The following is a 248,599-nucleotide window of genomic DNA, read 5'->3' on the forward strand; positions in this document are numbered from 1 at the left end:
TTGAAATGGCTAGTAAGCTTCTGCTCAGGTGAGGGATAATAGTGACTGCCACTGTCACTTTCATCTCTCTCTAAATCTCAAAATCCATCACTAGGTCAAGGAAATCCTCCTCTAATATCCATGTCCTTCCCTGGGAATAATTCAGAGAACTGCACATGGGACTGGCTGTTTGAGAAATTGATCAATAAGGGATTTATGTATGAAATGCTGATGATATTTAGGTTTCCACGGTGGCTCCACTTATGTAGTAAGGAAACGTGGCTCATTTAAAGGACTGGAATTGCTATCAGAAGCAGCAGACTACATTAGCAAGGTAAGCATGCGCACTGATGAAACCTCTTACTGCAGAACTACTAAGGACTCTTTTTGCATGTTAGAAAAGAGATATTTTGCTAAAATAGACAGCATATTTCAAAGTTACTGATGATTTTTTGCTGTATTTTGTAATGAAGAAAGTAGATCTTCCATTATGGTAAATTCTGTTCTGGGTTATCCTTACTGCAAACATTTTTTTTTTTTCCTCTGAAAATAATCAGTAGAGAAGTGAATATAGTGGGCCAATAAAAAAGTAAGAAATTGGCAAAATAAAAAAGCAGAAGAGATGGAAGCTAATCTTCCATTCACTACAGTCCTGTAGAAGGATAATATTGACTTCATTTTCTTGCAGCCCTGAAGATTTTGATGCACGGTAATTAATATAGTCAATTTTTAGGTGACGAGGTTTGAAAACTTAGTTGTTTGCTGTAGTAGTCACATTTCAAAATTCAATATAGGAAAAGAAAACTATTGGTGATGATACAGTAAACACAATTCAATAAAAATCTAAAATACTTGCAAAGCGTGCATTTATTTGTATTACCTTTCAAACTTAATACCTAAATACCATAATGTGACATTGAGCATTAGACTACTAGCATAAAATTGGTGTGACCAGTTGTGACAACATATCAGTTTAAGAAAAAATGTGTTTCAACAGAAGAGGAAACATGGTGGTGATACAACTTAGTGAAAATAGTCTGACATAATTTGTTTGAAAAATCTCATAATGCAATCAGATCAGAAATGCTTTAAGGGAAATTCTGGGCCCAGTGAGTTTAACAGGAAAATTTCTGCTGTTCATAGTGCCAGGGTTTTGTCACACAAATGCTGTAACGCGGTGACTGCGGTCCCCAGGACCCAAGTAATTATTGTGTCCGTACAATTTGCATTGGCCACATGCTGCATCATCATTTCTGTGTCTTAGACTCAAGAATCTCAAAACACCAAGCAACATGCTTTGTTGCTAATGGAATTTGAAGATATTTTTGTGCTATGTATCCTGACTGAATGACAAGAGAGACAACCTGGGGCAGCATACTTAATGCCCTCTTAGTGCTTCCAGTGCCTTGATAAGAAGAAATCTGTCCTGCCCCAAATGGCAGCTCCACTTTCCCAGCAAGTCCTGTGCTTTGGCAGAATACAAAGCACCCCACGGTGCTTTTGTTTCAATTAGATACTAATGGAGCCAGAGGAATCTTTTTATTTGCAAAAATGCTCAGAAATTACTATTTATGTGAAGAACAGGGGAATGTACAGGATAGAGATTTCTGCCCAAACTCCAGGCTAAGTACTCTGGATGGGGGTGGATTTTTCTACATGTCCTACTTTACCACACGTCCTATTTTACCACACTTCTTTTTGTCTTTAACCTCTAACTTGTAGACAAATCAGTATGTCTAGATAACATAAAATCCTTTTTTTTCTTTTCTTTTTTTTTTTTCTTTTTTTTTTCCCTCTTTTGCGAAGATAAACATGAAAAACAAGTTTCTATGTAGAAAAGCTGGTACTAGGAGTGCTAATGTGGACTGATTTAGAGTTTGCTGATGGAGGCATGATTTGTCTTGAGATGAGTATTTTTGTATTTGTTTGGTGCTGAGTGACTGGAAGTGGTTGGGCATAGCTTTATTTTACACTGTTATTTGTGAGCTCTGTGGTCTCCGCTGTGGCCCTGTGGAGGATATAGGTCAAATCAGGGTGGGACTTCGTGTGCCAGCTTTAGCAGAGCTTTCAGAGCACCTGTAAGCAGATATAAAGCTGCTTAATTCAACGCGGTGTACTTTCGGTCTCCACACATTCAAATACAATTTATCCTTGGAGAAAAACCCTATTACAGCTTTTAGTGCAATGGTGAATCTAACCTAACATTTGCTATGTCTTTTTTTACGTGACATCTTAGACGTGATTCTTGCTATTAAGCATTTAAAGACTGAACAACAATGCTGGATGACATTTAGGACTATTCTTGAAAGAACACAACTTAACCTTCAATGTGCGTCTTTCTGTTTTGTAGAATAATGAATGTTGCTGTACTGTTGTTTGTACCAGGTACCATTCATGTCTTATGACTGCTGGAAGCATGGGTTTCCTCTCCTATTTCTTTTATAGGAATATTTTTTAGTTTCATTGACTAATAAAGAAAGGCAGGTAAATCTGTCAGTAATGTTGCAGCTGCATCATCCTACTTCTCCTTTGCATTGTGCTTGACTACAGATAGAAGTACTTTCTTTAAGACTGGTTCATGCTATGGCACTTGACTTCATACACCAGTGGAACAGATAATCTATACTCTAATTTCGTATAGACAAGGATATTGTGGATAGCATCTATTTTTAAATCCTAGCTAAAAGGCCCTGTCAAAAACAGATCACTTCTATCCCACGACTGATGCCCAAACAGTTGGCAGTCTCATCGATATTGAGATATAACTGACAAAATTGTAAGAATAGTGGTGGAAAGGCAGAGCAGAAGTTAATTACTCCAATGCTGAAAAGTTTGTGCACTGAAGAATGTACTGTCTTAGTTATGTGCACTACGACATCTTCAATTTATTTTTTTTAATTTATTTTTTTAATATTGAGATGAACAAAGACATGAACAGGCCCTAGAATTTCTATTTAAGGTGTTTGTATCCTATCTTCTCTATATGAAAGGAGCCTCTAACTTCCCGGTTACGGTGGTTACTGCTGCTCTCTCTCATCAAAGCATAACTCCCTCAGACGTACTGAAATTTCTTTGGACATCCAACCAACGTTCCTCATGCCTGGTTTTCAGGATGTTACCTGTGCATGAATCTATTTGTCCACCCCCATGAAGCAACTTTTGAGCCTTTAGTTCAAATGAAACAGTGACAGAGGCTTTGAACACAATTTCCTAATATTTTTTTTCCAGTGAATGTGATCAGGAGAAAGACCTAAATTAATGGGTTCTCTAAGAGGAAGACGTGTTGAGTGTTCTCTTCATCAGCAGTTACCTGGTCACTCAGCGCACTGCAGCACCCACAGTGCCCTTTCTTGTCTGGTGGGAATGTCATGGGGATACTGTTGTTGGTTTTGGGGGAAGCAAGGAAGTAAAGGACTTTAGTGGGAAAAAGATGTGTTCTGCTAGTTTTGAAATGTCGTGATTGTTTCTGAAATTAGTTTTCCTCTCTTACCCAAGCTTAGACAGATTTGACCATGAAGGTAGGAGTGATTGAGACCCATCACTCCCATACCATTATTCCCAGTGTGGTAGTACAAGACACCAGTGAGGACCCTGGACTGATGGACAAAGGTGAAAACAGGTATGTCGGATTTGTTTTATTCTATTCTATTTTATCATTATGCATCTATGTATTTTTTTCTTTTCTTTAATAATTTGCATGGGAAGCACAGATAACTTGCCTTCATCTAATTTTCTTCACCCTCTATTAATAAATTAATTTTATAAGATTGTGATATATTGTTTATTGTAAATATTTAAGGTATTTTAATCCTTTCCATTTATGTAGATAACTTAGCCCCTGATTAAAAGGGAGAGAAACAGTCTGTGACAATTTAGAAGAAATATTTTTTTTTGTATTTCAGCAGGTATCGTGTAACTGTGTTGTTTTGCTGTTCCCTAGGCAGCGACATCTACCTGGTGCATTTGCACACTACAACATTAACAACAATAGTAATAAAGATGAGTAAGTACTTTTGCAATTTCATAAAATTAGAGTACTGCAATGCTGGTTGCTTAAGCAGCAATGTAAAGGAACGATCTGCATCAAATCATTTCCTTATAAGTGGTTATGTCATGCAAGTAACCCCAAAGGAGATTGCACGTACATTTGTACTTACATACATCACATACGATGATCATTCCCAACACCAAAGCTATTGCTAGTATATCTATTAATTGAAATGAAAAGTAGTTCTGTGTGAATAAGCAAAACAGTTTTTCAAGCCAAACACCAAAGTATAATGTGTTATCCTTACTGAACTCAGATGATTCTAATAAATAAATGTGGAAAATATAACTGCATCCCATGAGCCTACTGTATTTTCCTTTTCCATAGAGAGAAGAAAAAGAAAAAAGAAAAGAAGAGGTAAGACAACAACTACTACTACTAATACTACTTCTAAGGCATTTAATTTTTTTCCAAATATGCTGTAACTTAGCCTGTAACAACTGAAAATGTAAATCTATTTCATAGCAAGTCAGAAAATAAAAAGGATGGAGAAACACAGAAGAACAAGGAAAAGAAGGAAAAAAACAAAAATAAAGATAAGTCCAAGAAGAAGGAAAAGAATGAAGAGTAAGTATTTTTCATTTATGTCCTGACACTTTAGTGTAATAAAATTACTTTTGATGTAAAACTAAATCCAGTCATGGACATCATGTAGACAAGATGCTTATTCTCTAGTGAATCAGTTACTGACTGCTGTTCTCCCTGGAGTAGAGTTGTTCTGATTTATCTTTATATGTAGAAAATAGAATAAGAACATGTATGCATGCATGGAATTGATCTAAAAAAATAAATCAAGAAAAATCTCCTGTGGATTCTGATTATCCAATATATTTTGGATAGTAGTCTGCAGCAAAAAATGAGCCACTAACAGAAGCTCTTCTGCACATAAGGGCACCTACAAGCAAATAAACTCTTCTGTGATCTAAAAGCTCTTGCTTTACCTTTTGTGTTATGCTTAGAAGATTCATAATTATCTGTCCAATGAAGAGAAACTTAAAATAGTGAAGTAGTAACTTGTGTTGTTTGATTTCATGTTCTTTGGTTTCTGTATGTAAACTATGCTGATAAACCATGCTAGGTCTTGCTCAGACAGACATTACACATAGAGGAAGGCATGGTTTGTGTCACTTATTAAAGCATTCATATTTGCATAAACATTTTATTTTTTGAAAGACAATCAAATCAGTTATCAGACAAGACAGTTAGTTTGGTAGGATACTAATTAATTAAAGAAGGTTGAGACCACATGTGCCCCTATAAAGTAAAGTGGGACTGCTAAGTTGAGTTTTCTTAGCAAAATCTAGATTCTACACTTTGCAACTCAATGTAATGTGTCACATCCAACAATCAGCTTGCATTCAAGTAAGGAAGCTTTTTTTTTTTTTTACAATAATAATTTCTGGAATGCTTTGTTCCTCAAAATTTGTTATGTGTATTTTAAGACTCTACTTAAATCTCTTTCTTCTTGCCTATCACTTAGGAAAAAGAAAGATATTTTCATTATTGATCCAGCAGGAAATATGTATTACAACTGGTTGTTTTGCATCACAATGCCCGTCATGTACAACTGGACGATGATTATTGCTAGGTGAGGTTCTCTTTTAATAAAACTTCTGACAAAATGTAATATACCTGATAGAAAATTTACTTCATTCACCAATGATTTCATGCAAGTATTTCAATTTCTTTTCATGGTACCTTACTTTTTCCTTTCCTATTCAGAGCCTGTTTTGATGAGCTTCAGAATGACTACTTAGTGGTATGGTTTATTGTTGATTATATTTCTGACATCATCTATATTGCTGACATGTTTGTACGGACAAGAACAGGTAAGTATACTTATTGACTAATTATTCCTATTCATATATTTTTATCAGGTGGTTTAAAAAATTCAGAAGAATAATACTTATTAGCTGGATACTCTCAATTATGTACAATTTTGAAAAAAAAAATCAAAATAAATCTCTGAGTTTATAGTCACAGAAAGACTACAGTGACCTGTAAAAACAAGAGAAAATCCTGAGTGTATTATTCGAGGATTACATAAAGATTGCAAGGTAAGCTAGGCATGTGGTAAGCTATATACAAGCTGTTCTGCCTGGAACTGCATGAACAAGACAAAATAAACACACAATGAGCCCAGGTCAGGATCAGGAGTTCAGAAAAATTAGTACCTAAATCTGGATTCTGTATCTAAGAAGCCTCAGATGTTTGCTTGATTTTCAAGACCATTGAACAAGTAAGACATCCAAGTAACTTCAGCTGCAACTTTCTTTTAAAATCTTATCCTACATCTAGAGCTAGATGCCTTCAATATGGTATTGAAAGTCCCATGCTCAAACTCTTTCCCTTCATTAATCACCCTTTCTGTAGCATATTTTATTTTATTTTATTTTATTTTATTTTATTTTATTTTATTTTATTGCTAGTTGTTCATCAGATAGTGGAACAGTGGAGGGAAAAGAGAGTTAGAAATGTATAATTTTTAAAGCTGTATAGTTTAGCTAGAGTTGAACCACATGGCACTAAGTTGAATACTTGGATGTATGAAATTGCTTGAAAAAATATGAAAACCTATGTACTATCTGGAACTTGCACCAAATATATTGTTCAAAGTAGATTTGGATTGACATTAAACACCATATGGTTGAAATTAAAACATTTTTTAATACTGACAATTTGATTTTAGGTTACCTGGAGCAAGGTCTTCTGGTGAAAGAAGAACAAAAGCTTAGAGAGAAATATAAGAGTTCCTTACAATTCAAATTAGATTTTCTGTCAATCATACCAACTGACCTCTTATACTTTAAGGTAGGACTGAATTACCCAGAACTAAGAATAAATCGACTACTCAGAGTAGCTCGGATGTTTGAATTCTTCCAGAGAACAGAAACAAGGACAAACTACCCAAATATCTTCAGGATCTCTAACCTTGTCATGTACATCGTGATTATTATTCACTGGAATGCCTGTGTGTACTACTCGATCTCAAAGGCTATTGGATTTGGGGCTGACACGTGGGTCTACCCCAACACTTCCCATCCTGAATTTGCCCGTCTGGTTAGAAAGTACGTCTATAGTCTCTACTGGTCAACACTGACCCTGACTACTATTGGTGAAACGCCCCCTCCTGTAAGGGATTCTGAGTATTTCTTCGTGGTTGTTGACTTCTTGGTTGGAGTATTGATTTTTGCTACCATTGTTGGTAACGTCGGTTCTATGATCTCCAACATGAATGCTGCCAGGGCAGAGTTTCAAGCAAAGATTGATGCTATCAAGCAGTATATGCACTTTCGGAACGTAAGTAAAGACATGGAAAAAAGGGTTATAAAGTGGTTTGACTATCTGTGGACAAACAAAAAGGCTGTGGATGAAAGGGAAGTCTTGAAGTACCTGCCAGACAAACTAAGAGCAGAGATTGCAATCAACGTTCACCTTGAAACACTAAAAAAGGTTCGGATTTTTGCAGACTGTGAAGCTGGTCTGCTGGTTGAACTAGTTTTGAAACTCCAGCCACAAGTATACAGTCCTGGGGATTATATTTGCAGAAAAGGAGATATCGGACGAGAAATGTACATTATCAAAGAAGGCAAACTTGCAGTAGTTGCTGATGATGGAGTTACACAATTTGTGGTCCTAAGTGACGGCAGCTATTTTGGAGAAATCAGCATTCTTAATATCAAAGGTAGCAAAGCTGGCAATCGAAGAACAGCCAATATTAGAAGTATTGGATACTCAGACTTGTTCTGTTTGTCAAAAGATGATCTCATGGAGGCTTTAACAGAGTATCCAGATGCAAAGGCAATGCTAGAAGAAAAGGGCAAGCAAATCCTAATGAAAGATGGTTTGCTGGACATTGAACTTGCAAATTTAGGAAGCGATCCTAAAGATCTGGAAGAGAAGGTTGCTTACATAGAAGGATCAATGGACAGATTACAAACAAAGTTTGCCAGGTTGTTGGCTGAGTACGATGCTGCACAACAGAAACTGAAGAAAAGACTTACACAAATCGAGAAAATATTGAAGCCAGTTATAGAGCAAGAATTTGCAGACTTGGAAGAACTAGATCCATCTGCAGATAAACCTGGAGCATCAAAAGCAGAATAAAAACCTAGAGGTTGCCTGTAAGACTTAGGGTCAATCTTGAATGGGGCTGAATACATTCATTTCTAATCTTGTAGGACCTGACTATTGCTTATGAAAAATGATTTGTTGAAGTAATGTCACTAATTCCCTACAAGCAACACATATGCGTCAGGTTTAGGAAAGAAAAAGAAGAAACAAGAATGGGGATGGAACATAACACCTTCCTCTTTACACAATACCATTGTACAGCAAATGCATTCTATCTGTGCATGAATTGGGAAGGTTTTGCTGACCATTTGAAAATAATTTCTTCATGTCCATTTGTGCGAGGAAGGAAGGAAAAGTTTGGTAACAATTGTATTAATTATTTGAAGTAAATATAGGCATGAATCATGATAATACATTTGTCTATAAACATTTAAATATCTATTGATTAACATAAAATTAATTAAATACAGGAGAATATATAAAAAATAGGTATATCTACAAGGCAGATGCAAGTACTGAAGGTTGGAAAATATTACGACTTCACTGGGTCCACGTCAGCTGATTTCTTGAGATGTTAGTGGGCAGTTTTATAATGGTGCTTTTTTTGGGATATCACAGGTAAAGACTGGAGCACGGAGGGAAGGAAATTTGATCATTTTTATGTATCAATATGAGACAAAAGGATGGCAGGATATCTGGTGGTTCTTTTCCACAATAATAACGAATATATAGTATTGAAGGCTGTTCTGCTCCATGTAATCACATGGCTGCTGAGCATGGACTACCATTTCTTTAATATCTGTGCTTAAAAATTTTTGACTAATAAAACAGTTGTGGATGCTGGCAGAGTGCAAGGGAAGAGATGACAGAAAGAGGTCAAACCCTCCCTACAGCGTCTTTTGTAGCTACTGTTAGGGGAAGAATACAGGGACTAAATAGGGTGTTTGTATTTCATTTACAATGATTTTCTTTCTTCTGTTCTTAATCACTACTAGAGATAGTAAAATCTATTGTTTCACAAGTCAGGTAAGTTTTCAACTGGTTTAAAAGGCATTTTCTTTTTTTTTTTCTTTTTCTTTCTTTTCCTAATTTATGTCTCTTTTCATTTGCAAAATTGGTTATATTAGTTGTCATCTCAGACTTGGCTAGGTATTTTCAGTAGATTTTGATCATAGCCATTTAATGCTGAATAAGTTTGATGACAGGGAGTGAAGAAAGGGAGTGCACAGAGAGAATACATAATTCTGTATTTAGAGCATTTAGATATCTTGGCCAATTGGATGGCAATTGGATTCCCAGTCTTAAAAAATACGTATGTAAAAATTACAGGTACTTGATAATACCTCTATATTTCCATTTTTGGCTCTAGCAAGATGGAGATACTATGAACTGGATCTTTTGTAAAAGTGTGGAAAATGTGTCTTTTGCAAAGTGCATTCATTTCTGATTTTTTTTTTATAATGTTGATGAGTTTCTCAACGAGAGAGTTATATAACAGATTTCACAGATTAAATGTTATGAAGTAATTAATGCATAGAATATAAGGAACAACAAGGATAAATGTACATATGGGATGGCTGTTCATTCACTTTGAATGGCACATGGCACAATGTGCTGGTGAAGCGAATGGGTATGCATTTAATTAAAACTATCAGTACGTAAAAGAGCAAGAATTATGCTGGCATTTACTGCATTTTGTACATTGGACTTTGCAATCAGCATTCTTACAATTCAGGTCTTTAATATAACTCGCAATCTGTATGGCAGCAGCATCCTGTAGGGCTGTGTCATATTTTCCTAGGCACTTAAGAAGCACTTTTCACCTTTTAGGATTTTGTATTAGAGAAATGTTACTGAGTTAATTCTGTTATAATATACTGAGTTTTAATGAATAAATACAGAGATCTGTTCACATTTTTTCTTCTATTTATCCTTCAGTCTGTGACATGAGTTGTAGTCACTAACTGCCACTTTCTTGAGAATAAAAATTCTTTTATTTAAAACAAATTTGAAATAAAACAGAAAAACAGGATTGACCTGACCTGCAGCACTTTACTTTGTATTTTCAGGCTCTTTATTATCTGAAATCCTGTATTGTTAAACATGTAAGAATATGTATTTGCTGAAACAATAAATAAATAAAGGTAGAGTTTCCTCCTGGCAGAGTAAGACAAAATAAGTGCTATAGGGAACTGTCAATCAAATTAAAATTTTATTTCAATTTGCACATATTTGCCAGAACGTTTTTGGATGCATAGTTTATTCAGTAGGTATTTCTGTGCAGTAAAACCTTCTGGGTATTAACTTAAGTTTCAACATATGCTTAAAAGCTGATTTGTGAAGCTCATGTATTTTGAAAAAGAGCGTATGAAATGTGCATCACAGCCTCACACTACAGAGAAGGCTGCCAGAAGAAGAGCCGAAGCCATTGTTTCTGTGGCCAGAGTGACAGGCAAGAAGAAATTCAACCACTAAAGAGCTAAGAAAGTGGGGCACTAGGGAGCAGCTTTCTGGTTATCAACAGTGTCGGACAGGCTCCCTGTGGACCTTCACAAGGAGCAGGCTTGGCTAGGGCAGGCCACCCTTCCACACCTCAGCTCCTCAGGAGGGTTTGCCCTAACGTCCTGGTTTTCACACCCCTTCCCCCTGGAAGCGCCACGAGGCGCCAGCCTGGCGCCCGCCCCCTCAGCTGCCCGAGCGGGGCCGCGCCGCGGTGCACGCTGGGTGCTGTAGTCCTCCGCCCCGTCCGGACTCCTCCCGCCTCGCTGCTGCGCGGGGAGCGCTGGGAGTTGTAGGCGGGAGCAGCCCGGCCTCCCAGCCTCAGCCTCCACCGCCGCTTCCGGCCGGCGAGGCAGGAGGCAGCGGCGGGACGGGAGGCGGCCGTGAGGGAACCCCGCGCTGCCCCGGCCGGCGGGGGGAGAGCGATGGAGGCGGCCTGGCGGCAGGGCGGCCGCGGCCGGGGCCGCGCCAGGCCCGGGGACGGGCTCTCCGGCCGCAGCGGGGCGGCTGCGAGGCCCCCGGCCCCCAAGGGCCGCGGCGGTGCCTGCGCTCCGGCTGCGGCGAGCGGCGGCGAGGGGGCCGGCGGTGAGTGGGTGCCCCCTGTAACTTCTGATGTTGGCAGATGAAGAAACGGGATGAGCCCGCTACTGCAGTAAAGACTTGTTGGGAGGGAGGACAACAGAAGTCTTAATTTAAAAAAAATACCAGATGCCGGGAGAGGTAGCTGTAGCAAATGGTAACAGTTACTACTGTGAAGAACTGCCTGATTTTATTTGTTTATTTTTGCCTTATGCCATAACAGTTGTGTTTGCGATTGTTTTTTATGTTGTTGTGCTACTAATGTTTTTTAAGTATGCTTTTAGTAAAGCAGCTTTATAAATGGACTTAGTACTTTTGGTTGGATGTCAGAAGTAATTGACCGATGATAACAGCTGTTGTGGGCTTTATGGATCATGCCCAGTGAAGAAGAAAATGCAGTTGACATGTTCTTGTGTGGTACTGGAAGTGTATCAAAATAGTGCCCTTAAAAACATAAAATAAGGAAACTCTTTAAAGAAAAGAATGGTTGAAAGCATGTAGAACCAAACATGGTGTTGTGATTAACCGCCGTATTATTAATTATCATTAATCTATTCTTTTAAATAGAACTATCTTCGCAGAGGAAGTTTGATGAAATTAAGAAAGCTAATCAGGCTGCAGCAAAAAAGCTGGTTGAAGACCAGTTTAGTTCCTCATCGGAAGATGACGATGAAGATGCTGAAGTAAAACAAGGAAAGATTTTGGCAAAAACATTTACCATATACACTAATCAAACCGGTAAACTTTTTTCATATAATGACTTTTATTTGGGTACTAAAGCATAACCAAGGTTATTTTATTGGTAACATACTAGAGTTTTTCCATAATATGAGAGAAAGTACTTTGTTCTGATTTACTTCTTGTATTGAAAATATTTGTTTTGAGCAGTAAACGCTGGTTGTGCTTCTTGCCTTGGTCAGCAGAATCAATGGTATAGTTGTGAAACTGTCTTAAGCGCTTCTAATAATGCGGTTTTGTAGTAACATGTGACTGGCCTCAGTTCAGAGAAAAATGATTTTACAGTCTCAGCATGTAAAGAATAGCAGATCAAAGATTACTGATTGCTTTAAAAATCTTTTTCTGTTAAAGATGGAGATGCAAGTGAACTCGAACGTACAAGACAGTACGTGAACGAAGCATTTCAGTCAGGAGCTATGACGTGTCTGATCTGCATTGCTTCAGTTAAAAGGAACCAAGCTGTAAGTATTTCACTGCAGTCTTTAAGAGGTTACAAAACAAACTATTAACATTTTTAGGTAACTGCTGAACCTTGAAAGGGGAAAATGTTTAGTACTTTCCCTATCTAGACGTCTAGGGACCTAGAGCATGTGACAGGGAGAGAGGCAGAGGGAGAGCTCGGGTTGTTTAGTCTGGCAGGGAGGAGGCTAAGGAATGATATGATTGCATCCTCTGTCTACTTGGGAGTTGTGAAGATGGCTAAAGCCAGTCTTTTATGTGGTGACAGAAGGTATAATAAGGGGGCAATGACACAATCTGAGGCTTGAGAGGTACAGATTGTAGACGAGGTATGACACACAGACAGGTTGCCTGTGGTGATTATGGAGTCCCCATCTGTAAAGGGCCTCCAGGTCCCTAAGTCAGACAATTGCTAAGTTGGCAGTAATCACACTTTGGGCAGGAGATTGCACTGGTGTGTTTAAATCAGCATTTCTATGATTATATGAATACTTTGGGTTCCATAAGCTTTGATGAAAACTTCCCATAGCAGCAGGAAGAAAAGAATGTGGATATGAGTCTGTAGCAGTAAAATGTCTGTATTAATCTGAAGTAACAATAGGTAGAATTTGTCTTTGGGAACCTGTTTTTTTTTTTTTTTTTAATGGGAAAATAGCAAGCTTGTATTTTTCTAGATGGTATAGATTTTTCAGCAATTGAAACAGGAAAAAAAAGCTAATGTAAAAAAAAAATGGCACTTACATCTGCTCTTTAGGTCTGGAGCTGTTGTGGATGCTTTTGTATATTTCACCTGGTATGTATCCAGAAGTGGGCAAAGGACAGCCTTTTCCTGGTGTCATCTCCTTTGACAGATGATGATTTTGGGAAGAGAGATTATCCGTGGCCATGGTGAGCTCTTCATGGTATACTTACAAAAATACTTTTGTTGTGAAATGGGTGAACTGGAGTTACTTTAGAAAGGATTGGCACACGTAAATGACAGGCGCACACACACACACACACACACACAGTTTAGAAGGTTTGCTTTTGCATAGCTTTTCTTAATTCTTTTCAAGTTTTTGCTAACATAATTTGGTAATATTTCACAGTGATGTTAAAAATATATTGCTGCATCAAATTTGCTTTAACCTGTGAAAAAGTAAATCTGTTGTGTGTCAGCCTCTCATTATTTTTAAATGGTTTTACATATTTATGTCATTTTAAAAATTGGCATTGGTGGCATGTGAAATTAAAAAAAAAGTTAAAGTAGTATGATTTATAGATTTGATTTTTTCAAAATTTCTGTGTAACTCAAACATTAAAGCCAGTCTTGTAGTTTTACATGACATTGTCGCTGCGTGAATAATGAATCTTGCTTTTTCAGTAAGTTTGTCTCTGAAAGACCAGTCAAGGTTTCTCCGTGCAGGTTTTTTGCACCATATTTGCCCACCTGCTTTTCTGTGGGTAGTTGTAGTACTGTCTTCGAGGTACAAGTCTCTGTCAAATTTGGTTGAAACTGCCTGGTGGATTCAAAAGCTCTGTTAACATGGGATCTCAGACAAGCTGGTTTGCTTTGGAAACAATTTTAGTTTCCACTTTTTAGTTACAGTTTTAGTTATGCGTTGTTTTAATAACATTGACGAATCTTGTCTTATGTAGTTTAGAAGTCTCTACTGGTGAAAGCCTGTTTTCTCTCTCTCCTTTTAATTGGTTCTTTTTAAAGAGACTGCCGTTGTTGCATACCTTTCTTTGGTATTACTTAACATAGAAATTATTATATATGCCTGTTATACCAAATGTCTTTGCATATATTCTCAGAGAAAAAGATACTGCAGTAATAGGACAATTCCTTAGACATTCATTAGAATTGTAGTAACATGATTTTTTTTTTTTTTAGTGTTGTAAAATCTGACATATAGCAAGACCTTTATTGGTTATTATAGATCAGTTGTAAAAATCTTAATTAGTAGCCTGGTAACAATCTTGGGAAACTGAAATAATAAAAACTAATGCTACTAATGCTTTTCTTTTTCCCTTCCTTTTTCCTTTCTTGTAGTCCAAAATGTAGGTTTGAATACAAACGATCTGAAACTCCCAGTAGGTATTACTGTTACTGTGGAAAAGTAGAGAATCCACCATTGGACCCATGGCTGGTACCTCATTCCTGTGGTCAAATATGTGAGAGGGAATTCAAACCTCCTTGTGGGCATAAATGTTTGCTGCTTTGTCATCCAGGTAAATCCATTGTGTCTCTTGACTGTGTCCTGTATTTATGTAGCTGTTGCACAACTTTACTTAAAATGGGATAGCTATGTTTAAAATTCTCAGAATAAAAAAGATTTTAGTTAAGGCTGAGTTTGCTGAAGAGCTGTTAATGATTCTTTTTTCTGTGCTTAGGACCCTGTCCACCTTGCCCAAAGATGGTCACAACAACCTGTCACTGTAAGAAGGCTAAGCCAGTGCCCCGAAGATGCAGTGCAAAGGAATGGTCGTGTCATCTGCCATGCGGACGATTGTTGCTGTGTGGACAGCACACTTGTGAGAATCCCTGTCATGCAGGTAGACCTGCCTTCTTAAACTTCAGAGGAGTAGTTGCGTTAATTCTTAAGACACACTGTTCCTTTCCAAGCTGAATATAAAAAAAAAAAAAATAAATCTAATTCCTACTCTCAGTGTCACTTCACAATTTCATATAGGAAATTGTCAGCCCTGTCCGCGTGTCAGTAAACAACGGTGCATCTGTGGAAGACAGACAGCAGAAAGGCTTTGTGCAAGTCCTCAGTGGCAGTGTGATCAGGTATGTTGTATGATCATGCCTTTTTTTTTAGTATGTGTTGCATCTATGTAGGCAGTGGTGTCTGACAATGAATCTGCTTGGTAGTCTAGTTCATTTCTGACAGTAGTTAAAATAACACTGTCAGGAATTTGCTAGCTCTCAGCTAGCAGTGAATTTGACCTCTATATTCTTTTTTTTGTTGTTTTTTGTACTCGAGGTTGAAATTTCATAAACATAAAATCACAGCTTAATAAACAAGTTTCATGCTTGTTTACTTCTAGCAGTGGTGACAGAGTGAAAGTTGTGTGATTTGTTTTCTGAAATATATTTGCAGCTCATTCTTAGGGACCGAGGCTATAGTTTGACATACTGGGAAAAATAAAAATAATAGACAAAATTTAACAGGTAACATGGAGGTTGTACCAGGAGGTGCTGGTAACTGTGATCCTAATGAGAAAGGCACTAGACTCTGTAAAGTATCAGTTAAAATGCTGTTTATTTGAGCTAACGCTATAGAGAACGAGAGAATAGTGTAAATGATACTGTGAACCTTTAGATGGTGGGAACCCTAAGCTGCGGGCATTGAGTGGGCCTCCAGTCCATGTGCAGCTTGCTGTGCAGACCCTGTCTGTAGCAAGTGTTACTGTGTTTTGGTCTTTCAAGCTGTTACAGGATTTTGTTACAAGAAAACAACTCGATTAATCATTTCTGATGCCAGAGAGGATGTTCACGTGAGAAATTCTTGCTGTGTTTCCAGATAAAGGCAAGGACATGCACCTGGCATAATCACAGGCACCGAGTGGGAGCTGTCTGCAGGCTCCTCTGTTACTGCAAGCTGGATAAGTTTATCCTGTAGCCAAGGGATATGTGCAGCACAACACAGGCCTGAAGGCCATGCTGTACGTGCAGTATAGCACAGCAAAGGGCCCCTGCTCAGGCTAACTGTTTTGTGAATTGCTAACCCTTTGATGTACTGCGGTCTTCAAGTCAGGATCACTGCAGGGGTCATCAGTTTTGTTTGGCAAACAAAAATATTGTTACAATTAACTTCATTGCTCAGAAAAAGTTTAATTCCATCCAGACATCTCCCATCTCATTTTTTTTTTGTCTTGTGTTGCTTTGTCTTACCATGCCATTTTGTTACATTACATTCACTTGGTTTCTCTGAGCTTTCCAGGTGTGTGGGAAAGCTTTGCCTTGCGGTAATCACACTTGTGAACAAGTTTGTCATGCTGGTCCCTGTGGAGACTGTCCTCGTTCTGGGAAAAGGTCCTGTCCATGTGGAAAATCAAGTAAGTTTATTTATTTATTTATTTATTTTATGAATAAAGTAAAGAAATGTCATCCAGCATTTGTCTGTCAGTAGTTTTTGGTTACTACTGCAGCGCAGGGTCCATAAAAAGTTCTTACAAACAGTGAACTGTGAAAGGTAAAATGAACCTTTTTTGCTTAATTTGCTTTCAAAGCTTTATTTAGTAGCAGGGGGTTAATCGTCTGTGTGAATAATTCTAGGGAAGATTATTCCAAAAAATGAGAGATAATTAGCGTTTGGTATATCACAGTATATATTGTTTCCTAAATTTTTTTTCGGTATGTCTGCTTGTACTTCTCTCTCTTTTAATCTAGAGTTTACATTGCCATGTACAGAAGATGTGCCCACTTGTGGTGATAGTTGTGACAAAGTCCTAGAATGTGGCATCCATAAATGTTCGCAGCGCTGTCATCGAGGTCCCTGTGAAATATGCAGACAGGTCAGTCCAGCTGTAGAAGGTTCACGTTATGTTAGGATTTTTAAACACTGCATGTTTGGAACACTGCAGGTTTTCTGAGGAAAACAAAATCCTATCTGTCACAAAATCTATGGCTCTTCTGGGATGAAGGCTTAATTTTTTTTAAATTAAATATGCCCTAAAAACCACTTAATTTTCCTTAGCTCTTTTAGCTTTCTTGTTGTTCTGTCTTACTATATTTCTTCATTAGTGGAACAGAATATGCTGTTACATAATGTTATTTTCTTGTTAGTAAGAAAATAATGTTTTGCTCAGTTCTATATATCTGTGTAGCTTTTGTGGTCTGGCGTATAATGCTGTTGCTCTGTTTGTTATTGTTCTCTCTTCTGGACCACCCTTGGCTGTAAAGTTTATGGTGAAAACAGTGAGCACATAGCTGGGATGTAGGTCAGGTAAACCCACTCACCTGTTTCTTAAATTGTCTGTGTACGTGATGGATGGATTTACTGTGCAGGAGAAGTACTTTTTGTATGAATTAATTTTGCACTTGCACTTGATGTCTTGCACTACACACTCAAGTGATTCTCTTGATGCGTTTTTCCTATTGGTGAGTCAAAGGCTAAAGTCTTGCCACGAGGTGCTGTCTAAAACACAGTGTTTCCAGTACTGACACAAGGTCCCCCAGTAGTTACAGAATGGATAGGTAACCTGCTGTTAGAGCAGGTAATACTCTATCTGTTATGATAGGCCATTGTGAAGTTATTCTGCCATGAGCTTAGCTTTTCAGCTAGTAGTAGAACACTTTATTTTCTACTTCTATTGCTTTATTTTTTATTTTTATTTTTTTTTGCTTTCCTTGGGGGGGCGGGGGTGTACGTGGTGTGTATTAAAAATACCTTGGTTTTTTTTCCCCTACCTTGCTGCCCAGGAAGTTGAAAAACAGTGTCGCTGTGGAAAGCACACTAAACGCATGCCATGCCATAAGCCGTATCTGTGTGAGACAAAGTGTACTAAAATTCGTGATTGCCAAAAGCACCAGTGTAGGAGAAAGGTAAGTGTCCAGACATGATCTTTCTCAAATGGTTCGCTTAGATAATTAAATATATATCAAATAAAATAAAAAAAAAAAATTTGTAGTTCCACCTCATGTTATTATAGAAAGAAGTTCTCTTCCTTGTCATTCAAATTGGTTTGCAGTGTACCGGAGTTCTCTGAACAGCATATCACCAAAAAAAAACAACAGTTCCCTTGAAAGCTGGGAGTGGATTTTGACAACTTCCCAGCTTCAGAAGACAGTTTTGCTTTCAGCTACTTGCGTATTTACTAATGCCTTACGCATTCTGGGGTGGTTAAATCCATTCATATCTTTCCTTTGCAGGAAGAACTGGGGTTCTCCAATAGCTTTGTAAGGGACATATTCTGGTTTTTGTCAATGCAGCAGTCCATGCCTGTCTCTAATATGCATCACTGCAAACAGCAGTGGTCTGACAATTGGGAATGAAGAGTTTTTGTTCTCATTTGAGGCTGATGACTCAGACCTCGCTTTTCAGCTTGTTGATTCATGAAGGCCAAGCATGTTAATCCTACATTTCTATGTTTTTTTCTAACTTAAAAAAATGAATATTTTTGCATGTTATATAGGAAATGAAAAAATCTGAAATATGGATGTTGCCTTTTTTGTGTAAATGGATTTAGATATCTATTCCAAAGCAACTATTACTAACATGTATTTTCCCATTTAGAAATACTTTGAGTATCTTTTCAAGGGTATTGATATTGAAGGCTTTGGGAGAGGTGTTTTTTTATCTCTTGACTGTCTTGTTATGTCCCTGCCTCTAGCATTCCTGCCTTCTGCCTGCCCTCCCTGTCCTCCCACCTCAGCAAGGAAAATTAAAAGGAAGGGGTGCTAGCACGTGTTGCAGGCTGCTGAAGTTTCAAATGTCTGCTTTCTAGGCAGGACACATTTTTACTTTCAGTATGAGCTTGGTGTATGATAGCCAACTGAAAGGTTAATTAAATCATTTTCACAATGCACGTTTCAACATTCTTGCAAGTTTGTAACATTGAAGTTCACTGGGATGTTTCCTCATTTCACTTCATGAAAGAACAAAGATCTTTTATGCTGTCTCACAGTTGTTCTCTTTGGTTACAGGAGGTGAGAATCATGTTGAATTGTACTCTGTGATCCAGGTTTAGTAGGTTTTTGATGTGTACTTAGTTACATGTGTATTTTGTTCCAACAGTGCTGTTCTGGAAACTGTCCACCTTGTGATCAAGTCTGCGGGCGGACCTTAGGCTGCAGAAACCACAAATGTCCTTCAGGCTGCCACAGAGGTAAGAACAGGTGAAGGATCCCCATAGCACTAAGCAATAACAATAAGCAAAATAGTGTGGATTTTTGCCAAATATAGTGCTTGTATAACTGCGTAGTGCTCAACAAATTTTCTCCCTTTGTTGCATGTGGGCTTTTTGTGGGGGTAGTGTGTTTGAAAGTTATTTGGTGCTGGTTAGAGCCTGAGGGCTTACATAATGATAGCCAGAGTGTTTGCCCGCTAATTTTACTTAGCAGTGATTTTCTGAAAACACTCTGTGGCCTTTCCAAGTGCTTAATTCAAAATGCATTGTATGACATTTCCCTAAATAATTCTGGTCACTGAATACGCATAACAAAATCCAACTACATACAGAAATGACTGTGCTGGTTGAGTCTGGATGGCTTTAAAAAATCCTAGAATGTAATGTGTGGTATTAGTGGGCTAAAAAAGAAGTTGGTGGAGCTTGAATATATATTGGTATCTTACAGATGCGAAAATAAGAACTTGTTACTGATGATATGGAAGATAACAAAAAAGGTTTACCTCTCCATCCAGTGACCTTGGTTAAAAAGAACCTGAAATTGACCAAAATTACCTGGTAGCTTTTATCCTGTCTGATTGTTTTGACATTCATTTTGTAGGGGATTAGATTGCAGTGACTGAGAAGGGGCTGTTTTCTCAGCAATTTTCCTTCTGGAACCTGTTGCCCTGCTGAAATAGCAGCTGAGTGGAGTCTATGTAATTTACCCGAGCGTTCTGAACTATAAATTGCAGCACCTCAGGAAATAATTCATAGCTTGTTCAGCCAATCTTGCTTTTGAGGCAGTGAGTCTTAAGAGAGTAGGGACAAGTAAATATGGCAGTTGTCCCAGTTAACGTTCTATTAAATCTGTCACTACAAACTAGTGGTATGTTTTACATGTCCCTTCTCTTCCTTTCCTTTTTTCTCCCTGCCATTCCCCTCTAAATCCTGGAAACACTTTCATTGGTATTGTCAGAAGAAAACTAGGTGACACTGTTTTTCTGCATTAGTTTGAACTGGAGAATCATAGAACCATAGAATAGTTTGGGTTGGAAGGGACCTTAAAGCCCACCCAGTCCCAACACCCTGCCATGGGCAGGAACACCTCCCACCAGCCCAGGTTGCCCAAAGCCCCATCCAGCCTGGCCCTGAACACCTCCAGGGATGGGGCATCCACAGCTTCTCTGGGCAACCTGTGCCAGTGCCTCAGCACCGTCTGGGTGAAGAAATTGTAACTAAATCATAGAATAATATCCTGGTTGGAAAACTTCAATGAGCTAATGCTGCTTAATATGCTATACTTAAATTCAGTAGTTGGCTTACATTTGTTCCTAGATGTATCCTACAACTTGGCTAGAAGTGACATTAATGATTGTTAATAACAAACTTAGTTATTAGAAGAAATTATGAAGAAGTAATAAATATTTTAAAATATTTTAACACTAATAAATAGTGTTAAATCTTGCTGGAAGTTGCATCCAGTGAATCAAATAACTATAGTATCAGATGTAGAGAAGAAGACTAACTTCTGTGTGCTCCAAACAATTGTAACCTATTACAATTTGTGATACCTTATTGTCGGAATGTTAAAAAATATGTCTAATGAAGATGATGATCTTGTTTTTAAAAATATAGTCACGTTTTTCGTCCTACACCCCAATACTTCTCTTTGTTCTAAAACTTATGGTTACTTATTTTATTGTCAGCATCTAAGGCCAGGTCAGGCTAGTTTTGCAGTGAGCTGACAGATCTTAGTGACTGCTGATTTTAAAGGAAATAGCATGCCTCCAGAAGTAACTTGCCAGATTAGATTCTTTAAAAAGTAGCTGTTCTCACAATTGTTAGAGATTGCTGCTGATTAAAAGTAACCTCATCTATTCTGTTTGTGATTTGCTTTTATGTGTCTTTTAAGTGTTTAATCATGCTTGCTGAAATTTAGAATGTGTGGTCAGGGAATTGAAATGCTTTGTTTCCTACTGTAGTACATTATAACACTCGATTTGAGAACAGCGTGCTCTGACCCTAACTTCAGGTTATACGTGATCTCTGCCCTTCCATCTTGTTGAACATGTAAGCAGTTGTCATCTTTAATAGAATAATGTGCACACTGTGAGTGTATTGTAAGTAAATTGTAGACATGTTTAACACTCAAGGTGGCACAGCTTTAGACTCCCAATTTCTTTTATAAAAGTACCTGTTTATATGTGCTGATAATATATTAAAATCAATCTACTTTCAGTGTAAATATTGTATACTTCCATCCTTTTCTCTTCAGCAGCTTTTTGTCACTGACTGCTTTTTGAGGTGTTGCTTTTCAGATCCTGTTAACAAGTCAGAATTGCTTAAAAAGTTGTGCTGTCAATGATAATTTCAAAGAATTGCTTTCATTAAAATTTGAGAATGCAACATGATTAGTAAGCCAAAATCCCACATCTTCTCTTTTAAGATGCATATCCGTACTGTAATTACTCAGTAATAAAACTTAACAGTTGGCACTTGAAGAAATAGTGTGGGAGAGCTATACATTAAAAAAAAGAAAAAAGTTTTAGTTTTTTATAAATATATTGGTTTAACAGTAACTTTATAAAGGAGGAGGATCTTTTCATAAAAGCATTAATTATATATAAAGGATGAACATTTCTTAATATTGTCCAAAACAGTATCTTATCAGTTTTTCAATGTCTCTTTTTATCTTTTATATAGTGATGAAAGATGATATGTCTTCATACATATGTAAGAGAGAAACATAAATGGCAATGTTTAAGTGTTGTGTTGTCCAAATGGCTGGGCTATAATGATGCTGGCTTCTTTTTAAAATGGGTGGGTGGAATTATTTTACACTTGATACCAGGTAACAGCTGTAGTATAATCAACATTATTATTACTGTTCTTTTAGAATGTTGAAATTCTCTTTCCCAAGAGGGATTTGAAACTAAGCAGAAGTAAATTAACAACCATTCGTTATTTAGATCAAACAGAATAGGGTGTTTATACCACGTGCATATTCAGAGTTAAGTTTGTTACCGTTGTTTGTACTCAGTAGCTTATTCAGATGATCATGTTGTTAATGTATTTATTTTAGGTAGTTGTAATCCATGTCCAGAGACTGTAGATGTGAAATGCAATTGTGGAAAAACTGTCATTAAAGTGCCCTGTGGCAGAGAGCGCACCATCAAGCCTCCCAAATGCAAACAGCTGTGCAGGTTAGTATAGACAGTGAGTGTGTTCTAGTTCTTTAGTGGAGTTTATGGTGTCTTTAAAGAAAGTAGTAAAATATAACTGTGTAAACAGCAGAAATGATGCTGTTTCTCACTTCTCTGGATGCTTGACTATGCAGTGCAGATTAGTAATAAGCCTTCATACTGTAATTCTTTACTGTGGTTTCATGAGCAGCTTGCTACTGTCATGGGGAAGTTCTGCCCCACTGAGCACTTCTAACTCTATAGTCCTGCTCCCTTCTTCACGTCCTTTTTGGTACCTCCACGAGACTGCTTACCTAGAAATCTTGACTAGAAGAACGAAAATGTAGAGTATTTTCTGCTGAGGTGGAGCAAGATTGCTTAGCCCATAGTAGAGTTGGAATTGGAATACCTGTTTGTAATATGCAAACCCAGCTTTTACTTTAATTTCTCTTAGATCTCATGTAATTTCACTGCAATATTAATCACTGAAGAAGGTGGTAATTAAACTTCTTTTTAAAAACAAGATTTTCTCAATTTGTGTATTTCAAGCATAATTGTCTAGTGACTATAACTTCATTATTTCTTGCTGTCATATTGATTCCTTCTTGGATTTTACTTTAGTCGCCCACCTACATGTCACCACCCTACCCAGGAGAAACACTACTGTCACTTCGGTCGGTGTCCTCCGTGTCGTCAGCCCTGCCAGAAAACATTAGCGTGTGGTCATTTGTGCCCAGTTTCCTGCCATGATGAGGCACTTGTGAAGCAAACTGGCTTAGTAAGTAACTACTGAAAGACAGTGTATTATTTTTGTTCTGAAGAATAACAAACAGTTATTTGACCTTTAATCTTATGTTGAAGGTTTTTGTAGATCAGAGTAAATAATTGAGCACAGAGGTATGCATACTGCTTAACTGAGAAATTAAGTGGTTCTAGTTCCTTTGTTACCATCTAATTTTGTAATATATACTTGTGCAATTTTTATCAGATACAGTTGTTCAAGAAATAAGCTATCTTTGCTGGCTAGAGTTTTATTACAAATGTTTAATTTCAAATGTAAGCGGTTACTTTTAACATGGAAGCAAAAACTGAAGTTTGGTATTTACTAAATCATCAAAGTGTGCAAAAATTAGAAGTGAGAAATTGCTTGACATCTTTAAATATGCATATGTGCATTTCATGATGATAATTTCACTTTTTTACTAAGAAAAATATTTTTATGTTTCTACCTCTGTTAAATACTTAGAATTATTTTGCGTTTTTTTCGGTTGTTTGTTTGTGTTTGATTTTACCAGTAGGGCTGCAGGCCTGCCTTTTCTTATGTATAGTCATGCTAAAGATGAAATTGAAATTCTGATTGGGGAGGTGGTGTTAGGATTTCCATTAGTTTAAAAAAAAAAAAATTACTAGAAAGTGTATTTGTTACAAGTGGGATCTCTTTAGATGATGTTTATCTGAAGTCAAGCAGATGGTTCCAGTTGTGTTTTGTATTCAATTGGTGGTGTACTTTGCTCTCAGCATCAGTCTGCAGGTCCTTGGGAGCAGCCGTCTGAACCCGCCTTTATTCAAACTGCATTACCGTGCCCACCCTGTCAGGTTCCTGTACCAGTGTAAGTATTAAAAACAGAGAACAAAGTTTTGGAATAGAGTGTTTATTTTTTTTAGTGTTCTTGTAGGGATGAACATGAAAATCTTCTGTGAACAATATTCTCATATTGGACATGCTTTTTTAGCTGCATGTGATGCCTTCACTAGCCTGAATTGCACTTATTTTTATAAATTGCCTTATTTTCCTGTGAAAAGCGCTATTACTGTTTTAAGTCCTTTATTTACTTAAAGAAATACACGTTTTCGAAATCTTTCATTTTTTTCTCCTTTACAGGGAGTGTCTCGGGCAGCATGAGGTGAGTCTGGACACTGGCTTTTTAAATGAAATATGAAGTATATCTCCCTTTTTCAGTCTGCAAAAAAAATATTGAAGACAAATATTACCTGGCTTTCTTACATTTTAAAACCAATGAAATATCACAAAAGCTTACATATCAGAGTTATTTTAGTCTGTTTTTAAAGAATGCATAAATGTTTTTTTAGAATTCTTGGTTAGAAATTAAACTTATGATTTATGAAGCTATTTGTGTATTCTTGCGTAGCTGATCAGATACTGTTTAAATTGATTTTTGTCCGTCTTCATTAAATTCCCCCACCCCCTTTCATTTTATAGTTATTCTTCTCTCCCTGTTCCACACTTTCCTCAGTTTTCCAGCAACTGCTGTCCTTTGTTTAAAAGGATAGGGAACATAATGTAGTACAGGAAAATTAGTGGACTAAAAGATCATCTTTTTGATGTGCAGCCTTCTCCAATCTCAGATGAAGTCATTATTTATTCTGGTTTATAAGAAAATCTAACTGACCTTGAATGGGCATCAGTATTTATAGTCACTTCTAAAAGTTAAGAAATCAAAGTGCAGCTAACATAACTATAACAAATTTAGTTTCACTTTAAGCAAGTGAAAAATTCTAGAAAACAGTGAACTTAAAAATATTTAAAGATACCACCTCCTTTTTTTTTTCCTTTGACCTTTAATAATCTTTTCCTATCTGTTGTAATGGCAACCCAATATGTGGTAGCAACATCCACGACTGTTTTTAACAACTTCATACATCAGCAGTCTATTCATGCAATGCATTTATTGATCTGAGCAGGCTGTGAATACAGCTTCCATTGAGCTTCCATTGAACACTGCAGCTAAATCAAAATGTGCTTTTAGAGTTTTAAAATGACTAAAGAATAACTGTGCATTTTTGTTTGTTGTTGGAACAGTTGATTTTTGGTTTTGTTTTCCACAGTAAAACTTTGAACAATATTTCACTTTGGGTCAATGACATCTCTTGTGTTAGGGTGACGTTTGATAAAACCTATCTTTCATGAATTTACACTTAAAATATAAGCTCTGTGCAATTGGCCCAACGTAACTTGCTGTAGTTAACGTAAGCAGTTTTGGCACTATTCAGATTTGCATGGATGTAAACTCCCCATAAGAGAGGACAGTGTAGCTCTTCTTAGACAAGGTGGTTCCAGTAACCACATGTTTGTAACTGCTTATTTCAGAATAACTAAAGAAATCCCTTCTCTGTTGTGTATTAGTCTTAGGAGAGCCAGTCAATGGCTTTGAGTCATGTTTTTGTTACAGGTTAGTACAGAAAATAGGGAGGAATCTCAGGGAACGTGTACTTACGGGATTTATGTTTACTGATGCTAGTTTAAACTTTCCTTCTCTGAGCCAACAGGGTGCAGTGCTTCCTTCCTGCTGCACTTTAGCAGCTTCTGGAGTGGAATTAAGTGTCCTAATCTTTAAGACTTTGATAGCGGTAGAAGCAAAGAATGTCTTGTTTATTAATGTGCGTGTGAAGGGGGTGTTTAACCATGTGGTCTAGGTACATTTTTATGTACCTAAGGTACTCTCACCTTTAAACTAATTTACTTTTGTTAGCAAGAGAAAACATTTGTATATTTCTGAATACATGCTCTCTTGTAGTAGTTCCCAGCCCCTGAGGGGATTTTCACTGGGAAATCTAAGTTTCACAGGTAACAATTTTCTCAAGCAAAGTTTTGCTTTGAAGAGGATCTCATTGCTGTACTATATTATTACTTATGTTGGGCTGTTTTTATACCTGATACAATGCGGGAGGTACAAAAGAAAGAAGCTGGAATGAAACAAGTTACAAGGACTTGTGCTTTACCAAGATGCCTGCAGACAACAACTAGAAGAGCGAATGAACGCAAGGGTTTAGGAACTGTACGCTATTAAAGACATGTTTGCTGTCTTTACATTTTCACTTGGACAATAATTTTAATTTGTGTAAATGTTTGATTTTAAATATTGCTGAACGTTTTTGTTTTATTTCGGTGGCATTTAATTTAAAGTATTTGAAGGGATTGATTTAGTTCAACTTCTTACAAGTCTGTGTCCTTAGAGCAAGTGATTTATCGCTTGAGACAACAGGCTTAAAACTACTTTTCAGAAAATATAATTGTATCAAATCTGTGTTCACTGAAATATGATGTTTAACCTAAAATTAGATTTCTTGTGCCTATGGTGTGCGGCTTCCCTTTAAATAATTTCACTGTGTCAATTCCAAGTGTTTTTACATACATTTAGAAAAGTTAGTAGATCTTCATTAGATTTGGAAATTGAGCAGTACTCAATTCTGATTCAGATTGTAGGTCAGAAAATCACCTGTCATCACAGTTGCTGCCACCCCAAAATGAAAACTTGATATTTTACATTTTTTGGACCACTGTAAGCTTTGGCCGTTCATAGCAGTAGCATACATGTGCTCTTTTAAAATCAAATTTGGAGATCTAATGGCTATATTCAAAATCTGATTTTATGGAAAAGCATTAATTAAAGCCTGTAGAAGGTAAATGAGAACAAAAAAGTCTTAACTGGAGAGGGTATTTACGTATCTACTGTATTTAATTATTTTGTAGTTGTTTAATTTCATTAAGTGCTATAGAGGAAGGAAAACGTTCTGATTTTGTTTGTGAGGAGTAGTTAGAATATCCTGTGAAATCAGTCTCATTCTCAGGCAGACAAAAGTCTATATTCATGTTTTTGTGTGTGGGGAGAGTGGGGTGGCATTCTTTGGTAGAAATCTAATGCTGTGTTGTATTATTCTGTAAGATTATTTTTATTTTTAATATTGTGGTTCATTTATAGGAGGAAGACTATTACTCTGCCTCTAGTAAAACTTGTTGAGATTAATCTTTATGGCTAAATAGCTTATGGATACTTTCAAAACTTCCTGCCCTATTGTACTTGATTTTATTTTCATATTCCAGCTGATGCATCTGTTGCTTTTAGTCATTTGGAAAATGTCCTGGAAATAGAGGCACAAGAAAAGGTAGAGAAGTGTGCAGTGGCAGATCTCAATGTCCAGTATACATTTTCTTTCATTCTTTTGCCTTCCAGCATCCTTAGACTATTTACATTGCTGCTGAAATGAAGTTGTGACTCTGAGAGAGGGAGGAGGAAGAGGAAGGGAAGGGGCAGGATAGTAGCAATGATAAAAGCTTTTCTAGTCAGCATATGTTTGTTGGGTATAGCACTATTCTGGCTGCTTCAGGCTCTTTTATTAGGATTATCACTGCCTTTTGCTCATATGATCAACGTAAGCAAAAGCCATCGGAGACTGAGCTGTGGGATGTTTGCAGAGGGAGCAGGAGCCAGGTGTTCAGACTATGCACTACAGCTGTATTAGCGCTTTAGCCAGCATAATGAGCTTCAGTTCTGGTGCAGGGATGTGAGAGAAGCTGGACACGATAGCCTCGTGCTTTTTTGTCTGAAGTTCAGCCTGCCAAGCAGACTCTTCCTGTTCCCGGTTTCTGGGGTCAGGATGAGAAGAGTTCAGAAGTTTTGTGAATGAATTGCGTTTTGCAGTGACTGGGTGTGGAATGCGGACTTTATTTCGGGTGGGATTGAGAAAACACTTCTGTGGGCAAGTGGACTCTAATCCTGCTTTGTTTATTTTTGCTTTCTGATTGAGGGAGATCAACACACACACACTGCTGAAGGGAGGACGTTCCTCACTCTAACCTGTGTGGTTCCATCTTCTACCTTGTTTCAGTTCCAGTGCTCTCCTGGTTGTGCAGTCAAACAACTTGCAAGCCTAGCAAGAGAAAAGGAGCTTGTTTTTGTGTGAATTCCTCTTCTTCTCTTAGGTGAATTGTCTTGCTCTGAAGACAGATGTGTAGTAGAGCTCGTTCAAAGTAAGTGGTAGGAGTGGTAGGACTGTAGAGTTGAAAGAGAGAAAAAGAAGGGGTGCAGGGCCAAGCTGTTCAGTCTGCTAAGGCCATAACATAAAATCACAGCCTTAGTTGAGTCAAAGTGAGTTACGTCAGATTACTCTGTTGTGTAATAACATCAGAAATAGTTTCTCTTTTTCCTCTGTGAAATGGTCATAACAAAAAAAATCATTTTTTGACAGCATGACAGAAACTATTTTTTCTCGTGAATATTATGTAATGTTAGGAAAATGGGAGCACTGAGTTTCCTCTACTGTTTTTTGATATGGAGAGTACTTATACCCTTCAGCTTTAGGAAAGTAACCTAGTTAACAAAGTTAGGAGCTTACATTCCGTTTCAGTGCCACTGGAATTTAAAACCTCCTAAATCGATGCTCTGAATTGTACTAAAAAGCTCTGTTAACTGGAGTGTCAACCTCAAAAAAGAAGGTAAGAATATATCCTTCGTAAGAAATTAAAACCCTGAGCCTGTCATAGAGCATCTTCTTCTTCCCCTTTCCACTTCTGTGAGTTATATTTGATATGGTGACTGTGCTTTTTAAAATGTCTGGCTTGCAGGTTGTTTTCTGTTTGTAGAATTGTAAGAATGTTTTGGGTTTGTGATGACCATAACACAATTAACCCAGTGAAAACAAACTGTAGCCAACTTCTGTAATAGTTGTAGAGCAGTTTGGGAACCTTTAATGGAAGGCACAAGTGTAATTAAGAAAGGGGGACTAAATAACACCAAATGATTTGAGTCTGCAATAGTGTTTAAAGAAAAGGAAGGAAAAAAAAGGAAGATATGTTGTCAAAGTTAGGTAGCTTGTTTAATTAATAAAGCAAGCTTTTCTACCAGGTGTAATCACTGTAAAACAAATGTGATTTTAGGGATAGGGACCTGAAGTCTCTGTGTATTTAAAAAAAAAAAAAAAGTCAAATACTTTCCACTGGTTTTGTTCTTTAGCAAAAGGTACGTTAGAACAAAAATTTCTCTGTAATGATACTGTGTTTGTGTGCATCTATCTATATATGTGCACACTCAACTCTCAGTACACATGTGCAATATTTATATACACACACAGTCTGCCTGTATATATTTATATATGTATATATCTCTTATTTGTTTGTCACTTCCAGGTGAGTCCCTTACCGTGCCACTCTGCAGGTCCCTACTCATGTAAAAGATCTTGTGGGCGGCTTCTCGGTTGTCAGAATCACACCTGCATGAAAGAATGTCACCATGTTACTAAAATCAACGGTAGTGCAGATGGAAAGAAGGTAGGCTGATTTTCTTTCACTTTTGTTTTATTGTATTTTATATATTGTCTTCAGTTTTAATTGGAAAATAAAGAATATGCTGCTGGAAGGCACAGGATCTATTTGAGATTCTGCTGGGAGGCTTGCATGTGATCTGTTCCCACTGATGCTGTGACATTTAGCTAGTCTGTACTGCTCAGACAATAAAACTGAGACAGCGTTATGTATTTTATAAATGTGTACCTTTTTGTTTTATATTAACATACTATTATATTGCTTTGTAGTCGTCAAAACCTCATGTGACATGGATGTTTCTCTTCGAAAGTCAGTTTTCAGAACGGTTGGGGTTGAGAAACCCGTTGATAATGCCTCTAAACAAATGCACTTGCAATCTACTGGGGAAACTACTGAGACGAGCGATATATGGATGGGTTGAGGAGGCTAGCATATATGTGTAAGCACTGCAAATGTTGAAGAACAGGCAAAGACTTAAATCACTGGGGTGATACATTCGTGTTTATCAGTGTCTACTAGAAACTGTCATGAGACTGAGTTGCTGAAAATAATGTGAAAAAATGAAAAATGCAAAGGTGACTAGGTTTGAACAATCAAGAGCATGTAGCTTGTGCTTTGAGGGAGTCATGCTTTGGAGCAAAAGAGCTTTATAAGATTTTAAAGCATTACTTTAGAAAAAGATTGCAATATAGTCTCTGGCCATTTAGAACACTAAGCAAGCATTCAATTGGATATAAAACATAACTGTTATATTTTAGTTTACCGTTATATTTTAACTTAAATAGGATAATTTACATGCGAGTTCCAATCCTAGAAGAAGTGTCATCATCTATGAACTGTATATGTTGCAGTTACTATATTAATTTATTAATGATTGTAGAACTTCTGTATGAAGAGTGTGAGCTGTTAGGGCAACTTGTTGACCAGTAAATCCTGAGTGACAACTCTTTAAATATCTCAAGTTATGACTGTAAGAGAGTGCTTACTCCTTCAGTTAAACCCATTGAAATGTGTATTAATCAGGATTATGCCTGGCTCCATTTTGAAGGAAACAATACATTCTCAAAAAAAGGGATGCTTTGTACTTGGGAAGTATGGGTAGATATCATTGTTCAATTTTGTTTACATTTTTGTAAACTCCATTTGGTTTTGACATTTTAGAGCTTTTGTTCTGTTGTTGTGATAAACTAAATTGCAGATGTAGTCAGAAAATGGCTGATTAAATTTCTTGCCTGTGTCTGTAATGATTTTTCTGTCTGGAATTAAGATTTGTTCTGCCTGTTGTGTTAGAAAATATAGTAGAAAGGCCAGCAGTTTGCATTTACTCACTATTTGTTAAATTTTGTCACAGTTTTCAAAATGCTTTGAGTTGCTGTGATCTTTCCTAGGTGTTAATTCTGGGGGGGGGCTGTGTTTTGTAAACGATGTTTGTACAAAGGTTTGTTTTTAAAATTCTTCCGCAAAAGTTGTTCAAATGTAAGCAGAAGAAAATAGGGGGAAAGCTGTATTAAAACTTAAATCCTTATACCCTTATATTGAACAGCAAAAAAATGAAACACTGGCATGGAATTAGTCCTTTTGGAGAAGCATTGTGTAGCCTCATTCTTGGGTAAATTGGCTTTACTTTGACTGGCTTTTGTGAGACTGAGCATTTGAATGTGGTGATGTGCCTTAAAGAGTGTGCTGGATAGGTTCAGTTGTTAAATCATGGCGATTTTTTTCTGTGTGTATTTGCAGACTGGGGTTGTGGATAAGTTGTTAAGAATATGAATAGAAATGGAACTTAATTTACCTTGCTGATGTTCATTTCATACTTTTTAGAAGATTATACAGGCTATCATACATGTATGGAAATGGAATGACCTAGTTTGCTTTTTAAACTTCCACGCCCCTGTATTGCATGTGTCATGACTAAAGCATTAAAATATTGTGTTGGGTGGGAAGAGATGTATGAATATGAAATTATTTTTCTGAGAGTTTTCCATAGAGTATTAACAGACTTAACAACAATTTTCCAAAGCACTAATACTGAGAGGTTCTTTTATGTCTAGGAGGCAAAATAGAACTTTGTTTTTGACCTACTAACACTGGCATTTCTGCTTTTCTTTTTAAAACACATTTTCATAAAAACACATTTTAATATTTTGCTTGAGGGATATCCAACTGAATAGCTGAATTCTTTTGGCAAAAATACCCCAACTCTTTATTCTATCTAAAGGCTTGTTAGTGATGTCTAACAAACAAATGGTTGGCGTTTTCTTTAGTGCTTTGTTTTTATTTTGTTAGGCAGGTCCCGAATGTTTGCAGTGTGAAGAGGAGTGTACCAAGCCACGGCCACCTGGCTGTTCTCACCGCTGTGTTTTACCCTGTCATCCTGGGGATTGCCCATCATGTCTCCAGATGCTTAAAATAAAGTGTCACTGCAAACTGTCAGTTCTGTACATCGAATGCTTGTAAGTGTCAGAATCGAGCTTTTCATTTGAATGCTACTAATTGGAAACCATTTGACATGTATGGGGATAGGAGCTACCCCTATGCCAAGTTATAAAACTTCTTTTAAAGGTTATCATTTTTGTATAATGCATTGTTTTAATATTTAAAATTTGCCAGTGTTTTTATTTGGTGTTACTGTACTAATATAGCAAAAATAACTGTACTTTTACAGAGTCCCATGAGCAAAACCGATTTATAATGCTTTTATAATTCAGCAATATTTTGAGTTATGCAAATGTATAGTAATCTACATAATGTTTAATCTATATATGGGTCTTTTACAGTGTATAAAGAATTCTGTAAAAAGAATTAGAATTAATGTAGCTAGTATAAAAGATCCTTACAGCTAAAACTTAGAAAAATGTGGACTTGTAAAAAAAAAAAAAAAAAAAAAAAAAAAGTCCTTCACACTCTATCTGTTTTTATTGGAAAACATATTAATAATAATTTGTGCTTCTTTTTAATTATTTGTAAGTGTGTGGGTAGAGGGGAAGATAGGCTTTACTAAATATAAGGTGGACTTGTAGATTTAAGCATTTTCCTCTGTATGAATATTGCTCTGAAAACACTCATCCTACTCGTATCCTTTTTCTGTGTGTGTATGTTCCCTTTAAAGTACTGTAAATCCTCTTGGTTTACGTGTTCTTGTCTGATAGAGATGTAGTGTAGTTTATATAGTCCCACAGGATGTGGACAAATTACCTTTTCTTTACAACGAGATACACTTAAAATACGTCACTAACTGTATTGACTCCTCTTTTTTAAACTTTGGAATTGACCCCAAATACATCTTTTCCTTTATAGAAAACTAACGTCTGCTGATTTACAAGAAAAGGATCTTCTAACTTCCTGCAAAAATCAGTGTCCAAAAGAGGTAAGCCATATTAACAAAGAAGTACTTGATTTGATGAACTTGCGAATTTTACTTTTTTAAGGTTTTTGATACAGTTTCATAGGCTAAGCAAATTGAAGAATCTTAGTCTAAAGAAATACACTAAACGGTAGATGCACAGGTGGTTTGTATCTGGAGGACAGTTACTAATGTCTTGCTGTCAAAGTTATACTGAATGATTTGGGATCTATCTCCAGGGCAGTACTAGTGAGTACTTTCTGTTCATGGCTTGAAAGGTTAAGCATACAGATGAGGTTGAATGTGGAAGAGTATGTTCTTTAACATGGTTGAAAACTGATATTGAAAATATATATCCCCAAAATAATGGGGTGTGGTTTGGTTAGGACAAATACAAAAAATTGTGCACTTGATTTTTCTTGTGCAGGGCTGTTAATCACTGTCTGTGCAACAATTCTGGGAAGGGGTTAAAAGAAGGGTAGGAAGGGGTGGGATTGACAAGTGAGATGAAGTTGTTAATGCCTGGCTGTGATAGTGAAATGTTTAGCAGTATGAAGTTTAAGACAAGCCAGTTAATCTCTTTACTGTATTTGGTTATATAAAGGGTTGCTGTAAAGAAGAGAAGAATAATATCCTTTGTATGTGATGTACAGGCTATGAATTAGTGACTGTAAGTGTGAGGAAGGTTCCTGTTAAATACTGCTTTTTTGAGAAGTAAAGCTTGTAGAGCACAGGAAAAATTGGTTGGAGAAGCTACAGAATTTTTGTCAGTAGCAGCTTAGACATGTATCAGGATTAGTCCAGTTGTGGATATTATTGCTGTAAGACATGAGGCACAGGCCAAATGACTTCTTCCTGGACCCTCCCAGCACTGTGACTCTGTTCTGCTTGTGTGTTTTCAGAAATCCATGTATTACTTGTTGTATCTTTGTTCTTTAGTTGTCATTCGTTGTGGTGATGGTAACAGTCCTTTCTTCGCTCTGTTCCCCATTAGAAAACTAAAAAGTGGAAAAACATGAATAGTCATGGATATTTTGGAAAGTGTTTCAATGCTAAGCTCTTCAGGATTTCTGAGAAATTCTGCTTCCCTGCAATAAAGAAAATGCTCGTACATATTTTGAAGTATTGAAAATACTTAATCACGTAATTATTATTATTTTGTTATTCTGTTTTGGCCTTTTACTGTGTAGCTAAGTCTTTGTCTCCAGCAATGTTTAGCTGGCACTCAGAAGTAGTTTGATTCAGCCGCTCATTCTCCACTGATTCCACTCAGCTCCTTTATGCTGGTTTGTCTTTGACATCCTCTAGTCTCAGACTTACCATTTTACCTAATCTTCTGGATTCTGCCTCAACCAAATAAACGTAGGTTCAAAACTCTTCTTTTGTTGCATTATTTTCTAGTGCTGAAGACGTCAAATTTGAATCCTTGCCATACACTTCTGGTTTTTGAGTAAATGCAAAAATTGACAGTATTCCTGCTTGTTTCCCAACAGTCTCTGTTCCTCTGTTTTTCAGACAAGATTCACAGATTCACAGATTCACAGATTTCTCTAGGTTGGAAGAGACCTCAAGATCATCGAGTCCAACCTCCGACCTAACACTAAGTACTCCACTAAACCATATCCCTAAGCTCTACATCTAAACGTCTTTTAAAGACCTCCAGGGATGGTGACTCCACCACCTCCCTGGGCAGCCCGTTCCAATGCTTAATAACCCTTTCGGTAAAGAAGTACTTCCTAACATCCAACCTAAAACTCCCCTGTCCCAACTTTAGCCCATTCCCCCTCGTCCTGTCACTAGGCACGTGGGAGAACAGACCAACCCCCACCTCTCTACAGCCTCCTTTCAGGTAACTGTAGAGAGCGATGAGGTCGCCCCTGAGCCTCCTCTTCTCCAGGCTGAACAAGCCCAGCTCCCTCAGCCGCTCCTCGTAAGACTTGTTCTCCAGACCCCTCACAAGCTTGGTCGCCCTTCAGATTGTTAACTCATCGATGAAACCCCAACAGAAAGTCTGTGTGAGCTCTGTGCCTACTGACATCTTCTGCTTTTTGCCCTTGTAGATGTCTTTGTGATGTCTTCTCTCTTCTGTTCATCCTCCTTATTTGTCTGTCTTGCACAAGTAAATGAATGTGCCTGTCACCATTTTCTCATCTGGATGTCTGAAAGTTCTCTTCCTGGCAGGGGAGCGCTTTAGGATATTATTTCATTGTCCATTTACTTCTTAATTTTGTCCTTTCATTTCCTGCTCTTTCTTTGGTTTTATTTGCTGCAACACTTCCTCCTCTTTATTTTCAAGAGTACTTATAATTTCTTAACATGAACTGTGTGTTCCTGTACTTCAGCTTCTCTTCAAAGATTTTTTCTGTATCTCATCTTTGACTTTGATTAATGTAGCTGTTGTGATTTTTCTGGATGTATTCCCAAAACACAGTCTGTGGTTTAAAATCCATCCAGTGGCAGTACTGAATTCTATCTTGCAGTTAAGAATTACCCTGTTCCACAGATGCCTTTTTTTAAACTGTTTTCAGTGGGATTTGGACAGAAAGCTCGGAACAACAGAATAGGATGTTGGATAAAGCTTTTGTTTAACTTTTAAAATTATTCCAATAGATGCCTTAAAAATAAGGATTTATGCAGCTTCTGCTAACTGCAAAATCTTTTAGTGTAATTGATGATGTAAAAATGCATACTCTTCTCTTCCTGTGTCTCTAGCTCTATTTCTAGTTTTCTTGAAACAAAAAAGTATTAGTGCAGTCCTGCTTCAGGTAGTTTGTATCTTTGTTTTATCGTTTGTTTTTTTCATCCTACTTTTCCTGATCCTGTTTTGATAACTTCAGAAGTACTGCATGTTCTCCTGAACTTTTGTCTAAAAAACTTGTTCCCTTTTTGTGGATATTGAGCAGTGCTAGGAATACTGTATCTGTGTTATGAGTATATCGTATCGGTAGGAACTTTGGGAAAGCTGGCAGTCTTATAACACAAATGGTACTAATAGCCTCTCTTAATGCTATCAGTGATATTATAAATATCATTTGAAGGAGAAGTCTTAACAGATATCCCTTTGCCACAATCCCTCTTCTCCTACTCCTGCAAATACAGTTCAAGCTTGTTGAAGAGTCCTTATGACAAGAACTTAGAATCAACTTGGCTAAAAGATAAGGTGGAGAAAAGTACAGAATTTAGAACTTTTAAAGTTCACAATCAAATATTTCTGCTCAAAACCAAATTGGAAATGTTTTTGTGTTGTCCTCAGAGACTCAAATTGTAGATACGGTTTTATGAGAATTTCCTTCTTCAGTGTCAGAAGCTGACCTTGGTTTACTGAGCTAGAAGAACTCGGTGAAACTGCTGTTTGTTAAAAATCAGCACGTACTGTAACTCCACCAAGTTTAGCAAAATGCAGTTTAGGTTCAATAACATTCAGTATTCTGCTGAAGTCTTAGTTTTGAGATGTTCGTCTACTTGGTTAATGGAAATTTTTTTAGACAGTATACTACCATATTTGAATTACAGGTAGCATGCTACTTTCAGGGATTATGAAAATCGGTTATTGTCTGGTGCCTTGAAAAAATACAACAGGAACTTAAAAGCCTCACCAGGTTTCATGCTTTTGTTTTGGCTGTGGTAGTATAAAGCTATAAAGACTAAAGTATTATATAGTACAGCTCATATTTCCTTTCTGCTTTAGGGAGCAGCAAAGTCTTTGATATTGCTACAGCTGTTAAATGGGAAGCTTTAATTAAAAAGTTCTTTGCCTTGTTTGGTAGCAATAACTAAATATCCTGTTGAAGGAAATTTAACTGTTTTTAATCAGTAGTGATTAAGTTCTTATGATCATGTTAGCAGATGTTTTGGGACAAATCTTAAATTCAAGTTTTAACAGTCTATCAGCTTTCATTGTTTATATATTCATATTAATATTTGTGAATCTGTTTAACGCATTTTCCTCTATTTTATGTAATTATTATTTTCTTGACAAAATAACAGTATTTTGTACTTTTACTGTGCACTCTGATACTGTCTTAATGTGAAGCATGGGACCACATTGTGACACATCTATTTTAACCTGTTAGTGCTACAGAGGCAAAGTGTTAAGTTTTGAAAGTATGAGTATCCTATATTTCTATAAATGAAATAAATGTTATTTCTAGATTGCTAATCATATTCTGTAAACACAGCTTGAAAATATCTGTGGCTTGCAAAAACTTCATTTTGCAAGATGCACAGCTTTGCTTCCATCATGAGGGGATTTTCCTCCATGTCTGGTTTAAGCAGTGGAGTTTTTCATAGAGCTCTGGAAGCAGAGCTACGCTTTAAACTGAAGAGTTTGCCCCATGGGTTGGAAGTGATAAATTCAGCTTTTGTACTCTTGCTGCTCAAGAGTGATGATTTCCTTGTATGTGCATTAACAGGTTGTGTTTATTACCTGCTGGTGGAAATCAGTTAAATGTCCATAAATGTTGACTGTTTTTGTCATCATCAGGCATGTTGTGATTTAAATGCATTGCCAAAGTGGCAAACACTCATAAGATTTTTGTTTGTTTGTGTTCAGAGCTGTGGATTAAATGGCTTTCTTTGTAAGAGCTTGCCGTGACAAATATACAGCCTGCTCATTTTAGCTTTTAGCTCACTAGCTGTTGACAAGAAGACACGTTTACCATGAAAAAGATCTGAAGGGGCACACTTTACATTTTAGCACCTAGAAACTTAGCATGTATACTCAAAAACAAGCAAAAAACTTTCTTCCTTCCCACTGCACTGTTTTTCCAGCAGAAGTGGTAGAATTGCTTTTGTTTTCTGAGCTCATGGGGACAATGTTGTTTTCTCACTCTTTTAACTGCCCCTCTTGATTTTATATGTTGGTTTTGCAGTGGAGGGAGTAAGAAGCAACTTACACTGCCAGCTTCATTCTTGCCCTGTATCCTGCTGGGTGTGAACAGTGTAGTTCCATGCACTAAATGGGTAAATACAGATGTCAGGGTTGGATTAAATATACTTCTGTGCTGTGCTCTGGCGGTATGTAACGTAAGAATTTCTATTGCAGTAGGACCTGGAGGCTCACGTGAGGGCTGCTGCCCAGAATTTGCAGTTTTGATATTTTTGACACGTCAGTTCTAAAACTGTTTGGGCTTTGACATTATTACTGCAAATGTGCCTAATTCCTATGGAAGAGTTAGCTGGAAGTAGTAGTTCTAGCCACAGATCTTTCTTGCCAGTGTGGGACATCTTGCAGGTGAGACTGGGTTGCTGTTACTGTGCGTGATGCTCTTGGGTAGGGAGCCAGGAGGAGGTTGATTCTCTTAATGTGCTCAGATTGTGCAGTAGCAACCTGATTTTGCAAGGTTTGTGGTCACTGTTATGCAGACTCTGTTCCTGGCTGGAACTCTGGGCTCAGTAGCACGAAAGGCTTAAAGACAAGCTTCTCCCTCATCTTTTCAAAATAAGGCAAAATGCAAGATAGATTTGCTGATGATAAATTGTGCCAGAGAATATCAAGTTCCTTCTTTGATAGGATGATCAATTTTTTTTCCTTCAGAGAAAGGGAAGATTATTAGATCTGCCACATCATGTTCCAACAGAAGCATTGCCATATACTGAATATCTGGTTCACTTAAAGAAGAGGATTAAGGTGGACTAAAGGAAACAACTCCTTGTAGGTTTTTTTCTTATAAAACCAACCTTTCTCTTCCCCCCCAACTATAAACAACACCAAAAAATCCCTAAATGGGGATTTGGAGCAAGAGACGTTAGCAGTAAGGAAATTTTCCCAAGGACCGGCTTGAGGACTGATCTTGCATTGTTTTCAGTAAAACTGAAAACACGTTGGGATTTTCAGATGAAAATTTGTGGGGTGTTGTTGGTACATGACAACTGAAGAAATACATGTGCAGAACATGCATGTGGAGCATGTTGTTAGCTACAGGAAAAAAAAACAACACAGTAAGACCATGCATGTCAAGGCTAATAATAAGTTCTTGGGAGACAGCAGAAATTCTTGTTGTCACAGCACAATTAGCTGGAAAGAAAAGCAAATGAGAGCTGAAGATGTTAAGGGGAAGATATTCTATTAAGAATAAGTTTCAATTAAGGCATTGTACAAAGTCCTTCCTGCCGAGATGTCATTTGGAATATTACATGTACTTCTGCCTACTGTATTCAAGAAACATTGATTTAAGCTGGTTGAAATTCAAAGAAGGGAATAAAGAGCCTTTTATGAAAGGGCAGTAGAGAATTGTTTCAATATGAGGATGAGAACTAATGGATTTAGGCTGGCTAAAAAAAAAAAGCTCTTGCCTCTTAAAGTGAGGCCATGTGTCCATTGTTTCCCCCCACCATGCCACTGTTTTCATGGTAAGGCATCGTGTGGTCACAGGGACCGTATGAGATGGCAGCCCGTGGTAGGGGACTGGGCTTGATGTCTTCGAGGTTCCTTCTAGTCCTGTGTGAAATGGGATGAGACTAACTGAAAAAACAATGCCCAAACCACCAAATATCTATCAGTGTAACGAGTTTGTGACTTGACATGAAAACACGTGCACCTATTGCATAATTTTAAAATGGAAAATTTTATGTTCTGTTTTAGGTGCGATTTCATGATTCTAGTTTTGAGGTTAACTAAATCCCACTGTACTTCTAAGGACCAAATTTACTAATGTAATTTTGTAATTGTGTTATGTAGTGTTCTCATTCTTGTGGATAATGTGAGGTAGTACGTATACCTTTTCAGTTGTTAATAAATGAAAAATATGTATTTTAAAGTTTCCAGAATCACAGAATCGTCTAGGTTGGAAGAGACCACCAAGATCACCAAGTCCAACCTCTGACCTAACACTAACAAGTCCTCCACTAAACCATATCTCTAAGTTCTACATCTAAACGTCTTTTAAAGATCTCCAGGGACGGTGACTCAAGGGTATCTTAATCCCTTGATGGCAGTTAACAGTTGAAATTTCACTTTTGATAAACACCCTCCAAAATAATTTTAACAATTTTCAATAGTTTTGTGATTTAAAACTACCTTTACAAATAAACCAAACGGATATTTCATCTGTCACCTTCAGTTATCAACAGTATTGGGTTATGTATTTAAAAATGATAAATCAATGTTGTGAAGATTTTTTTGGGGTGTGTGTATGAGCAAGGTCAGTCAAGTTCCTAACAGTAAGTGAAAAAATTTATTTGAACTCTTGTCATTTTTTTTATCTAATATAATGCCGGGAACAGTTACATTCCTAAAAGGTAGCATATTTAAATTATGTTATATATAATTTGTGATAATATTTTGTGTGTTAATATTTGAGTGATAATATTTTCATTCTAAGTGTTAAAATTTGCCATGGCAGTTTAAAAACTTCTTTATCAGATGTCAAAAACAGGATCATTTACCAAATGCAGAAATTTAGGATTTTGTGAAATTAATTTGGACATAAGAATGTTGATGACTGTATTTGACTTCTGCATAGTTCAAAACTAAGTTTTATCTGCAAGAATTTCTTGTAGTATTTTGACTTCTAATTTTTCTCTTCTGTTGGTTCTGTCTGATCTAAAATTTGCTATAGTATGTTTAATTTCAATTTTCTTGATTTTTTTCTTGTTTCTTGTTTTTTTTTCTTGTTTCTTCTTACCTTATCTACTTGTATTTCCCCAACATACAGGTAGCTAGGGTAGTTGTATAAATTACTGTGGAGAGGACTGTTTGTGTATCATTTGAAAGAAAAATTGTCTTTTGATCAAGCTGTGCAAATAAAAGATAAATAATTCTACAGAAGCTGAAAAACTGCGATTAACAAGCAAGCAGGAAAAAAAACTTATTTCAAAGGGAAAAAAAGTCAACTTATTTCACAAGTGGGGAAAAAACTGATAAGCTGAATGAGTTTTCTGTTTAGCAGCTGTGTCTGAAATAAAACTAGTTCATAGATTCCTTGTAATTTTACGGTAACTTAATGTGTGGGGATTTTTTTTCCCCTGTTTGTAGTTGCCCTGTGGTCACCGGTGTAAAGAGATTTGCCATTCAGGTTGCTGTCCTCTGAACTGCAGCCAGAAGGTTAAACTCCGATGTCCTTGTAAGAGACTGAAAAAGGTAAATTTTTACGTTACTGCTTTAAGAGTGATGCATTTCCTTTGCATGTTCCTAGGTTTGTGTGGATGGATTGTCTTTGGTGCAGATTGGAATAGTATCAGTTACTGAAGTAGAGCTATAACAGTTCACATCAGCTGAAGGTCTGGGTGGCACAATCAAAAGATTCTACGGAAAATATAAAATCCTGTTAGCTCTAAAATATGTTAGCTGCCAGACTTATAATACTTCTGTCTTCAAGCACGCTTGAATTTTTGTAGCTCCACTGAGAGAACAGTCAGATGATCTGGAGTGATTTAAGAAGAAAAAGCACATTTTCCTGAAGGTATCAGGAAAGCTTATAATTACAAAAGTTGGAACAAGCACAGATGTTATGAATCCCTAACTGATGTAATCACTTATGGTTCTCTGCAACACTAAAAGCAAATAGAGGCATCAGTGTCCTTAGCTTTTAACAGAGGTAAGGGGCAAAGCAATGTAACAAGTTCATTATAGCTATATGGCGTTATGAGGGGAAGAGCAGAGGCTGTTGTGAACTCTTGGCAAATACTAATGACTTCATGAAAACTAAAATGACTTAGTGACTTAACTAAATGACTTAATTAAGCATGGTTAAATTATTTTTCTACACACAGTAGTATACCTGTGTATTTAGTGTCTGCAGCCTTCCATGTGACCTTGAAGATGAGGAGAAACAGAATTTAGTATCTAATAATTACAATTGAATTCTCCTCTACAGAAATACTGGTCTTCTGCCCACATATGCTACTGTTAATTGTTTATAGGACACTTATTCCAAGCTGCCCTCCACATATACCTTATCTTGATGGTGAATAGATGATCCAGGTTTACCAGAGGAACCTCAGTGGTTCTGTTCTGCTGCCATCACCTGAATTTCCTTTCAAAACACCCGTCACTATTAAGACAGGCCTGTCACCAACACTCTCCTAAGAATAACTGTTCTTTGCTTTGAATGGGCTGGTTCTAGCCTTTTCCTGTACTTGTGCTTGGTCCCACTTTTCTGTCCTTGGAGCTTGCTACAAGAATTAAGTATTGGATTTTCTAAGCTTTGGAGATCAATATCAGCCTTTCTTAGCTGATTTCTTATCAGAGGAGTCATTGAACCAGCACGACCAATATCTGATGTATGAGTTCATGGTTTGAGTGTAAAACAGGAGGATTTTTTTCTTCCTCTTCTGGTGTTGAAATTAATGTGGCATCATGACACTGTGCATATGGAAATACAAGGACATATAAACCACTTGAATTTGTAACCCTGACAACTTATAGCAGGCCATATTCTTAACCATCTCTTCAAGTGTTTTTTTCTTTTACATGCTTGAATTGGTCTGAAGGATAGTTAGGTTTCAAAAAAATATTGTCAAACTGTATCCATACCCTAAAAAAAAGTTTAAAAAAGTGTCTTATTCATAAGTTGCATTCTTATTTTTTTGTTTAACATCACATAAGTAAACTTCCGGGGATTTTTTGTATGCATTATGAAAATTGAAAACTTGTTCTGCTTATCGTCAAAATTATGAAAACCAGTATAGCTTCTTTTATGTTAGCATGCTTTCCTGCAAAGTCCTTCATAGGCTAGTAATACGGATAATAACAGTTCTGTCTTCTTTCTGTGTTTTTTTTTTTTTGTCTTCACTATTAGGAAGGGGGAAGGGGAGGAAGTGAGGGAGATCTTCCCATGACCAGACCTTGCCCTGTAGTCTCAGCCAGTTAAGAGAATGCATATGAAGTTACTGAGACTCTGAATGGTAACTCTTTATACCAGAGTTCACAAGGTTATATTACTTTGTCTTAAATAAACAAGCAGGAAAAAAAAAAGAAGAGAGGAAAAATTAAACTGAACTGTTTAAGGAAGACAGAAAAGGACACTTCAGTACAAAGTTGCAGGTTCAAATAATATTTATTCATTAGCTTTATTCTCTGTGTAACAACAGTTTTAACAAATAAGAATGTTTTACAGTTATTTTCATAACAAAATGAACATTATAATTCCAATTTTATATAGGGAAATGGGTTATAAACTACTGAATTTAAACTTAACAGGAAGTACAGTGCAGCAAGATACAAGAAGGCCAAGTTTCACTGGAATGTGATGCATTATGCAAGGAAATGAAACGGAAGGCATCTGAGGTAATGTATCCGTTGTAGTTCTAATTTATCCTAATTGCTTTGAGGAAAGTTGGAAAAAATGAATGCGGAATTATTTTTTCAAGACAATACCGGCAAGCGATACAATGTAATTCAATGTGTGGTTTAATAGCAGCTACCTTTTCAGACTATTAAATTTGGCTTAGTGGAGAGAATTGCACTACTTGTAGACAGTGCTAATTAACTCAGTGAACTCCTGTGTTAAAATAATACTTTTTTTTTTTTAACATACTTTATTAGAACTGGAGCTTTCCTGTTCTGCTGAGATCAAGTGCAAGTCGTCACTGCTGCTGATCAGAGCTGTAGGATAGGGCCAACCACTTCACAGGACATTTAGACCTGCTTTTTCCATTTGAAAGTTGGTCAGATTGAGCACTCATGAAGTATGTGATCTTGTCACACACTATTATCCTGTACTAGAAGTATGGAGAGATTTCAGCAATTGCAGCATGCTTTTCAGCCTGTTATAAGCAGGGCTACTCTCCAGTTCTTCTGTTTTATGGAGTAAAGAAACTGCTGCATAATCTCACTTAGAGGGACAGAATATCGACATTGCTTTTATTGGCCTTTTATGGAAACATAAAGAATTGGTGCATAAATTGCTTGGACTTCATCAGCTAAGCATTAGATGTGATAAACATACAATCAAAAAAACTCAGTCTGTTGAGCAAGTCAGAAGTCAAACTGACTTCTGTCTGCTTCTGCTCAGAATTTTGGGATTAACAAGCAAATTCTAACATACCATATAGACCAAATCCTACAACTTTGAAAGCAGCTTGAATGCTAAGACTCTAGAAATCTCAGCAATAACAAGTCATTCCAGTAAGAATGTGGAAGTGAGTTCATAAGACGTGGAGTGCACTAAAGCTGGGTGAATTTATAAAACCCTACATGAACCAGAACACAGGAGCACATTTCAGTGTGGTGCAGCACACTGTCAGCTGCTGTCTTGCATTAGCGGATATTATTTCCTATTTCTTGCTCATGCTATTGCATCCTACTAGGAGGAATGTTCTAATGCAACAAATTCAATTTCAAATGTACAAATTTCTACTATAAGCAATGCCACAGATGCATTGTGTGGTGTACCTTCTTCACAGAAGAATATGAATTTCTTTGTTTTGGGTTTTTATATGAAGTTTGATTAAAATTCTTACTAGGCACCTTTTTGCAGCCTGAGTGGACTTGCAAATGACATGCTAGAATGATCTCCTATGATATGCACTTGACAAAATCAGTTTATTATGTCAATTACTATTTCATGTGTCAAGACTGTTAAAATTGCAGACGTTTACAAAAATAATGTAGTTTGCACCATTGCAAAGCGACCATCAGTTTCCAAAAATGAAGTGTATTAACTCTTAATAAATTAACTCTTAATGTATGGCACACACTGAGTATACGCACTTCTGAGGAATTCAAAGCATCTCTTACTGTACATTTTTTTAAAGAAATAGTTCTAGATTTTTTTTTCCTGCACTGGTTATAGTGGATAATCTTCCCATTACCTATGTATCTTACACAAATATAACCACACCAGTACAGAAGAAGCTCTTTTGTTGCTTTATTCTACTTTGTGGGTCACTTTTTTCTTTTGGAGCTGATGTTCTGCCATTAGATGGCAGTGAAATACCAGGAGCATAGTTGTGCATTTTTTCCCCACACCAAACTCTCCTGTTTCAGATACACATGGCTGTAAAGATCTTTTATATGCTTTTGTAGAGAGATTGTCATAGTCTAGTTTAATGGAATTCTTAATAATATTTGATATGTGGTTTAACAATCTATAAAATTGTCTGAAAACCTGCAAATATGACTGTTTCATTGACCCTATCCTTAGTACGCACTCTTTGAGCTACAGTGTTCTAAAGCGTGAGCTACTGTGCCTTCTGCTTAGCCTTCAGGAGTTCTTGAATTGCAAATTGATTGGAACAAATTCCATCTGCAAATCACATTGGGTCAATTGTCACTGTTAGTATGCATATGTTAATCACCTACTTTTCACCTGATGAATCTGTTATGTGTGTTGTCTTTAGATGAAGGTACTCCATCCTGTTGTCCTTTAAACGTGTTCAGACTACACATCTTTTTGTTATTGCAGGACCAAAACTGAATGCAGGAGCTAAGAGTCAAGTGCATCATGTGTTCGTATTTTAATGTGTTTTCTGTACCATTTTTTTCCTCATAATTTGTGGCGTTTAATTTGCTTTCTTGAACAGTTCAAAACACTCATATAGAAATATCAATTTTAAGTCCAAGATTTCTTTTTATATGAATTTCTGATGGTGGAACACATTTAATTACATTCACAGTTTGCGTTGCACCGAGGGCATTAAAGCAGTTTGAGTATGCATTATTCAATATATGTCATTCAGCACAAATGTAGAGGCTTCCTTCTGCTCTGTTAGTCAGGAAGTATTTGAACTACTTGGAATGAAATTATATATAAGAATTATCTGTATGTGTACAGTGTACTGAATTGAGGATTAAGTTCCTGAAAACTTACAGTGACTTTCTTAGGGAATTTCTCCTGGCTGTTTGTGAATAAACTTTTTTTTTTTCTTCCCAGGTTTTATATTTGTCAGTTGAGCTTGTCGAGTTAGTTAGAAGTTCACTTTATAGCCTGCTAGCATCCATTATATGTGTTGTGGTTTTCAAACGTGAGTTGATATAGCTTCTTCTTGGAATATTTTGTAATCTGAATAAGTTCAGAGCTCACTTGATTGATGTTTTGCTTCCTTTTGCTGAGAGCTGTTCTCTAAAGTGTAATTATGAGAAAATAGGTTTAGCTGCTTTTTTAACAGTTGCTTATCACTTTGTATGTTTGAACAGATAAAAGAGGCAGAAGCTAAAGCTGCTGTTGAAGAAGAGAAACGAAGACAGCAGGTATCAGCCTTTTTTCTTCCTCCTTTACTAACCTTGCACTGTTAGTACATCTGTACCCATCGTGAGAGAATCAAGAAACCTAAATTGGTCTTTGTCCTTTAAGGTCTGGCAGGATGCAGGGTGTATTTACTGCAACTGCTATCGCTGGTCAGTGTATGTTGTCATCGTAATCCAAGAAGCTTCTGTGCCAGCTACCTGGAGACTCTAATACTAATCTTATTTCTGAAATTAACTCTCAACTCAGTTAGTGGTGACAGGTCAGGTTTATCATCTAGAGGCTACAGCCTTAATGCACTCCTTCCAACAGGCGTATATGCCTGTGCCAGAGCATTTGACATAAAGTCATGTTCTAAGAGCAGTGTGTGGTGTCTGACTCTCCTTTTACTCGTTTATCAAAACAGTTTTATGTGTTACTTGTGTTTTCACCTGGATTTCACATTCCGTTCTTATCACAGAGCAGCAGCTCATCCTCTGCTTGAAGGGGGTGTGGAAGACTTACTCACAGGAGCGATCATTTTGTACCATTCTCCCAATCTCATTAGGACATTCCTGGGTAGAGAGGTTCTCTGTGGGTCACAACTTCAGTGATGCATACTTTGATTAATTGCCCAGAGGAATTACTGAAGTGTTATGGCTCTTTACCAATGCTCTAGCAAGGCCTACTTTTGTTTTTCTTACAGGAGTTTCTCTGCCTCCCATACTGGAAAAGCATGCAGTTATGTGCCTAGTGTCCAGGGGACCAGGCATTGCTTTGTGATCGTCTTGTAGTGTTTATTGTTACATTCATGCCTCAACTGTCTACAGTGTTGATCCCGTGTTCCTTCATACAACTCATAGACAGTTCATCTAATTCTTTTGTTCTCTAAGTTGGGTTTGGAAATGTTACTTCCTGAGCTTTGTTCTGGAACTATAGCATGCATACAAAATGTTTGAAGCATTTTGTTTAGGTGGAGATAATCCTTAAATGACAGAGCTGCAAGCTGAATACTGAAATGTACAAATGGACTTTTACAGAGAACATTTGTTGGGCGAGAAATTCAAAGTTGCTGGTTCTTGTATTGTCCTGATTGCATTTTCATGCATTCCAGAAGTCATTTTTCCATTCACTAATGATTTTTGCGTCAAAAACACTTAACTTAAGGTCCCTTTAGTGTAGCAGACTTACTCCACCAGCAGTGCGTGCAACATCATTTTTGTCTTGATTGTTCAGCAGGAATTGTTTCCCTGCAGTCACTCCCCCATTTGTTTTCGTCTTGTACATTCACTGAATAGTTACAGTCCAGCAGTACCATATATGACAAACACTTCTGCATACGTGTTTTGTGATGGACTGTGACTTCAGGGATAGAAGACTTCACCTATATGTAATCAAGCCTATTAACAGGTTAATTAATAATGTCCAGCTGTATAGCACAATGGCAAAGAGTATTCTAGGACAAAAGTAACTAATAAATAGGCTTCAGAACTGCACACAAGTAATACCAGCTACTGCTGCCTTTTATCTAACATTGATTCCTTTCCAACTTGATCTCATAATCCACCATCTGGTGATGCATGTTGGAGCACACCACTGTCATGGGATGCTGGGTCACATTATACTGAATAAATGCTCTTACTCCCTTCTGAAAAAAAGTGTGCACCTTGTATCATCTTCCTGATCTCATTAGCACCTTTTTGTACAGCCAGTTCATCTGTTAGTCACAGCTTCTTGAGACCTCTTTTGATTAATACTACAAACTCATTAGTGCTCTGGTAAGTCTGCAAACTTCCATTTTGGTGTTTGCTATATTTGGAGGCAGTTTCTGCTTATATCACTTACAGATGGAATCACTTGTTTCTTACTGGAAGGGGAGGTGGCTTGGATAGTCTTCTCGTCATGGCCCTAGCAGCCAAACTTTCCTTCTGCTTCCAATTCAGAAGCACTGCTTGAAGTCAGTTTTCACAGTTGCTAGAGGTAGAAAAAAGCTCAGTGCTTTGATTATTTAGCTACTCAGACCAAGCTCTCTGTCCCACTCCAATGTAAAAGATTTGGATAAATTCTTGAGCTAATTTGTAATAGTCAAGCATTTCAGTTCTGAAAGTTGGGGTCTCAAACCTGAATTATGATGTAATGAATTGTATAAAAGTTTTTCTCCTCTTTTCTTAAAGAAAAATGTTTTAACATCTCCTTAAAAGTTAAAAAAGTCAACCAACCCACCCCCATATGTAAAATAATAATTAAAAATAATGCAACTTCAGGATATATTCCTTTTGTCTCAATAGTCCCTGTTGTTTGCATTCATTTAGCTACATTTTCCCATGGGGCTGCTGCTCCTTTCAGTGCAGGGAGAATGTAAAGGTTAATGCACGAAGGAGCAAAATGCAGCACCTGAGCTACACTAAACTGCATGGTATCTGTCAACAAATTAGTTTGAGTATATAGCTCAAATAAATACATTTCATTTTACTTTTAATGCATCTGTACACAAAAAAAAAAAGTTCACACTAAATAAAAAGCTAGAGCTTGTTCAGTTTGGAAAAAAATAAGGTAGTCTGAAGGCTGGGCACCAGTATTACTTTATTGTTCAGAGATCACTGAGGTGACACTTTGGGAACGATGAAAATTATATAAAATCTGTAGGTAGCTTCAAGGATAGTGATTGCATCTTTCTCATTCTGTACCCACGAACCTTTGTTCGTTCTGTGTTTTGTTTTTTATAGTGTATTTATTTTTAGCTGGGTTTTTATAAAGATCACTAGGAAAGCAATTCAATACCTGTTATATAATTGTTCAAGCTCTGTATTTTAGTTCAGATTACTGTAATTCATGAAGCACTTCATGATCAGAAATACATAATAACTGCAGAAGCCCAAAATTTTATTTAGCATCTGTGCAAAATGAAATATTTCCAAATTATATATAAATCTTAAGAACTCTGCACTTGCCTCCAGATTTTGGATTTTGGAAAACTGTTTCATTAAAATGCTTCACTTCTCTGAAGGAGGATTAGCTACTTGCAAGTAATCTCGTTTCAAAGAACAGGCCGTAGAACTTTGTCTGAACTTTTCTCCCATCTCATCAGAGAAATGCCAGTTTCTGCCTTTATTAGGTACAAAGTAATAGGCATTAAAATGGGTCCCTTCCTCCTGCTAATAGTGGTATCTGTCACAAGAAAGGAAGTAAGATGCACTTTGTGAAGCTCTGACAAATATTTGCTGTCAGTAGAGGAAGACCAGACAATCTTGAGCTCCAAAGGGAAATTATATTTACTCGAGTACTTCTCTGCCCATTTCCCAAAACAGACCTATTCTTGTTTCTTTAATGCACCTATCTTATTGTCTAGGTTCCATTCTTCCTGGCAGCATGGCTGTAGCCATCATGTAGATTTATTTCGTTTCATAGACAGACTTTGCCTGTTTGCTGTCCACATTTCCTCTGCTTAAACTTTGCACATTTTGCCCAGCCAGTCCTGGCTTGCAGTGTTCTGCTTCTCTGATGTCTCTTCTCTCTTTCAGTGCATCTAGCATCTCTGCTTCATGTCTCCTTCAACTCTACTAAAAATCTGGATAATTGTCAGAGCTTTTCTGTTTCTAGTCTGTCTCAGCTCTCCCAAAGAGCCTCTTTTGTGGTCTTCCTAGCAACCAGATGGCTCCAGTGGTCCTTGTTTCTCCTCACTGGAGTCCAGTCCCAGTCTTAAACTTTGTTCCGCATTGTATAATTCCAGTTTTTCAACTTCATACTTGAAAAAGTTTTGCCTTGAGTTGATATCCTTTTAAGAGGAAGTGTGTTCCTAGAGCTTGAAGAGGGGAGGAAGAAGGACCAGAGGGTCCTGCTGGGTCCTTTCCAGGAATGACACTGGAACTGCTGTTTTGGGTAGAAGCTTGGCATTGTTCTTTTTTCCAGTTGCTTTGCTTCTTTCCTGGGCATAAAGGCATGTGTCTTATTTTGCAGGGTGCTATAGGCCTATTATAATATTTTTATGCTTTGGTTTAGCAGAGTAGATCCTTATTACAGGAGGGAGATCTTTTAAGATTTCGGCCTATGCTTTTACATATGTTACTTTAATAGCTTAAATACTTACAAGTGCTTTTCAGTAATGGGGAAATAATGTATTTTTAGCCAATGCTATGGAAATAGCAATCTCATCTTGGCTTAATATATTCAGCTTGAGACAGAAATCTCATGTGAAACTTCATTTGGTTGCATTTTTGCAACGCTTTATAGGGAACTAAACAGTGGTGTAACACTTGGAAGCAAAGTGCTTTGTTACCATGGGATATGGTGCTACTATCTCGTCTGTAGGAGATGTGTAACTTCATTGGCTGCTAGTTATTTTTATAAATGGATTTGGGGAATGTTATTTAAAATCTGCACGTTTCCTTGTTTTTAATCCTGATGCAATGCCAACTACTTTTGGTTTTCTCATCTAGGCTGAACTGGAAGCTTTTGAAAACAGATTAAAAGGGCGAAGAAAGAATAAGCGGAGAAAGGATGAAGTAGAAATTGAACAGTCATCATGGCAAAAATATAAAAACCTCATTATGCTGCCAGTGTTCGGAGTTGCTGTTGTGATGATTGCATGGCTCATGGTCTACAATGACTGAAACAACTCAATATTTAATATACCTCAGTCAGGTAGCTATTATTCCTAGAACGTTAGTCTGTGTGTAGCAGAACCTAATATGCGTAGATTATGTATGTATACTATTTGCCAAGAAAAGTGCAGAGGAGGGAAGAAATGTCACCTTTTGTGTCATTACATTCGCAGCACAAAACTGAATTCAGACACTGAAAGTAATGAAATAGTAAATCTTAGTCTACACTGAAGTGCTGATGTAATTTGTCTGAGATCCATTAACATCTGTTCTATTAATATATTGAGTTACTTTTCCATGTCTCCATTTCACAATATTAAAAATAGCTTAGTATAAAATGCTTTCTTGAATATTTGTTTCCCATAAAATCAATTCAGTGTTTTGTTAAAAATCAGCGTTCTTAAGCTAGACCTTCTGTTCTATCACACAGTTTCTGTGCTTCATGCCAGTTTTAATGGTAACAACGAATGGGGAGCTTTGGATCACTTGTTTGAGTATTTTGTGGCCTCGTGTCAAAACTTTGTTTAGCGAAGGGAAATGTGAATGGTCTTTCAAGTCAACTATTACAAACAATAAATTGGGCCCCCTTGCAGACTGAGTGACTTTGTTTGTTTTTCCATACCTGGTTCTCCTCAAAATCAAATCAACTGAAAACTTAATTCAGTGGACAGATGCATATCCTGAACATGTGTTTGAAGTACTTTCAGGGTACGGAGATATGTTCTTACCCCTGCTTCTGTAGCCAAGAGCAGAAAAGCAAATTGAAATTAAACGTAGAGCATCACTGGAATATTTGTACAGATAAATATCACATTTGAACATTTGCATAGATGTACAAAAATGTAAAGTGGTTAAACAGTGTAACAATACAGTTATGTTTTCCATCTGGGTGGCTAGCCATCTAGCTAACCTTTAAAATATTTAAATATTTTATTACTGACAGTTTAGAATGCCTTGCTGTAGAATATTGGTTGGTAGAACTGCAAGGTTTACATGGCTTCAAGTTAAAAGAGAAGCTACATCATCTCAGCAGAGGGGCTGCAAGTTAAATCTGAGGTGTAGGGGGAGAAAACTGAATTTTTAAATCTGTGTTGGAAATCTCATACTGATACTTGAGCAACCTGGGTAACTGGAAAGTGTTTACGAGATCCTTCAAAAGATGAGGTACAAAGCTGGCAGCTTGTGGAGTTCTGTTTGTGGGATATATTCCCCCCACAGCACTTTTAACTTATTAAAAAACATTGCAAAAGCAGTGGGACCATTTGTGTAAAGTAGCAGAGAAGATTGCAGTTTGTTTGAAAGCTCTTTCAGTTAGTTTTGGCCCACATGTGAAAGGACTCAGTACCAGTCTGAGCTGAAATCTGAATGTAATTAAGGTTCAGCAGCAGAAAAAGAAAAGCTGCAAAAGACAGTAGCTTTCAGATTGCATAGACTGACAAAATGAGGGAAACGGTTTCTTTTGAATTTTTCACCTAAGTTGGTGAAGGATAAGAGACATGAAGAAAAATTGGCAATATTTAGCATGAATTGGTGCTACTTGGTAGATTTTTTTTTCTATTGACTTAAAAAATGTATACTAATTCTGTCAGGCTATTAGTATGTAAAGCTGTAGAATTAAAATTGCTGTAGAACTGAATTTACAGCAGGCAATCACAGTTGTGCGTCTACTGAATTCTTGTTTCCTTGTGTAAGGAATAAACTATTTTCTGTATTGTTGCTTTAACTCTCTTCTAAAATAATGACACCTGCGAGATAATTCCACGTTGTAAGTGTTGTTTCTTTAACCAAGTGAGGTGATGCTATTATGGGAGAGCTTAGGCCTGTAATTCTCGTGCCACTGAAAGAAAAAGAAAGGAGGTTTTTATTCAGGTGAAGTAAAATGTGATCTATTGTCCAAAAATACAAAAAGATACCTTTGTAGTTGGAATATTTAGGTCAACGTGAATGAGGCCATTGTGGAAACAGCTTTTATCTTACGTGAATATAACGCATTTTTCTATTTACTGTAAGATATTTCTTTAAAACAAGTACAATGTAAAGTTTCTTCCTGCCTCTCTGGCAAAGAGAAGAAATCTCTCTACAGAGCTTTAAAAATGATCTGCACTTGAGTTGCATGTTTCAAGTAGTTCTTTGTGTTCTTTTCCGAATATTTTGCAATGTTTGTGTGACATATTGGAAAGGAAAAGACTTGCTTCTGATTGATTGTCTTGATTATAATAAAGCATACAACTCCTTAAAATTCATTCCGTTCATACATGTGAGTGTGCGTGCAAGGATATTCTCTTTCTTAAAAGATGTGTATCTCTCCTGAACCTCACATATGTGAGGCATACCTATTTTTGAAATGTTATTCAAAATAGTTCTGGATATCTTATCCAACCATCTGAGTCATTTGCACTCTGTTGGTCTGCCTGCTGAACCAGATATTTGTTTCTTGGCATTAAAAAAAAAAGTGTGGGGGTTCAAGCAATCTGCGGTTTAATAAATCACTGGCTTCTATTTGTTGTTTTTAAAAAAATTATTTCTACAGTTCATTTTTTGCCTTTGTTTTTGGTTGGAGCTCCACGTGTTGCAAGCATGACAACTTTGAAGAAAAAGGTATGGATGAAATCATCTGTTATTCAGGATACAGGAAATATTTTGAATATTTCAGGTATTTTGAATGTTAACAATTTACCAAAAAAGTGTATTGATAAATATACATTAGAATAAATGATATAATCTGACCTGATGTTGAAGGGAAATTATAGAGACAAGTCTGATGATGAGCATACTGTGCATTCAGAATATTTAGTTGCATGTAAAATGAAAAAATAACAAAACTTCCAAGGGTTTTTCCTGATTCTGAATGCATTCTAGTAAGCATTCATCTTTTTGCTGAATTAAGGTGCTTACAAGTTGTCAATATTTTGGATTGGAAACTCCTTGGACAGGTTTGTTCCCTGTAAGAGTAACATGGCCCTTGTGTATGTTCATTGAATGTAAAAAACAAGTCATACAATAAACACATCCAAAACAACTTGAAAATTTGTTTCTTTCTGCCTAGTATCATAAAGCAGCAAACTTTTCTTGGGTAGTAACGGCTGATGTGCTGAAATGGAAGTTTTAGGCATGCTCTCTGTTCCCCTCTTTGGCAGGGGTAGGTTTTACTACTCAGATGAACGCTGAAATTACTTAATCATGTTCCTCCATGGTGGTACTCTGATAATTGTGAGAATGGGTCGGTGAAGCTGATTAAGATAAAACGAATGGGAGTGGATGTAGCAGATGATATTTTTTGGCCTCACAAAGGGACATACAGCTGATTTATTAGATGCTTGTCCTGACTGTAACTACTAGAGTGAGAAATGTTACTATGCAGATAACACCAAAATTTGTTCATAAAAGCTTCCATGTGTGAGTGTGCCTTTAAAGCACTGAACTCTGAGCACTTGCCATCTCAGTAGTTCTGGCTCCAGAGCCTATCTTAGCTGCTCTGAGCGGGATGTGTCTGTGCTGCAGAGTTTGCTCAGAAGGACGTGCTGGGGCCGGGCAGCAGAAGCTTGAGGTGTGTGGTGGCTGCTCTGGTGCAGGGCTTAGGGCAGAGTGTGCTCGCGTGGGCAGCCCCTGCATTGCCCTGGCTGTGGTTTCATTTGCTTCAGATATCCCTCTTCTGCGTTGGTTTCATCCCAGCTGTCATGTATGGACATTTAAGTCGCTCCCTTTTCTTGCTTCGTGAGTTTATTTTTGTGTCTGCCCTTCTAATTAAATCAATCACTGTAAAGAAGGGTAAAATGAAGATACTGTAGCCGTCTGTATTTACTAGGAAGGGAAATGCGAGATTAAAAATAGAGAAAAAACAGATGAGGTCAAATTAGCTATAAGATAGTTAGGCATACTTGCTTCTTTCCACTAATGGTAACATGTTAACTGAATTAACTAAATTTATACTCTGCATTAAAATATTTATAGGCTGTTCTACCAGAAGACAGATTTCTGCTAGGGCTAATGTATCAGTAGGGACCATATGCTGGGGGAGCTGTGGCTTAATTCAACCAAGTATTATTTAATCTAACTAATTGTTCTTTGGGCAATGATTTCCATAAAACCACCAACAGCCACTGAACTCAGTTCAGGCTTTTTTCTGGGTGCTGTGCACGGGCTGAATGTTGTGGCTACAAACCAGCTGTTTGACTTGCTCCCCAGCTTGAGGGAATGGGGATGGGATGAGGAGGAAAGGTCGGGTTAGGGTTTGCAAGTTGTTACTGCTGAGGAGAACACAGCCTCAGTCCGAAACCAAGCTGGCCATGGATTGCACCTTTTAGTTCTCAGTCTTCATTTGTTCTTATTGTGATTTTTGACAGGGCTAATGCTGTAATTATGAATTATGGCTCGATTCCCCCCCTTTTTTTTAATCAGAATTACAGCCCAAAGTGTTCTGCACAATGTCCAAGCTGCGTAATGTATAAATACTCTTGCTTCTATGTCTTCTTCCATACTTCTTTTATTTGTGCAATTGTTTAAAAAGAGGAGGGGAAGCACAAAGCCAAACCAAACCCCATTGTACTCCCTCCTGAGGTGACTTTGGTTGGGTAATGCAGGACCGAATTATCACGAGCAGCAGTCAGTTATGCACGGTGGCACCCCAGAAGCACGAAATGCCCCCTTTAAACTTCACACACGAATGCAAAGTGACGTGACCTAAATCCAAAGGTAAAGCAGTAGGCAGCTGGAAAAGAAGCTGGCGAAGAGCTAGGGGGAAGCGTTTGCCTTGAAGTGCGTGTCTCTGTGTGTGTATGAGCGGTACAGGTGCAGCTCCCGGGGGGAAGGAGCGGGCTGCGGGTTCCTCGTTTTGGGACGGGAGGGCTGGGGAAGGGACATTTTGTCCCTTTTGTTTATTGAGGGCCCGGCTCGGGCTGCCCTCACCACCTGAAGGTTGTCCCGAGTGGGGCCGGGGGGGGCACACACCGTGCCCACAGCCCCCCGGGGAGGGCTCGTAGGGGCGATGCGTGCCCCGCGGGCTGTCCCCCGGCTTGTCCCCAAGGGATAGAGCCTTTGTGTGGGAAAGGGGTGGGGATGCGGCGGCTTTCTCGCCGAGGTTTGTTATTATTGGGCGGAGGAGGCGGGAGGGGGCAGGGGGCCGAGCAGACAAAATGCGGAGCCCCCCCACCCCGAGCCCGGCAAGTGTGTGTGTGTTGTGTGCGGCTGAGGAAGGGAAGCGCAGGGGGCAGGAGAAAGTGGAGAAGCCCCAGCAGCAGCAGCAGCAGCAGGAGCCCCGGCATGCTCTCCATGCAACAGTTCCCTGCCCTGCCGGCGGAGGAGGAGCGCTACCGGCAGGTCCTCGCCGGCAGCCGGGTAAGGCGAGCCCCCGGGGGCGCTCCCCTCCGCGGGGACCGGGGGAGGGCAGGAGGGGAAGCCGGGGGGCTCGGGGCGCTGAGGAGAGCGGGGAAGGGGCGAGCCCCGCTGCCAGCGCAGCGCTGTGCCGCAGCGAGGGGAAGGGGCAGCGCTGGGAGCCAGGCACGGTGCCGGTGGCGGTGCCGCCCCGCAGGACAGCCGGCGACAGGTGACAGCCTGCTGCTGCCCGCCCCGGTGCAGGGGTGCAGGGGCCGTGCGAGAGGAGAGCTGGGGGCTGGCGGGGTCGCCAGCTCCGTGCCATCCCCTCAGCGGAGCCCTCTCGCAAAGGCCGGCGGCGCTGATGCTCCCCTTCGTCCCCTCGGAGCCGGGAGGAGCAGCGCCCAGCCCGGCGGCAACAGGTCCGTTTGGGATCTGCGGCAGCGAAGTTTGGGATCCACATCCGTAAGGACACCCCCCCGACACACGCACACACACCCGCAGCCACCCACGGGTGCGCGGAGAGCTGCGTGAGAGCCGGCACCGGCCGGCCCTCCCGTCCTCCTGCCCCCCAGCAGGTGCCTGCCCCGGCGGGGGTCGTGCTGCCGGAGGTAAGGGGGGGGCGGCTGGTGCCCCCCGGGACGGGACGGGACGGGCTCGGTCCCGCTCCCCGTCCGACCCCGGCTCCGGAGCCGGCTGCGCTGCGACCCAGGCGGTGCGGCAGCGGTGTTTAAAAGTTTCTGCATGCGGCAGTGGAGCTCAGCGGTAGCGTTTCTCCGCTTGATTCAGAGTCCTTGAATGCATTTCGTGGCAGACGATTAATTAATTAACTTTTTTTTTTTTTTAAATAAATATATTAGCAGTCTGGCTGAGGTGGTGAAACTCGTGAAATCGTGTATCCAGAGCTTTTAATGCGCTCGTGGGGTCTCTCGGGAAGGCTTAACTTTCAGCAGTAAAAATATGGGAATGGATTTTTCCATATGGCTGCTTACATCCTTCCCGTGTTCCTAAATGATGGACCATTAATGTACAATCAATTGTCATTCTTAGTTTGTTTTTTGTAACGTTTGCCTTAGTTCGAGGTCCCGTTGTACACCTCTCAGGTACTGTGTCTTTTGGGGTATAGGCACCACTGAAGGAATATATCAGGGAGGTCACCTAAACACCTGTAAAGTTATTTAGGCTACAAAGAATCATGGACTCATTGTGCTTAATTTGTGGCTGGAAAAGTTGGTGGCATTGCCTGGATGTCTAGACAAGTAAGTTCTGTAGGAAGGTGTATGCTCCTCTGGTGGACAGGAGAGTCCCAAACACTGTCCAAAACTTAGAAAGAAAATGCTTGCGATTGTTTTCCCCTTCCCCTGCAGCCATTAATGGGGGTACCCCCACAGCCTGGCTCTCCTGCCTGGAGGGAAGTGATGAAGCTGAGCCCTTCAGCCTCACTCATCATCTTCACTCCACACGCATTTTTAGTGAAGCCAACTCTAGGTTGGCTTCACTACCCCAACTCTTGGTTGGCTTCACCACCCCAGCTCTTGATGATGGGGTGGTGAGCCAGGCTGCACAGCTCAGTCTTGTAGATTAGAGGAATCTTCTTGTGCTCTATTGGTATCTGATCAGCCCATCAGGGCAAAACATGGTTTTCCTTAGTCTTTTGGAGCCTGGAACTATAAAGTGTTAAAGAAAGCATTTACTTCCCCTCCAAACGTCTTTGTTGGCACTCTGCTGTGTGCCTGTGGTAGATAACTTGAGCATGTAGTGAATCAAAAGCATAAAATAGTTTCAAATGCGTCACAATTGGAGGCGTTCTATAAAACATGCACTGCATACTGGGCAGTTTAATACATCTGTATTGTTTAGCTGTTACTTATATATGATTTCTGCAGATACAAATGAAAGCCAGGACTGTAAACTGTGCCAGTAATTATTTAAAAATGCAGACTTACTTGAATGTAGGAGCTTTTTATTTTTTTGCTAAGCTGATATAGATGTTTAGGTCTTAGCACCCTGCTCCCTTGAGGAACATTAGTGTCCTGCCGTTATACTGTGTCCACGTATTGCCAGACACATAATTTCTTCTCATTTGCGTGGCCAAGAGAGGGGTGCTTTTAGGAGCTGAGGTGGATAAACACCCTGACAACTCATTTACCAGCTGGGGAAGGGGCTTTTGCAGAGAAGGAGGGATAGGCAAGGTAATGTGAGGGGCATTAGACCTGCTAAGGAGTCCCAGCAACTCCTGCTCCCCCCACCCCTCAGACAGGCTAACCAACAAATGCTGAACTCTAAACAAACCCTTTGTACCCAAGCAGAAGCCCGTGCTGCCATCGGTGTGGCTGTGGCCTGTGGGGCTCTGAGTTGCCACGCTGAGGCCCAGCTGCAGCAGGGTCAGGCCATCCCAGTACAGCAGGCACAATACAGGCACCGAGGCACTTCCTTAAGGGATGGAGCTGTGACCCCGACCAGAATCAGGAGACCATAGACATCAGATCTTCTGCTTTCAGGCTGAACAACATGACCTGTGAGGCACTTACACACAATGGCTCTAAAAGATGGCAACCACTGTGACATTGTGTGGGAAGAGTTGAATCCTGTCAGCGTGTCAGGTATCGCTGGCAAACGTTTACAGGGCCAGAGGAACGCCTTGATTCTGAATGTCAGCCGGGGTTTGGCAGGGGTGGGTGTCAGGCCCCTTGCAGCAGGGCAGTCCTACTCATGCACTTGCATACAGCCTAGGCCCTTCTAGTGTAACAGCTGGCCACCTCCTGATTTTTAACTGCCTTCAGGACAAGGCAGGGGCAGTCTGATTGCAATTTGCAATACTCATGTTTCTACTCTGTTCCAGTTTCTTCCCCTACCAAAAAGAAATGGACCTCATAAGTGACAGGCTGTGTAAGTACAATTCTCCAGCACCATGGAAAAAAGGCTGATTATATCCCCTTGTGAAGTGACTGGTTGTCAGAATAAGACACAGAAAGCTTAAATCTTCCTCAAAAAGGTCTTCACACACAGAACAGAAGTGGGGGGGAGCAGGAGTTTCTCTAAAGGCTGTGTCCAGACAGGCTCCAGCTTGACTACACTCATTCCCTACGTATTTTTAATTCCTAGTTAGGGTCATTTTTTTGTCACGCGAGGCTATGTAGTTCTGCCTGGAACTCCCCAGAGTCCAGGTCTGAATGCCAGGGCACAGCAGTCCTCCTCCACTCGCCAGTGTCTCTAACTGAGGGAATGAGTAAGGGTGAGCTGAGTCCTCACCTCCCCATGGGCTGCCTGAGGAAAAGCAGGGAGAAGGGGGAAGGAAGAACACCTGGGCCTTACCTAGGTTCTCTGCACCCTTGGTGCTTTGGCCGGCCTGGGCTGCGACCTTGTCCCAGGCTGTGTAGGGCGCTGGGCCCAGGCCATGTAGAGTGCTGGGTGACACACCACACCATACCACGGTGCTCGGGGTTTCCCCTCGCCTGGCCGTGCCTCTCCTGGCTCGCAGCCCTGGGATGATTCCGATTGCATCCCTTCTCTCCGTCCCCCGCCCCTCTATAAATAACTCCTGCTGGGCTGACCTGCCAGATTACCCCGGCAGAGTGGATCCCCTGACCCGGGCCGCCTGCAGTGGAAAGTCTGAATGCAAAAAATACCAAAATAAAAATAGTGCAGCTGGACAGCCCCGCCGGCAGGTCCTAGCGCCGGGGCCCAGTGACTCCCAGTGCCGCACTGACCCTCAGGCACCCTGCCTCGGCCCTGTGGGACACGGAGAACTTTCCCCACCTGCTTTAATACCCTCATCTCTTTTATTTTTTTAATTATTTTTATTTTTTTCTGTCTCTTTTTTAACTGTCAGAGAGAAACATATTTAATTTCTGCTATTCTGTTGTGGAACAGCTAGTTCCCTTCCCAGCGATGCTTTTAATTTCAGCTTGTCTTTCTGATCAGCAAATGTGAAAGAAATAGAGATAATGATTTAATATCCTAAATGTAAAAATAGTAATGAGACAACAATCAAGCAAGGACTCGCTGTTTCAGAAAGAGGCGAGAATCTCGCTGCCTCTGAAGTACTGCATTTGGTTGCAGCTCATGTCTACCATGAGCAGAAGACTTTCCCTGAAGGGACAGATTCTCCTCAGTTGTGCTTTGAAGCAACTGTAATTTAAAGAGATGCTTGTCATTATTTATATACGCATATAATTGATATGGTTTTATTTCTGGTAGTTCTACATGCAAAGTCTGAATATTTGGTGGATAAAAGCAGCAGTAGGTACCAGGATGAGTTATTTGACCATTGCTGTGCCTTCTGTTTTGGAGTGTCCGTGTTTCAATCTCCTGGCCTACAGTGCCCATGGGAGCACAGCCTCCTTGGGATATTGTGCTGGGGTGACCTGGGCTCACAGCCAGACACCCAAAAAGCCACTTGCCTGCTGCCTCCATCGTCCAGTGAGAAGGGGGAGAAAGGAGGAAGAACAAGAGTGAGAAAGCTCATGGTCAAGATAAAGACTGGGAGATCACTCACCAATTACCATCATGGGCAAAACAGACTTGTGGAAATTAATTTATTATCAGTTTATATAAATACTTAATTACTGGTTCAGATACCAGGAAACAGAAATGAACAAACAAAAAGATGCAAATGTTAAAACACTTAGAGAAAACACCTCTCCTCCTCTGTTCCCCATCTCACCTTCCCTCCAGACTCCTTTCCCACCTTGTTACTGCTGCAGGTTTCACTCAGTCCATTCAGTGAGGCTGTGAGAAGTGCATGGGAGGTTTGTGGTCATAACATAGTGGTTTCTCACTGCTGCTCCTTCCTTCCTACTCTTTCCCTTAGCTCCAGCACATCTTCCACAGGCTGCAGGCCCTTCAGGAATATCAGCTCTGCCATGGAGCACCTCAGCCTCCTCTGACCTTGGTATTCGCACTGCTGTTTCTCTCTTTTTGATGAGGTGGTGGTCACCTCATCTATAACATCAGCTTGGGAAAGTATGTTCACTCAAAACTGACCACAGTGGCAGCATTATTCCATGGATGTCTCCTCCCCTGCCCATCTTCCTTGATCCTCAAATTAAGAAGGGATGAACTGAATCCAGCTGTCCATCAGTTCCTTTTCACCATCTGTGTCATTGCAGTGGAACCATTGCAGCATCTGCTGCTTTGTGTATCGTGCAGTTTATAATTTTCTCTTTATTAGTGTTAGTGTTGTTGCCAGCATAAGGTAGTTTTCAGCTTGTTGTCCTGTAATGAAAGGAGACTGAAAAACAGATACTGCCAGAGCTACACTGGAGCGATGATGTTTATCTTTTGTTGATTCAAGCCCTGCCCCTCTTCACAAATAAAATGTTTCCCACAACAGTAAGCATTCTGTGGGATCCCAGTTTTTGCCTATGTTCTAAATATATGCTTATTGCCTTTTTAATTTTTTTTTTTAAGAGAAGACACAAATTGAGGAAATTTTCAAATCTTTTCCTCATAGAATGGTGCACAGCTCCTATAAACTTGTGGGAAAGAAGACTGTCAGGTTGCATCATTGCAGGTGCTCCTGCAAGCTACTGCTCTTTCTGAATTTCAAGGCTCACCTTTTCTCAGAAAAGAATAATTTTTTATATTGAACATTTAAGTCATCTTCACCCAATCTTCAGAGGAAAGGAAGTGAGGGTAGATACAAGTATCTTTCTTCAGGAATGCATCAGACTGCATTTATTCCAATTCGTGTTTCATAGCTAAGAGAGAGTTCAAGCTTGATTCTCAGTGGGTGGTGCTCGTGCTTTGGGACTGGCTGGTCAGTCATTGTCAACGTGTTTTTCCCTTCCTCTGTTCCTCAAAGCTGCAACACTTGGTTCTGCAATATATAGGACCTAGGGTTTTAAAAGCTAATGTCCTAATCTTTTTGATACCAAAGAGATTTAACTTATCAGTCATTTAATAGTAGTAGCAATTGCCCAGATTGGCATTGCTCTTCAGCTCAGATTGCTCCTAGTTTCAAGCCAGCCTACTGTAACTCCAATAGTACTGAAAGTTACTTGGAAGCATCTCAGACTCAGGCAGCATTTCTAGGAAGCAAGACTTTCATTTTTTTTTCCCTTTCTGCCTCTGAATTAAGCAGTAAAAAGATGAATCACTTGCTCCTTGCATTGTTCTTCTCCTTAGGCTTCAGAAAACAGTCAGGGCATTCTCTTGGAAATAAGCCCACTGAGGAGCTTTGTATCCCAGGTCTCTCAGACCTGCAGCGCTGTATTCATGTAACACACAGTGTGTATGTGTAAAGTACAGTGATATCTTCTCTGGAATTCCCTAGTCCAATGGCGTGACATGGACAGTTGTCCATTGCTCCTGCTTCCAGTGCCACCCTTTTTGCTGGGTGGATTATTTCTTCTCTGTTAGAGTGGTCACAGAACCAGAACCAGCAGGATGTAGAGATTATAGATGCAGAACATCCTGGCAGTTGACAGACTTTCCCCAGCATTTTCCCATTTTCAGGAAGAAATACGGGCAGCTGAGCCCACCTTGCCTTAGTAGCCTGTGCATTCTTCGTGTCACACAGTGCCAAGAGACAGACACTGCTGAGATACAGGTTACTGTTCGGAAGATGTTAATTCTGTGCATGTATGAATACTGTATGAATGGATAATATATCTGAAAGAGTATTGGAAACAGTAGAGTGTGTAGCTATCTTTCCTTTTTTTTTTTTTTTTTTTTTTTTCCTTGCTAGTTGTTTTGTGGCAACTGTGTAACAAAAGAATTCAGTAGTAAATGCCTTTTTTCAAGCATAGGTGTGTTCCTGCTCAGCCATTTTAAAGGTTTAAGTTTAAGTAATTCATACTGAATGAAGACAAGGCTGGAAAAGAAGTGTCAAATGATGGCTGAATGTGCTTAGAAGTTATTAACAATTCTCCTTTTCCTTACAAAGCAAGAGTATATGGAATAGTGTTGCTAGCGGCCTGGAAAGGCTAGGAACCCAGATGGTTTTGATTTGCTTTTGCCTCATCATAGATAGGACTATTATGTGACTCCTATAGATTTCCAAAGAAAATGCGAATGGGAGGAAAAATGGTATGTATTCTAGGGATGACATTAAACTGAATAGTCCTAGCCATAAATACAGTAGAATGTTTCTCTTTTGACAAAATAATTCACCAGATTTATTGATTCAGTGACTTAGATGGAAGTTTTTGTTCCATAAATCCTTTATATTTGATTCTATATGAAAGCCATAGCCCAGAGCTTACACCAACCTAAGTGCCTTGTTAACCCACTTAATCTTGAGTTTTCAGTTTCAGTTTATTGTTTTGTAATTTAGACAATAACAAATAGTTTTAATCTCTAGTCATCTCTTTGGTTATTTCTGTCAAGATACCATGGTAATTTCAGAAAACATCCTTCTCTTTCTGTATTTTCCCCACAACGAAGCAAAATGTTCAAAGATGAACATGTTACTGAACAAAGTGGCATCCCATTGAGAAATGACTGACTCACCTCTACATTTATACATAGTAGATTATCGACCTCTGAGACATTGTGTGATTCCATTTTCATCTTTGGGAAGAGGACAAATAAGTATCTAGCTACAATGAACAGATGATGCTTTGCTTTGACTCTAAACTGTGTCCTTCCTTTGATTAACGCTGCTGCTCTTATCCTTGGTCCAAGAATCAATATCTTTCTATTCACAATTTGGAAAAAAGTCAGTAGTGTAAAGTTAACTTTACCCATTAAAATCTAAAATTTTAATTTCTTCAAAACAGAAGTTTAAAGTGTGAGAATAACTTATACATTTTAGAGAAAAAATGAATAAGAAATACATGGAACATAAGGAGACAAATGCTTTGAAGACAATTCCTGCCATCTCTCTACCTTGTGTCCCAGCTTAGTGTCCAATTAAAATCAGATCATTGAAAGCTTATGATTTAAGTAGGTTAAATAATTGTATAATGAGTAGCAGGCATGGCAGATATATCACATACTGGTCTCCTTCAAGTTCAGAAGTCTGAACCTACTGATCAGGTATTAATAGAAAAAAAAAAAGAGGCGTGTCCACTAATGAGGTCTAGTTGTCTTTTTCGGGATGGGGTGTCTGGTAGGTTTGCAATGCAGGCAGTGATTAATCACTGAATGTGAGCCACAGGGCAGGCAGGGTTTCTTTTTGCCCCTTTCTAGTTTCCCAGGCTTGAAAACTGCTTTCAGGAGAAGGTTTTCCTCTAACAGTATCCCTCTACACCCTGATTTTTTTTTTCCCAGAAATTTTTTATTGGCACAATTTAGACCATTAAGATTTTTTTCTTTTCTTTTCTCTTGGCTTCCAGTTTTGCTTTCTGGTGCTAATGGCTCTTGTGCACCTGCTTATTGAATTCTCAGCTAAACAAGAACCTGAAAGCAGTATTGTCAGCTTCTCCACTGCCCATTGAATCGTGATTTTCAGCAAGATTGTGGCTTTCCATTGCTGCTCTACTTGCTTAGCAAGACATGATGCAGTGAACATGTGGGTATCCAGGAAGGCATTAAGGTGGTCTCTGTGTGTGTTCAGAAAAACAACATGCCATTGTTTAAACCTTCACATGGGTAATCTCTGCAAGCCCTAGGAACTTGAAAATGAATAAATCCCAAAGCATAAATTCTGCATTAATTAAAGATTAATTTTGCTGCTGCCTGCTGAGGTAGGCTGAATGGATACTCATGTTTTGGTATTGAGAAATACCAGATAACGCTAACCATACTCTGGTTCTTAAAATGAATGTCTTCTGCTTTAGTTTTTAGAAATCTTTGATATCCTCCATATGTTTACTGAATCTTGCTTTGGTTGTGTGGCATAGCAACATCACACATCTTTGCCACCAGCTGTTATTAATAAAGAAGTGAGAGCTTGGAACTGTAGTTTGCCGTAAGCTCAGCTATTTCTTAATTTTAATATCCCTGAAAATTCAACAATTCCATTGTAAACATGGGAAATATCCATTGTAGTTGTAAGTTTATATCAGTGAAATTTATAAACAATAGTAAGTATGTGCAATATATAAATATGTACCACAAAGTGGAGTCATTATTCAGCAGCACTTCTTTTGAAAAATGAAGGGATTCAAAGGCATTACTATTGTAGAGGCGATACTGCTGTTCTCTGGTAGTGATAAATACCCTTTATTCTCTCCTCTAATTTATATTTTGAAGCAGGGTTGGTACTGACTTTATATGATGGCTAAATGGTGTGTCTAATTCTTGTTTTAAACAAGGCAGAAGGCAGTTATTGGTATCAAGCCAATCCAAAAAAAATAATAATAAAAATCCATGGAGTCCATGGAGTTGTGAAAGAGATGGTGTACCAGGAGCTAGCTTTCTTTTAAAATGAGCATGCGCTGTAAGACAGTAACTTGGACACCACTGGCAGCATGGTGGTCATCAGTTTGCCTGGATGAAAACTCAGATCTGGATCTCTGTGTTTTTGTCTCCGTTAGCTGTTAGTGCCTGAACTGGACAGTTCAAGGCAAGGGTAGGTTTGTCTAAGGAGCCTTCAGTCACGTTGTTTGCACTGCACTGCAGGCATACTACAAAGGAGAAGCTTGGCGGACACCAGTGCAGGGTATCAAGCACACAGATACTGGAGCACCATTGTTATGTTTGGATTTGTCTCTGTAAACTTACCCCTGGATATTTCTTGAACTGAAGCTGGAGCAGCACCAGATCTGTGTTGTCACCAAGCAGGGTGAGACATACTGGAATGTCACCTTGTCTTTTCTGAGCTTCTCATGCACATCTCACAGATTTCTTAATTCCAAAGTTGTCTCAGTGGCTGAAAAACTGCTGAAGGTATATGTCAGGAATAAAGAATCCCAAAGTTGTGCTCCAGAAATGAAAGAAAAATACCACATCAGTTTTGTTTATCAGTGATGTCTGGTGATGCCCAGTTTGGATTTTTATTGTGCTGTCTCATACTGGGTTAATAACAGCTTCAAAGGTCTCCTGAACAGCACAAGTGACCAGTGGGTCTCTGTGGTAGTCTGAAGTGCAAACAATCACCTTACTTCACACCTTGTGTCTTCTGTAAGATCCATCTCTGACACACGATCATCTCTCCTAACTTTAACTGAAAATGTAAGTTGGGGAGGTTAAAGGTGCTTCAGGTTTTTGCTTCAGCCAAAAGAATCCAGCTGGACATAGCATCTAGCATCAACTAAACATTTCTTTTGGAAGGACGTTCCCAGCTTTATATGACAGCTCCTGTACTTAAATAGTCTGTCTTTCAGATTGGTGTGATGACTCAGTATGTTTATATTCCAGTGGTTAGCATAAGGGTAAGTCAGAGTATTTTATTTCATGGATGGGAAAGGAGGCCTGATCATTTCAATGAACTCTGAATGAATTATGTCAGTAATTTGTCTGAAGCTATGGCATTTCTTGGGAGAAGTTACAGGATTGCAGTGAACTTGAACTACCAAAAAACCTGATGCAATTCATTGTGCAGATAACAATTCATGTGACAAAAACATGCTTCTGATGTTTGCTGCCTTGCTGTATGAAAAAGATCTTTTGTTTGTGTGTTTCCTTTTTTTTTTTTCTTCCCTAAACCACACCATTTCCTTTTAGAATAACTGTGACACTTTTGTTCTTAAATTAGTGGTGTGCTCTCAAGTCTGAGTATTGTGTTTGCAGACAAAGTTGCTTAATAGCCAATTTCTGTTGCTTCCTTAAGATCCATTCTTTAGTTGGGCCATTTCAGCTTGGCATTCTGATTCCTCTAACGTTTTCAATGGAAGATTATGCAAAACCAGTGACTTTTGTTCTCAGTGACTTTTTGCCCGTTCCTGTTTTTAGTGTGTGACTTTTCCTCTTCCTTTGGATGATTTATCTTACACTTTCTACTTGTTACATTGACCATTAAAGCATGGCATTACATTTTTTGGGTGGAATAGTTGTCAAACACAAGTGCATTGTTGACTCCCAGGTTTTCGTGTGAAGAGGACAGCACTGATACAGAAATGTAGAATACTTGCAGCTTCTGTTACTCACTCCCAGGCTTTTGAATATTGTGAGTAGGTCAAAAGAGGATCTAAGAAAGAGTAAGTTTAAATTTATTTTTATATGCTATCATGTATTTAAACATTGACACTTCACATGTTCAGTTTTTGCTCTGTGACAGTGAGAATTGGAACCATATTCCCTTGCATAGAAAGGAAAGCTGTCATCGCGGACACAGTCATGTGAGTCCCATATCTAGAGCTTTAAGACAAGTATCATGACAGTTGATAAAATCACAAAAGGTGCCAGCAGCGCACTGGAATAGGAACAATATCAAAGACATGTAAAGAACTGCAGATAGATCATGTTTGGAAAATATGTTAGATTATGAAAACTATGTGCTATCCAGCTTGGCTGGATTCCCCAATGGCACTGTGACTTTTACAAGGCCACCTGTTTACTGTCCCCTAGTGACATTCTGCATGTCATGGTTGTACTCCTTTCTTGTCTTCTTTCCACTGCTTCCCAGTACAAATACTGCATAGTACTTTGGTGCATGGCTTGCTCAAGATATTTTGATGTTTGGGACCCAGCAGTTGTCTTCCATGTTTCTTCGTAGAGACCCAGCATGCTCTATCAGACTTACTGACCATAGCCTGTTAGCCCTAGTGATATTTCCTTACAGGGAGACCATTTGTTAGGTTTGTGATAGGAACAGCAGGACATATATATGTCACATGCTTACACCACGACTAAGGTTGTTTTATAGTCTAATAGCTTAGATAATTTTGGGGTCTAAAAGGAAAATTGCATGCTACCACGGGCTTTTCATCCATAAATCTTAATGTAATTTGTTATTTCTGGGCCTTAATATCACAGGCATGTTATTGAAATGACACCCATAAGATCTTTTTTTTTTTTCTTTTCCCCCCACAACTTGCAGAAGACAAGCTGTGAATTTTGGTCCAATGAATTGTTAGTCTTTCTGCAGTCAGACAGGACTGTATTTTTTTTCCCCCATCTATTTTTTACCTCTGTGGATTCAGAAAATCAAGTGTGAGCAGTCTGATACAGCAGTCCTAAATAAGAGTAGGATTTTCTCAAAAATCTGAACTGAAATTACCTCAGAGTTACGTCATGGTGTATTTCCTTTATTGAAATCAATACTTACAGAACAGCATTTGGGTATTAAGTAGCAGTTAATAGTGTTTCACCAGAGACAGAATGTTTTGGCTGTCAGAAGAAATTATCTTTTTAAGCACCCAGTATTCTGACTGTTTAATACAAAAACTGATTGTATTAAAAGCAAATGACTTGTTGCCTCAAAAGCCAGACACCGACCTTTTCTACCTACAGTGTACACAGCATTTAACTGAAAAAAAAGTCTTTTTCGAATCAAGCTTTCTAACATCAGTGGCAGGACGGGAACTCGTACAGTATTCTTCAGGAACTGAGGATATGTTTTGGTCCAGGTAAATCTATTCTATGCCCAAACCTCTAGTATTTAGGATTGGTTTATTTCTGTCTGTCCTCAAGGATTCTGCTTCTAAGTCTTCTTGCCCTTCTTTTGGAAAGAGATAAAAATATATATGTAGAAAATACTTCAGTTTTGTGTACTTAGAGAATGACTCAGAATATAGACTACCAAGAGAGTTGAGGGAGGTGTTTCTTTTCTTGGAGGCCTAAAGTGGTCCAAATGAATAAGCATGTAGCACAAAATGAATAAGCATGTTTCCTTCGACAGTCCCATTTTTCTCTGACAGTTCTGTTATTTATGACTGGTTTTGGATTCATAGCCCCTTAGGGATATTACTCTTTTGAAGTCTTTCTTTGCTGGGGATCGCAAGTTTCAATTTTTTAATGAAATTAGAAGTGCGCCCTTCTTTTCTTACTTCTTACTGATCTAAAAATGGGCTACCAGGAAGATACAAAGTGCTAGGCTAGAAGAACTGGGAGGACAAAGCATGTCTGAAGTTTTTGCAGACACCATTGGCATACTATAGCACTTAAAAGTGGTGCATGTGTTCTTTTTGTATTGTAATATTTGGTGGCAAGAGGAAAAGAAACAGTCTCATATCAGGGAATACGTAAAAGTTGGCATAACGTATTTATATTTATATCTAGGACTTTTCATTAAATCCTCATTGATGACATAGGAGCCATTAACATTTTTTTTTTCATATTCACCACAGAAATTGATGGAAAAAAAAACTCATATAGATGTTCGAGTGATGGAAAATTAGCATTTATTAAGGCTATGCTTGCTGAGTCACTGATGATGATTTTAAACAGGTTTAGTGTTTTTCATGATATCTTTTTCTGTAGAAGGGAAAAATACGACATGCTGTTTAGTTGCCTGTAAATATTTACTTTGCTGTTATACAAAACAAGCAATTCAGGGTGTTTAGAGAAGGATGTCTTTCCCAATCTAACATTCTTTTCTTGAGCAGTCACTGAAAGCAAATTTGGATACAACAGACTCCTTTTAAATCTTTGGTAGTAAGTTGCCAATGCAAAGATTGGGATTTTTTGTTACTTTTAGGTGTTGATAAGAAGGTAAATATTTGAGGTCCTTCCTTATTATAAGCATCTGATTAAAGTATCTACTATTCACAGTGCCAACAGACTTAAAATAAATTCCTCACAGAAACAGGAATGTAAAAGCAAGGTATTTCAGAAGCTTACTGGTTTGTGTAGTGATGGTCCTGCTCCCCTTTACCTGGTGCAGCAGAACCATGCTCTTTTTCACAGAATATCATGACTTGAAGGGATAGTGTGCTCTGATTCATGAGGAGTCTACGTTCAGATGGTTGTGGTACTCTACTGAGTTGTAGATTAATTTTTGGTCTGAACAGGGGATTGAACTCAACAGCACCATTTCCTGAGGGAGCACTGTAACCACTGTACTGTCAGAAAAGGCAATTTAATGTCATTTTCTATTTTTTTTTTTTTGGCCATGCTTTCAAAAGCAGTTGAAAGTTGAAGTTACAGCAGCTGTGTTTTGGGAGAGCTGTGTTCATAACAGAGCTGTGTTATTCCTATGCTACCTGCACTCAGACCTCCCAAAGGGATCTAATATAGACAGAGCAAAACAAGGTTATGGGATTCAGTGAAGGTGGCTGCTAAGATGCTATGCTCCATCATGACCAGAAGCAAAACTTGAGGCAGACTTCGAAGAGTTTAATATTTTAAAATGTAAGCAAGTGTGGACTTCAAGATGTCATGTTGTCAAGTAAGGGTTGTCTGTTACTTGGAGTTAGGTTTCTGAAACTGAAACTCACCCAAAAACTCACCCAATTTTTTTTTTTTATTTTTTTTTTTTTGTGCCTGGGTATTTGAAGTGTTAGTTGCAAGTAAAGGTGGAAATTTAGCTGATATATCCCAAAATCTTGAATTGCAGCGTTTGCCACTTCTGAATAAGGTGTGAAGAAAAAACACTTGAGACAAGCAGTTGGCTCTCTCAGCATTCTTTGTATTTTGCTTCTGGTGGAAAATGGTGATGATTTGATTACAAACCTTGCCAATTCACCCAGGCTGTACCTTATGAGCAGACAAAGCGACCCTGAGCTGGCTGTTTCAGATGTTCAGAGAACGCTACCATCTTTAAGCTGACCATCAACTTACATCCTGCTCACTAGACAAGCCCAGTAGTAGGACAGTGTTGAGACTGAATCACCACAATAGAAGGCACAGTGGTTATGAAGTGAGATACTGCTCATATCTCACACCATGCTGGCACCATACCTGTTTTCAGTGCTACCTGGTCTTTAAACAGTGCAAGTTTTCACAGTCAAGGGAGTAAAATAGGCAGTGAGATTAGGCAGGAATAAATCTAGTCTAGTTCCTTAAGAAGTAGTCCAGTTTTCATTCATGCTAGTCACTCTGGTAACCTGTTCCTCACAGAAAAACACTTAGAACAGAACCAATCAAAGGGTTAACATGCAGAGACTGCCATTTACAAGACTACTGATGAATGTGATAGACATCCATCTCTTGATGATCTTCAGAAAGAGTCTGTCAGCGTAATGGATGCATTTACACTCTTGTGTCCTGTCCCGATCAACTTCAATGTGATTGATTTTCCTGACGAAGAGGCTAAACTGTTATTTGTAGGCTTTAACTCATGAGTCATCCTTTTGGAAGACTTTGTCCGAAGTTAATTGTTCTATTTTGCCTTACTATAGGGAAAATCTTAATTATTTTTAGTTAATTTTGATTAAAAAAAGATTTAATTAATAATTATCATTATTAACTTCATAATGACAGTTTCAATTTTGCTATTAAATATACATTTGGAATTTTGTTTTTGTTTTGTTTTTATTTAAAGAATATGATATGTTTCTAATATATGAAATCATAGCCTTAATAGAGTTATGTTTTTAATTTTTTTTTTTCCCCAAGACTACTGTATATATTTTGATTATTTTATTATATATACCTGTTTAGCCTTTGGCAGAAGTTTGTACAACTCAACTGAAGTCAGAAAATCATTTTTCTTTATTATTCCGTATTCCATTTGTAGAACAGAAAATACTACTTGTAAACACCACTGAATACTGTGATAAGTTATAGCTTTGTAAAGTACTCGAAAATGAACATTATTGTAAATAATAAGTGGAATGCTCCTTGTCACTGTTATTGTCACTTAAAACAAAGGTTATAATAATTCCTTGGCTCCTTCTTTAAAAAAAAAAAAAAGAACATGGAGCTTTTTATATAATTGGTAAATGATTATTTTTAATTAGAAAATAAGATGTATTTAGCCTTACTACTGAAGTGTATTATGTATTTTACATTTTTTTTTTTTTCAAATGCAATACCTATCCAACTTCTAGTTCATCAGGTAAAAAGTTTAGAAATTTCAGTGAAATTGTAGGTTTGTGGATGTTGGGTGAACTAAAATTAATGGTATGATTGCACTAGGCTGTCCACCAAAAAGGAAGATTATATGACTTTTTGGTAAGAATTTAAAACAACTTGTAGCATACATTTAAATAATCTAGCTGTTTTGTGAAATGGGTGGGACTGCCCTTGAAAACATAGGAGTTACTAACTTACACTGGAATGATAAAACTGTGCTTTTTTGTTTTTCAGGTCTTAGGAGCAGATGAGGATAACATGGGGGATGGTTGCTCTCAAAAACTGGCTTCTGCCAAGTTCCTTCGACTTTTGCTCCTAATACTGATTCCATGCATCTGTGCCCTTATCCTTCTGCTGGTTATTCTGCTTACCTTTGTAGGTGAGTGCTAACAGAGTAAATAGGCCTGTTTTCAATTAATGCATTTCTATCTCAATTTTAGTCTCCTTTTCAAGTGCTAATGTGGACATTAAAGATGTATCTTAGCACATCTACCTAACAATCTAAACTGCCTAGTGAAATAATGTTTGTTTCAGAGAAATAAATATGATATTTGGATTTATATATTGAAAACATATTTATGTAACAAATAAATTTATGTAACAATTCTTTTTCTGAATTTCTGAAGGTAGATTTTTGATGACCTGACTACCTTGAATAGATAGCATGTAGATGGTTTTCGGCAGTCATTTTACAACTATAAAATATATTTATGTTAGACATTTAGATAACTGTCAGTGAATAGAATATTTGTACCTTTATGTCACACATTGATGTGTAAATCTGTTTTTTATTTTCAGGTGAAGGTTAATGTTATAAGTATCCACAAATCTTTCTGAACAGTCTACAAAATATTACCGTTCAACTAAGGAAAATACGTTTCTTTCTACTAAGTACGAAATTTATATCAATGCAAAACCCCAAGTATGCTTTGTGGAAACTTGTTGCAGAAATATTAGAATTTACAATGGCTTAGTCTGTTAACTCGGTGTCTGTTACAGAATTAACGAGCTAGTAATTTATTACCAACAAAACTTTAAGAGCCTTCCTTTTGTTGCCACTACAGAGAAGCTGACATGTCTCGTCATTAAATCTCTTCCACTACAACATGAGAAAGACAGTAACGCTGGGTTAAAACATAAATTTTTTTTTGAAAAAATAAAGTAAAAAAAACAATTGTTTTGCTTTCAGTGCTGAGAGGATGTGGCATTTTTACTTCAGTTTTTGGTAAAGAAAATATTTTCTTGTTGTGCTTCCTTGAGTAATTCAGGAGCACATCTTTAACAATTGTGGTAATGTGTGTGTATCCTTATATATATATGGATATATATATATATATAAAAATCTATATTTCCCTTTAAAACCCCCAGCTTACATACCATACAACCAAACAGTTAGCAAGCACAGGAAGGAAACAAACATGTTTCATTAGCACCTTCACTTCTGTCAAAACCAAGACAACTTAAATCTATTTTCTCAATTCAGTCTGTAAAATATTTGCAATAATATGTTGTAGACCTGTTCTTTTCATTTAACTTAGGTTAGGCAAGTCAAAATAACAAAGCTAATGAATGCTATGATTGACAACTGAGTCTTGGGATGTATCTTTAAATTGAGAACAGGCTGAAGTGGACTAAGACTAGTAAGTCTAGCAATTAGGAAATATGACGCCATTCAATTTACTTTCCTTATATTTATCATTCCATTTGTATCCTTCATATCCTCTGCCCTAGATTTTCATTCTTTGGTGAGAAGGCAGATAAAAAAGCAGGTGTATTTGTCAGATCTACTCCTTCTCCTCCTCTGAGGCATGTGTCGACATAATACTCATTAAAATGTATGAAATCCTCTGGGGAAATGGGACTTGTTCTGATTCTACTTACACAGCAAAAATCAGGACTATCTTCTATTAGGTCAATGTAATTACTGTGGGGTGAAGAATAAGACTTGGTGTTATTACTCATGTCTAAAACTGGCAAAGCTCCCTTAAGCATATCTTAAATTTTCATGATTACAATTTACTATTCTTCACTTTCAGTTTTCAGCTTCTGCTTTATGTGCATTGATAGCCTAGAAACAAATATATTTGATGTCAGTAATTAAATGAACAAATTCTATGGACGTCTTTAAAATGTGTGTAAAATAACGTATTCTGTTCTATTTATTGAGAACACATTATATCCAGAAAAGTAGTTCATATTCACTTCAGATCAGTAATAAATTAATGCTGTTAACACTCTGATATTGGTATGATGATTTACAGTGTAAGAAATGAGTTGATGGTACTGACTGACTCACAAATTACCCTCTCTATAGGAAATTATCATCTTATCACCAAATGGAGGAGCTAAGTTCTGTGGTTGTCATTCTAGTATGTTTCACTGCTGATTAAGTCATAAATAGAGAGCTCCAAGTACTAAAACATAAATAGACAGCTTCCAGAAAAAGAGTCTCCAGGGAGACCTTATTGCAGCCTTTGAATACTGAAAGAGGGCTTAGAAAGATGGAGAGAGACTTTTACAAGGTACTGGTAGGACAAGGGGTAACAGTTCTAAACTGAAAGAGAGGGTAGATTTTGATTAGATATAAGGAAGAAATTCTTCACTCAGAGTGTGGTGAGGCACTGGCACAGGTTGCCCAGAGAAGCTGTGGATGCCCCTTCCCTGGCAGTGCTCAAGGCCAGGCTGGATGGGGCTTTGGGAAACCTGGTCTAGGGGAAGATGTCCCTGTCCATGGCAAGGGATTGGACTAGATGGCCTTTAAGGTCCCTTCCAACCCAAACCATTCTGTGATTCTATGAGTCTCTGATTATCAGTGATGTGCCAATGCCTTCAGAGTGCACAGACTCATAGGGCAAACCCTACAGAAGAAATCTCAGTGGGTATGTGCTGGCTAGTTACAGCAGTGATCCATCATTCTATTCTCTGTGTAACTGCCTAATCCACTACACATGCTTTGGTAGGCTGCTTTGCTCTGTTTGGTTAGCTTTTTAAACAAATGTGGTCTTCTTGGGATTTCCTGCTGTGAACTACTAGAAATCACTCACAGTGTAAACTGCCAAAATCTCACTTTAATAGCCTGAACAGTGTGACTATTCCTTAGATCTTTTAACTGTCCATTTCAGATCTTTAAATAAAACATTAATTCCTCAATAGTGAAGAGCAACTGGAAAGTGGTCAGTAAGACTCTTGGCAAGGCATCGCTTTGAACCAAATGAATCTTAAGCCAGTTCCTTGGTTTTGTACCAAGCACAATGAGAGCCATCATGCTGTATATTCCCGTCATCTGGACATGTCCAGCTGTAGCTGAAAACACAATTCCAAAATGGTTACAGCTATTTCTCAACTAATTAGCTATCTAGGCTATGATTTAATATCTCCAGCTCTGTATTGAAATTTATATAGTTCCTGCAGGACTTTTAATGCTGCAAAAAAATCTCCAGTAAATTAAATTTAAGATTGAAGATGTACAATATTATTTAAGGGGGAAAAGGACTATAATCAATGAAAATACAAGCCTAACTCAGAAAGAGAGTGGAGACTATACCCTGGAATTAATTTTCTGAATTCTCTACTCTGTAGACTAGGAGGATGAGAGGATAGGAGGAAAGGGGGAGAACAAAGTGCCTCAGGAAGGTGATCCAAAAACATCACATGCTATCTGGAAACAGAGTTGTCATCTAGAGCTGGCCAGCAGTGAAAGCCAAGCAGAGGGCTATGCCTACCTCTCTCAAGAGCATCTGCAGCAGAGCCCAAGCAACTGCAACTAGCTGGTTGGAACAGAGCCTAGAGCCATCTCCTAATATTACCTAAGAGCATTATTTAAAAGAACACTGCTACACTTAGTCTTTTAAAGCTTCCTAATACTAATGGTGCCTGCCAACACATAGTAAAACAGTGGCTGGAGCACACATCTAGAAGGTGGAAAAGATGGATTCTTCAAACTTCTTCAGCCTTAAAATGTTTGTTTGGAAACCTGTAAAGTTAAGGTAAAACTTAAAGATCTGAGAAAACAGAAACACAAAATTTACATGTACCCAGATTCCATAAGCCTCCCTACTGGTAATATCAACTTCTTGTTTCCCCTCTCTTCCCGTGCTGTCTGTAAAGGTTATTTTGTAGGCAAAAGGTCTTAAAAGAAATTTAATAATACTCATTGTCAGCTGAGATACAATTGGGAAGGTCTGTTGTCTGGAAGAGGTTCATTATGTGGTCCCCCTGTCAAGAAAGAGAAGGGGAGTTGTTATCACTAGGGAACTGAAAATAGAACAAAAATGTTATTGTTGGAAAGATGGGTTGAAGAAGCAAACAGGCATCTGGGGATCTCAGTGGAAGAAATAAATGACCTTATGGGTAGCGACAGCTATTATTCTAGTTCCAGAAAGAGAATGAAATAAGGCTGAGTGGGGATAGGATAGAATCCAGTGGGTAACATGCATATTTTCCTTAACAGTATTTATTGGTCCACTGTGTTAAACAACAGAAAAAAAATGTTTAAGCTTCTTTCAAGCTTTTACCTGACTTGTAATGTATTTCCTACTATTCTGCTGAATGTTTTATAAATAGCTAATCATTTTTACTTTAACTTCAATCATTATTCATAGCTCTTTGGGACTGACATTTTTCAGGCTTTTTCTATTTTTATGTTGAGTGGAGGAGAAGACAGTAGCTGAGGGAGGAGGACAGAGAATGAGATTAAAAAAAAAACACCCTTGAGTTCTTGAGTTAAGGTTATTCTTGAGTTAAGGAAAAAATACACACTTTTCCAAGGGAGGAAGAGAAGTTAATTTTAACTTTTTGAAAGCTACAGCAAAAATGACTGAAGTTTGAAACTTGAAACAAAGTAGGTTTCCCACTCACAGAGATTCAAAGCTCTATTTGGAAACACAGGATCCAAGTAAAGCTACATATGAGTGAGCACAATTTCTGTGCATGCTTAGTTACAATTCCTAAGATTTTAGCAAATCATATTACTGCTGGTCCCCATTGTGAAGTCAAAGCACGTTCAGTCTTCCCATTTGGCCTGACCAGAGGACTCAAGAAAGAGATATTGCTGCTGAAATAATTTGTGGGTGGGAGATTTTCTGATGCTTCTGTAAAATACCCACAGCATACTCCTTCAAATCCCAATGAATTATGCACATTTGCTGGTAGAGAAACAGAAACTTTCACATGCATAGATATAAAGTTCCCTTGGGTTCTGCTAGTGAAAGTCAGAAACCAAGTTTTACTCACAGTCAGTGGCAATTAAGCCAAAACAACCCAGTATGGATAAACAAGTACATGGTAAACCTCAAAGGGTAGCTGTTTCATTGAACCCCTTACAAGTTTAACTTTCTAGTTCCAGTTGCCACAGTTAGAAGTTACTCAATAAAAAAGGAAAATTCTTCCTTTTCTACTCTCCTGGTTCCCTTTTCTTTTTACATGTTAAACTTCCCAACCCCAAATCTTTTCAGACAGTAACTGGAATTAGGGTCTTCTGGCATTGTAAGTTTTTCAGCTGTGATTAATAAAGATTCCTTCCTGTCCAGTCCTTGAATTTCACACTGAGTGAGCTGGTTCAATCTAGCTGCAAAGTGGATGAAGGGGTGAGGAGAGGGATTCTGTAAGAGCAGGAGGTAGGGGCTCAGGATATCTGAGTGGGTGCAGGCTGTGCGTGGTGCCTGGAGCTGGCAGAGCCAAGGTGCTGGCTAAGTGTGGTCATGAGACTGGGCATTTTGGTAAATGCAGTAATCAAACTGAAAATGAAGTTCGGTAGAGGTGGTAGTGGGTGTTGTTTGTACTCAAGAGTCAACTGTACCAACGAGCTAATATAATTCTTTTTTATATTTTTTTTTTCCCTTTCTTCCAGGGGTGTTAGAAAAAACTTGCTTTTATTCAAATGGGAGTGAGGTCCTCACAGTTAATGGTGACATTGAAACATCTGACATTCTTTTGCCAAACATGGTTGAAAACAGTTCCACGAGTAATCCCATAGTAGATCTCAGCACATGGACTCCCGCCTGGACCACCTCACCTTTATCCCACACTGGCCAAATGAACAAGAACTCAAATATATTTAGAGAGACTTTCCAGGAAAACTCATTTGTCCCTACATCTCAAGCCTCAGTCCTCAATCCTGATCCTACAAATGATGCTGCTTCGGCAGAGGGCTCTGAATATAGCACCCAGCTGTTTGCCACTGCAGAGGGAGAGACTTCGTGGTCCATAGATGCATCCTTCAACATCACAGAGAGGATGACCACTCTGCCTTTATTAAGCCCTACCTATCCATCTGTGCCACAAAAAGTGGATCAGAAAAAAAGTAAGTTTATATTTTTTTTTAGTTTTGTAATTATGACTCAAAAGTACAGCACACACTGCTGGCTGCTTCCTCATGAGTTCCCATGAGTTCTGAGGAATTAGTTGTTTTTTGATAATTTATTTTGTCTTGCACATTCCATGTTGCAAGCAATCAGTATCTTATCAGAACATTTGATTGACCCCACTGAGGAAGATGCACTAGGTTCTTTCAGGTATGAATGCTTACAGTACATTCTTCAAATCATGCATGCTTACCAAGTCTGAAAATTAGTTATTGCAGACTGTATTCAATTTGTAGATTGAATATTCTATGTTCTGTTAAAATTATATATGTGGTAAGTACCTTCCTGAACTGGGGATATAATTACAGTTAAAACATTTTCTATGTTAATGGATAAATTGTTCTCTAATTTGAAGTTGTTTCTCCATGCAGCAATAAAATTCAATTTCTGAGGACTGTAATCAAAATGTCAAAAAGAACAATAACGATTAACTGTGATCAGTTCTCATTGGTCTGACTATACAAGGAGGCACATTTCATTAGTGCCATGGTAATTTTATTGATTCATCATGTCAGTGGTATTGAAAGGTTTCTTTGTATTGTTTTGCTAACACATGGAACACTAGGGTGACATATTAAAATGAATTTGTTTCTCTTTAACTACATATCATTCTTCTGCTGTTGATCTCAAGAGAGCATGGAGCAAAACTTATTCCTGGAGTTATAGGGAGAACTGAAATACATGCAAAGTGGTAGACAGTGACCTGAAAGTGGCACACTCTATTAATTGTATATTTGAAATTTCTATGAAATGAAGAGATGGTGTCTGAGAGAGGTGATCACTTCAGCCATTGAATTATGCATTGTTTTGTGGAGAATCTCTGTATCATTCCTCTCTTGGATTCCATGCTTAGTTAAATACTAAAACCTGATATTAGTTGCCTACCTAATGAGTCTATTATTCAGGTGTGAGTGATAAAATTGATGGTACGTCACAAGTTTTTTGCTCTGCTGTTTTCTTCTAATGCATTCTGCCTTCAAGAGTTTGTCCCTTGCTTCATTCCTGCCTCCCTCCACCCCACCCTGACATCAAATAAGCGGGTAAAAGTTAGGAAAGAACTCTGTTATGCTCTTTATTGTTCTTTCTGGAGTGAAGTGAAAGAGGAAAACCTTTGATTTTTTTTTTTAATTTATTTTTGATCTATTTTTAACCTGTGACGTGGAAGAGATTCCTTGTGAGGCCATTTCAGTGATAACTTATTTTCTTATTCACAAATTAGCCCTCAAAAATAATAACTTATTGTGAATCAATGTTTTTTTATTTTATTCTTTCTGTCTCCAGCACTGTAGTGATTATGTAGCCATTTGAATGGTCCAGGCTTTCTGTACGTTCAGTTTGCTACATGATTTTCTTAAATTGGTTGATATCTTGTTTTTTCTCCTCACACCCCAAACTCAGAACAAATGCATGTAAATGCACACTTGCATTCCCTCAGTGATTCATTTATTTACCTTATGTGGTAACTTGGCTAGTTATCACTGTGCTGAGGAACAGCTCAGAAGCACAGCATGCTATGCTACAGATATTTCCAACTCTTAGTGTTTTCAATGATTATGATTGTAAAAGACACCTTGAAGTTATTAGGCTGTTGGTTAATGTTAAGCAGAACTATGGGGCCTGTCTTTCTCCACTTGAACTTTTTTGACATGTGCTGTGGGGTCAAATTTTTTCTTTTCTGGAAGATGATGTCTTTGTATTGCAGTCTTATTAACTAGGTAGTTACAGTGTAGATGTGCTTTATTTATTTATATTTATGTGGAAGTTGCCTTAAAACTGTGTGTGCATGTGTAGATATATAAATATAAATTCAGTATGCATATATATACATTCAGTCTGTGTATATATATATATAAAAAAATACTGTGTGTATATATATGTGTGTGTGTATATATATATATATATATATATTTGGGGGGTCCAGAAGAATTTGTACTCAGAATAACTATGTATTCCCATACTTGTCCAAGGCATTGAGGACTAGAAATCAGGAGATCGTGATGAGTACACAGGGCTTTTCACTGTCTCACTCTTGTACTGTCCTTTGCAAATTCTCTTTTTACACTTCTCCTTGGTCTCTTTAATCTCTCCTTTCCCACTAAGCTTTGCTTCCTGGAGAGAATTCTAAGGTAACAGAAAACTTAATTTGATGTCCAAAAGAGTTCTTGTGTATTCTGTTGTAGAGGGAGATGGGGAAAAACAGGACCACAGATATAAAATAATTTTTTGCATAGTGAGTCTGGAATAGTCTTTTGGAGTACAAAGGATTTTTTGAGATAAGTAAAACTTACTGACTATGTGGGAATGGCGTTAGCAGATCAAAATAAATCTCTCTTGCTTTGTGTCTTGATCCAATTGTGACCATTAGAATATGCCAAAAGACAAACAAAATAAGGCTAACATACAGAGACACCTCAACATTATATGGTAGCAGATTCCAGTGACCTGTAGTGAGTCCTGAGTCTTTAAGTTGCCAGAAGTTGTTACACTTGCAGTTGTTCCTTATTTTCTCTAAATTCTTCCAGTTTTTCTTGTGGCCCCCCATGTGTTACCTCTCTGTTGGAAAGAAAGTGAAGGAATACATTTTTCCTGTTGATTGATTTGAGCTTGTGTAAGTTCAGATTTAAAAGTGTTGTTTTGAAGGCATGGCCCATGGTCTTAAGTCACTAGGATAGTTCATTGGAGAGTTTCCTGATAGCAAAAACATCAGGAAGGGAGTTTTAGGTGAACCACCAGGTTCAGCAGTGTGTATTCATGGAATTTGAGGTATATGCGATAATATTTTGTTCATCTGTCAATCAATGCACAACAGAAAAAGAACCATATACTAGATAGTCATTATCTTAAAGAAAGGATGTTTTTCCAAGATAAATATCAGTACAATTTTATCAGTGCTTTTCTTCTCTTTGAAACAAAAATAGGCTGTAATTATGTAGTACATTGGGCGACTGACCAGGAGACATCTCAAGTGTATCAGCTTGAGAGGGATGTTTTCATTTCAAATGAAGCAGACTCCCTGTTTTGTAATACTGCTGATTTGGGGAGACAGGAAGAAGGAGAGAGGGCATTCTTCCTAGAAAAACATCCTGTATAACTAACGGAATATGCACTGGGACAAGAAGTATTAGTATCTACTTTTGTTTCTTCCAGTCACTGTTACTTATGAAGATGTATATCCTTCCCCCCCCCCCCTCCCCAAATCTTAGCCACACACCCACACCCCCGTTTAGTGGAAAACCGTGACAACATCCACCTCCTAAGATGCAAAGTAATATGACCAAGTGCTCCAAGCTTGATTTCCTACCGCCCCTTCCTGTGCCTGGCATGGCACCCTGGCAGGCCCTGGCACTGAGGGAGTGGAGGGCGCAATGCTGCTGTCCCAAAGGGTGAAGGGCGCTGACCAGGGCCTGGCTGCAACCTTATTTTCTGGCCACCCCTGGCTGCCATGAAAGGGTGCTGCCACTGGTGGGAACTGTGGCCTGTGGGCACCTCAGAGGCTGGAGAGCAGGACCCTGGGGACATACAAGATAGCCCCAGGCTTCCTCTGCTCTGAGGGGACAGGAAGGAGAGGGATGTAGCCCAGAATATGGGTGGGAGGCGGCGCAGTTGGCAGAAGATGTCGACAGAAGCATTTCACCCAAGGGGCAGACTGGCTGCACAACTCCTGGCTGCACTGGGGGGTCAAGGGCGAGCACCAGCCTTTTAGACCTTTCGTTAGGGAAAGAACTGAGTAAAAGCAAGGTGGGTAGAAATAAAGGATGTGTTTTTCCAGCCCTGGCTTATTCTGAATATACTTGACAGAAAGCTAGGAAAAGGCATGTGTCCCAGATGAATGTGGATTAGGTTCCTGTTCAATTTCTCTCTGCACTTGCCCAAGTGTACAGGAGGATGATAAAAAACACAAGCCCTGAATGGTTGCTTGTAGGACCAAAGTGGGAAAGTGCCTTTGCAAAAGCATGGCACTGTATCAGATGTATCAGAGGACAGCATTTGAAAAAGCATGTAATTCATGTTTTCTTCTTTGCATCTTCTACTCTTCTAAATAACAAATACTCTTAGAATGAAAAGACCCAAGGGTCCTCATATAGTTTCATGAACATCTTTCAGCAATTTATTTGCAACCCTCTGCTCTGCCTAGAGGTCTTCCTAATCCTCTCTATTGTCTTTTAACTACATCTAAATAAATATTTTTCTCTCTCCCCAGCACTATTTTGCTGTATTTGGTGTTCTGCCACTACTAAAATCTATAGAGAACAAGGCTGGCCCAGCTTTCTGTTTGGTAGAAAAGAGCAATATGAGAACCACTTTGGGGATAACTGGAAGGGATATGTCACATATGGCACAGAAACAAGCAATTCCCTGCCTCTCCCTGCCTTGTGCTGCTCATTCCAAAGATGGTTTTTTTTTTCATTTTTTTTTTTTTCTACTGAAGCTAAGGTATCCAGTAACTGCTTTCCAAGTCAGACCACGGGTTTCCATCTTCCCAATCCCTAGTATCTCAAACAGTGATCTGATAAATCACTAAGTCTTCTATCTCAATTTATATTTAATTATTCAAGTAGGTTGGAGCAGACCAAATTATATTAAATGTAATAACAGAAATAGACCCATGGTAGATAAAGTGTAGCAGTAGACCCATGGTAGATATTTAGAGATATTTATCTTGTTCTCAAAAAAAAAAATTCAAAATGTTGTTAAAACATGTTTTTCTCCTGAAGCAAAAATGGGTTTGGTCTTTCAAATTGGCACAGAAGAACAAAAACTGTGGTCTTCTAAGTCCTAGGCCAGTCAACTCATCTGTGTTTATTTTATTATTTTTTTTTTTTTCATACAAATTCAAGCATGAGTAAACTAATATGGTAGTTATTGATTTTGTTGGTGCTTGAGTTCATGCTTCAGCATGTTTTATCTTTTGGCAGTGGCTTTTGTTTCTTTATCTCCCCTATACCTGTTTTTCTCTCAAAATTAAAGAAACAAAGTGGAAAAAAAGCTGCTTCAGAATTTTTCCACTGTGGTCCTCATTAAAAAATACATTTTTCCCCTTGTCAAAATAATCACTAGAACCATTCAGGTTTTCTTGTCTAGCAAAAATTCAGAACTAAATTTTCAGTTAACATGGAAAAATTAGTGACTTAAAAGACAAACACATGGTGAATTTCCACTAAATCCGACAGCAAGAACCTGGTTTTCATCAGTTTGCCTATTCCACCACTGTTATTTCATATGGGTGTATGGGCATAGCTTGGCAAGCAAACCATTAAGTTTCTGGTTTACAAGATATATTAGCTGGCAGTGTAATCCAAAAGGTTCTTAGATGAGATTACTGTTGATGTAGAATTTCTATAGATTTTTCATTGCAACTTATGTGCGTAAGGAAGAAAAAACTAACAAGCTTTTAGCACCTGGTATATTGCCACTTGCAGGTAACTGGAAGCTTGCCAGAAACTTTAAATACATTTGTGAGAATTTTAATGAGGTTGCTAATACTTTAATACATTTACCTCCAGCTAAGCTTGTGACTTTAATTCCCCTCAATAAATTAATGGCTCCTTATTGCAAGTATTTTGTTTGTAGATGATCGTCTGTCCAAATACACTCTGATGATACCTTATACAGAGCACTGTTTCAAAGAGATCTCAAATATCTTTTGGAATTAACACCGTAATGAGTACTATGAATTACTATCATATCCACCCTACAATTCCATTTTCACTTACTTATGTATCTTTACTCTTCAACCTCTCATGCACATGCTTTACTTTAAAGTGGGAAATTCCCTTGTTGGAAATAATGACAAAGTCAGCTTTGTTCCAGTCTTTAAATGACATGCATGTGTTTTTAGAGTTGATGTCACAGAATCACAGAATCGTCTAGGTTGGAAGAGACCTCCAAGATCATCTAGTCCAACCTGTGTGTATGTAGTCCAATGTGTGTATGTTTAAAACATTTACATGTAAAGAACAGAAGTAGTTTCAGCTTTATACTTTTCACTTTTATGCACCCATTGCAGATTTTTATACTTTATCACTGCTTGTAGTTTAAGCAGTTTGTTGTCCAACTGAGCAAGAGGCTAAACAAGGAGTCTCATGCCAGCCTGGCATGAAACTTCCAAGGATGGGAACAATGAACGCAAGGTGTATCTTAAGATAATTGTCTGAGAATTACAGTCACTGACTTCCTTTATAGGCCTATAGGCTTCTCTAAAACCTTTTTAAAAGTCAATTATGTGGTTATTTTGGCAAAAAAGATATTGTTGATGCATGGTTGGTTCTATATTGTGATTGTTGATCACTTAGTTTCAAAAGATACACCTTAACAGCTGGTAGCCATGTGTGCTTTTCTTTTTGATTAAAGCTGATCTCCTTTACGTTTCTGGATGGTCTATTATGGATTGCATTATGGTGCAGCCAGATGTGGAGATAGAGCAATCATTAATATAAAATGGTAAGATCCAAGCTACTGTCCAAACGGAAGGTTAAAGCACTGATACAACAGAAAGAGATTTACAGTCACTGTCATGTTTCACAATCATGTGAAATCCAAGAATAACATAATGAATAACATGATTTGAAAAGGTAATGAAGATGGGAATTTGAAAAAGTGATAAATTGCCCAATAAATAATTTGGCTACTAATCTGTACACAAAATATGTTTGCCTCCCCTTTATTGCAACTGACAATTTAAAAATCCTAATACTCTCCGATGAAATAAAATAGTAGAAGTTCAGACTAGAAACTGGGAAAAACTTTTTCACCAGATGGGTGTTGGATGGGTTCCAGTGGAACCCATTTACCCACAGACATAGCCAGGCAAAGCCAGTTCCAAGACATAGCCAGGCAAAGCTGTGGCTGCCAGTGTGCTGATGACAATCTCACTTAGAGAAGCAGGTTGGCTAGAGACCTCCAGAGGGTTCTTCCAGCTGGTATTTCTATGATTACGAGGTTTAAAAAATGTATTTGCACATAGGGAGTGGAACACATTTTGCATGGCTGAAAGAAGTTTAGCATAGCATCCTGTCAGACTACATTTGAGATAATTTGCCCTAATTTTTATAGGGAAGCTTGTCATTGCTCTCTGTGTAACTAACATAGAGAAGTAAACAAAGAGCTATAAGACACAGCATTGAGGGAAACTATCTGTATTTATTAGTGGAATTATATAAAAGAAAGAGTCTTTTCATCCTAGGAAGAGCAGCTGAAATACAAGTATGTTAAAATCTCAGTTTGCACAAGCAACTTGGAAGCATGATGTTCATAAGGTTTAAATGCAACTGAACCTGTATGCAGTTATGGGAAACTTCATGATAGTTATGTTAAGCTCTTAGATACCTGTGTATTAATCTCCTTCTTTTACACACACAAAAACAAACCAAACCAAAAAACAGGCTGTTTTTGATCACTAATTCTTCAGGCTGTGAAGGTTTGTCAGCCTCCTTCTGTTTCCATATAAATAGAACTGGAACCCTTAAGGAAAGCTCCATTGATGTAGACAGCTGTACTAACCTGTTAACAGAAGCATTTGAGCTCTAATAGTAGAAACAGAACTGGGCCGTCACTAAATATTTTTAAAAAGTGATACTCAAAAGAAAGTTCCATCAATACAGACAAGAGAGTGAGTAGCAGCCCCTCAGAATAAAGAAAGGGCCCAGGAAGTCATATACCATTTTCTGCAACACTCACTTTGCCAAATGTGCAATCAAATTCAGAAGATCTAGGCTGCGGTATTTCTGTCTAAAGCAAATTGTCTTTTACAGACAACGGCTACCTATGCTGTAATGAAACAATCGCAGACATACTTTTACAAAGTGTAGCTGTGGGAATATTCCATACAACTTTTGTATAGAAATTTGTTTTCCAGCTGTGGGAAAACCAACAGTAATCTGTTAGACTGATCAGTCCTTTGTTAGCCTGTTAAGTTTAGTCCTTCCTAAGCCAGATCTTTAGTACACCAGGATCTTAAGTTCCACCTGCAAACTGCCAAGCAGGAAATTGCAGTTTGCAAAGCATAGGTTTCACATACTTGCAGTGTTTTGCTTAGCAAGTGAGGTGCTGTGTTCTGTCCTAGTTTCTAGACAGATTTCACAGGGAGGAGGCTTACATAGGGTTTGCTGCGTTAGTTTTGTCTGAAAGTGAGATGAACATCAGTTACCACTGTGAGATATAGTTGGAAAAAAGGATCCTAATCTCCTACCAAAGAGATCAGAAGAGCAATCTGTCTGTTCTTGAGAGGTAATTAACCAGAGACAACTGGGACAGCTCAAGTACACCTTATTGCTATGCAGTCCTATTCAGAGCCTGTTGAATATCTCAACCATTGTACGTCTTTTACAAAGCACTGATTTTTTTTGAACATAACAGCATTGGCACATAATTACATGTTGTCATTCAAGCTAGCATTTGTTTTCATTTATTGAAAACGCCTTTGTTAAAAAAGAATCGTCTAGATGCCTTGGTCCTGTGGAAGCTACCATTTTTTTGCCCCCCCTTCCCTTTATTCCTTTTAATAAAGCCTGTTAATAATAGCAAAGTAATGCATATCTCCAAACAACAGCAAAATGCAGTCCAACCTAATGTGCCATGGAAAATAGTCTGTAATGATTGATCTAATCCTAAAATTAATTTAATTTTGTACCTTTTGCTTATTTAATGGTAGGTTATTTGAAATACATCTCCAATTTCACTAAGGAACCCTGTAATTAGGAAGCGTTCATTAGGAAACAGCTAATCAAAATACCAGATCAAGAATATAGGCCAGCTCAGACCTCATGGGGGTAGGTATTCAGCATCACTTTTGGCTGATGAACTTGCGTGCTCTCAGCTGTTTCTGCCTAAAGGATTAAAGAAGCAAGTATGTGCCTCAGCACAAGAAAGGCAGTGTCTGAAAGCATCCAGGTGAAAAAAGTGGTGCTCCAAAAATGAGGTGGCTTGTTGAAGAGTCCAGTCACTCATTCCTCTCAAATTGTGTAAGTCAGTAACTAAGCTAAGTTATGTGCAGAGCGATTGTTTTCAGCTAGCCTTGGAGTTTGACTTCCATTTCGGATCTGCTGTTCAAAAGCCTGTTTCCCTCTTCCCAACACGTTTCTTCCTAGGCTCAACTTTACTCCCTCTCGTGTGAGCCCTCTTTGTCCTCAGAAAGGGGTGGTGAACGGATGCTACTGTCAGTCCTGACCAGCTCCTTCCTCCTCACGCCTCTACCCAGCCCCAGCGTGGGGTCCCTCCCATGGGGGTCTGGCCATCCAGAACAGATCCTATGTGGGTTCTCTCTGGGCTGCAGTCCCTTAGGGGAAGCCTGCTCCAGTGCAGCTCCTCCGTGGGCTGCAATTCCTTCAGGGCTCATCTGTCTGCTTTGGCACGGAGTCACCCATGGGCTGCAGTGTGGGCATCTGCTCCACTGTGCACTGCAGGGAAATTCCAGCTTCACTGTGTCTCTGCCAAGGGCTGCAGGGGAATCTCTGCTCCACTGCCTGGAGCACCTCCTCTCACTCATTCTTCTCTGACCTTGGTGTTTGCAGAATTATTTCTCACTTTTTTTTTTTTTAATTGCTCTCATGCGCAGCTTTTTTCCCTCTCTTAAACACGTTTACCCAGAAGTGCCACAACCTTGACTGCTGGGCCCAGCTATGCCCTGTGGTGGGGCTGTTGGAGATGGCTGGATCTGACTGTGTCTGGTGTGGGGAGCTCTGGCAACTCCTCACAGAAGCCCCTGGCAGCCCCCCATTGCCAACACCTTGCCACCTATGCCTAATGTTGAGAAAGCTGGGGAAAACAGGCATATTCATCCTTGCCAACAGTGCTGTTTCTAGTAGTAAAAATGCTGGTGTTATTCCCTCCAGAATGTGTGTATCCTTTTTGTTTTCTTCACTAGTGTTATATATGGACATGTGCTGTTCTGTTAGGATCAGTTGGCGTTTTCCATTATGTACAACATGTGCTGGAGGAGAACAAATACGCAACTTTTCTATGAGTGTGGAAAAAATGTGAGGAAGGGTCTGAGAATGTGTTCAGACTGCAACAGAAACCTGATGTACACCCTCAGCAGCCAAGCTCTCCCTCCTGTCAGGAAATGGAGACTGCTGTGAGTTGTGGAAATCATGTTTTCAAACCAATGTTAATGTGAAAAAAACGGGAAAAAAATGCAGTGACTACGCTTCTGTTGTGAAATTGTTGATTTAAACTGTTGATATTTGTACTAAGGAGAAAACAATGTGTAGATTTCCCTGCTGGGCTGATTCCAAAGGACAGATTATAGTTCCTGGCATCTGCTGAAATGGGCCAGAAGAAAGTCACTTGTTGGGGCACTTTTCCTGAGTTATGGGAAAAACATCTGAAATACAATATCAGATGTTCAGTCCCAAGTGGAGTGTACAAGAGAAATTCATAACTGGAAGGAGGCTAAGAAAATATGTCTTCTGTTTTAATTGAAATGAAAAATGTACCAAGATGTCATAGTGAATTAAAAGAGGTATTAACGTTTTTGCAGACAGTAATGAATTTTGGAAAGAAGTTCTGCTGAAAAGTCCAGATTCTAGGTGGGATGCTGTGCTCCTTTCACCTGCAGCAAAAGTCCATGACAGTCTGCATATGCAATAGCAACAGGACAGAGGAGGGAAAAAAAGCATTATGTAGCTTCATATATCAAATATGAGATTGTGAAATCAAGCAGAATCACAAGACTCTTTTAATGTCGGAAGAACATGGCAGTTTGGGACAGAAAAAAAAAAAGATTTGGTGAGCGTCATTCCAATATCAAGAAGTCTACAAATTGCTGTTATAGGCAAGTTAGACAGGTTTCTAAGTTAGAATGGATGAGGTTGGTTTGGTTTTGCTCTTTTTAATGGGATTCTTTGAGATTTTCAGGACACTTAAAGATGAGATTTCATTCTATGTTAGTAGAGCTTTTGGTATGAAAGAGCTAGGTGAGTGTTGCCATTTTTTCCTGGTTTCAGCAGAGGTGAATTCACTCCCTGAGGCAATGAATTTGTGGACTGCAACTGTGGAACTTGGTACTTAAGTATACTAAACTAAGTTCTTTAGCAAAGCAGCTGATGATTTCTGCTGCATTGAACACTGTCTCATTTTCCATAAGCTTCTTAAAGATGTTCTGTGAAAGTTGCTCTGATTAAAAAGATTATTTTCTAAGGGAACTATCAGCAAGCTTGACCTGGGACACAAGAATCAGGCTGCTTACTTTCATCTTCAAGCACTCTCATGTACCTTGTTACGGTTTGTGTACCTGAGACAGGTTTGTTTTGCAGATCTGCTATGGCAATCCTAGTTAAAGAAACGCCATAGCCAAGATCTGGGCCAGTTCAAAGTAGCTTTAACTGAAGGCATTATTTGTAATTGTGCTGCATTTACAATTGCTGATGCCAGGAGGAGAGATTCCAGTTTTCCTTTGTACTGCAAGTTAGAAAATAGATGCATGCAGAATGCTGAGTTGCACAAAATTTATACATCCATTTTTAAAGTTAAAATGTTCTTTAATTCTTATCAGTCAGCAATTGACTCTTATGGTGCAATTCAAATTTTCCTAGCCCTTTCAAGCTGCTTTGTGGTGCTGGGCAATGATGGCACATTCTGCAAATGCACTCCTTCAGAGGCTGTGAGCAGGCTCTGTTACCCAATGGTAACTAACCACTTCTCTGGTCCTAGACAAAATGTTTTTGCTGCCAAAAAGCTATTCAACTCAATGATCTAATGTGAATGAGCTAGTTATTTTTCTCCATTGTGTGTCAGAAAAAAAAAAAAAAAGTGGAGGAAGTCTAGGGAGAGGAACAATTTTGTATTCTAGTTTTGCTAAAACCCAGGGCTGGTTCACTGCATGGCCTCAAAAAAAATGAGTGAGGAACTACAACCTGACTGCTACAGGGAAGGCTGAGCGCTCTAAAAGGAAAACAATCAATCAGGCATAAGCCGCAGTTCCAGTGGCATTTCTTTGAGGATGCCATAAACATTGCTTTTTGGGAAAGAATGCAGGTGGTTATTTTCAGGCAGCTCAGTTCTCCTGTCCAGTTCTTGAACAATCCAAAGAGGGGAGAGGGAAAGAGAAAATACGTTGTTTAAATTAGTTTAAACAGTCCTGAATGTGAAACCATGGACTTGTATTGCGGTTGTTGTAGAAGGAAGCCCTTTTGTTACCAGTTCAGTCCATTTGGCAATAGCTGGTGATAAGCAGAAAACTCTTAATTTAGATGAATGTCAGAAATGACCCATGTAATTAGGAACCACGCTGCTCTGATCAACAGCTTGTTCACATGTTGTTATTTCCATTCACTGCTCTTTTTTTTTTCCTGCCTAGGTAATGCCAAAAGTGGTTCATGTACCTTGTATTCCCCGTAATTAACGAATCTTTACTGGAGAAAGTAAGAAAATAGGTGGAGGCTTTCTGACACCTCTTTGGCATTTCTCTTCTTTTCTGGTCAATTACCTGCTTGGTTGGGAACATGTTTCATGTCAGTATGTTTTACCATCAGTCAGATCCAGTCATGTATGTGATTAGTATTCTGGCACTGAAGAGAAGTATTGTTTATAGAATGCACTTAGCCTGTACATATGGAGCAGAATTTAGCAATTTGGCAGGATAGTTAATGCATTTTGAGGTTTACTAAATTCTTTTCTTATTTCTGTGGCCGTTTGTCAGCGCAAGATTTTTAATTATTCAAATTTTCAAGTTTATTTAGAAAAGGAATACTGCTATTCATACTAAAATACGTATTTTTTCATTATCTGTTTAACCTTTTTATTTAAGTACCTACTCCTCATTAAATAAGCTGTCCTTTTGTTTGTATTTTAAATGGCCTTTCATCTACTTTTAATGACCTTTAATGTAAAATATTCCTTGCTTTGTAGAGTGTTGTGTCTACACCAGTGTTTGCCAACATACTGAGCAATTCTGGCACTCAGCAGGCTTGCCTGTCTGAAAGATGTCTTCTACCTATCATAAGCTATCAGTCTTGATGCAAGAATTGATGGAGGGACTTGTTTGATGCAAATGATCAGAATAGAGAATCACTGAGTTCTCTTTTGGTCTCTGTTTAGGGGAAATAACCTTGCTGTAAAATAGTGAGTTACTCAAAGCGTGACCAACTTAGGCAGCTGTGCAGTACGTGAGGGAAAACTAGCAAATTCGGCAAGGTCCCCTATAAAGCTGTAAGGCAGCGGCTGCTGGCTGTTGGATTAGAGGTCTGTGGCTGCCTTGGCAAGGGCTGAGGCATCTGTTCTCTGCAGCTCTGTGCAGTGTAAGTGAGCCAGTGGGGTGCTGCTCCTGAGCTAATTAGTCGTACACAGAACTAAATGTCTGAGAAGGCTTCCCTGAATTTGCCACAGAAGGTTCTTGAGAGTGTAGCACGTGTTGTTCCTACTACAGTGAGAATCTGGGATGCATATGATGACACTGTGATAAAACAATTGCTGTTGCCCTGAAATTACACTTTTTGACTCAGAGTTGTGGAGGGTATGGACTTTATGTAGTTACAGTTGCACTACAGTTTATACACTGGGTGAAAGATGTAAGAAGTAGAAGAGGTAGACTGAGCACCATTGTCTAAAAGACCAGGTTTTAAGCCAGGCACCTGCTTTCCAGGAGAGCATCCTAGGATACAGGCATGCCTGGGCGAATACTGAAGTGATGTTTGGCAGGAATGATAGATTCATGGAACTGAAGATGGAACACGAATGATTGTGTTACAAGGGCAGGTCCTGGGTTTAGTCCCTTCTTCCATCTCTCTTATTTTTAAAAGGTCTTCTATAATTACTATAAAGTTTCATTTTCTTGAATGTTGAATTCAGTGCTGTGTTATCCAGCCATAGAGCACTCGTAAAAGGTCAGACAGCTCAAAGGAACTTCAGCTTTTCTCTGTCAGGTTTGTGTGAATTTTAAAAGATCCACAGTAGCCCGTGTACATGATCTCAGCCAAAGTGTCAGCTTCGTGGCACACACCGTGGCAGGGACTATTTTGCCATTGTACCTCAGGAGATAGGTGGTGATTTTGTGAATCATTCTGTTGAAATTCCACTTGTGTAAGCACTATGTGCTCCCCTTACCCCTAGTTTAGGATAATTTAATTTATTTAAATAACTTTAGTGTGAATTTTTTGTGGGTGAAGAAGACTCAGAATTTTGCATCAGTATGTTTTCGTATTGCCACAGCAGTTACTGAAAATGTAGTCCCAGCCTCAGCAAAAGAATGTAGGCAAGAGATGACTCTGAGGCCGTTAGCGGTTTAGAGAATGTTTGCTGTAAGTGCTTCAATATTTTTAATCTTTAAATCAGAACATTTTTGTTTTCATGTTAAGTTTTTCCAAGCAATAAAAATGTTATCAGAAAAATAATCTTTACAATACTAGTAAATGGCGATGAGTTTGTTAAAGTTCTAAATAGAATGCAAAAAAATGGAGAGAGGTTTTAAGTTTTTATAGCAGAGCAAGATATGTTGCAAAAGTCACAAAGTGAGTCGTCCCTGAAGCAATGATGGATCTCTAGTGTCTTTTTAAAAGAAGCTGTTTGTGATTCTGAGGTGAATTCCCTTCCCTTCCCTCCACTTTTTTTTTTTTTTTCCGTCTTTTTTACTCTAGATCTGTGAAAGCTATTTATGTATCTCCAGATTTTGATCTGACAGCCTAACATGCAGCTTTGATGATTATCCTGGTGGTATTTTTGCAAAATACCTGTACAACTTCAGAGCTGGAGTAGCACTGAAAATCATTGTCATGTGGTACCAACTCATACAGTCACATTTGAAAACTGCACTCTGCAGTTTTGAAAGTTCTCTTAATTTGGAAACTCATCACTTTTTTCTTGATCTTCCAGCTTTTACTGTTAATTGTCAATGGAGAATCTGGCTCTAAGTTTAAAAGAGGTACTTTAAAGGAGGCTATAGTGAGGTGAGGGTTGGTCTCTTCTCCCAAGCACCAAGTGATAAGATGAGGGGAAATGGCCTTAAGTTGCATCAGGGTAGGTTTAGGTTGAATATTAGGAAAAAAATCTTCACTGAAAGGGTTGTGAAGTATTGGAACAGGCTGCCCAGGGAAATAGCTGAGTCACCATTGCTGGAGGTTTTCAAAAGACATCTAGATATAGAGCTTAGTGACATGGTTTAATGGTGGGCTTGGCAGTGATAAGTTAAAAGTTGAACTGGATGATCTTAGAGGTCTTTTCCAACATGAACAGTTCTGTGATTCTATGAGTTATATAGAAAAAATGTGATTCCTGGATGAACAGATCAATTACTTGCTGGACTGTGGGAGTGAGAAGAGACTGTTGTAGAAAGTGGGTGTACACTGGTGCTAAGGGATGATGTTGGCAGTATTGAGGGTGGGAAAATCTTAAAATGGGAATTTGTGGACATAATTTTAGTTAGATAAGAATAAGGGGAGAGACATGCTGTTATTGCAGTGGAGCAAAATTCAATTCCTCAGTTTTTGTTGAGACTTCCAGAGCAGGAGAAGACATAGGAAGAAACTTCATGAGTATATTCATCAGAAAAATAGCAATTGTTTTTTGCCAAGTCTTGATAAAATTTGAAACCTAACTTTTTTGTTCATCAAAAACATTGCAATTTGAAGAAGCTCTAAATACTTTTTTCTTCACTGTGCTTTGCTTCCCCTACTGTTGTGTGAGGATGTACTAGAGATTAGTCTGTAGATAGCAGAATTTGCCACAAGTTCATTTGGACAGTGAAGACTTTGTCTAGACTGTAAGATGAGGAAGAGGCAGACTTGCAGAGCTGTTAGAGCTTCATCCTGTGTGCTTTACATCCCCAAGTTTTATCAACACCGGAAGTGAGGTGCAGATGTCCCAGACAATGCTTAGAAGAAGTCAGTCCCAATTTGTCTGATGATGGAAAGATTCTACCCTGGTTGGTGCCTGTGCCCAGTTTGCTCAAACAAAGAGAACAGGAGTACTAAAGCTTGATGCTCTCAAGAGTTTTCCTCCTTCAGAAAACTAGAGTTGGGATGGTCATTTAGCATGAACACGATGTTTTTCAATGGGATTAGTGGCAGAGTCTGGTCTTGAGAATGGGTTGAGGTGCCTGCTTATTGTACAGGGTGAATACTCTCAGAGTTTGAAAAAAATTATGCCAGAGTCTGACCAGATGGCCTAGAAAGGCCTTCATCAAATCAGGGAGCTGTCATAAATATTAGGTTTGTTAGTTTGTTTTTGATGAAAATTCTGAAACTGATGTAGGTTTGTGAAACTCACTCAAAAGAACTTCATGTAGTAAGTTAGCCTGGTGATCATGCATAGCTGAGGTGGCCTACTGCATATGACAGGGCACAAGCAGAGAAAGGTTGCTATAGTAGATCGAGAATGGGACAATGACAGTTTAGGACAGCGTAGGTGTTCAACCAGTAAAACGAGATAATTCTACACTAGTAAGGTAAAGAAGAAAGACTGAGAAGGGAAAAGCATCACGATGGGAAAACAGGTAAGCAAGTTGATGATTTTGGCAGGAAAGCTGCAAAGTAGTGTGGTACCAGAAGAGCAAAAAGAGAAACTTAGTGGAAACATCAAAAATAGCAGCTTTAAAACCCAACTGGACTTAATTTTTTGTAAAACTTCCATAATTAGTTTCATCCAAATTTGGCCGTGTTCAGGCTATTCTTATGGTGGGTTTATCCAACCAATACCAGAAAGAAATGTTTTTGTATTATTTCTGGTACAGTTTTGTAAAGGGTTAGAGAATTACAAAAATATCTGAGATTAGTTGCTTTTCCAAGCTAACCTACCAAGCTTCTTCAGATTCCTTTTGTTCTTAGATAATTATTTTTGGACAGTGTTATGATAGCATTATGGAATGCCATCTTATCCATGAGGTACAGGCATTGCTTATATATGTACTGACTACTCAATTCAATATATACTTTGAAGCAACTGTTAAATGGTGATACTTCTGTTCTAAATATATTGTTTTGATTTCACAGGTGCCTGCATAAATATCACCAACATCCAGTGCCAAATGCTGCCATATAACTACACCACTCTAACTTCAGTTCTTTCCATTGTCAAAAGTATTGAAATGGAAAAGTTCCTGAAGTTCTTCAGTTATCTCAGTCGTCTCAGCTGCTATCAACACATCATGCTGTTTGGCTGTAGTCTTGCTCTTCCTGAATGCATCAGTGACGGTGATGACAGGTATTTGGAAACAAAAATCAGTCAGTGACTAGAGCCAATTGTGGTAAAATACTCTCTGTCTAACCAGACAAGGGCAGATCCCAACTAAGCCTATGTCCTTCTAATTACAAAACTGCTGTCTCTCAAAGCTATTCACAACATTTCTGCCAGGATAAGCCAATGGCAGTAAAGTTCTTTTAGAAAAAGTATTGCCAGTGTACAGAATGAAATTGTGATACTGGGATAGTCAGGTTTGTTTTCTCAGTAAGGGGACCAGAATTCTTGTACCTTATCTCTCCAATCTGAATGGTCCAAAATGGAATGCTTTATAAAAATTTAAATGCATTGGATATTTAAAACATTGACATAAAGTGTGGTGGATCTCAGTTAAATTAAAATTCAACAAGCGGGTAAAGCAGATTTTTAAGGCAACAGTCAGTCATTTCAATTCGTTTTGATCTTTTCCCTAAGAAAAGTTTATCTTTTAAATCCATGTTATGGTATGAGATTAGCAGGATGTATTCAGAGACATGTTTTTTAAACTTCCCAGTTTGATTTCTGCATTTACATAATTACACAGCATTACTATCATGTGCATGCACTTTTTACATTGAGTTTGATTTGAAATAACATCAATGAGTTTAACAGTGCTAAAATCAACATATAGTGCAAACAGATTATTATTATTATTATTATTATTATTATTATTATTATTATTATTTAAACAATCTTTCTGTTGTTTCTGAAGGGGGTAAGAGTGAGAGGAAAGTTCTTTCTCCTCATTTTATTACCTGTAAAATTCAGTGGAAGAGAATATGGCACTTGAGCAAGTGATTCAGTTAGCATAACAAGAACCAAGAAGCTGAACGCTGTGCAGTTTAGAAGGGATAGGGTATTTGTGAAAAAGCAGTTTTATGAGAAGAGGTAAGGTGATTTGTAATGTAGTTGCTACTGATAGGTACAGTCCCAGTCCAGGCAACATACGCCTGCCATTTCCATCACAATGGAATGATTCCTGGATCAGTCAGTTAAGCTCCCTAAACTGACAGAAGATTAACCCAGGAAAAAAAAAGGTGAATAGGTGATTATATGGATAGGATTGGGTGAAGGTAAGGCACCATGGGAAAGAGTGCAATCAGAATGACCAGTAGACTGGCTGAGCTGTTTAATCCAAATACACCCACGTGCCCATGTATATCAGACTACTGACAAATATTTTCTATTAACCCTCTGTAACTCATTGCAGGATTAATTATAGTTCCTACCCCAGTAATCCAATAATACAATTGTTTCAGTTAACATACAGCCTAAGCTAACTGCTATTGTAGGAGATCATAAAGCCAAATCAGAAAAATGGCTTCAGGTACTAAATTGATACATGTACAGGTTAAACAACAGAAATAGCCATTTCTCTGTCACATATTCAGCCCTGTTTGGAATTTGACTTTCAAAAGCGTTTTGAAAGTGAAGGGTGTGTGTCAAGGGTACAAAGCTTATAACTCAATCAAATAAATGGAGTAGGGAAAGTCTAAAAGTTTTAGCTTTCCTTTTCCATTTCTCTGCTGAAGATACCTTTATTGTAGGGCTTACATTATGACAACTGCTTTGCTAATTTAAAAAGAAAAAAAAGTTAACAGTGAAGTTTGGAACATTCAGAGTTTTACTCTGGTTTTGGGTAGCAACAAAAATATTTTGAAATTCAAGAGTCAGGGTTTTTCTTTTTATGTGTGTGTTTGTGTATGTGTTTTCTACAATCGCAACTTTCTCCCATTTGTTTTTAATGTCAAAGCTGGGACTGGATTTCCACCCCCCCATATTCTGGAGATCACAATGTCTCCTTTGATTCTTATTTTAAAACCTTTTTGTCTGGAAACTGTTCTGGATGCTTCAGGCTGATAGGGAAGAAAATCCAGTGAGAGTGAAAATGATGCAGGATTACATTAAAATCTGACTTCACTTTAAGTAATCATAACTGTCTGGAGTGTGTCATAAGTGACACTGAAAATGTAGGCTGAGTGGCAATCACAGGAAGATCTTTAAGGGTGGATTGACAGAGTGCTGGTTTGAAAAATCTAGTTTACTAAACCTGAGCTGCTGTAGTTTACCTTCTGCATTTTTTTTTCCTTTAGACATTGACTGGCTGGTTTTAGTGATTACTGTTTTTCTTGTAGAACCTAACTATTCCAGGCAAATAAGTGTCTTTCAAAGCCAAGAATAATGATTTAAAGTAGTGTCCTATCTTTATTTGGGATGTGACTTCCTATATTTCTGCCCACTGATCTTAGTTTTTAAAACACGACTGAATTTAAGTACAATTGTTTTTTATTCAGTTTTGAATTATCTGTTTATACAGAAACCTGAGGGCTGTAGTTCCTGTCTTATGATTTGTTTCTGTGTTCGCTTTTTATGAATATTTAAATGTTTTGTGGAGCCATCCTAATGTCAATACTCAGTGAACAATGAACCTGTAGCAAGAGGTTTTGCCTTTACAAAGTATTTATGGAATCAGAATATGTTTTATTTTATTTCAATTGATTTCATTTCAATTTGTTTCCTATTTGTATTTGGGAAGCTGTACAGACTTTATTATCTCAGAATAAACAGGGAATATTTGAAGTAAATAAGTCGTGTCAGAAACTTTGAAGTTCATTAGGATTTATTACTGTATGATCCAAAAGATGAGATGACAAAATAAGTGCATTACATTTTCAGAACGTGAATTCAGTCTAGGCAACTTTAAGTGAAACAGATATAGTAACTGCATAAAGATGTTAGTTAACACCTTCTCCTAGTCCCTAGTGATAATTCACCTTGATGAGACGGTCAAAAGTAGATGAAATTGGGGAATTCTGTCAGCAACTCTGGGGTGACTCTGGAGAAGGGCCTTTGTTGGTATGAAAGGCTCTTGGAATAATGAGGGACAATCACTTTGTATGTGTTGAGCACAAATACAAAAAGAGGAGACAGGCCTGTTGAACAGGGGCATTTGGCAAGTATTAGAAAATACTCAAGGAATCTGGAGAAGCAGAAGAGCCACAGTGGAAAGACCCCAAGGATAGTGAATAGGGATAGGTCCCTGTGCTGTAGGCCTTTTTTGGATATATGGTTGCTTTTAACATAGTATCACAAAACATACACTAATAGGCAGAACAGTTGTTACTGACGTTGTCTGTAATTCCTCCAGTGAATTCCTGCTGTCTCATTCTCACTGGCAGCACGTCCCTGATAACATTATCTATTGATACTTCCTTGTTTCTTAGTGCAATTGCTTCAAATTTATGTAGAGCATAAGTGACAAATGCTGCCTACACAGTAGAAAATAAATGAAACTTCTGTGATGCTCAGATGTTTATTCTTAGGTATTGTTGAGAGAATCTGTTGGCAGCTTCAGCCATGGGAGCAATAATTACAACAATGTGTTACAAGAAGCAACAAGAAGGGAAGTTCCAAACACTGATCTTTGGCATCCAATGTGCTGTCATTACACAGCTTTGCTCGATGTTTTAATTTATGTCTGTTCCACATTTATCTTTCATGTGTTTGTAAACATTGTTTTCATTAACACTTGAAGGAGATTAAGTTTCTGGGCAGGGAGCAGCTTCAGTGTTTGTGTAACACCCAGTGTAGTTAGGTACTGGAATTTCTGAATACTGCCACTATACTGTTGCTCTTAAAAATCATTCTTCTGTATCTTACTATAATAAAAATGAGGTGTGGCAGTCAAAAAATTATATAAAAACTTATATTTCATTCTAGCAACTGGATGTAATTGTTAGCCCTACTGTTCTAAGAAAACGTATACTAGTACCTTTAAAATGCTACTTTCCAGGTTGAAGTTTGAAAGTCCAACTAAAATCTGTGTGTGAAAATACATAGGAAGTTGAAGTGAATTAAGACAAAGCTTTTATTTGCTCATAATTTGGATAGTAAAGAGCTCTTTATTTAAAGGGATTATGAAACTTCTCCTTGGGTGAATGGAGGAGATATTTCCAACATGACTTCAAAATCAGATGTACAAAACCTTTCTTAACACTGTCCAGCAGCATTTCTAAGAGAAGATGACTATAGTGAAAATTGACATCTTAAATTTGTTGCTGTGCTTACTTAATGACTTCAGTGTAGTAACTTTGTCCTGTTGGGTAGCAGTCTGCAACCTATTGCCTCCAAACACTGGTACTTCATTTGTTGTAAGAAAAATCTTCTCAGATATGTTGGTTATCATTAAGGATTTAAGCTAATGAGTTTTAGTTTACCATTGGGAGACACTAGGAATGGGCAAAAGGTCAGTAACTGCAATGCAGTGCTTGTTTATTTCTTTATAGCAACTCATTTGCGTTGGTTTCTGCAAGGTCTGCAGAATTTAGATATTGCATTCAAGAAGACAAAGAAAATCTGAAAAAAAAGTGCAATGTTTTCAGATTTTTGAAAGAAATTGTAAAGTCAAAATGCCTGTAAATTTAAAGTTTCAAAATTAATAGAGAAGTTCATAGTGGGTCAGCCTGTAAGTGCATAATGCAAACACTCCTTGAATGATACTTTCTAATAATGCTTGCGTTATGTGAATACATATGCTTCATCAAAAAGGCTTGGTAAAATCAGCAAGCTATGTAAGATCCTGAAGACCTACATACACGGCTTATTTCAGACTTGGAGTGCTAGGAATAAATTTGAAGATTATGGATTCTTATAATACCTCTTCATTGTCATGCTGTCTTCTAAAGCAGAAACAAAAAAGTGGAGTAATTCCACTAATCTTCTGTGTAGAGGATTTTTCTGCGTTTTCCAGAAAGCAGAGGAAATACCTTCCATTGACAGATCCCTAGAGTGTTAAATCTGTGGAGGTCAAACTTAATTTAAGCTCTGCCAAGAAAATAGTATTTGAGCAAAGCAAATTAAACAGGGTAATATGCTCTCAAGGGAAAATTCTCGTGCACCTTTCATTTCTGCATCTGTTTATACACTAGATGCTTTTTTTCATGTCAGACATCTTTGAAAACAAAGTTGTGAAATGGCTGGTCTTAAGTTAGGGGTGAAAGAGTCCATCTGAGATCATTGCTTGTTATCTTGATTAAAATCTGCAAAACTACTTCACTCGTGTAGTCCTGCATTATTTTTTTCTCTCAGCTTCATTATACAGCTTTCTACTTTAGAATGAAGAGAAAATGTTTCTCTCTGATTTTCTGACTCTCTCTTGAAAAGAAGTTTGTCATGTCAGTATCTGTATCTACAAATTTATTTGGTGTGCAGTAACCTCCATGGTACAATAAGAATAGTCAGCTAGAGTCATTGAAAGCCAAAGGGGGCTGCATGATATGTTAGGGTTGTGCAGAAATTACTAGTGAAAATTAGGTTAATAAGCAACATATCCTTTGAAGAGGCAAGGATAGTGGGAAATAGCTCAGTGGAAATTTTTTTTTTCTTTTATTAATTTTTTTTTTGTGTGTGTGTGTGTTCATTGTCTTCATTGCTTTTCTGTAATTTGTAAAAAGGGACAAAGTAGAATGTTTCATTTTGAATATGGACATAAGCTAGGATGCAATATTAGGTCCAGAAAGTGAATCCAGAAATGCATGGTGTCTCTTATTAGAAGCTGACAACAGTTTAAAACAAATTCAAAATGAAGAAAATTTCTTTCAAGTCCTTTTAGAATATGGAAAAGAATCAAAATTCACAGAGCAAGGGATCTCTGTCATGCTTTGCGTAACACATGAATATGATCAGTGATGGGGCTATTTTCCTTCTCTTGCCTTTGTGAACTGCGCTCTAAGCTTATTCATGGTCTTTGTTCCTCCTGCTTACAGTGAAATTGATTTTTATTTGATTTTCTTTTATTGCAGTGCACAATTAGAATTTTAAAAATAATTAGACATTATATAAAAATCATTTCTTAGAATTGATTGATGCTTTTAGAGTATTTAGTAGCAAATGTTAACATATGCATGTAGAACTTGTTCATGTAGCTAAAGAGAATTTTTATTTTAAGATTTTGAGTAGGAAACTATCAGCATACGTTTAAGTCAATACCTGTTTTTCAAAGTCCATAATGTGTTCAGTTTTGTATGAACTGTGTATGAATATGTTTACATTTTGATAGGTAATCCTACACTGGCACGTTTCAGTCTTGTTTTATTCTACCTAATTTTAGTAAGAAAAACATAAATATGTCAAGTCAAAATAGCAGCTGTTAGGAGCTCTGGATAAGCAGTCTGATAGGTAACCTGTGACATAGCTGCTACACTAGCTTTTTGTAATGTATTTGTGCAGAGATGTGAAATTATAGTTGCAAAATTTTGCAATTCTACAGCTTGTAAGAAATATTTAAATTTCATTGCTTGTGATGATGCAGTTTCACAGTCACTTTTGAAGTAACTGTATTGAGAAACCCTCCTGGAAGGACATTTAGAATCCCCTGTCAGAATCCCTATCAAATTTGCACTGGTTTCATTGGAATTGCTGCAACCTGATTTAAAGAGTTCAGCTACAGCATTGGTGACGATAAAGTAACAGTGCTCTGAGGAAGAAGGTGGGATGATTTCCTCCTACTCCCCACAGTTTTGTCCTTTTACTTTCTTCTCCTGGCTCTATCACCATTTTTCATGCCATGACCCAAGCATGTCGGTGGAGGCTGTTTTCAGATGTTTATAAAGTAGCTACCAGACATTTCCTGAGTTTGCAGTCTGCCTCTTTACACACCATGGGGATGGCTTCATCCTTTTTATATGCTTTCTTTTTGATGGTGGCTATTTAGACCAAGCAGCTAACGTGACTCAAAGAGATTATTCCAGCTAGATTTTTGGCAATGGTTTTCTGTCGAGATCCATCTACTCTGTTCATCAGTCTTGAAACAGAAGACTATAAACTTCAACTTTCATATCATGCGTAAATCAGAGGTGGTTTTCAGTGGATGAAGTGCTTTCTAAGCAGAATGTTTGAAATCACGTTTTGTTTTAAATGTTGCCATATCTTGTTTTTAAGCCCTCAGGAACCTGACGGGCTGATTAAGTACAAGAAAACACACTGTTGTAAAATCTTTCTGTAAATAGATAACCAAGTTATAATCCAGCCCTCAGTTTTAAAATCTAGTTGTGGTTCAAGTAAGCACAATTGTGACCACACAACCTTGGAGATCCAGCTAATGAACATGTATTGTCAAATCCTGTTAAATAATGAAAACAAAAATTAGAAAGAAAGAGTGTGATAAAGTTGTGAATGCTTGCCCACACAGATAATGTGCTCTGCCACTGTTATTCAATTTTGTGTCCTTCATTGCTGATTTAAAGCATTCTACAAAGTAAATTAATGTAACTTGTACTGTTTAGCAGAAAATCTGAAGGACACACAGGGTGTGTTACCTGAGAAAGCTCAGACAAGTAGAACAACTGCATACTTTTTTTCTTTTTTCTTTTTCCTCTCCTTGGGCCCTTTGTAGCAGTCAATATGCCTTCTGATAGCTGTAATTTCACCAATAGTTATAGCAATTGTAATGGCATGGTCTAATTCTTTCATAAATAAACTGTTGAGGATAGAGCTGCTAATGGCAGATAGTCAACATGCCATGTATTAAGAGAAACATTTAATAATGTGTTGCCTGCACAATGTACGTAACCAGTTTCAGCTCCAGTCCATCCTCAAACTGATTATGCACTAATTCTAAGTGAAATAGAACTGACTTACAGCAAGAAGAAAGTGAAATGGCTGGCAGGTGTAATGCACAGGGGAGAGATTCAAAGTAGCAACACTGTCTGTTTAAGATATCTGTCAAATTGCACTAAACAGTGTCTGTGTACTTATGGAAATATTTATGTACAATAACAGATGTCAAATACAAAGTCGTGGTTGAAACCATGTTGCACTAACTGTGCTGAACATACCTGAATTATTTTTCTACGTAAAAGGACAATGAAACAACTTTTAGTTCAAACAGAAAATTTAGTAAGTAATAAACAGATGTATATGAAAAAAGAAAATCTACAACATGCAGATTCAGAAAGTGACATTGCACAGGAAAATGAGTTACAACATGAATTACAAGAAAACACACCCTCAAGCCCCAACTCCAGCTCTGATTAAAGCTAATTGATCAAGAAAAAAAATGTTATTTTTACTGTCCCACAACCAGAACATGTTCTTCATGAGATACAAATGAGACATTGAGTTGAGAACCAGCTGGTTTACACATGACTTCAAAGAAAGGAATACTCACACATGTCTGAAAGATTGACATTGACCATATTCCCAAGAAACACATGAAGAAACTTTAAAATAAAGAAATAAAATGTCACAACTGTTATAATGTAGTTGAAATCAGTGTTGCATATATATAACTTGTATTACTCATAATTCTGTCCTTCATGAGTTATTTCATTAGTATTGTGTAATTGTTTCATATAAGGCAGACAAAAAAATATGCTAATGAGAAGACTACAATTGGCATCGTCCCTCAGAACTCAGACCTTGAAGTCAACATGTGGTACTCATCTTAGGACCCATTGTTACTTCGTCCAAGGCTGAGACAGTGTAGAGGTGAGAAACACAAAGTTCATCCTTGCAAAGGGTGCAAGGGAAAGTACAGGTAATGATGTGGGATTGGTCAAAATGCCTATATTTAAAGTTCATTGACATGTTTTCATAGAAGACCGTTACCCCAGATGTGTACAATTAAAAAAAAAAGTGCACCAGTTACAATTTTTTATGCCTAATATCTGTCCTGGGCACAAACAGGAAGAAAAGGTGGTTTGCTTATTAAAGCATTTCTATAATCACCAGGAATTTCTAGTATCTTCAAGTATTTGAGTAGTGGAACTTGAAATTTGGCAGGGAGGTTGCTCTCATAAGTGGTAGGCTCTGTATCATGGCTCTTGCAGGCTAAGAAGATAAGGGAAGTAAAATTGAAAAATTATTTACTTTAGGGTAACCTCTGCAATTTATTGTTGTTATAAAGTTTATGGACATATGCATATAAACTAACCCCCAAATATGGACTTACAAGTCTGAAAAATTGTAGCTCACGTGTTCTGCGTTGACAAAAGAGTGATAGAGAACTCTGAAAGCTTTTCCATCAGGGCCATGGCTCAGCTAGTGTTGGAGGGCCCATGAAAGACTCTCCGTGGCATTGACCCTCCTGGTAGCTGGGGGTGGCACTGGTGCCAGGTTGCAGGCTCTTGCAAAAAAGGGTCTGAAATAGTCTCTCATCTCAAACTCTTTTACAGTAATGTGCCAGTAGATGGCAGATGCAGTGTAGGGGAAGGACAGATCAGGGACAAAATATAGGGAAAGCTGGTCAGAAATTAGAAGCTGGAGAGAATGTTTTCACCCATTCAGAGAACTGTCATTTCCCTGCCCATACACAGTGGCTGTACACAACTACTGATATGTATAGTTTGCAGAGGACAACTCAATGTACAGAAAATGATTACTTAAGAAATTAATTTAAAAATTAAAAGCTAGAAAAGTAATCTAGAGATAGACAATGGCATCCTGCGTTGACCAAAATGACATTGGTGGTTCAGTGGGTGTGAGGCTAACTTTTACCACAACAGGCACCACCAAATCCGTCTGCAGTGTTTCACTCTCTCCATGGATCTAATGTACTGACCATGAAAACTTTCCCAAATCACAAAATAATCTTCTGTCAAAGTGTGTTGGGAGGAATTAAGGATGGAACAGAGTTAAAAGTTTATCAAGCAGAGAAATATTTTTCAGAACAGTCTGCGCATGGGAATGTCCCTTTGAAAACATATTTCACAACACTGCCCAGGGGAGTTAAGGGAAGGAGGCAGAAGAGGAAATCAGGGGGACTGGTTATTTTATGAATGCATATTTTACTGATTGATTGCCTCCAGCCTGGTTGGCCTAACGATTTTCTGTGTGTATTGTCTATTATAAGCTATGGTGTCTGGTCTCTAAGCTGGTTTGTTAACTAGGGATCACAGGTCTTCCTTACTTTCTTCTATGTATACAATATATTATTACGGATAAATAAATGGTGATCATTCAAGTAATTGAAATTATTTACAATATATTATTACGGATAAATAAATGGTGATCATTCAAGTAATTGAAATTATTATTTACAACAAATCATAAAGTGGACATGGCCTTTTTTAATATTTATTTGACAATTTATTATAGAAAAACAGACTTTGTTTTTACAAAATGAGATTTATTTCATTTAATAAAATGGAGTAATTGTAACACATGAGCTTTCAGTAAAACCTTGCATTTTCACAAACATTGTGGGAGAATTAAGACTGGTAGTTTCCTATGAGACTTTTGCATGTGGACTCAAAACCACAAAAATGTAGCTGAGGGAACATTTTATCTCTACCATAACCCCTCTAGTAGGTATGAGTACACCATTTGTGTAGAAGTTAATAAACAAAAAGGTTTTTGATTGAACAGTGTTTAAAGGATTCTCTGAGAATTCATATGCTTTTCAGCTCATGCTTAATCTCTTTTAATGCTCAGCTTATTAACAAATACTTTTTAAACTATCTGCAGTAAAAAAAAAAAAAAAAGTAATGAGAGTTCAGCTAAAGAGACATACTAAGTTTTTTGTATTTTTGCCTCTCCCATGAGAGGTAATTGTTCTTCTGCTGGAGCCTGCAGTGGTAAAGCACCATGCTACCTGCAGGCTGAACAGCACAGGCAAGTTAGTCACGGGATCATGGAGGTGGGATGGCCCCTCTGGAGCTCTTCTGCAACCTCTATTTAGATCAGGGCCAACTTTAAAGATAGATCAGATTGCTCAGGGCCATTTCCAGAGATTCCACAGCCTCTCTGGTGAACATGTTCTGGACCACATGTTAGATTTCAAGTTGCTATAATTTGGCAATGCTGCTGAAAGAATCAGTTTTACCCCATTTCTCTACTTGTTTTTCTCTAACTCAGCATTGCCCTTTTTTTTGAGGTATGAACTTCTAAGTGTGGGGGAAATACCCATAGAGTTAAAAATATGTCGCACATCTCTTCTTTCATCAAACTGCACCTTCAGCAAGAGTCTATTCCATAAATATCCTTAAGAGCAGAACTGTGCCTTAATACATTGCCTCCTTCCATGCCTGCTGCTGGCACCAGATAAATTATGGTAAGAGAGCCATAGACCTGCCCGTTTATTTTTAACATAATTGGTCTCTGAGTAGCAGTAAATAAAGACTAATCAAGATGGAGATTTTTAATCATCTTTTCATCCTTCAGTAGATTAAGCAACATGTCCATACTAAACTTGATCATTATCCAGAAATATTTAATTTATAGAGCACACACGACTGAATATTGAAACTGGGCCAAATATTGCAGTAATTGCTGGGTAATCCTATAAATTCTATAAATTCTCCTTAGCTTCTTAAAATCAGTATGCAGTTGTCTTTTAGAAGCCTATTAATTGCTAAATTATTGCTGTTCTGTGTATATATCCAAACATTTACACTGTAAATGTTCAGATGGAGGATTACCTAAACTAAGCAAGTGAGGTGAAATTATATTTGTGTTTTTTCATATAAATGTAAATCATTTAATATGCAGATGAATCTACTGAACAGATTACTCATCTCTAACATTTTTAGAAACTTTTAAACTGCTGTTTATACGGGTAAATATAAATGTACAGTTATATTTTATTTTTTTAAACTATTACTTGTAAAATTTAAATTGTAATGAATAATTAGTACGTTGAAACACCTTCGAAAACAATGAACCGTATATTGAACTTTGCTATAGTTACGTTTGCAGAAATTAACATACTTGTACTACTATTACCTGATGGCTATATATCAGGCTATAGCTACAGTGGGGTGCTTAGGAAGTTAATGATTTAGATGTGGGTTAGGGAATACAGAGATCAAACTGAATGGTTCACATTTGTATAAAACTTCATCTGAAAGTCCTCAAGAGCTGTTTATTTTTATTTTTTAAATGGCAGTCACACTTGTACAAATCATAACAACAGCATAAATTTGTTTAGCCGTGGTTAGCTCAAGTAGATCTCAGTCACAGACTTGTTAAATTCAATTAATGACCCTCCTATCATTTCCTTGAAAAAACAAGTCAGCAAAACATACTGCTTTCAATTACAATGTGAGGTAATCATGTATGCTCCATTGGACCAGTGGGAATAATTTAAAGCTAATGAGATAGAATCACTGCTTATGTTACTTTTCAATGTAATATAATTTTATAGTGTATTGTGTGTTTTCTTAGAAAGTAAGTGAGAAGTTAACTCTAAGCATCAGTCTGAATAAATTAAATGGCTAACATCAGCAAATAGGTAAGTCGATACTCCATTTTAGTTTTGTGGCATCTTACAGATTTTTAGAGATACTTTTGGAGCTTAAACACCCTCCATAGGAAGTAGTGGGTTTGTTTCTGGTGTTTTCTGTGTTAAGGAGCCTCAGTTAAACCAGTTAATACCTTTGCCCAAATGTAACTCTGTTAATAAAACTTTTTGAAGAAGTTAATTAATTAAAAATGAAAAGCTAACAAAGTCCAAAGCCCTAAATGACTGTTTCCAGTCACTTGCCTTGTCAAATGCCCTTCATTTAGGGAGTTTCTCAAGCCCCAGTCAAGAGGCAGGGATGGCTACTGTGATGCTCTTGCTGTGCCCTTTCCTTCTCTCCTTATCGGAATAGATTCTGTGAAAAAAAGAAGAGTATTTTGGAATGTCTTTATCTGAAGACACATTTCAGGTCAGATAGTAAACCTTTAATTTGACAGTACAAGGTGCAGAACTAATAAGCAGCAGCTCTTCCTGTCAGCAAGAGGGACCATTTGTTCTTGGGTTTGTACACAACCAACTACGTGCTTTCTGGTGCTGAATTCTGTGCCTTTCAACACATAATAATCTGGTGGTGAAAAGTACTATTTTAGAATATATGTGCGTCTTTCCAGGCAACAAGTAAGCTGCCAACAAGGGAGATGCAAAGAGACAGTTCTAGACATAAAGGCTGTTGTCTTGTATCTGATAATTTCAGTTATAAAGAGCATCTAGTATTGTGTAAATGTATCTAAAGTTATTTGGAGAATATATCTCTAAAGGTATCTATTTTGAATCAGTGGTTCCAGCTACTGTATGTAATAAACTCAGCAACAACAATGGCAGAACATTCCTCCTGTTAGATACTAAGCAGAGGAAAGCAACCACACTGATGTCAGAATACTTATGCAAGTGAGTATTTTGCTTTTCACTGATTTCTCCACATTAGCACGGGTAGTGAGGCACCTCTGGCAGCTTTCTATTCCCTGCCTGTAGGGTTTGCTGCCATGATATCACACAGTTGCTAATGGTACTGTGTTTTTTCTATTACTGTAAAATAAAACACTGGAGTAAGTAAGGAAACTGTTGGGTACTGAAGACTTCTCAATTCAAGCCACTTATTCATGTCTACATGTGGAGTTCTAGCAACGTTTTTGGGATGAGGAGGTAGAACCATGAGTCAGATACAAAGAGGAATACAATTTACGTGGTATACTTGGAGAAAGATCTTTTTCATTATGAATGGGTATGAATGAAGCAAAATTGTACATGCAAAAGCCCAAAAGGTTTTGCAGTAATTTAGATATAAACTGCAACAAGTTGTGTCGAAAATTTAATCAGCGTAGGTGTACAGGAGAAAACAGGACTCTTTATCAGGGAGTATAGTAATGGGACAAGGGGTAATGACTTCACACTGAAAGAGGGTAGATTTGAATTAGATATAAAGAAGAAATTCTTTCCGATGGATGTGGTGAGGCACTGGAACAGGTTGTCCTGAGAAACTGTGGATGCCCCATCCCTGGCAGTGCTCAAGACCAGACTGGATGGGGCCCTGGAAAACCTGATCTAATGGGTTAGAATTAGATGATCTTTAAGGTCCCTTCCAACCCAAACCATTCTATGATTGTATGATACATTAAATGAGGCATGTGGAATCTAAATGTGGCCTGGATGTGAAGGCACAGAACGAAATGCAGTTTGAAAATGATCCCCAAGATGCAAGTCTGTGACAGATTGATTTATTTCTGGAAACAGCCTTTTGTTCCTTCTCAAACTCTGAGGCAAATGTTTATCCTTACAATAAAGAATATGGTGAGGATTCAATTTCATGCATTTATATTTTTGCAATAAACTATTTCAAATATGGCAGCTTTCATTAATGACTAAACTTACTATAATCTACTTAAAGAAAGAAAAAATGATCATTTGAAGTGTCTGTATGCATGCATGCGGATATGTTTGTGTATTTATTTCTGAAATGTCAAAAAAATAAAAAAGAATACTGAATACTGAATTGTTAGTGGCTAGATAATTTTAATTCCCGAACATCTCTTTTTTCAACTTATGCCACCTGCCTCTCACGCCCCTATCATCCACCACTGTGAACTTGATTCTACAGCCTCCCCACAGGTCCTCAGGGCTTGAGGTTGCTCAACCTACTGGGGCCCTGTTGGCCCTCTTTGCTGCAACACTGCACTGCTGGCTTTACGCCCAGCTTGCTTTCTACCAAGGCCCCAGCAGAGCTTCTCCGCAGCCAGTCAGTATCTAACCTGTATCATTATAGTGAATTCTTTCTTCCCAAATGCAGGAATTTGCACTCATCCTGGTTGAATTTCATGATGTTCTGGCTGGCCAGTTCTTCCAGCCTGTCCAGGTACCTCTGAATGGCAGCTCTGCCATCAAGCATATTGATTACTTTCCTCATTTTGGTGTCATCTGCAAACTTTACAAGAATGCACTTGGTCACCACCTCTAGGCCCTTGATAAATATGTTGAACGGGACAATCCCAGTACTACACATCTAGTTATTTTATCATAACAGACAGTCAGGTTGGTCAGCTGTGGTTTACCCATGATAAATTTATGCTGACTTTTCCCAGTCATCATCATCTTGCTGTGACCAGAAGTGTGTTCAAGGAGGACTTGCTCCATGATTTTTGTAGGGACTAAATTAAGGCTGACCATCTTGAAGATACCCAGCTTGATATTTTTGGCCTTTTTTTTGAAGATGGGTGCAACACTTGCTGTTTTCCAGTCTTGAGCAACCTCTCTTGATTTCCATGACCTTTCAAAGACTGGCCTTGCAAGAGCACTGGCCAGTTCTCTGAGCACCCTTGGGTCCCATGGACTTGTGTGAGTAAAGCATTTCTGAATGTATCAGCTGGTTTTGTAAGGGAGGCATATTTAATTAAACATATTGTAGGTCTCTGTAAATGTTGCTACTTCCATCGAGAGTTGACATTTTCCACTTGAAGCAGTGTTGTTTCCTTTCAAAATTTGGTGACAAATAACCTTCATGGGCAACGTAATATTTTTTTTTTTTTTAGATGAAATTCACTTTAATTACGTCACTTTCTGTATGGAATCTCTCCAGAATTTGTTGTGATAAGAAAATCAGCTGTGGTAACAGTTGTGGCAGCTCATGATTATGATGGAAAAGTATAATTGTTTAGGTACACGTAACAGTCTAATTATCTTTTATTTACAGAGCTGTTGATACTATCAGCAGATGACCCTGAAATCAGACAGTGAAGTCAGTAGACTCTTGCAGCCATATTTCTAAATTGGATAAGAAAATGAATAAAAACAATGTGTGAATCGCATTTTAAACAGATTTGTTAGGAAGTCATTATTCTTGTTTTCTGAATGACAAAACATTGATTTCAAGTTAAATATAAAATTACAATTTATATAGTAGCTTTTTAATAAAATAAAACCAGCAATAACTAATAATGCTTAAAAAAAAAAAAATTTACTTGTACTTCAGATTCAGAGCTACATTTTTCATTATATTCTCAGGAATATGTGTCCCAACTCTAATTATGCCTGAGAAAATTTGAACTGTTTTAAATGTGACTGAGGTTTTTTCTTTTTTTTTGCTTACGATTTTTATGCAATTTCTGCTCTTGACCATTAATTCATAAATTATAAATGTATATTAGCTTCCCAGTCTTTCGCTGGTAACTTTTTTTTAGAATATTTTGAGAAATGCAAAGAGCACTAAAGTGAATCCTAGGGAGATATCCACACATTGAGAAAACGTAGTGATAAGGCATTAGGTATTATTGAGAGATCTTTTATGACATTTACACACCTTATTTCTGTTACCTCAGCCAGAAGGCTGACATAGTCTTCTAACAAAGTCCACTCAGAGGTCTTGTTTTTCCTGCTATATGTCTAGGCCTCTTTTCTTCCTAATTCGTTGATGTCTATAATATGATTTTTTTCTCTAGAGGTTATAGGATACTGTCAAGTTGGAGTTTAGTTATTTATTCAGTGTGAACAGGTTTATTTATTGGGTGCCACCATCTAGCCACTTTAGTGCTTCCACTTTCTAGCCAGTGGGTATTTGCCTTACATGTTGTTCCATAAGTAACAGTCATATAGATTAAGTGTTTGCATGGGCAGGCAACGTGTCTCATTTGGGCTGTGTTATGGGTCTTTCAGATGCAATTGCACCTGCTTACTGAGAGGTTTGCCTCCACTGTGCTCCAGCAACAGCTTAGGTTAGTCTGTTTGACATCAGTAATAATGTGCTCGCACAGATAGAGCTGACTGCTGCTGAGAAAGGCACTGGAACAGTTCTTTATAGCTAAGATTAACACTGGTTGTGCAAGAGCTTTTCTTCTTCTCCACCAGAATGGTTTTCAGGTGGTAGCTGGCAGTAAAGCAGAGAACTGTATGTGTTGACATTCAGATATTCCTTCCTGTATGCATTATGCTGCAGTAGTCTATTGTAAATTATGTCTGCCATGTATCACCTAACTTGGCTGAGGCTGCTTTGAAATTTATTGTTTGCTCAAATCTTGACTAACTTGGCTAGCATTGTATCAGCTGTAATCTGGCAAATTTACTGTTTTTATACTTGTCCAGATGTACAGTTAACATATTAATAGATTCCTAGCCAGTTTTTACTGACTTCATTGACTCTACTTACGTAGATCTGGAGACAGCTCATAGCTATCTATTTTAATTACTTTTCCTCTGTATGTGTAGAGGAAGACTAAAGAAAAACTATATAAGCAGGTATATATATCAGAATAAGGAATAGACAAGTATATTGCATTTAAACTTGTTATACTTCTAAAATTACTATTTTACATTGCCTTTTAAAAAAATACAATTCTCAAATCATGTTAATATTTATTGCATTTTATCTGCTCCTGACACTATGTTTGACTGCTGAAGGGAAAGATGGGAAGAGCTCTAAAAGCCAAAAGATGGGGTGGCTTGGTGCTTTGCATTAAGGATTCCTACAAAGTACATCTGGCAGTTGTTGGTTCTCTCCGTGAGCAGATTCAGCACACCTAAGTTGCCAGAAAGCTTACCCAATCGAAAACATATACAGTTTTTTTCAAGTTAGTGATTTTTTATCAGCTCATGAAAGTGGTTGACAAAAGTCTGAGTGGGTAGGTCTGCACAATTTGGGGAAAGAAGAAGAGGATGAGGAAGCAATCCCTCTTCTCTTGTGTCAGCGCACTGTTACATTGCTTAAACTGTTGTTGAAACATCAGCTTCAGCTTGTGCAGGTTTGGATTTAGAAACTGTTCTGAGCTTGACAGAGGCTTAAATGTAGCCTGAAAGCCAGAGCTGATGTTACCTTCAGTGAATAGTTTTTAGGTACCCTTTTCGTGCAGCTCTGTAGAAAGTGAAATTTTTCAAAAGTACTAATAACTACTTTTTTTTTTCTTAAAAAAAAAATAAAATTTTTCGCTATCTGCAAGAGTGATAATCCTTTTTATCTTCGTTCTCTGTCTCTTTTCTCCAGTCGAGGCCTCTTGCCGTGCAGGACATTTTGCGAGGCAGCAAAAGAAGGGTGTGAACCCGTCCTGGGGATGGTAAATGCTTCTTGGCCAGAATTCCTCAAGTGCTCTCAATTTCACAACCAAACTGAAAATGACACAACTGCAAGGGTATGCTTCTCACCATACCAAGAAAAAGGAAAGCAATGTATGTTTCCATTCTCAACTTTTATACCATGTTCAAGAGTTCCTATTTAATAACGTATTATTTAACTCTGTAGCATAAGCTCTGGGATGAAATTATTGTTTCTGGTTCTGTTATGTTAGCTCACATTACCGTGATAAGGCCTGATTGTCAGGAGGTTATAGTTTTGTCATGCTTTAACTGCTTAGGCTGATTTATTTTATTTTATTTTATTTTATTTTATTCTATTTTATTTTATTTTATAGACTTGTATTGATTTGAGGGTTTTTTCTTTGCTTTCTTTTGCATTAAAAATTCTGAGCTGTTTCTGGGAAAGAAGGCAGGAGAAAAATAATAGACCCTTTAAAAATGTTCTTCTGACTTTCTCTTTACTGAGCTCTAGTAGTAATAGGTTTGGTATTTGGAGCAGGAACTCAATACATGGCCAAATTTCAAATGTTTCTCCTTTGTCCTTGCTGTAAAATTGTTTTTCTCAGTCCAGAGCTGATCAAGATTTAAATTTTTCAAAAGGTTGAGTTCGTATACATCCACTAGAGGCTTCTTAGACTTTTGGGAATAAAAGTCTCTGGAAGCCTACCTAAATACATGGTATTTCCTTCTCCCCAGAGCTGCTGGTCTGTTCTCTAGATGCAATATAGGTGAGATTAGACCTGCCAGAAGCAAGCCTGACTCTTTTTTCCTATTGGCCCCATTGCTGGAGTTCAAGCTCTTGCTGGCATCTGAGACTTTACTGCTGATATTCATAATCATGTGAGCCTATATGACAGAAGCTTGTACTGTCCATCAGTAGGTTTCAATTTTGTTAATGACTTTTGGGTGACAACAGGCAGGAAGAAATGATGTGATGAAAATTACTTTTCATTTTTGTTTTGAAAAAAGCAAGGTTATACACACGAGCTTAAAAAATCAGTGAGGTTACTTGTTACCTACATGGTGTATCTTCAAATGTTAGTTAATGCTGCAATTGAGATTTGTATAGCCTGGCGTATATCTCCCTGCACTTTCTGAATATGCATAGCGCTATAGCCTTTAATAATTAGATCAAGTCATTTTTCTAGTGAAGTTCTCTGCATCTGTTAGGGCATGTTTTGAGGGTTAATGAAGTAAAGGAGACTGTTGTGCAATATGTATCCTTGCCTGTGGGAACATTTGTAATGGCTGCAGTGACAAAATAGATAAAGAAGGATAGTGTTTTCTTGAAGGTAGCTGAGTGCTTTCTGGAAAAACTGAACACTATCCACAAGTCTCTTGCTCCATAGGTTCCTATGGGCTTCTGGGCAAGATACCGTAGTGAAAGCCACTGGGAATAGTGTTTTGATATGAAATAAATATATGCTAAATATACTGAAAAACTAAGTCTCATGGGCCTCTACAAATAGGAAGCATTTTTTTTCCATGCCTCAGCTTCCTTTTTGTGAACTGGGAATAAAACTGTCCTTTTAGCTTAGAGGGATGTTGTAACTATAGGTGTTATACCTTTGATATTGTAGAGGTTGAACATCCTACAAGCTAGGAATATAATAATTTTGTCTTCATGTCATCCTCAATAACAAGTAATAGAAGAGGCTGTACAGTAAATATATAAGGATGGTAATTGGTTGTACACTGAGCAATGGGAGTAGCTAGCAATACTCAATAAATGACTAGCATATCAGTAATTGGTTACACTAGTTCTCAGCATAGAATGAGGTATAATTCTGAAAAAGCAGGATGTTAGAAACCTGGGTTTCATGCATATGTGGTACACCTACTGAATACAAGGTATGATAAAAGTATGCCTTTTAAATTTGGACAAATTATAGATGGCTGAACTTTTCAAAAGCCCCAATAAATCTAGGTAATTGAGCTTTTAGATCAAGCTGGAAGAGATTGCTGACTTCTGAAACTTTCAAGTTTCAGACTATAGTGATATATTTAGTATTTCATAATGCTAGAAAAGAATATGTTAGACTAGTGCCTGACTGATTATTCTTCCATATTTTTTATGTCAGAATTTATATGTCTGTGACAGTAAACTGTATAAATTACAGAAAAGTACACAGTGGATGCTTGCTATTTCTCACTAGAGGAAAACATCTAAAGCCAGCTGTGAAATTCAATGCCCTATCTGGCATACTGGAGACCCAGGCTGCTTATTGGCAGCTCTGACGTCCTGTGGTATAAAATAAAAGGCTTTTTTATTTAATTTATTCATGAACTAATTTGCATGATGCTTGGATATGATATCTTTCGTATAGAATGATAAACTATAGAGAATATTTTGACAACTTTCATATAAAAGAATGTTTCTAACGTGATTCATATTTGACTGAAAAAAAAGTAGTTTCTCCCAGGCAGTGAACTGTTATAGAATACATACTTGATGTGGCCACAGAAGTACTGAATGTATTGGAAAATTTGAACTGAATACTTTTATAGTAAAACCATCTGTGTTTGAAGTGAATTGCAGAGAAAAAGGTTCAGTAACCTACACAGGGTTGCATCAGTCATGTTGATATCATTTCACACAAATGACAAAAGAATACCCAGTAGCTGACAATCAGCTACTATGAGAATTAAAGTTCTAGGAATCCAGCTTTTGAGATTTAAGATAGATAGTTGAACTGGTTCCACAGTTCTGATGTGTACTGGGGCAATGATGGGGAAGCATCATCAGGCATTCATTCTGCACTATTCCAATAATGTGTTCTTGGGGGCAAAAAAATCTCAGAAGCATTCCTGGGGGCTGCTATGCATATCACTAATCACAGAAATATTCCAGCTCTGTTTTTCCTGCTTTTAACTGTTACAGTGTTTTTGTGTTATTTTATGTGCTTTGACCAGCCAACACAGCTGGTGCTGTTAAAACTGTGTAGAAAAAAGCAGAGTAGCTTGAATGAGAAATAGAAGAACACAATGAGCAGACTTATACTAACGTGGAGATCTAGAAAAGCCCTGACATTATGTTTTAATGAATCTAAATGCCAAAATTCTTTCAAAAGCAGCAGTGAGGTTTCTGTCTCTTTATACAGTGAATTTTTCTAAGAAACAGTACAGAACTGTCAGACAATGTTCACTTCTGCATTACACCGAAGAGGCGTTAAGTCTGTTTTGGTTATTCTGTTAAAAAATGATGCCCAAGAGGCATGAACTGCTCTTCATAGCTATGAGAACTGGAATAAGTAATACTATCTAAGCTATATAAAAGACATAGTGCATTAAAATTTAAATACAGAATATAAATTCCACTGCATTGTTCCGTTGCATATTATTTACACTGTTAGTTCTGAAAGGTACAAAAAAGTGTGTAACAAAAAATGCCAAGAGCTCATTTCTAATTAAAAAATGTTTTAAAATATCTAAAGGTTGTGCCAAACTATGAAAATATTTTTTCATAGCATTTTTTTTCAAGAACAAAGTTACAATTTTGTCTTATGAGATTTTATCTCTCCACAGATATATTTTGCAATGTTCCTGAACACGAGCCAGCAGTGTGCCCAGGTGGCCAAGAAGGCCAACGGCATCCTGGCTTGTGTCAGGAGTAGTGTAGTCAGCAGGACCAGGGAGGTGATCGTCCCCCTGTACTCTGCTCTGGTGAGGCTGCACCTCTAGTACTGTGTTCAGTTTTGGGCCCCTCACCAAAAGGACATCGAGGCCCTGGAGCATGTCCAGAGAAGGGCTACGAAGCTGGTGAAGGGCCTGGAACACAAGTCCTGTGAGGAGCGGCTGAGGGAACTGGGGTTATTTAGTCTGGAGAAGAGGAGGCTCAGGGGAGACCTTATTGCTCTACCTGAAAGGAAGGTGTGGGGAGCTGGGGGTCGGCATCTTCCAAAAGGTAACTAGTGATAGGACTAGAGGGAATGGCCTCAAGTTGCACCAGGGGAGGTTCAGGTTGGAAATGAGGAGACATTTCTTCTCAGAAAGACCAGTCAGGCATTGGGACAGGTTGCCCAGGGAGGTGGTGGAGTCACCGTCCCTGGGGGTGTTCAAGGAAAGGTTGGGCGTGGTGCTTAGGGACATGGTTTAGTGGATGACATTGGTGGTAGGGGGATGGTTGGACCAGATGATCTTGGATGTCTTTTCCAACCTTAGTGATTCTATGAATCTGTAAAGTAGTGAAAGTTAAATATATGAAAGCACATTTTCTTCATGCACCTCTTATTGCAAATCCTCCTGAATCGCTATTTCATTCTTATTGGAGTGAATACTATTGGTCTTAGCCTTGACTCAGATTTAATGGGGACATTGACTTTCTTTATGTTAGTTCTTTAAGATATATATTTTTGTCTTCATTGGCTGTTTTTGTTTCTTTACTTTTTGTTCAATGTAAGAAAGTGAGTTTACATACTGTGATGGTTTCTGGGTATTCTAATAATCCCTACATACTAAAAAGGCATATCCCTTCCTCTTAAGATTTAAACTTTAAATCTGTAAAAAGTAAAGAATAAATAATAATAAAAAAGTTGTGAAAAGAAATGATAAAAAAATGAATGCTATGAAATTATAAGTAACACATGCAATTATAAATAACTCATATAACCTTTACATTCTTTAAGACAAATTTTTGTGAACTTTTACACACTGGTTATTGCAGTAGTTGTTCAGTTGGATGCGGTCTTTTAATTAAGTTTTTCTGGTTAGAAAAGTTACAGTATTTGGTGATTGGGAAAGCCATTGCTGATATCCCAGATAATCTCCCTTCTTGGGAAAAACATAGAAATTAGTTATTCTACACGCTGATAAATGCCCTGCAATGGCAAGAAAGAGCTAAATGCATGAATAATTGGCGTGAGCTCTTTTTCAGCTGTTCAGAGATGACACCCCAGGAGTTCTTAGCCTGTTTTAATCTGGATAAGAAGCATTTAATTGGAGCACCACATTAAGAATATTAGTAATAGTAATTTACTGCTTATGCATGCCATTTTAAGGTGCTGTAAAAACAAGTAGTTAATAGATTTATTAATGCCACAACTACAGACTTCAGCAGAATTTGTTTATAACACTGCTTTTACCTAGGTTTACCTTTGTGTTTTGCAGTAACTTAGCTGAACAGTTCGAACATTCTTGTAGTGGCTGTCATCATACATTACTTTGTCCTGCATAAACTGCTACAGTGAAAACAATACAGAAAATACTTAAGAGAATGAATATAATGTACGCAAAAAAAGCTGCCAATTTTCTTGACCAAATATGCTGAACTAATGCAAATCTTGCTTTGCTTTGTTTGTTCCAAGCATCAAAAGCCAATAAAAATTGTTCTGACACTTTTTATTTAATTATTCTTTCCCTATTGTGCCCTGTTTATCTTTCAGGACTCTTCACCCTGATATGAATTTAGAGAAATTGCTTTGAGAAACAGCTTTGGACAGAGACTCAGCTAATAGAGACTCAAGGCAATATCTGGTTACAATCAGATTTTATTTTATTTTACTTTATTATTTTATTTTATTTTATTTTATTTTATTTTATTTTATTTTATTTTATTTTATTTTATTTTATTTTTAGGCAATGAGAGGCTAATTATCCAATACAGAACTGATTTGAGAAAAAACTTTTAAAATCAGGAAGACATTATCTTTCTTCTGTGCCGTTGCATTCACTTAATGCAGTGAAAAGATGACAGAGGTGATATGTGTATCTGTAACATTGACGCTGACCAGCTGGAAGACCAGCAATAGAGAGACCTTTTTTTGAGGCAAAGTATTTTTTTTGATGGTGTTCCATGTGTGGAAACATTTACAGTTGAAGGAACTCTTTTTTCCCAAGCACTCATTCTTTACGTCTGTTGACTTAACATTTTATTTTATTATGTCCATCAAGTTAATTTTTTTCTCCCATTGTGCCTCCCGCACCATCTGCCTACTTTCCTACTCTTTGCCTACTTCTGTTCCAGCATGGAGTCTCTCATGTGGCCTTTTTAGGCCACTTCACTTGATTGGAAGAGAAAGGTCTTGTGTTCTTCCACCATGGGGTTTTGCATCATAGGGAATTAAAGAAATGAACAGTTTCTTAAGGGGAAGGAGTTGCCAGTTTTCCTAACTCAGTGATCGTGATCCTAGCATCAAAACTTTATATAGCTGACAGCTACAAGATGCAGACACTGTGCCTCAGGGTACACAGAATACAGAGAGCAGGTGATGAAAATCTGCAGGCAAGAGAATACATGGATTCCTCTGAGTCCTACTGTGTTATTGTAACTGTGTGAATGACTGTATTTGAATCAGAACAGAAATCCATCTAGCTTGTAATACTGTTTCCAAAAGCTGCTTTAAAATTATATGCCAACAGAGAAACAGAACAGGGCAAGACTCTGCGGCAATACTTGTTCAAAATCCTCCTGCATTTACCATCTATTTGAAATTCAAGGACATTTCTGTAATTTTTGACCCACCATAATTTTTTATTCTATTGTTTTGTCCCTTTGTTTCATGAATCTACATTCATTTTAGTATCCACAGTATCCTGTTGTAAGGTGTTACAACGTATTTCTGCATTATATGAAAAGTACTACTAACTGATTATTTTTAAGGCTATTTTATTTGATAGCATTCTTCATAGCATTAAACAGTGAATGGTGTTTCTTCTTCACTTTGAAAAAAAAATAGCACTTTTCATGGACATTTTCACAGATATACAATGCTTTAGCTATTACTATGCCTTGAAATGCAACCAGATAATATATTTTTTTTCAGTTTGTGCTATCTGCAGTTATCCAGGGATGTGCCTGCATAATCTTCTAGAAGGCATTCCAATAATCTGGCTGAGAAGTAGAGCACATAAATGATCTTGGCACCTTGGAGACATTTTTGATACTATAGTAGCTGAAGGTAAAATAAAACACTTTTTTTTTTTTTTTTTTTTTTTTTTTTTTTTTTTTTTGCCACCAGTGGTGTTTAGTCAGGTATTTTTGGAAACTTTTCCAGACTGTAAACCTTCCTGGCAAAGGTCTGAAATAAGCACCTGCAAATTGTTTATCTGTCAGCAAGGATTGCTTCCACTTTCTTTGTGTCCCTTTCATCTAACATTGTGTCTTCTTCGGGAGAAGTGTTTGTTTTGGTACACAAGACAAGGCTTTTACCATTTCCATTAAAATCTGATATTTGGAGATATGATCAAGTTGTTAACCTTCTGGAAATGTCTTCTTGGACAAGCTTAGTAGAAAACACAAATTAATTTCATTGGAGCTACAGTTCACAGAGTGTGTGCTCTCCTTGACCTGAGCTCTACCCAGACTGGACCAAACATATCCAGTCATGGTCAGTTAGGAGACTGCAATATGTGAGATGAATTTTCTTATGTTCACATATGAAAAAGAAGATGTTCACATTAAAAAGCATGCTAAGATGCTTCTAAAGAAATGGGGTAGATTGTGATGGAAATCAGAATGGATAGAAGCAGAACAGGGTAGGGAGGTATTAGGAAGAAAGAGTCAGAATGGTTTATAAGAACATGAAAAAAACCTAGAAGTGAATGTGGATTCCAGACTTTGTTCTTCTGATGTCTAAGAAAAACAGTCAGATAAATATCCTTGCTGTTTTTTACCTTTGTTCTCCCAAGCCATACTGGCACATTCACATGCAACATAGAAGCCTGTTATTGTTGCTACCTTACTACAAATGAAGACCCGTACTGATGGCAGAGATCAATAAGCAAATCAAGATGGTTCCTCTAATAGTTCCTTTTGATCTATCTATGCTGTATTCTTTTTTGAACATGCAGGAAATTGCATAAAAACCCAATTTAGAAGAATATAAGATTTTCAAGTCAGTTAAAGTTTCCTTTCCAACCTAAAATAACTTTCTTGTATGATGAATTACAATATTTTGATTATTTGATCTTCTATTTTTACCTGATGTCATTGTCTATGAGATAAACGCTGGTCTACAGAGAATTAGAGTTCATGCTGGCTCACTATAGAGCTTACTCGTTGTAGAGACTGGAAAGCGCAATGTGTAAGGCAATGTGTATATCTGGGGTTCATTTGCAACTGAAGTATGGTCTTGAAGTTACAACTGAATGTAATATGAGTCTTTACAGAAAAAATAACGTACTGAAAATGTCTTAGATTGGAAAATGGAAATTATTATTCATTATTTCTTATAATTTTGACCTTAATTTCTCAGTGCCTCTTTTTTCCCCCTGTAAAATAAAAATGTGGACACTATCTAATATTATGTTGCTGTTAAGTCTAATGTATTTTGCAGTTTGTAACACCCTTCCAAAACTGGAAGAAAAGAGGTGAGCCTGTAACACTTCAGGTATAAGTCAGGAAACACGTCCAATCACACAGTGAGTAGTGAGAGGAACCTACTGAAAAACACATTATAAAGAAAAAAAAAAAAAGGATGGTGCTGTTGGTTTTTCCCCACCTTACATCTGATTAAGAGACATAAATGTTAAATAGCACAAACAAGTAGAAAAAAATTGTTTTAAAGTCTATAATGTACTTTGAACACACTTCTGTGAAATTAGAAACTTTCTGTAAAATCACTTGCATGTGTAGCTTCCACTGCATGGCTCCATTACACAACTAGAAAATAATATTTTTATAGCAAAGTCAAGATCATATGCTGCCCAGGTGGAGAATGTACCTGGGAATGTAATAGAAAAGATTTTGAAAGTATTCACATATGTTTTTATTACAAACACATTTTTGTACAAGGGTGTGTGTGTCTGTTGACAGAAGATTGCCCCATTTCTTGGAGATGATTAAATAATATTTCAGGCTTAGAAAAACATGCAAATATGTTGAAAGAAAATAATCCTCTTTGCCAAAAGTCAGGAGTAAAAATTAAAGTGCTGTGTGTGTGCATGTGTATCTATTGCCATAATGCAATAGAAAGGACAGTTATACTGGATCCACAAATAAAATTGGAAATCTGGATAATTAATGGCACTTGCAGTCAGTGCAAGCTGGAACTGTTTAATCGTTTTTGAAAACCATATTCTGAATGTCAAATGCTCAGTGGTACATCGCAGCATCCACTGTGCAACTTGTGGTTCAGCAAAGTGTGAAGAATATCAAATTGCTACACAGAAAGGCTGATCATGAGCAGAAATGATTTTATTTTTTGTATGCACATTAAAGGCTCCTTCTTTAATCTCAAGGGCAGATTTAACAGGTGTAATAGTCTTTTCATGACTACCTGTTTTCTAAAATGGGTCATTCATTGATGACAATTTTAAAAGGATTTGTTCTATCTCAACAATTTTATTATTTCCATTGAGATTTATCTTTCAGGTTTTTCTTGTGGCTTTCTTGCATTCAGTGGTGTTCCTCTGAGAGCTTTATTTCCAAAGTGGAAATACATTTCAGTCCCTATCGGAAATCTTGAATATCAATTCATTTGTGTAAAAATAAGTTCATAAGACTCCTGCAGCATAAGCTTCATAGTACCAAGGCTAACGAGTTTTCTCTAATCTTACAGCTTTTCACATCTAAAAAAAAGAAAATGGCGTAACACCTGCAATCCTCCAATCTAAAGCACTATAAGATCTTTAAATAAAAGCCATATGCTTGAGAATTTAAGAAAAAAAAAAATATTTTTTTTTTGGTACAGAACCACAGAATGGTTGAGGTTGGAAGGGGCCTCTGGAGGCCATCTGGTCCAACCCCATGCTCAAGCATGGCCTCCCACAGCAGGTTGCCCAGGTCCACGTCCAGGTGGCTTTTGAATATCTTCAAGGAGGGGGACTCCACAGCCTCTCTGGGCAAGCTGTTCCATTACTCAGGCAAATACATTTACTAAAATCAAAAGGAACATCACAAGAGAATGAATTCTTGAAATTCTATGAAACAGTATGGCTTAAAAACTAAAAAAAGCAGACAAAAATTGATGTCATCATGGAGAGTCAATATTTACTACTTTGTGTTTTTCATCTCTTTCTACCTTTCATCTTTTATATCCTTAAATTGTATCTGCATACTTTGTGAAACATTCCCAGATTTCATCAGCATCATTTTGCTTTTCATTTTGTTTCATTTTTATATTTGCATCTTCTGAAGATATATAAAATAAGATTAAAGGTATGCTCTAAGTTACTTCATAACAGCTTGTTATGAAGAGAGAACTTTCTCTCGTTTTGTAAATGAAATGTTGGCTCCAGGAAGAGGAGTTAAAATGGGGTGTTAGCAGTGTGTGAGCTTGGGGACTGACCTTTCACTTGACCTTTCACTTGAGCTTAGTTTTTGTTTGCCTGCGAATGTGCTTAATGAGCACGTTATTGTGGTTAGTACTTTGCTTTTCACGATTAAGGTTCTGTACGACACCTACATTAGGAATTCCACTGAGTGCAGCACTAAGTAAAGTGTTGACACAAACATCATGATTGTCATTGATTTATTAATGCCTTCTGTAATATATGCAGTGTGTTACCTTTGTGCTTTATCTTTTATCATTAACTGCATTGTTAAACTGAGGCCATAAAAGCTTGTGCTACTAAAAATTAAGTACTTGGATATTCAATTATTTTTACTTAATTTTATTTTAATGTGTATTCTGAATGAATATGCTTGTAGGCAAGCATTTTTTGAGGAAAAAAAAATTATGCTAAAAACACTCAATAAGACTTCTTTTTTTTCTTTTGAGATGTAGATTAAAAATATATCTTCCAGACTCTGTCAAGCTTCAGGTTCAGAGTGTAAAATGAGAGGAAATAAGAACTGCAATCCAGGGAAAAATGCAAATTTATATATTTTTTTTAAATAGGAAATACGGAGCTATGTTTTGATTAGGTGCAAAATGACGTTAACAGAGGAAGAGATTCTCTAATTGCTGCTGCTGAAACTGCTGGTTTGTCATACTTGTGATTTGCTTTGTGGTAAAGTTTGAAAGCTACAGTCACAGATTTTTGTTGTACTTAGCATGAATTACAGTGGAACTTCTCTGAGTAGAATTTTGAACTTTCCTGTGATTTTCCTGTTTAAACTTGAAGTTTTTACACATGGATACATAAGCTATTTCTCATTTCAGATATGTATACTTAAACTAAAGTTGTCTTCTTTTTTTCCTGATGATTTTTTACTGAACGTAAAACTTTCTATTTTGCTTAGCTTTGTTGAGTAGCCTTATTGCTAACTGTTGCTTTTGAAAACAGATTCCATACTGAATTTTTTTTTTTTTTACTTGACGTCTTTATTTTGCATCATCACGTAATTTTCACTTAATATCTTTCCCTACATGTGTGCTTAATAGGAATTTTCTCAGATAAAGTTTTTTTAAAGGAAAGGCTTGGAATTTTGGTCTCTGTTACAAGGACTAGGATATAGACAAATTATTGGTAATCTGTGTCTATATATTCTAAGAACCTTGAAGGACTTGACTCTGAAGGTGTTATGAGTTTTCTGTCTCTGAACATTGCGGCTCTGCAAAGGCATCTCCCGGTGGATATGCTAAGCTCTGGGGTGGTTCTTCTTCATCTCTTTAAGTATCTCAATTCCCCATATATTGAATAACACCAATGATGGTCTTTTAGCATTCTGGGAATTATAAGGATATTTGAAGAATCCTTCCCTATAGAAAGCATCTGTGCTATGACATTGTTAAGTCTTAGTAACTTTGTGCCTGAATGCCTAGGCTGGGAAGATCTATTTGTTGTAACTGTAGTTGGATATTTCATCCAATGCATCTATTTAATGGAAAGAGTTTGTTTAATCCTATCCTAAGATCAGTATTAAAAGAGTTAATCTGAAGAGGTGCATTTTAGAGACAGAAATAGATTGAATCGTACTGATTAACTCAGTCTAGATACCTGTTTTTTTAAATAACAAAAGTTAGATGAAAATGCCAGCTTGAACTTGCTTGAATTTGATTAATTTGAGGTTTGTTGCTTAAGTGTACCGATTAAGACTCAATCTTCTAAATATCTTTCATTTCTGCTTATTTCTTTAACATATATCTAAAGTTTAATATGTATTCTTCCTTTCCTCTTTTCCAGCACTGTGTGGAGGAGAGGAGAGTTTCTTGTGTGCCAGTGGGATCTGCATCCCGGGGAAACTGCAGTGTAATGGCTACAATGACTGTGATGACTGGAGTGATGAGGTCCATTGCAGTAAGTTTCTTACATCCTGCAGTGCTCTCTTAAAGCACTGAATCCATTCAGGGAAGCCCAAAAGCTTCAGGATAAGAGCTTTGCACAGTATTTGCATATATTGACATTTGGACTTTCTCAGTTGCCATTGTTTACCTTTGCTCACTCTTGCTGCAGATTGTATTTCAATCTATAAAAGTTCATGCTTGGAAGCAGATTTCATTAACAGTTAAGAACTGCTAAGATTTCTGAAAGGAGCCACATGGAAATATTTTGGGGCAACTTTTTAAAAATGGGTCAGTGATATGCCAAAAAGAACACTTCTGTTAATGAACTGAAAATTGTTGCCCCTAGTCCTGGGCATTAATTTTGTAGTTTGTAATGTAAGCTAAAAAATTCAAAATTGCCTGTCAGTCCCAAGTTCCATTAGAAATGGGAAAGTAAGAAATTAGTAATGTAAGAATAAAAACATTATATGCCTTGAAAAAACAAGCATCAATGACATGAGTTAAGACTACTTTTAAAAGAAAGTCTGTCTTTAAAATGACACAGGGTTTATAGGTAGAGGATGTCTTTTATTTGATCACCTGGTAAGAGTTGGGGAGTAGGGGTGGAGAAAAACTTTTGTCAGATAAGCAGCATTTACACAGCAGAAACAGTAACACTGAAGCAGGATTTATTTGCCTGAAAGTTTACCTGGTAAAAGATTGTCTTTCCTTTAGTCCATGCCCCTCTCAAATTCTGAAGTCGCTACAATTAGAGGAACATTTTCACCAAAACTTACTAAAGTATGGAAATACACCATTAAGACATTCAGGACAACATTACTGTTACCTTGTATTAGTTATTTGTATTGCCAATACTAACCCTAAAATTATGATTTGTGCACAGCAGTGTTTTATTCCTGGTTATTATGTCCAGACTTTATTTGCTTTATAGGAAAGTTTTATCTAACATAAAATTTATTTAAAAATCTGTTGTTAACTCTAGGGGATGGAGCAAAAGGAGCTTATGAAACTATCAGCAGGTTTGGTTTAGAGTAAACGTACTGAAGAGGATAACTGGGTATAAGCACATGGATCAGTTCTAGGCTTATTTCTGCTCCACTAATTGCTGAGGAGCTGTTTTGTCCGCATAAGGAAGGTAACCAACAAGGGTTGGGAATATAGATGGAGAAGAATATTTGGACTCTTTGCTCTAGCAAACAAACTTTTGCAACAGCTGACTGATAAGGAGCAGAAATTACCCAGAAGTACAACTATTTCTACTACTCTTGTGAAGAGCACATGAGACTCCTCACAATTTACATGATTGTTAGGAGATCCTGAGTCAATTAGAACTGTAAGGTGAGTCTTTCACAGTTACTTCACAAATGAGATTAAGAGGCTTTTAAAAATCAAGTGGTCAAGTTTTATTAGAAGGTAAAGAATAATAATTAATTATTTAAAACAGAAAACTGAAAGAAACATGATAAAGCAGAATAGAAATGAAAAGGATTTACAAACAAAACTGCCTTTGCCTACTGTGGCCTTCAGGTTGGGTCCTTTATACAAGTTTGAGTCCAGCCAACTCAGGAACTCTTTTCCTCAGCCAATTCTGCTCTGTCCTCTTTTGCCCTTGGGAAGCTTCTTTTTCTATCATAAATGATTTACCTTTATGCTTTGTTTGAAAATCAAACCATTCAAATTAATCATTATTTCTGAAGGAAATTAGTGTGGAAAAACTTAGTGAGGAGATCTTATTGTTAAGAAAGGCAGTATTTATCCTAAACAAAACGTATGTCATTCATTTGCAGTCATTCTCATTGATTTAATTTTCTCACCTCCAGTGTGTATTCAGGTGGTCTGGCCAGGGTCTCTTGTGTTTGATAAGGAGGATGAAAAACACTTGCTTTTGTGTCTTCTTAGTGTCATTTTGGTTTCTTCTCGATTGGCAAAGAGAAGTTAACCTTCAGACAAGCATTTACAGTCCTAGGGAGTGAGCACTTTTTGGAAAATATTCCTGAAACTCACTTTTTTTTTTTTTTCCCCCTTTCCTTGTTTCTCCAGGGTTGGTCTTGATCTTGTTTCCTTATCTTTAGGTCAAGCTGTTCTTTCTCTTTTTGCTGTCAGGTCATTTAAATGAGATTACATTTACACTGCTCTGTAGCAATTAACAAATAGCATTCCTTTAACACTTGTTCTGCTCTTTCTTTTGATGTTGTCACACATACACACATTTTGTTTCATAGTTAATTCATGCTGATCTTAATATTTCTGTTACCCATCTCTACATTTCCTCCCACAATTTTGTTAAAGAGAAGACAACTGCAGTAACAGCACAGCAGTTTGCTTGTTTGCTACTTTAGGGCTAACTCCAATGCACCTGATAGGTGCATTGATATTTGGTTTTAGTGCCCTGATCAGTTCATTCTATTGGGACCACATGACAAGAGATGAAGCCCATTCACCTCAATACCTTTGGTCTTAAAGGTTTTGCTCAGTCATGTTTGAATCATAATCTCCACGTAAAAATCTGGTTACAAATGCAGTGTAACCAGATGCATTCCCCCTGGAACATGCAGGTTCCTGTTGAAGCTTCCCTAATCTGCAATCCCAAAATATAGGACTTCTTACACTTTTTTTAGATGCACCAATCTGAAGAGATGTCTCTGGCTTCTAGTTATGAAGATACATGCTTTAGTGAGGGACTCATCCTTCCCTGTGCAGTAGACTTCTTTTGAGCTAAATGTCTAAACTATATGTGGAGAATCAGCTGGGAGAAATAGAGACTTCTAATGTATGATTCATCTGATCTGAAGCAGATATTTTGGACTGTATGCTTTAGAAACTAAATTATGTAGATGTCTATAAAGTTGTGTGAGGTGAATCTAACAGTTGTGCCTCCTTAGTCTTAATGTTGAAAATTATATATACTATGAAATGTACAAGCCTCTAGTTTTCATCTTTATTACATCAATAGTTCTTGCTGGATTCTGCTTTTTAAGATTCCACATCAATAAATTGATTACTTTTCTACTCCTGGCTCTTGATATGCATTTTTCTCTTCCTTTCTGTGGTGGGTCATAAGTATTATGCAAGCAATAGTTAGGCTATAGCAGAATCAGTCCCTCATTTCGAAAGTACAGTTTCATTTACTATGACTTAGAAATGTCACCTTTTTACACAGCTGCATCCCAAATCTGATACTTAGGCTTTCATCATGTTGCTTATGAAATTTATTCTGTGACCTTGTGCAATGGAAGGAACCAGCTGAGGAATCAGAATTCAGGTCAGCCAGCTATCACGTAGGAAAGTAAATAGGAAAGAAGCTGTAACACTGATCTACAAATGCATAAATTATCAGCGCTGAAACCTGGAACTCTCAGAAAGATCTTCATGAGTAAGTCTGACACATAATATAGCAAATGCAACAGTCTCTCTTACATCCCTCCATCCCTCAGGAGGTTATATGATGTAGTAGTGAAATGCTGAAAGCTGGGTATGTGTGAACAGAGATCTAAGGGTTGTTGAATGCAAAAGATTGTCTAGGCTTCAAAATATACTTGGGTTTAGTGGAGTATGGAATAGAAATTTGTGTTTTATCATGGCTTGTCCCATCATGAACGAAGTTCAAGTTGAGCCTGTTACAAATACAAAGTGCTCTTTTTCTGATGGAAGTAAGTAGCTGTCTATATATTATTGCCAATACCTTAATGGAAAAGTATGTTAAGACTGTTAGACTTTCTGAAACTAGATGATCTTTAAGGTCCCTTCCAACCCAGCACGTTCTATGATTCATATTCCCTTATTCAAAATGAATCTTATTTCCTTGAAAAGAAATCTGTATTCTTTTTCTTCACCCTGTGTGGGCCTGAGAGTTGCCATTAAGGCACATGCAAGACAAGGAAATGATCTGGGATAGCCAGCATGGCTTCACCAAGGGCAAATCACACCTGACCAGTCTCATGGCCTTCTATCATGTGACTGCATCAGTCGACAAGGGAATACCGACTGACGACACCTATCTGAACTTCTATAAGGTCTTCGACATGGTCCCACGTGACATCCTGATCTCTAAATTGGCGAGAGATGGATTTAAAGGGTGGACCATTTGGTGGATAAGGAATTGGCTGGATGGCTGCACCCAGAGAGTTGTGGTCAATGGAACTGTGTCTAGGCGGAGGCTGTTAATGAATGGTGTCCCTCAGGGGTCTGTCTTGGAACCAGTACTATTCAATATCTTTATCAATGACGTAGACAATAGGATCGAGTATGCACTCAGCAAGTTTGCAGATGACACCAAGCTGAGTGTTGCAGTTGATACAACAGAAGGAAGGGATGCCATCCAAAGGGACCTGGACAAGCTTGAAAATTGGGTCCACGTGAATCTAATGAAGTTCAACAAGGTGAAGTGCAAGATGCTGCACCTGGGTTAGTGCAATCCCAGACATGAGGGCCGACTGGGAGAAGAACTCATTGAGAGTTCTCACTCACAGTGAGAGAACACTTATGCACTCCTGTGTGACCTGATCTAGGTATTGCTGCTCCGTCAGGGGGATTGGACTAGATGATCTTACTATGAGGGTGGTGAGGTGCTGGAACAGGTTGCCCAGAGGAGCTGTGGATGCCCCATCCCTGGCAGTGTTCAAGGCCAGGCTGGATAGGGCTTTGGGCAGCCTGGTCTAGTGGGAGGTGTCCCTGCCTATGGCAGGGGCTGGAGCTGGATGGTCTTTAAGATGCCTTCCAACCCAAGCCATTCTATGACTCTGTGATTCTGTGTTTTAAGTGTCACTGCTGCAGCTGCAGAGGTATGAATGTAAACATGAATGGGGGTATGAATGGAAATTAAACAGTGAATTTAATGAGAGGAAACATCATAGTAAAAAACAGCTTTTTTTTCATTTGCAGGAGGAGGAATAGAAGGACAGAAACTGTCAGAGTTGTGAATTGATCAATAAGGATAAAGGTTGCCAGAGTACTTCATGCTGTTTCCTATTCAAAACAAATAATGTTTAGATTTTTACTCTCAGATGCTATTATTCTTCTCACGTGAAACTAGAACATACATATTTTGATTTAGTTTGGGGTTTTTGGTATTTACTGTTTCATGCCTTTTATTCTTTTAAAGCTAAACTAACTATTGACTACAAAACTCATGGTCTAGCCATAGTATTGTGCTTCATCCCCTGAAACATTATCCTTCAAATTATGTTTGGACTTTCTAAGATGATGTGAAACTAGTAGAAAGCATAAATGCTTCTGTGGCAGAAGGGCTTGAAGTGATGCTTTTGTTCATGTTCTAGAGCTGAGTTTGGAAAAGCCTCGAGAAACACAGCAGTTAGAGCACTCACTTAAGAGATGGAAGACTTGGCCTACATTCATGTGGAGGGTTAGAAACCCCACTGCATACCTTCTGGGAGAATGCTGCACCTGTTGGTGTATAATATACTTAGAAGCACATATTTCTTTCAAAGCTGGATCACCGTGGAATCATGAACGCAGGAGTCTCAAGCCAAGAGCTAAAGAAGTGGTAGCTTGATTCTGTTCCTTAGTGTTTGTGCAGCTCAGCTGAGGGGAGAAACCTGGGTTCCAATCCCTGTTCTCTGAGCAATTTCCGTGTGCAGTCCAGGAAAGAGCTCTTGTAAAATATTTAGGTGTCCCAGTAAAAACGGACACAAAGAACTTCCTTGGCTGCAGTGGCATAGCTTCAACGGGAAGGAGGGATTGTCCACCCAGTTGTTATACAGCTTAGGATTCTCCCTTGGAAAGCTAGAGGCAAAGGAAAAGCCTATAGGAGGGCAGTGAAACCAGGCCAGTCATTTTCCAACTGTGTATTTGTAATCAAAAGTTTTTACTCATGGGACCAGGCACCACCAATTCTACTTTCTCTTCTCTCCAGTTTCCTAACTATAAAGTAGGTCCCATGTTTTTTTACTGAACCTGATATTATTTACATGTTTTAGGTATTTTCAGAAAATATTTTTCAGAGTGTTATTGCAGGCCTCAGCCATGGAAAGAAAGGCTAAACCTGGTTAGGTTTGTCAGTGCTAAGAATACCTTGATAAGAAGGCATCAGGCCATCTTCCAAGCTCAAAACTGCGTCAGGAACAGTTAATCCTTTGAAACCACTGTAAGATCAAAGGCAGGCTCAAAAGCAGGGTCAGGGGATCTTGATTTTGCTGTTAGAAGATTCAGCTCCACCTAATACCCACCTCAGGTGCTCAGGACTCTCCCAGTAATTTACCCCATGACACCCACAACCTTTCTTATTAACTTTGTATGTATAAAGTAATTAAATATTTTGTTCTGTACGTTAACCAGGGCACTTTCTCTTCAGCCAGTGTTAGGAAGTTAGAACTGTTTACCATATTTTTTACTTGTTTGGAAAAATATATTTCAATTATGAAAGGCAGCTGGAAAAAAATAATCACTGAGATCAGAGAAATTAATGTTATTTATATGAAAACGGGTTATTCTGGCTGACTCACTAGTCTTTGACTCACAGTACTATGTCTGGATGTGGCTGATAACATGAGTAAACAAAGTCTCTTACTTGACTAGGAAAAGCTTTACTTAAAAATAAGATCTTAAATAATTCATGTCACTTTTGTGCACAAGCCATATGATGATGACATATAAATGAGAATTAATGTCTTTCTTCATAAGGTTGTTCAACTTGAATTCCAAAACAGTTGAACAGTATTTTAGCCTTGAATATGTGATCATGGTGAGATTTTGGGTATATTTTTCATTCTGGAAACAATGCAGCCGCTGATTTCCTTCCACCTTACAACATGTTCTCATTCTTAATTTCTTAGTCTTTCCAAACAACACGTCTATTACTGGAAAAGGCATTCTGTGTTTCTACCATTTACATAACCTGGGATCAAATCATCTGTGCCTTGAAATCTTCTCATGAACATCTTGGTCAGCAAGATTGAAATGACATTCTGTTTTCTCACAACTCATCTAATTCCTTGCTTATTTACCAAGTAGTAATCTGTAACCAGAATGAAATGTTCCAATTCCTTAGTATATCTTTCATTATTCATTTCCTTCCACAGCCTGAATAAATATTGAGTGCTGTCTTTACTGTCTCAAGAAATTTCTCCCAGATGACTGACTTGCATTTATTAGTGTGTGGAAGATAAAAGGAGAGCAAGAGAAATCAAACATACTTTTTATGGTACAGAGATTTCAACCACCTCTTAGTATTGATCATATAGACAGAAAACAATTAGTAGAAAAAAAAAATATGTCTAAAAATTGCTTTTGATTTTTCTTTTTCTTCTGTGTTAGATTCTAATAAACTGGTACACACTGAATATTATTTCAGACCTATAAATTTTTTCTTTCTCTAGCTAATGTTGTTTAAGTCAGTAAATTCCAGTGTTCATATTTTATAAGAAACCAGCCCAATGTCATGTTAACGTTTTACAAAAATTTGTTTTGCAGACTGCAGTGATGATGTATTTCGTTGTAACACAGGAAAATGCCTCAATTATACCTTTGTATGTGATGGATATGATGACTGTGGAGACCTTAGTGATGAACAGAACTGTGGTAAATAAAAGCTTTACACTTTTCTAAAGTCTTTAAGATAGCACTATTGTCTAAGATGGTTATAATTTTCCTTAAACTACTACAAGAGTAGTATACCCTGATGTTACTCTCTTTGGGAAAAGTAAAAACAGTTCACAGTTTTTTATATGCAATTTGGAAAGGTTTAAATGTAGAGTTCTGGGTTAATCCAAACCTTGGAACTAATGGTACTTTGAAGAAATATTCTGGTTTGTAATTTGCTTTAGAATCATTCTTAGAATAATTTCATTTAGGTTGGAAATGACCTTTAGGATCACCAAGTCCAACCATCAACCTGACCAAGAAGTTTAATGGTGTTTTGTATCTATTAAACCAATATTCATAAGATAAAGGTGCAATTATAACTTCTTCTAGATGTATCTCTCTTGCTTACAATGCCATTATTAAATCATGAGCAAGTTAGTTAACTCCTGATGCATGTTTCTTAAATAGAACAGAACATCCCTTAACCATAAACTATACCGTGCTTAATGCACAATATACAGTTGGCCATTTTGTCTGCCAGGGCACACTGTTGACTTATTTTCATCTTGCCAGCGAACAAAACCCCCAGATCCCTTTCCGCCGGCTGCTCTCCAGGCTCTCATCCCCCCAGCCAATATGTATAGCCAGGATTACCCTCTCCCAGGTGCAGAATCCAGCATTTGCTCTTGTTAAGTTTCATACAGTTGGTGATTGCCCAGCACTATAATTTGTCAAGATCTCTCTGTCTACCCTCAAGGGAGTCAACAGCTTCTCCTGATTTAGTACCATCTGCAAACTTACTTAGTGTCCATTCAGTTCCTATGTCTAGATCATTTATAAAAACATTGAAAAGAACTGGTCTGAAAATTGAGCCCTGGGGGACCCCACTAGTGACTGGCTTCCAGACAGATGCACCCCACTTACTATAACCCTTTGAGCCCAATCTGTCAGCCAATTGTTCATCCATTGTATTATGTACTTGCCTAGCTGTTACGCTGGACATTTTGTCCAGAAGGATACTGTGAGAGACAGCGCTAAAACTTTGCTGCAATCCAAAAAGATTACAACAACTGGCTTCCCTTGGTCAACTATGTGGGTAACGTTGTCATTAAAGGGAATTAAGTTAGTTAAGCAGGACTTTCCCCTCGTGAACCCATGTTGGCTATGACCAATGACTGCATTGTCTTTCAAGTGTTTTTCAATAACTCCCACAACAATCTTGTCCATAATTTTACCAGGCACTGAAGTGAGATAATTACTTTATAATTACTGTAATTACTGGTGTCTTCTTACTTACCCTTCTTGAGAATTGAGATAGCGTTTGGCAGCTTCCAGTTGACTAGGACTTCTCCAGATTCCCAAGACCATTGAAAAATAGTTGAGAGGTCTCCAGATAACATCAGCCAGCTCTTTGAGTACCCTTGAATGAATCCCAGTGGGCATCATCAATTTATGTGCATTCAGCTGGAGCATCAAATCCCACACAAGTTCAGAGTCATCTGGGAGTTTATCATTTCCCCAGTCAAAGTCCTCCAACTCAGGAGTCTCAGGGCCCATTATCAGTGTTGAAAACAGAGGTGAAGAAGGTATTAAATGTCTCTGCTTTGTCTACATCCCTGTTTGTGAAGTGACTGACCTCACCAAGTAATAGACCAATGATACCTCTGATCCTCTTCTTGCTGTTAACATACTTGAAAAGCCCTTTTTGTTGTCCCCTACAGTACTGGCCAGCTTCAGCTCTAGTTGAGCCATTCCCTCAATGGCAATAGCAGTATTGCCTAAGATGGTAATCATGGCAAACAGTCAATGGTGTTCAGCATCTCTATACAATGGTGAACAGCATCTCTGTAGTCCTCCTGTTGCCTGGCCTTGTTTCCGCTGTGCATACATTTCCTTTTCTGCCTAAATTCTAAAAGAAGATCCCTGCTCAGCCAAGGCAGCCTTCGGCCCTGCTTGCTTGACTTCTGAAACTTTGGAATTATCTTCTGTGCTTTTAAGAGATGACTCTTTAAAAGTGATCAGCATCGACGAATTTTTCAAAAAGGTCCTTCAGAAATACCTTCAGAAGCAGATTACCAGAAGACCTCACTAAATAGTTCCTTAAGCAGCCTGAATTCTGCTCTTCCCATATCCAATGTCAAAGTTTTGGTGCAATCAAGCCTCTCCATTACATACTGTGCCACCCCTATTCCTTGCCTGCCCTGCCTATCCCTTCTGAAAAGCCCATGACTGTCCATCACAGAACACCAGTCACAGGCCTCTTCCCACCAGTTCTCACTTACACCAATGATTTTGCAGCTCTGGGACTGAGCCAAAGCTTCTTGCTTATTCCTTATGCTGTATGCACTAGTGTAGAAACATTTCAAATGTGCTCCAGTGTACTCAGCACATTGTGGAGCAGACTGAAGGACCTTTGTAGCACCCCTTTGAGAAAAGTGTATCACAGCAGGCACTGTCAGGCCTGGTGTTGTGGATACCATCCTGTGATTAAAAAAAACAAAACAAAACAACCCAATTCTGCCAGTGACACTGGCCTTGGAGCCATGTATAGATAAGCTGGATCTCTTTCTTCCATATTGTTCCCTGCAACTGGAAGGACAGAGGAAAATACTACCTGTGCTCCTGATCCCTTAACCAATCAACTCAAGACCCTGAAGGGCCTGAAATCTCTTTTGAACTTATTCAAGATGTTATGGTTACTTTTTTGCTAGCTTGACCAAATTTGACTGAGACTAAAGTAAATCATAAGAGGGATTACACTTGTGATGCCAACAGTTTCACAACTGAATTGTTTTTACGTTAGCTTCATTGAAAACTTGCATGTTTTGATGATTCAATTCTGTTTCTTTCAAATTCTGTTTTCAATTGACTTTGTAAATTCTGCCTTACTATATTTTGTCCTGCCTGTATTTGTTTTCATAGAAGAAAAATGAAGTTTTGCCATAAAAAAGAATTACTATCTTGTGCAAATATTTGGAAACTCTGAAAGCCTTATTTTTTTTCTAACTTTTCCTCCTAGTATGGTACCTGAGAATAATTGTTAACTTTAAAATAATTTTTTTAAAGTTAAAATATTATTTTTCATATTTTTTCTTTTGCTTTTTACAGAAAAAACACAGAGAATTTCAAGACTAAAAATCAGAACATATATTTTTTTCAGAGATTTCTTTTACGTTTCTTCTCCAAATAAAAAATACTCAAAGGTTTTTCATTACTTTCAGTTGGTGTTAGTTGTTTTGTGTTTTCTTTCATAAACTTGCTTTCCTGAAAGACTTTGCTTAATCTGACTCCTAGCATTCTTATGTTGAGATAAATTTTCTATATAAAATTAAAGATCTAACATTTTGTACAGACTATAAAAGAGTTTCAGAGCAGATTTGGCAGACTGGACTGGGTCTATGTTCCCTATCTATTTTGATGTAAAGTCAGACAGAATTGGCTTAACTGGCTGAAGAAGACTATAAATGAACCCAGCTGATTTGGCCCTGAGTGGGAGGGAGTGAATTAATCACAGACTAGAGCAGCTGTTCCTGGAGTTAATGCTGGACCATGGTACAAATCTTTTTCCCTACCAATTTATCTGTATTTGCAAGACATTTTGAACTTGTATAATTTATGAACATACTGTAATTTACAATACTTTATGTGTATGGCCAAGGCATGGGGTTTACCTTTATCCTTAAATATTACCATTCAGGCACTTTGTGAACAATTCATTAAGTATGTCTCCATGGCAAACTGCAGACACGCACGAACTTACTCTGCTCATGCTCCAAGCTTATTAAAAATTTAGTGATCAAGGCTAGCATGGTGACATTAGTAAAATATATATACTGGTACAGTTAGAGCCATGTTAACCATGTTTATTAAGCTTCCACCAGGTTCTGAGTGGAGGCGGTTACTTCTGCTTGTAATATATGTTGTGAGCATTTCCTTCTTGACCTATGATAGATTTTTATAACATTTTTGAGATCCTAACTGTCTGTGTGGTCCACGCTTTATGCTTCATACTTAGTATAGCTGTGAATCGGATTGGAGAGAAATGGAAATGTCAGAAATCATCAACCCACACCCTCCTTCTCCTCCCACTACTAATCCTTTAAGAAACCCTACGCCAAAGCTAAAGTGCAGGTATAGTTAGATAATTATTACTCCCTTAAGCCTGTCAAACATTTTCAACTATGTGTATTTCCTTTACACAGCCTACTCAGTAGAATGCTTTTCTTTATTTGTGGAAGCATTTGTGTAGAAGGAGCAAGAAGATTGGAATACTTTCTTTTTAGATCATTCTTATGGAAAATTCTGTGTGTATGCAAAAACATAGCAGTTTTTGACTAAGTGCCAAGTGTTAGCTGAAAACTTTTTTTTTTTTTTTACCTTTTTTGTTAAAAAAATAAATGTAAGGAATGATTTTCTTCGGTGGTAACTGAAAACACTGGATAACTGAAAATCTTCTCATGAGATGGGAAACCAGAAGATGTTTTAATCCACTTGATAAATCTTAGAATCTTGTTTACTTGCAAATGGAAACAACTGTGCACCTGAGAGATAGAATAAATGCATCACTATCTAAGTAGAAATCACTAAGTAGAATTCAGAACATGTATAACCACTATCCGCTCCCAAAATCAGTAGGTATATAAAAACGCTTATTGTAAGTTACTAATGCATAATGGCTAAGTAGTAAGAATGATCAGTTTATAGGCATAGCAGAACTGATCATTAATAGAAAATATACATTTGGTAGTTTTTTATCCAGCTGTGTTGTTTGTTTGTGTGCTTCTTTTGGACTTACTTTTACATTTTATTTAGATTGTAATCCATTGACACACCATCAATGTGGAGATGGGAGATGTATAACAGCTGATTGGGTATGTGATGGTGACCATGACTGTATAGACAAATCAGATGAAATCAATTGCTGTAAGTTCTCTTAATCTCTAAATGTTTTTTTCTTTTTTTTCTTTCTTTAAGAATCAAAACCAAAATTTAAGATAAGAAGTACACATACATAGTGCTTGTAAAGCAAAATCATAAGCTCATTTGATTTCAGAAGTTTGCAATTAGCAGATATTCCTTCTGGTTGTAGCAAATTCAATGTTTGTTGTCATTGTTGAGAAGTACCAACGTTGGTCTGTTAGCTTTCTGTTAACTGTGGTGTTTCTGTTAAAGTGTGATGAATGAATGTATATACCCTCTTAAACTGTAGGCATTTGGAGTTTGTGACAGCTTTCTGATGTGTTTGTATGCTACTTATCACACCTTGTTAGGGTTTGGACTTCTGTTTCAACAGTGATGATGTATACCTGCACAAGAGCTACACTAGAATAATGGTTGAAATTGCAAAATCTATCATGCAGCTTTGATTCTAGTATCTTGCTGCCTTTTAGTGCTTGATCTTGCAACTGCTATCCTACAATTCCCCCTGAAATCTAAGAACCTAATCTAAATAAGGGAATGTAAACGTGGGCAAAGAAAAGGTGACAGAATTTTTATATGAGTGTAACTTTTTTTTTCCTTGAAAACAGCTGAACCTTCATCTCAGCCTGCTACTAATACCTGACATATACAGTTTCAGTCCTTGCAGTTAAAGATCAGCACAGCTGTAGGCTATTGAATGCATATTTTACATATAATGAAGAATGTCTTCTGACCTTCAGTACTAAGCAGTGTTATCAGCTTCTCCTAAAATAACTTCATTATGATGATCAAAAATAACTGAGACCTTTATTAACCAACATTGATGAAGATATCATTTTTTCCCCAGCTTGTCATAGTCAGGGTCTGGTAGAGTGCAAAAATGGACAATGCATTCCTAGTGCATTCCAGTGTGATGGAGATAATGACTGTAAAGATGGAAGTGATGAAGAAAACTGCAGTGAAAGTAAGAAAATTTTGCATTTTACTCTTCTTACAGAACCTACCATTGACTGCTTTATTCTGAAGTGCCTTTAGCTAAAACTGTTTGTCAAATAGACTTGCCTTGCTTTTCAAATAACACTTGCTAAGGCTGGCAGGTCTTTGCATTCACAAAGGAAATTGTAAGGTGAGTTTTATTAGTCCTTAAAAAAAAGTTGGAGAAATGGAGGTGATATTTACCATAGCATTGGGTTATCTGACTGATGAGCTGTTACTTGAAATAAATAAATACATACTGACATTGTATACAGTGGTTAGAGACTGCTGTTATAGGAATTGGTGTCATCTGAGGAGGAATTTTCTCAAGAGAATACTGTTTGCATAAGAACTTGTGAGTCACAGAAAAGAGGTTTTTGTAAGTAAACTGATTATTTAGTGTGACTGAAAGAAAGCATGTGAGGACGTAAGTTTTCACAGCTACTTACTAGTTGTCTTATGATGGATTGTGTGGGGGGAAAAAAAAGGAAACCAAGAAGTTTCCTGAACCCCAGACCATGTTTTTCCAAATACGTTTGTCCTGAACTAGACTTGATTGTCATGTTTTCAACATTTGAAGGTATTTTTCATATATAATTCTTTTGCTTCTGGTGAAGGGCAGGTTCAGATCACAGCCTTTCAGTGAGAGAATTTTTCAAGTATTTCTATAATGACTGCTATTTTTAAGAAAAATAAAGGAATTCAGTTCATTTAGAAAACTCTAGTGCTGTCAGACACAGTGGTTATAGGACAATGTATTCAAAAGATACATACATGGTGTGATTACATAAGCCTCCTTTCCTTAGGAAAGGTCTTTGGATCTTCTTACTCCAGTTTAAACATCTGCATTCCAAAAGAAGTTGAAACACATAAATTACCATCATTCTTCTCTGCAATTAATGAAGTTGTTGAAAAAAAGGTCTTTCAGGGAATTTCTTTCAGATCTGACTGTCACAATCTAAAAACTGAGGACGAAGTTTTGTCTTTATTTCTGACCACCTAATCTCACAAACTGCTTGGAATAATTTTTCTTCCTTCCTGAGGCCCATCCACAGTTTTATTCTATGAATTCTATGATCCTCTGTTTCTCTTGGCTGATAATGAAATGTTCATTTTTAATGTGAAAGAAATGATGCAGGAGAATGAGATAAATTGGAAAGTAAAAAACTATTCAGAGCATTCTAGAAGCAGCCATTTCATTTTTTAAATTCATGTAATGTAAGATTCTTAAATTTATTTATCCCTACTAAAAGAGAATTTCACTGGCACTGTGATGCATGAACTGGGGTAGAAATCAGTAATGCGTTTCTCACTGCATTTTGTCTCTATGAATATTGAAGAAATAGTTTTAAAAAACTTTTTTTTTTTTTTGGGGGGGGGGGCGGATATAATGAACAGATGCAAATTGAAGGATACTAAATGCAGAGGAGTAGGAAGGGGTGATAATTATGTTGACCATGATCTCACTATATACTAAAGGAGTTTTCCAGTTAGCATTAAACTGCAAAACTTTTTAACACAAAAATTTGGCTTGTCTTCTATTATTCATTCCTCAAAATGCAAAAACCCCTTTCTAATTTTTGCAATATTCCATAAGCAGAAATCCTCCTTTCAGCAACTGTATCCCTTTTGTTCCAAAATTACCTGAGAATATGGAGACAGAATTTGGACTTCATTTTGGTTATGCCTCTCTAGTTCTTTGTATAGTTCTTGAAAAGGAAGACAGAATTCCAGCTTGTAACTTTCTTTTGTATTTCTTGTGTATATGTGTAGCTGATTTCAACAACTACAGAAAATGTCATAGAACGTACACTAAGTACAAAGACTTCTCTGCTCTGCAAGGTAAAATATTTGAATATGCTTAGCAGAGGCAGCAAAGTTAGGGCTAAAGTGATCTGAGACAGGGTAGAGTGTGGTTATAGAAGTTCAGTATTGTCTATGTTAGGATCAGAATAATCTACAGGGAGTTTTAAGGAGTTGCGAAGCTCTTCCACTGCAGGATAAGAAAGAGATGGAGCAAAATTGAAAAAAGAATTTTGATGTGAAGACTCGTGATAGCTTTAGAAGTCAAAAAGTTGTTCCTACCTTTCCAGTTTGATTTTGCAATCAAAAGCTCCTGTAAAATAGGCTGGTCAAATACTGCAACAAAAGAAAGTATCTGCATTGCTTCAATAGATACCATGTATGAAGGGAAGTAAACACACATAATTAGGAAAAATATGGCTACATCTTCATTAGTTCTTTGGAACAAGGTCCTGGTTTCTTCAGCATCTTTTGTATGCCCAATATAAGGATGTCATGACTGACTGATTAATGTTTATGGACACTACTGCAATAAAAATAAATAAAATATTAAAAATAAAATAAATAATTTCAACAAATAATTTAAAATAAATAATTTCAAACAGGATGAGATGATAAAATACGAACTATTCAGTCTCTGTGTAGAGGAATAATAAATTAAATTACTAATTTTGCAAAAGTCGTGTGAAAGAGAGAATTTAATTGTTTGGAAGGAAGTTAGTACCACCATGAGAAAAACAAAAGGCCAGAGGTTTGTCAAAGAAACTAGCTATCCAGGTAATTTGTTCATAAACTTTTTGATGAAGTGCTGTTTTTGGTTATTCTAACATCCATCTTCAAGATCATAGAGTTTGGGGAGGGTGCGTGTGTGTTGTTTTTTGTTTTTTCACTAACCAAAGATGGGCAATAAAGCTTCAGATCTGACAAACGTTCTTTAGGATAGTTTTTATTGTCCACCAAAACAATCATGAAATGAAAAGCAGATCAGCTGAATGGCACTGGAGGATAATTCCCAGAGGATATTCTCTTTTAACTAGGACCTATTGTTCCCTTTGAAATCCAATTTCCATGACTTTTCATACTCTGCCCCAGGCAAGATCATGGTAGACGGCTTTCAGAGATCCATAGTTCTTCAGGGTTTGGGAATATAAATTCTCATATTAAGCAGAGGGGCAAAGAAGTGACATCTGGACATTTCTTCACGCTTTTCTTCCTTACAACACTTTACTAGAAATGCTGTAGGGTACTTATTCAATTATGTAAAGGAAATAACAAATTGTTATGAGTCTCTCTGTATTTTCTCATCACCACAGTCATTTTTATTAGTCTGGTACATCAGAATAGTAAATTTCTATTTTCCTCAGGTCAAACCCTCTGTCAGGAGGGAGACCAGAGATGTACTTCCTGTCCTGATACCTGTGGAACTTCTCTCTGTGAAATGAGAAACAGCCAGATAAACTGCAGTAAGTAGGTCACATGCTTCATACTGTCACTCTTCTAGGGTGTTTTAGAGTGCAATGAAGATGCAGGGTAGGACGCAGTAAGTAATACTTTCATTTACTATTTAATGCCATATGTATAATGGTTAACTGTTTAAAAGGGCAAGGCATCATGTGTAAATCTCGATTATAGGTGTACTAAGAGATAATATTTGACATTGAGATATTTTTGCCTTCTGTGAATTTTTGATATGTTCTTAATGAATGTTTACATTTACACTTTTTGTTAATATTAAATCAAGTTCACTGTTTACATAAAGTAAACAACAAAGTGTAAGTGTAAGCTAATAATTTATTTTAAAAAATACAAGAAAGCATGACACTGTGTTTAGTGGTCTGGAGAAGTTTCATCCCTTTTCCCAGGGAAGAATTCTGATATTCAATCTGGCTAAACTAGTTATTCTTCTGACCAATATGTATTGTAGGGGATCAGGATCTTCCATTCTGTGTATCATATTCCTTTCTACGTCCTGTGCTATACCACTCTATGCAAACCTACTGTACCCACTGTGCACTTACTTCTGAGTGTGCAATGCAGCACTATGAACAGATACTCAAGAGAAGTCAATTTTACTTGGTTTTGAAACTTGGGCAGAACTGTATTCAGAATGATTTATGAATTAAAACTTGGTGATATATTAATAGAGTCAGCAGTTCAAGATACCTCACCACATGGGCAGAGCAAGCTTGCCTTTGCTTATATGTGAATGGGTAGACATATCCTATAATTACTTTGTTGACCTGAGCAATACCTACTGGAAGGTTTGTTTGGTACTACTGGATTGTTTGGATAATATTACCATGTTGCTGTATTACATTAGGTAGAATCCTAGAGTAGATTAGGTTGGAATGGACATGTGGAGGTCAACTTGTCAAAACTCCTGATCAAAGCAGTGCCAACTAGATAATATTGCCCAGGACATGTGCTGTTGAATTTTGAGCATCTCCAAAGACAGAGATTCCACAGTCTTCCTGGTCAACTTTTTAGAGCATTAGGCCTCCCTCATGGTAAAAACCTCTTTTCCTTACGTTAAACTGGAATTTGATAGGTTCCAACTTGTGTCTTTCACCTCTCATCTCACCTGTGTACTTCTAATAGTCTGGCTCCATCTTCTTTGCACCATCCCATTAGGTAATTGTTAACAGCAATGAGATCTCCCTTTAGCCTTCTCTTTTTACGGCTGAACAAACCCTATTTTCATAGCCTCTGCCTGTATATCATATGTTCAAGTCCCCCAGCCTTCTCAGTGGCCCTCCACTGACCTTATTCCAGTATGTCAATCTCTTTTTATGAATCAGGGAGCCAAAAAACACAATTCTCCAGGTATGCTCTCTCCAGTGCTGAATAAAAGGGAATCACAGTCATATATCTTGTCGTAGACAGCAATCAGGATTATCAGGCATGATTTTCCCATTAGAAATCCATGCTGGTTGTTCCAAGTCACCTTTATTTCTTCATGTGTAGATGTCTTCTGGAAGGGTTTTGCTCCATAATCTTTCTGGAGACTGAGGTTAGCCTGAGGGGACTGTAGTTCCGTGGATCCTTTACTTGCCATTGTTAAAGGTGGATATTATGTTTGCCTTCTTTCAGTAATGAGATTCCATGACCTTTCTAGGATGATAAAAAGCAGCCTTCCAATGAGGTCAGACAGTGAAAACATAGACAGAAAAGATATTGAGTACCTTAGCCATGGCCCTGGTCACTAGGTCCCCTGCCCCACTGAGCAGCAGACCAATATTTTTCCTACCTATCCTTTTGCTGTCAGTGTACTTACGAGAGCTCTTCTTGCTCAGTAGTCTCGTTGCTCTGGCTGAGCTCCAAAATCCATCCTTGTATGCCTTGGAAATGTCTCTCCATTCCTCTTCAATTCTTTATTGCCTTTTTTGTGCTTTTTTTTTTTTTATATATATATATCTTTCAGGAGATCGATGTTCAGCTATGCTGGCTTTTTCTGCCCCACTTGCTTCACATTGGAATGGGCTCTTGTGTTCTGAGGAGGCCCTCCTTTAAGATGAAACCACTGTCCTTCAAGCAGATATCGGTATAGCTGAAACTCCCCACAAGCACCAGGGACTGCAATATCATGAAGCATCTTCCAGCTACCTAAGGATGGGTTCATCTACCTCCTCTTGTTTTTGCTAAGGTGGTCTGCAGCAAGTGCCTACTATCGACATCACTTGTGTTGGTCTGTACTCTGATCCATATCCTTAACCAAATTATCCAAGTGAGATGGAACCTTCCAAAGTGATTGAGATAAATATATTTATTTATCTTGCCTGTTTTCCTTCAACAAATATTTAGAAAGGGTTATGAAATGGGAAGGGAGGTATCCATATACTACAAAACTAATAACAACCCACTTCATTTTTTTTTTAAAACAAACTTTTAATAAAAGGTTAATAATTTAATTTTTCTTGCTTGGAATCTCAGATATCTTCATTGAATTATTGCAGTCATTTTCTCCTCTGTGTCTTGCAATTCATGGATATGTTATCTCCCACTAGAAATTGTCCCCCTTGTGGTGAAAAGGAAGCAATTTATCCTGGGACACATACACTAGTTAAGGAGAAATCAAATATATTTAGCGGAAATATGTCCTCATCATGTTGTGAGCAGCAGTCTTTAATTCTCAGCAAGAGTAATGCGTAATCTGAATTAGACTGCTAGATCATCTCTCTTTTTTCCCTTTTCAGTCCAGTAAATATGTAGTTGTTTATACGAAATAGAATAGCAAGAGAATTTGGGAGAGATTTTTCTTGTACAACATCTGGAAGTACTATTGTCTTTTTTCATGTTACTTTTGCTGTAAGACCAGAGTTACTTCATCTTCAGTAAGAGATGAGAATTCCTATGGAAAATCTCAGTTTTGACAAAGCAGCATCTTCTGACCCAGATAAGTCTTTTGCTGGAAAATTCCTGGCTAGGCATAGGACACATTTCTCATGTTATACATGTTGAATATAATGGATGTTGTCCATATGTGATAATTTCTAATCAGTTTAGGCTGGCTTTGTAATGCAGTTAGAACATATTTAGGATAACAGAACAAATATCTGAAGGTGTGTGTGTGCGTAAAGACAACAGATCCAGACTCTTTCCAGTGGTATCCAGTGACAGGACAAGAGGCAATGGGCACAAAATGAAACACAGGAAGTTCTGTCCGAACATCAAGAAACTCTTTCTGGCTGTGTGGGTAACTGGAACAGGTTGCCCTCCCTTCGCAGGGAGGTTGTGCAATCTTCATCCTTGGAGATATTCAAAAGCCACCTGGACATGATCATGCCAAAAACAGTTTTAGGTGGACCTGCTTGAGCTGGGTTTTGGCCCAGATGGCCTCCAGAGGTCCCTTCCAACCTCAACCATTCTGTGATTCAGCAAAATATCCCACTAAATTCTGTCTAAACTGTAGCTGGGAGGTCTCAGAGTTGCTGTGGGTAGACAATACATCCTCATATCTTGTATAATCTATGATGCTACTGTTTGGAACTAATTCCTGTATAGCAGGTGGAGCAGGATAGGGCAATAATAAAAATATGGAGATATTAAAAATGGGCATATCTTGGTTAGTTAGGATAACATGCAATGGATTCTATCCCTCGTTTCCCACTGACTAAATTGTGCTTATATATACTATACATGGAGCAGCAATATCTCTGGAACCGTAAGGATAGATATCAGAAAGAAAGATTAATATTTGGGGTACTTAAATTCAGTCAGATGTTCACCTGTAGTATATGTTCTGTTTGTTACACTGGTTGGTGATGTGGGAGATTGGGTGTAAGATTCAAGGTAGTACTTTTCAAACCTATAATTACACTTGCAAATAATGTGATAGAAGCTTTCTAAACACAGTGTGAAAATTGTAATGATATTGAGAACATATAAAGACCTATCCTACTAGATTTTTTTTTCTAGAATTCACCTTAACCACTATAAATGTGAGGCATAAAAAAAGAGAGAAACATATTTGTATATTTCTCCCCTTTAGTCTTGAATAATATTGTGTTATAAAAGCACCTAGAGCATTGCATGTAGTTTCGTGTTCATTTACTTGGGTTTTATCATGGAAAAACTGGTGAACATGTAATATTAATTATGTACACATCAAGAAAAGATGTTTACTGGGGAAAAATCAAAACACAAAAAGGAACTGATCTGAGTAGTGCTGGGTCACTTCCGGCTCAGGAATGATACTATGATACTGTGAAATTCATCATGAAGAAAAGGAAATGGGTGCTGTATGAGTAGAACTATTGAAGAACGATGTCTTTGAACAATCTCATTCGCTCCAAAGCTGAGACTAAGTGGTTTGAGACAACAGAAATAGTTCAGTATTGGCAGTATGCAAGAATTCAGCAGAGGGGAAGAGCTGTATCCAAAATGAACATCATGTTCCTCACATTAGAGAGGTAAATACTGAAAGAGATTATAATAGTGAATGTCAGTCCAAGAAATACTGACCAATTCTGCTGATCAGCTGAACGACTGACTGTTGGATCTTCTTTCAACTTCCTCTCAAAGACCCAGCTAATCGGATCACACACTGTGCTGGCAACTGATATTAGCAGCTGTCTGGTGGAGAATATTAATCATGTTAAGATTCATTTGCTTCCAGAGTAGGCAAATATATACAGTCTTTTCATAACAAATGTCTTTTTGAATAGTATACTTTTTTTCAAGGATACTTGAAAGTAAGTAAAATTAAATAATCCAAAATTAAAAGTAAGTAAAATTAAATTTCATTTAGAAATGTGAAGTAAATAAAATGTCATATTAGTCTCAGTACTAAATTGAATTTCAATCTAAATTGAAGATAAATTCTGTACATTGTTTTCTATAGTGATAGAAAATGGAAAAATATTTCTGACTGCAGATTTGGGAAAAATACAATTTTTAAAATTTTATTTATTTATTTATTTTTGTGAAAGGTCAGTGTGAACCAATTACTCTGGAACTCTGTATGAACTTGCCTTACAACTACACTAGTTACCCAAACTACCTGGGCCACAGGACTCAGAAGGAAGCCTCTGTCAGCTGGGAGTCTTCTCTCTTCCCAGCCTTGGTTCAGACCAACTGCTACAAGTACTTAATGTTTTTTGCCTGTACAATCTTAGTACCAAAATGTGACCCCAATACAAATCAGCGGATCCCACCTTGCAGGTACTATATGATACTTAATTTAATTCTTAACTGACTTTGTCTATCATATTCATCTTTCTCAATTTTCTGCCTTCACTGAAAATGCCAGAAATTTTGTTTTGAAATTTCGTATCAAGAGGTAGAGAATCATATTTTACAAGAGTGTTAAATGCCATTTATTATGTGTGTCTAGTTTCTCAAAACAAAGAGAGGAACAACAGTTCTATTAATTTTCAAAATGCATAGATGGGGTATTTATATGAAGCATTTTCCATTGTTTGCTTGATTAGAATTGCAACACTATGAAGGGTGTTTAAACATAGGATCAATTAATTTGAATTGGAACATAAGCCTTTGTAATAGTTCTTTGCATTTATATATCATTTATCTATGCAAAGCCATAGCCAAATAATACCAACAAAATCTAAGGTTTTGATGCATAATTACCTTTCTAAATTAGAGGAGTGTCATAAAGTATGTGTTGCAGTTTTGCCAGATCATTCTTTATTGTAATCTGACAAGCAGAAAGCATAAAATAGTTTAATTTTTCTACCATCTTCATCAATTAACATCACCGTATACCTCTATGCCCATGGTTATGCCCATGTTTGTTCAAAAGAGATCTATTCTGTAAATATTGTGGCTTTGGCAGCAGCTGTCATGGAACATTAGGAGAGCTAATAAACCTGATTAGCAGGCAGAGCTCTTTGAGCTATTGCCAGCTAGACCCTTCTCATGCTGTGTTCCTCTCTCTTTTCTTGGGTCTGCCCTGCCCTGAAAGTATTGTGCAATTAACCCCTACTTCACTGAAAGAAAACTGCATTAAAAGAAAACTGCATTGAAAATTGCAATACATGTTCTAAGGTTACCTACCGTGTAGCATTGGTTGACAGATAACTTTTCCTAGTCCAGTGATATACTTATTAGTGCAAACTGAAGTTGAGTCACAAGGAAATTTATTAATATATTGCTTAATTCTCCCGTAGGGACGTACTAGGGAAGTTAGAATATCACATATAAGATAGTGGGAAGTTAGAGTGCAAGCTCTGTTTTGGGTTTGCTTGTTTGAAAACCAAGTCTATATTTTTATTATTATTCTTTTTAAGAAAGCAGTATAACATATAAAAAAATGGTCTTTCTTTAACGTAAAGGGACAAAAATTAACTTGCAGGCTTCAGCAGCTAGTTACATATCTAGCTAACAAATTTTAGGAAGTATCACAATACAGCTAAACTACAAGAACAGTCTTCAACTTTAAGGAATTGAACAGAAACATGAAGAGGAACACATAGAAACCACAGAAAATTTAGTCTGAAGTCCCTCTCTGGAAGTCCCCACTTCCTGTTCAACTCAGGACTAATATCACGTTTAGATCATATTGAATATACAACATAAATTTTTAAATTCTAGGATTCAAAGCTTTACTTTTATAACTCTTTATATGTTTCGCTCCTATGTTAGGTCACGAGTTGAGAGTGACTTTATGAGGAAAGGATACCTTGTAGAGGCCCTACTGAGTTCTGTAGCACTTTACATGCTCCTCAGTGGTATAAAAGAAGTAATAAAATAATATAAGGAAGTATAATTATTTTGATTTACAGTTATGTTTTAGGAATACTTTCAGACACAAATAATGTAAAAGTATAAAAATATTTTAGAAATGAAAACAAATAGACTCATAATACTAATAGACTCTGAGGTAACTGGTAAATGTAGGGCAGAAAAAAATATTCAATATATCAATATAAATATACATCTACTTAACTAGAGGTTGAAGATCCTAGAAGGCAGAATGTTATATTCTGAGTACAGAAACTGTATTCTGAGATTCTGCTGCTGCCTTTGCAAAACAACTGCCCTCTTGTTCAAGGATAGCCGTAGTTAATTGAGTTGAACTGGATGTACTTGTATTTTCTGTAAATATGAAATGGAGCTCAGCTAATGCAGTTTTTCTGCACTAAGCTTTTGAAGTGAAAATGCACTTTCCAACCAGGAATTGAAAATTTGTGTTATAATTCTACATCCATTATAAAAATATTCCTTACAGAGATGTATTAGATTACTATTATTTTTTCAATACTGGCACACTGTCCTTTTCATTCTAGGAGGTGTTATTCAATGATTTTAATTCTACTTCCCCTGTATAAAACATCTGTCCCTGTTTTGTAAAGCTTCTCATTGTCTTTGTGTTATTAGTTTGACCGTCGTGCTTTCTTTTCATTAGCTATGAAGGTCTTCCAAGTTTATTCTAAGTAAGGAGCACAGATGAAGAGATTTTTTGAAAGAACTGAACTTGCTGTTATTAAATTGATCTATCAAGCATGTTTTCAAATTCTGAGCAGTGTTCTTCATCTCTTAGAAGGCACTGGTAGTATTAGTCCAGGTCTGGTGAAGTAATCTTTGAAGCTAAGCTTCCTAGGTTCCCTTTGAAACTATGGAGTTTCACAGATGAAGAACATGTGGAATAAGCTCATAAATTCTTGTATCCTTGTAATGACAAGCTATCTTTGCTATGACTTGAAACTGCTCAGCATCTTGCGGAATCTGGAAATACTGTGGCTCATGACGTTCTAATAGGTCTATCAGCCTCCCTTATTTTGGGAGGATCAGATGTTTCAGTAAATGCTTTCCTTGTCATGGTAGCCTCTAATAACATGGAAATTACACTACCTGTGTATTTGAGAAGTCTCCAGCTGACTTTGTTGTTACAAAACAGTGACAGATATACATGAAGAATTATCCTGGTCAAATTTCATGCCCCTTATGCTTAAGCATCAATTTAGGCATCACATTATGGACATTATGGAATGGAGGACAAAGAGATATTTTTAGTTAACTTGCAGAAAATTGCACAATTCTATGCTACGTTTCTTTTTTAATCTTCTATTCTTTACTCCTACGGAGAAGCATGTGATTTCTCTGCTTTGTGGTATGTGCTCTTGTTAATTGATAGCAAGAATTAAAACAATTAGTTTTATTCATAGACAGTAACTCAGCCATCACAGTTTGTCTGAGATGAGTTTTGACCAAGAAGTAAATACAAACTTGTTATCCATGTCCTCAGTATTCTAATATCTCAACCGTGAGACTCAGTATGGGAATGTGAGAAAGATTTTAAGACAAAAAAGTTACCAGTTGCTCTTCCAATTGTCATTTTTTCCTAATAGTATTGCAATAGGCTTCTATGTGCCCTTGGATAGGCATTACTCTTTCACCACAGATTGACAACTGGATGGCTTGCAATAGCTTTTGGAAAGGGTCATCTTTGACCAGAGATTTGAATGTAAAGAGAACACATGAAAGACAGAATTGGCTTGGATGTTTCAGCTAATAAAATTGATTTTTTTTTTAAATGTATTAATCGTATTAATGTCGGTTTTGGTTTTTGTAATCAACAAATAAAAAATGCTGCCATTCAGAAACTTTAAGTTATAAAATAGTGTGAGTCGACATTTTTGATATTGAGGAGGATCTAAAAGGAAAGACACACAGTTATGTAACTGTAACATAGTTGATCAATATCAATTCATTCATATCAACCTCTTTCCTTTAGTACACTGTGTCTCATTTCAGGTGGAAATCCTAATAGAATTTATCCTGTACTCTGTGTTTAGAAAGTATCAACAGACTAAGAACATTGTGCTTTAGTTGCACTTCAGTTGCGAGTAAACTGATGTTTTCTGCTCTGCAGAGTATGTGGTAAATAAAACACACAACAATCACAATGTAGTGCAGCATTGGTCAAAAGATCTAAGGAAAATGATGAGTGGAATAAAATTCCTTTCATGAAGGGATATTCTGTTCCTAGAAGAAAGATCTGGAATACTTAATCAATTTAGAAAAAAGGCAAGTTAAAATTAACACAAGGGAAACTGAAAATAAAATAGAAATAGATAGGATCCAGCAGTTGAATAATTTTTAACATGAAAGAACAAAGGAGAACTTTCTTTGAAACAGTAGGAGAAAGTGTGAGTGACTATAAGTTTAGAAGATATGATCTAAAAGGTACAACTGAATGACTTTCTGAGTATAGAGATAAGACAGGGCTATGGAGAGGCACCATAACCTTCAAATAGGTAAAAGCGAGCTACCTTAGGAAATACAGAAATTGCTCATCGTGTTCATGGTGGCTGAACAAGGAAGCAATAGATTTAAAGTACATCGAGAGAACTACAGGCCAAATATAACAAAAATAATACATATACATGTATTAGAATGATTGATAAGGAACTATATGAAATCTTACTAACTTAAGAGTTTTTAAGAACATTTTACGCAAATAATATGTCAAGTATGTTGTATGTTTCCGCTTGGGGGGAGAGACAAAAAGGATGTTGAGGATCTTATTCCTATATTGCATAGTTAATATTCCACAAAAATGAAAAGCGACATTTGAAACTGATACCATAGCTGGTTAAGCTGATACCATTAATGGTGATACTATCAAACTCTCAAAAAAAGAGGCAGTGGAAACAAACGGGAGTTCAAAATATCACAAATATAAGACTTGGCTTGAGCAAATATAGATGGGCTCAACTACTTTTGTGTGGCAGGTCCTGTGTTTTGGTGGTAAGAAAATAAGTATTCAAAAGAAAGACTATATTCATGCCTTTTTCTAGGTGTGATAGAAGCTTCTGTTGCTCTGACAGTAACTTCAAGACTAAGTTTATCTGTGCTTTGATTTCCCCCAGACTTTAAATTTTATTTAAATCACAGGGGAATTCTTCACTTTTTTGCTTGTGGGTTTAAATATTTTGTCTTTCTGGAACCACATCTCCAGAAATGGCTGACCAGGAGTATCTCAGCCCTATAGTGTTTCTATACTGTATTCGCTGTGAATGTCTAAAATACAGCCAAAATAGTCAGAAACTGCCTGTTCTTATAGATCTTAAAATGTCAGAGACAAAGCTTTCTTCAGCACTACACCGCTCTTCAAATGATGTGTGTAGTGCAGTGGTTTCTGAGGTAGCATTATCAGAAGAGGTAGAATTTTATTGGTACAAAATATATTTGGCTTTGTTGTTGTTTCTTCCTGAGGGAGGACAGTTAGTGTTCCTTAGTGTTTCTCTCCTTATGGAGGAGAGGATAGGTGTAAGTAGTTATATTTGGCTATTATAATTCAGATTATAGTTTGTATACTGTAATTTAAACTCATGTTTCAACTGTAACAATATATCTTTATATAATCCAATTAACTGATTTTTCCTTGATTTCCATCTATAACTTTGGCTAGGATTATTAGCTCTCAAAACCTGGGAATTTCTAAGACTTGTACTCAGATATTTTGTTTAACTCCACTTTGTCTCCTCAGGACATTATGTGTACAGTCTAAGGAACGCTGTGAGTCTGTGCTTGGGATTGTAGGTCTGCAGTGGCCGGAGGACACTGACTGCACTCAGTTTCCAGATGAGAACTCAGACAACCAAACTTGTCTAACACCAGATGAAGGTGTAGAAGGTAACTCCTGCAAATACACATAACAGGAAATTAAAGATTAATTGTTTTCCCAAAGACACTGGTTTGTGTTTTGTTTGTTTGTTTTGTTTTAAATTGTAATATGCCACGTAGGGTGACTTTTTTGGTCAAGTAACTGTGAGAATGATTCCAAATCAGAGTGCAGAGTATTTTGACACAATTTGCAGATAAGAGGATTTTTTTTTTTCTAGAAAAAGAAATCTATTTGAAGAAAGGATCAATTACCCTCAATCTTTGAAAGTCAGTGTTTGAGATTTGTTGCTATTATTACACCTACAACTTGCTTGCTTGTGTTTAGTGCTTTTACTTCACTTTTTTAAACCTATCTAGATTATATAATAATGCTTTTCTAACAGGAGGTAAACTTCTGACAATCTTAAAAACTAAAAAAAAGAAGAAAAGCTGAGCCCTACAACATCTCTGAGAAAAATATTTTAATGTTAGTGTCTTTGCCAGCTATTTTTTGTTCTTTTTTGTTGTTTTTTTTTGGCGATTTATGTATTTTAAGAGAGCTGTGCAAATCAGCTTCAGCAGCAACTGACAAATTTCATTTTCTTGAGTTCAACCATACTCCTACTCATTGTGGGTGTCAACGTGGAACAAAAGAATGGAATTGCCTTAAATGATTCTACGTGTTCTTTGGTTATATATAAAGAAGGTGGCTGTGCAGCTTTTTCTTCTGCCAGTGGTCGTCTAATGTGAGGTCTGAGGATTCTGCTGTCTTTTTTTTTTTTTTTTTTTTCCCTTGCCAAAAATGCCAGTAAAGTTTCTGGGAAAATATTAAAATGGTGTGTGCTAGACTGCCCACAATATACTGATCATGTTTAGTTCTTATTCTTCTCCTCCCAGTCACCTGTGTGGTGATGATAATCTTTCCACAATCTTTCTTTTAATCTTTCTTAGAGAAAGCAATGGATGAAAGCTAATTGGTCTGTAGTTCATTGAGTGAAGATAAATTGCTAATGAGTAGTGAAGCATTCTGAGAAGGCGCTGAAGCATATGTAGCAATAAGTACCATTTCTTCAAGCAAAGTGCATTTGCACTTATATAATTTTGAGAGTTTAATAAGGTGTATAATACCATAGTAATGAGATCCTCTGTCATGAGACTCTGAGAGACAATGAGATAATTTCCTTCTACAGGGAAGGGCTAATGGAAAGGAATTACCATTATTATAAAGGAGTATGTAGGAACATAAAAGCAAATTCTTGACACAACAAGGTGAGATAAAGAAAGATAATGTGATTTAATTTTCTGTGGTATAAAATGTCTTTTAGTCTTCCTCCCTGTGTTGTTAGATCATTCGGCTTTGAAACCTAACATATAATGCTTATATTTTAAATATACTACAGTATATGGGACTAGTATATTCCATTGCTATCTAGAGTTAATTTTTGTTGACTTATTAAAAAAATAGAATTTCAAAAATTTTCACTTTAACTAGAGAGAATCTGCCTACTAGGTTGACTCATTGCTTTTTGTTCATCTTAGCATTGAACTAGATAATCCTGGAAAATGAATGAAAAAGGAGATGTTTTTAGTGTTCTTTTAGAAACAGTGTAACTAATAAAGGGGTCTAATCAGAATTGTCTTTGGGTTTGACACACTTACTACTAAAAAGTTATGTTGATTCAATGGCAGATTTCTACTAATTAACACTGCTGGTTAGAATCAGTCTCTTGGGAAACTTAAAATCTTATAGAAATATTTCTGAATAAGCATGTATAACAAAAGATATTAAGAATCTTAAGAACAAAAATATTAATGATTACAAACTATCAATGATTTTCCAAATTAATCTATGTGCTGAATTGTTTAACTTCTCTTCCAATCAGTGCTGAATACTGCTGGCCAAGACAGTATACAGTGTAAATTTTGTTGTTTTCATAATGTTATTTTTAAATGATGATTTATTTCTGCTTCATGCAACATCACAGGAATGAAAAAGGTTGCTAGAAAATGCACATCCACAGTCTAAATGTTGTATGTTGGTAATCTGTCATAGTTTTAAAATATGACAGAGGGTAGCATGTGAGGCAGAGCTCTGGAAAATGTTCCACCCCATTCACAGTGCAATTGTTAAGAACAGTCCTATCTGCTACACAGTTCCAATTTAGTGTTTCAAAAGGCTTCTATTCCTGTCTCAGTGATAAATAAGTAAGTGCTCATGTGACGATTAACCTTTCAGTTTATGGAGTCTTGTTTCTCTCTTTCCTTGTCATCGGCAGAGTGCTCACCCAGTCACTTCAAATGCCGTTCTGGGAGGTGTGTCCTTGCATCCAGAAGATGTGATGGTCAGGCTGACTGTGAGGATGATAGTGATGAAGACAGCTGTGGTAAATAAAGGGAGGGTACTCTCCAAACAAAGAGTAGCTGAAGCATTAGAAAAATATGTTGGTTTTCTTCAGTTAATTCAACCATAGCATGACAGCCTGTGGAATAAGCTCCATTTTGTGCCAGAAAAATGTAATTGAAAGTGATTTTTTTTTTTTTTTTAAGACTAGTGGCGGTTAAAATACTTTAGCAAGAATTCTTCTTGATTAATGTCAATACAATTTATGATATTTGATAATTGAGATTCTGCTAACTGTGTTCCAGGATGTTTGAGTATTCATTTAGTAATCAAGATTAGAAATGCTGCAGATTTAATTCTTTTGGTATTGATGGAGGTTCTAATGAGCTAGAATGTGGCTGCCTGGCAGTTTAAATCTTGAATTTGTTGATGTATTTTTAAATGTATACACAGTAACATTCTTATTATGATATATTGACAGAAGATCTGTGCTTACTGAAGTGAATTCTGGTCAACCGCTAGCAATCGGTACAAGTGTAAAGTGGTAACCACAAAATTTATTCTCCAGTACATTTCAGAGCTAATTTATGGTAGAGGAGCTCTTGACTCTCAACTTAAGGGGATGTCTTGAGCTTGAGAATAACCAACAAATCTCTCGGTCAGTATACGTCCTTGTATGTGCTGGCAGGAATATTCTGAGAAAGAGAAGGGAGTTTGTACTGTTTCCTTATGTGACTAGGGCGTGGGCTCCATGGAATTCTGCATGTTGTCCTACTATCATGAGAGGCAAAAGGAATAATTATAAATCATTATAAAGGATTTAGAAACAATGCATGAATATGAATAAAGGATTGGAATGTTCTAGAAGCGTAGGGCTAAATTGTACAACCTCTTTTGTCTAACAGAGAGCAGGTTAAAAGGTGATGGAAGCAATTAAGGGGGCAACAAAACTGCAGCAATGAAAGATTTTCCACTCTGCTGCACAAACATTAAAATAAGATCCAACAGCTGAAACGTGAAGCTAGATTAAAATTCAAGCTTGTCAATAAGATCTAACACCTGAAAGCTGAAGCTAGATTAAAATTCAAGTTTGTCATCTCTATAAAGTTCTACTTTTTCTTTAGGAGCAGGTTGTTTTAATGATTGGAGTAATCAAGGCATTATTTATCAGTAAGGAGTGATGTATTCTCATTCTCTGGGAGTTTTCAAATCAAGATTGCATTCTGTCTGCTCTTCTGTTCCATTCACCCTCCACCCTCTCACCCCTGCTAAAGGAAGGGTAAAAAAAAAAATTGTAAAAATAGGGTTTAATTCTAGGTCATTTTGGATTACAAGGGCAGAGCTGATGATCGAGGTGACTCTTTCAGAGTTGATAACCTTTTTACCTTTGAATCAATTGTCTTGAATATTCTCCCAACCAAACATTCTTTGTTGCCACCTGTTTTAACTCCTTAAAACACTAATTACCACGTGTCTTTTAGGATAATTTTATTCTCCTAGACATTAACATGTGAAATACTGCTCTAAAATATAACATTATTTTTTCTAGTAGATCTCTGTCTGTCTCTATAGTCTAGACAGAATGTCAGTAGCAATCAGCAGAATTCTTATCAGCTTCTATAAATATGGAAAGCTGTATCTGCTAGGTAATTACAGCTGTGAGTGACATTACATTGACCAGGGGTAATGCTGCTGCTGAAGAACAGGCAGTCCTTGTAGAGCTCCAGAAGTAACAGTTTCTGACTCATTTGTATTCCATGTGTGCAGGACAAAATCAAAACCTGTTGAACTTCCTATGTGTAAATGACGAGCTTGCATCTTATTAGCTTTATCCTTTGAAATACCATTAAATAACAGTCAGCAAACATTTAAATTAAAAATATTGAAGTATCTTAAATGACAGTCAAAGCTCTGTTAGGTTTCACAGTGCAGAGAGGAGGAGGCTGGCAGAGACCAGCTGCAGTGTTTGGATAACCAAGCCATTGTTTCCAAAAATGTGGGACAGAACCATCCAAAGGGAGTAAGGTATATTTTGGCCATGCAGAGTAGAGCTGTGTTTAGCAATCCCTGTCTCCTCTGTGAGAGAAAAATGTGGTGGCCTTAATAATGTGAATCCCTATGTCAAAAGTCATGTCAAAACATACTTTTGAGATGGGAGTGCGGTAAATATGGATGAGTTTTCTGACCTCCATTTTCATTTCCATTTCATTATCATTAAATTAAAAATACATGTTATCCAAATATATGGAGGAGCAATAAGTATACTCTAAATGGTAGATGGCCTTCTTCCAACAAAACAGTATATTTGAACACTGAATTCAGTACGTAATTAATTTTTCCCAGGGAGTTGTCTCTGTGTTTGCCGATGTTTCCCTCAAAGATGAATTTTGGAGAGTAATGGAACATTTCACAATATAACACTATAATGTGTGATGAAGGAAAAAGCAAATACGAATTTAATTAATTGTAAACACTTCAGCTAAAAAATTGCAAGGTTCATAAATGAGATTTTTTAAAAGCTTTTTTATTTTATTTTCATATCGAGTTCCTAACATCACTGACATTCTTTGTTCTTTATTAGAGTAAAGGTTTTGTTTGGTTTCAATTAATTTTTCATTAATGGTTATCAAAAATACTGTCCAGAAGGAGACCAGGAAAATGGCCATACCCAAGAAAGTTCTTTGATCATGTGGAGTTAGTTTCGTGGGTTCAAGGCTGTTTATTTCTCTGTGGGTTTAATGTTTTTTTCACATGGTTTATTCAATCTAAACAAATTAAGCACTCCGTACATCCAGTTACAGTTAAACCTGATTAGATTTTTCCAGTAATCATATGAGCTAGTAGTGATTCTCTGGTTCATGTTTGTAAACTAATCACTTCTGAAACAACACTTTGAAACAATTTATCACTTACTAACTGCTGATATGTGCTGCTGCTGTTCCAGATCCAAGAAAATAGAGGTGCTGCTGTGTGAGCAGAGATCCAAACTATTTGTGTGTGGGCATCAGGGCTGTCACCTGAATTTGAGCTTGGATTAAAATGAAAGCTAGTATTGTAAGCTGCAGAACAGGCCAAACAAGGCAATCAAACCATACGTTTTATTTAGGAGTTTTTATGGCTTCCTCTAAAATCTGAATGTCAGATGTGCAGGACATTGACATTAGTACCTCAGAGTATTCTGTTCTTAAACTGGTATCACTGCAGCGTGCTCTATTAGTTGATAAAAGCAAGTAAAGAAATAAGAGATAACATTTTTTTTTTCTAAAAGGTACGTTAGGCCATTCTTAATTTCATCTAGTTAACAAACAGGAATTTTAGTGTCAAAGCGCTTTGACACACAGTTTTATGAATATTCCTCTTGAAATTGGTGAGGCTGGTTTGCAGGACTTTGAAGAGGCAGTAATGTTGTTTGTTCCCTGCATAACAATGACTCTGGAAGATTTATACATCTATAGGGGCTTTCTATCATTTTCAAACTGGTTTAGTCACAGATTATGGAACCAAGAAAAGTGTTCATGCTCAAAACTTAGAGCGTCTCTCGACCTTTCATTATGATCTGCATTAGTTTCTGTATCAGCACTACCAAAAGTACATATTTCTACACTATTTCATGTAGTATGTTTTTAAAGGACATGCCACAGACTTCAGGATTATAAAAGTTTATGTATCAAATAAAAATGTCTTTCCATTTCCACTTAATTTGTATATGTTTGCATTTACATTTATTACATATATAGTAAATGCATTTGAAGAGTGGTGGTTTATGGGGTTTGAGAAAACTGAGCTAATGCCTAAATCATTATTTATAGCATGTGTAGCACAATATGGATTACTCTCTGAAAAGCATTGAAATGTGATGTATTTTATACCCATTTAACAAGTATGCTGATAATGATAATTATCATGATAATGATAATCTTACTTTCGTTTCTTCATTACTAACTATTTATGGTAAATTTAAAGTTAATAGCGCAACTATTTTGGATGTTTCAAGATTATTAAGGAGGAACAAACCAGTTGATTTTATGTTGCATGCAAATATTTCAAAACTGTGATTCTCTGCCACCAGGCTGTGGAGAAAGGGGTCTTTGGGAGTGTCCTTTGAAGAAGCTGTGCATCAAACACACGATGATCTGTGATGGTTTCCCAGACTGCCCTGACATGATGGATGAAAAGAACTGCTGTAAGGGTTTATGTGGTTTGTTAATCCTGTAAAGTGCTGATCACATTTTTGGGATCTGCTGGAGCTGCCCTGTCTGTTTCCAAAACACAGCTGACTACTGGGGTGAGAAGAGCTGGAATACCTGTGAACAGCAGCTGCTTTGCAGGCTCCCACTCAGCACATGAAACCAGGACTGCATGCTGTGAAATGTTAGCTTCACTTTCATAACTGTATTAGTGGTACGCTGAATTGTCTTCTTTTGAGAAAAACAGATAGTGTTTTCTCAAAGACAGAAACTGGGAAAAACATACTGAGTTGAGATTCAGCCTACACAAGAAAGAAGAGATGCTTGGTAAAGTTGGTTGAAAGTCAAAATTTTACTTCTCTTGGTGATCCTAGTATTTTAGCACTGTTGCTGGGATTGTAAGATATAATTTTACAGAAAACAAAAACAAGCAAACAAAAAATTGTTCCTGAGCCTCTGGAATTCTGTTGGCAGAGATAGGATGGTGAGCATATTTTATGTGCTATGTGGAGCAGATGAATATATTTGCCAAAATGATTGACAGCCTGCATACATCACTGGATATGCGGCTGCTTTTCTTTGAGAAAAGGCAGCTCACAGAACTTTTCTTAATTTGCTGTTCACTGTGAATATTATGCCAGTTGTCTTCTAAGCAGTCTATGTGCTGCCATCTAAAAAATGGAAGGAGGTTTTAAAGACCTCTACCATTTCCAGCCAGGATATATACAACTAATTGTCTCTTATAGAAAGCACATCACCACTTTTTTTTTTTTTCCTGGCTTTTATGTGGAAGTTGATGTAAGTTCTGTAGTTCTGGGTGCTTTTAGACCCAGACAGTGAGAAACCCTGTAGACCAAAGGAACAAGCCATGCTGTCTCAGAAAAGCTGGGAGACTTTAGCTGCACAGCACATATATATTTTCTTAGTTAAATAGTGCATCACAGTCTTTAACATACTGTTCTCACAATCTGGGAAACAAAGAAAGCAAGTGATTTGCTCGCTATCACTCATTATGGTCATGGCAGAGAAAAAGATTCTCCAAGAGCTAAAGTTAAACTAATCTATAATCATCAGGCTATATTTCCTCTCTGCTATCATGTCAGGGCTTGAATAGCCCAAAATGGTAGCAGGGTTTCCTCAGCTGAGGGCTTCCAGGTTTTGAAATATGCTGTCTCTGGAAGGCAGTGTTAGAGAACTCTTTCTGGTTTTCCATGCTTTGTGCTGGAGCCAAAAAGATCACTTATGTCACAGTAAGCAACGTTGGCTACTATACCTATATGGTTTTCACTGTGGATTACATTTTTTGAAGTAGTGTTGCAAAGAAATGCCTGATTTGTGTGGCAATATACAAAAAGCCAGATGTAGGCACAGCTGAATGCATCTTTCTTCCTCTCCTCCCTCCAGCTCAAAATTCCCTGGTGATGAGGTTTACATAGAAGTTGGAGAGAAGTGTGTTAGTGAGGAAGGTGCTGTAATGCTAAATACCTGCCTTTTGGGAGAGGATTTGCTGTGTTTGAAGGAAAGCTTAAAGTCACTTCAAGATCTAAGTACTTGTGGTTCCTGCACTGGATGGAGAAAGGAAGTCCCTGTCCATGCTGCCAGATGGAAACCTGCCATGGACTGGAGGATGTCTGAATGTACATCTCATGTCCCAAGTGGGGTTAAAAATAATCCCACAATTTTAGATGGCAAGTAGGATCTGAAAGTGAATGCAGAGTTGCTGTGGATTAGAGGAAATATATTTGTGTTACAGTAAAGTAACTTTTTCAAAGAATATGAAGAAATAAACAAATGTGGGGCACTAAGAAGCAAGGAACACCACATTTTTACTTAAAGCTTGTGAGAGGCTTAGACTACTTTCATAAGACAAGACCACAAAAGATATTAAGTAAATAAAAATCATTTGGAACATAGAGCACAGATCTTGCCATTTCCTCCCCTTTGGGTTGTGATGCCCTCTGCAACTGTGTGGTGGCAACCACCGTCTGCATCAGTGGGGTCCATCCTGAGTTTTGTCACAAATCTGTCTCGCTTGCTCTGTAAATCTGATCTGTGTCTACCTTCTCCCTCCTTCACTTTTTTTTTTTTTTTTTTTTCCCCGGTCTCAATGTGCATTTCATGCTGATCATCGCCTTCTGAGTGAACTGTGTTTTTCCTCTTTGCAGCGTTCTGTGGGGAGCATGAGCTTGAGTGTGCCAACCATGAATGTGTGCCACGTGAGCTCTGGTGTGATGGACAAGCAGACTGCAGTGACAGCTCCGATGAATGGGACTGTGGTAAGTTTCTGTTGTGGTGCACTCTGACTGGAAGTGATGTTTGGGTGACGGCATTATTAATGGTAATAATCAATGGTGATTTGATTTAGAATATAATTGCAGTGGTGGAGAAATTCTCCTCTGTTACCAAGACAGACTGGGTTGAGGTTGGTGAAGCATGCAAGAAAGTGGGCAAAAAAGAAAGGAAAGGCTCAGTGTTAGGTGTCGCAATGCAAAGATATAAGAGAAGTGACAAGGCAGAGAACTTCTAAATGACCTATAAAATCTGGAAAGTGCTGTGGACAGATAAGAATTTGGACAAAACTTCTAAGCCCTGATTTTGTACTCACAAAATTCAGTGTGAACTTCCCACTGAATGCAGTGGTGCAGATTCAGAGCTTATGAGAAGGTAGTCCTTGTAGGTCCCTTTGCCTTTTTTAGAGATCTGTAGAATAATGTAACCTGCCTATGCTGACCATGTAGAGAGTAGGCCTCATGTTTTAATGCGTAGATCGCTCCAAGCCTTATTCTTTACATAAAAATTAAGGTGGATTTCAACAAAACAAAACAACAACAACAAAATTGAAAAGAGGTATATTGGAAACTAGTAACTCTGAAATTTCACTTAGTTAACAATTATTTCTGTACATGACAGTAGTTTATATTACTAAGTTTTGAGATGCTTTATATGTTACTTTAAATATAGAGAGAAGGTATGCCATGGCTTATAGAAGCACATATATTTTGTATTCATATTGAACTAAATTGTATAAGCATTTTAAAATATTTATCGTTAACATTAATATACAACAAAATTTAATAAAACCTATGCAAGAAAGAAGAAATGTTCTAGAATTGCATATTTGAAAAGTCCTAATCTAAGATGAATACATTTCTTGGGAAAAAGGGGAGGGAAGCAAAAACATCTTCAGCATGTAGCAGAAATGCTTAATGGCTGTATTAAGATTATTACTCTCCAGGCAAAAGTCAGTAGAACAGTTTGTCTAAAACCACATGCATTGAGGGAAAAAGGCATACAACCCCTCAATCTTTTGAGGAATCCTAGAAAGGGAAGAGATGTAAATTCCCACTTGTGCATTTTGGGCCATTTTGAGACACTTTTTATGTGTGATAAGAGCAGTTCACACACTTTTAAACATAGATTGAGAGAAGCAATGGTCATAATCTTTTTTTTTTGTAAAAAGTAGCTGTTTTTCATTTCTCGAATTAGAGCCCCATATTGTTAATCATGAACAATGCATATTACTGAGGTCAAGTGATGTTGCCTTGATTTTAAATCACATAGCTATTGAGCATATAAAGTCAGCAAAAGTGCCAGCATCTTGGGAGAATGTAGCTGTGGATTTTCAGCGTTTCATATATAAAAATAATAATGTGACATAACAGTAAAGTTATTTTTCTTTTTCTTCACAGTTACCCTGTCTAAAAACATGAATGCCTTGATGTTTCTGACCATTCACAGGTCAGCTGCTGATAACCATGTTTGTGCTGATGAGTGGCAAGAAAATTTGAGTCAACTGGCCTGCAATCAAATGGGTTTAGGGTAAGGTCAGTAGTTTGTAGCACTGGTGAATTTCTTAGTACAATGGGAGTGATGGAGTTAAACGTGAATGATCATTGATCCCTGTGACCCATGCAATGGTAGACCTAGTGTGGAAATACTTAATATAAGAAAAAGAAGTAGTGAAATTTTGTCATGTCATGAAATATTACAGAAAAAAAAGCTGGGTAAAAACTAAGCATTTTCACCATTTCGTAAGCGCTGCATGATTGTTAAAAGAGTTTGTTGAAAAGATAATGTCTTGCCAACCCTCAATGTTTGAACTTGCAGTTATTTCTGAGGCTCAGAATTGTTTGGAAGTGTGTTATTCTGTATCTCCCTAAAGAATTAATGCAGACTTGTCTTATGAAACACAGGAAAATTTCTCTGGGTTCTGTAATAGATACAGTGAGATAGGCAACCAGATATATTTAATTTAGGTGTCTCTGAACAGAGATTTGGAAATGCTAGTGTTTTCTGTGTGGATCTTGGGGGAAAAAAATATATGCATATTTCTTATTGCATGCACACTATCATCTGCTTGACATCCAAAGCTCTCTTTTACTAAGAAAAGACAAGCCTGATGGTATAGAAGGATATTTTTGCCAGTGTCTAATCACCAAATTGGAATAAGAAATCTCTTTTCTATCTGCCTTTTACCACTATGTACATTGATATTCAATCTTGTTGTTTGTACGTTTCTCAGAAAAGAAAGGAGGATAAAGACCCTTTACAGTGTCTGCACTTAATCTACTCTGTATTACCTTGCACTGCATGGATGCCTAACACCTTTTCTAACAGATGCCCCTGAATTCAAGACCACCTGCACTGAACAGGGTGTCTGCCATTCTAACACACAGTAATTCTGTATTGCCCTAACTGATTTAGTATATCTAAATAATACTGATGTTACCTTTATGCTTTAACTTCATATAACTTCCTAATAAGCTTAAGCTCCTTTGGTACGTTCAAAAATAGTTAATTGCTTTTGAAACTACTTTGTTATCTAAAAATAAGCTGATGATCTTTACATCACTTTTTTTTTTATTTCTTAATATCTTGGACTCAAACATTAATATAAAATATTCTTAATTTTCTTATAATGCTTGCTGTTAGGAAAATGAAAAAGGCATTAAATTATCACAAGACCTCTGATCCCTTCCTTTTTCCCAGGGTTTGTCTAGGCTGAAATTAGCATTAGTAGAAACATATTTTTCTGCTTCTTCAGTGAGGCTTGCTAACAGAAGTAATTGACAATCCTATCTCTTCTAACAAATGTATGAGGGACAAATATTTCTTAAATCTTACAGATCCATTTTCTAAAAGGGGAAGACTAATAATAATTTTTCTGCAAATTCTATTTGGTGATAGGTGATTATGTGAAGTGCAGTGGGAATTTTCAATTCAGATCTGAAGTCTACATCTTCAGTCTGACTTTAATATTCAATATTTAATTCTTCCTTCGAGTAGTTCAGAAAACCAAACTAGTGTTTGTCTTTCCCTTTCTTAGGGCCTGATTTTGTCAGTCATCTAAAGCTTGATTTTCTTAGCTGTTCTCCAAGTTGTGGGTTGTAATGCATACGCCAAAACTAATTTCATAAAGGAGTGAGTTAATATAGTTAGTTAACTCTTCTTTTAACATTGCATGGGGGTTCAGTGAATGTGTCCCAGAAGGTAACATTTTCTATGTGGGGAAGGGAGAAGACTGAATACTACATTAACAATAATAATAATAATTCATGTCATTGTAAATTCTGACCTAATGCCATAGATTTCATCTGTTTGCCATTATCTCCTGCATTATTTATTTGATTTGCGATGGCAAGAAAGGCTGAATGTGATGTTCATACCACTGGTGTATTTAATAAGTTATTTCCAGTCACTACTAAGGTTACAGGTAAATTGGAGTGCATGTTCCATGGAGTACAAATAAAGATCAAAAAATTCCTTTTTTATCCATTTTTTTTTTTTAAATGAAGATAACATATTTTAAGCAGTGCTTTACTTCAGTTATTCCCAATAGGAAATATTTCATTTCAGCAAATTATAGACATGAATATAAAAAATCTGTCCATATTATGCCACCAGTTGTGTGGCTATGCAAATTTCTTTAATAATGACTTAAGATTGTACTTGATTTTGATTTAATAGTTCTCTTTTTATTCTTAGAGAAAAACAGTGCAAAGTTGAGTCTTCTTAATAACTCAGACCTGGAATTGCAATGAATGGTATCATATGGTATTTTTATTTTCTGTGTAACTCTGCAACATATTATTCATAGCTGTGTCTGGTGTTTTCCCAAATGACAAATCTCGATTGCTATATAATGCTGTAATGTTTAAAATATGAAAGTAATGTCTTTCTAACAGCTTGTAGATATTTTAAATTCTTCAGCCATTATTAATCTGAAAAAAAATAAAGATAATTCAATGACAGCAATTAAAGTTAGATTAATTTAGCTGATAGTTGTAACATATTTTACAGAGTAACAGGATGTTTGTTTATTTGGGAGGTATTAGCATTGAGTCTGAAGCAACATTAAAGGTAATTCTGTTCTGACTCATACAAAACTCAAGCTATTTTCCTGGCTGTTGGCCAATTCTATTTCAACAGATGCTGTGTTTTTTCCAGTTTTTCACGGCACAGCACATGCAGTGTGTTGTGTGATGAGTGATGCAACATCACAAAAAAAACCTGTGCAAGTTCCAAGCATTGCGTGAAAGGCTTTGGACTGATGGTGACTGTTGTTCAAGTTATGCAACGCACATTCTTAACAGTTCTTTTGTTTTCCTCTAGTGCAAAATGAGTGTTATGTGCAAAGTGAACTTTTGTTTATAATGCTGATGGCCTAAGGGGAAGTATTTGTAGAGTTCAAATCTTAGGTTCTGTAAAGCTTACAGCCTAGGAGGACTATTAGGTTACCTGATAAGACAATCTGTTCATCTCAGGACAGATGATTTTGTTCAGAGACTGAGTCCCACATTTATGTACAGTAGAGCATGTCTCTGGCAATTGGTTTTCCTGGTAACACAGCGAACAAAACAACAATTGCCATCAGTTTCTCAGGTCAACATTAGCTATATCATGGTGTGTGCTACAGAGACTGTGTTGCTGAAGATGTGCATACTGTGCTTGTTCAGAATATTGTTGTGTTCAGAGACTTGTCTTGATGTTTAGTTGAAGAAAGCCATTTTCACATATTCTGAAATCTGCTTTGTTGTTAATGAAATGGTGATGATAAAAAACATGGCCTGTTCAGATCTAAAAATTGACAAAATGAGAAGTTAGTGGAATTGTTTGGTTACTTTATGGCATTTGAGTGGAATAGTGTCTCTTTCTTTCTTGCACTAGGATGATTATGACAGCAAATGTCATAATGATAAACTTCAGCAGCCTGTACCCAGCAGAGTACAGGGGAATTTTAACTGATCTGCCTGGTCTAGTATAGCTGTATCAGCATAAAATCATAGCTGTTTACCAAGTGAGTCATTCATACAAATCTGCAGTAAGCTCTGCTACCTCCTACTCTTGCTACTGCTCCTTTTCCTGGAGGCTGCACCACTGATGATCAACTGAAACAGGTAGCTCCCTTTTCTTCTTTCCTCTGCTGTAGCATCTACTGTTTGTATTTATGGAAGGGGAATGATGATCTCTTGCTCCTGCCTGGCTTTTTTCCCTCTGAATGCTTTCTCACTTTCTCTCTTTGGTACAACATTCTCTAATAATATATGCTCATATATATGCAGTAAAGTTGCTGGAACAATAACGCTTTTTTTTTTTTTTTTTCCCTCACATGAATTACTGTGTTCTCTAATTACTTGCTAATTATTTCTGTATCAGAAATTAAGGAAGTGGAGTGTATGTAATGTCTTATATGCTTAAAACCATCACAGAAACCAAAAACTGTATGCTTATGTCCTATCCACAGTAGAAATTCAAATTTCTGAATTTAACCTACTTTATTTTCTCCAAGAATAAACATGACATTTAGGAAATAAAATACAGAGAGTGAAGTATTGGAACATGCTAATTGATCTGAAATTAATGTTCTCTCAACAGAATATATAATGTGCTTGACCTACCTTGAATATATTTACATTGTCCCTGTCTGCAATGTGTTCTCCTAAATTTTTAGAGGTTTAAAAATATAGAGATTTATTTAGATTACATTTATTTTATTAAGAGCAGCAGCAAATAATTATCAAATAAGATTTACTGAAAATAACATTACAAGGTGTAGTTGACATGGAAGACTTTGTTTTAATAATTTTGAGCAGTGATGAACAAAGTTAAAATGCAGTTACACATAGACTTTAAGCAGCATATTAGAGATGTATTAGTTTATATCTGATAGTTTATGTCTCATCTGTCACATACATATGTATTTTACAATATATAAAGTTATTTGGCGAAGGCTTTTTTTTGAAGAAATTTCAAACTAATAATTCTTTGCGAATTGTGATGATTGCTTCAAGTAGCCATTAATCGTATGGTCAATTGCCTCTTATAACACTTGTTGTCTGCATGATTGGATACTTTTCTTAAGTAAAAAGGTAATTGTTATTAGTGCTGACTAAAAAAATTAAAAAGATATGTGGATACTATCAACCATAGAAAGGCTGTTATTTTAATGGTTGATCACAAATACTTTTTCCAAACTATGTTATGTCCCAGCTTGTACAAATGGCATTATAATAAACATTTTTTTTTTCCCTGGGGCTTTCAAGTCAAATTTGCTGAGTATAAAACTACACAGATATTAAATCTGTACAGACAGGAAAGAGATGCTGTTCTAGCTCTGAAATAGGCCTAATTTGTTTTATATTAGTGCCTATACACATGTTATTCATTACCTTCTGGCACAACACAAGGCTTCTTTTTTCAAGCCTGTTGTCACATGTATCTAAAAACAATAGAAGCTGAACAGAAGAATGTTACTGTTACTTTGAAGAGAGAAGGAGTCCAGTTATGGATTATACTTAATTCTAAACTTTAGTACATGAGATAAATTTGCATAATGAAGTAGGGAAAATGAGGTATTAAAACCATTGTTGTGCAGAAGTATCTTGATTTATGTTGCTTTTAATTATGAACAGAATATTAATTTCATAACCTAAAATTAGTCCCTGCTTTCTGTTTTTCTTTTTTTTTTAAATTATTTTTAATTGTAATTTAGTATGCAAATCATAACGTTCCTTGTGTTTCACTATAAACTATACTATATCCTTTGTCTGTTGACCACAGTGATCAGCAGTTAGCAGGCTAGAATACTTTGAAACCTATTATTTCTTTAATATTTCTATTGTATAACTTTTGTAATAAAATGACCCTAAACATTACTTCTCCCCACTGCAAGCAACTTTATAACGTACAAGACAAACTGGCTTTTAGTTTTCTAATTAAATTTAAAAAAAAAAAAATCCCTCTCTTAAATACATGTAAGGGAATCCATAACTTGACATTAAATGTATTAAAGGAACTTTAATTAGGCTTTTAAAAATGAAATTTGAAAAATTAGTAAAGTATAAGTTAGAATTTCCCACGTGGGTAGATGTTTTGCTGCAAATTATAATGTCTCGACTTTCTGATTTTATAAGTGACTAATTTTGTAGTTGCATCTTCAAATAACATTTATGGACATTGTCTTAGATTAAAGTAATTATATATTTTGGAGTATTATTTGCTCTTTTACTAATCTAGCAGACAACTTCTCTGAAGCAACAAGACTTAGTTATCTGATACAAGCTGTACAGTGACCTGAAAGAGGAATTCTAGATGGTGGAGGTGTAGTTCAGACTTACGAGATATCAGTATAGAAGAACAGTGTAAGTATGTAGAAAAGGAATCATAAAACCCAGGAATATATATGTACATATATTTAAAAAGGCAAAATAAAACAAATAACCTCAATATAATATATTAAAATGTTTCTATGATAGCAAAGCATTGAGAATTGGGGCTAAAGTAAGAAAAGAACAGGCTATATATACAGTGCTCGTCAAAGTAGCTGGGTCTGCTGGAATGTGTTCAAGAGAATTTAAGACACATGACTATGGCAGATCTACATTAGGGTTGTCAAATGGTAGCCAGTAGCTTTGAGAAGTTGTAAAGAATGGCTTTATAAGGCTGAAAACTGTTTAATGTGCCATCTTTCATCAAAAACGGAAAAAGAGGAGATTTAGAAACTAGTTGGCTTGCTTCAATTATCAACAAATGATTACAGAAGTATAATATAAGGTCTTAATGACAGACAACCTGTATTTATCAATAACATCATTTCACTTAGTGATGTATTTTTAACTTTCATGCTATGTGAAATGACTTTTGAAATAAGTAACGGGATATGGACAAAGATGAAATAAGAGACCATTGATGATTCATTGTCAAACCTTAAAGACATATGGTGTTGTGCTAGACACATCCCTGTGTGTCTGTGATGTTAGTGTTGTCATGGGTCAGTCAGATGATGGAGTAAGAGGATGCTTACTGAATTCTCATTCAGTATCAAGCTGGGGGGATCTGAAAGCATTTTGGAGGACAGGACTAGAATTTGAAATTAGAATTTGTTGACAGACTGGAGAAATAGCCTGAAATCATGCTAATGGTAAGATCAAGACGGTATGTGTAGGAACACATTGAATAAGTACAGGATGGAGAATGGTTGGCAAGACAAGAGTACTGTAAAGAAGGGACTAGGAAATATTGTGGCTCAGAAGATGAACGTAAGGAAACAATACCTTACTGCTATAGGAAAAGCAAACATGGTATTTATGTATATAGTCAGGAATGTTTATAAACAACACTCAGTGTAATCCCTCTGTTCTGTTCAGCTTGTGTGAGATTTGGACTAGATGGGAAAAGTCCAGATGAGGTCACCAGGAATGACCAGAAGCCTAAAGATCATGCTCTGTGAAGAAAGGCTGAAAACTCTGTGGTCAATCAGGGTGAAGGAGGCATGGGAGCCTTCAAATATGTACAAGGCTGTTGCAAAGAAGCAAGGAATAAACTGTTCTCTATTCCAGGGAGAATAAGATACAAGTAACAAGCTTAAATGAAAGGTAGAAAGATTTAGAACAAAATTGCTAACTGTAAATCCTGGAATGCCTTGCCTAGAAATGTTGAGGAATCTCCATCATTAGACATTTTTATAAGCATAGTAAACAAATATCTGTCAGAGATAATTTAGATATAGTTGATCTTATTTTGGGGTAGGGGAATGGATCACATGGCCTCATAAGGTTCCTTTCAGCTGAATTTTCTGTGATAGTTTTGCTTTGGTTAACTGTTTAGTGAAGAAAGCCTTATGGATTTTTTTTTCCAGAGGTCCTAATACCATTTTGTTGTTGAAAACAATGCAGAGGATCTCAAAAATCTGAGTGAATGTGCTAGCTTTTACCACAGAGCTTGGTGTATCAGTCAGTTCATATCTATAGGGGAAAAAAAAACAACACACATAGATATTGCTGTTTGTAATGAGTCTACTGTAAATTTATTTTACTATAATGTTTTTGATATGGCCTTGGAGAAGTCTGTAGACTAAGACTACAGGCAACCGAAAGTGTGTTCACTGAGTGCTAGGTCTGAGTGGCTGAAAGTTTAGAAGTCTTATTATAGTTCTTTAGAATATAAAGATTTACTACAGATATTCAATACCTGTATGAGATAGCCAGTTAAATTTTGTTGTCTGTAAAGTAATGGATTCTTAGAACACCATCAGTCTTAACAACAACAACAAACCACTACCACCACCACCAAAAACAAACAAACAAAAAACAACAACAAAAACTTGGTGAAGTGTTTCAGTACCCAAATGGTTCCATCACAATATCACCATGAGATTTTAGAAAGTTACACGGATTCAGGTAGGATTTGTAATTTGTCTTTTAAAGTTTGGTGGAGGATCTGGTCCAAAGATCACTTCTTAAAAGGTCTGCATTATTGTTACCATGATATGAATGTCTTGTGTTTGCATATATCACTAAAGCCTAATTTAAGTGATATATCAGTGACCGTGCTGTAATGTTGTACTCCAATGTGTGGAAAAACCTTTGTGAGTAATTCTCACCTTCTTTTGAGATCAAGCTGTTCAGCATAGGTACTGTCTACTACATTGTGTTTGTACAATCCCAACTGTAACAGACATCTGGAGATCACCTAGTCCATCTACCACTCGAAGCAGAACTATTACCAACACTGGATCAGATTAGTCACTGCTCTGTTTAGCCAAGTCTTGAAAACCTTGAGAGACTGACACAGCCTGTGTTTTCCAGGGCTGCTCTGCCTTCCTGGTGGAAAGGTATTTCCTTTCATCTGCTATCAATCTCCAAAGCTGCCACTCTAGGCTGTTACCCATGTTTTACTATGTGGCACTACTGAGAAAAGTTTGATCCCATCACACTTTAACTCCTCTTCATGTAGTTGTAAGGTGCCAAGGGCTCTTAGCTTTATCCTCACAAGAATAAGCAAGACCAGTTTCCTCAGTACCTCCTTGTGCATCAGTGTCAGAGGCCCCTAGACACTTCGGAAGCCATCGTAGGGCCCTCTCCAGTTTCTGAATACCCCTCTTGAACTGAGGGGCCCCCAAACCTCACACTGAATTCTACATAAATATGCTTTCAGTCACAAAAATATGGTTTCAATTTTGCTTATTGTTGCAATGTAGGTAATAATTAAACGCATTAGTGAAAAATCAACACCAAGTTTCTGAAAAAAAAACCACAAACAAAACAAACTATTCTGTGTAAACAAAAGGGGGAAAAAAGAGAAAACTTTGCAAAGAATTGAAAGAGCTTTCTGAAAATATGTTATGAAAAAGGTTCCTTATTTGGCTTGTCTGAAAACTTGAGAGATATTAAATATGGCCACACACATGATTTTTGTGCAGATTGAATCAATTTAGGTCAAATTCAGAAAGCCATTAACATAAAAATTTGGAAAGACAGCTGATTTCAACCTCAATTTGGAAAGAAAGCTAATTTAGTTTGATGTATTAGAGTAATTAGCAGCTATATCCTTATTTTGTTCTAAATCATTCATTAATAACTTAAAAAACATTGTTGGAGTCTCTAAGAAACTCAGTAAAAGAAAATATTCCTATGAAGAAAATATACACGATGAGATGAAGTGGCAGTGTTCACTGAAAAATGAATCTTCCCTTTTCTTTAGAGCATGTCCACAGAAGAAATTCTGTGGTACAGCCCTAGGAGGGGTAGGATAGAAACTTTAGAAGGAATTCTGAAAACATAAATTAGGGCATATTGGTTTTGAGGGTATTACATAAGGCTCTGACCACCAAGGGAAAAACAAGCATAGCCATAATTTTATGAAATAAAACATGTTATGTTCATAATTATAAAATTTCATACAGGCTTAAGTATCTTGTAGGTTGTTGTCCTAGTTTAGAAATGAGTTTGTTTAATAATGATTACAGCATCATGAGCTGTAGGTTTCAACAAAATAATGTGGTTGTTGGGATGGTATAGATTTGGATCCATCAGATGGTAATGATATTTGTACTTTTTTGAACCTTTTGAGTTACAAATTTTATAGGTCAGACACTTGTTTACAGCTATATAATATATCTCTGTACGTGTCATCTTAAGAGAAAAGTAAGCTTGTGTATGTCTGGCAGGAGAAAGAGTGGGAATTAAGCAACTGCTGGAAATGAAGGGGGGGGGATCTTTATGTGTTTTCCATAAGCAGGCAATGATGGAAAAAGATGTTTGCTGCAAAAATAGCTTTCTCTCAGTGAGAAAAAGTACAGACTTTAAAAATACTTGTTACTATCTGGCTGCACATTCTGGGTAGTAGCTCATGGAATGAGATTGCTTAATAATGCCCAGAGAAGGCTCTGAAAAATAAGTCATGTAACACGCAAGACCCATGGGTGGGATCTCAGAGCCTGGTTAATTATTTCAGTCCTGTTGAAAACATTTCCATGTGGTTGCACTGACAACTTTATCATAAATCTTAATTCTTTAATATTTGTTAATTTATGTAATCAGCTGGTAAAGGATAACATTCTTTGGTAAATATTTTAAAACAAATACAGGTAATGCTAGAAAAGATAGACTCTAGGACAAAGTAATTATCTGGCTGGCATTGCTAGGTACTGTCATGAGAGACTTGAGTTCAGAGGTGATTTTTAGGACATTTCAGTTTTTCTGAACATCTCTCATTCTCTTTTCCACAAACCAGTGCTTAGAATTTGGCCCATAACCAGTGTTCAGGGGAGCAGCCCTTGGAAGCCCTTCTCATTGACGAGGATTGATAGCTAATCGTGGCTGTTTCTGTGCTAGAAAGCTGTGTGACTTGTACAGCCATTTCAAAAGAAAAATTTTTTTCTTCATTTTGCAGCTGAGATTTACTAAAACAGTTTCTTCAGTGGTTTATCAGGCAACACCTAAACTGAGAAAGTGGAGGTGTGAAAACATCTCCTGGTGGAATCATTCTAACTTGCTTTCATATTCTTGTCAATTTGCTGCAGAAGGCCAGGTTTGACATCATCACCTGTAATTTGTTCTGCTTACAAAGTCAAACACCTTGGACTTAGAGATAGTTCAAAGTATTATTAACAAGACTCAGATTGTTCTTTACTGTTATATCTGAATGGATTTCCAAAGACAGGAATGCAAGGAAATATTTTTTACTTTTTCCTCTTCCACAAATGAAGATCTATTTGCTGTACTTATGGAGTCAGAAAAATGTAGAAACATTTCAATGTATGCTCTACAGTCAATTCCACCAGAAAGCTCTTGTTGTTCCTGATTCTGGTTTTTATCAGAAAATACAATGTGAATGACAGTAGTACATTAGCTGGCCTGGCTTCTTGGGGTGATATCATTCCCCTATGATTCTGTTACACGTGGCTTTGACATAACATTCTACTCTCTATTTTTGTAGTGAACAGGAGGTATTAGGGCCTCTTCCTTTCATAATTGTAACATAGGAACTTAATGGAAAGTCTATGAAAGTCTTTTATTTGTTTCAGAGGACCACCTACAACAGAAATTGTACTAGAAGATGAGGAAATACAGCACCAAAAGTGGCTGAATCTGCACCCAGACTGGAAGAGTAAGAATGCATCAACTTTACACGCACTTCTAGTGAATGGGTAAGTGATAGGTAAATTAGATTTATTTCACTGTTGTGGCTAGTCACTACGTTTGGAGAGATCACAGGTTTTTCAGCAGAACAATATCCTCTTAGAGTAAGCTTACTTAGCAGCTCCTCTGACCTTATACAGTGGTATATTTCTTTTAATTAGCTCTACTAAACATGTAGTTGGTAACAAGAAGCCAGGCCTCAGTTGTGGTTGAAACATTCGAAGTGTGACTTTTAAGGCTAAAGAGTCAATTAATGTAAACATTCATGACAAAATACAGGAGAGCCGTCTAATCCATCTTCAAAAAACAGATTCATTGTTTCCCTACTCCTCTTTCAAATGGCCAGAAGGAGATTTCATAACACTGTTCTTCAACAGAACATTCTTCTGTTTCACAAGAGAAGACTGACTTGGCTAAATGCAGAGGGCAGAGGTACAATATATGTGTGAAGAAGCAAATCTGAGGAATACACCTAGATTTCTTCTTTTCCATTGTTGTCTGCAGGAAAGCTTTTCCATAATGGCTGATTCCTTCAGCAGAAGAATACTAAAAGGATTGTGTCTACAAGTGCATACTCTTGCTTTCCAACAGTTCCGTTCTGTGCTGGTTCTGTTCCACAGTAGTATGTTCCCCATTCATTTAAATCCATTTTTATCTCTTCATCTAGAAAAAGGGACATTACAAGATGGAGCCTGATACTTTTGTTTTTACTTATTTTCCTTTCTCACTGTATTTTTCCACTAGCCTAAGAGTATCCAGGTTCTGGAAAGCTGTGCAGAGAAAAAGGATCTGGAGGTGTTGATTGATGCTCGGCTGGACATGAGCCGGCAGTGTGCCCAGGTAGCCAAGAAGGCCAACAGCATCCTGGCCTGCATAAGAAGCAGTGTGGCCAGCAGGTCTAGGGAAGTGATTGTGCCCCTGTACTCGGCTCTGGTGAGGCCGCACCTCAAGTACTGTGTTCAGTTTTGGGCCCCTCACTACAAGAAGGACATCAAGGCCCTGGAGCAGGGCTACGAAGCTGGTGAAGGGCCTGGAACACAAGTCCTGTGAGGAGCGGCTGAGGGAACTGGGGTTGTTCAGTCTGGAGAAGAGGAGGCTCAGGGGAGACCTTATTGCTCTATACAACTACCTGAAAGAAAGGTGTGGGGAGCTGGGGGGTTGGCCTCATCTGTCACTGGTTATCTGTGAGGATAAGAGGGAACTGCCTCAAGTTGTGTCAGAGGAGGTTCAGGTTGGAAATTAGGAGAAATTTCTCCTCAGAAAGAGCAGTCAGGCATAGGGATGGGTTGCCCAGGGAGGTGGTGGAGTCACCATCCCTGGGGGTGTTCAAGGAAAGGTTGGACGTGGTGCTTAGGGACATGGTTTAGTGGGTGACCTTGGTGGTAGGGGGATGGTTGGACCAGATAATCTTGGAGGTTTTTTGAACCTTAATGATTCTGTGATTCTATCTAAATGCTTTTCTCCAGATTAAATCAAGAATAAACATTTTGGGTTGTGAAAAGATGCAGAGGCAAGTCCAAAACCATGTTCTGTTTGGTCACTAAGGTACAAAGGACTTTCAAGATGCTTTGCCATATTTGAAAGTGATCTGCTAGGAAATATGTGAGAAGAGATGTATTGGAGCCTCTGAGCTACAAGACAGAGTAGCAAAAGATGTAGTCTCACCCATAGTGAGGTCACGTCAGATAAACTCAGTGTGTGTGTGGGGGTAGTAATTTATTCTCAGAATCACAGAATCACCTAGGTTGGAAGAGACCTCCAAGATCGCCTAGTCCAGCCTCTGACCTAACACTAAAAAGTCCTCCACCAAACCATATCACTAAGCTCTACATCTAAACGTCTTTTAAAGACCTCCAGGGATGGTGACTCAACCACTTCCCTGGGCAGCCTATTCCAATGCCTAACAACCCTTTCAGTAAAGAAGTTCTTCCTAATATCCAACCTAAACCTCCCCTGGCGTAACTTTAGCCCATTCCCCCTCGTCCTGTCACCAGGCACATGGGAGAATAGACCAACCCCCACCTCGCTACAGCCTCTTTTAAGGTACCTGTGGGGTGTGATAAGGTCGCCCCTGAGCCTTCTCTTTTCCAGTCTGAACAATCCCAGCTCCCTCAGCCGCTCCTCGTAAGACTTATTCTCCAGACCCCTCACCAGTCTTGTTGCCCTTCTCTGGACTCGCTCGAGCACCTCAATGTCCTTCTTGTAGCGAGGGGCCCAAAACTGAACACAGTACTTGAGGTGCGGCCTCACCAGAGCCGAGTACAGGGGGACAATCACCTCCCTAGACCTGCTGGCCACACTGTTTCTTATGCGAGCCAGAATGCTGTTGGCCTTCTTGGCCACCTGAGCACACTGCTGGCTCATATTCAGCCAACTATCAACCAAAACTCCCAGGTCCTTCTCTGCCAGGCAGCTTTCCAACCACTCATCTCCTAGCTTGTAGCGCTGCTTGGGGTTGTTGTGCCCCAGGTGCAGGACCCAGCACTTGGCCTTGTTGAACCTCATACAGTTGGCCTCAGCCCATCAGTCCAGCCTATCCAGATCCTCCTGCAGAGCCTTCCTGCCCTCGAGCAGATCAACACATGCACCTAACTTGGTGTCTTCTGCAAACTTAACTGAGTGTGCACTCGACCCCCTCATCCAGATCATCAATAAAGATATTAAAGAGAACTGGCCCCAGTACTGAGCCCTGGGGGACGCCACTAGTGACCGGCCTCCAACTGGATTTGACTCCATTCACCACAACTCTTTGGGCCTGGCTACCCAGCCAGTTTCTAACCCAACGAAGTGTACGCCAGTCCAAGCCAAGAGCAGCCAGTTTCTTGAGGAGAATGCAGTGGGAAACAGTGTCAAAAGCCTTACCGAAGTCAAGGTAGACCACATCCACAGCCTTTCCCTCATCCACCCAGCGTGTCACTTTATCATAGAAGGAGATCACGTTAGTCAAGCAGGACCTGCCTTTCATAAACCCATGCTGACTGGGCCTGATCACCTGGTGGCCCTGCAAGTGTTGTGTGATGACACTCAAGATAACGTGCTCCATGAGCTTCCCTGGCACTGAGGTCAAACTAACAGGCCTATAGTTTCCTGGGTCAACCTTCCGGCCCTTCTTGTAGATGGGTGTCACTTGCTAGCCGCCAGTTGACTGGGACCTCTCCTGATAGCCAGGACTGCTGATAAATGATGGAAAGCAGCTTGGTCAGCTCTTCCGCCAGTTCTCGCAGTACCCTTGGGTGGATCCCATCCGGCCCCATCAACTTGTGTACATCTAAGTGCTGTAGCAGGTCACCAACCATTTCCTCGTGGATTGTGAGGGCCACATCCTGCTCCCCACCCCCTTCCACCAGCTCAGGGAACTGGGTATCCAGATAACAACTAGTCTTCCGGTAAAGACTGAGGCAAAGAAGGCATTAAGCACCTCAGCCTTTTCCTCATCTTTTGTAACTAAGTTTCCCCCCGCATCCAGTAAAGGATGGAGATTCTCCTTAGTCCTCCTTCTCATGAGTGTGGCTGGTCTAAATTATATTCTGTATATTTTTATGCTGTGTAAATACCCCTAAAAATTGTGCAAAGCCCAGCACCATTCCTGAAATTAGTCATATATCTCCAGGCACAGAAATTTATGTTCTGTGTTTTCAGGCTGAAGAAGAACAGAAAGTAGGCTGTTCTGCACAGCATGTGAATGGAGCAGAGGCCTGGTCAAATCACTGATCAAGGCCTGAGACTTTGGTGATAATGTGGTGGTTGGCACTCAGATGTTGTGCCCACGTTTATATATGACCTAAAATTAAATTTAGTCTCTTTTTAAATAGTTGCAACTTTATAGCAACAGCCCACCTACCGAAATTACTTCAAAGAATAACCTGGGGAATACGTAATCCATGTATACAGTCTAATTCAGCTCTGGATCTGCCTCTAAAAAGCACATATGCATATATGGTATGAATTAAAAAGTCATGGAAATAAGCAGTCAGAGAGCTGAGCAACAGTGCTCTCAGTTTTAGCAAGGATCTCCACTCCTTTGACAAAGAGTCACTTCCTTGCTCTCTCATCTGAAAATTTTCAACAGGATTTTTTTTTTTTTTTTTGTCTTAATACTTGCTTCCCGGGATTTCATCAAAATACCAAAACTTTCTGGGCAAAAATTTTCATCAAATATATTTCAAAGAAAACCCCATCCTTCGGCTGTAAGGATGCAGAGAAGAGCAATCTCTGTGCTTTCAGGTGCCATAAATTAAGACTTGACAGACTGTACATCCCAGCCAAGCTCAGGGCTGGATCAGTGCCCAGAGAGCAAGGTCGTCTGCAAAATATGTAGCACCTGCTCATGAAACACATTGTAAAGCTGAACTAATATTTTGAATTGTTGCCAGAAAGACGCTGGAAGTCATCTGGCATGAGAAGCTCTTTGTGTTTCTTTTTACAGTTTGGGGAATTTTTAACAGCTCATTCAAAACAGTGGATACAATACCTGTGCTGATATCCAAATCACCCAAAATTGTATCAATTAGTTGAGATTTTTATGATGTTCTTGTTTCAATATTTAGGCAGATATGTCGAAGCAGAAGCAAAGTGGCTCTCCTTTGTACTAAAGAAGGTAAGGGAAGTGCATATTTCTGAAAAAATAGACAAAGCTGTTTATAAAGATATGTTAAATATACTTTAAAAAATGCAGATGCTTCGTGTGGATTCATTCTGACATTTGACTGGACCTCTGCAACCTCCAGTTTTGTATTTTTTTTTTTTCCTTCTCTGTTCAATTTCAACAGCTTTTCTTATTTTTGACACTGAGGTTGTCTATTGCAGTAGCCCAGTCCAGCTCTCACAAAATGAATTTTGTCATCAGTCAGGTTCCAAAAATTAATATGAAAAAACTTCCTGCTGAAAATATCCTTTTCCACCAGAGGGGTCAGTAGGCTGCATACCTGGAAGTTGAAGCTTTGATCTGTTTAGCTGTGAATCTCAAGGGAACCTAAAGTAGAAAGCTACAGAAAAATCTGCAGGCACAGCAGATTGTGCAGATTTAAGTAATTTGAAAAACAGCAGAAATTCTTCATCTTGAATAAAATCATGTTCTACAAACAAGGAGAGTTTTGCTGAAGAACATATACCTTATGAATTTGCTTGACATGGGGAGAATTAATCACAAAGCATGAAAATTTGGGAAATTAATCAAAATATTTACTACTCTTACCAGAGAATAACACCTCACAGGAGTCTGTTAAAGGTGTTTGCTTCTGACATATGTTGCTTTAAGAACACGTAAAACCCCTTGCCCTCTGAAGTTTTTGGGGTGAACACAGTAAGAATTACTTGCTTAAGCAAGTGCTCATTATTGCTGGACTGATTTTCCAGACGCTTTCATTATGGATAGTACAAAATAGCCCAAATGCATTGGCAGCTGACAGAAAGACAATGACATAAAACCAGGAAGCCTTCCCAAGGGCAGCCAGGTAACTGTTACTTCAAGAAAGTCAACTTCCCAAGCTTAGCTTGGTTGATGTTTTAGTCTAAGCAGGTCAAAATTAATCTCAGGAGAGCAAATCCTTTGATGGAAAGGAAGAACGAGAATGGCTCAATGTGTTTGATATTAATGTGTGGTTATTGATGACTTTAGTTATTGTATTGTTCAGTGTAATTTCATGATTCTGTTAATAGTCTTCTGTGCCCAGTTTTCTTCCAGGTCTTGCATGCTGTGTGCCTGTGGTAAGGAGTAACTCCCTTCTGCATCTATTTCTCACCAGACTGTGGCCGTCGCCCAGCTGCGCGCATGAACAAAAGGATCCTTGGCGGCAGGACCAGTCGCCCAGGCCGGTGGCCATGGCAGTGCTCTCTGCAGAGTGAGCCGAGTGGACACATCTGTGGCTGTGTTCTGATTGCAAAGAAATGGGTCTTGACGGTAGCGCACTGCTTCGAAGGGTGAGAGGAGCTCATACAGTTTTGTTATTCGTATACAAATTAGATGTAACTTGAGGTTTACCAGCTCCACTACCAAACACACTGGCAGCAGGTGATGACCTTTGCAGAAAAAATCAGTTACAGAGGGCAGCTTTTAGAGACTATAAGAGAGAGTAAATGGTGTAAACCAGCATCAGGTTAGGTTCTGACATGCTTTATTGTTGCTGTCTTTACTGATGAAAGGTAAACAAAGGTATTCCGACTTTCATCAGGAAACCAAAAAAACCCATCAAAACCTGAATTCCATAGCTCTTGTACAATATACAATTTTGGGCACCAGCACAGAAATGTCTGGAAAAATGCTGTGGCCATTAAAACATGAATATTTAATGACACTGCAATTGATATACTGAATTTCACTCTCTTTTCTGATTTATAAACTCCCCATGGCTTGATTATAATAATCCATCAGTAGTATTAATCAGTCAGTATTAACCACTACTGACTGTTTCATGGTATAGGAGGTCCCATGGGTGGATGCTCTGGAGTGCAGAGGAGGTTTTTGTGGCATAGGAATTATCTTAGTCATTGTTAGCTTTTTGGTAACCAATATTTCTTTTTAAAGAACCACAGGCTTTAGAGGAAAGTGCATTACCTTATTCATTTTCTCTGGTATGGGAGTTGTTTAATCATGTTTCTAAAGGCAATTGAAATGTGTGTTTTCTGCTCTAGTTAGCAAGTACTTTTGTGCTAGGTGGTTGTCACCAGTACTTAATCCTGCTTAAAACTGATACTTGCTCACTGGAAATTTTTGAACTATGCTAAACACCTTTCTTTCTGTTTAATAAGCCAGCAGAAATTCTGTGGTAAGGATGGGAAAAGATGATGTACCTTGGTTTTTCTTGACTGATATTTATTTTCTTTTATTTCCCCTGGCTCTTGATATAAATTGTGGTAAGGGCAAGTTGTGGTTTGTGGCTTTTGTGTCTGAAGCCAGAAGACAAGTCAGATAGGCAATAGTGTGAGTATCTCAATCTGTGAGGTTATTTATGGAAATGCCAGAGGCAATAACACAGGAGAAATCGCAGTTTAGGCTATCAAAATCAGTATCATGAACTGCTAATTTTATCATGCCCTAAGGATGTTCAAGAACTAAGAATAAATGTAATAACCAGAAGGTTAAAAGAGTAAGTTAGGTAACTTTCCTTCTAAACTAAGAATGCTAAACCTGTATAATAAAACAAGAATATTGCATTCATCAGATGTTGGGTCCAGTGCAAGGAATTTCTCTTCTTTCCAGTCTGTTTTTATATGCAGCTAAACAGGGTCTGGCATCTTCCTCTACCTTTGGAAGAACTTTTTCTGGTGATCTCAATTAAAAGGTGGGCTGTGTGATCTCGGAGTATTATCAGTGGTGCTCCCCAGGGCTCAGTTTTAGGGCCAGTTTTGTTTAGCATTTTTATCAATGATCTGGATGAGGGGATCAAGTGCACCCATCAGTAGGTTTGCAGATGACACAGTGTTGGGTGGGAGCATTATCTGCTTGAGGGTAGGAAAGCAGAGGGCTCTGGATAGGCTGGATCGATGAGCCACGTCCAGTTGCATGGCATTCAATGAGGCTCAGTGCCAGGTGCTGCACTTGGGTCACAGCAATCCCATGCAGCGGTACGGGCTTGGGGAAGAGTGGCTGGGAAGCTGGCAGGCCGAAAGGGACCTGGGGGCACTGGTCAGCAGCCAGCCAGAGATGAGCCAGCAGTGGGCCCAGGGGGTCAGCAAGGCCTGTGGCATCCTGGCCTGCATCAGCAATAGTGTGGCCAGCAGGACTGGGGAAAGGATTGTCCCCTTGTACATGCACTGGTGAGACTTCATCTTGAATGTTGTGCTCAGTTTTGGGCCCATCACTGCGAGGATATTGACTTGCTCAAGCATGTTCAGAGAAGAGCAACAAAGCTGGTGAAGGGACTAGAAAACAAGAGTTATGAGGAGCGACTGAGGGAACTGGAAAAGAGGAGGCTGAGGGAGACCTTTCAGGTAGCTGTAGAGAGCAGTGAGGAGCTTGCAACAAGGAGTTGGTCTCTTTTATCTGGTGACAAGTGATAGGATGCAGGGAAATGGCTTCAAGTTGTGCCAGGGGAGGTTTAGATTGGATATCAGGAAGAATTTCTTCATGGAGAGGGCAGTCAAGCATTGGAACGGGCTGCCCAGGGCAGTGGTGGAGTGCCCGTCCCTGGAGGTATTTAAGAGAGGTGTGGGCACAGCGCTAAGGGACATGGTTTACTGATGGGACTCTGTAGGCCAAGTTTATGGTTGGACTTGGTGATCTCGAAGGCCTTTTCCAACCTAGATGATTCTCTGATTCTGTGTAAACGTCTCTCGCATTTGTATTCTAAATACCCTAAAGTAGAAAAAATTGAGGCAATAAGTTTTTCAAGTATTACGATAATTTGCTTTAATAATTCCTTGAGGAGTTATATGAAGAATATTTCTTCTCTTCTGCCTCTCTGATGAGATTGAGGGTATGTTCCCAGGGGCCTGAAATCTTTAAATTCTTTCTTAGTATAGTTTCCTACAGACACAGCAAAATCATTCCTGATGCTGAAAAGTTTTCTAAATACAGAGTATTTAAAAATTTAGCAAACCAAAAAGATAAGATGGCAATTAAAACAAATTTTGAAGTGCTCTGGTGCATTAGACAAAAAATATTTTGTGAAGTCTGGGATTGAAAACATGAGGACTATGCATCAGTAACGCTGCAGACAGTATTAATGCAAATAGCTATGAATATCTGTAGAGGCTACAAATGGAAAGGAGCTGCATTAAACATAGAGTCCTTTGCTGGTTTTGTTAGTATAGTTTTGTCCAGATCAATTTGAAATGCTTTACACCAAAGTATCCAAGACATTAAAGTTTTTTTCTTGACTGTAGTAAGATAACACATTCTGTCTGACTTCTCATTGCTCTGAGCAATGCTCATTTTCAATGCTCATAAACACAATAGGATGTTGTGTTCCTAGCACTTTGACATGAAACATCATAGAATAACTCACAAATCGGTCATGATGGTAGAAAGACCATTGTAGTGTGAAATACCAGAATTCTCATGGAACTCTTAGATAAAAAGTCTTTATTTAGCAACTGAATCTCTTTCCAAATTATAGGAATGACAATTCTGTTGAATGCTGTGAGAAAGCTGAAATTCTGCATGTTTTCATTCAGATTGCTCTGACTAAGCCTCAGCCTCTTTGAGGGAACTTAGTTACATCAATTCCAAAAAAAGAGACTTTTTTTTTTTTTTTTGGAATCACAGACCAATTAGGAACCCGTGACTTACCAGTAGTTTTAATCCAGATTCTCTAAACCTCTAATGTTTTCTAATGTGTCTTAATGGACCTCATTTTTCCTACTAATAGCCTATCCATCTTTTATTTTATTTTTTGGATCACGGATATTTGCAAACAGAGTCTTAAACAATTGTGTGTAACAGTCAGAGTAACCTTTGATCTTAGGCATAGGGAGTATGCTTAGCACAGACTGGATGCCTAATAAATAAGGGACTTCTCACGTGCCATCATAAAATAGATTTATTTTTCATAATTGAATTGTATCTTTAAGACGCCTTTGGGACTTCAGCTTGAATTACTGCTGTGAGCAGCATACTACTGAACAATACTGTCACCCCAAACTGGTACATGCCCACCAGTGAGCACCTAAGAACTTGGGCAGGATCCAAGGGATGATTTTGAGAACCTTTGGCATTTAATGTGGCAAATAACAGGTAGTTTCATATCTTAGGCTGTGAGCTTGCATTATTTCAGTAGCAAGCAGGAAGGGAATGGAAAGCATTGACTTTTTTTTTTTTGCCAGTAATGATGCCTAAGTATTTGTGTTCTTATAGCACTTGTATATGAAAAATTTTGTAAAATAGAATATCAAAAAAGTCAGAGAAAAAAATCCCAGGTATTTAAACTAAAAAGAACTCAATTGAAATTTCCCATTTTCCTTTTATTTTTTTTTTTTATTTTTATTTTTTTAACAAAGGAGAGAAAACGCAGCTGTTTGGAAAGTAGTGTTTGGGATAAGCAATCTTGATCATCCCTCAAGCTTCATGCAGACCCGACTAGTGAAGACGATTATCCTGCATCCGCGCTACAACAGAGCAGTCGTGGACTATGATATCAGCATTGTAGAACTAGATGAAGATATCAATGAAACAAGCTATGTAAGACCTGTCTGTCTGCCCAGCAAGGAACAGTTGGTGCAGCCAGATACCTACTGCTACATCACAGGCTGGGGACACATGGGCAACAAAAGTAAGATGAATACTTTTGGCAATCGTGGAAAACCACATTAACTACCTACTGGGTTAACCCAATAAGTGACCCCATTGCAATGCTTTATCCATTTATGCTAATGCTGGACTTTATTAAATGTTAAGGAACTGTAACTACTCATGGAGGAAAGCCAGCTGTTACTAGACTAGGTTTTTCAAATCAGTAGTCTAAATTTATGTTCCTCAATCCATATTTAGACAAGTGGCTTGATTTTTTTTCAAAAAATGCAGAGCATCTAGAAACTCCTATCAAGAAAACGACCTGAATTGGTTATAATTGTAGTCACTTAGGTTGTATTTAGGACTGTACTTAGATAAGAACTGTATCGGCTCATTACCAGGGAGTAACACTGTTCATTGAAAGCTGAAGGCACAGAAAGCAATTGCATAAAGGTCAAATGAACATTTTCTTGAGTCAATGCTCTGTGTCACATTTTAGGCTTGTGGCATGATTTGTTCCATGTGGGCATAATCAGAATTGTTTTTGTTTCTCTGAACAGAAATGTTGCTCTGTTTTTCATGCTCTGTTGCCACTGAAATCCTTGGGTCCCATTACAAGAACATTTACATTATGAAAATGTTTGTTTTGCCAAAATGATCCTGCATGCATCATATGCAAAGTATCCTGGCCCCAACGCTGTTACGCTCTGTCCATTGTGTTTCTCCCTTCTCTCTTATAGCAATTATTAGGGAAAGGTGTTTTTCTGTACACTGGAGAAGGAATTTTTCCTTTAAGTATTGCTCTACCCCTAGTGGCCTGGTCTTACATTTGGCAAAAACAGTATTACATTGGTGAGGAATATGTTATTTACAATCAGCTCTACCCATCTGAAACTATCTTTTAGGTAAATGCAGGAAAAAAAATAACACAATGCTTTTGTACCTCTGGTAAGTGGGAAAAGTTTATTTGCTCTCTAATATGGTTTCAACTTTGCTTTTAAAGATTTTATGTTACGAAGCTGCAAAAACCATCTTGGCTACACAGGATTTAGTACTTCATACCCTAGGTTTAACAGGTTTCCTTTGAATCTGAGCTCTGTCAGCTGTTCACAGTAGGAAGAAGTCCTGGATATGCTAAAATAATTCCAGTAACCTTTGATATCTGATTCCCTGATACACTAGGTCAAATTTACCCAAATGTAACTCAAAATGCTTGTGTGTATACCAGGCTTGACCATGAGAGACACCAGGATCCTGCCATGGAGTGATGAGTTGACTCTCTCCTCCACCTCTCATTACTGTTTTCCAGCCAATACCACCCCCATCTTAAAAGTCCTGTTACACCCCACACAAAGGTGCTCTGCCTCCTCAGTCTCACTGAAAATGCACAATAAAGTGGAAGCGTGACACCAGTTCCCATGTGCTTGGTCCTTCTCCAGAAAGCAGCATGTATACTCCTGGCTCAGGAGCAGTAGTCATGAGTCCTGCAATGCAGCAGTGCAAAAAAGCACCTCCCTTCATCGGGGCTTTGTGCTAGAGGGGAGACCTTCTCTCCGTACATTTAATATATATATATAAAGTAATACTTAATATCTATCTTAATGGAAATATTTATCATATCTCAAAGATCCATCATAGATAAATATTTGTGTGTCCATGGGTATATAGTTTAATGCTTAATTCTGTTTTTCAGTGCCTTTTAAGCTTCAGGAGGGAGAAGTTCGCATCATTTCCTTAGAACAATGCCAGTCCTACTTTGACATGAAAACCATCACCAGTAGGATGCTGTGTGCCGGCTTTGAGTCTGGCACTGTGGACTCCTGCATGGTAAGCCTCTCTCTAAGGAGAAACTCACAGCTAGAAAGGCTTTTAGAAATCAAAGCTCTGTGACATTTACTAGGTACAGCATACTTCATCTACTACAAAAATGACAACAGTCTATTTACACATTTTAACCCAACTTTCATTATTACTGGTGTAACCAGTAGGTGGCCCTGCTTGAGCAGGGAGGCTGGACCAGATGACTTCCAGGAGTCCCAGCCTCAATGCCTCTGATTCTGTGAATCTGAAATCAACTTCAGTTTGTGGGAATGAAATGCTGCTTGAACAGTCTAAGGTTTATCTGTATTAGCTAACTATTAGGCTAACATCTTAAAATTAGTATGAGCCATTTGCAGATACATTTTTGTATGGTTATAATGGGGAATAAATACCAGTAACACTGAATGCTGCTACATAGTTCAGCAGAGCAGCCAGTCTTAACAGCTGATTAAAGTTACTTAGTAAAGGCAAATCACCCTAGAAACTGGCATAGCTTTAACATATGACTGCTGGCTATGTGTAGCCCCTATAGACTTTTTTTTTTCTCTTTCATATTGCAGGGTGACAGCGGAGGACCACTTGTATGTGAGCAACCTGCAGGGCGCTGGACTTTGTTTGGTTTAACATCTTGGGGCTCTGTCTGCTTTTCCAAGGTTTTGGGACCAGGAGTTTACAGCAATGTGTCACATTTTATTGAGTGGATTGAAAGACAAATATACATCCACACCTTTCTGCTAAACTAACTCCAGATGGTAAGAATTGTGCTGACAGACATAAGGAAAATGGAAACAGCACTTCAATACTGAAGATTTTGCAGTCCAGAAGCTCCGTGAAAAGGAGTTTCAGGCTCTTCTATTGTTGTGGAGCTATGGAATATGCAGTGTATGTTAATGGTCAACCCTCTGCTGGTGAATATACTTTGGGGTAGAATTAATAATCCTTTTTGACTTTTCTTTTAACTTTTGTGGTGCTATTCTGAGCACAGCAAAAGGCTTAAAAGAAAAGAAAAAGCCACTTTCTGCCTTTCAGATATTCAAACTTAGCAGTAGCACAGACTAGCAAAACTTTTTAAATAGCCTATTTTAATACTACTCACTCAGTAGCACATGCGTTCACACTCATTGTCATGAGGTATGAACTCAGTGTGGCCAGATGCTGCCGACAGGATACGTATTCACAAGGGCCACACCACGGGCTGGAGGGTGTGGAAGAGACTGCCGAGCTTGTGTGTCCACCTCGCCCAGGGCATATCAGTACAAGTGCAGGTCTCTGAAGGGGCACAGCCCTGTGCTGTTGGTGTGCCGGAGCCAACACCGCCTGTCTCAGGGTGGCTGACATGGGCACGGCACTTACTGTCCTGACTCCACAGCTCCTGTTCCCACTGCCAGCTTGGGCATCTCTTCAGGGTGTTGGGTGGCACCCGTAGGCGAAAAGGCCTGAACTACTACTTCAGGCACCTGAGACCAAAATTTTGTTGTTCAGCCTCTTTGGATGGATTCTACTTAAGTTTCTATTGCTTAATTTTCTGAAGCTTCCGTGTCTCAGTGTGCCCAGAAATACCCGGGTCTTGACTGCACTACATGGAGTAGCATATTTATCAAACCTATGCCCCTTTGGCTTTTCTTCCCCTTTTTGTATAGCGTGTTCAGTCTATAAAGCATGCACTGACACTCTAACCCTCTAAAACAATACTGTTAGCAATGTCACTGCAACAGTTTTTGTCCCAAGAGTAAGCTAGTTTGAGCATCTGGTGAGATGCAGAAAATGTAGATTTTAAAGTAAAAAAGATACAGTGTGAGCAAATACTGGGAAATAATATTGGGAAACTGAGTATTTTTGGATAGGTCTCTTCTAGTATCTTAGTATCTTCCACTGAAAGTTTCATTTTGCTGAGCAAGATTAAACAATCCGGAGAGAGATAAAGGCAAGAAGAAATCTGAATGAAAAAAGACTTGGATCCCAGCTTCTGCTCAAACGAGAATTAGGAATATGGTAAGCAAAGTATAACAGCTTCATCAGCAAAGGCTCAGAGAGCCCTGCTCAGGTGCTTGATGGCAGAGGGCTCTGCCTAGTAGGCAAGAGGCTAAGCCTCGACTCCAGGAGTCTGGAAATAAACCTACAGTGGAGCTTGGCACCTCTTTCTGGTGGTAGAGGGGAGCTGTTTCTTACGGCTGCTGTAGGTGATGCTCTGCACATCTCATGTTTTTTCTGGGAGGCCAGAGTAGGAGGAGTCAGGAAGCTGAGGCTTACAGGATGAATTTCACTGGGGAGCAACGCGTCTAAAAGCTGGGCGTTTTCAGTGCTGTGCCTAGTCCCCTGTGAACTCAGCCTGAGGCACGTAATTACCCTCGCTGCTACCTCTGGCACGTCCCCATGACAGCACGGCAGGGCCTTGTCAATAAATACCAGGACTGCCGTGTGTGGAAACACGTACCAGAAGAGCCAACTAATGGACCCTTCAGGTACTATTAATCACATTACAACTAACCTACATAGACCTGACTATTGCTTTGGTGAAAGTTTTACCTCTTTTTTCCATATCTTTTCCTTTAACATGCTTAATGTTAGACATACTAGACAGCACCCTGTAGAGCATTATTAAAAAATAATCAGTATTTATGTTATGGGTTCTGAAATAATTTAAATGACTATGGTATCACTGTTTCATGCTCAGAAAGAAAACTTTCCTAGTTATTACTTTTCTTTTCTTTCTCTATTAAGGATTTTGCTTTTACTGTAACATATAAATGTTTTCCCCAGACAGAAAGCAGCTGCGGCCATGTTTTTCCAGTGCAGGTAGGCTGCATATGGAGCAGGTTACTGATGCCCTTGTTTCAAGGGTACGTAAATGGCAGCTCTTGGTCCCCTGCTTTAGCTTTTCTCTGGGGCCAGGATCTGTTGCAACAGATTTCAGCCAGGTCTGCCTTCTATGGGTAAAAGCCAGGATGTGCTCTGTGAAACGAGCAGCCCAGCCTGACAGCCCTTCACCAGGTGAAGCGGTTAGCTGCTTGGGATTCTGCCAAGGACAGGCACTGCCAAATGATAACACGTAAAGTAATAGTGCATTTTAATTAACTGGGTTTGGTCACCAGTTTCCAAGCAGTCCCTCCTCCCAGGAAACAAGAGAGAGTCCTCCTTAAACTCACACTCCAGCCCTGTCCTGTTCTGGATCACTCAGAAAATATTACCCCAGCCCAATGGCTTTAGGAAGGAGCAGCAGGGTCTTAGCAGGGTCTTTTCCTTCCCCACAACTCTATCTGCCACAACATTCCATGTAAAGAGGAAATTTGTAATTTTATAAATGTATTTTTATACTGCTTTTTTCTATGTGTGCACATGAAATAGGCAACTATATTCCTCCTTCCACTGTATCAAGCCTTTCCTCGTGTGCTGACATAATGGTTATGATCACAACTATGCTGTGTCTCTTACAAGTGTAGCCGCACTGCAAGGTAACACATTTGTTGGTTTTACTTCTACCACAGCTGTACATCAAACTGTACTGTCAAACAGATGTGTTTCTCTCTAGCTGTACTAATAAAAATTTACAATCATTTTCCAAGTAACTTCTCTGTTCAAAATGTGTCTTAATTTTTCCAACAACTCAATGACAATTCAGAGGTGTGAAGAGATTCAGGATAAAGTTATAGCTTTAGCAATAAGGCCGAAATATAGCTTTGAAATGGTGTTTGCATACCCTTATCTAGTTTTTTAAGCATTACAGCATTTGGGGAGGTTTTGGCACTACAACCACTATACAACTTCTGGCTTCTTCATGTGTGCTTCCAGTATATAGAACATTACTAAGAACACCACTGCCAACAACTATTCAAGACCGAAAAATCTGAAAAACACTAAAATCAGATTTCTCTGAACACATTTTGCTCTATGGCATTCCTTAGGAATACAGTTAGTTTAAATAAATATCTATCATCTCCTTATAACCAGTACGCTGTACTTCAACATGTGCACATGCTGAAATAAAAATATTCGCATGCATAAACATGAAAGTGTTAAAATTTGGCTTTTAAGTGCAGTCAGCAGTAAGATACGCAGAACCATGAGGATGGGAGTAAAATAACCAGGATAAAACAAAAACTAGTAATACAAAAACCACACTGAAATTCAGCTACAGGAACGTTCTTAATACAGTCACCTCCAGAACTTGATCATTAACTCCTGCAGAGAGCATGGGCTGCTCAGACCAGCAGCAGACCCAGGGCTGGCAGGAGCAAGGGGTGCTCTGTGTTAGCTCCTCCGTGGCCCTGTGCTGCAGCCAGCGGTGCTAAGGGAAAAACCACAGCCTGGGTCAGCCTCTCAGCTCAAACTGTGCCCCATGTACAGGCCAGAGCTCGCTGGGCTGCAAAAACACTCGCTAAATAAAGGCTGGGGCTGACTGCCACCTGCAAATGCTTAGTGCACATGCTGCTGCTGGGGAAATTAAAAAAAAAAAAAAAAAAGAAAAAAGTGTTTTTCTGTGGATCAAATATTGCACACCAACCTGTGAGTTAAAGCTGCTCTAAGTGTAGCTACAAAGTTGGGATGGGAGCCCGAAGGTTGTTTTCTTTTTTTTTTTTTTTTTTAATCTGACAACCAACACTTTAGACACTGTGTTTTCCTTTATGACATCTGCAAGACACCTGTGAGAGGATCTTAAAAAGCTTGTTTTCCAAATGGAAAAGTCAGGTCATGTTGTGCCTAAGTGCAGGATTGCAGAAGCAAGCAGGGGATTGTGAAGTCTCCAGTGCAAAAAAAAAACACAAAAAAACATTCAACTGTTGAGAAGCAAGGCGAGAACGTTTCACTTGCACCCTTCATTTGGCACCACTTTAGATATGGCCAATTAAAATTTTGAAGTTTTTATTAAAGACTCACTACCCTCATCTCCCGTTCAGTAAAAATAGCAAGTGATCACAGCAGACAGCCATTACATTTTTCTGCTGTTTGTATCCACCAAATGAAAGAAAAAAACAAAAGATCAGGTTTTACACAATGTATTTTTAGCATTCGTATGGCTTGTCAAAGTCCTCTGAAAGCATATAACCTAGGTTATAGTGAAGAATATTAAGCTAGGTGCACCATCAGTGAAACAACACACCAATAAAAAAAATGAAATGCTGTGTGTGTTATTTTGTACCACTTTGACTGTTATAAAAGTACTCACCATCAGTGGTATCATCGGTAGAGAGGAAGTTTTTAAGAGTACCTGAAATTCCAAGGCGATCCACAGGGTCTAGAACTTCTGAGACACTGATGAAATAATCCTCCACCCAATTTGTGAATACATCTTGAAAGCCCCACCAGAACTAAGCACTGAGTAGTGGGGTGACTGGGCTCGTAAAAAGGCAACCAACAGCAACTCAATGTCCCAGAGGCACAGGAAGGCAGCTGGAGGGCACGAAGCCGGCCCTAGTTCTAACAGCAGAGGGCCACTTGTGCTTCTTGGTGCACTTATTTAGCTGCCACAGCTTACAGTCAGAATTGGAAAGATCTTGAGTACTTACAGCTTTTATATGATACACGTGAACTCCTGAGACTTAAAGATCACCCACCTATTGAATTTCCTCATAGGCACTGCTCCTGCAGCAGAGGCAACAGAAGGATCGCTGTGCTTTAAGCTCAAGGAGTGCAGCTCAGTCCAATGCTGTCACCCAGCTCCCTTCCACAGTGACAGGAAGGGGAGAGAGCTGAGCCCAGAATGCCTGTAAGTCACCACAGAGAGTCCCCGAGCTCACCCACGAGAGCGCAACGTACCTTAGTCCCTTTAGTGATTCTTCAAAAGCACACAACCGCACAACCTCTCCATCACTAATGCACACTTCACCATTCTTTTGGGTGCTAAAATCTAACTCTTTGCTTCTCAAATATCTAACTCGCTTGAAACTTAGCTGCCAAAATCTGCCTTTTGGACTCAGTGTCAGTTTGCTGACAGTGAGCAGGTCAGGATATCATAGCTCAGAGAACGTGCTCTCCGCTAGATCCTCTCAGCTAGCGCTACAACAGAAAGAACAAGAGAATCCAAAGTGATGAAAAGAATGACTGAATGAAATGGTGGAAACAGTCTTGCATCACTGGTTATTGTCATGAGACGATAACCACCTCTTTTCTGTCACACAAGTGAAGAGAGGAAATAGATCTAAGGTGCAGAAGAAACATTCAGGTGAGATACTGGAAACACCAGTATTTGACTTCCAGGGCAGGAAAGCACTGGAGCTGTTTACAACAGGAGAACCTGTGCTAGGAATGACAGGGGTAGAGCTGAGCCTGCCCTGGAGCTCTGCTGGAGCACAGCAGGTCACTCTGGCATTCATTACGTCCCAGCAAGTCCGCCCCTGCGTGATTCTGCCCTCATACCAGCTCATCTCCCTGCACTACCTGCTGGCTGCTTTGCATCTTCTAGGATACCTCACGGTTCCCATGGTTTGCAGAGAAAGCTGAGATGTTTCAGTCAGGACACCTGGAGTCCACCCCGGCAAGTCAACCCCAGCTGCTATGTCCCTCTCTCTTCTCCTCAAGTCTTTCCAAATCTGGTCCTGTAAATGATGTTCCCCAACTGCAAAAAACACAAGGGTAACAAGCAAGTATACTACAGGCAAACACCTAGAAATCATAACTGCGAAACAACTTAGCCTGGACATGTTGTCTCAGAATTTGAACGTCTGCTTTCACTTCAAATGTGCACATTAAACATATGTTAGAATTTATCAAAAATTATTTTGTCATATGTTGAATCAAATTTAAAAAATATTTGCAAAAACGTCCGTCTCACTGGCTCCTTCCACTGGTCTTCCTCTACAGGCTAAACAAAAAGATATTTTTCTCCTCACTAGCAGTAAGGATGGAGTCAGCACGAATTACATTCTACCTTTTGAAAACAGAACCGTTTCAAACTTTTGGCAACATGTGGTGACCTGTGTTTGAATGAACTTAGCACGCCCTCAATATCTGCCCTACATAGCAGCAGCTGTCCTAGACCTCACAGCGTTTGTTTAAATTCTTTCAGAGATCTTAGAAGATGTGGAATATGTAATGTTGATCATTGGCATGGAAAACTCATGGTTCAATTAAAAAGCAGAGCCCTTGCCCCAAACATGGTGTCTAAAAATAAACAGACAAATCTTGGCAATTTGAAAGCTGAAAGTTTTAGAACGAAACATAACAAAAAATGGGCTCAGTAATAATAATTCATTAACTGCTAAAGTTTGAGGAAATAGTTTATTTCAACAGGTGCTAGTGGATACAAACAATTTCCTAAATTCCTCCATAAATTGGCCATATAAATTTTTGGGCAGAGAAGTAAAAAGGAGGCAATATTTTTGACAGCCAGAACTCCAGAAATAAGCCACACACATCTCAGCTAGCTTTTGTGCAGCTTGCAGAGCAGTGGGGAAATGGCAGATACAGGACATCTCCAAGATATTTATGCAACAGAGCTCAAATGTGGGGCTCACAAATGGCTATACTTTTGAGCAGCCTTTGTAGATACTTACTGTTGTTTATTATAAAAGCCTGGAAGAATGTAAAAACACCTGAGAGTCAAGAAGAGAAATGTCATCAGCTACAAGTTGCTGTGCCTGTAGACACATGGGAGCTACCCATTGCCACTTGCAGACGATTTTCCAGTGCAGGCACGAGGTAGAATCTAGAGAAAATTCAGGCAGCCAACATACAAGTTGGGTGAGGAGGAAAAAAAGTCCAGTCAGTGTGAATGACATGAAAGGGAACATGGAGACAAAGAGAAAGGATGTAGCAGGAGGATGAACTACCATGGAGAATAAAAAGCTGCACAAGAATTTTCTCCTCCCGTGGGAAAGGAAGGTGAGGGAGACATGGGAGCTATATGTCTCATCCAGGATACCTTCCTAACGGTTTAAGTTGAGTTTGGACAGCAGTGAGACAGTTTTAGCAATAGATGGAGGAGGAGCAGGACAACAATGGTTAAAACAATTGTTATGTACAAACACTGAGAAGTCTTGCAACAAACCAACTAAAAACACTGCATCCCAGGCTTTCTGCTTACTGCATACTTCAGCATGCCATGAATCCCAGGCAATATGACAATTTTAAGACAGCAATGCAAGGGAGCAGCGTGGCTTATTATAGAGTGAATCTTACCTGAACTAGATCCCACAGATCTGTAATTCATACAAAGTCCTGTCTATAACACCAAGAGGCATTATGCAACGTTGCATGAAAGACAGAAACAGTATGCGGTCTACTACATAAAAAAATAACAAAATTCAGCCATTTAGGCCTTAATGTCTTAATAAATTACTGAAAAGCTTTATAAACACAAAAGCTTTTAAGCAAATGGGTGCATCATCTTCCCTGGCTGAAGAAAACAAAACCGCAATGTAGCATACATCAGCAGTTATTATTCTTGGATTTTCAATAGTTCACATTCCAACTTTGTAAATCACATTAAACCAGCTTGTGCGCACAAAAGAATTCAAACCTGCTCTGTGTTCAAACCTGCTAGAGAAATGGCACTTTTGCCCTCTTCAGAAGTACGCTGAGAGACTTTGGCACAGCAGTTACTACTTCCGTAGGAGTCTGAATTAGTTTCCTTTGATAAATTCAGAAATACAGTCCTTTCAGAGCTCAGGCTGTTTGTGTTCCCAGACTCATCCTGAATGTCTGATAAGGAGACTTCCTCCACTAACCCCCCTCTTGAACAGAACTGTAAAGGTGTTTTAGAAGTTGGCAAAACACTGGCAATGCTTTCTTCCTCTGATACAGCACCTGTGGCTGAGCTGGAAGACCCAGAAGTAACCTGGAACTCCATTCTACAGTTTACAACGCAATCATCTTTCCATCTCTTAATTGCTTCCCTCTGCTCCTCAGGGATCAGTTTGTCAAGGTGCTTGGCTCTCATCACCGGAGACGGAAACAACGTTCCTTGGAGAACTCTCAGCAAATATCTACAAAATAAACACAGTTTCAAATAAGCTGTTTAGAAGCAGACTCAAAACTGTTTCCAGGATCACTAAAGAAAACCAAACACCATTCATGTAAACCTAGAGGCGGCTGCAGCCTCTAAAACATGCTTTTGCTGGTGCCATTTTGCGAACATAAATTATCAGGTCAGAAACTGCACCAGAAAAACTAGCATTTTCAAAGGCTGATGCTTCCATTTTTTTGTCCTGCACAAAGACTTACAGAACCATAGAATGGTTTGGATTGGATGGTACCTTAAAGGTCATCTAGTTCCAACCCCTCTGCAACTAATCATCAGGTTTCCCAAAGCCCCATCCAACCTGGCCTCGAACACTTTTGGGGATGGGGCATTAGAAAAAAATCATGCTTCAAACTGAGATGACGTTTATCACTGCTGGTTCACATTAATAATATGGCACTCATACAGCCCTAGAAAGCTGGGGGCAGTAGTCAGAGCACCTTTCTAAAACCTTTCTAAAATTTTCCAGGAGCCAGGGAATTGAACAGAAGCAAGAAAGAACAAGAAGGCAAAGACCAAAGAAATAAAGCATCACATGCAGTACCAGCAGTATAGTACAAGTGATGTTCTGTAAAGAAAATCTAGGATTAATTAATATTGGAACTAACTTCCCTGGTGGCTTAGGTTGGGCTAAGGTTTTAATCATAGACTTTTGCAGTGAGTTTTCAGATTCAACAAGGCCCTTAACATCTATCTCTCTGTAGGAAACCTACTCCTTAAAAACTCCAGTGAAAGTCCTAGTCTTAGGTGAGAAGGTGTAGAACACCCTCTAGCTTCATAGTTCCAAGTGAAGGCTTTTCAGCATCTTACAAAAGATTACAGAGGAAATAAGCAAGAAAAAAATGTATGCGTGACAGCAGCCATTCTGTGTTACAAGTCTATCAAACCATCAGTTGGGAAGAGCTTGAATCAGCTAGAACAGCTATAAATGTTCTGGGGTATTGGCATGGGGAGAGCGAAAGTGATTCAGAGAATGCTTTGCATTTAACTCATCATGAAAAACATTGCCACTGTTCAAAATGGAATACTTGTAAATTGGAAGCAGTCAGCAACCCAAAACCTTTCTCCTACCTAGGCTGTTTACAGCTCTATAAAAGGTCCTAGAACAGCATTTGCTACTAGCATTATATAGTTTATATTTAATGAAGTTTACTTTGATTACCTGTCATTAAGAAGCTGTCCTCGCATGATTTCTCTTGTAGAATTACAAAATTTTATTTGCTTTTTGGGGGGAACAGACGACTTCTAAGCAGAGATTTATAGTACCAAAGACTCAATGAAAATTAATTTGTTACCAACAGGAACCTGTGATTATAAAACATAAAAATACCTTGGCAGCAGAGCAACACAAGTAGTCAGGAGGCAGACGAGGTAAAATACTGGGTCTGTCATGTGCCTTTCCATGATCCAATATGGATTTGATGGTGGGTTATGGGTTTTGCAGGTTGCCCCAAAAGCCAGAGTGAAGACAAAGTAAAATAGGATGCTGCCAACTATAACTACTGCATGTATCCAAGTCTGCAATTCAGAAAAGAAAAGAAGTCAGATTTAAGCTGTCAACAGAAAGAACCATAACTCCTGTATGCACATGCATGTGTGAACATGCACACATGCACTCTTCCTCCAAGGACAGGTTATTAATGTAAGAAAGGGTAGACCTGTTCAGACAGTATTCCTAATTCCATACAAAACACTACCAGGAAGGAATGAACCTTATTCCTACAGTTCATAGATAACCAGCTGTTTAATTTTGATTTTTTAATTCTACTAAAAGCATAGTTTTTGATGCATTTGTGGAAGCCTTTATAATGCTGTTTGCCTTATATGACCACCTTATTCACTGGCAGCACAGAAAGATTTCTCAAGCAATGGAGGCAGATCTTTCCATGCCACTACCCCTAATATATTTGGCTCGAGACATTGACTAAGTGTTCTTCATTGGAGTGATGGCTATAATAGTTACTATGGAAACAACACTGTCAATGGTCTGTCAGCTTGCCGACACACAATGCCAAATAAAACCCATTTATGTAATCTTTTCCTATTCAGAGCACGGATACACTCATGCTATGCATATATTCTGAATAAATGAATAAAGGTGTTGTTTTCATAACATAATGTTTCTCTAGAGCAGACCACCAGTTTAAAGCATTCAAAATCAACAGATGACATTGCATTCTTGAAGCAAGCTTTGGGAACTTATGAAAGCTCAAGCAGATCACTGGTTGGTTTTACCACTTGCAAAACCAAACTGACATCCCAAACCCACTGAATCTTGGTAAGGCAGGATCCTTTACTAGCTACAAATAATTCCGAGACCAAATTTTGTTAATTTTAGTCATACAAATAATTCTGTTGGCTCCAAGCACTCACCACAGACTTGCACTCTATGAGAAGGTGCAACAATATTATGAAGAGAGCTGCTGTGTTTATAGGATTTCCGAAAGAAAAAATGTCTATGTCTGAGCCATAGTAAGTCTGTAAGGGAAGATGACAGTCAGTTAAATACATTCTTTACCTCTAGTCTTAATATGCAAAGCAGCATTATTAGTTTAAATACCGGACACATCTGCATGCACACAGTTCAATTCAGTTCCTACGACAATCCTGCTAGTACAAATTTATATATGATGAAGTACAATGAAAAACGGTATTGTTTTCTCTAATTTGCCTGAGTTTTTAATATGTCAAAGTATATAGGAGTATTTCATATTCAGCACTTACAAAGTAAGGCACAAAAAAGCAAACAAGACTTTGGTAAAAAGCGTCCAGCAAGGTTATCCAGAAAGTTGAAGGCAAATAGGCCTGTAAGAAAAAAAACAGAACGTCACTGAAACAAACTGAACAAATTGCTGCAGCTTTATTTAGAATTCATTTGGATTTGGAGAAAGATTATCTGCAGAATAACTCCAGTTTCCCAACAAAGAAGCATCTTTTATTCCATAATAAGAATAAAGAGCTCACTCGGCATATGTAGCTAACCGCTAGGATTTAAATCAGCAGCTAGATCTGTGAACTCTGATCTTACAGCTGTTTCTCCAAGAACAGACCTACCAGAGTCAAACCTAAGTGAGTAATAAGGAAGGGAGAGAGCTAGCGGACAGTGTTGCAAGGGGGACACCCTTGCAACTTACCATCACTGGATGCCAAGTCTCACTTTCCTTCCAAATCCACTTCCTTCTTTTTTGCACATATGCTTCTGCCTCTTAGTTTCTGCTGGTTGACTCCTCTGTCCTTACCAGACTGTAATGTGAGCTAACTAATCTTACTAGAAGGTGAGAAAGCAATTTGCTTTTCTGCTGGTAAACTCACTAAAACTTTGTTCGTTTAGCGAGTTTAATTGACTCCTCAAAGGATCTGATGAACAACAAAGCTAGCACAAGGGGGGCAGTTTAACCACATGGGTGAAAATGGTTAGAGGGAAGAAGAGAAGGGAGAAAACGAGGAGGAACGAGCCTACCCCACACACTCAGTGGCCGCAAACTGTTGTGACAGCTCAACTGCTTATGAAACTATAGCTTTATTTGTCCTGGCTCAGATATATACCATTCCTTCAGGCACTACACTGAAGCACACATGGGAGCCGTCTAGTCACACAGGATTTCCTCTCCAGTTAGTAAAGAGAGATTAAAAGCCACACAGCCCTTCTCTTTGGCATGCAAAACTAGTCTTCTCATTTGCCCATGTCAGGGAAGTGCTTTAAATCACTGAAGATGAATCCAAGTTACTGTCCATTTTATAGCTTGTACAGAGCTGTGCACTTATGATATGATGGTGCAATATTATGACAAATATCTTTTAAGCATTTCTCTTTCTTTCGCACTGCACTTAATTCAAAGCAGCTATTTCACTGTTATTTTCATTCAAGAAAAGAAATGATATACTGCTTAACAACTCCAACCACAGGGCAAGACAATGCTGAGCTGGACAAAAGAGAGAAAGCTCTGATAAAACCTTAGAAAAGAAAAAACAAAAAAGAAAAAAGGCACAGAGAGGAAAACAACTGTGTAATGAAGCAATTTTGGTTATGTTGCCTCAAAAGCATCCGCTCAGCTCATTGTATATATCCCGAAGACCAAAATAAAGGGCTAAATCCTGAGGCCTTGTAACATTTACTTAGTCAAAAGTCTGTGACTGAGAAAGCACAGAGCAGAAAAAACAGCTTTTGTTTGTGCATGCATTGTACAGGTCTGGATCTAAAAAAGAAAGTGGTTTTAAACTTCGTGTTTGCATGACATAAACCATGAAGGAAAGAAAGAAATGGCTCAAATGCTGATCATTTCAAATTGCTTCAGGCCAAACATTCTTTAACCTACCACAGATTTCTGGCTCATCACGTACAGCTGCGGGATCTGCATGAGAATCTCTGCAGACACATCTTTGTCCAAGACACCATAAACGATGGGTGGCACCGATGTAAAAAGGAGATTGAAAAGAATCAAGATCCAATAGTCAGTCATTGATGTGCCTGAAAACCCACAGAAGAACTGGTACCAGAACAAGAGGTTCACGTAGGCCTGAAAAGTTAATGATGAGATGACAAATGTTACCCATAGAGACAAGTGTTTTAAAAACAAGAGGAAAATAGGCAGATCATAGGTCTGGTCACAGTAATCTGTGGAAAATTATGTATAATTGCTATAGATCCCCTGCCAATCCCACACTTGAAATTACATTTGGCTAAAACACATCTTTGCATTTAAAAACTGTATACATGGCTTGTTTAAATATTCATGCTGCCACTACATTAAGTAATGCCTGCTACCCAGATTTTAATCATATTAGACGGTGGCTTTGAGTGGAAAACTCAGTCCAAGGAATAGGAGTGTCTAGTCTCTGCAGATGTAAATGGGAAACTGAACTGTTGGACGTATGCTCTTTGTGTCTCTTTGAACTCATTCACAATAGAAACTTAAAAATAATATGAAGCTACATTAGACCCTGCAGCACTTTCAAATAAGAAAACTGATTTGCCTAGGTTGGGACAGCTACATACCACATTCTTGTAGAAGAAGTAGAGCACCATGTTGGTAAGTCTGGTATAACACCAGTGACCATGGACAAGCAGCAGCTTCCTGAGGTGTCTAAACTGAGAGATTGCAAAGTCACTTGCCATCACAGCCTGCAATACAAATGAAGAAAAAGATATGTTACATCCAAACTGTTAAAGATGAACTTCAAGTACTGCCAAACAAGCAATTGATGTACTACTGGAAACTCTTATTTTGTGATTTGTTACACATAATACATATGGCCCTAGCCTCATTCAGATCTGACCCCTCTGTACCACGTTTTACACTAACACACACAGCTCAGCCCAACACAACATATGCAGGTGTGAGGCTGCCTGTCTTTATTATTACCACACAACTTCACAGAAATCACTGATGCTTGGGCTGCTTGTTTCACGGCATGAAATGAATGCTGGGGAGTTCAAATAGCAAGCTCTGCTGTTTGGAGTTTGAACCCCTGCAGCCTCAGCTTCTGTGTGCTCCTGATGAGCGCAGAGGCATGGCTGTGAGCTCAGGATGCAAACTGTGCCCCCCCTGGATACAGTAATGGGCTGTGAAGCCGCTGGGTCTCCAGAGTAAGCTGAACAGGTTTAAAATGGATTCAGATGTCACTTGCAGCTGTCTTTGTATACACTACCTGCATGCCTTCTTGGCCCAAGATTCCCACGCCAGTGTCAGCCACCTGGATCATACTGACATCATTGGCACCATCACCTACAGAGAAAAGAAAAGGGGAGAAATCAAAACTAAGCTCTCTCACTTGGAATGCGACCTAGAGGCAGCTTTGCTGGCTACCACATTGCCATGGAGGTGGCAGGAAAAGGCAAATATATCAGAACACCACAGAGTTCAGAGAAAAACAATTTTGTAGCCAATAATGCAGCCTACGAAAAACCCTATGGAAAGCAGGATTAGTATGTGGGAGGCCTGACTGAACTGAGCGATATTCTCCAAAGGTATATTAGGTGCTCCTTTTGTCAGAATTTAGTCAGTATGCTTGAACAGAAAGTATGTGTGTTTTAAATCACACCCAGTCATCTCTTTCCCTCATTATTTTGCGGGTTGTGATGAAGAACAACGGAGAAAATCGTCTCACTTTCCCCTTCCGACATGTCACTGTACATGACTGCTGCTGTCCTTGTTGCTTTGGATTACCATGAGTGTGTTTATGGACTAAATTTTCTAGCTTAGAAGACTAACATCATCTTATGTGAGAGACAACTAGTATTCAAAGGATTATCTTCCTTGTAAGTACATTTTGTGACAGATATTAAAGAAAATAAAGGAAAGAAGAAACTGGCTTCTACTTTTTTTCAGAGAAAAGAAAGAAACCATGGGACTCACCTATAGCTAATGTCATTGCCTTTAGCTTATTTCGTACCAGTCTGACCAGGACACTCTTCTGCAGTGGTGTGGCTTGGCAGCAGACTACAGCTCGACATTTTTCTGTAAGATCCAAGAAAATATTCTGCAGGCTGTCATGAAGGACATGCTCTAAAGTCTTTCCGTCAATAACCAGACCTGCACTGAACGCCGGAGCTTGAGTAGAGGGACTTGCAGAGACATTCCCAAGTTTCTGACTTTTTGTTTTTTTGGCAGAAGTATTCTTCTGGATGCCTTCTAAAATTTTGTTCATCACCAAAGCACAAACATCCTAAAGACAAGAGAAAGACAACTTACTAAGCACTGTTTGTATTCTGTCTCCCTTTCCAATTTATAAAACACATATGGAGAAAAGGTCAGTTGCTGTCCTTGTGTAGCATTTCATTTGAATACAGAAGGATTCAGACATGAAGCTGAACAACTCTTTAAAATCACAAAGGATGCAGTCTGTTGTTAATAAAACAGACCATGATTTAACTTTGCTTGGGTTTGGTTATTGTATTAGGAGAAGCGAAAACACTCAGACACATCAGAAAATGTTCCAGGACTACCAGAAACAAACAAACAAACAAACAAACATTAAGGATTCTGTTATATAAATACAGCTTTGGGTAAGACTTTTGCTCTCTTCATTTCTTTTGTCTGGCACGTAAAGCCAAAAGCGCATTTCAAATCAGATTATACGTGAGCTGCAATGAATTATTGAACTGGCCTTGTGAAACATTTTTTTTACCTTGTCAGTATAAGATGCTCAAAAGATTTTTTATATAAATATATGTAATGCATGTACTATATACAAAAATACATTCATAAGTCTGCTGGTTATCCTACTTTGAAATGCAACAGTGTCAAATCCTGTCTGTCTTTTATTTCAAAGCTCAGTTAGAGGGAAGATGAGCACTTCTGCAAGAGGAGCTAATTCGCACTGTTAAGTAAGATCCTCTTTGCCCAATAGGAAAAATGGAAGGGAGAAAATATTAACAGAAATAAGAAAACGAGCTTTCATCAAACATAATTGGACTAAATTCCTTTCTTTTTCAACTTATTTTCCCACAGTTAACCATGTGCCACACCATCCCCCATGACAGATACCAATTCAATTTCTAAAGAAACATGTAAGTAAAGAAAAAAAGAAAAGCAGAAGGTCTTAAAAATCTTCCAGTTCCTTAGAGCTTTCTCAGATTTAATGTCTCTGCTCTGAGCCGTTGGCATACCAGTGAGCACATGTCCACTTTACCAGTTACGGTTAGTAACTTCTCTCTTAAGAAATCCAAAATTGATAAAAATCAAGATTTGAAAACCAGGTAGTTATAACCATCCAAAAGAGGGTGCAAGTAGGATTAAACTTGCCTCCCAAAACAACAGCATTTTTAACCACTCTTTATCACATGGCTCAACTACTGGGTTGTGGAAAGAAGGTGACTTTTTCTCTAATAAAATTGTTGGCATATTATTTTTTTTGAAAACTGTGTGCAATGCATTTTAATGAGACAATTCCTAGTACATTTATGCAAGTTAAGTAGGGTTGAGGGAGTGTATGACAAAGCAGCACAAAACCTAATTTAATACAATATGCATTACAGTAACTCTTATATTGCTAATATGCTGCAACCTTACATCCACCTGAAATGTCTAATAAAATTTGAAGCACGTCACTCTCTCACCTAACACAAACAGAAATTAAGCAGTCAATTAAAATAATTAATGGCCATTTATGGACTATGTAAGGATACAGATATCATGTAAATTATTTTATCTTTTACCCACAAGGAAACAAACTGTCAATTTTCTAATATTTTCATCTTCCAAGAAATCATGCTATCTTTTGTGAGATGGAAAAACAGAGAACACATTATTTTTCTGTTTGTCCTGCAATATTATCTGACTGCATTTTTTTTGGCAGAGAAAATCAAACACCCTCCCCGCAAATTGAAGAAAAGTACAATTTTCTACACACTCTACTTTGTGACTTGAGAGTGAAGATTTTGTCATCTGGCTCCAGCAGTTTACAAGCATAGGCAATGTTGACAGCTGTTTCTCTCTTGTCACCCGTCAGCATCCATATTTTTATTCCCGCTTTCCGTAATGCCTGTATTGTGTCTGGAACACCGTCCTGCAGCCGATCTTCAATGCCAGTGGCACCTTAACTTAGACAAACAGAAGGATTAGTGCTGATGTATTTCCAGAACCAAGACTGCAAGAGGGACAGAACAAGATGGACCCTTTGAGTATCCATAACCCCAGACAGACTCTAATGGGATATGCTTAGGAATCTTCCCCTTCCTCACCTTTCTGTCCCAAAGCCCATCACATGCGAGCTTGTTGACACATATCCTCTGTGCATACTCAGTGGCCTCCAGCTCCTCACAAGACCCTCTTAATACAACCTTTCTCATTCTCATGGTTGTTTCAACCCACAGTGGCTGTGGGATGCAGACTCCCAGGCTTCTCCTGACAGATATACACCATTATTCCCACTCCCTCCGGCTTCAGACTACATGAAACTTTGTTTCACGTACGATCTTGATTCCTCCTATGTTAAGCCCCACTTCGAAGAGGACAAATAGCCTGTCCCTTGGTTCTCCTCCCAGGTTCCTGGCTCTGGCAGGGATTTTATAAGCTTGGTGAATAGCTGTTCTTTGCAAAATATTCTCCCAGACATGTCTCCTAGTACAGGAAATGGATGTGTGTCTAAGGGCAAAAACAAACTGACAAACTCATCCCTCCAAAAACGATGCAGAGGAAGACAAAAAAACAACTGGAGAATGGAATCTTGGATCAGTTTTGCAGTTGATAATACGTAACACTGTACTGTCTTGTGTCTTAGCAGTCACAGAAAGACTGCAGACAAAAATATGTTTAATAGTGATATCCTCTTCTCTGGTGTGCACGGCATGCAGACCCGTGTCCCTAAAATGAGCTTAAAAAATCTGTTCTGTTACCAATAATGTAACATGACATAAGCATAAAGCAAAACCATCTCAGCGATACCTATGATATGGTACAGGTGATATTGATTGTATAGTACAGTGATATTGTTTTCAGTACAAACAGTACTAAATCATAACCAGGAGACATGGTTTGGCTTGAGGCATACTCAAGATAAGAGAGTTTCTCAGAAAGAAACTCCAGCCAGTTACAGCTAGGTTCATTCTGAAAAGAAACAATAAAAAAACTCTCAGCAAAGCTTCTCCTGTAACTGTGTTTCTAGTGAAGGATTCTGGTGAGCAACTAGTATATCAAGTGCTGACTGTCATATTGGATGGCTAAGGGCCAAAAGGTCAGGCAGACTTCTGATGCTATAGCAATTTCTTCAATAGGTAGCTGCCAACAAGGGCATAGAGCTCATGCCCACAGGCCACCTGGGAAATGAAAATCTCCAGCTCCTTGCTCTGCACTCTGCTTTTATTTTGATGCAAGTCAGAAGTCAAAACAAGAGGTAGGAAGGAAGATGCTGGAATTCACTTGATGCAAGCTCCTCTGACAGACAACGTCAATGTCAAGGGAAGAGAGAAAAAAGTAGTTGTTTCAACTTGGGCACTGTATCCACTTAACACTCCCATTCTGAGGTATTCCATCTCTTAATCCAACAGAAGACAGTTTCACTATCTTAAATTTAGGGCATGATAGATATGCAATGATAGAAAACATGCCCAGAAGTGGGATCCCTGTGTTTACCCTGGCAGGCCTGGGATTTTTTACTACCATTTCACATGCTTGTTATGATGACACTCTATGAGTGCCTAGATGAGAGTCTAGTAAGCACAACAGAAAAAAAGAATAATAAAAAAAATCAGCAAAACATTATCCTTTATAAACAACAGAAGACCACCACCTGCCTTCAGTGGGTTTTGCAACTCAAACGAACTTACCAGATTTATGAAAATTCAGGAGTGCCCATAAATTCAGAATCTGTAGAAAGCTATGTATTACACAAGTTGAGGTTCATATAGCTCTCTGCAGGTAAGTTCAGATTATAACCATCATAAGGGGTTTCCCGTGAGTTACAGCATTTCCTACCTACCAAGCAAAGTTAGTTTGGTCTCAAGCCTGATGGCGGATTCAAGCAGCAGCTCCTCCCTATTGTCAATGCTGGTTTCTGCTAGAAAATGATGATTTAACCACTCTGTATATTCCTCATTGCTCATCACCTACAGAGGGAAAGAAAACACACAGGATGTACCTACATTTCATTTTCAAATGTGCCTGCAAAATATCCTCAGAGCCATCTCTGCTGTCCACATACTAAACCTAGCTAGGCAGCCCGACAGTGCAGTATGTGTGTGCCCCAGGGTGCCCACAGACTTAGGATGATGTTCATAGTGTTAGATTACTTTGCCAGGCTTCACAGGTCAGGTTGCATACCAGAAGCTTGCAGGCACCTGGAGCTGCCTGATATATTTCCATTTAGATGGAAGGCAGGGAGGCCAAGGATCACAGTATACTCTCCACTGTTCTTTAATTGCCTCACTGACACAGCCACAGAATCACTGCACAGCTATACACAGCCTGTACAGCTACACAGCCTGTGCTTCCACTTTGCATGAGCGTTTGTAAAGAGTTTTCCTGGCTCTTTCAATTCCTATGGATTTTTACTTCTGAGCAGCTTTAATTTAAAATGGAATCTCAAAACATCGCTTGGTTTTGCATCCAGATCTTTTAACACTACAAACTGTGTGAAACCCAAACAGGCTTGACTTAATTTGTTTTCTGTGTCTGGAAAAAAAAATTCCAACCAGGGCAAGTTTCATATGAGGAGACCCACTCAGGACTCCTGTAAAAAATCAGGTCTCCTTACACCCCCAGTTTTAGAATATTAAGCTATCTGACATCTTACACTGACAACAGCTAAGCCAACCTAACTGAACTAATTGATTTGTGCCAACTTAAAAATTCCTGCTGAAAGAATTTCAGGAAAAATGAAATGTGGCAATGGGAGCATCTGTTCAGAAGTTGTAAGATCTGCTCCATTGGTGACACCGCTCCTGTTGGCCATGGACTGTAAATAAACATTCTTACAAACACATATAAAAAAAGTCAATACCTTTTTAGCAATACAAAGAGTGCGCAGTCCCCTTCTGGCATAGTCATCCAAATGCTTCTGAGTTCTCTCTTTAATCTTCTTTTGTTCCACTTCTGAATTCTTAGTGCCTACTGTTATAAAAAAAAGCAAAGAAAGCAAATTAAATTTACATTCTTAAACTAAATTTACTAGAAAATTTTGAAGGTCTAAATGTGCTTTAAAAATATCAAAATGTTATGATGTACTGTTATGATGTACTGTGACTGTATCTTTAGTAAGCAGGCAGCATGCCTATTTGCACAAGCAGTGGGGGGAACCAGTCTGGTACTGATATGTCTTTGTACACACTAGCATATCAAAATGTTTTTCTAAAATAAAATGATTTTCTAAAATGAACTGGGCCACAGACATCAAAGCAGCTTTGTATTCAGTGGTGTAGTGGGAGGGAGATAAAAGGGTAGCCAGGGAAAAGCTTTTTTTTAAAAAAAATATGATTAACAAGTGGACTATTCAGAGAAGCATTTGACTCATTTAACTTTGGACATGCAGAAGTGAGATTCCAAGTTTACCTTGAAAGTCAAAGTAAGGAGGGATAGCTCCAGATATGACATTATGCCCCTAATAAGATGACACAGACTTTAGAGGTTCTTTTTCCACCCCATGGCCTGCAGAGGCTTTTTGTCTAGACCTTATATGTCTAATATTGGGTTAGTTAAAATGTGCTCTTGGAATGGGAACATTCCTCTTCCTCACTGAGATAAGCCATGGAACATAGAAACCAAACTCCCTCCTGCAGACTGTGAACATTTAAAGATTCAATTCTATTATTTTCCAAACATTAAAAAATCCCTTGGAACAGCTCATGAGCTTAAATATATGTAGGTACATGTTTCTTACATACACACATAATACTTTTGCTTTAGTACCTTCAGTTAGAAATTAAAGACCGTTCAACTGTTCTGAAGAATGACAAAGGTGAGCAAAGTATTAAAAGTTCTGCAAATACCTTCAGATGCAGTTCCCAACAAATCCATCATGACTGAGTCTGCACCTTTTGTGTACACCACCACTTTGTTGGAGACTGGGTGCCGAACCACCACTGACATCCTTTTTCGCACCGAGTCAAAAGGCAGGATATGCAAAAGCTGAAATGTTAAAGATCCCAGACCTGTGAAGTCCACAGTTACTTGATCAGGAGTCCTAGACTGTAAAACACATTTATAAGCCCTAGCAGCATGAACCAAGGCAGCTTCATCTGGACTCTCAGCTTCATAACACAGTTTGGATAAGGGAGATGACCCTTTAACAGACGACCCAGCACTGTGGTGTTCACTGCCCGCAGCTACATTCACCATATCTAGTTCTTCGGATAGTTGGGGATTTTCTGGGCTGTCAGGGTTGTGAGGCTCAGCAGCCCTTTGAGCAGCCCCATCCAAAGCAGGTGAAGCCAGTTTCATTTTGAAAATAGACAGTTTGCTCACAAAGCTATTTGGGCTTTCAGATGATGACTCTTTTATGCTTGGAAGTGGGGAGGAACTTAGTCTCCGGACTGACAACCGCTGGAACATCTGCCTGATTTCCTCAAGGGATTTAATAGGCATCCTACCCAGTGAAGAGTGTCTCATCTGGAACAGAAAAGAGAAAGTATAGATCTTAAACTCTTCATATGTTATTTCATTAAAGAAGAACAGTTCTTACAAACATACATAGTTTGTAAGCAAAGTATGTATGTTTCTTAACAAATATAGTGATTTAAAATTTAGGATGATTTTGATTGCTTATATTAAAAACGGCTAGCTCAATTACACATATTACCATATAAGTACAGAAAACAGGTTCTGTATGAGCTTCACCTATTGAAACCACATGAACCGTAGAAATACTTCAGATCTGACACCTGCATGTATTCCAGGTGTGATTCCATGTAATACTTCTCTTTAGAAATGCTTAAGTAAGGGAACAGTCAGTATGACATTATTACTTTTTAAAGTTATGGCAAATGGAACTAAACACTTCAATTCTTGTTCTGAACTGGAAAGATAGTTGTGAAGAATAAACCAACTCCATACTCCTCACAGTAGTTAGCTGCAAATAATGTTGAAATACAGTACCTTACCAATACTTTTTGTGTGTGTCTGTGTCTGAATTTAAAACAAAAGTCAGTTGCCCTCGATCAGTGTTACAAAATAATGGGTTTACTGTTACGCAAAGCACTTTGGCAGCTAATAGCTTACAAATGAGGAACAAAGTGTGCGTGGCTGACATTCATTTCTCATTACTGTTGAAGGGTTAAGAATGAGTTATCACCGAGAAGCACATTATCCTTTGCCACTGAAATGAATCAAGAAATGAAAGACTTAGACTCTGGCTTCAATTCTCTCCCAGCTGCATGCAAGTTGTAGCGTGTCTCTATTCAGCATCATGGGGACAGAGGCTAGGAACATCCTTTCATCGCCTCTCCCCCAGGGAACACTGAAAACTTCTGTTCCCTTGAGCTTTGTTTTCTTCATCCCGTAACTGCGAACTCATAAACCTTATGCCATATTGCTTCTCCCAGTCCAGCTACCACTGACTTGGAGATCTTTTCCCCTGCAAACAAGTCATCCAGAAATTGTATTTAAAAAAAAACAAACATGAAAATCTCACCTGTAAAGCTTCCTACACCACTCTTAAATGCAGATCGGGCACTGTATTTTTCAAATAGCTGCCCCATCCACACATGTACCTGTAGGTTGCCTACTATACTGACTTGTCTGGGAATACCAGGCTTCTTTATACATACGTGGTACTTTTTTCTACACAGGGTACATTTTGGAAAAGTCTCCAGCCATGAGTGTAGGTTCACTACCTAAATGGACACCAAAATCTAGTTCTGCACATGCCACAGATTTTTTTTTTTTTTCAAAAGACAAGGTCAACAGATATATATCATTATATGATTTATATATATCAGAAGACTGAGGTACTCAACAACTTTTTTTGCCTCAGCCTTCACTGCAAGTGCTCTAGCCACACTGGTATCATTTAACAAGTTTAGCAAGTCCAAAGGAGGGCCACGAGGATGATGCGAGGGATGGAGCACCTCTCATATGAAGAGGGGCTGAGGGAGTTTTGCCTGGGCTGAACAATCCCAGCTCTAAGGAGACCTTATTCCAGCCTTCCAGTACCTAACGGGGGCCTATAGGAAAGATGGGGAGTAACCCTTTATTAGGAAGTGCAGTCATAGGACAAGGGGTAGTGGTTTTGAATTAAGAGGGTAGATTCAGATTGGATATAAGTAACTCACTCAGAGGGTGGTGAGGCACTGGAACAGGTTGCCCAGAGAAGCTGTGGATGCCCCATCCCTGGAAGCGTTCAAGGCCATGCTGGATGGGACTTTGAACAACCTGATCTAGTGGGAGGTGTCCCTGCCTGTGGCAGGGGTTGTAACTGGATGGTCTTTAAGGTCTCTTCCAACCCAAACCATTCTAGGGTTCTACAATTTATATGCAGAAGAAAAAATACCCAAAGTTCTTCTGCATTGGAAGAAACTTGCCAGCATTTAAATGCCAGTTAATTGTTTTTTTCCTTTTGTAATCAACCAAAAGGGAACTCATTTACTTATAAATACGCCCATATAGACAAATGTACTTTCTTACCTTCTGACGTGGCTGATTGGGGACTGAAACTACAACAGTATTACAGATTGCCAGAGCAAGAAAGAAGTCAATGATGTACGTTGTCTCCAAAGATAACTTGCTGACGGCATCTTCTGATTGTTGATAGGAATGAGAAGAAATCTGACTGAACTTCTCCAGCAGTTGTGTGTCTGGTACAACATCCGTTTCCTATTGATTAAACAAAGAGAACTGTCAATCAGGATATAAACCCTGGAAGTCCCAACTGATTCTTGCACATACAACTTCAGTGTTGTAAATTTTTTCTAGACTTATTTAAAAAGTGCTATACCAGGAGAAAATAATCATTCCCCATTCCCCAGACACTAATGACAGCTGATTCAAGAAACCAATGGCAGAAGCTTTCAAATTAATCTCAGTCTCTGGAGATAAAATCAGTTAAAGACAAACAAAGTTTAGATGTTCATACAACTTCCTAAGTAAAGAGCCATTCCTGTCAGACGCTGAGTTAGTTATGCTAAGAAATAAAGCAATACTCTGACCTCTTCACTGCCTTGTGCTAGTTTGTTTCAAATAGTAACGACAGGCCTGGACAATAATCAGTAGAGACCTGCTTCACAGGCACTTCAACAGAGATTAAGTAAGACCAATGCTATTTAACAAACACCTTCAGGCAAAGAAGCAGAGTTTTTACTCCTGGTAATCTCCACTAAGTGCAATACGATAAATATTGGTGATCTGGATTTTTCTTATTAAAATCAAAACAAAATCCTGAAACTTCTTAAGGCAAAAGAACAAACTGCTACTGAAGATGAAACTGGCCATTTTAGCTGGAGTGATCATGGAATCACACCAGCAAGAATCAAAGCATACGTCTTTGTAACCCAGTGAACATCTGCAATGTCAGCTGCAAACAGGGGATTGCAGCCAAGCAATCACTGGAGCTCTCATTTTGATGGAAGATAAAGGATCCCCTACATGACAAGCACTCTGTTCAAATGGAGGTAAAAAGATGTTCCTTCATGATTTTCTTCAGAAATTTAGTATCAAAACCAACAACTTTTACTTACAATGCGGCTGCTGAAAGCAACATGTCCTGCATGGGGAACATCACTTGCTGAATTTTCCCTTCCTGCCACAGGGTAACTACCAGATAACTGATCCAAAGACTTTTTCTTCAAAGATTCATTCACAGCTCTGCAGTTGTGACCCCTCCTTTTTGACATATGGTTCAAGGAAGCATATTGCGCATCAGCTGAATCCTCATCTTCCGAATCCATCTCTTGATAGGACTCCAACCTCTTTGCTACAGAAATAGAAAGAAAATTATTGTTCCATGAGCAAAAAGAAATTTGTCTAAAACACTGTCTGGAGGCTCCTTGAATAAAACTTGATTTTAAAATATGGCTTTTAGTACATAGCTAAGAATAATCCACCATTTATTAAAAATCAAACCATAATAAGCTATCACACTGACTTGCTGTTTGGGACACTGCACATCAAGAGGGACAGTCTATGGGAGAGAATCCAGAAGAGGAAGTGGTCATGTGTAGTCATGAGTGGTCATGGTTTTAGATAAAATGTGCTACATGGAAACACCAGAGTACTCTGGAGTTACATAGCCTCCAGAAGGAAACATTGATTGGAACCAAACAGTAGTTTTCAAGTACATAATGTGCAATTGCACAGAGAAAGGAAATAGCTTATTTTCTGTGCATACTGTGAGCAATAAAAGACACAATGGGCCTAAATTGTGGCAAGACAAAGTCACATTAGATAGCAGTAAAACTCTGCTAGAGATGTGAAACGCTAGAATAGAATGCCTGAGAAAGTAATGAATTGGCCATGACTGTGAGTCCTGAAGACACGTTAAAAAAAGTTCAAAAAGAATTATAACAACATGTCTGTGCAGACAGGTTTGGACAACACACATCCAGTTATGCACTTCTGTCTGAAGTATCAAATGCGGCACTTATCACACTATTCTGCTGCCAAGGTCTAAAGGCACGTGTTACTTTGGACAGAACACTGCATATGAGCACTTATACAGAGCATTATACCACATCGTAATCATTGCTGTTGCGTGCTTCCCTCATGTGCATCCCTTTATCCTGGTCAACACAGATATAAATACAGAAATATTTCTACAGACTAAGTGATTTGTATGCAAAAGACTGCACTGTCTTGTAGTGCAACTCTTATCGCATGTAGAAGGAGCCTTACAAATGGCAGCTTTGTGCAACCGAACAAGTGTAAATCAGAGCTAAATGCAGGACCTCCAACATTTTTTAAAATGATTTTCAGGGCACATAATTTCTAGATTGGTTAGGAGGAAGCACATGTTTCATTTCCAGGTAAAAGCCAAGGTACATCAGGAAATAATTACAAACATAATTATAAACACGCTGGTATTTTTGGAAGATAACTGAAGTGAACTCTCTGGGAAGTTTTTGGTAGACATATTTCCCATGGCACAACGAGACCTAGAGCAGCCACAGCTAAATCATTCTCACTAGTCTTTGATTTATCTTTTCTGAAGCGCTTTTTGTTCCTTTAGGAAATACTCTGAAATTATACTTTTTATATAAGTTATTCATTCACCAATTTGAAACTTAAGGACAGTTCTTCTCACTTTGCTCTTGTCATCCCTCCCAGTATAATTACGCAAAGCCGAAGAAGCATCAGGACAACCATACCACATAATTTTCAAAATCCATGAGGAAATTATTAAAAAGGTTTGTAACCATCTGTGCCTGTGACAATGTACAAAAGAAGGACTGAAGTGATTCACTGCGGTGGCCAGCAGGGTGTGCCTTTTGCTCGCAGAAAGTGAGCAGTTCCATCTGGCAGCAAAACCACCAAAACCACAGGGGAAAGGTTAATACACAGTTGCGATTCATGTGCCCACCTGTCAGCACTTCATCTTTGATCTCATAAAGAATACTTGCATTACCCACCCGTGAAAGAGCAAATGTCTGCAGTCACTAGTACTTACATACAGTAATGGTAATAAAATCTGTTTTTGCCTAGTTAATAAAACATGTAATTGGATAAAATACTTTATGTAACTCTCCATAACTTTCTCCTGTGTCCGGACTTGAATATTCTCCTGGCTCCCAGAAGGCTTCAAAAGTAGGCTTCCATGAATCATATATTGAGGGATATTAATTAGACAACGAGGCAGCAACTATCCAGTAACACTGCTTTTTGACTTTTGGGTTAAAACAGGTTTGTAAAAATCTAAGTGAGAATACAACATTCATTGTTTTTGATAGAGGTACTTACCTTTGTAGCCTTAACATGCACATGCACACACATCTGCTTGACTTGTACCTTAATATTATTGTTAAAGCTTCGACTTCAGCATGTATGGACTTGGGTTACTGTATCCTCAAAGTAAACAGCATGTTAAACTGGAGCTTTAAAATATAATACACAAAGGTGGTATACTGCTATAGCACTGAAGAGGATGTTGGGCAAGCATTGGCACTCTTGTTTAAAAGAAAGAGAAAAGTCTAGATGGGCGCTTTTCTAGTGGTCTGTTTCCGAATACTGCAAGAAGAGAACCAAAATGCCATAGGAATGATTTTCTCCAGATCAAGTAAGGAGTATTTGTTTTTGTGGTATCAAATATGCTCAAATCTAACTATATGCAAAGCAGCACCTTATATATGCCTTCAAGCCTCTTAGAAATGATCCAAACCATGGGGAAAGATGCAAGTAGGACCAGTCTAAATTCACACCTTCGTGAGTGCATATCACCACACAAATTTCACAAAAACCTGACCTTGTCAAAACTTTTAGCTTCTCTGAGAACAGAAAAAGGACATGTCATGAGCATGGGTTTAATATCTTACCATTTTCTTCATGGCAATACTCCTGTCCTGCAATGCTGCATCGCCGAAAAACCATCTTATTTTCAGTGAGTGTTCCAGTCTTATCAGAGAAGATATACTGAATCTGGCCAAGGTCTTCAGCAATATTCAGTGATCGACACTGAATTGTAGAGTCTGTTTTCTCATGGTAAAAATCAATGTCGTTCTGTATTAAATAAATTTGTCCCAACTTGACAATCTCAATTGAAACATAGAGAGAAATTGGGATCAAGACCTACCAAAACAAAACAAGGGGATTAAATGAAACCAACTTCTTTGGCTAGTTAAAAACATGACGTAATTTTACTAAAGCCAGGGAGTTACTTCAAGGACATAAATGAGATCAGGTTATGGCCCAGGCTCAAAGCCAACCAAAGTTACCTGTAATAAAATGATCATTGTCCAGAACATGTTGAACCCTGCTAACGCTGGAGGAATCAATTTCCCATCTGGACCAGGGATGTTAAAAAAAGGTATTTCCGAGTACCTACTTAACCAAATTCCATGGCCTTGAAAACAAGAATAAGATAAAGTGAATCAGTTATGCAGACTGTACCACAGTTCAGGGTCATGGTGTTAGCTGTTATACTCTGCAGTTCTTTCTAAACTACTATTTTCTCTCCTCATTTTTTTTCTCAACAGGAACCCCATTAAAATGAATTAAGTGTCAATACACAAAAAGCTTTACTTCATTGGTGTCAACAGCACATCTACACAGTACATCTCAGAACTAAGAGAATACTAACTACAGGTCACAAACTTTTTCTTTTTTTTTAAAAAAAAAAAACCACACAAAACCTCTAACTATTAAATGTCTCATCTTCGCTTGTTCAGGTTTCAATTAAACTCTGAAAAGCATGTCATCAAGCCACTCTGGCCAGATTATAGCTTTGTGAGATAAAAACTGACCCAGAAGAGATCCAGTATATATTGAGAGCTTAGTTTTTGATAAGAAACTCAAACCTCAGCTGTAAAAGCAGCTTCAGCTAACACATTTTGAGATGCCAGACATGTTTATTAAGTGTAGCCTGCATTTTTTTTAAACATCTGTTAAACACCTTTTTGATTTATCGTAAAATTTAGTCTGTTCAAATGTCAGCACTCAAGCTCACTGTTTAATGAATACCTAAAATATGAATCCTTGTAACTACTCAAACTCAGCCTCTCCCTGCAATATTGTACATGCATCTCATTTTACCTGAGCAATCCTAACAAAAAGTATGAGTTTTACAGAGCAATTAATGAGCAAAAAAAGAAAACAAATTGGAGAAATGGGTTCCAGACCTAGCACAAGGAACATACCACTTGACCATATTCCAGATTAAACATGTCAACATGAACTAAAGCTTGGCAGCGTCCCCAGCTGATACAGAATTAGATATAGGTGAAGGCAGTTTCTGAAATGGGCCATTAAAATGAAGCAGCCCCAAAATAAAACACTTAGCAATGTAGGCTGAGAGTGGTAAATAGCAGGACTCTGCAGATTCTCACTTACCTACTGCACCAGTTAAACACATTAAAATTAGAAGCAGAACACACCAAAGAATATCAGAATTCACTTTTCTTTCCAATTTACTGCGCTTGTAATGAGGTCCACTGTTATTCAGCATGGCTTTGGTTTCATGACCTGTAACCACAACAAACATTGACATTCTCTATTAGCAGATATTAGAACCAAAATCCCTTTATATTTCTAAAGCTCTGGGAAACCGGACGTTTCTGTTAACTAATACGTGAAAAGAGGTTATAAATATGAGTCAACTAACTGCTCCTACAGTAATTCCATCCTACAGTAATTATGTCCTAAAGAAAACCGAACAAGCTAAACCAAAATTTCTCACTTATGCTACCTTTTATATTGTCAATAATTTTTCTTCCTAGAGAAACAAACCTATTCTTGAATTTTTCTATACTATTTCTAACATTTTCTACTAAATTCTGCACCTGCATTGCAATTATCTAGCTGAGTAAATCACAGGGTCTAGTCATGAAACATCTCCCCTTTGATACGGAGTATTAAAGAACAGCATTAACTTCAATTTTGGACCAGAAAATAATTCTAAGAAAGGCAAGTATCTCTATGTTCATTTCAAAACCCAGATTTGCCATTGCACTTAACAGTTGAGGACAAGGACATGCTGCAGAGGACATGCTCCCATGAATAATCAGATGTATCAGCCTTCACATTTTTAAAATAGAAACAAACTTAATTCAGACACGAAGTCTTAAACGCTTCTAGCTACAGTTGCCTTCTGCTGGATTCAAGCTTTCAATCTGCTACCTTGCCTTTGCGTGATACTATTTCTTAAGGTACACAATTCCATCTTGTTTACAATGCAACCTGTGAAAGCCAAGGTGGTCACTAACCTGCATACACCACAATGCCTACAACAGCTTCTGTGTTTCTTACTGTGCATCCTCGGAGCAGTAAGTTCTCCTTGCTGAGGCCCACTCTGTCCTTGTTTGAATGTTCACTGAAAAAAAACAAACCAAAACAGAAAAAACACATTACTCTGTAGGACTCCAGTAAATATCAGTCAGGTTTTGAAAATGCATTAGGGAGCAGATCACCTGGAGAATCGACTACTCACTGACTACCATTCTGACGCTTCTGATTGAACCTTTCAAAAGAAGTGGGTAACATGCATCCAGAACACCTTTGAAAATCTCGGTATGTAAGCACTGTATTAAAATTTCCATGTTTTTACAAGCCTGGCATTTGCCAGATAGCATATGGGAAGTAGGCAACACTGTTGAAATGACCTTGGGACAAACACTTAAGTTTGAAAGCAAATGACTTCTATTTGAATTACCAACATGAGAAAAAAAATCAAACAAAATTTGAAATCCCATTTTAAAAGTGCTGTGAGCATTTTTACCCCTGTGGCAGATTTCCAATGCAGGCATGCCCACTTTTTGTCAAGGTTTTTCCTCACAGACTAAGATTTTTATATAGCTCTTTTTCTTTTCATATTTCTAACATTTCATTGCCGTGGGGAAGAATGTAGACATTATACCTCTCAAAAACTGAAAATCAGCCATTCCATGAAATAGAATTGTTTTCCTACTGTCTACACAAAATCACAGACATCTGAGAAGAGAAGAGACATATAGCAATACTGCTCAAAAGGAATTTGATCAAATCACTGGGGATTACACAAAACACATCACAGTTCTTCTCATCTCCAACCCTGAGCAAAGCAGCTTGGCCAGTCAGGCCACAGTCTAGACTGAATACTGTACAGATATGACATGTCATTAAAAGCAAACTTAGGACAGACAATTCAAATATGGAATACAGAATTGCAAAACAGCCTGAACTAAGATGTTGACAATATTTAATATGAAATAGAAAGCACTAGTCGTGCTTTCCAGTTTACAATCAGCTCTTCAGGAAGCCCTACTGGAGCAGTGCCTGCTGGGCTGCACTCAGAAATGTAGTCGTGCAAACTGACTTCTATGCATATTGTCATTTTTTTTTAAAGTAAACATTCCAAGTTTTCTGAAAATTAGTGAGAGCACCAAAGCAAATGAATTTGTTTGAAGAGCCACCAAGCCTACTTACACAAAGCCTCGGAAGCGACTGAGGTCATTGTTAGGACTTTCACATTCTATTCTACTGGAAAATTTTTCTGGATCAATTTCAGAGACCTATAGTTATTGGAGAAAAAAAATAAAATAAAAAAAAAAACAAACAAGAGAACTCAGATCACATATGATGTAACTTAAAATTCACAGGTTCAGATATCACCATCTAACAATTTAGTTTCTATATTTTAAGTGGCTGATGATGTGAATGATCTGCAACCCAGGTATATCAGACTTAAGCAGCACAGAAAGATTTTCTAGCAAATGTCAAACCCTGGCAAGTATCAGCTGAGAGGCTGGTATCTTAGGAACACCAGAGAGGAGGAAATGGGTGGAAGAGTGAGGAAGCAGCAAAAAAATGCAGTAAGAACATCTGAAAAGCAGAGATTTCCACATTTTTTTTCATGATGAGGAAAAAAGAAGCACTGCCTTCTAAGAATTGCTTCCAAAGAGCTGCTGATTCTGATAACATGGCTAGGATGCTACCTGTACTAACACAAAAAAAGCAGGTAGAACTTCTTAACAATGATTAAACCTTACCACTACCGAAGAAAGGGCTTTTATGGAACAGTAGAAGCTTATGTCGTGAATGAAAAGCAGGTAAGCTTTTCCATGAAGAGAAAGGCCAAGTGACACACATTTTCTTATTAATAAAGAATGAAACCTGACTAGAAATGAGTGAAAAACCAAAAGACCAGGTCTTCAAAATTACCTGCAATTGCACTTGTAATTAATGGCCTATGAGTACAGTCAGGACACATGGAAATCTAGCCTCTGGTGTAACAGAGTTGTTTCCAAGCTGAGTACCTTCCACTGACTCTTTGGGAATTCATTGGTTCTGCTCTTTAGAAAAAAAGAATGACCAATTTTGAGGTGCCAAACTCCAAGGAAAAGTCTATAATTCACAGGTTTAATTGAAAACATCTTCTACATTGTTACAGGTCTCTGAGATGACTCCACTTCCACAGCTGGGTGATTTCACATTGGGACAATAACAACTGTGAGGAAAAGACCCGACTTCTTAAGTTGAATTTGAAACTCAGAAGACATATTATTGTTAGCATATACTTTGTTGTCTTGATTCAAAAATTTTGCTATATTTTGCTGTATTGATTTCCTGCACTGTCAGGAAAATCAGTATGAACGTAGCCTTAGACAGATACCTAGAGACACTGTAAATTTTATTATCTATGAAAGATCTCTCTGTCTTCACTGATCTTTCTTATGTTTATCTGTACAGGAAATATGACATTTCTGTAATATGTTACAACAGTACTTTTTTTTTTTGGGGGGGGGGGGGGGCAGTAACTAAACCATTTGATTTGGTCAAACAATTCTTAAAACCAGTGAAGCTGCTGGTAGCAGCTTCTTGCAATATACCATGAAACAGCAACCCTAGAACCTCAGGGTGTAACTTATAGATGGCACTGGATTTATGCCTACACTCTGCCACTATAAAACACAGGTGACTAAAACTACACCCAAAAGGAGACATATTGGTATGGGCACTCAAATCTTCCCAGACTATAAGAAAAGTATGGTCTATATTTTTTCATTATAATCTTCTTTTCATCACACAGTGCAAGTACAAAATGTTGTGCCTTATTTCATGAGATACTTTCTTATGCTTCCTGGCACAAAAGAGAAGCCTTTTTATGGCAGAAGAAATGTTATTTGGATTTTGCATAAAGGTCCCTAAAGCAGCATCAAAAAGAAAGGGGACAATAAAGACAAGAACTGAGTAAGGTAGCTTTAAATGAATGTCCCTGCAATAGACTGTCTCACTGGAAAAAGGAGAGAGGCAGCTTCCCAAGGCCAGGTTTGCTGCTTTGGCTGTGAAGTACTCCTGACAAACTGTATGGCTTTACAATACAGCATAGGAATGTGGTGTATAACTAAGGTAGAAAAGGAGAACTTGCAAGTCCTTTTATCAACTTGGCTTCTTAGGCTGCCTAGAAGAAAAGGACAGCACTTTCCTCTCCGTTAGCTATGAAGATGCTGCAGCTAGGACTGGATTCAGTCATTGAACATGTAAGAAGGAACTGAACAGTGAAGTCTTGTGACCTCTCTTACAACATAAGAGGAAACACTCACTGCTCACAGTGATTTAGCAGATTAGCTTCCTCACCCTAGTGAATCTGCGCATGGTTCACCTAACCATACAAGGTGTGGAGGAAAAAGGAGATTAATCCCTTCTTAAAGCATTAAGAAGCAACATTTGAGTGCATTGAATGCAGCAGAGCGATGTCAGTTTGTTCACTAAATAACTCATTATCCTTAGGGAACAGGTCCTCAATTGTTTTGTGTATTTCTCTAGGAAAGCCAAGGTGGTTGGAGACACTGTTCTGTGCCTTGTTACCTACAAAGCCCCTTGAGTTATCTTCCTAATTTCTTTCCTTCTGTTGTCACTGAAGCATTTCCAGAAAAATAAATAAATAAATAATGCTATTCTAAATTGCCAAAACTTAAAAAAAGGCAAAAAAACACATATCCACTAATTTCTCATCACTACATGGTCTGTGGAAACTCTAAGAGCTGGTGATGTTCAGTCTTGAAAGGGAGAGATGAGCTAGTCAATGCTGTTCACAGTAGGCTTATAGCAGAAAAATTAGAAGAGTTCCAAAGGTTTTATAAATCCTTGAAAGACTAGAATTGAAGCTAAAAATACATTTGGAAATACAGTGAAAAAAGAATATACCCGTCCCTCTCTGTAGATCTTTATGTAGCACAGAACTCCCTTCCAAAAAGTTCCATTTTCACATCCATTAAATGATATACACCATAAATGACTACTTGACATTTACCTGAATAGTTATTTTTACTGTCTTGCATCACTTGAAATTGGGCCCTCTTTCTCTGGAATAAGTGAGCAGACAAATATTTGCTCCAAAATAACTCAACCAACAAATTAAAACTATGTTACCTGCTTATTTTGTTTTCAGATGGGGATTGATGAGCACTATACAATCTAGAGGGCTGGTTTTTTTTAGTTGGCTGTCTGTCACGTCAACTTGCTTAAGCCACTAGAAATGCACAATTATCACCTGCTCTGAATATCCTCTCACCACCTGCCTCTGCTTTAGATTGGTTTCTCCATCAAGGCTTGCAGTTTCAATGTAACAGATCCCATCCAGGTCACTGGAATATAACAGCACCATGTCAGCAGGAATTATTTCATTACGTGAAAGCCGGATGAAGTCCCCAACATTGACATTTTTCCAGCATTCATCTATGTATTTCTTCTCTTTCCTGAAATGCATATAAAAATATTAATTAATTGTTTTTATAAACTCAAACTGAAAGCTCAGAGAAACAAATTGTAACTAGAAAATGACTCTCATTATTAAATTATGCTTCCAAGTCATTAAAAACTCTAATGAGATAGTCTATCAGGTCAAGGTGAATATAATTACAAAGAATCAGCTCTGAGGTCCCAGCCCTGTTTTGCTGGGAATTAATTCCAGTCCCCCTCCCAGAATTACTTTAGCTCTATTCAAAATTCAAGCCCACTTGCTTCCTATATTTTCATTACTCCAACATCTACCAGTAAACAAAGGATATTCAGCAACCACTTCACTAACATTCTGAACATAAATATTTGTATTTATAGGCTTTTAAGATATTTTCTATTATTTTTGAACATAAGGTACGAAGACCCTATCACACTCAGAGAAGTCAGAAAGACTTCAGGCCCCTCAGAATTCATAGTCAAAATTCTTTATTATTATGAAATATCCAGGCATGACATACAGAAGTTTGTGCTGTCTTCAACTTTCCATTTATATCTGTTATTCTGTCCTCAGAGGAGATGAACAATTTTCCTTTTATGTAATCACAGCAGCTTATTGCAAACGCAATCAGGTTTAGAGTGGTGAATAGAATGTGAGGTAACAAGCAACAAGGAGCTAGCTGGAGGCACACAGTAGTAGGATAGTGCAATAGGGGGATGAAACACATACAGCTGCTACTACAAACACAGTACATACATGTCTAGCTGCAGTACATTTTTGGTACCAAGTACTACTACCCTTGGTAGTTGCCTGGCTTTTCTGCCTTGCACAGACTATCCTAGAGCTATGTTTAAAGGGAGGAGCATGTATTCTCCACAGTTTATCAGTCAACCAGACTGGAGGATAGTCCAGGCTGTGCCAGGGCTGTCTTTCAGGTTGTGCTTCCTTTCCTGAATCTCATTCTGACCTACCTAGCTGAGAAGCAGAGTCACACCAGAGAGCTGGGAAGTGCACCTAGCTTCCATGTGCAGACATAAGCTAACAAACTGCGTGATATGGCAATTTTGTATAGACTGGCACTGATCTACCAGCTTTAATCAAAGTGCTAGCTATGCAAAATGCTTCTGACACTTCTAACAACAAAGTATCAGGAAAATATTCCCTATGTCAAGCTTTGCATCCATACCTTTCAGACCTGCACTATCTGACAGTATCCTTTCAAAATGCTCATCTACAAAGAGATGACACAAAGTCCACACAATTAACCAGTGTATTGATTACAATATCTCTAGTGAAGATAAGGTGGAGGTTGGCATATTGTTTTCCAAGTGCAAGCAAAGCAAAACCAGGAAGCAACAAAAGCCGATGTAAAATTAAACCAACATAAGCCAAGTATCTGCTTCTCCTCAAGATGCTCATCACTAATTTTCTACACATATTGAAAACCGGCACAATGGAAAGCATGTAAAACTTAATTAAAGCTACAGCCATGACTATCAGAAGACAGACGGATTCAAAAACACTCCAGGAATTAACTTTTCATACCAATACATTGCCTTGAAAACAAAGATTAAAAAAAAAAAAGGAAAGATTTCTAAAGTAAATTAACAAAACCCCAACAAACAAACAAACAAACAAAACCCCAACAATCTAAGAATAAACGTAAAGAGGAAAAAGGAAGGAAGACTTGTAGAATGGGATGTGATTCATAGTTACTGAAGCTATGACTTAAGCTTTGATCAAACTGAGTCTGGTCTTACGTTCCCTCTGCTATTGCTTTCTTATATCTGCAAAGGTGCTGACACACCTTTCAATTCAGTAGATTGAGTGAACTGAAAACTAATAACCTTTTCTGCTTGGAAGCACCCCTCTTGTATTGAAAACTATATCAACACGATTTTTTGTGTAGGCCATTTTTCCCAGCTAAGAAGGCAAAGTGAGTCCAAAGAGTGGACAACGCCAACTGGCACAGAATTCCCTGGTCACTCTGCAACAGAACTCTTTTACCTCTCCCTCCAAATGCAATGGAAAGGATTTGAGAACTCATAAAGGCAGCAAGGAGGTTTAGGTTAATATTTGTGTTTGCAGAACATGAAGTTGTTTCTTCAATGACTCAATGTCCACGTGGAGACCAGTGTGAAGACCTCCGGGGTGTGTATCAGGACAAGTACTGTTTAATATTTTCATTAGTGACATTGACATGGGACTGAGTGCACCCTCAGCAAGTTTGCAGATGACACCAAGCTGAGTGGTGCAGCTGATACTTCAGAGGGAAGGGATGCCATCGAGGTGGACGTGCACAGGCTTGAGAAGAGGGCCCATGCATGGTCCTTGAGGTCTCTTCCAACCCAAAACATTCTGTGATGCTTTCTGTGGTTATGAGCTTGCTCTTAAAATACATAGCAAATGCTAGAAAGCTAAAGATTCTATCTTCTCAGTAATATAACAATATATTTAATAGTTATGTATTACTAGACTGCAATCCTTCTCCATAGGCCAATTAAGGTCATGTCTACAGCAAAGAAAGTCTAGGGCTTGGCAAACCCAGCTAACAGATTAAGATTTTTAAAAAGTTTATTTTCCGTTTGTGCTTTGACTTCACTAGGAAAAGGCGTGTCTTTTACAAATTCATTAACGTCAGAGCACAAACATAGAGGTGCTGTAGTGCCAAACTTGATTTCAAGCTCCTTCTCATTAAAATGTCTAATTGCAAATCCGTTTTCTTCTGCAATGCTGTTGGTTGTGACAGCTACTACAGCAGATAACAAGTGAGTTTCCACATGCACTCGGTTCCCCTCCATGACCACAGAGCAAGAAGAGTCCACTACACTTCCTTTATCTTTGTACTTTACAGGCTTTGAGTGAGTCTTGCAATATCCTTTTATGACAGGTGTAGAAGAAACATGAGGAATGTAGGCCCCACTGATATGCACTAAAATCAATTTTTTGCCAGTGCTAATTTATAATACGACCTGTCTACTTTCCCGACACCTCCTTCTTTTTTTTTTTTTTTTTTTAATCGTCCACACATTATAAATGCCTGACAGCAGACCTCTCACCATGAGCACACTCCACTCCTAACCTGCACCTACAGTCTGTAATATTTAAGTCCTGCACTGTGGAAGAGCTGCTAATATCTGTATCAAACTATGTGATCCACACAAATTGAAAATGATCTTATTCTTTTTAAGGAAATGTTATTGCATTTGAATAAAATATTATAATGCTGATAGCATTAGTGAGCTTCACCAATATATTGACAAATTAGCAACCCTTGAATTTCTGTGATCCCTACAGCAATTTTTAAGATACTAAAAATAGTAGTCAAACTACCTTGGTTAAAACAATACAAAGTCAAGCATGAACACTCTGGCCACATCCAGAGTATTTTTTCCAGCAAATTTTACACTAATTTGATATCTATTTACCAAAACAGGTGATCAAGAATCAACTAGACAACTCCCTGAGCAACTTCACCTAATTAGACCTGCTTTGAGGAGGGGATATGACTTGATAAATGACCTCCAGACACCCCTTTCAACCCAAGTTACTCCGTGATTCTCTAAGCATCCAGAAAGTAAACCAGAAAAGCTATCAATTTTTTTTTTCTTACATGTACTCATAAGCAGTTTAGTAACAATAAACCAGAAAGGCTGTTGTCTCTTACCTGCTATACACTTTGGTTAGTAAGTTGTTTATCTGTTTATCCAATTTGTATTTTGAGTAATCTTCCAGACCATCCTTCACTGCAATAATTGTCAGAACCACTACTAGAGGTAGCATTGTAATTTCTTTTTGGAAAGCTTCCACCAGAGGAACCCAGTTTAGAACAACTAGAAACAGGAAATACAAATTGGCAACTCTGAAAACAAAGAGCAAACACAAGAGTTAGCTGTGTTCGCAGTCAGTCATCCTTACTCCCCCACTCCGTGCTGTATAGAGACTTAACTTCGCAGTAATTAATCATTTCTTTGCTCCAAGTACTATTTAAGAACTAAGTATCCACAACTCTGTTTTCACTTTCCAGTCGAAAGATTATTTGGCTGGACAGCTGCTTAATATATGTGATAAGAAGGTGTAGAAAGCAATATTATTCCTGTATTTCCAGCCCTGCCCTCCATGTATGTGTCTTCTAGTGAGGCTTTAGTGAACACATATACAACACATTTTTAGAAGTAAGCTGTCCTGCAACCTCCCTGCATAACTTTACAAATTTGCCGTCCTCCAAGGAGGAGAAAAAAACCAATGTCAACAGAGAAAGGCATGAGAGGGAAGAAGATAAAATATATTTGCAGGAAACAAGCTGAAAATCCTACTTCAGATTACTGGGTGTCAGTGCTCCAACAGTACAGAATATTTCAATAATCCAAAGAATAGAATGAGTGTAAATGGCAAAAGGTATGCAGAAAAGAATTAGCCCAAGACTGATGATACTCAAGAATGTTTGGTCAAGTAACACAGATCTTTTCAGAAGTGATAGACAGGTTGGGAATGAATAATAACTTTTAAAATACCCATCTATATATTAATACACACATTTATATAAGAGGATTCAATTTCTGCAGAATTTCCACAATCAAAATAAAAGCAGTTCTTTACCTGTGAAATTGTTCAAATAAATTCCGTGGTATAAAATTCAGTAAAGTATATTTAGTAGTCCGTATTTTGTTGTTCATGTACAGTTTTGATACCTTTTCATACTCTTCCTTAAAATGTCCCAAACAGGGTATCACTATCCTGTGTTTGCTGGCAGTTTTTGATGATTGATAGCGCTTGCTACTTGAGTTGCTGCTGCTGCTAACTTCTCTGCCTTCTGTAGATATCAGTCGCTGCCAACGGTATCTGGCCCAGCGGATGGGATCTGCCATTGTTCCTGAAATGCTTTATAATCCAAGCAGTGTCCTCTATTTAGAAACAAGTTAAAATACAGCAGGTTAAGTAATAATTCTGTAAAGGCTTTTTTAACTAATGGTTTAAACCTAAGAAAAGGACCATTTCCACATTCTGATTTGGAAAAGAATTAAGAGGTTATATGATGTCAGGTCCCTCTGCTTCAAAGGCTGCATTTATCCAAATTTCATCCTCCCTTTCAGGATCCTAGAGTTTGATTTTTCCATTTACAACACATAATATTTCTGTAATTGTTTTATAAAAGAAAACAAATCTGACTCTAATAATTTTCTGCCACTGATCTACAGACCTATTTTTTCCAGCAGACCACTATTATTTTGTGATGTTACAATACCAAAGGAACATAGCAACAGTTTAGATTCACAGTAATTTCTGAACTTGTATGTGGTAAAGCACACACCAAACTGTCACCCGAAGCTTAAGAAATCCAAATTAGAATGTTATGCAGGACGGTATAATGACTATTACAAAATAAGTGATACTTTGTAATTTTGCCTACAAAATTAGATCTGGATAAAATGTCTCATTTACTGCAAGAGAAGATGATTTTATGCATGATACGATGCATTCTTCAATGTTCCTGAAGTCCCTACTTAGGCAACAAACCACACAATTCTTTTTACAAATCTCAGTAGCCAGCATGCTGTATCATCGTAATGCCTTATACAGATCTAAAAGCCTGTTGGTTCTCTAAAGTCCACAGCAAAAATGACAATACAACATAAGAGCTGTTCTGGGACTGTAGTATTGCTTCCTGTACCTAACGTAAGATTTGTTCACAGAAATGAACTTCAAAAATCCCCTTTGCTAAAAGAGTATCTGCCACAACTAGTCTCTAGTTATAGGTTTCTATTAAGTTCTCCATTTCAGCAGATGTTTTCATGAGTGTACAACAGTAGGGAATTTCCATCTACCCTTAGATGTCTCAAGGATACGGCTCTTGTATTTTAAGGATGGTACATTACACACAACTATTTTGCGCTTTATTGTATTATTTTTCTGCAGCTAAAGCCTGCACTACCTAACAGCAATAAAATTTCCCTAAAGCAACATGACCACCACAGGTTGCATTTCCAAAACAGTGAAATATTATACAGCATTCAGATGCCATCTATCCTAACTTACCTGATTTATACCTGTTTTTTTTCGGTTCATTTCCTACCACAGTTGCTCTGCATCTGCGCCAGCCATAGAATGGCACCTCATGGAAGCAGGCTGCCCACCGGTTTCTTGTGCTGTAACACAGTGAAAAAGCAGACAAGCTACTAATTCTGCACAGAACAGCGTTTTGAAAGGAATCCTTATCTCAGGAATTGCAGTCCTTGCTGATAGTTAACGGCATTTATTAAACCCTTGAGTCAGCACTGTAGCAACAAGCACCTGGGAACAACCTCACACCCGAGGTGAGGCATTGCCTGTGAATGGCATAAGCAGCTTCTGTGATCAAAAATCCCTCTTCCTATTGCACTAGAAAAGGCTATGGCAATTCTTACTAGCTGACTGAGGATGAATAAACTTCATGCCAATGCTTCTCCATTCACCTTAGCTAAGCTCTAGCAATCTACCCAGGGGTTTTTATTTTCCTAAAGAAAGCCCAAGTTCATAGGTATAGGCAATACTCATTTTATAAAACCCCATGATACTCAGAAAGGAGGTTTTAGAAACACAAGGTATACTTTAACAGAAGCTCAAAACATTTTACAATCTCTAACAAACGTTTACAGTGAATAGTTGCTATGTTTCTTGCACTGTTTCTCCCGTAGGACAACTCATCTTGCATTTAATTTGTTTAAAACTATAACTCAGAATATCAGTGCAGGCTATTGTCAGGGTGCAAGATTACTTTCCTTCCATCTGGCATCCTACTGTCTGCACGCATTACAGCAAAAAATCGCCATAGTAAATTTTTCACCTGGTAGCAAGATTAGATTATATGTAGTAGTCAAGGTACACTACTGTTGTGTGTCCCATTTCTCGATTTGTGTACTCTGCCAAATATTTCATCTCATACTCTCCTCTCTCCACTGTCTTAACGAAATCAACCTGAAGTTTATGAGCCATTCTTTTTAAAATAGCAGATTTACAGGTGTTCATTGAGAAGAAGATTGTTGAGCTATTTCTCAGAATTAAAAGTATAGAGAAAATACCATTTTTTACTGTTGACTGTTACTAAAAGTATAAAATCTTATCATGCTAGAAAAAATATGGTGCGATATTTTTATAGTCAATCTAGTGTGGAAAAAACAGTTATTTAAAGTTTCCTTATTTCAACCATTTATATAAGCCATTTATAATCTTAGTAAGCTACTTGAATGGGCAATACCAAGACACTTGGTGTTTATGAAAATATGACTTTTGAAGTATCTTTTTCTTAACTGCCTTGCTTCATGATCTATTGTCTTTCAAAATGTTTTATTTTTTTATGCAAGACAAAACCCACAAAAGCCATTTGCTTCACTGTTCATCATTTTTTCATTCCCTTCACTCTCTTTTCCAGTTAACTCTTTCAGATGTACAAGGAAGGGAAGATGTGGAGGGGTTAATAACACAACAATTATGAAATCAAACAATTGTACAACTACTGAGAAAAAAATATTCCTATCTCCTTCCTGTAAGAGGGACTTTGTTCTTTCAAAATTGTAATTACTCCTAGTAATTACTCCTCAAGAGAGCAGTTGTCCATAAGCTTTTTCACTATAATAAATCTTTCTGTGTGACTGACAAATATTTCAAGCCCAACCGTAACTTGCAGGTAACAAACTAACTGAAATATGTTGCAGGCTTATGGATGACAGAGAAGGTGTAAAACTTCCTGATTACCATAGATGAAAAAATGTAAATAACCCAAATTTGCTTGTCATGTAACAGTAACACATTCTTATCCACTGATGTATCAAACCACCACCATTTCACAAAGACCAAATAGTACAGTGTAATGCTAGTTACCAAAATTATCTTTGACTATTTCTAAGATTAATGATCCCAGCATCTTAGCCAGTTTTATTCTTGGTAACTGAGGAAATTTTTATGCCATTGCAGAAAGATGTAAATTTTTTTAGCCTTTAGCTGAAACTAAAAAAAAAAAAAAAAAGTCTGTGACAGAAGCAGTGATTCACAACTCAGATTCCCTTTGCTGTTTGCCAGAAGAGGGACTCCTTCCTTTCTTTGCTTCAGTAAGGCTCACTAAACAGTGAATGGGGGACAGGGAGCAAATATTTCATCACAAAAAAATGAAGGTAACAAAGTAATATTTCCTGGTTTTAGCCAATCCCTTGGCAAGCCAAATCAGAGGACAATGTGCTAACTAGTTGTGGAAGTCACAGTGAAATGCACTGGCTGTGCATTACAGAGCTGCGTACAGTTTTGAAATGCAGTGCCAGGAGCAGGAACACAGGGCTTTCATCACTCGGCAGACACAGCACCCCAGCTGATACAAAAGATGAAGACCACTGTTGACACTCGGCTGCCTGAAAAAAGACTTCTGTTTTCACAACAGTCACTGTTAGCCTGACTTGGAACTCTCTTCTACTACTTTGAATACAAAGACTGTTTTATTTATTTATTTATTTATTTATTTATTATTAGCACATTTTAAGCAGCAAAATATCTGGATAGGCTAAGATTTAACTCATTTAACATTAGCCATGTATAATGCTAACAAGACAAGTCCCTCTGTAATTAGTCTGGGAGGACAGCAAATCTCCAGAGGGTGGAGACATCTCCATCTAGCTCTAAAAGGGATGCTTGAGCATATGTGGTACCTTCTGGCATGTGCCTCTCTCTCATTTATTGCAGAATCTGCATGACTAGTTTGGACACGTAATATTTAGATGGGGAGGGTTGTACAAAACAAATCCTGCTCTAAAGTCACACTCCAAAAGATTCTCCAAACTTCCTAAAAAGCCTGTTTCACTGCTTTGCTACCCTTGGACTAGAAAGCTTTCTCCTAACGGGTATTCCTCTCATCAAATTAAGGTGGTACATTTTTGTCCTTTCGTAATTAGATGTGCACAGTTATCAACGGTCACGATCGTGATGTCTTGGAGGACTATTACTACATACATGAAGCTCATGGTTCCCTTTAGAAACCACGATCTGCATATGAAGGGAGAAGAGAAACCATGAGAGAAAAACAAACGTTTACACAGCATCTCCTCTCGGCATCCCCCAGCAGCTTCCACATGAATTACCATAACCCAAGGCCCTTCTGCAGTGTATACTCCCAGGCCACAGAAGGGAAAAGAGACTTTCCCTCTTCCTCAGTGCTAAATCCTGTGGTCCCTGTAACCAATATGGGAGCTTTTTAAAGAAATGTTTGATTGAATTAACAATGTGCTGGATTATCAGGGAGAGTGTCAACATGATTTCTTCTTTGTCTTGTTAAGTTTACCAATCTCTCCCAAGCATCCATCTTTAGCATGAATCTGCAAGGTGTGTCAATTAAACATACTTTTGCTTGAAATGGTAATTATTTGCCCAAAAGCAGTAACCTGCCATATCTCTACATACTGTTATAATGTAAAATATCCCGGAAAACCTAAGGAAACAACAACACAGAATTTTTCAGGACGCCATATGAGCCAGGTGTTTGGAAGCAGGTTATGTTTGCAGAGAAAAATCATGTTTACACTTGCTCTTATGAAAACAAGCATCTCATACTGGTGACTTCAGTGACTAGAAGCAAGAAATAGACACTTTGTCAAAGTAAATTCCCAGGACTAACAGAAAGGCAAAGTCTTTACATTGCAGATCATTTTTACTCGGTGCAAATTACATAGGCAAAAAGCACCTTGAAAAGCTGAAGAATTAAGTTATCAGTCACACTTAAATAAAGATGGGAAGAGAGTTGGGAGTTAGGAAAACAAAGAGAGGAAACCTGACAAATTTCAAAACCTCTTAAGCACAGGCAGCTAACTCTTTTTGGTTTTCATAATTTATTACCTTTTGTAGCATGTGATACTTTGTGACCTTTGCTTAAAAAAAAAAAAAAAGGAAAGAAAAGAAAAAAAAAAGAAGGGGACAAAAAAAAAAAAAGAAAGACATTTTAAAATGACAACGTTAGGTCAGAATTCCTCACCACTGGATATGGAGCCAAAGGTTTAAGCTGCACCCGTAGTGCCGCTGAAGAGCAGTCACCTCTCACTGCACACGCATCCCTGACTCCTGACACAGCTCCAAAACCTCTGCCCCACCCTTCCTCACCCTCCTCCAGAAAGGCAGAGCTTAAAGGAAACAAGAAACCTGAGGTTCAGCTGCATGCAGCATGCACTGCACATTCTGCATATTCCTGCCAGTACCTCCAGCATTTTACTGTAACTTTTTAAAGAGAACTTCGAAGGAGATTGTATGGACAATAAATCAAACAAAACCACCACAACACCACACTGGAAACAGTATAGAAGGCAATGAGAAATTTCCAGTGGTCAAAAAGGTGAATCAGACCTTTCCCAAGCAGCATCTTGGGAAAAACGCATCGGGATCTCATACCCTGTCACAACATCATCTGATTCATCTGGGATTTAACTAAGCTAGTATTTTTGAAAAAAATCATTCGCATTTCCATTTTAAAATAGGATTTATTTAAAACTTCAGAAATCTCTTTTGCATTTTTTCCTATTTTGAATGTTTTTCTTCTTCCTCTTTAAATTGTGATCATAAAATAATGAGCACCTTTTATATGGTTAGCTATAAGGTCAAAAAAAGTTTCATCAGCTTCATGTTAGATATTGAAACTCATGAAGTTGCTGAACATCAAATAAAAGCTGTTTTAAACAATTTTACTAAGAACCTCCTTCTCTTAAACCATTATTTGACCCTCACATCCTGTAATTTTTCATAGCATCTTCTTGAGTTCTCCAGCCTGACCCAGATTTAAGGCAGCAAAACAGAACTTTATGTTTATTTAAACACTTGCAAAAGACCCACAAAAGTTACTTGTAGATTGATGTGAGACAGAACTTAACTCTGAAGCAGTATTATAATTATTTAAACAAATAAAAGGTTTATTTTTAAGGAGTCTAGAACAATTTTTGTGTGTTCAAAAACAAGAAGCCCAAATGATCTATCTAATTCTTAGTTTGAGGACAGTGTCATGCTAGGTAGATTCTGTTCTCAACTTCATGCTGTATACTCAAGAGAACATTACTTGATCTTGCTAAATGGGAACACTGGTGTAGAGTTAATCCAGGTATATCTCACGTGCAGAAAGGCAAGCTTTTGTAGCAAGCTCATTAATGTCACATGATAATGATGAAACGTGGAAGGGAACTGTCTGACACTGGACACGTTCTTTGCTTTCTCTCTGCTTCTCTTCCCTCATGTACTCTGACTCTTTCCTCTTATTACAAAGCACTTTTGAGATATCCTAGTGAAAAGCTGGAAGGACTATATATGGTTAACATGCAAGAGCTGGTTGTCAAATCTCTGTAAAAGCAAGGCACAGCAGTGTCATTTTCATCACAAAGCAGATAAACACTATATACTATCCATGCTTGGCCATCCCATATCACAATAAAAAAACCTTTAATAACTCTCTGCTAGTGGCAGCACTGTGAAAATCCCTACCTTAAGTGGTCCATAAAAAGAAAGAAGGACCTTTCACCACGAAGCTCAGTATAAGCATTCTCTTGTATGTACATCCTGTGCCAAGAAATTGCTTTCGTTTCCCATCACTTGCCTTTCTTTGTCTCTTGTAAACTCTTTCAGCTTCCACTTTTGTAAAGTATCACATTTGCAACTGGTTGCAAACCTTCACTCCTAGCTTTCCTGCGGGGAGATGGAATTGAGACTAAAAATCCCTCAGTTCCAGTTACATTACAGTGTAGCTTTTGGCAATCGCTGACCTTTCCTATAGCAGATTCTTTTCTGGAGACTATTAGTCAAACATGCATGGATAATTTAGTCAATAGACAGAGTGCTCTGGTACTGCACCTTACTATTATGCTGTGGTTTTTTGCTTCCATGTCACATAAAGTAACCTACCATTTACCCCAGCTTCTTTTGACCACTTCCTCCCTTCTGACAACATCCTTCTTTTGCTATGCTTTCCAAATAGTTATCCCTCATTCTTCTTTCTGAAAATTCTTTGTTAAATACTCCCAGCAAATGACGTATTTCATGAGAATATTCCTCAGACCTTTGGCACATGCATGCGTATTGTGCTTGTTTCCATCCTATTCCTGCTCAGGCACAGCCTTTGGCCATAGTATGCACGAGGCCTTCTGTGTCCTCTGGGCCTGCTCCCAGTCAATCAATCCTTGGCAAACAGAAACGCAATCAATAAAATTGCATTTTCTGACCAGAAAAACTTGTACAGAACCAAAAAAGAAAGGGATTCAGACAACACATCTCTGTAGCAACACTTTTCTTAGCTCCCTACCTGAATACTTCAGGATGTTCTGTAGGTCTGAGGTTCTGGGTGATGAGAGGAGATTAAAGAAGCAGGGAAGAAGAATAAATATCACCCAGTCAGAGCTCACACTACACAAAGCTATGGAAGAGTGGACAACCCCTGATCCACACAAAGTCCCATTTAAAATGTTACTGCACATGTTCGCTAGCACTTGTTTCACTACATTATGACCAGAGTACACTGCCAGAACTACACGCGTTGTTAAAAATCAGAACAGTATCTGAATCTTCAACAATTCAGAAGCTACTAGACCACAGAGAAATTTAAAGGATCCAAGGCCTAAAGATTAATCTGAAAAAAAAAAAAATATATATATATATATATATATTTTTCCCCTACGGTTTGTTACCTTCTCTGTAACATGCAATTTTAAAAGTTTTTAACACGTCTTTGCATGCTCATAAACTGCAGAGACACCCTAGAATGCTAAACAGATCTGGTAAGAGATCTGTACTGTCAATTTATGAGACAAAGTGCCAAAAAACAGCAGGAATCAAGACTTCAATTCTGAGAGAAATACGTGACTATTTGCAGCCACATATTCTCAGTTATATTCTTAAAGTAGAAAGTGTTCTTGGATTAAGAGTGGAAGGCAGATGTTTCTACGAGAAGTGATACAGCGTGGCAGTATTTTGCCATACAATCTTACCTACAAAGTCTGACTTGCAGGAGGAACACAGAAAACCTGCAAGCCTTGAAATGCCTTACCTTGGAAATTTCTTGCTTGGGAAGAAGTTAAGCTAGCCATCGGCAGCTCTTCACAACCAAAAAACAATCAGCAGGATGCACTGAATCCCAGGAAGTGCCTAGGCCTTGACACAAAGTCAATTGCAAGGTAATTTAATAGCAAAGCATACATGCAGTACTGCTGATTAATGTGCTGCAGTGTGGGAGCAGTACATATAGCAGGAATCTCTTCCACTCTGGGTAAACTTACTTAGGATGCCAATTAGATTCTGCACCTACAGGCATAAATAAATCATACACTACCCAATTTTAGGTTTAAAACTCAGATGAAATTCTGTACTTCTGTTACAGGCAATCAGTTTCACAATAAACCTGAATGACCGCCAGAGAGCTGTGGTTTGCGCAAACCTTTTCCACCCTCTCCTCCATTCATCAGCAAAGTTCTGCTTTATGCCCTGTTCTCACCTGTCATATAAGTATCTCAGAACTGCAAAGCAAAACTTTCCAGGTTAAGTCTTACTCCTTTGTGACTGTCTTTTCTGACAAGCAATCTTAAACTTGTGGTCATGCAGCATTTAATCACAGCAGCAGCTTTGATATGTGTGAAATTCCCCTTACTTTCACAGTAAGACTAAGGTATGAGCCACGTTACAAAAGTTATACTGGTGTTCATATGATGCAAAAGGATGTGATTTTTATATTTAGTGTAGGCTCCCTAAATTACAGTAACTGGTTCTGAAGGGAATTGATCCATATGGGCAGTACCACTGTTTTTTAACCACGTCAATTTCTTTAAAGAGCCAAAACTGAAAACTGTTGTGCAGAGAAGACCGAAGTTACTTTTCTAAATTGATACTCAAAGTGCCTGTTACGGCACAAACTTTTACTTGAGTTCCCAAAATTGCAGGTTAAATCTCCAGCTAGTGACTTGTTCTTTTCTTCTGGTTTTCTAACACATCTATGTTAGCAGCTTCTTAAGAGTTCCAATCTCTCACAAGGCATCCAGAGAGTTTAATCCTCTAGGGATTTTTGAAGGATCTGGGGAAGGAGGTACAGAAATTTTGTACATACAGGTACAAAAAGAGGACAACTCAAATCTGAAAAATCCTCCACAGCTCACTTTCAGTGGATACTAGATTTTATTTTTATCTTAAAGATCTTCTGTTTTTGTTTTAAACAGACTTCTCAGACAATACCAGAAGACAGAAGTGTGGATGCTATAGGTGTGAGCATAACCTGAGCTACTTTATCTAGATATTAACAGTAGTAAAGCCACACAAGCACAAATTTCCATGAAGACCTTCAAGCACTGTGGAGACTTGCACAGTTCATGTCAAGGCCTGTACCAGTACAGCTTCGCTGGTTTTTAGCCAGCCAGAATAAACCTACTTTAAGTATACTGCAGTCATACCTACCAAAAGTATATCTTACGTACAAACAATTTACATATAGCCTTCTGATTTTTAAGCTGAAACAACAGCTGCAATGGATGTGATGTACTTGCATATTTCCAAAGGATGGCAATTCTACTGCTGACAGATCCCTTCAGACAGGCAGTACTGAGGGTCAGAATTGAACTAAGCAGATGTCTGGTTCCTCTTTTCAGCTTCATGAAATCCTTTGCATCACTTCTACTTAATTTAGTATTGTGGATTCCATCATTGCCTTTTTTACTGGTCTCCACTTGTGCATTTTTTTTTTCTCTCTCTCAGTACTGTTTATTTTATTTAAATCTAAAATTAGGCTCAGATCTTGCAGACTTTACTTAATATTACATGCCACTATTCAATTGCTAGTTGTCCAAGGCAGTAATTGTGTATCAACCCTGTACTTGGAACATATAGATGTATTTTTGTTTCATTAATGTGACAAAAGAAATTAAGACAGTATTATGTACATTTAAAACAGGATTTCAGAATATATTGATAGTTCCTGGGTTTCCATGAATAATAAAAGCCATTATAGAGACCGCAACTAGGTGTGATACAGGTGGTCATCAGCCACAACACTGTTCAACAGAATTCAAGACAGTTGTGATCGTAGTTTTCCAACACTCAAGTGAATTTTTGATAATGCTGAGTCTTTTACAACATCAGGAATACAACCAGTTATTTGTCATAGAACAATGAAACCTGTCTACTGCTCGGGAATATTTTAACAGGAATAACCTGTGAATCTACTTGAACCACTACAGATCTTCTGCAACCCTAAAAAATGTGCCTCTTGACAGGATGTTTCAGGCCTGAAAGGGAAAGGTATTATCCAGCAATTCAGGATGATACAACTACAACTGTGCATCTTTAAAGGTTTTAATATTAAAAATTAAGACAAAAGATATAGTAGCCTGGAAATGAATGTAGGAAGTTAAGAATGCTCAAAGAATAGCCCTAGTAACTTCAACATTTTTTAAGAGACTAAGGCATAAGACACTGAAGATACAATGCTGTGACTAGCTGAACTATCTAAAAGCTGACACTGAAAGTAGTGGGTCTTGCTTCTCCTACCTCCTGCTCCTGGCTTTGTCATAATGCATCTGGTACTTACTGAACCTGGTTCAGTACACTGATCCATAAGACCTTTCGCTAAGCCAAAGACAACAAAACAATTAGATGTATTTCCTGATCCAGCCTACAGCTGTGAAAGTACTCCTGTTGGCACAGGGAGGCGGGACAGAAATGTCAGATTAAGACTGTCTTTGAGTACTTATGTAGGGCATTCAGTTCTGATTTTGGTCTAGTTTTCATTAGAAAGACATATCAGCTGTGGATATTGCCTTTGAAATCCAAATCATCCACAACAGTGGCAATTAACAAAAGAACGTGATCCTAGTCTGCGCCAGCTTTTGCTACTGTAAATAATATCTGTCCACAAACTGTAAAGATCCAGCTTAATATAATATAAAATGGTGTTGCACCAGATTTGGGGATGTGCAAAGGTATTGTGAGAATAAAATTCCACTCTGATCTTGGAGAAATCATTTAGTGCCTCTCTGCTGCAATCCATCACTTATGAAAATAGGGATAATGACACCTCTGGTATCTTACAGTGATGATGTGAGGATACATGCTTTTAAATAAGAGATTTCTCAATCGTATGGTCATTGCTGAGACATGAATGTAAGTATTATTTCAGTATGAAAATAATGGCAATTTGAATATTAAAAGTACATTTTTCTTCTTCAGTAGCCATACTTTTGGCAGAAAAACAATTTCCTTCCAGGAACTCTGATTTCTCTTTCACATTCTCGTGAACAATTTCTCATTACTAAGCCAAGTAATTATTACTGTGGCCTAATCGCGTAGCTTACTGTGTGCACACGTGCACCCCTCTGTACTTTCCTGAAGCTTCAGAGATTTCAGTGTGACTTATCCAGACCTTGCTATAAACCCATAAACTATGTAAAAGCTTCCACCCTTTCTTTCAGTTGCTGTCATGAACTATTAAAATGTCCCCCCAACAAACTATTGTTCTGGAGTCAAGGTCTTAACTATGCTTTGGTTGTGTTGTTTTGTTTAGTCTTTTCCTAATCTGCTTCCTGTGAAGTTCAGTCGATGATATTAACATGAACAGGGGTGGCCTTATGGCCCTGGAAACACACAGAAGAACACATAAGAGCACACAAGACACAAGAACACCCTTCCCCACTGCTCACTGCAGCTGCCCTAACGCTCAGTGGCAGTAACTAAAGGGACGGTCGCTCCTATCGGGTTTGGCGTGGGCCATTTCGGCGTTCCCCAGATCTCCTGCTTTAAACCGGCACATCACCTTCACTGCGGAAGGGCAGGGTTACAAAAACCAGACCCGTATCCGATTCCGAGGCGAGAACCGACAGGTCTTTATCTTCCCCTCCCCGCTAAAACTTCGGAAGGCACCGCGCAGGCTGCGCCGGGGGCCGCGGCGCCTCACGGCGGGGCTGGGAGGACGCTGCCCCCCGGCAGGGCGGCGGGCACCTCGGCAAGGCTGCGGCTCTCCCTCGGCCACACGCAGCCCCTGCTGCACGCCTCGACGCCTTTCCCCCCCGCCAGCTCCCGGCACTGGCGCCCTCCTCTTTCTCCTCCTCCTCCTCCGCCACAGGCTCCCCGCCCCACCGGCGGCCTTACCCGTGTCCCCGCGCACATCCCAGCGTAATGGCCGCGACCCCCTTGCCGCCTGCCACTCTCCCTCCGGCTCGGGCTCCACCGCCTCGCTCGGCTCCGCTCCGCCCCGCCCCGCCGGTGCTGCCCGGCCCCCGGCAGCCTCCCCCGGCGAGCCCGCCTAGCGCCGCGCCCCTCCGCCGCCTGGTTCCGCCGGGAGCCCGGCTCCCCTCAGCGCCCTTCGCCCCTCACCGCCTCCGTCTTCTAAAAATGCAATTGCGAATTGGAACTAAATTCAAGCGCTTTCCTCCTATCTGCTCCAAGCAGGCCGTGCTCAGAGTTCTCTAAGTGGAAATAAATAAATAAATAAATAAATAAATAAATAAATAAGCAAGCTGCCCTCAACATCTCGGCTTCAGTGCTGGCAACCAAAAGGTTGTTATGGTTTAAGGGCTGTTTCTTTTTCTTGACCTGATGCCTCAGCCGGTGGAGGCCACGGCAGGAGCCCTGCTGTGACAGGGCTTGGACGAGCTTGCCCTGGAAATTGATGTTGTTGATCTTTTGCCAGCACAGCCTGGCACTGAAGGCAGCTCGGCCTGTCTAAACGTGGAGATTTCTAGCCACTGGGTTAATCGAGGTTAGCAAACACTCTCCCTCGTTTTCTAAGAAGTAAGCCTCTGGCTATTGAGAAACTGCCCTAATTATCTTAAACAAATCACTGGTATCAGGAACCTCAGCGAGCTTTTTCATCAATAACCTTTCTGAAGCCCAACCCAGCCCTTATGCACTTAAGGCCTGTGAGAGTACTCTTGAAGGCTGCTGTTTACAAAGAACTCACAAGAAATCACACAAAAGTCAGAGGTTTTCTATTCTAAGGTCATCCTCTGCTGAAAATGGAAGAAAAAAAAAAAGTTATTTGCAGACTCTTTTGTTCCTACTGAAATGGAGTTACAAGTGCTTGCCCAGTATCAACAATGAAGTCCTAACCAGAAAATGGAGAGGGGCTGTGCTGAGCAGTGGCTGCTGGTTAGGCTCTCCTTTCTGTGTCTGTGGTAGGGTTTTCCTCTGTTCATCTGCATTTTAGCATCTCCTGTCCCTTTGAGCCCACACTAAAAACCCTCACATTATATTTCAGTGAATGGCACCTGGCAGTCTATTCTTTGAACTGCCTGTATGGCAAGCAAGAACTTCAAAACATATTGGCATATGGGAAGGAATAAAAATACATCTACATGAAGTTAAGTCCATAACTGCTGCCTTGAAATTACGCAGTTTTATTCTGGGTAGGAAAAAACAAGATGTTCTGTTTCCCTGGCAGGATACACCACCTTTGTTGGCTTAGGTGCTATAGGAAAGAGGATGCAACACAGGAAGGCAGAGTGAGCTGCTACAAGATGATAGTAGGCCTGCCAGAAAGCAAGTGTTTTAATGTTGTTTTATTGGTTAAAGTACTGATTTATTGGAACATTCCGGTTGTTTGAGAAAGAAGAGAACATCACAAAGCTTTTAACAAAATAGCTACCTCTCTTGTAATCGCATTGGAGTTGTAAATAATTGATACGCAGAGTCCCACATTTCCCCATTCATATTTTTTCATGCATGTCATTCCATTCTGTAAGCTTACGACTACAAAAAGCATCTGTTTATTTCCCTTGTTTGCCTGGCAATAACAATTGCCCGAGCTAGGCCTGCACATCAGTGTACTGCAAGAATACCTGGCCAAACCTTGAATGAGCTAGCTTGACTGCTAGAAGAAACACAGCTGCCTTAGTGCTGCACTCTTTGCAGTTTAATTAGACTTGTAGAGGTAGGGTATATGAGCTGCTCCAAGAGGTAGGTCTGACTGTGTGGGTTTATTAGAGTTACAAGTACATGGTTTCACTTTTATCCTTTTGTGTTACTGTCCAGTAGTGCAAATGGTATTGGACCCAAGCATGCAAAGTGACCATCCAGCGTCTCTAAGGTGTAATTAAACTGTCTTCTCCCAAATAGCCTATGGAAGAGTATATACAAAGAAGACAAACACCAGAGATAATACTTGATTCAGAAATCTCCCTGATAACTTTTGTGTGTGTGGAGATAATGACATTGAATGTCTCCCACATGGATATATCTCTATTTTTCCTGTGCAGGATGCATTTGTGTTCCGTATTAATTCCTGAACATGGGAAGGAAAAACTATGGGCACAAGAGAGTGATTGATGACTCCAGCATAGCTGGAGAGCTCTTTGGTCTTCTGTATTCTTCAAACCCTCTATCAGTTTGTGGCTGCAGTAACTCTGGAAGCATTAGCATGAACAGCTCATCCAGCTGTGCTCATATTGGCACTGATAGGGACACATGAAAGAGAGGAATGTGCGTCGTGGGAACCGTACTAACTAAATGTGTTGGCAGATTGAAAACTTTCCCATGAACACCTGGAAGGAGGATGGAGATTTGTCACAGCATGCCATCAAGCATTTCCTGGAGCACCTCCAGTTAATGAAATACTAAGAACCTGGATATGATTCCCCAGACATTCTAGTGCCAAATCCACGTAAATAGCAGTGCCAGTGGGGATTTGGCTTTATAGACATAGATGGTTATTATTACTGCAGTGTTGATGCTCCTGGACTGGCTTAGCAAGTACAAGGTGCGTCAGTGTCAGGACCATGGATGTACCTGAGAGATCTGGTGTGTATTTACAGTATAAATGGTGACATACTATGACGTATCTGCTTTAAATATCTTTGAAGACACGGTAGCATACTCATAAATTGTAGCCAGAAAATGGCTTGACTATCACCCAATAATTTGATCACCTTTCTTCTCCTTAGCTCTACAGTAAACCCAAATAATTTAACTGTAGCAGAGATTTCACCGGAAAACTTAAATTGTAAATTGTATTGAATTATTGTTTACAAGATCATTGGCTAAATAATGCATTTAGAGTCCTAATCAATGATATGGTGTTAAAACCCTCTGTTTTGCCAGTGCAAAGTACAGCTGCCTCTTATGCAGATGTGTTGGGGTAGTTAGTCTCTTAACACAAGATCTTCAGATCCATTTCCTGACGGGAGCTCAGCCTGATTCAGTTCTCAGGATGATGGATGCACAGTGAATGAGACAGCTGTTCTGTATTGGTCTTTGTTCTAGTCTGTGTGTGGCTATAACCTTTATTTACTGTACAGTGTCTAAAGCGGAATGGGTTTATTGATCTCCTCATGGAGAGATTGTGCTCATCACTTGAGTAAGCATTTTATAAATATTCATGAATTTTCTTTCATAGCTTCCTGCGAGACAAGAAGGTATTGCTACTTTCATTTTAAAAATGAAGAATTGAAACAAGGGAGAATAAACACCATATTGTGAAAGTATTTGCTAGTGATTCAGAACATGCATGCTCAGCTTTAAAGATGTAAAATTTGCCTTTGTGAATATATATTTACAGTGCAAGATATATTCTGTGCATAATATGTACACCTTGCAAATCTTTAGTGAGGTAGAGGAGGCATGTAAATATTATCATGGGAACTTCCCTGAAAGTCACCTTCTGGGTCATTGAATCTATACCCTTGTCATTGCAGGCATACCATGTAATCTGGTTCATAAGCTGGCTGAACTTTATCTTAAAAACAATTAGGTGTTTTCTTCTTATTACTGTATGAGAAAACTGGTCCAGAATATGGTTGTTGTGAGGGTTAAGAATTATCTTCAGGCTTCTAAACTAAACCCCATACCCATTTGGTCTTTTAGCAGCAGTGACCATTGTTTTAATGGTTTAAATTTTTCTTTTTCTTCCTGGTGTTTATCCATCTACATTTGTTTTGCTAAAGTTAACATGATAAGAATGAATTATATCAAACTGAATGAAGGCTAACTAAATTCTGTATAAAAGTGTCCACCCAAAGGTGTAATGCAGTTTAACAATTCTATGCAGACCTTAATTAATATTAAATAAAGTGCCATGACGTAGCTTGTGTAGACAACTTTTAAAGGAATAAATGACTGTACTATTCACTTGTACAGTGCTCACATTTTGCCTGTGGTTTATACCAGTGTTTGCAGCCAATTGCAGAATGCCGAGAATCTGGCATTTGGGGGGCAGTTACTAGCAGCCAGTAGCGGTAATTATTGATGCAGTATTGCTGATATAACACTTACTTGTGGCTTGATAGGTTTGCTATGTACTTCCATCTGAAAGTGATTAAGATGTTGAGAGTATTGTTTCAGAGATTTTCATTCTGTTGCCTGTTCTGCAGGAAATCACTAACTATCAACTGGAATTTAGCAAGGAATCTGGAAATTTTTTTTACTTTCAAGCAGCTCTGAATTACCATGACAAACAGAAAAAAAAATCTTAAATGAGATCTCATCATCTTCCTACAGCTTCTTATCTTGGCATTGCTACTTTCTACAATACAGATGAATTGGTAACCTATAAAGAAACTCTAGTTCATTGGATTCTACGAGCATGTGTTCACTACCCTGCTGAATTCCAGTGTTAAGGAATTAATACTGCCTATTGAATGAATAAAGAGACACAAAACTATATCTCTTAAGAAGAGAAACACATCGTCTAATGTTACTACTTCTGGGATAATAGGAAGGTGTGTATGGTTGGAAAGTAGTACCAGCTAAGTGGAATTATACACAGATGGCTTTGATGCACTTGGATAAATTCCTTTATCCCTTCTTTTTCTGTTTACTGTGGTGTGGCAATTTCCCATGGCTAATCTTCAGCCTTATCTTATCTACAGCTGTAAACTTGTTATTAGCTTGTTTACACTGCTACAAGTTTATTGTGCATCAGAACTCCTTTGATACACAATCTGAATGTACTAGGTGCCTTCCTTTTCATTGTATATATAAGCTGCATTGTATATATATTCCTGCAAGTTATTTAACTTGCTGATTTTATCTGGTCCACAAAATAAACTTAATTCTCTATCTTCTGTATATCAAACCATAAAACGAGCTGAGTCAGTGATATCAAACGAGCTACTTACTAAATGTTATTTTTCTGTGCTTGTGGAAAGTTGTCTAGGTTACATTTTTTCTCAAGATTTTCTTCTGCTCATTTAACAGTTTTTCTCAGTCATCATTTCTGCTGAACAGACAGGTCAGGCTTGCTAAACAAAATTTGGTCTTCACTGACTATTTTTACATGGTAACTTATGTCATAACTACTATACCCATTTGTTGGACAAATTGAAATTATTTGTAATCCAGCAGATATATAGGAAAGTGCCACTTTGGACTTTGATTCTCTCGGGTATTTTCCACAAGGGAAAACCCAAGGCTAGCTTTTCATGAGATGGTTAATCTAATTTTAGGAAGTCTAGCATCAAATCAAAAGTGCCATTGAAAAAAGACACCACACTGATACAAATTCATTTTTATGGGATTTAAGTAGTTAAACAATTTTGAAAGGGGAACTTTGACCCAGCAAGGCTCTTTATCTGATTACCTCATCTTCTAGAGCAAGTACAACAACATAAAGCACAAGTGGGGCTTTAACTAACTTGGACGAAAAGTTATCACATGCTTGTTTCTGGTCCGCCCAGCTAGACCAGAGCATTGCAGATCTGAGATTAATTAATGAAAAGTCATGGCCTTGGTGAAGAGAAGAGAGACATACTTTCACAAGTATCTGTAGGTCAAGTTCAAGCTTGGAAGTAAGCCTAGTGTTTACTTTTGACTAGTACTATATGTGACAATATCTGAATAACTGCTCTTTGCTAGGATTTTATGCCCCATATAAGTCATTGTAATTAACATATGGAAAAAAACATACCATCTTCTGGTGAACAATTTATATTTTCTCTTTATTTTCCTTCTACAAATAGAGGAATTATTTGAGGAAAATTAAGGTAATTCTAAATTTTCTCTTTTGAGTCACTTGGGATTTCAGGAATATATCAGAATGTTTCAGGAATATTCTCTGAACTACGAGAGGAAAATTTCTTACTTCATTCCTTACAGTGGCTTGTAGAAGAAAGAGTAGATCATATCTTCACAGGGCATAGTCCAGCAGGAGAAATTATGTGGTTAGCTCTAGTCCAGAATTTGCTCCAGAGTAATTCTAAATAACAGCAAATCTACTCTCAGCTGCCTCACTGAAAATCAATAATATCTCTACTAATGCAATAGTATTAAACCATTGCAAATCTGGTTTGAATAAAATTCTAGTCAAAGCTATTGTCACCTGCATAATGAGATTCATTACCTCACCATAAATATATTTATATATTTATAATTATATGCATATTCCTACCACGATTATATTTTTCACAAAGTACAGAAGAACTGATGGTTTTTATCATGTTAGTTGAAGTTAGTAAGCATGGCGGAGTAAAGCCATAAACTTAATGGATTCCTACACCACCTGCAGGAACCGGTGTAACAGATATTATATCAGATACTACTATCTTGAATTTGTTCATGAGCCATAGATACTTCACACTTTTGCAGTTATCAATGACTAAGCCATGAGAAAATCATTTGCCATTGCAAAGTAGTATGCAAAGTGCCTCTCTTGTTTTTGTATCTGATCTGAGATAGCAGAAGCTAACAGCTGGGCTTTTCACTCTCATGCTGAAGAGAAAGGGGAACTGCAGTAATATAATTCAAAGCAGAATTTGTCATGGTATGCTAGGTCATGCAGGTCATAAAACTGCAGCAACAGTGCAATAGTTAGCAAGATTTGAAAAGCTGGTAACTGTAAGGAAGTTGTCCAGGACTCTTAGAGCTGCTTCCTCAAATCTACTTTTCTTATTAATATATGCATATTTAGACAAGAGGTAGCTTCGCTTTCAATGTATTTCTTCTGGCCTCCTTTTCCTCTGTGATGTATTTCCTTGTATTCCTCAAGAGCACTATATTTGCCCTGTTTGATATTGTATTACCACGTTTCCCAAGAAAAAAGAATTTCCACCATTTTGGACACATTGACCTGGCTTGCTGCCATGGTCATACTTTTCCAAAATACAGAGGAACTGATGTTTTTTATCAGATGTTAATTAAAGTTCATAAACACGATGATGTAAAACCACAGACTTAATGGATTCCTATACCACCTGTAGGAACAGTCAGACATTACTGTTTTAATTTTGCAGGTGGGGAAACTTAGATGTAAGAAGATGAAGTGGGTTGTCTGTGTCTAGGAAATAGTATACGACAGAGTTGGGATTTTTTCCTTATCCTAGTTCTGTGCTAAGTGCATTAGCCAAAGAGTCAAAGAGTCAAACAAACAAACAAAAAAATAAACAATGGGAACAGATGTTAAACATCCTTCAAAGAAACTTATATATCTAGAGTACGCCAACAGACTCCGTTTTCCTGAACTTGGATACAGGCATGGGTAGACAGGATTTACTCTTTAATAGAAGCCTAGGAATGTCTTTAGTGAAGTCTATATAACTCTTATTTCCCATGGAAGAGGAAAGGACAGAAGTAGTATGTACGTGTGGAAAGCTGCCCCTTATACTAACTATAGACCCCAAGAAAGTCCAGGCTTTCTGGCCAGCATGATGTCCTGCCAAACTGGACACAGACTGACAAGACTGAGAAAGTCTTGTAAATCCCAAGGCCATTTGCCCTGGGAGTAAGTTGATTGTATTTACACTGGAAGGGAGTTAGTGGCAACAAAGCGCTGTTGTGCTGTACTGGCAAAAACACCCTCACTATGGATGTAGTTATATCAGCAAACTGTGCTTCTACTTAGTCTGGTAAAATTATCTTCTCTTTTTATGCCCTTGCTGAAACAACCTCCATCAGCAAAAACAGAGCTTTGCCAGCATAAGTATTTGACCACCTGCTGTTTCCACTACCATAAAATATTATGTGATAAAAATAAAATATAAAGTGGCATTCAAATCAGAGTCATATAATAAATACTGTCCATGAATTCCTGTGTGGATGAGGGGAGATGTACCTAGTAGTGCGTTTATTATTTTAGGAGTACTTTCTCCCCACTGCTATTATGACATGTTGTTGCAACTTGCTATGCAGCATATTCCAGTGTCTACTAATTGTTGTTTACATATAGGGCGAAGAGTCATCATAATCTACCTTTAGGGCATTTTCTTTTATCTTTTCTGATGTCCAAATAATTTTGAAAAGCACCAACACTTTATTACCATTCATTATTAATATTCCAGTTTTAGGGTTAGGATTAAAGGAGGAGACGAAGATTTGGCTTATGTTTTTAATGCATCTGACCTAAAAGTGACTATTAATTTTTTGTTGTCTTTTTGCATTCCAACCATTGCAATCATTAAATCTGCACCATGGCAAGTAAAATTCCAGTCCCGACATGTACCTGGTTTTCAGTTCACCTGGGACTCTTAAAAATGAAAACAGGAATGTAGAAGAATAGAAATGGAAACAATAGATTTTTCCTTATAAAATGGTAGCAATAGATCAGATGAAAATAAACTCTTCTGCATGTTCCCTGAACCCAAGACAGGAAATAAGGGGCCTGAATTGCAGAAGAGAGTTAGAATATTCATAGCAACTGAGTAGGGCAAAGACTCCTCCTTCTACTGTCAAAGAAGCTTGTGCAAAATAGAGTATCGTGGTTATGGGGGAGGAAAGGCAAGATATCCAGGTCCCAAAATAAGTCTGTGCCTGCCCATCTGTGGACTGATGTTGACAAGTGGGACTTGCAAGCATAAAGCCCCAGTTACTGACTCTGGTTTGTCTTAAGAGCTGTTACTCCAGTGGGTATATGGCTCAAGCCAACTACAGGCTCCTTGGCCTACAGCAGGTTGCTCTTCTGGTCAAAGTTATTCCCCTTTGTACAGGGTGTGAAACCTGCTCCTGACCCTTCTACTAACTCAGCCAGGCAGTTGTCAAGATGTATTCTCTACAGATACTTGAAAATCTCATGACACAACTGATGTGATTTTGAATAATATCCGCAAGATTTTATCCACTGGTACTTCAGTCCAGTCTATGCTTGGAGAGTCTCTGGCAATACCAGTTCTTCTCTGAATATCTTGCAGTGTAGCAAGTGCTTAGCATGTTCTTTTCTTGAAAGGTGGTACAGAGTTCAGTGTATTAATTATGTGTCTCTAAGGTGATTCTGAGCAACAAGAACATCCCTCACAGCTATTGCTAGATCTTTAGTGCTGTCTGTTAGAAGGACAGAACTGCTGCAGAGAGTGAGAAGTGAAAGCAATAATTAAGAAAGTCACTCATTATATTTCTTTGTTGGAAAAATCTGGAGAAGATGGAGACAAGTATAGAAATATGGACATAGTCAATATCCACTATGTATGGTGTACTATACTCAATGAATGTGCCATAGTGCCACAGCTTATGCTTCAGAAGTTGGGGGACCAAAACTCGCCATGGCTTTGTGTGCTTAAATTTTACAAGTCAAATTATTTGAGAAACTGATTTCTCATTCAAGAGAGGAAACTCTGATTTGACTATAATCTCAAGAGTGTTAAGTCACCTCCAGGGTAAACTTAAATAAGACTGAATGCTAAATTCAGTGAACCTGCAGACATTTCAGCTGTTGAAGAATAAGGATAATGATGCAGATGATAGATTATGAAGAGCAATAGCTAATAAAGAATGTTCTGCACATCAGTGTCAAATTGTTTATCCAGCCTCACTTATTATAAGCTTGAATGGGTGGTCAGAGTGTAAAAATTAAATGAAGATACATTATTTTTGATTCCATTTAGCTGTAGCATATTACAATGTGTATGTTTATAAGTAAGCTTCTACAAAAGCTTTTTATATTTCTGGTTTAATAGTTAAGGTGGTTCACTGATTGATATTCATTTCAGGACCAATTTCATCGTGGGCTGCCAGAAGGGTTAGTTTAGTCTTCCCCCTCAGTCCTAACCACAAAGTTCTCTTCTGCTAGAAGTAGTGCTCTGTTGCAACCCGGCTGAAATCTAACTTTGTGACAAAAATACAGAAGTAAAAAAATAACAATTCATTTTCAGCTGTATCAGCTATATTCTGCAGTTGCAGTTTCATCCTGCAGCCACAAGCACCCTAAAGGAAAAGGAAGCAGAGCTGGAGTAAAGGGAATAGCAGGACCTCCCTTTTCCAGGCCAACATGAATTTAACTCAGCTGAACTGCAGCCTCATGTTTCTTCTGCACTAAAAAAGCATTACGGGTACCTGTGTGTTGGTAAAATACATAATCATCTATTTCTACTAATATACCAATTTAATAGTTCCTTGTGGGACAGAGTTATACTGGTCTTCAGATGCTCCCTCCAACTGGATATGCTTAGAGCAATATAGACTACTTCTATGCTATAATATCTAACTCTATAATATTAAGAGATTCTGATTATTAGATAATTTCCAAATGTTTTAAAAACAAGGGCAACAAAAGAATTCATTTTAAAAATAGGTTTAATTACTGCAGTTTAGCTTGTGGGTTATCTGTAAAATCAAACAAAACCATCAAGGAGCCAGTAGCAATGTGGATACTATAATTCAAAGTTCTCTCCACATTTCTCACTTGTGAAGCTGCTCCTAGTCATCCTGGAGTCTCTTGTCTACCTACTTATCTTTCCACAAGTTTCCCTCCCTGTCTCTGATTTTGTGGTTACTCAACAACTTGGATTCAGAGGGGTGGGGTGGGTTATTGCTGCTGTGGTACAGAACCATGACAAGTTGGTATTTTCAAGGCCTAAGACCTGATGGTGGATCCAAATAATGCAAATCCAAACAAACTCCAAACTGACAAGGCCAGTCTTGTTTGCTGCACTACTTTGTAATTTTACACGGGCTCAGAAACATGCATTCAGCTAACCCAGCTCTGATTTCCTTGCCCAGTCCTACTCTGCTCCTCCTATGCCAGTGGATCCAAAAAAAAAAAAAAAAAAAAAAAAAAAACAAATAAAATAATAATAATAATAATAAAGCTACACATCTATGAAAAGTGAAACTCTTTATTCCTAAGACCTGGAAAAACCATCAAACAAACAAATGAAAACCTGTTTTGAAAGGTGTTCACTGAGATTTTGTCAGGATGTGTGGTTCCCTGTCCTCTTTTACACATTCCTGTCTTTCAAGTGTTATGTAAATCTGTTGCATTTATCTCTTGTTTGGTCCTATTCAATTGAGTGGGACGCTCACTACCTTT

General features: G+C 38.1%; 4 protein-coding genes across 12 annotated transcripts; 3 read left to right on the forward strand and 1 right to left on the reverse strand.

Annotated features, from left to right (window-relative positions):
* Positions 1–3,394: 3,394 nt before the first annotated feature.
* On the forward strand, positions 3,395–10,078 carry CNGA1 (cyclic nucleotide gated channel subunit alpha 1). The gene is made up of 7 exons (XM_083835945.1): positions 3,395–3,611; positions 3,924–3,982; positions 4,355–4,384; positions 4,493–4,594; positions 5,508–5,615; positions 5,750–5,856; positions 6,717–10,078. The coding sequence occupies exons 1-7, from the start codon at positions 3,492–3,494 to the stop codon at positions 8,132–8,134; spliced, it is 1,944 nt and encodes a 647-aa protein (XP_083692071.1). The 5' UTR covers positions 3,395–3,491; the 3' UTR covers positions 8,135–10,078.
* An 854-nt stretch (positions 10,079–10,932) lies between these two features.
* Positions 10,933–53,517, forward strand: NFXL1 (nuclear transcription factor, X-box binding like 1). Of its 2 annotated transcripts, none has more exons than XM_083835943.1 (22): positions 10,933–11,185; positions 11,747–11,917; positions 12,269–12,378; positions 13,131–13,264; positions 14,412–14,590; positions 14,753–14,914; positions 15,052–15,152; positions 16,309–16,423; positions 16,758–16,882; positions 17,790–17,912; positions 19,105–19,195; positions 22,281–22,401; positions 23,002–23,158; positions 23,899–23,990; positions 24,263–24,284; positions 29,306–29,446; positions 31,727–31,893; positions 32,738–32,807; positions 40,759–40,863; positions 42,925–43,011; positions 45,862–45,915; positions 50,326–53,517. In XM_083835943.1, the coding sequence occupies exons 1-22, from the start codon at positions 11,026–11,028 to the stop codon at positions 50,497–50,499; spliced, it is 2,661 nt and encodes an 886-aa protein (XP_083692069.1). In that variant the 5' UTR covers positions 10,933–11,025; the 3' UTR covers positions 50,500–53,517. The 2 variants fall into 2 exon arrangements, with proteins under 2 accessions (XP_083692069.1, XP_083692070.1); XM_083835944.1 differs by lacking the exon at positions 10,933–11,185 and adding an exon at positions 11,215–11,336.
* Positions 53,518–54,910: 1,393 nt separating this feature from the next.
* CORIN (corin, serine peptidase) lies at positions 54,911–189,298 on the forward strand. Of its 4 annotated transcripts, XM_083835940.1 has the most exons (22): positions 54,916–55,824; positions 71,821–71,965; positions 77,435–77,887; positions 94,868–95,078; positions 112,796–112,977; positions 124,891–125,004; positions 132,420–132,527; positions 137,343–137,453; positions 138,298–138,414; positions 141,593–141,691; positions 146,657–146,888; positions 152,179–152,324; positions 154,571–154,678; positions 158,705–158,818; positions 160,988–161,098; positions 162,512–162,641; positions 173,629–173,751; positions 178,291–178,340; positions 179,488–179,662; positions 183,680–183,951; positions 185,605–185,738; positions 186,293–189,298. In XM_083835940.1, the coding sequence occupies exons 1-22, from the start codon at positions 55,546–55,548 to the stop codon at positions 186,473–186,475; spliced, it is 3,597 nt and encodes a 1,198-aa protein (XP_083692066.1). In that variant the 5' UTR covers positions 54,916–55,545; the 3' UTR covers positions 186,476–189,298. The 4 variants fall into 4 exon arrangements, 3 of the variants coding, with proteins under 3 accessions (XP_083692068.1, XP_083692067.1, XP_083692066.1); XR_014584357.1 differs by lacking the exon at positions 178,291–178,340 and having other exon boundaries at positions 54,911–55,824; XM_083835942.1 differs by lacking the exon at positions 132,420–132,527 and having other exon boundaries at positions 54,911–55,824.
* Positions 187,776–237,676, reverse strand: ATP10D (ATPase phospholipid transporting 10D (putative)). Of its 5 annotated transcripts, XM_083835938.1 has the most exons (25): positions 237,526–237,676; positions 226,453–226,562; positions 225,016–225,320; positions 224,084–224,278; positions 220,231–220,435; positions 217,164–217,249; positions 215,966–216,072; positions 215,094–215,225; positions 213,980–214,107; positions 213,581–213,833; positions 210,794–211,029; positions 209,745–209,933; positions 207,113–207,731; positions 206,128–206,237; positions 205,108–205,234; positions 203,041–203,225; positions 201,222–201,354; positions 201,045–201,146; positions 200,338–200,414; positions 199,685–199,810; positions 199,005–199,205; positions 197,413–197,493; positions 197,062–197,166; positions 196,019–196,206; positions 187,776–194,653 (listed from the first exon to the last, which is right to left on the reverse strand). In XM_083835938.1, the coding sequence occupies exons 3-25, from the start codon at positions 225,282–225,284 to the stop codon at positions 194,182–194,184; spliced, it is 4,326 nt and encodes a 1,441-aa protein (XP_083692064.1). In that variant the 5' UTR covers positions 225,285–225,320; positions 226,453–226,562; positions 237,526–237,676; the 3' UTR covers positions 187,776–194,181. The 5 variants fall into 5 exon arrangements, with proteins under 5 accessions (XP_083692064.1, XP_083692063.1, XP_083692061.1 ...); XM_083835937.1 differs by having other exon boundaries at positions 201,045–201,354; positions 220,252–220,435; XM_083835935.1 differs by having other exon boundaries at positions 201,045–201,354.
* Between the last annotated feature and the right edge of the window lie 10,923 nt (positions 237,677–248,599).

The sequence above is a fragment of the Anser anser genome (genome assembly GCF_964211835.1).
Source record: "Anser anser genome assembly, chromosome: 4".
NCBI classification, from domain to species: domain Eukaryota; kingdom Metazoa; phylum Chordata; class Aves; order Anseriformes; family Anatidae; genus Anser; species Anser anser.

Excerpts from the sequence above, each read along its gene's own strand:
- CORIN (XM_083835940.1), top strand. The coding sequence starts at position 55,546 with ATGCGGCGGCTTTCTCGCCGAGGTTTGTTATTATTGGGCGGAGGAGGC. Across the intron at positions 71,966-77,434 it reads TATTCTGCTTACCTTTGTAG|GGGTGTTAGAAAAAACTTGC; the intron begins GTGAGTGCTAAC and ends CCTTTCTTCCAG. Across the intron at positions 173,752-178,290 it reads CACGCACTTCTAGTGAATGG|GCAGATATGTCGAAGCAGAA; the intron begins GTAAGTGATAGG and ends TTCAATATTTAG.
- ATP10D (XM_083835935.1), bottom strand. The coding sequence starts at position 225,284 with ATGGCAGATCCCATCCGCTGGGCCAGATACCGTTGGCAGCGACTGATA. Across the intron at positions 224,279-225,015 it reads TTATTTGAACAATTTCACAG|AGTTGCCAATTTGTATTTCC; the intron begins GTAAAGAACTGC and ends CTTTGTTTTCAG. Across the intron at positions 214,108-215,093 it reads GTGTTTAACTGGTGCAGTAG|GCCATGGAATTTGGTTAAGT; the intron begins GTAAGTGAGAAT and ends CTTGTTTTCAAG.
- NFXL1 (XM_083835943.1), top strand. The coding sequence starts at position 11,026 with ATGGAGGCGGCCTGGCGGCAGGGCGGCCGCGGCCGGGGCCGCGCCAGG. Across the intron at positions 23,159-23,898 it reads TTGTGAAGCAAACTGGCTTA|CATCAGTCTGCAGGTCCTTG; the intron begins GTAAGTAACTAC and ends CTTTGCTCTCAG. Across the intron at positions 31,894-32,737 it reads GTTCTGTACATCGAATGCTT|AAAACTAACGTCTGCTGATT; the intron begins GTAAGTGTCAGA and ends TTTCCTTTATAG.
- CNGA1 (XM_083835945.1), top strand. The coding sequence starts at position 3,492 with ATGAAGGTAGGAGTGATTGAGACCCATCACTCCCATACCATTATTCCC. Across the intron at positions 3,612-3,923 it reads AAAACAGGTATGTCGGATTT|CGACATCTACCTGGTGCATT; the intron begins GTTTTATTCTAT and ends TTCCCTAGGCAG. Across the intron at positions 4,595-5,507 it reads AAGAAGGAAAAGAATGAAGA|GAAAAAGAAAGATATTTTCA; the intron begins GTAAGTATTTTT and ends CCTATCACTTAG.